At 41.0% G+C, this 265,112-nt stretch overlaps 2 protein-coding genes across 9 annotated transcripts; both read right to left on the bottom strand.

Moving 5' to 3' along the window:
• Window positions 1–60,166: 60,166 nt before the first annotated feature.
• hspb1 (heat shock protein family B (small) member 1) lies at window positions 60,167–67,184 on the bottom strand. Its single transcript, XM_033045965.1, has 3 exons — window positions 66,735–67,184; window positions 63,979–64,042; window positions 60,167–60,919 (listed from the first exon to the last, which is right to left on the bottom strand). Exons 1-3 carry the CDS (start codon window positions 67,111–67,113, stop codon window positions 60,730–60,732), a joined length of 633 nt encoding a protein of 210 aa, XP_032901856.1. The 5' UTR covers window positions 67,114–67,184; the 3' UTR covers window positions 60,167–60,729.
• A 23,577-nt stretch (window positions 67,185–90,761) lies between these two features.
• Window positions 90,762–247,034, bottom strand: srrm3 (serine/arginine repetitive matrix 3). Of its 8 annotated transcripts, none has more exons than XM_033045959.1 (13): window positions 246,837–247,034; window positions 245,120–245,591; window positions 244,199–244,481; window positions 195,686–195,787; window positions 141,614–141,694; window positions 138,755–138,823; window positions 132,864–132,914; window positions 126,262–126,369; window positions 123,964–124,183; window positions 110,380–110,726; window positions 107,303–107,557; window positions 100,694–100,831; window positions 90,762–93,708 (listed from the first exon to the last, which is right to left on the bottom strand). In XM_033045959.1, exons 3-13 carry the CDS (start codon window positions 244,441–244,443, stop codon window positions 93,495–93,497), a joined length of 1,830 nt encoding a protein of 609 aa, XP_032901850.1. In that variant the 5' UTR covers window positions 244,444–244,481; window positions 245,120–245,591; window positions 246,837–247,034; the 3' UTR covers window positions 90,762–93,494. The 8 variants fall into 8 exon arrangements, 7 of the variants coding, with proteins under 7 accessions (XP_032901850.1, XP_032901852.1, XP_032901853.1 ...); XR_004416087.1 differs by lacking the exon at window positions 246,837–247,034 and adding an exon at window positions 98,728–98,848 and having other exon boundaries at window positions 93,601–93,708; window positions 245,120–245,844; XM_033045961.1 differs by lacking the exon at window positions 245,120–245,591.
• Window positions 247,035–265,112: the final 18,078 nt, after the last annotated feature.

The raw sequence follows: 265,112 nt of genomic DNA, 5'->3' as shown, positions 1-265,112 counted from the left end.
AACTTCAATACTTAGCCAAAAGTTGGCAATAGTGACCTATACACTCTACTTATTTTAAAGATCTGGGACGTGCTTGGTGTAGTTATCAGGATTATGATAATTAACATTTCCTGTTGAACACAATGGGGGAGCAGTTTTCAAACTGAACTGGAGTGAGCTATATCCTGAAATAGTGTCTTCTGCTTCCTCAGTTTCCTCTCAAGTAGGTTGGCTTTTTATAAATTTAAGCTTTGTGATGCTTTACTACTATGTCGGTGCACCATATGCTACGGTTTGCACACTATCCATACAATCCAATATTCCCCATTTCCCACAGTAGCGCAGTGACAATTATAGCTACTGCGGGCTCATCCTTCCTTAACACAGTGAGCCTGCTTGCAGCTGCTGAGACTCCCTGACCATAACAGGATGACTCCTTCTGGGCCATTCAGTCAGAGTCCAACTTTAGCTGACATTTGAGCAAAGCAACTTCCTGCCTGGTATGTGACTGCGGTTCTTTAAAAAAATAAAATAAATAGCTGATGTTAATTTCTTGAATTTGTTGCAATAAACCCCATTCTGCAATAGGGTCTAGGCATACTAACACTATCGAGATTATGTATAGATTTCAACGTGGGTATTGCTCAGCGGGTAGCTTCTGACATCTAGCCGTGAAGATGGTAACGGATTCAGCCAGAGGGATTCAGATTTATTTTTGTGTGTGTGTGTGTGTGTGTGTGTGTTGCTTGCTTTCATTTTTGTAGAATGCCAGACACTGGCAAATTAGGGAGTTCTCGCAGTCCCACAGTTTTGTAGTTCAACTTTATACAGATAATGAGTATGATCGAGCATTGCCAAATAATACTGATATGGAAAGGCATTTCCGTCTGGGAGCAACACAAGACATGACGTCATGGTGAATTCATGCTGACTGAGCTGCTAGTGATTGAACAGCTGAGGCTATTTGGTGCTGCTCTGGCCCAAAACCAAGGCTTTTACTGACAAATTAATTTTTTGGCGAACCTATAATTATGCTTTGCCTTCATTTTGACAGAAAATGTGGGGGCACCAAAGCAAAATGCTAAGGATGTTGGAAGCCTGAAAAATATTTGCGGGGGGGGGGGGGGAGGAAGGGGGCAGTTGTGGAAATAGGTGAAACAGCATCAGTGGAGAGAGAAGTCAATATTTTGAGAATGTCAGGATTTCAGAAGGATTGAGGTATTCCCACCTCCAGCCATAATCCTTCAACGGACCACCATTTAAGGAGCACAGTGAAAGTTTTGGATTGTAAAGAAATTGCAATTTTTAAGATACAATGTTTCTCCAGCATGGTCAAAATATTATTGATCCTGTATTGGAGATTTTATGGAGCATGATCTAAAAAATGGCAGAGTTGAGCCTTTCAAACTAAAATTTGATGACATATGAACCACCAATGCCACTGGCAAAGCAGAAGGAGTACTATTATTAACACTTAAGTGCGGAGACATCTTGCTTGTATTATACGACTTTTTCTGGAAGTTGGCTATGCTGTACAATCTGCTGAGAGATTATGATGGAAAAGTCTGAAATGCTGGCTGTGAGTATAACTGTGAAGCTGATTTTAGAGTGTCAGTAAAGACAGCTGTGACATTTGCAAACATCAAAAGGGCCCAAGGCCTCATTGTGCACTCTAGCTGTAACAGGAAGGCTAATGTCCTGTCTGACACTGGATCTGAAGGGTTGGGTATTGGGATGCAGAGACACCAAGTAATTGGGTGCCTGGTTAATCAGAGCCTCAGAGAGGTTGAGATCTGGCATGATTAAGGACTGGGTAGAGCAGATTGTGAGAGGCTACTTAAGGAGGATAGGGGTTGGCTGGGGGCATGTGGATTAGGGTATTGTATGTGAGGTGATTGGATTAAATGCACAGTGGATGGGAGAGGGTTCCTTCTGTATCTTTTTAATGATTCTTTCACATGTAGCTGCCTCTATTAGAAGCCATGTAATAAAATGACAGGATGATTGCAGGTGCCTCCAAACCACTCTCATCATCAGAAACAAGGTACACCAACATGGGAAGAATGTTACCAGTAAAGTATTCACATCCACCTCTTGAGGGAAAATTTGTAATAGAAATATCACCAACGTTAAGTAAAATCTGCAAGCAAAATCTATGTAGAAAACCTGCGAGACTTAAATAATTATATTCCAGTTATTTTAAATATCAGACATGAAATAGTATAGACAGCGCACAATGTGCAGCACAGTGGTGCAGCTGCTAGAGCTGCTGTCTCACAGCACCACAGACATAAGTTAGATCCTGACCTCTGTGTGGAGTTTGCATGTTCTCTCTATAACCGCATGGGTTTCCTCCCACATTCTGAAGACGTAGTTTTGTAGATTAATTGGTCTCTAAGTTTACCCCTACAGTAGGGACTGGATGTGAAGTTAAATAATATAGAATCAGTGTGAATGTGTGTCGATCATTGGTGTGGGATTTAGGGCCTGTTTATCTTTGGGCGTTTATCTTTAAATTCGAATAAAATCTGCTGGAATCATCTCATCCGGCACTATAATAAGGAAATCAAGCAAGAGGTAGCTGGTCATTTTTAGAAACTTACTAACAAAAACTGACACTGGTTTCATGGGTGAAAAAAAAAAATATTTCACTAATTTGCTGCAGTTCTTTGAAGGAGTTCAAAGCAGTCATGAAAGGAGAACCTGAAGAAGTAGTGTATTATGAATTTCAGAAGACATTTGACAACTTGTAATGTTAAAGCCAGATGCACAAGGTAAAAGATCCTGGAATCGGGGAAATCAGCCCTATCTCCAACATGGAGTGCAGAGAGGTTAATGTGAGTTATTAGTCCAATGGCAAGGATATCCAAGCTGGAATAAAAATGCAACACATGTGGAGAAGGAAGCAGCTTTTGTTTCAGATTTCCAGTATTTGGAATTCTTTAGCTATTCACACTGGAGGCTCGGATCTGCTGCACAGTCTATAGACGTACACTCTGCATAAAAACGCAAGCATATACAAGCGCTAGTCTGTGTCCTTTATAAGAGACTTGCCCTTCACAGACACAGTTTTCTCCTAAGATCGACACAAAATGCTGGCGTAACTCCGGGTTAGGCAACATCACGAGAAAACATATGGGTGGTGTTTTGGGTTGGAGACCTTTAGACCCAACAAAACATAGTTCTCTCTTTCCTTCTATTATCTCGCCTCCTTCATATCCCAAAGCTGTTACCACTAACAGCCTCACCCCAGTCCCTTCCCTCAATTCTCCATCTCAATTATCTTCCCCTAAATCACTTTCCCTTTTAGCCCCATCTTCTGCTCTAGATTCTCCTACTCCACTCCTAGACTTCACCCTAGTCTTCTCTTCTCCAGTTGCGACTGCTGTATCTTTCAAATAATGAGGTAAGTCACCATCTTCAAGGCTTCTCCCTGGTTACCAATTACCTTTCACGCCCCTCAACCTGAGATCCATGCGTTCTAGTCCAGAATCACTGAATGTCTCCTGGAACTCTTGGGGGAGCCTCCAGTTGCCCATCGGTGCCAGCAGATTGTTAACCCCCAGTGCTCTGCACAAGAGATAGCAGTTCCAATGTGCAATTTCCTGTCCACTGGATGTGAATTCATTTTGAATGGGTGGGAGCATCTCATTTGGCTGACATCCCCAATTAGTGTATACAGATTCTATGCTCAGCTGATCTCTGTCTCTGATGCTCTTAGGCTCAACAATCGTCTGTTTCCTGTGCACCCCTAAAAAACACGGGGCTTATAATATTTACAAAGACATGACGAATCTCTCTGAACAACAATGTTGCAGTACCTTATAGTTAAGTTTCTGTATAGTTAGGTATAGGCGCAATGAAACTCTTTCAGCAGCATCACTGGAACAGATGATCAGACCACATGCAAAAACATAAATGATGCATAAATTACATAAACCCTACACAACAGTAAATGTAAAACACTATTAGAATACACGTCCAGAGTAGTGCAAGATGTGTCTGGTCGTATTCTAATCCTGACTAGGAACAGGATTGTGCAGGTCTATTCAAGAACCTGATAGTTGTTGGATAGTGGCTATTCCTGAACCTGGTGGTATGTGACTTCAGGCTTCTGTACCTCTTGCCTGATGGTAGCAGCGAGAAGAGGCCACGGTCTGGATGATGAAGGCCTTTCAAAGTCATAGATCATCACCGGCTTTATAAACATAATTTGCCAAAACCACCCACATCTTGAAAAATGAATAAGTGATGAAAATAGGGTCAACATGCTGCATATGCCAGAAGTTCAAGAGTAACTACAAAAAGAGATGATGACTGCCAGGGTAGCATTTAGACCATGACCTGTGGGAGCTGATTTGTTGACACACAACCAAAAAAAGGCATTTCACAGCTGCAGACTTCTAATCCCAAGTTCCCACATTAGAGGAATGAAAGCTTTGAGTCACAACCATTATTGCAGCAGTTCAAGACAAGGAATTTCTGAGAAATGTGTGTCTGCAACCAGACTCCATGCACCTCTAGGGAATATAAAGAACATGTAAAGGGATGCAAGGAAACTGCTGTGGCCATATCACCTGGCTATTCAAAAGGGCAGTGTGTTACTGAGAAATATACCCAAACATTCAAGAGAACGCAAAGTGACAAATAAAAACCCTATCTTAATGTTAACCTGAGCAACGCCACTGACCTGAAGTTGCCAACCACACTACTGAATGGGGAAAGGAGCAGGACAACTTTGTCAAACAAATATATTCTCCACAACACCAAGGAGAAGGAAGACAATGATTGAATGATGCACATGTAATTAGAGGTTAATAGAGTCACAAAGTCATACAGTATGGAAACAGGCCTTTCAGCCCAACTCGCCCACACCAGCCAACAATGTCCCAGCTACCCTAGTCCCACCTGCCTGCGCTTGGTCCATAACCCTCCAAACTTGTCCTATCCATGTACCTGTACAACTATTTCTTAAACGATTGGATAGTCCCAGCCTCAACTACCTCCTCTGGCAGCTTGTTCCATACACCACCACCCTCTGCGTGAAATAGTTACCTCTCGGATTCCTATTAAATCTTTTCCCCTTCACCTTGAACCTATGTCCTCTGGTCCTCGATTTCCCTACTCTGGGCAAGAGACTCAGTGTATCTACCCGATCTATTCCTCTCATGATTTTGTATACCTCTAAAAGATCTCCCCTCATCCTCCTACTTTCCATGGAATCGAGACCCAGCCTACTCAACCTCTCCCTATAGCTCACACTCTCTAGTCCTGGCAACATCCTCGTAAATCTTTTCTGAACCCTTTCAAGCTAGACAATATGTTTCCTATAACACGATGCCCAGAACTGAACACAATATTCTAAATGCGGTCTCACCAACATCTTATACAACTGCAACATGACCTCCCAACTTCTATACTCAATACTCTGACTGATGAAGGCCAAAGTGCCAAAAGCCTTTTTAACCACCTTATCTACCTGCGACTCGACCTTCAAGGAAACATGCATTTGTACTCCTAGGTCTCTCTGCTCTACAACACTACCCAGAGGCCTACCATTTACTGTGTAGGTCCTGCCCTTGTTCGACATCCCAAAATGCAACACCTCACATTTCCATCAACCATTCCTCCGCCCACCTGGCCAATCGATCCAGATCCTGCTGCAACCGTTCACAACCATCTTCACTATCTGCAAAACCACTAACTTTTGTAGCATCAGCAAACTTGTTAATCTTGCTAATACTACAACAACCATGGTAAATCATTTCCTGAAAGAACAAGCAGTGCACAGACAGGGTCCAGCTAAAGTTAGCAATAAAGTTGACCCCAGATTGCATAGTACAGATGAGTCTGCTGAAACCTAAGTTTTCTTAATGCTAATGGATATAACACCGTTGTTGAATTAGGGAACACTACTTACATTATGCGGACAGAATTGGTTATAACACGATTTCAATCAAGAAAATCGTTTGAAGTCACTTTGGAATTGTATAAGCAGAAAAATATGTTTCTTGGAAGAATAGAGTTCAAGGAAAATAAACATGGTTTCCATGTAACCAGCAATGAGATACCATTGTCTCTTAAGGACACAGCTGCTAGTTTCACTGTGGGTGACCAAACGGATATATATCAAGGTAGATTAAAATATATCAACAGCTATATATCAAGGCATCGCTTTCATTTAAACTTATGCAATGACACCCTATTAAACAATGTAATGTAAAGCCTTTAGTATTTTTAGCTTGCAGTGACAAAAATAAACCTATGTTTATTGCTGTGCAAAAAAATAACTTTGTTATTGTGAGTATGAAACTCTCTAACCCCTTCCCCCATTGTTTTTATAATGCAATTTTCTTTAACGCTAGGTTTCTTCGAAAAGAAAAAGCACGTAATAGCAGAACTTTCAAAATTGAAATGCATGGGATCCAGGGTGGCTTCTTAGTTTGGTTTCAGAACTGGCCTACCCGTAGAAAATCGAGGGTTGTGGTGGCATGGTGTTATTCTAGCTGAGCTTGGTGGTGTTCTCCAGGGATTTGAGCTGGGACATCCGTTGTTGGTGATATATATCAATGGCTTGGACGAAAATGTAGATGGGTAGGTCAGCAATTTGCAAATGACACAAAAATTGGTGGAGTTGCAGACGGTGAATATGGATACATCAGGATATAGATCGTTTACAGATGTGGGCAAAGAAATGGCAGATGGAGTTTAATCGGGGCAAGTGTGATTTGCTCTGCATTGGAAGGTCAAATGTAAGGGCAAATCACCATTAACAGCACTGGTGTACAAAGGGATATTGGGATCTAAGCCCATAGCTCCTTGAAAGTACCAACACGAGCAGATGCAGTGGTGTATGGTATGTTGCTTCTATCAGTTGAGGCATTGTGTAAGAGTTAGGAACTCATGTTACAACTTTATAAAACATTGGTTAGATCCCGTTTGGAGTATTGTGTGCAGTTCTGATTGCCTTATTACAAGAAGGATGTGGAGGCTTTGGAGAAGGTGCAGAAAAAAGGTTTATAAGGATGCTGCCTCCATTAGAGAGTATTAGCTATCATGTGAGGTTGGACAAAGTGGATTGTTTCCTCTAGAGATTCAGAAGCTGAAAGAAGACCTGGTAGAAGTTTGTTAGTTAGGTTCGGGTAGAGAGTCAGAATCTTCTTCCTAAGGTGGAAATGTCAAATATCTGGGGGTAAAGCTTTAAGGTGGGAGCGGAAATGTTTAAAGGAGATGTGCAGGCAAGATTTTTACACAGACAGTGGTAGGTGATTGGAAAGCATTGTCTGAGATGGTGGGGGTTGCAGAAACAATAGCGGCAATTATGAGACTCAAAGTAGGTGGGAAATGGAAGGATATGGATCATGTGCAGGCAGAAGGGAATAGTTTAACTTGGCATCATGTTCGCCACAGACATCATGGGCCGAATTGTCTGTTCCTGTGCTGTACAGTTCTATGTTTTACGTCAGAGGTGAGATGCCGTAACGTAATGAGAAAAACTGAGAGAACCATATAGATAACGACACTGCCTCTTTACTGAGGCTATTGAACAGCATCACTGACTGGTAGATTATTCTGTGCAGTAAACAGCACCTCAGCAGAATATGGTCTGCAGTTTGTAAATAAACAAAACACAGCCACAAATGAATCTTAGTAGTGTAAACAAGAATGAGAGTTCTGGGAGCAACAAAATGTAAGAGCTAGAATGTCACATTTTGTTTTTAATAATACAGAATTATTTCCGTTACATTTCCCTTTGAATCATCAAGAACTGGAGCAACACTGTTATGTAGAGTAATTGGAGCCTGTATACATACCACTGTTCATTTCAACACTTTGTATTCTGAAATTGATTTCACCCAGTGTAATTTACATTAGTGATCATTTCCAGGTGGAACGAAGCCAGATGCGAAATTGGACCAGGCACTTCTGGTTGGAATCCATATTAAGCATCTGAAGACATCAATCATCATGCAATGCACATTTCAGCTCCTTCTGCTATAAACTGGAGCTCATAGCCCCAGGCAACAAACATGTGGGACAATCTTCGGAGAACTAAAAGCACAGTGTGCTGCATTCTTGATTAACTTGCAATTTAAAGGGTCATCATACTAAAATCGGCGCGGCCTCAGAACTGACAGCAAACTGCACAAATGACTGCTAAGGTCATAAGTGATAGGAGCAGAATTAGGCCATACGGCCCATCAAGTCTACACGCCATTCAAGCATAGCTGATCTATCTCTCCCTCCTAACACTATTCTCCTGCCTTCTCCCCATAACCCCTGACACCCCACCTCACCCACTCTTCACATATTGCTGATATTCCCAAACACACATTCAACAGCAAAGGCCTTTACCAAGAAAATAAAACCACGCACTGCAATGATATCAGTACCTGTGTAAATCACAAATTGAAATAGCTTTCTGTGCAAGACAGAAAGGAAAGTGAGATCACCTAGCCTATTTCGTGACAAGTGCTAATTCTATCAGATTTTGACTATACTTTGGGGGTGGCATGGTGGCGTAGTGGTAGAGCTAGCTTCTGCCTAATAACCCTGTCCCACGGTACGAGTTCATTCCAAGAGCTCTCCTGAGTTTAAAAAAAATTGTGGTATGCACGGAGAATGAACGTAGCTGGTACATCGGAACTCAGGGACGTCTCTTCGCGGCTCGTAACGCTAACAGCAGGTACTCGGGAAGACTCGCTAATGGCAGGTAAGCACGGGAAGACATGTGAAGATTTTTCAACGTGTTGAAAAATGTCTACGAGAGCCCCGATTACCGACGAGTGGCCATTACTGTAAATCTCCGAGTTCGAATCAGGGCAAACTCGGGAGAGCTCTTGGAATGAACTCGTACCGTGGGACAGGGCTTTTACAGCGCCAGAGAACCGGGTTCGATCCTGACTACAGTGCTTGTCTGTATGGAGTCTGTACGTTCTCCCCCGTGACCTGCGTGGGTTTTCTCCCACACTCCTAAGACCTACATGTCTATAGGTTAATTGGCTTGATATAAAATGTAAAATTGTCCCTAGTGTGTGTAGGGTAGTGTTAATGTGCTGGGATCGATGGGCCGAAATGGGTCCAGTGTGCAGGCATTAATGTTTCAAAACATGGTTGTTCACCTTATTCTGGTCCAACTGTAACAAGGGTATGACCAGATCGGTATCAACAACTCCAGAAATCAACACTGACAACTCAAGAAATCACCACTGGCTCAAAATTGTTCGAACATCCTATCTAAACATAGCACCATGATCTACCCATTACTCAGAGTATTGAAAAACCATTCCATTAATATTTCACCTGTAAAATGCAGCTAAGGCTGTTCACTGTAGCTTGGTCTGAAGAAGGGTTTCGGCCCGAAACGTCGCCTATTTCCTTCGCTCCATAGATGCTGCTGCACCCGCTGAGTTTCCCCAGCAATTTTGTGTACCTTGCATAATTGTGAGTCAGCTTTCATATGTTGAATCACTAAAGTCAATATATTAGATCACTACTCAACCAAGATGAATAATGCAGGGTCTGGTGCTTAATATTAATAAATACCATGCCTCATTTTGTAAACAAAGGGACAGAAATAAGAATGATGCTGTTCAAGAAGGATGACAGAGTGGTAGACCGAAGTTAAGTGGGGAGATTAGAGCATTTTTACTTACAACTGAGGAGGTTAAGGTAAGTTTAAATATTCAAAATTATTGGAGGCTGACGGAATACCAACAGATGTGTCACAAACCAGCTCAAAACCAGTTTAGCATCGCTGGTTAACATACTGACTCAATGGACTTCTATACAGGTCCATATTTATACATCATGCTACCTTGGCAAGGCCAGCAGCATGATCAAGGATGAGTCGCACCCAGGCCATTCCCTATTCTTCTCTCTCCCATCAGGCCAATGGTATAGAAATGTGAAAACGCACACCTCCAGATTCACGGACAGTTTCTTCCCAGTTGTTATCAGGCAACTGAATCATCGTCCCACAACCAGAGAGCAGTGCTGAACTACTATCTACCTCATTGGTGACCCTCGGACTATCCTTGATCGAACTTTGCTGCCTTAACCTTGCACTAAACGTTATTCCCTTATCATGTATCTGTACAATGTAATGGCTTGATTGGAATAATGTATGGTCTTTCTGCTGCCCGGATAGCACGCAACAATAGCTATTCTCTGTACCTTGGTACATGTGGCAATAAACTAAACTGAAACTCGCCAAGTCATACACAATTCAGCCAGATATCTGTTCTATTCTTGGAGCACAAGAAACAGAAACAATGATGGACAGTTTGACCCTTCGTAACTGCTCCACCATTCAATGACCATGGTTGATCTTTTCCCACAACTATCCTACACTAGCCCAATTTCATTCTGCCTACATTGTAATCCATTTACCACAGTTCTGCTCATTTGGCTGAATTTGTTAAGAAAACACAGATATGATAGCAAACTTTAATAAACATAACTACATTCCTATTAAATGCCATTGGTACTGTTCAGAATGGGATAGCCACTAGATGCTAGATTAGAGAAAAAAACAGATAGTGCTGGAATAATTCAGTGGTCAGTCATCTTCTCTGGAAGACATGGATAGGTGACGTTTCACTTCGGGAAGCTTCTTCATATCCTTGATCACCATCTTTCAGCACAGTAAAGTCTGTAGAAACAAGACATTTGTACTGTCTTTTTGCTGACTGGATAGCATGCAACAAAAGCTTTTCACTGTACCTCGGTACATGTGACAATAAACTAGGCTTAACTAAACTGAACTGAAATTGCCAACTTATCCCACCAGAGATATTGTACCCATGTAGCCTAATATGTAGCAGTTAAACGCAGAAATATACATGTCGTAGATTTCTTCCCACTGCACCAATAATTTATCTGACTTCAACTCCCCACCCTCACTCAAACCCACAAACTTTTTCACCATAAATTTCAAATCATAGGAACAAGAGTAGCCATTCAGTTAAATAATGGCCGATCTGTAATTATCCACCTTGGTCCCATAACCCTTGGCCAACAATAATCAATTTCAGTTTTAAAAGGTGATGATGACAGCTTCCACAGTAGCCTCATTCAGACATAGAAATAATGCATGGCTCCAGAATGGGGTCAGAGACTCGGAAGCGATAAAAAACCGGCTCGGCATACAAGCCAGAATGGTTGCATGTACACAATAACAAAGACACATTCATTCAATATTTTTTACGATCTCAGGATGTTCAAAAGCAATTTCAAACTGTTAAATTGCTTTTTTTTTAATGAACAGTAGTGACTGTTGTAATGTATGAAACAAACGCATCGAATTAGGGACACCACGATCCCACGAAAAGCAATGTATTAATTAATTAATTGGATCATCTACTTGTGGCAACACAAGAAACAGCAGACTGAAGCTCCGAAACATTGTCTGTCCACTTTCCTCCACAGATGCTGCCTGACCCACTAAATGCGTTCAGCTGTTTTGTTTGCTCATCTGTTTGTAGTCTTGTGTGAGACAAATATTGACCAAGATAATAGAAGAACTCTACTGCTCATTGGAGCATTGTTATAGGATATCAGGCTTCCTACATTACATCAGTCTTCTTCTTCTTGCGTTTGAGGCAGCAGAAGTCTGCAGCAGGGTGATGCCATCCGGTTCGACATCTGTAGTTGCCCGCCGTAAAAAGGGCGCATGCTCCGGGTTGGCGCCAAGCTGCGGCGCTGCTGCTTTCTCTGTTTGTTGTCGCTCGCCCGACTGTGGTCAGTTGACAGGGCTCACCATGGGGAGGTCGACAGCATGAGCCCCATTATATCAGTGACTACAATTCAAACAATGTTTTGAGGTATTGAGATACTATGAAAGATATCATATGAGTAACCAAGCTTTCTGCTCTTTATTGCAATGCAGGGAACCCTGCAGAAAAGTTGGCAAATGTCAACATTATCTGAGGTTTAGACTTTGTTTGTATGAGATGCTTGTATTTTTTAAGAGCCCAACCAATTGCATTGTATAGACTTTTACAAGAAAGATAGCTATTTGGTTGAGGCAGGGCAGAGAGCCTAGTGATCAGGGGACAAACATGTTTCACACACGACTGGTGAAATAATTCAATTATTGATTTGAGATGTACTGTTATATACTAAATCAAATATCAGCTGCAGCTCATAGCACTGAATTCATAGCACTTTTGTGTCTGACAGTGGTTTTAGGTTCAAGACTCACTAAAGAAACTTGCATAAAAACTTAGATTGATATCTCATTGCAGTATGAAGGAAGGGCTGCCATGTTGGAGGTAGTCTTACAAATGAAGTTAAATCAAGGCCATGTCTAATCTCTCTGGTGGACGTAAAACATGCAATAGGAATTTCTTAAAGGTGGACAGTAGTTATCCTGTAGAGCCCTAGCCAATATTTTTCCCTCAGCAGTGCTTTTGTTGTCAACCAAAGGTGCCAGTTTGCATATAATGATTCAATGGTGCGTTATTGTCACATGTGCAAATACACAGAGAAATTCTTTTCTTCCAAACAGTCCAGTATAATCTCCAGATTAGCAAAGTGTGCAGAAATAGTCCACTGAGCCTGCATGCAAAAGGCACCACGTCTTGGCAGTTGCCTCAACACTATTCGCAGCTGTACATAAAACTGCAATGAACTTTTTAGGGGAGCAGTACACCTTACCAGCGCATACAGTCACAAGAAAGAGCATTGCCCCTTGGTGACTGTCACAGATGCAGATTGCTTTATCATTATTACAGTGCTGCTTATGTGAGCTTGTAGTATGCACATTGAATGTTGCAGTTCCACATTACAATCGTGACTAGCCTTCAAAAACGGGTTTACTATTCGAAAACCAATTTGAGCGATAGTCAAATGGGCTCCAGAAATTAGAGCCTTTCCCTTTTAGTTATTATCCAAACGCCCACACCTAGATGGAAAATTACATCAAATGTTATCTTTGAACACACATGTCATCTTCATTTGGAAATATGCTGTTTTTGCCTTTGTTCTGCAGCATCAAAATCTACCTTTACCACACAAATTCCTTTACCACACAGATTATTCACGTAGTGCACCTAATCTGATGGAAATCAGCTGCAAGCTGCAGATTGGCAACCAATCCTACCTTAACATTCAGCCATTAGAAGGTAAACATACTGACTCTTGCTCAATTCATATAGTCCTGACAGCATTACCAATGTCTCAGCAGCTGCATCCCCACCACAGTGATGTTATCCTTTAACTGTTACCAAGGAGATTGCCACTGGCAACAATGATCCAATGTGCGCTCAAACGAAAACAGGTTAGGCCCCAACTCTTGATAACTGAAAGTAGCTCATAAGTAATATTCACAGATGTCTCATGAAGATAGGGGTAAATGTCTTGTTTCTACATACTATATACTGTGCAGAAAGATGGTGATCAAGGATCTGGAGAAGGGTCCCGAAGCGAAATGTCACCTATCCATGTCTTCCAGAGAAGATGACAGACCACTGAATTATTCCAGTATCTGTTTTTCTCTCTAATCTAGCATCTAGTGGCTATCCCATTCTGAACAGTACTAATGACAGTTATGTTAATTAAAGTTCGCTATCTCCATGTCTGTGGGTTTTTTAAAAAAACAAATTCAGGCAAATGATCAAAATTGTGGTAAATGGATTACAATGCAGTCTGACATAAATTGGGCTAGTGTAGGATAGTTGTGGGAAAAGATTAACCATGGTCATTGAATGGTGGAGCAGGTACAAAGGGTCAAACTGTCCATCATTGTTTGTATTTCTTGTGCTCCAAGAATGGAACAGATATCTGCCTAAATTGTTTATAACTAGAGCAGTTTCAGTTTAGTTTATTGTCACGTGTACCGAGATACAATGAATGGCTATTGTGCATGCTATCCAGTCAGCAGAAAGACAATGCATTATTACAATCGAGCCATTACATTGTATAGATACATGATAAGGGAATAACGTTTAGTGCAAGGTTAAGGCAGCAAAGTCTGATTCAGTTGTCTGATCCAGGGTGGGGAGGAATCTGCCTACAGACAGGAAGTGTCACAGCTGGCGTCCTGGTGCCGTAGCAACAACCTAGAGCTCAATGCTCTTAAGACAGTGGAATTGATTGTAGACTTTAGGAGAGCTCCCCCTCCCCTCACCCCACTCACCATCAATAACACCACAGTCACATCTGTGGAGTCTTTTAAGTTCCTGGGAAACATCATCTCCAAGGTCCTTAAGTGGGGGGCTACCATCGACTCCACAGTCAAAAAGGCACAACAGAGGATGTACTTCCTGCGGCAGCTGAGGAAGCACAATCTGCCACAGGCAATGATGGTCCAATTCTACACGGCCATCGTAGAGTCTGTTCTCACCTTCTCCATCATGGTCTGGTTTGGCTCAGCCACCAAGCACGACACCTGGAGGCTGCAGTGAATCGTCCGAACAGCAGACAAGATTATTGGCTGCAACCTTCCCTCCATTGAAGAACTGTACACTGCAAGGGCCAGGAAACGAGCGGGCAAGATCATCTCTGACCCCTCTCATCCTGGCCACAAACTCTTTGAATCACTTCCCTCTAGAAGGCGACTCCGGACTGTCAAAGCTGCCACAGCCAGACATAAAAACTGTTTTTATCCACAAGTAGTTGCTCTACTCAACAGCCAAAAATCTGTAGCCTCCCTTTCATCTGGCATTTTGTTGCTTCACATGCTTGATCAATGGTGTTTTATCATTAATGTTTTATTATTATTAATGTTTAGTGTTTTCTGAATCATTCGTAACTGTCACTGTATGTCATGTTGTTACTTGTGGGCGGAGCACCAAGGCAAATTCCTTGTATGTGAATACTTGGCCAATAAACTTACTTACTTACTTACTGATAACAGCTGGGAAGGAACTGTCCTTGAATCTGAGTATAGAAAAGCCGCAGGAAAGAACATAGAAACAAAAAGTGGTAGCCCTGAGGTTGTTGCACCATTAAGTTGGATCATGGCTGATCTGCTACCTATCTCCATGCTCTTTGTTCTTCCATACCATTTTCTCCATTGCCCTAGATACACAATGAGAAATGACAGGCACTGTATAATACTCAGTAACAAAGAATCAATGTAAGTCCAATGAAGCTTAGAGTTTTCTATCTAATATCAATTGAAATGGCTTGGATGGTACAAAAAAAATGGTTAAAAAAGACAGAATGCAAGTTTTCAAAAGAAGGAACAGAGTGGGGTTTGAGTTGGGAAATGATAACGGGCAGAAGGAGGATGGATGATGCTCAATGAGAAATTTAAAAAATCAAATTAGTCTGGCAGGAAGAGATGTTGGATTGAAAAATAGAAAGTATACTCTGGATTTGGAAAGCTGAAATGAAAATATAAAATGTGAAAGCACTCAGCAGGAAAGAGAAAGAATTCAATAACTTATCAGAACTGTGAAAGAGGGAGAACGTTACTTTTGGTTTGCAGATAGGGTGGAAGAGGGATGGAAAGGACATAGAGAATATCTCCGGTTAGGTGGTGCTCCAAGATCTCAAGATGAGCAAATCACCTTATGATCAACTTATCTGTTTTAACAATTTAATTGATATCAGCGAAGTCAAAGGGAAGAACTGCACTAACATTCTTCCAAATGGAACCAGGGGACATTTAACAGAAGGTTTAAAGTCTTGTCCAACAGACTTACTTCCTAGACAGTGCAGCATTCAGTCTCCTTCTTCCTCTCATGCATGAAGCATGAGGCTCTTCGTAGATTACTTGGCAAGGATTTTACTGATTTGATGAGCTACGATCTACTGAAATAAAATACAAAATAGCTTTCAATTTCAGTTACCAACCTTTGATCTCTCTGAAGACTATCACATTTTGCTTGTCATGTGGCAAGGCACAGGACTTCATTATGTATCTATTCCTGTATCCTTCGGCATTCTAATTATGTAAACTGTTCTAGTTATTTAATCTAAAGCTACTTCCCTCAAACAAAACGTCCTTATTTAAAATTCTTAGCCCCTGCCTAAAATGCACCATCAGCTCTTTTCTATGCTGCAGTTAATGGTTCCCTTTTCCTGCGTTTATTGCCCAATCAACGAAAGATTTAATTTTTATATCAGGGTCCTGGTGAGACCACACCTGGAGTATTGTGTGCAGTTTTGGTCTCCACATTTGAGGAAGGACATTCTTCCCATTGAAGGAGTGCAGCGTAGGTTCACAAGAGTAATTCCCGGAATGGCGGGACTGTCATATGTTGAAATAATGGAGCGACTGGGCTTTGATACAGTGGAATTTAGAAGGATAAGAAGGGATCTTATTGAAACATGTAGGATTACTTATAGAAAGACTGCTTGGGTCCTTAGATGGAGTCGAGGGGGGAGGTAAAGCGACAAGTGGAGCATTTCCTGTGGTTGCAAGGGAGAGTACCAGGGGAGGGAGTGGTTTGGGTGGGAAGGGACGAATTGACCAGTGAGTTACGGCCCCCACCACTGACCACATCTTTCCATCTTCTCCCCTTTCGGCTTTCCGCAGAGACCGCTCCCTCCGTAACTCCCTGGGCAATTCGTCCCTTCCAACCCAAACCACCCCCTACCCTGGTACTCTCCCTTGCAACCACAGGAAATGCTCCACTTGTCGCTTTACCTCCCCTCTCGACTCCATCCAAGAACCCAAGCAGTTTCCAGGTGAGACATAGGTTCACCTGCACCTCCTCCAACCTCTTCTATTGCATCTGCTGCTCTAGGTGTCAACTGCTCTACGTCGGTGAGACCAAGCGCAGGCTTGGCGATCGCTTCGCCCAACACCTCCGCACAGTTCACAACACGTTCTCCCGGTGGCTCAGCAATTCAACTCCCCCTCTCATTCCGTATCTGACCTTTCTGTCCTGGGCCTCCTCCATGGCCAGAGTGAGTCCCACCACAAATTAGTGGAGCAGGACCTCATATTTCACTTGGGTAGTTTACACCCCAGCGGTATGAACATTGACTTCTCCAATTTCAGGTAGCCCTTGCTTTCTCCCTCCTTCCCCTCCCCTTCCCAGCTCTCCCACAACCCACTGTCCCCGCCTCTTCCTTTCTTCCCCCCCCCCCCCCACCCCTCATCAGTCTGAAGAAGGGTATCGACCCGAAACGTCACCTATTCCTTTGCTCCATAGATGCTGCCTCACCCGCTGAGTTTCTCCAGCATTTTTGTCTAATCAACTAGTATTGTCACTTACATTACTTCTTTGAATAGTGTGACCAGAAATGGACACTATGCTCAAGGTTCAGCATGACGAGAGAATAGGAATGGGTGGAGGTTTGTTATTTCTCAAAACCTACCGCTCCACCAACGTTCAACTGGGGCTGGCCATAACTCCCATGCTTATCTCTCTTCCCCCTTTTCCTTGAACAGCATGTACCATTTGAACCAGTCTTTTTTTGTCCACTCCTCTCAATCTCATCCAGTTCTTAAAAATTCTGGGATGAAAACCAATCCGTCCTGAGGAAATTATTCTTAACTATTATTTTTTTCATTCCAATTTATCCCCATATATTATTTATGAAGCATCCAATCCCTGAATTAATATTTGCTCTCTTCGGACATGTGCCGTTTATCTTGTCGCACTGCTATAAAAGGTATCACAAATTAAATATTTAGCATGCCCATTATTTTCTTGTTTTCATTTGCAACTTCTTCATTTGGAAAAACAATTCAAAAGAAACATATCTAGTTTAACCAATTGTATCCAGGTTAAACTAGATACAGTTTACTCTTATTTTTGAAGACACAAATGCTAGTTGCTTAAAAATTAAGTTTATTAACAGATTAATAAGGCGGACACTAGTGCAGCAGTAGAGTTGCCACCTTACAGCACCAGAGACCCATGTGCAATCCTGACTATGGGTACTGTCTGTGCGGAGTTTGTCCGTTTTCCCTGTGACTGCGTGGGTTCTCTCCGGGGAGTCCGGTTTACAACCACAATCCAAAGGAGTACAGCTTTGTAGGTTAATAGGCTTCTGTGAATGGTAAATTGTCCCTAGTGTGTAGGATAGTCCTAGTGTATGGGGTGATTGCTAATCAGTGCGGACACGATGGGCCGAAGGGCCTGTTTCCATGAGATCTTTAAAGTCTAAAGTCTAAACGTCGGTTACATTCAAAACACTCACAGCTTAATTATTTAATATGAACTGTAATTATTAAAACAACACGATGCCTACGTCCTCCCTGCCTCTCCTCATGTCCTTTGCCACATTGCCATGGACCTTGTGAACAACATGCCCCATTCTCTTAAATCTTACATTTCTCAGGTAAGGAGGTAGGTTTCTTATTTAAACAGTCAAATCAAAAATAACAAGTTATGCACAGGGCAGTGAGGGGCCCCCATGACATGTGTTCCATGTTGAGTTTTCAGAGCATTGCTCTCCTTCTGATGGACCATTCCAACATAACATAGTCTCCAGATGAGCCAACCTCAGGATATTAACTGGACAAACAAAGATTATGTGGAGTAGTCAATGTGGGCAGGCTGGGCAAAAGCAACTCTTTCAGAGCAACGTGTGGCGATCACCAGCAGCAATTTCCTGCAGACTAGACCACTGATAGTATATTGGACTGGATGGATCCACATTACAGGTGGTATAAACACAAAGAGCTTTGGAACGCAGCAGGTCAGGCAGCATCTGTGGAGGGAATGGATAGACAACATTTTAGGTGGGGACCCTTCTTCAGTTTGAAGTGTTGTTTGCCCCATTCCCTCCACAGATGATGCCTGACCCGCTGAGTTCCTCCAACACCTGCCGTTTTATTCAAGATTCCGCATCTGCGTTTTCTTGTGTGTCCACAGTTGGTGCAAAAGTGCACATTGTCCTTTTGTAACGTCCTGCTGCCTTCCCTAAGTTCCACTCTCCCATGTTTGCCAAGTCGTGGGTTAGTCTAAGACCAGAGAGCGCATGCTCAGAATAAAATGACAAACCTTTAGAATGGAAATGAAGAGGAACTTCTTTAGCCGGACGATGGTGAATCTGTGGAACTCATGGCCACAGAAGGCAGTGGAGGCCAAGTGATTGGGTATTTTTTTAAGTGGAGATTGATAAGTCCTTGATTAGTAAGGGTGTCAAAAGTCACGGGGAGAAGGCAGGAGAATGGAATCGAGAGGGGAAAAATAGATCAGCCATGATAGAATGGCAGAGCAGACTCGATGGGCCGAATGGCCTAATTCTGCTCCTCTGACCTACGGTCTTATGATCTTATAATTCTCAATGAAATGAAATTCAAACTTCGCCCTGAATCAAAGTCAGTGAAAGTAGCTGCCCCACCCCCCCCTCCTCGAACCTTCCCAGGGGACAGCTCAATTCAAGATTCAACTACTGCTTTCCATGTGTTTTAAATGTGTCTAAATTGCATCCTCAAGCACACCCCCCCCCCACCCATGTATATCATAAAGCAGACCCTGCCATTTCTGGAATAATACAAATGCCGGATATTCTTTAAGCTTACATCATGCAGATAAATGTGGATTGATTTGTTTATGGGCTTTAGAGGCTTGTACGCCGTTGAACAAATGCTTCATTTCAGTCTCAGTTTCTCTTCTATTATCCTCCACCCATTCTTCTGCATCAGGAATGTAAGTCACGTCTCACACATAGCAACAATCAGCCAATGGGAAGCGAGTAGTGGATACCAATGTACCAATAATTTTCCTGTTTCCAGGGGAATAGCAGAGTGGCAGAATATCGACACAAGTTCTTACACACAGATTGGTATCCCTTTGAAAAAGGACAAAGAGTATTCAGCAATAATCTCGAAGAACAAGGATCTTCACATATTAATCTATATGCTGATCCATGCTCTCTCTTCATCCAGAATACCTGAGGTTTCTTGATTTAAGATAAATGCAGTTAAGCCTCCCAGCCCTCTTATTTTTCCCCATCTGCCTCTATTTGCTCTGCCCACTCGACCTTGTATTCTATTTTCTATACTTGATTCTGATTCTCTACATGCTGCACCATCATCCTGGGTCCCAACCGACAGTCCCACTAATTTAAACACTTCTGAACAACACTAACAAACCTCTCTCCCCTCCAGTTTATGTGCAACATACCATACTCCCTCCATTAATGCAAAACACGTTCCTTCCATTACTTACTGATATAAACACTTTCCTTGTTACTGAAGTTCTCGAATAATTGTTAGAAACCTCCCTCCATCAATAACTGATGTGTACTTTCCAACCATTGTATCATGACCAAACACTAACAAGTTATACCCTGGCTACTGAAGGCCAGCCTTCATGTGCCTTATTCGCCACTATTGAAAGAATCCCTCCATCAATGACTGGCACTCCTCCTCCACCATCATTTATTGACACAGTTATTTACATGATTTATTTAGACTGCTGCTGCATCATTATTGACACATTTAATCCTTAACATACACACTCTCCCTCTCTCCTCTAATCATTTCCTGGCAGATTACCTCCATTATGCTTGCTATTGTCCATCAGCCATTTCCTGGCACTCTCCTTCCATTAATTATTGAAACATACCATCCATTACATACCAACATTCTTCCTCCATCACGGTTGACCTTCTCACTACTCTACTTCCTGACACGTTGCCTCGACTACTTAATTCCATTTGTCACCATCACAAGCTTACGTGAGACCAACTATCCCTCCCTTCATTTATGACCATTTCTATCGATCAATAATGACCATCTCTATCGATCAATAATTGGCAAACACCTTCCAAACTGACACATTTCTTCCACTAAATCCTGGCACATTCCCTCCTCATTTATTGACACTCACTCTCCATCATGTACTGTCTGTTTACCTCTATCACTCACTGACACACATTACACTATTTACTGTATTTCCCCTTCATCACTTGCTGACGATCCCAATTCCTTGGCATATCCGTATATATTTCCGCCTTTTACCATTGGAACACTGAAAGAGAGGAGGCCCTACAGCTCCTGAAACCTATTCCTCCACTGAAAGATTTCTTGGCTTCCAAAAGACAAATCTAAATTCCTATGCATTCTATATAATCCTGAAGTATTGTTGTTTAAGCTAAAGCCATCAAATGAAATGCAGAAGAAGGGTTTTGGCCCGAAACGTTGCCTATTTCCTTCGCTCCATAGATGCTGCTGCACCCGCTGAGTTTCTCCAGCATTTTTGTGTACCTTCGATTTTCCAGCATCTGCAGTTCCTTCTTAAACAACCGAAATGCAGACTTCTAGAGGCTAGATGTGCACAATACTGAATATTGTGCCCATCAACCAAGTTCTGCACTATTTGCATCCATCAGCAATGATTTGATTTGTATGATTTGGGTCTGGTATTTTCTTAAAATAATTAATTCTCCCTTTAACTGGTGACATAATTAGGCATGAGTTTTATAGCAATTACCAAATATGTAATGAAGACTACATTTTTGACATCAACCAGTTATTTTTTTTAAACGATCCAGCAATTCTTATGTTGACATTTTTTTGTACCATTATTTCCTCAGAACCCATCACCGTTAGAATTATCTCGACATAGCAGATAATGAAACTGTATGTTGGCACAAGGTGCTTAGTGACGCAGAGTAGTCCAAATGTCAAGAAAGAACAGAGAATGTCAAAGAAGATATTTATTGATTTACTTTAGCTTTTGAAAGCTGTTTCTTTCTCTTCTTGAATTTTCCTTTTTATGCCTTTTTCTACTCTCTCAGAAACAGTGACTCAGTGTTGAATCACTTCAACGTGTGAAAACATCAATAGAGAAAGTGTAGTGTCCTATTTAGAAGCCCATCACTTCCCCTGTCCTTGTCCTTACATGACAGCCACAGGTGTAGTTACAAGCAGGACTAACTACACTGAGATCAGGAATTGGATTGTAAAGCAGAGTTTCACAAATTGTCTCACTTTGTCCCAAGTCAAGTGATTGCGAGTTTGAATCTATCTACCTTAACAGGATATTGATTAACACTGCAGTGCAATTCTGAGTGCTGGCGAACCCCTGTGGAGATGCTAAACTTTTGGAACATGTTTGTGCCTTACTGATTGCCTGTTTTATGCAGTGGTGCTGCCTTTTAACCTTCTGCAGCTGATACAGATGAAGATAGGATGCTCCAATCCTTAGAGAATTGATAATGTAGGATGCTGGCATACGTGAAGGTGAAGGTCACAGCTGTTGAGAGACCAAAAGGACTGCACTGTCTTTGAGCTGGCAAGTGATGCCTCTGCAAGATATATTAGTGAGGACTGTGCAGCTTTTGCTAGCCAAAGTATTCTGTTGCTTTGAGTACCAAGAATGCAAAGCATTTTCTGATATGCAAAATTAATAATTCAACATGGAACAAAATTGGGAGGGAGCCAATCTGCCTAATATTATGAAGAAGAGTCAAGTGGAATATGCTAAATATAATAGGAGAATAAACAATGCTCTCCATTGGCATGGAGAGTGTGGAGTTTAGTTTACAACATATACGTAGGAAACTATAAATTCTATTCAACATTGAATTCACACAAGGGAAAGGGAGGGACACCTCTGAACATTGGGAGAGAGATGACTACGGTGGCGGGACTGACAAAGGACGAAAGAATGGATCGACTGGGCATATTCACTGGAATTTAGAAGGATGAGAGGGTATCTTATAGAAATATATAAAATTGTTAAGGGATTGGACAAGCTAGATGCAGGAAAAATGTTTCCAATGTTGGGGAGAGTGTAGAACCAGGGGTCACATTTGAGGCGCGACGGTCCCGCGAAGTTCGCACGCGACTTCATTCGCCCGCACAGCTGTCTGGAGCGCGTGACGTCATTTGAAGATGGACACAAAATGCTGGAGCAACTCAGCAGGACCGGCAGCATCTCTGGAGAGAAGCAATGGGTGACGTTTCGTGTCGAGACACTTCTTCAGTCTGAAAGAAGGGACTCAACCCAAAACGTCATCCATTCCATCTCTCCAGAGATGCTGCCGGTCCCGCTGAGTTACTCCTGCATTTTGTGTCTATCTTAAATTTTTCTGGCCCCGCTCTGGGAGTAGAAGTGGGGGCGGATCCGGACCGCAACGGCTGTGAGCCCCAGGCTGAGCCTGGCGATCATTTGCCTGCTTCTGCTGCTGTTAAAGGTGAGACGTTGCGTCGCGCCAGGGTCTTGGGCCTGTCCCACTTTGGCCGTCAATTACGCGACAGGCCGTTGGCGCGCAAAGATTTCGTTCGCGACAAATATTTTGGAGCTCGGCGCGATGTCGCGTACAACTACATACCCCTCCGTGTTTCTCAGTGGGAACGGCCCGGCGCGGCCATACGATGCCCGTGCGCCTCAGGTCGTGTAATTTGCGTGCCAAGGACACGTATGTGGGACAGGCCCTTTAGATTTAGCTCTTAAGGCGAATGGAACCAAGGTATATGGAGATAAAGCAGGAACGGGGTACTGATTTTGGATGATCAGCCATGGTCTATATTGAATGGCCGTGCTGGCTCAAATGGCCTACTCCTGCACCTATTTTCCATGTTTCTATGCCTGAGTGTGTAAGAGGGGGACAACTTTATGCTGAGAAAGACTACATGGTTAACAGGGATAGGAAGTGTTCAACCAGAGAGAGATAAAAAGTGTGACCTCTACATTAAACGAGAAATATATGTACTTCTGACTTTTATACGAAGGGTTTAGTATTTGCTTTGATTCTGAGCACTGATATTATGATTCTGCCCAAATGAAGGACAATTCTTCACTTTGCACATGCAGATTTATTCAGTTTCCTCAACGTGCGTATGAAATGTTCGATTGGATTGAGCAGCCTTCTAGACTGATCCAATTTTCAGACGTCACCAAATTGTTGTCATGACCCTGTATTCTTAAAGTCGACCGCAACAGTGGATGGCCATTGTCTTGCTGCCCTCATGATCAGATTCATTGCTCTGCTGAAACTCAAGGTTGTTTGCCTGCTCTGTACAATACTGTGATGATGCAATAGTACTTCCTGCACCAAGGTCACTGAATAGCACGGGCCTCATATGTTGCTGAGAAAATCCTTTCCTGGTCTTAGCGGCCACTTTTAAAGAAATACAGCCGCTGAGTTTGTCTTTATGTCATTGACAGTCACAGACTCAAACCCTTCCATTCTTGGTCAGTAATTGTATGGATGGTAATAGGCGTGCAGCATTTCTTCATAAAGATCCTCTTCACTGGTATGATTATTTTCCCTAGGTACGCTGCAAAATCCTTGTGAGCATACCTGCAGGTGATGGAGCCATCCATCTCAGGTTACCTTCTTTAAACAGAAATCATCAAGACCGACTGGTTAGTTGGACAGAGGATCTATTGGAAGGCAAGAGAGGGTCCATTGTTTCCTGTTATAAATCCTTATTGTTTAGTTTATGCTGCATGGTGTAATGTCATAGCTGGCCACTGTGGACTTCAAGGGGGATCGTGGTGCAATGAAATTGTTTATGACATTTTGTCCAGAGAAGGCTCCCATAAGCTGCTATTTTTCCACATTTCTCTCTACATTTCTGTCGCTGGAGGGCATCACCAAAAGGCTTTAGACTTTGGACTTCAGAGATACAAAGTGGAAACAGGCCCTTCGGCCCACCGAGTCCGCACCCACCAGCGGCCACCCCATACACTAGCACTATCCTACACACTAGGGACAGTTTACATTTTACAGAAGCCAATTAACCTACAAACCTGTATGTCTTTGTGGTGTGGGAGGAAACCGGAACACCCAGAGAACACCTATGTGGTCACAGGGACAATGTACAACCTCTGTACAGACAAACCCCCTCAGTCAGGATCAAACCTGAAACTCCTGTGCTGTAAGGCAGCAACTCTACCGCTGCACCACAGTGCCGCCCTGAAGAGTTTTAGGGGGCAACATCTGACAAGAAGATGGGAGCATGTTTCCAGCGAATACTTGAGAGGTGAGCTCTGCAGATACAATTCCCTTCTTCCAGTTCTCCCGTCAGTCCTCAAGTATGTTTATCTTGCCCTGATGCCACCCCTTCAGCTCCAACTTGTACTGCACTCCCAGTGTGATTACCGCAGAAGCACCCGTGGCAAAGAGGTAAGAAACATGCAATCTCAGTGCACCTCATCCTGGGCACTGAGGTAAACTGCAGCAGCTTCCTGAAACAACAAACTTAAAGAATGATCTGCAGACATTGGAGTGTGTGAAATAGGATTCTGGAACCTGCAGTACTTCAGCGGCACCATGCCAGAGCTCTCCTGAGAGTTTTAATCTTTGAAACACAGCAGTATATTTTTCTGGAAGCTTTGCCGTTCTAAGCCAGTGGTGACCTTCTGTGATCTTCTGTACTGGAGTTCCACTTTAACTCCCCCTCCCATTCCCACACTGACCTTTCTGTCCTGGGCCCCCTCCATTGTCAGAGTGAGGCCAAACGCAAATTGAAGGAACAGCACCTCATATTTATCTTGGACAGCTGACAACCCAGTGGTATGAATATTGATTTCCCTATCTTCAAGTAAAACCTCGCATCCTTCTCTCTCCATCCCTCCCCTAATCGTCGTACTAGTTTCACTGTGGTCCTGTTTTGTTTCATTGTCAGTATAGCTCATTATCACCTACCCGCCAACCCTTGACCATTGTGGACTCCATGTTTCCTTCAGCATTGTTAATTTTTTTTGTTGCATATCTTTCATTCATTTGTTCTATATCTCTCTATATCACCATCTATATCTTTTTGTTTCCCTTCCCCATAACTCGGGTCAGGTCAGGGGGAGATTACCCCCCCCACCACGGGAACCATGTAATCCCCTGCTACCTGCTCCATGGTCGGATAGTCAGCGACTAAACCGTCTCCACCACCTGGTTTGCCAGGTGAGGAGGGGACTGTGGACCCCCAGCAGGACCAAGAACAAGACCTGTCAAAGGGCGGATGAGTTTCTAGCGAGCCATCCACACTTCAGTAGAAGTTGCGATCACTGTCGTACATGGCATTGTAAGGAATGATGATAAAGCACACACACCAATATCCTATACTTCCAGCAGAGGAAGTCCGCAGGTACAGGAGGCCGCAGATGTGTGCTGCGTCCGTCACTGTTCCCATTGGAAACCAGCACCACTGCTTCGCTGATGTTTTCAACGATAATGAATGAATGAATAACTCTTAGTCTGAAGAAGGGTCTCGACCCGAAACATCACCTATTCCTTTAGAATGCCAGAGATGCTGCATGACCCGCTGAGTTACTCCAGCTATTTGTGTGTTTCTTCGGTTTAAACCAGCATCTTCAGTTTCTTACTACACCAAGATCTGGACGTCGTCAGGTCTTTTGCAAAGTTATGCTGTGGCATAGATCCTACAGTTTCTGCAAGGTGCTCCACCCCCTTGCAGATTGTACACATAAAAGATAGTATATATCCAAACCTACACTTTCTAAGAATACGCATAATGCATAATGCATAATATCTGATCAGATATTTGGGGGAATTGTCATCCAAAGGTTTCACACACAGATTTCTTCTGGACAATGGTGTCAATAAGAATGGAACACTGGTGGACCTATGGAGTTGATTTGCAATCCACTCAAGATCTATTGAAAGGGAGAGCAGGCCTGATGGACTGAATGGCTTCTTCTTATCCCTAGTTAATTCACTGAGTTGCAGGTACGACCCATCTGTGACTGACAAGAACTGTAATATAATTACAGAGGATTTGTGACACAAAAATAAGTTAGTTGGTCCAGATAATCCAATGGTTCAATGGTCCTTTATTGTCATGTATACCGAGCGAGACCCAGTGAAATTTGATTTACCATACAGTCATACCAGAAAAAGCACCAAGATGGGGTGGAAGATTGCAACCTTCAAGTGGTCCGCCCTGTTTCGACGAATGCAATCAACCCGGCGTGCACAATCAAATAAGATCAAATAGAACAAGTCGTCCTACAACTTTAGGCTGTGCACGCCATACGCAAGAAGAAGAAGCAACAAGATACAAAACTAGAAACAGAATAAACATAAACAGCCAACACAGCGGAGTGTGTGAATCCCTAGGGCACACAGCAGAAGCGGAGACCCACAGCCATCAGTCCAATGTCCGGGCCACACACACGCTCCTTCATCGTGATGTGATCAGAGTTGTACCGACCGCTGTCACTCTCTCTGCAGTGCCTGTCCGCCCGAACAGTCAGTAAGCCGTCCACACTCGCACTAGACTCCGGGATGTCCTCATGGAGCGATGTCCCCACAAACACTGAGATCAACAAGATCACTGCACTCACGGCAATCCCTCCAAGTCCCCACCAGCGCAGGCAGCCCGTCCATCATGGATTTTCGGTGACCTCACATTCCCCACTGTGATGGAAGGCAAAACATCCATGCTGCCATTAATGCTCCACTTGAATTCCTTTCATCTTTCCTCATCAAAATCATATCAACCATCTATCCCATTCTCTTTCATTTTCTTTTCCATCCTTGCTTAGATCTGTCTAAACTATCAGTTATTCCCCGTGGTAGTAATTTACATACTAGCATATAAAATAGGATCAGTGGTCAGCTCCTGAAACTTGCTTTTCCATTTCCACAGTTCTATCTATCGGCAGTAATCAATTTCCTTGCTTGATAAGAATTTGTCTATACCAGCCTCCCGACACCCTGAGGAGAGAATTCCATAGATTCACAGACCTCTAAGGGGAAAAACAATCACCTCATTGTTATCTTAAAGGGGCAACCCCTTATTTATAAACAGTGATCTTTGAAAGGTCTTGACAGGAAACATTGGCCGCCCCTTTGCCTCCACATATACCACTTGACCTGCAGAGCTGCTCAGCAACTTGTGTCATATTCTTGGTTCCAGATCCACAGTCTTCTGTGTCTCCAGCAGGTACATACCCAGCCTGTCTAACATTTCCTCTTAATACAATCTACTAATTCCAAGTATGTTGAGTAAACCTTCTCCCAACTGCTTCCAACGCATTAATATCCTTCCTTAAATGTGACCTAAATTGTATTTTGTATTCAAGATGTGGCCTCATCATGATCCCATGGAACTGAAACATTACCTCCTTCCGTATTCAATTTGCCTAGTAATGGACGATAACACACATCCCTACTTACTTGCTTTACCTGCATTGTAACCTTATGCATATTGTGAACAAGCATAACTAGACCATCTACTTCTCAGAGCTCCACAATCACTCACCAATATACCCTTTTTATATTTTCTGCTAAAATTGACATTGTTCCGCATTCTACTAAATTTGCCAAATCTTTCCCACTCACTAAACCTTCTCTGTTTGTAGCCTCCTTATATACACTTCACAACTGATTCTCCTCTCTATTTTTGTATCATTATCAAATTTAGGCAACATACCTTCAGTGCCTTCATCAAATCATTCAAATGAATAGTAACAAAAATGAGACTCCAGCATCAATTCCTGTGGCACAAAGCTCATTATATCAACACTTATATGACACTTGTTATGTTAACCTGGTAGTTGTTTCCTGCTTACTGTCTTTTTTTTTAAAATAAAGGAGCTACATTTGCTATTTTCTGATTTAATGGAACGTTCTCTGAATCTAATGAATTTTGAAAGTGTAAAACAAATCCAATATCTATCTCACTAGTCACTATTTAAAAAAAACTTTTGGATGAACCGCCAGGACATACAGCTTGGAAGTGGGTCATTTGGTTAACTGCATCAGTGCTGACCAGTGGGCATTCCTGTGTATTAATACCATCTTCCAGCACTTTATGTCTAGGCAATACAAGTACAGGTACTTATCTAAACACTTCCTTAATACATCAGGAACTCAGCTTGCACCACTTTCTCAGGCTGTGTATCCTAGGTGATTGCCACTCTCTGGATGAAAAATAGAGAGTTACAGATACACTGGATACTGAACACAATGGATGGAACACAATGGACCTGGTCAATATTTTGATGGCTCCAATGCTCATCCCGAGAGAAGAAACTAGCTTTTTTGTCATCAACAAGCGTAGGCACTGAACTCCGCTTTAAAGCTTTTATGTGTGTGATTCATGACATGTTAACTTAAGCATATTGAGCACTATTAAATAAATGTAAACTCTCAATGCATAAAAATAGGACTGTGTCAATGATAATCTAGTAAATAATTTATAGCGCTTGAAACCTCCCTTTATGTTAAAGTTTGTCATCTTTTCTTGAATCAGTCAGGTAAATATTAAAAACAGGGCCAAAGCATCACAGGCATGCCAGCAAGAGGCAATCTATGTCTTTGTTTGCCAGCAAGTGTTCAAATAAAACTTTGAATGACTTTTTCCACAATGCTCAGCCTTGATCCAGACAATTTCAAAAGGTATCAGAAGAAGATGGGTCAATGCCCTAATAATTGACACACATTGACACACACTATATTTTTGGGGCTACCATCCCTACATATGAACATTAATGTTAAACTGCAATATCTGGCGTCCAGACTAATTTGAACAAAATCTACAAGGTGAAAGCCAACCATTTAAAAATTGAACGAGGATCATGCCAATATTGCCCTTTTTGCCCTTGTTGATCATGTCAACAAACATGGGCAGTGGCCTAGGAGGAGAATCATGTTGGCCAAATTTCTAAGCAAATGGAAACAGAAATAGACCATTGAATCCAGGTCACATGAAATTAAGGAGCATCGTGGCCCAGTTATCCTCTTTGTAAGACAAGTAATTTAATTGAGGTGGCGAAGCAGATTCGAACTTATACTGGCACCAAATTTGTGATTCTTTAATTTAACGTTAGAATGTGAACAAACTTCTTCGCAAAACAGAGTGAGGCATCCTGAGCCAGGCAGCATTCTGGTAAACCTCCTCTCCAAAGCCTCCGCATTTTTACCGTAATGGGCGACCAGAACTGCATGCAATACTCCAAATGTGGCCTAACCAAAGTCCTATAGAACTGCATCTAATCTTCCTGACTCTTATATTCAATGCCCCTAGTAATGAAGGCGAGCATACCATACACCTGATTTATCACTCAAATTATTTTGTTTGTGAGATGTCCCATTGTCTGTATATATGTGCTTTGACTAATTTAATTATATTGGATAAAACCAATACTGCGCAAAAAAACATTGTCTGTGTGTTCCTAGACCTGAGATACTCTATAGAAAGTGTTACATTCATATTTTCCCTCTCCAGTCACCATAGAATTTCCCCTTATTGGTGTTTCTTTCTCATTTTAAGTAGAGATGGTGAGGGTCTTGTAAAAATTTCCATTATTTGCTTGTATTTGTTGATGCCCTTCTTACACCCCCCTCCCTCCCTCCACCCCTCCCCTCACCTACCCCCTCCCCAATCCCACTCCCCCTTCCTCTACCACCCTCCCTTCCCCCTATTCCCCTTCCTCTCCCCCCATTCCCACTCCTCCATCCCTCCCTCCACACTCCCCTCCCCTCCAGCAAAGATGGGTTAACAACTATGGCACTAAGAACTCGTTGGGCCTTCAACTGATCCTTCAAATGAAATAATTAAATCTGAGCGATTGCATGTCCACTCAGCCTTAAACAAGGGTAGATAAATTTATGAAGGGATGAAGCTTCTTCCCTTCATTATCCAGGGAACAGAGAGGCCAATTAGGGTAATTTAGTGTTCAAGAAGGAACTGCAGATGCTGGAAAATCGAAGGTACACAAAAAAGCTGAAGAAGGGTTTCGGCCCGAAACGTTGCCTATTTCCTTCGCTCCATAGATGCTGCTGCACCCGCTGAGTTTCTCCAGCTTTTTTGTATACCTAGGGTAATTTAGTGGCCATTGCAATTAAAATCTGTGATCAAAGATGAAAATGATTCAATTCTCCAAATGACAATGAAGACAATTGAGCCACCAGGCCAAACTGTAGACAGGAGCTAATAAAGAAAACGTAATGTAGAATGGGCACAATTAAACTGGACACATAATGTTCATTTAGACATCTCGAGGCATAATTCATAGCTCATTAATTCTGTAGATAGCTTTAAATTGGTGATTGAATGATTGTTAATTGGTCACTCATGGGTTAAGTCTTGATCAAGCAAGAAATACGGATCTTTAATTGCAACCTAAATCACTTTCATGATGGTTATTATGTCACGCTTCAGTCATTAGCTATATTTTGACTTCAGATGTTGTGACCAATAAAACTGCAGAGAATGTAACAGAGCTGCTTGTGTATTGGTATTTAATTAAATATATTTCAATAAATGCAAGCACAGTCAAGAAACTGCCTTTGTCACAATGATTATGGGCAGCGGCAATGGCTGGGAAGGGATGACAGCAGCAGAGCACTATCATCAGCATGACCCGCCTTGTGACACTTCTCCGCCACAGGATCACCAGTGATCTCATTCCAGCATCATTAAGGTTGCATTGACAGAATGACATTTCTGGGAAGCAGGATTCCAGAATATCTGCAAAATGGTTTGCTGTCCTCACACAGCAGCTCAACCTTAAAAACGTCTGTACTGGAATAGTGCAGTGGTCTTCAGGGAGATGGCCCACTTTATACTGGCAGCTGAGACAAATGGACTCTGCCTGTTCTTTCCTACCTTACTGTTTTAGTGAATATAAGCAGCTACCTACACGATTCCATCCATGCAATAATGAACGAGTAGCGCTATGATCTCTGCACTGGTGCGCTGGCAGTCCATGTTGTTTACGTCCGACACCAGAAATCCAAAGCAGACGTTCTATTCCGAGTTCTGTCATGGGAAGAGATTATTACCAGGTGGATAGAGATAAAGATTCAAGATGCGCTTAAACCCTCCTTCACAAATGTAATATTCCATTGATACCTGGGAATTTATAACCAATGGCTGCTTGAAGGGGCTGTCCCACTCCAGGGACCTAATCTGCGAGTTTAGAAGAGTTTGCCCTCGAATCAAACTCGCAGCATGGTCGGCACGTGGTCCTAGGAGGTCCTATGACGTCACTGGAACTCTCCTTCATGCTCGAGTGAAGTTCCCGCATACACGCGGCCTCAGTTTGGTCGAGGAAACATTTTCAGCATGTTGAAATTTTTTCCGCGAGTAAACATTGGTCGACATGGTTCTTTTGAACTCATAGTGAAGTGGAGTGGGGTCGCGATGTAGTTAGATGCTCTCGAGGGCAGCCGTAGGCAATCTCCTTCGCTGAGCGCGGTTTCATCGCTGACGGTCGATCCAGCTCAAGGTTATTCTGGCGAGTGCCCTCGAGCTTGAAGGTCGAAGACAGTCGCTGAAAGGTTGCGTCAGTGGGTCGCGTCGCGTCACTCTACGCTACCCTGATCCCTTGCTTCTTTATATGTAGAAGCAAGGTTTATATTAATATTACTGTGTTGGGTGCTGAATTGCAATGTGTCAGCCAAAGCAATTGAATTGGGACAGAACTCATGGCTGGGGTCAAATGAAACATATTAACAAAGTCAATTTGCTAAACCTACTGACTTTTCTATAGAGACTACTAATACAGAGTCCATGTAGAGTCTATTTGAAAGGAGTTGTTTTGATGTAAGAAAACCGAATTCATGACCCAAACCATATTGTCACTTGATAAGAAACTACATGCTTCCTCTGAAGTTCTAAAGAATGACCATTGGTCTTATGGAATAATAGAATGGGCTTGAAGTAAATTTTGGATGAAGACTACAAGGTTGGAGCCCTGTTTAGACCGTCGTGCAGAGGGAGGTACACAGTCAGGTTAACAATTGTGATGAGCAATTTCTTCACTGTGAATGTTTACACTGTCTCAGAGGACTATTGAATATCCTGAAGACTGAGTTGCCTGAGATTTTAGATATAGTGGAACTGAAGGATGTTGTAGTAAAAAGGGGAGGTAGGCCAGTAATGTTTTGTATAATAGGCAGAGCAAGCTTGAGGCCCATACGATCGATCTCACACTGCTTCTAATACTCCCGTTCTTTTGTGATTGTAGAATAAAATGCCCTATCATCTCCATTCTGGTCAGGGAATAGTGGTGCCAGGATATGTAAAAAGATTGCCAGCCATATGATTAGTTTGTCATGCAATGCTGATCCAAGCCTGTACCAGCAATGTACTGTTTTCATTCACTACTCTGTACTTATCCAGCAGCTCAGAGTTTCCTAGCCTATAATTACAATGATCATTCATTTCCATATTGGTCTGTATGAAATATCTACTCTGCTATGTAGTTCCATTGTGCAATGCTCAGTGGTCTGTCCACTGTACCATCTTAATCCTCATAATGCTACATTAACCAGTGTTCAATTCTATATTGTACTATATTGATGGAATAATAATCCAACCATGTAACTTAATTACTTGCTGCACATCTAGCTCTGTGATACTCTGATCTTTTTCAATGTAAAAAACTGATCTGAGAATTCAGTGAAAATACATTGTGTTGTACATTGATATCAATATAACTAACTATTCCAGCATTTTATGTCTATTTATCTTCTTAATGAAGATATTTTATTCGACTTTCTGGCATTTTACATCTGTGTATCATTTGGTTCAATGATACACAGATGTAAAATGGCAGAAGGTCTAATAAAATATCTTCATTAAGACCATAAATGGACACAAAATGCTGGAGTAAATCAGCAGGACAGGCAGCATCTCTGGATAGAAGGAATGGGTGACGTTTCGGGTCGGAGCCTTTCTCGACCCGAAACGTCACTCATTCCTTCCATCCAGAGAAGCTGCCAGTCTCGTTGAGTTACTCCAGCATTTTGTGTCTATCTTCAGTTTAAACCAGCACCTGCAGTTCCTTCCTACACATTTCAGTTAAGACCATGTTCATCAAAGCAAATAAAGTGGGGTGTCCGTAACAATAATTCATTGCCATGACTGGGATTGATATAATATCCATTCCTGCGATGCTTTCATTAGCCTGCCATGATATATGCTACTTCACAAAGTCCATGACAACAATCCTGTTGAACCACATCTGGAGTATTATGTACAATTTGTGCCTTCTGACTGAAAGAAAAGATGCATTTGCAATAGAGGCGTTACAGTGAAGATTCATCAAACGGATTTGTGGAATGACAGATCTTGTTTGGGACCTGATCAATCACCCTAAATGTTCATTCCCTCCCCCATTGGTACATAATGTCTGCAATGTGTGCCATCTATGAAGTGCACTGCAGTTGCTTATCCTGGCTATGCCGACGATCGCTCAGAAACCCTCAACATCTGTCACAGAGGAAGAGCAGCACAGCAGAAGCTGGGGAATATTACCACTACCGGTTTCTTTCCAAGATGTACCCACCAACCTGACTGAGAAATATATTGCCAATCCTTCATTGTCAATGGCCCCATATCTATCTGTGTTGTATTGTGGTTTCTGGAGCACAGTGCTGTTGGCAATGATAAGAATTTCCAGTGGGAATGGAGGGGAAAATGCAATGTCCCATTTTCCCATTCAGCCCCTGCAAGATTTCCAAAAGACTATTTACACAGTGGATTGAGGGAGGCCAATATCCTTTTCATTCTCACCAAATGTGAAAGGCTAAAAGTGGTTTGAGGCAAATGATTGCTGGAAAGCACATACAGCATGAGTAGAGGTCCCTGGAAAGGACCCACTGACTCACATGGCTATCTGGACTACACGTCTTCCCACCCTGCCCCCTGTAAAGACTCCATCCCCTACTCCCAATTCCTCCGCCTACGCCGCATCTGTTCCCAGGATGAGACATTTCATACCAGGGCATCGGAAATGTCCTCGTTCTTCAGGGAACGGGGATTCCCCTCCGCCACCATAGATGAGGCTCACACCAGGGTCTCATCCATACCCCGCAACACTGCTCTCTCTCCCCATCCCCGCACACGCAACAAGGGCAGAGTCCCTCTGGTCCTCACCTTTCACCCCACCAGCCGGCAAATACAACACATAATCCTCCGCCATTTCCGCCACCTCCAACGTGACCCCACCACTCGCCACATCTTCCCATCTCCCCCCATGTCTGCCTTCCGCAAAGACCGCTCCCTCCGCAACTCCCTCGTCAATTCTTCCCTTCCCTCCCGCACCACCCCCTACCCGGGCACTTTCCGCTGCAACCGCAAGAAATGCAACACCTGTCCCTTCACCTCCCCCCTCGACTCCATTCAAGGTCCCAAGCAGTCGTTCCAGGTGCGACAAAGGTTCACCTGTATCTCCTCCAACCTCATCTACTGCATCCGCTGCTCTAGATGTCAGCTTATTTACATCGGTGAGACCAAGCGTAGGTTGGGCGACCGTTTCGCCGAACACCTCCGCTCAGTCCGCCTTAACCTACTTGACCTCCCGGTGGCTCAGCACTTCAACTCCCCCTCCCATTCCCAATCCGACCTCTCTGTCCTGGGTCTCCTCCATTGCCAGAGTGAGCAACAGCGGAAATTGGAGGAACAGCACCTCATATTCCGTCTGGGGTCCTTGCGCCCTTATGGCATCAACATTGAGTTCCCCCAATTTGGCTAGCCTGTGCTGTCCCCTCCCCTTCCTTCACCCTCTAGCTGTCTCCTCCCACCCTCCCATCCGCCCGCCCTCGGGCTCCTCCTCCTCCCTTTTTCCTTCTTTCTTTCCCCACCCCCCATCAGTCTGAAGAAGGGTTTCGGCCCGAAACGTCGCCTATTTCCTTCGCTCCATAGATGCTGCTGCACCCGCTGAGTTCCTCCAGCAAGTTTGTGTCCCTGGAATGTAAATAAGGAGAGCATTATTGGTTTATTGTTGTCTGCCTTGTGATCAGAATAGAAATTAGGTTGTAAATAAATTCTGGCATTTGTGCCTTCAAACATTTAACTGAAATTTTTATTATCTGATAAAATAATACACAGTTCTCACGAGTAGCTTCAGGAATTGTTTGCATTGTCATTCATGCTGATTCTCAAAATAGGTTGTGCATCACTGATCTCGGTTCAGTTGTAAGAATGTCTGTCTAGATTAGACTGTGTATCTAGCTTAAATCCTTAAATCACAGCTCCATGAAGAAAGAAAGTGGCAAGAATGTGTCACCCCTAATGTCATCTCAGTTCCTGCCACATGCCCGTACCAATGGCTAATTCCCTTAAAGTCTAAAAATCTACTAATCTCTGCCTTGAATTTACTCATTGACTGAGCCTCCATAGCTCTCATTGGGTAGAAAATTAAGGGATCCTCCATTCTCTGTTTAAGAGAAATTCATTCTTATTTCCGTTCTAATTAGCCAACTCTTTATATTGAGAATGTGGCCCCTGGTTCCATAGTTTCCAGCCAGAAGAAACATCATCCCCAAATTTAATATGAAGAAGGGTCCCAACCTGAAACATCAACTATCCATGTTCTCCAGAGATGCTGCCTGACACACTGAATTACTCCATCACTTTGTATCCTTCTGTGTAAACCAGCACCTGCAGTTCCTAGATTCTTAATCCCTGTATCCTTGTATTTACCGTGTCAGCCTCTAATGAATTTTATGTTTCAATGTTATAATGTTAAATTATGTTAAATACTCAATAGTATAAGCCTAGTCTGCTTAACCGCTCCTCATACAACCCTATCACCCAATTTAGGAATCAATCTGTGGACCATTGTATTTGCTACAGCTATATCTAATTTTTTGGGGTTGGGACAATCACTGTGGACTGACATCAAGATTCTTGGTGCAAAGGGAGTTGATGTGAAATATCATTGTCATATCAGAAGAGTCCACGAATGAGTTCAGATACAAGGACCGCCAAAAATGAAAAGAATTGAACCATTGAAGACCTGAACCTTCTCCTTGAGACTTTAGAGATACGATATCGAAACAGGCCCTTCGGTCAACTGAGTCCACGCCAACCAACAATCACCTCGTTCACTAGCACTATCCTACACACTAGGGGCAATTTACGATTTTTACTGAAGCCAACTAACCTACAAACTTTTACGTCTTTGAAGTGTGGGAGGAAACAGGAGCTCCTGGAGAAAACCCACGTGGTCAAAGGGAGAATGTACAAACTCCTTACAGGCAGCATCCATAATCGCAATTGAAACCGGGTCTCTGGTGCCGTAAAGGAGCAACTTTACCACGGTGCCACTGTGCCGCCCTAATGCTGCTCTATATGTGAGGAATAAATGAAGGGATGGGAGACCATTGCAGAGCCTTCTCTTTCCACTGGGGGGGAACAGGCACTGGTTATTGACCCTCCTGTGAATGTCAGTCATGTGGCAACTGAGAATATCTGAGTGAAACAAAATCTGCTTTATTATTGGTGTACCATTGACAAATGTTCCGAAGCATATCATTCAAAAGTGGACCCAAGTAAGCAAATATTTAAATAGGTTAGTTTTAAGGAAAGAATTAGCAGATTAAAGACAATCATTTTAATGGGGGGGGTTTCTGGATTTCAGAGTTTAGAGCATGGACAGTAAAAGGCAAATTATATTAACTAAATCATTTTGAGATGTATCACTTCAGCTCATTTGCAATATAATGCAATCATCTTACACAGAGAGTTGCTCTTTTAATAATCATCATCCACAGAGAAACAGCACAGCATAGCATATGCAATATAACACAGCATAGCATATGCAATAGTCAGTGTTAGAGAGATGCCTGAATATTAGCAACATAGTGAGCAATTGATATCACATGAATTATGTTCTGGATAATGTGACTGAATTAACTTCTACAGTTCAATATTAACGACATTAATTAAATGTTTAATGTGACATTCTGCAGAGATACTTTTTGTAACCTGTGGCATAATGCTTCAGTCTACAATTTAATTTAGTTTAGTTTATTGTCATTTGTCAGGTACAGTGAAAAGCTTGTTGTTGCGTACTATCCAAAATGTGACAAGGACAAGGAATGGATCAAAACTTAAGTTCCAGTTTGTTTCTCATAAAATGATTACTAAGCCTGCACATCTATTTAAAATTCTTCTGTTATTCAATCTTGTGTGTTTTTTAGAAATATGTATGCACTCCACACAGAAATATTTCTTCTCTCATTTTTCTTTCCTTCACCTGAAACTATGTAAATAACCATGTTAAATTTATCTCATTTGTTTTTGAGTGAAAAAGCAATGAACAGAATATGTTGAAAACTCTCAGAGGCTCCATCAGCAGCTTTAGGCAGAATAGATAATTTAGTTTCTCCGATGCCTTTGTTCACCAGACCAAAGGCAATTACTTTCAGCAATCATTATTCAAGCTTAAACACAAATCAATATAGCTGGGCTTTGGCTGCACCCGGCAGATATATGAGTTATGTTGGCAATAAAACAGAACTGTACAGCAAAGAAACAGGCTCTTCAGCTCCTATCATGAATCCAGTCTAAACTTGTACCTCTGGCGTTGGGTCTTACAATGACATGTAATGCTCCTCTGAATGCTGATATTTTCTGGTATTTTCACTCATTTGGTGCTGGCCACTCATGCACAGTCAGGCTTTCATTCCACTGCAAGGCCTTCTTCAGCGGGAGCTAACCAGAACTTTCCCATGAGGGTCATAGCACATTGCTGGGAGGACGTAGAGTCCCTTTAAGCTGTTTATATACACTCCCCTTCAAGTCCTCACCCACATCAGTACTAAAGCTCTCTCATACAAAGCTCAAAACTCTCTCTCTGTCCATTGATTTTCCATTGTGTGGTGGTCAGTTGAGTAGGTTAACCTATGATGAGCGTTTGTTGGCACTGGGCCTGTACTCGCTGGAGTTTAGAAGAATGAGGGGAGACCTCATTGAAACATACAGAGTGGATAGAGTGGATGTGGAGAGGATGTTTCCACTAGTGGGAGAGTCTAGGACTAGAGGTCATAGCCTCAGAATTAATGGACGTTCTTTTAGGAAGGAGATGAGGAATTTATTTAGTCAGAGGGAGGAGAATCTGTGGAATTCTTTGCCGCAGGAGGTTGTGGAGGCCAAGTCAGTGGATATATTTAACATAGAAACATGGAAAGTAGGTGCAGGACGAGGCCATTCGGCCCTTTTTGAGCCAGCACCGGCATTCATTGTGATCATGGCTGATCGTCCCCTAGCAATAACCCGTGTCTGCCTTCTCCCCATATCCCTTGACTCCACTAGCCCCTAGAGCTCTATCTAACTCTCTCTTAAATCCATTCAGTGATTTGGCCTCCACTGCCCTCTGTGGCAGGGAATTCCATAAATTCACAACTCTCTGGGTGTAAAAGGTTTTCCTCACCTCAGTCTTAAATGACCTCCCCTTTATTCTTAGACTGTGGCCCCTGGTTCTCGACTCGCCCAACATTGGGAACATTTTTGCTGCATCTAGCTTGTCCAGTCCTTTTATAATTTTATATGTTTCTATAAGATACCTCCTCATCCTTCTAAACTCCAGTGAATACAAGCCAAGTCTTTCAATCTTTCCTCATATGACAGTCCCATCATCCCAAAGATCAATCTCGTGAACCTACGCTGCACTGCCTCAATCACAAGGATGTCCTTCCTCAAATTAGGAGACCAAAACTGTACACAATGCTCCAGATGTGGTCTCACCAGAGACCTATACAACTGCAGAGGTAGATAGATTCTTTATTAGTACAGGTGTCACAGGTGATGGGGAGAAGGCAGAAGAATGGGGTTAGGAGGGAGAGAGAGGTCTGCCATGATTGAATGGCAGAGTAGATTTGATGGGCCGAATGGCTTAATTCTGCTCCTATCACATGACCTTATGACCTATGGTCAGAACTGCACGCAGTTGAAATTAATCAGTGTTTAAGAAGGAACTGCAGATGCTGGAAAATCGTAGGTAGACAAAAGTGTTGGAGAAACTCAGCGGGTGCAGCAGCATCTATGGAGCGAAGGAAATAGGCAACGTTTCAGGCCGAAACCCTTCTTCAGACTGATGGAGGGTGTGGGGGGGGGGGGGGGGGATAAGAAAGGAAAAAGGAAGAGGAGGAACCCAAGGGCTGAGGGGGAGCTGAGAAGGGGAGGAGACAGCAAGGGCTACTGGAAATTGGAGAATTCAATGTTTATGCCATTAGGGTGCAGACTGCCCAAGCGGAATATGAGGTGCTGCTCCTCCAATTTCCGGTGGTGCTCACTCTGGCCATGGAGGAGGCCCAGGCCAGAGAGGTCGGATTCGGAATGGGAGGGGGAGTTGGTGCTGATCCAGACAAGCTGCCTGTCCACTGAGTTACTCCAGCATTTTGTGTTTATCTTTGGCTAAACCAGCATCTGCTGTTCCATCATACACAATGTTGTTTGCTTGCCTCTGTGATCAAGTTGTTTCCCCTGAACTGTATCTGACGATGCTAGGCTGTAGATTTGAATTTAATGTGGGTTTTTTTGTTCACTTTAAAAGACACTGCACGGTCTGAATAGTTATGAAGCTCTGCATTAGCTAAAAGACAATTCCAACAAAAATGGTTACCTTTTCCACATATTACACTGATTTCCGTCAGCAGGATTTTATTTAGTGTGAATAGCAGGCACCGCAGCAAATGCACTGCTTTAAATTCTGCACATCTCCCTGACTATTGTTGTCTGGTGATGGCCATGAGAGAAAGAAAATCTACCCAGGTCTTTCTTCTATCCGCTGATTCTATTCAAAGCATTATCCTGCAGATTTTCTCTATCTACTTTTTATTTTCTGAAAGTGACAATGATCTTGATAATTCAAATAGCATGGGCAGTTTGATATTCTTTCCAAAGGTTTTGATATGCATCCTCTAATAATCTGTGCTTTCAGCTCTTACTCAGTATCAAAAAGTTCAGATTTTGCAGCAGTTTGTGTCAGATGAGTGCAATATTAATCTATTGCTTCCATTGCTGCTTACCTTTTGTGACAGAATACAATCACTTCACACACCATTTGTGCAGTGGTAATACCTGTTATTGATCTATGTTGCAAGTGAAGGTATTCCATGCACATTGTGTTTATATCCTCCCACAGGAGCACCTTTTTGTTTCTCATCTATAATCTAAATCTTGACATTTTCCCTTCTGATGCACAAACCACTTTCTCAGTGGGACATAATTGAGGACGGCTCAGAATATCTGTTGAAGATTGTGAGATTAGCATGGTCGACTCCATCTGAACAGGTTGTGAATGCATTGTAAGTGCACTAAACCTACTGAGCTCTAAATTGAAGAAACAAGGAACTGCAGATGCTGGTTTACAAAAAAAAGACACAAAATGCTGGAGGAACACAGCGGGTCAGGCAACATCTACAAAAGAAGACCCAAAGTGCTGGAGTAACTATAAAAGAAGACCCAAAGTGCTAGAATAACTCTAGCACTTCGTGTCTTCTTTTGTAGATGCTGCCTGACCTGCTAAGTAACTCCAGCACTATGTGTTTAAGAAGGAACTGCAGATGCTGCAAAATCGAAGGTAGACAAAAATGTTGGAGAAACTCAGAGGTTGCGGCAGCATCTATGGAGTGAAGGAAATAGGCGACGTTTCAGGTCGAGACCCTCCAGCACTATGTGTTTTCTTTTGTCGATGTTGCCTGACCTGCTGAGTTACTCCAGCACTTTGTATATTCTGTTGTATCATTTTATAGATGATGCCTTCTTTTTTGTGTCTTCTTTTGTAGATGATGCCTAGCCCACTGAGTTACTACAGTACTTTGTGTCTTCTGCTGAGCTCCAATGTTTATTCAAAACTATATTATTGATGTTAGTTAACTTACATAAGGTAATATTAAATAGATCAGATGTGGGAATGTAATTTTTCCTTGGCAGTTGCAGGGTTGAATGATGAACAGTCTCAATGACAGTCATGCACAGATGATTTGGATCGGGACCCTTCGTCAGACTAAAGAGCCCTGACCTGAACATCATCTGTCTATTCCCTCCACAGATGCTCAATGGTTTCAATGGTACCGATGGTTTATTTATTATCACATGTACCAAGTACAGTGAAATACATTTTTTGCATACAGATCATCAAAACTATCCCCGTACATAAGCACAATCGCCCCAAATCAGTACATTATGCACAGAACAGCTCACTGAGTCCATCTGCAAAACGCACCATTTTGGCACAAATAAACGAAGGGATGTGAGACCATTGCAAAGCCTTCTCTTTCCACTGGAAGCAACAGGCACTAGTTATTGACCCTCCTGTGAATGCCAGTCATCTTGTTTGTGGCAACTAAGAATGACTGAATGAAATAAAATCTGCTTTCGTATTGTTGTACCATTGGCAAATGTGCTGAGGTATATCATTCAAAGGTTTCAGAAAACAAAATACTTAACCCAAGTAAGCAAATATTTAGATAGTACCTGAAAGATTGCTTTTTTAAGGAAAAAATCGAAATATTTTAGGGGAGAGGGTCTGGGTTTCAGAGTTTAAAGCTTGGACAGCCAAAGGCAAATTGTATAAACTAAATCATTTTGAGGTGTATCACCTGCTCATTTGCAATATAATGCAAATATCTTGCACTGTGGGGAGTTGATCTTTTAATAATCATAATTTACTGTCCCAGCTGCATCTGACTTGAAGCAATGGCCGCCATTTTTGTTCTCCCATCCAGATGTTGCCTGACCCGTTGAGTTACTCCAGTGTTTTGTTCAAGATTCCAACATCTGTGGTTTCTTGTGTCTCAATTACAGCAATGTTGCGAGGAATCCTGCACATTAATTCAAACATCAATGTGGGTCTCGCACACACATACAAAATATTTGAGCTGTCGGCCATTGCTTTAGGTCCACCATCCTCATTGCCAGAGCAAACACAAAAAAAATGTTCTTTAAAAGATGTACTATTTTATAGTATAGTGTAACAACACGGCAGGCAGAGGAACATTGTGTTAATCCAGTGTCTAGGAATATAGTCAGCAGTATGATAATTTCTGGAATGAAACTCAGACCTGGCCTTCAGTGGTCCCTGACAGAAAGTTAGTGAATGATCTATAATTCAGATAATACTTCAGACACATAGTGCTTCGTTGAATCGTGGCAGGCATGATTCCTTTTAGGTAAATATTTAAAGATTTCCTGATAAAAAAATTGAGAACAGAAAATCCAACAATCTTGCTGCTGACCTCGAATGCTCTTAGTATATTCCATGTATAATTGGATATGTCTTGCTATACACAGACGTTCGTCATATGGATATGCCATAAATTCAATCACTTGACCCGATGAACCTGGTCTGTTTGTTTTATTAACTCATGTATGACAAACACCAGTTTCTCTGGTGAGATGATCAAGGAGTCCAGGCTCAGTTTGCTTAATGACTGGACTCGTTGTGCAGTAACTAACGCCATGAGCATAACCATCTTCATGGTCAGTTTCTGCAGTGATAATGCTGTTATGGGCGACCAGCTCCTCAGCATGTTCAAAACGACACCCACATCCCAGATTTTGGAGTACCTGGTTTTAGGGGGATTTGCATTGAATATGCCCCTCATAAGTTTTGTTACCAGGGGGTGCGTTCCCACCGTGTGCCGCTCCGTTCCTTGTGATAGGTAATTGGAGAGTGCACTTCTGGTACTATTGATGGCACTGTAGCCCAATCGTTTATCATAATGGAGGTTTGTTAAGAATTCCAATACGGCCGGAATGTTCTTGGCCCTTTGGTCGAGGTTGTTGTCAAAGTAGTATATGCCCCATTTCTTGATGTGTCCGAGGTACTGCTTCCGTGTTGACAGTCTTTGTGCGGATGTGATGAGATTCATCGTCCTGTCTGACAGCCCCATGCCGTGTAGTGGGTCTTTCAGACTCTACAAATCAACAAATCCATTGTCTTATGGCATGGGTGACTGCCCCCCCCCCAGTTACTGGATGAATTAATAAATTCGGGCTATGTCCAATAATGGAACATGGTTCTAACACCATCCCCTGTATGACCGAATACCACGGTTGAGTAGGCCAATCGGGTACTATGAGAATCCCAGATGCCGAATATTGTTGAATTTTCCTTTGTACCCGATTGATGAGGCAGAATGGGAGAAAAGCATAAAAACCGCCATTTCCCCCAATGCAGTGAGAAAGCATCTGTAGCTTCTGCCCCAGGGTCTGGTTCCCAGGACACATACCTTGGTAATTGGTGATTCAACCTGGACGCAAAAATATCAATATCTGGTCTACCATATTTTGCTGTAATTTCAGCAAATACATTTTTATTTAACATCCATTCCGTGTTTTCATTAAATTTGCGTGACCTGGTGTCTGCCACTGAATTTAGCTTACCTGGTAGGTATGTTGCCGATATCCAAATGTTTCTTTGGATACACCATTTTGTAATACCATAGACGAGTTGTCAATAATGATGGGGTTGGAGCAATACCTAATGCTATGTTCCCACCACTGTAGTTCAATTATAGCTTCCGTAGGCAGCTCCATAGGTCTATCAAAATGACCTTTGTTAAATTTGAGTGCTCTAATTTTTGCTCTTTGCAAATTTTGATAATGTAATGGCCCAAAATGTGTGGCTGGGAATGTAGCCACAATCTTCCCAATTATCCGGCCTACCCGTCTAATGGAGGGTCTGTTGGTGTTTAAGAAGCTCGCTGCAATCCTCCTGTAGGGCTGCGGCTTTATCTATTGGTAAAGTTACTAACATATTGACCGTGTTAATGGTGAATCCTAGATAATCCATATTAGTTTCTGGTATCAATTTACACTTAACTACCGTCTGTGTTCCCCTCTGATGGGTACTGTATAGTATGCATCTTTTAAGTCAATGCTTGCCATATAGAAAACCAGCTGATACTAATTCTTTAGCAGTGATAAAGGTATCCATCTTAAAATGAACATATTGAACGAATGTGTTTAGGGTTGAAAGGTCAATGATAATCCTGCAACCCCCATCTTTTTTATTTTTAATAAATATGTTTGATACAAATTTTAATTGTTCATGGGTAGTATGCTCAATCACACCTTTTGTATACAATCGTTGTAGCTCCATGTGGGCTTTAGATTGTTCGGTTTTTGTAAGGACGAAATGCCTTTCTGGTGTATGTTGTACTGGGGGGTTATTGGGATGAGTAAATTCTATCAGATAACCCTGAATACTGCTTAGAACATACGAGTCTGTAGTGATTTTACACCATTCATCACTGTAGTATTGCAACCTCCCTCCCACCGTCGTGGGTCCCTTTTTTACAAAAGAACCCCACCCACCAACCTCCATGGTTACTGGTGGTTGTATTATTTTCTTTGTTTTTTGTTTTTATTCGTGTTCGTGGTTGTACTGGAGGTTTAGGCTTCCGCATCTTCCAGGGTGGCCGTCCCTGGCCATACCCTAAAAGAAGGCTGCTGCGGGTTATATTGGTTTCTGGCACTGCCACTGATATAAGCCACACTTTTCGGTCTTCCATGTGGCTGGTACCGTGATCCAAAATAAGCCTTTGCGCTGGTTTTGATGAGCCCCAGTGTCTTGGCTTCCCCAAACAAAAGGGTTGGGGTTTTAACGGCTCTTTGTTTGCAAATTGTTGCATATTTAGGATCCAGTGCTGGCTGAATAGCAGCCCTCCGCATGCTATTCAGCTCATATTGTACATTACAGAACAGGGCTAGTGCGTCTTGGTGGCCTTTAGTTTGCTCTGTTTTGTCCAGGGTGCGGATGTAAGCTGTGATCCCTGCCGTAAGCCCCTTTAAGGCTTTCTGGATTTTGAGATCATGGTTCCTGATGTCCCTCCCCATATGCTTCCAAATGCATTGGTTGACACTGGGGATTTGTAATGCATCACAGTTACCAGGTGGCAGATGTCTGGCCAGTGTCTCTGTGAATATTTGTTGTTGGAGTTGATGGCCAGACATGTAATTAATACTGGCTGCCATCCTGGAATCCAAGTCTGCCCCTGTTTCACTTGGTTTGAAGTAATCAGCCACCATGTCCAGCAGTGTATGTTTTTCTGCAGATTCAGGATCATGGGAAGCTGTGTGATCAGGGTCTGGCCCATCAGGGTCCTGCCCACTCTCCTCCGAAGAGGTCGAGATTTCAGGGGGTCCCTCACGGGGTACCCATATGGGGCTTGCCTGCCCACTGTGGCTAGTCTCCACATTCATGGGACTGCCACTGTGAAGGAGCTCCTCCAGCAGCTCCTTTAGACGGTCTCTACGTTGAGCTGCACTTGCTATTTTTGGCTGCTCCCATTCCTGCAGCCTTTCAGCAGTGTGCTGCTCTTCTCTGTATCCACGCTGTTCCCGTCCCCGGTACTCACGGGTGCTGGTTTGCGGGCTTTCCTCGTCCCGCCGCTGGCCACACCGGTCCTGACTGTCGGTCCACGTCTGTTCCCGGTCAGCTGTTTCTCCTGGCTGCTCCGTATGCAGCCACTCATAGCGGGTTTGTTCCGTCTGCCGCACCCGTTCAGCCCTGGTCCGATATTGATACGGGCTGGTCGCCCGCTGCTGCTCCAAGTCGGGCTCTGCTAGATGGTGCGTTTTCGTTTGAACTTTGCCTCCCGGCCGGTGAGTAAGTTTCGTCGGTGCCAGAATGATTTCTGGCACAGCTGATTCCTCTACCGAGGCCTCTAGAGCCGACGGCTGCTGTCTCTGCCGTTCATCCACGTTTACAACGCGTTTCTCGGGCAGCTTTTTAGCAGACCGTCCTTTTTACTCTGTCCATTTTGCTGTGAATAAAAATGCAGAGTCCTTACCTGCCTTTTGCTGGTCCTTTTCATCCTTCTCCCGTTACTGGGGGACGTCCTCCACCCTTCTGTTGACTCGTGCAATGCGTGTAGCGATATGACACGCATGCGTTGGAAGCGGGTTCTTCACGTAGTCACTCACGTGACTCCGAAGTAAAATACTAGATAGCCATAATAGTGCAAAAAAAACAAAGTCAGTGGCTACAGAAAACACAATCCATAGAAGTCCGAATATCCTCAGTCTTTTGAGGAAGTAGACGTGTTGATGAGCTCTCTTTGTGATTTCATCAATGTAGCCAGCACAGTTCTCCTGAGATATGCACACCCTGGAATTTGAAGCTGTTGAGGCGTTACTCAATACTTCCATGCTGGTAAAGATGGGCTCAAAGTACTGGAAAAAGTCCCATGTGGGATTGTTGATAGTTGGCATAGCTGGATTTCTGGCCTACCAATGAACCAAACATTTCATTATGCATTTCTATCATTTTTCTTCCAAGCCCAAAATGACAGAAATGTCTCTTATAATCCTGCCAGATTGCTCGGTCATTGAGTTAACAAAACAGACAGAGGATTCAGTCTGATCTGGACTGCACAGCTCATGTTTCAGATGGGCAATAAACCTACCTGTAATATTTGAAATGCCTGATTCAAAGAGGTGAGAAAGTATTCTGCCGTAAATTTAGACACTAAATTATTTTTACTATATTTACTATTTCAAAAACAATACAATTAAAAAGTACTGAACGTTGTAGATATCTTGAACAAAGGCACCTCAAGAGGTAAAAACAACTTAAATCTAATTATAATTATACTGTAATTATGCACAATATTCTTGTACAATTATTCTCACTGTCAGTGGCACATTCTGCTTCCATTCAATCAATTATCCCTGGGCCTTCAGTCAAAGGCGACCGAGTCATCCATGCAGATTTTATTAGTACAGCACCTTTTAACATTACTGAAGTTAGCACATCAGTTAATAAAAGGTGTGGCTGAATATTTGCAATATTCTCCACAGTTCGATAAATGTAAATGCCTGTTGCTCACTGTGGTAATTTTATCTCTGTTTTTGGCTTGTTATTGTAGTGAAAGACTTCCACAGATCACTGGATCAAACTGCAGAAGTTCCTGCCTAGCATCTTCAAGGGAGCTACTTCCCAAGAGGAATTGTTGCAGTTGAAGTAGAAGGCAGAATACTGCTGTCTCACAATAAATACCCGTTTTCCAGACATCCCACATTCCAGTAATGAATCATACTTCAAAAACGAAACTCTGGCATCACCGAGGTAGAATCTCTGCAGGGTTTAAGTGGGTTATATAAAGGATAATCAATTGCAGTCAGCTATATAAAGGATGGGAAACAGCTGGTAGTGGGCTACACAAAAGGCTAGAAATTGCAAGGCATGTCAAAGCAATGCTACACAAGTGGCCCACTCTATTTTTGATCAAATCCCCTAGCCCTCATAGTGATATTCTATCCTGTAGGAGACCAGGAATGTTGTGTGAGAGAGCAAGCCTTACATATTGAAAGCAACACAAAGGCCTTTTGGAGGATTCATTAACTGATCAAAAGATTACAAGTAGGGGGAGGAAAATGGCCATGATAGAAAGAAGCAAGTCAAGAAAGGTCGATGGAAGGGTGTAGATTGATGTAGGGTGCTGGTTATAAGATAACTGGGTGATTGGTGAGTGCTATTATTGTTCAGTAAAAGATCAGGAGGGCAAGAAAGATGATGGGTGGTGGTAGAGAGTGCTGGTGTATACGGTCATTCAGGGAGATGGTCGTGTGATGGTTTGGTCTAAAGTCAGGGAGACATTGGTAGTCAGGAGTGGAGGGGCAGCAAAACACAAAGACACTCTAACACAAACCGAAAAGAGTGCTTCACCCAAGAAGTGGGTTATATACAGGCTACCCCCCAAGTTATGAACACACAACCCATACATACAATCAACCACGCAAAACGTTATTAACTTTGACAGCCCATACATAGATACATACAATTGTTCCTATGTTTGGCTGAACTAGTTTCCTTTCTCTCTCCCTCTCTCTCCACTTTTCTTTGTTTTCAGTCTCATGTACTTTTGTTGTCCTGATTAAAATACTGATGTGGGGGCTGGTTATGAGATAATTGGGTGATCGATGAGTGGACTGATTGCTCAGGTGGAGGTATGGTGATCATATTGGTGTATTTCCAACTTACGGACAAAATCTACTTATGGACATCTGTAAAAACCGAACTGGTTCATTACCTGAGGATGGCCTGTAAAGGTTTATAAATAATTGAAGAGTGGGCTATATAAAGGGCATTAAACGTTTGAATGGTGGACAATGTAAAGGTTAATAAACAATGACATGGTGCATTATACAAAGGCCAGTAGGATGCTGACAGTATTTTTATTATGAAGAATAATAATCCTGGTATTAAAGGTAATAGATAGCAGACAGTGGAATATGAAGGTATAATGGATAATTGTTAATCTGGTCCCTGAAAGGTGAAAACCAGCTGATTGTGAATTATACAAAATATAATAAATAACTGGCAGTGGATTATGTATAAATATAATGGATTTCTATCATCAAGTTATATTCTGGACTGAGCAGTCAACACAATGGATTTTGTGTGATAAGAAGCCGATCTGTGATCTGTAAGTTCGGGCGCGCATATCACACTGATGGTTTGGCTCTGTGTTGACAGTAGGTGCCCCATGTTCACTCTTCTTTGATCATTCCCACTCTGTTCCATTCCTATTCATAAACTGTAACCTAGCATCTGTTTGTCCACTTCCTATCACCAACACCACAAACCATCTAATTAGTTTGTACCAAAGACTGACACAAAAAACTGGAGTAACTCAGCGTGTCAGGCAGCATCTTTGGAGAAAAGGAATAGGTGGGGTTTCGGGTCAAAACCCTTCTTCAGACTGAGAATCAGGGGAAAGGGAAATGAAAGATATAGACGGTAATATAGAGAGTTATAGAACAAATTAATGAAAGATATGCAACAAAGTTAAAAAGTAGCGATGATTAGGGGGAGGTAGAGTCCACAATGGTCCATTGTTGACTGTGGGCTAGGAGTTAAAGAGTTATACTGACAATGAAACTCAACAGGACGACAGTGAAAGTAGTACGATGACTGGGGGTCAGTTCCTTCCTCTACATAATTAGTTTGTTCAATGTCTTTGTGCTTCTTTCTCAGAGCTCTTGGATTGTTGCCATTTTGACCATGCTGACCATTTTGTAGAATCTTTGGAATGCACGACTGCTGCACACATCCGACATGACCAGTCCAGCGAGGCTATACTGAAATGAGAGCACCTGCCTATCTGGAATGCTGCACAGCTCAAGAACAGCGGGGTATGGAATCCTGTCCTGGTACATGTATTATTTTAATAAAGGCAGTGCAGATGAAAGCCATTAAGAACAGAAATGTAAGACAAAGAAACTCCAAATATTGTGCCATAAAACAGTGGAGGCGATATTTTGTCGGTGTCAGCTTCGTCATTTTTTTCCAATGCCAAAAATGGTTCTGCTTTCAGAAAGCAAGCATCAATGTCACCATCAAAGATAGCACTGCAATGCAGGACACTTCCAAGATGGAAATAATTATTTGCTATTTGTAGTTCATAATCATCCATGTTGACAGTGGCCGAGACATGGATTTAAGGCACTTCAGATTAATCGTCAATCCACGAGCCTACTTATGTAAAAAGATCCAGAATTCTTTCTATATCCACAAGTATGTGAGGCTATTAGAGCACAGTTATAACTCAGTAACAGATCACAGGTGGTTGCAGTCAACATCTATAGAATATTCATCAGGCAAATAGTTTGTCATCTATGATGTTGCTAAATGCTTGTTGTGTATGCTTGATGGGCAAAATGATTTATTTTGAATATCGAGGTATACTAAATAGTTGATGGGTGAAATTAGCCTTATTTTGGGCAATAGGGAGCAGTAAAAATCATATTTAAAAAATAAAAAGGAACAAATGTAATTGATTTGGTGCGATAAATAGACAAAATTACTTACATGTCAGTTATGGGCCTGTCCCACTTAGGCGATATTTTGGGTGACTACAGGCAACGGCCACAAAATTTTCAACATGTTGAAACATTTTCGGCGGCAGTGGCAACAATTTTTGCTGAAGGTTGTCGCCAGGTGTCGTAGGTGAATTCCATTAAAAATAGTCCCTAGCAGTCGCCTAAAGAGTCGCCTAAGTGGGCCAGGCTCTTTAAAAGATAATTGATTATATGGAATAGTGATAGAAATGAATTTGTATAATTTAAAATATTAAAAGAGGCAGAACAAGTAAAGTTAGTTGGGGGAATTAATTTGATTTAAACGAGGAAGCACGTTGCACAGCTCATAGCTGGTGCATATTGCTAGGGTATCTTGACCCAAAACTTCCTTCTCTCCAGATCTGCTGCCTCTCCCGCTGAGTAACTCCAGCTTCTTGTGTCTGTCTTCGATTTCATCTGCAGTTCCTTCCTACACATTGGTTGGACACAGTTCTGTTCAATTTTGCTGCAACAGTAGATACAGAGATGTGCAAGATAATTGTACTGCCTAATTACTTCATTTAGTGGTGAACACTACGTCTTTTCACTTCAATAAGCCTGACCTGTAAGAACTTGTTGAAGTAATTTATATTTACAGTCTGGTATAACATGGAACAATACCATATTATATCAGATTTATGTGGTTGCTGTTACTTCTTTCCTTAATTTTATTTTAATTTGAGCTCACTCCTAATTCCAACAAGAATTCCTTTATTGTCATAATTGCATAATTGGCCTTTTTGATGTACCGCACAAAGCACTCTGCCACTGATGGCTGTGATTGCCATAATCCACTGCTGAGTGGGTAGAAATCTGTGCTATAGCCATAATCATGATTGACAACTGCACTGTGCTGGCCTCTTTTAAACAATTGGATAAAGCTGTTTGGGAAATAATATAGGGCTTAATTTTTTATGAAGGCAAGAGAAAAGAAGTGTTAACGAGCTCACAGAGCATGTTGCTGCACTGATCTTGTTGTGCTCGAATGAGGTGCCATTTTCCCATTTTTCACCCAGAGAGTTGTGAATTTGTGACAGAAGGCAGTGGAGGCCAATTCACTGGATGAATTTAACAGAGAGTTAGCTAGGGCTATTGGGGCCAGTGGAATCAAGGGATTTGGGGAGAAGGCAGGCATGGGTTACTAATTGTGGATGATCAGCCATGATCACAATGAATGGCGGTGTTGGCTCGAAGGGTTGAATGGCCTCCTTCTGCTCCTATTTTCTATGTTTCTATGTATATCACACTTCAAAAATTACTTCATTGGCCACAATTCACATTGAGATTTTGAAAGGCGCAATAAAAATGGATTTTCGTTCTTTACTTCAGTTAAACCAGAGAAAACATACCCTCATAGCTCAGCTGCAGTAAATGGCAGACCTCAACAATCAGAAGCTTTGGTCTAGAAACTACAACAAAAACTGAGCAAGGTTGTGCCCACCCCATTGATCCTATTAATAATAATAATAATAATAATAAACGTTATTATGGACTCGAGGTCCAGACAAGGGGCAACATTACATTAAAAATGCATTGCATATCAAATATCATAAATATATATAAAATCATGGTATATCACATAAAAACATCATAATTTATATTTAACAAAAATCCACAATACTTAAGTTAAAAATCCAGATTAAAAGATGACCAATGTCCTACAACGAGACAACGATACCAGTGTCTCCACAACTGCTAACCCTTATGTTTGTCAAGGCCACAATAAGCACATTTTTAGAGTCATTTATCCTGCAAATGAATTTATACATGTGGTGTCTTAGGATAGCTTCTAAAGTACTGACTCCTGCAGCCACAAACATATTACTGGCACTACACCATCTAGGTTGCCTTAGCAGTGTTCTCATGGCATCGTTATATGCCACCTTTAGTCTCTGCATACTTGTCTTTAAATAGTTCGACCACAGGTGCGCAGTGTAGAGTGGTGTGCAGTATGCTCTAAATAGCGACATCTTCACCACATCTGCACACACACCAAATTTACGCAAGAGGATATTTGCCTGTACATACAGCATGTGTCGTTGCCTATAAATATCCTCATCATCTGTCATTTGTTCTATAATAATATGCCCTAGATATTTTATCTTATTACAGACACTAAGATTGTTGTCAGACAATTTAAAAACAGGATATTTTAGGCATTTATCCTCTTTGGTTCTACAGACCATAACAGCACTCTTACTAGCATTATATTTAATGTCATGTTCCACACCATGCACGGAACATATAGTAAGGAGCTGCTATTCTACCCGTTCTGTCGATTTCCCCCAATGCCAGCCGCAAGACTTTGCACAATGAATGAAAAGCTCAGAAGATAGACGAAAAGCGCTGGAGTAACTCAGCAGGTCAGGCAGCATCTCTGGTGAAAAGGAATAGATGAAGTCTCGGGTCGAAGCACTTCTCCAGACCTTCAGAGATGGCAGGGGCTCCACGGAAGAAGATCTGTCTTCGCTCATGCTTCCCTCCCTGGCAACTACTTCAGCAACGCAGTATAAGGAGCAGAACAGCCAGGTTTTGCAACAGCTTCTTCCCCCGAGCCATCACTTGAATTCCATATAATGTGCTGCCACTAATATCTATTTTATCTTTTTATTATTTTATGTTGCACAGTGAGCCAGATGCAACAAAATTTCGTTCAGACTTGCATTTGTTGGTGTATTTTTGAATGACAATAAAGTCTTTGATTGATTGATTGATTGATTGATTGATTGATTGATTGATTGATTGATTGATTGATTTACCTGTGGTGTTCAACTAGCTGATCAGGGCTGTGATTTTGCAGCCTATTGCTGGGCCCTCCAGATCAAAAACTTCCCAGTCATCCTTTGAAGCTTTTCCATCGCTTAATTATATTAGCTGGGGAAATACCTTGCATTATTTCCTTCTATAAGTAACCCCAAGCTCAGTGACAACCCCTCCTGAATAAGCCCCAGCACAAGTGGTGACACATGTTCAACTCTGAATGCATTCATGGAATGTTACAGTCAGCAGTGAGAAGCGGCAGCTTATCTTCAGCAAATGGCTTTATCTCAAACCAGCAACTATGTTAACTCAGCACATGGTCATTGTTTCATTGTTTTGGATGCATTTAGTAATCGAGCCATTCAGTGACAATTTAATATTTTGTAATATTATGAAAATTCCTATTTAATAGTATAATGTCAGTGTAAACTGCTTTGCGTGGTGAAGGATGGGCTCTACCCTGCCCTTCCATTTAGAATTTAACACAAGCTCAGAACTTCCCAACGCACTTTAGAGCTAAATACATTTGAAGTACAATTACTGTGCTGATACAGTAAGAACCAATCTGTGAACAGCTATGACACCCCCTCCACAAACAATTGCTGTATATTAGCTTATTTGTTCCAGTTTGGTGCATAAAAGGATAGAATTTGAACAAAGCTCTGAGAGCTCTTTCTGAGTTGGACTTGAACCTCTACTCTTCTGACTCAGGGACATGAAACTCCCACTGGCCCACCATCAAAGGACAACAAATCAGCACGATAGTAAAATATCAGAACACTGAAACAATTCAATCATCAAGGGAAATATTATTCACCATTTCTAAAAAATTGTAACTTGAGAGCGAATGCAACAGAAGAACAATAGCTCCCGGAGTCTCTGCTGATGAGTATCAGTAACACCAAAAGGGAATTGAAGAACTTGAATTCTTCCCATTATTCAAATGGAAGAAAAACTGAGAAGCCCATTCGCAAGCTATCTTTTCTCAATGTGAAAATTTAGAAATACACGCTTCGAAATGTCAGAAATGCGGATTTGGAAAATTAGATTTTGAATTGGCGTGATATTTGACTCAGCACTGAAATTTGACAAACAAGTCAATGCCGTGGTAAAAGCTAGCTTCTTTCAGCTTCGGACGATAGCTAAAATAAAACAATTCCTCCAGTTTGATGACCTGGAAAAGATCATCCACACATTCATCTCCTCCCGCCTAGATTACTGCAACTCCCTTTACACTGGCATCAGACAATTTTCCCTGTCCCGCCTGCAACTGGTCCAAAACGCCGCAGCGAGACTCCTGACGGGCACCCGTAAAAGGGACCACATCACCCCGATCCTGGCCTCTCTCCACTGGCTCCCTGTGAGGTTCCGTATAAACTTCAAGATCCTCCTCCATGTCTACAAAGCCCTCAATGGGCTTGCCCCCACCTACATAAAAAGTCTTCTCACCCACCACTCCACCTCCAGGCCCCTCAGATCGGCCGATTTGGGGTTGCTGAATATCCCGCGGTCTAGGCATAAGCTATGGGGCGACCGTGCCTTTGCGGTTGCAGCCCCTAGACTCTGGAACAGCATCCCCTTTCCCATCAGAACTGCCCCCTCCATCGACTCTTTTAAGTCATGACTAAAGACATCTATACTCCCAAGCCTTTCCTGAAGTCATCTGAGTGAGGGCTACATGTATATATGTATGTAGTCTGTTTTTGTTGTGCTATTCTTATAACAAATGTTAAGCACTTTGGCCAACGAGAGTTGTTTTTTAAATGTGCTATATAAATAAATGTGACTCGACTTGAATATAAAAAATAAGAGTGGAGAAAGAATGGTTTAGATGGAATGGATATTCAGTTTGTGGTCATGGTGTAGCGATTCTTTGGGCGGTAGAATGGAAATCATCACTCCTGCAAGTGACCTAGAGTTTTGGAGAGTGCCCAAAGTTATTCCCTTGATTAAGAATAGAAAAATCGATCATCCAGGAAAGTATAGGCCATTATAGGCTTCACGTCTTTGATAAGGAAGCTATTCGAGAGATTACTTAGGGATAGGATTTATTCACGTTTGGAAAAAATGGGCTAAATTAAGGTCAGTAGGCATGGATTTGTCTGCGGCAAGTCATGACACAAACTTGATTGAGTGTTTTGAGAATATGATGAAGGTGATTGACGAGAGAAGGACAGTGGATGTAATAGATTGGTTAGTAAGTTTGCAGACAATGCAAAAAAAATTGGTGAAGTTGCAGACAGTAAAGATAGGTAGTAAAGAATGCAGCAAGATATAGATTAGTTACAAATATGGGTAGGGAAATAGCAGATGGAATTTAATCTAGGCAAGTGTGAGGAGTTGCACTTTGAGTGGCCAAATGTAAGGGGAAAGTGAACATTTAATGGCAGGCCCTTTCACAGCATTGATGTACAGAGACTTCTTGGGGTACAAGTCCACAGCTCCCCGAAAGTTGCAACGTAAGGAGATAAAGTGGAAAGATGGTATATGGTATGGTTGCCTTCATTATTTGGGGCACTGAGTGCAAGAATGAGGGAGTCATGCTGCAACTTTATGAAACTTATGAACACATTTAATGTATTGTATGCAGTTCTGGTCACCCCATTACAGGAAGAATGTGGAGGCTTTGGGTGTAGAAGAGATTTACCTGGATGATTAGAGGGTGTTAGCTATAAGGAGAGGTTGGACCAACTTGGATTGCCACAGGTTAAGGGGAGAAATTAGATGTTTATAATATTATGAGATAGGCATAGATAGGGTAGACAGTCAGAATCTTTTTTCCCCAAGATGGAAATGTCATAGACGATGGGGCATAGCTTTAAAGTGAGTGAAAAAGTTGGCCCCATAGCAGAAGCGTCCACGTCACGGGGCTGGAAACTGGAAGTATCCTCAGTCAATCAATCAATCAATCAATCAATCAGTTTTATTCGCCACTTGCACATAAAGTGCAAGTGAAATGAATTTGCCAGCAGCGGTACAATAAAAAAAGAACACACAAAAACACAATAAAAATTTAACACAAACATCCACCACAGCATTCATCACTGTGGTGGAAGGCACAAAAATTGGCCAGTCCTCCTCCATTTCCCCCGTGGTCGGGACCTCAACCCTCCGCAGTCGTCGCTGCGGGCGTCCAGATGATCAGACAAGGTAAAGTCCAGGTAAGTCCTGAATCGGTGCCTCCCCACCGGAGGCCGCGGCTTCAAGTTGGTCGGCGGTCGAAGGCCGGCGGTCGAAGATTTAAAGTCCCTGCCACGCCGCTGCCAGAAGCATCGCAGACCGCAGGGCCAGCGGTCAGAGCTCCCCTCCAGGGATCCCCGGCGAGGGACCCCGCTCAGGCTGGTAATTATCCTGAGATAATTCTGCTACCACCATCATCTATTGCGACCTGTGATGGCTCCCACTGATTGTCGCCGGAAGCTTGGGTCCTTTTCAGGTCGGACGATGACAGCGATATAAACATTTGAAACATGGAAGATGGACACAAAAGAAGAAGAAGTGAAAAAGTTTAAAAGAGATGAGTGGGGCAAGTTTTTTTATACAGAGTGGTGGGTGCTTGAAAGAAGTTGTCAGGCGGAAGCAGACATGAGGCTTTTTGATAGGCACATGAATATGCAGGGAATGCAGAAATATGGACCATGTGCAGGCAGAATGAATTAGTATCTTCTTCCTTGCAGAAAATTTGGGCGAAAGGGCTTATTCCAGTGTTGCACATTTCTTTGTATATTCTATACAAAGGCAAAAGATAGTGTGTCGGCCATATATATGTTTTATATGCATATAAATGATTATTTGCATCCATGCCTGAGTTTTGGATATACCTGCTTGTTCATTGTGTGTTTCGTCTGTTATAAATGCATAAATTTATATGTGTAAATTTGAACCTTTTCATAGTTTTTTAATTTGTCTGTAACCGTGTATGTGTATGTGTGCCTGTCTGAGTGTATTTGTGTAAAGGTACAAGTGATATTGCTAGTTGGGGGAAAAAACATTTGTAAAAGCACAACCAGTTGGAGACTATGTAATTTAACACCTGGTAGCTGTGTAGGTTTTTAGTTGAGTTGAGGCATTCGCCATTTCCTAAATTCTCACCACAATCTTGAACACGAACGGCAAGCATCATTCAATTATTTGCGACACAAGCTTAATTTCTCAGAGGGAGGAATATTGTGTGTACACAATGTACTTCTCAAATCGATTCCTCCATTAAAGCAATTAAACAGTTTTCAAGAGTGACGCCTGGTGAAAGGGGCAGTGTCTTGACAGCTGCACGTCCTGTCTCATTTGCCAGGTGAATATCACTGGCTGTGCTTTCAGGACAGAATCGTGAGTCTCACCTTAGCAGATTCCACAAGGACTTTCAGCATTGTGCTGTCGGCACAAACAATAGCAGCAGTTGGGAATGGAGCACTAGCACGTCAATGCAGCTGTCAGCACAAAGGCTTTCAACACCTGCACTAACCAGTTGTTTTCAAGGACTTGGCTTTTAGGTCGACTTTTTCTTTAATCATATGATGCTCCTGAATGGATAATGAGAAAGTTGAAGGAAACCTGATTGGCTGCCGTGCTCTGACCACATCTGTCACCATGGCAACTAGATCTTACACCGACTAGCTCGATGTTTTCCAGGAACAAACTGATTCTGGAAAAAATTTAACCCTGTGGAGTCATTTTTTACATTTTAGTCTTTGTTTACTTGGTTGATATTTTACATAGAATTACATGTAATTTGCGCAGAGAATAGATCTTTCAATGATACTCACTTCAATTCGCCACTATGTGCTGGTATGTGCTGAACATTCAAGTCTCAAACCTTACTTCATCTAATAATATCAACATTTCCTATTTTTCGTGCGCCCCTCATGTTAAAGTACCACATATGTCAATGGTATTCGACGGAAAAAGGCAAGTTTGATTTTAAATTGATGCATGGGATAAAGGTAAGGGTAACAATTGATGAGAGTCTTACTGCCATGAGAACAATAGTGTGGGGACCGGCAAAGGAGTGTAGCTGGTATCCCAAGCGATACGAACAAAGTCAAGGTCCACAGAACCTGCTGCCAGAAAATCTTACTAATATCTATTAGAGTGGTGTGAACCTTCCACTCCCCTTCAGGCACTGGAATCCATGATAACAGAGAGATCTCTTACTGCAGCATCTTGTCTGTGCTGCAATGGTAGTGTGACCTCAGCCTTCAGACATGCATCAGTGTTGGTGTGAAGCTGGCTTTCGACATCACAGGCCAGGTTGGAAATGGACTCCACAACACACTCAGAAGATTCATACAAGCTTTCTTACAGAGCGTGCAATGCTCCATGTGTCTCAGTGCTCATCAGCACTAGTACGTAGACTGCACCAGTGCAACATGGAATCACACAACATGGAAACATGCATAAATCACCCATTTTACACTGATTATATATTAATCCCATTTGCTTTTGTTCTCACTGCATTGCCATCAATTTCCCCCAGATTCTAACACTCACAGAAAATGGTGACACAGGTAGATAGGGGAGTGAAGAAGGCATTTAGTTTACTTGTGTTTATATACAAGTGTATTGAGAATAACATTTGGGGCATCATGTTGCAACTTTACAAAAGATTGGTTAGGCCACTTAGGATATTGTGTGCAGTCCTGGTTACCACAGTATTAGAAGGATATGATTAGCATTAGAAAGTGTATAGAAGATATTCACCAGGATGTGGCCTGGAATGGTGGGTTTTAGTTACAAGGAGAGATTGAATATGACTGGGGATAGACACAAAAAGCCGGAGTAACTCAGCGGATCAGACTGCATCTCTGGAGAAAAAGAATAGGAGACGTTTTGGATCGAGACCCTTCTTCCGACACATTGTTGGGATGAGGCAGGGATTGTTAGTGGAACACAGACTGAGGGGTGAATTTATGGTGGTTTACAAAATCATAGGGGGCATAGATTGGGTAGATAATCACACACTTTTTTCAAGGGTAGAGGAGTCTAAAACTGGAAGACATAGTGAGGGGAAATATTTAAGGGGAATCTGAGGGACAAACTTTTCACACAATGTGATGAGTACATGGAATGAGCTGCCAAGGGAATTGCTGGAGACAATTACATGCACTTGGAAGGTACATGAATATGAAAGGATTAGAGGGATTTGGGCCAAATTCAGGTAAATTAGATTAGGATAGATATACATCTTGTCGGCATGGACAAGTCTGGCTGAAGAGCCTATTTCTGTGCTGTATAACTCTAAGATTTTGTTATCTGCACATTAGGGACAATTTACAGTGACATTTTATAATTTACAGTTAACTTATCTGTCAGCATATCTTTGGGTTGTGAGAGCAAACTGAACCATAACCACTTGGTCACAGACAGAACATGCAATCTTCACACAGGCATTATGTATAAAACCCAACTTGCTGGAGCTGTAAGGTAGTAGGATTTCCTATTGTGCCATCCTGTGGTGTGTATCTAAACCATCAGTGGAAGCAGTACACAATCTCACTCTCTGGAGAGTAATGCATGAATTCTGCTTTCCTACTAATCTGACTGCAATCCTCTCAGTCCACATGTTGCCAGTTTTGATGCAGCTGTTAGCCAGCAGCATCTTCTCCTTCAAACTCATCTGACAATGCAGATAGCAGCAATTATAGAAATGACGGTGATGTTCAGAATGCTGATTCCGAAATGTCACCCATTCCTTCTCTCCAGAGATGCTGCCTGTGTCACTGAGTTACTCCAGCTTTTTGTGTCAATCTTCGGAATGCTGATGATGGAAATGTTTTGAATAGTAGAAATGTTGGATTCATGCAAGTTCTGATGATAACACTGGCTGTACTCTGGAACAATTTTATGTAGTGTGTTGAAAGGGATCACTTGAAAACTGGAAACAAAAATCTGAAAATTGTCCAAAGTTCATTCGGTTTCTGAATACCAGCTTAGTGTCTTCTTAATAGCTTTTCCTTCAGAACACTTGTTAGAAGGGTAGCAGATGAAAACATTAAGACACACAAAATATTGTATTAATATGATAAAATTTATTTTTTTGCTCACCATTCATTTTATTAATAAAGTTTAATATTGATCCAACAAATAATTTGGTAACAAATTTATATGGTTATGTCAAAGCAAAAGATACACAAGGGTTATGAGAAATATGCAAAGTGGACATGAACTAGAACCACTGCCTGTAATTGTGGTACAAAGTCATTCCGTGATTCTAAGGCACTTGAAAGAAGATGGACTCATTGTATGCTGTAATCATTTAATGATTTATGATTTTAACTTTTGAAAAGTTCAAATTATTTTTGCCAAAGTCTAGAATATAAACAGAAAATATTTAATAATCTGACTACAAACTATTGAGACAATAAGTATGATTAGCTCACGCCCAATTAATTGCATTGGTGTTAGCTGGTGGTAATGGTTGACTATTGTGATCCTGCAATAGCTATCTCAGTACAGTATTGTGTTAGCTACTTTGGATCAGGTCAGTCTATCAGTGCAGTTCTGGGTATTATGTGCTGTCTTGGTGCATTGCCTGCTATTTGAGATGGGTACACTCTTCTTTGCTACTGCAGTCACTTCTTTGTTGCTTCATTTGTCTTCTTTGAATCCTGCACTCCAATCTCAGCTTTAGTCTCATAGGTAATAGGGATGGTGACCTCAGAAGACTGCAGAGCTGGTTTGACCATTGATGCTTCGACCGTTAGCACACCAGTGGGTGACAGTGCTGAAGAAACTATACCAGGGTCGATGCCTTGAGGGAGGCTGAAATGGAAGGGAAGAAAAGGTTAGACTGAACAATATTATTAAATGCATCAATAATAACTGCTCGCAACCAAGACTTGAGTGACAGACAACAAGGCCTTAAAATTAGATTTCCATCGAAGAATCAATCACTTTAATAATTACACCTTTGAGACAAATGTTCTACTTCTCCTAATGGGCAATATTCTGTGCAGACACTAATTCTGATGGTCATGGATTAGACCAGGCAATTTAGCGTTAAATATAAATCATTACTCTTTTGAGCCAAGAGGGAATTTCTGGTGAAATTTATATTTAGATGAAGGGATTCAGTGTAACATTAACAAATTTGGAGATGACATAAAGCTGAGTGGCAGTGTGAACTGTGAGGAGGATGCTATGAGAATGCAGGGTGACTTGGACAGGTTGGGTGAGTGGGCAGATGCGGTTTAATGTGGATAAATGTGAGGTTATCCACTTTGGTGGCAAAAACAGGAAGGCAGATTACTATGTAAATGGTGTCAAGTTGGGAAAAGTGGAAGTACAATGGGATCTGGGGGTCCTTGTTCATCAGTCAATGAAAGTAAGCATGCAGGTACAGCAGGCAGTGAAGAAAGCGAATGGCATGTTGGCCTTTAGAACAAGAGGAGTTGAGTATAGGAGCAAAGAGGTCCTTCTGCAGTTGTATAGGGCCCTAGTGAGACCACACCTGGAGTATTGTGTGCAGTTTTGGTCCTCTAATTTGAGGAAGGACATTCTTGCTATTGAGAGAGTGCAGCGTAGGTTTACAAGGTTAATTCCCGGGATGGCGGAACTGTCATATAGTGAGAGAATGGAGCGGCTGGGCTTGTATACTCTGGAATTTAGAAGGTTGAGAGGGGATCTTAGTGAATCATATAAGATTATTAAATGTTAGAGGTAGGAAACATGTTCCCGATGTTGGGGGAATCCAGAATCAGGGGCCACAGATTAAGAATAAGGGGTAAGCCATTTAGAACGGAGACGAGGAAACACTTTTTCTCACAGAGAGTTGTGAGTCTGTGGAATTCTCTGCCTCAGAGGGCGGTGGAGGTCGGTTCTCGGGATACTTTCAAGAGAGATCTAGATAGAGCTCTTAAAGATAGCGGAGTCGGGGGATTATGGGGAGAAGGCACGAATGGGGCACTGATTGGGGATGATCAGCCATGATCACATTGAATAGCGGTGCTGGCTCGAAGGGCCGAATGGTCTACTCCTGCATCTATTGTCTATTGAAATAAAGCTATGCCACAACTAGTTGTTTAAAAAAACCCAATCAAAAACCCAGTAGACTTCATTATAAATAGTGGACATTCTGTATTAAATAACGCACTAGGAGGTTTCTCAAACAAGTTCGCGATAATGAAGAGTGTTTCTGCCAACTTGTCAACTGTCAAGTTTTAAATAGCTGTACAGAAAGTGTGGGGAAATTGTTTCCCACAACCCTATCTCATGTATACAACGGCAAAAAGTTGGTTGAAATGATCTGCAAAACCAATGTAGATGGGAGAGTATTAAGAAGAAATAGATAGAGAGCTTAAAATGGAATTGGGGTACAAGTGAATAGGTAAAGCAAAAATCAACAATTCATTCGCTGGATTCAGTGGGGCTTTTGGCCTTCCACAAAAAGCAACAGGGGGCTTTTATTTTCAATGGCGGTTTTGGGAACAGCTTGTGCCTCCAAAGACCAGTATTGAGATCATTCTCTCCCCGATTTAATAAAGACACTTACACATCGGACCACTCAAAAATTAAGTAGGGCTTAGTTAGAAATTGTTCGATGGGTGTTTATTCGATGGAAATGCAGCCACAGATTCTACTTTATGGCAGGGATTGGAAGGCAATCCACTTCGCAGGAACATCTGCACTTTAAAATCGGAAGTGAATGTAAATATTGCATGGATGTGCAAATTTATACCCACAAGATTTTTCATGATGAAGGTGCTAGACATGTTTAAGGTCATTCTGTATCTTACTATATTGCGAATGAAATGTAAAATATGGCCTGCAAAGTTCTTTTTGATAAAGCTGTAAAATACACTGGAATGTAGAGATCTGAGGTGAACCTGGTCTATTGCATAAACTGTTATTGATAGTTGGTTTCATATTTTCAGGATGAATGTAATGTAGTAATTACCAATTGTTAATATTGCCTTTGCTGCAGACCTAAGATATTAGCTTGTAATAAAAGCACGATGGCTGAAAAGTCACACTCGGAGATGAATTTATGATTTTAATATATATATACGATGACAGATGGCACAATGGGCTAAGTGTTCGGCTGGCAACCGGAAGGTAGCTGGTTCGAATCCCGCTTGGAGTGCATACTGTCGTTGTGTCCTTGGGCAAGACACTTCACCCACCTTTGCCTGTGTGTGTCCTTGGGCAAGACACTTCACCCATCTTTGCCTGTGCGTGTGAATGTAATTATGTGAAGCACTTTGGGGTCAATGCACGTTGACTAAAAATGTGCTATATAAATAAAGAAATTTAATTTAATTTAATATATCTGTACTAAAGTAACCTGATGATTAAGGAGTTGGGGATGACAGGAAGAAGACTATTTTAAAGAGTCCATTGTTTAGGAGGAGTTGGTTTGACTGTGGGTCCAATCAACAGGGTGAGACATGTCAGAGCTATGGTCAGCTTCAGTACCTGGGGAAAGGAGTTGGGGGACAACAGACAGTCAGTGGTGTGGAAGAGATGGTATCAAATCTACAGCCAGGATTAGGGGTCAGGGTGGTCATTGATTGTGGAGACGGTGAGCGTGGTTTGATGATGAGATGGTGGTCAGGTGAGCAGGCAGGCATTCGGTAGTAAGTGAGTTGACGGGTTGGTGCAAGGCAGCCTTGGCAGGTGTTGGGAATGTGAGAGTATGTGGGGGAATGGTGGTTAGTTCCAGGGAGCAGTGTGGGTGGCTGGAGCCTATGGGAGAGATGGGTGAGTATCACTTTTGAAGCACACCTACTTGTTCACCTCCCCACGCACCCTTTAAGTCAGGCAAAAGCAGCCACGTAATTTGATAAATGCTTGTAATATGATTTATAAAAGAATTCACTCACAGATATTTTCGAGTAAAACATCTTGAAATGAAGCCATGTTCATCTTGTCTCTCCTCATGTTTGCCTGTAAAGGAGAATTATTGAACTAATTTTAGCTGTTAAAAAAAAATTATAAAGACCATAGTCATAGAGCTATACAGCATGGATGGTGTATAGAAGGGTCTTGATCCGAAACGTCACCCATTCATTCGCTCCAGAGATGCTGCCTGTCCAGCTGAGTTACTCCAGCATTTTGTGTCTACCTGCAGCCTAACTCGTCCATAGCGACCAAGTTGCCTAACTATGCTAGCCCAAAATGCCTGCTCCTGGGCCATATTCCACCAAACCTTTCCTATTCTTGTAGTCATTCCAGTGCCTTTCAAATACCATGATTATACCCACCTCTACAACCTCTTCAGGCAGCTTATTCATCAAAGTTTGTGTCAACATGTTTACCCGCTGGTCCATGCAGTGTCTTTGTTCTACAAGATCAGACATGGTAAATCACCATAATTCACAGGTAGTGCTAAATATTTTTCTGTGAGCATATTCATTTATTGCAAGAGAATACTTCCCAGTATTGGCTGAAAATTGGACACTTGAAAATAAAACAGACTGTTTAAAACACGTTATTATGAAATATAATGAAGAGCACTACATATAGTTCACACCTATTGTATACCCCACATGATGGCTAGTTAAACTCATCTCCTCTGTCTGCATGTGATCCATTCCCTGCATATCCATGTGCCTGTCTAAAAGTCTCTTCAATGCCACTATTGAGTATGCTTCCACCCCCCCCCCCCCCCCCCCCCCCCCCCTGGCCGGAACATCTCCTTTAAGCTTTCCCCCTCTAACCTTACATATGCCCTCTAGATGTTACCCTGTCTTTACCACATAATTTTATACACTACTATCAGGTCATATCTTAACCTTCGATGTTCCAGAGAAAAGAATCACATTTTTGCTCAACCTCTCCTTATAGTTAGCATCCTGTAATTCAGAAAATATTCTGGTAAGCTGCTTCCGCACCCTCTCTACAGCCTCCGCATCCTTTATTTAATGGGGTGACCAGAACTGCGCAAAATACTCTAAATGCGGCCAAATAGTCTGAAGAAGGGTCTTGACCCGAAACATCACCTATTCCTTTTGGATACAAGTTAAATAAATGTCGGCACATTCACTTGCTATCATTGAACTTTATTCTCCATGTGAGAAATATATTGTTGTTCTACTGTGACACTGCAAGAAAAGATTATTACTGGACTTCACAGAATTCAGTAACAGCAAAGGCACCCAGGGTAGAGGTGTGTCAATTCAATAATACCAAGGGCTGGGATGTTTCTGGAGGACACAGGGGTGATGTTATAATCTCATGATAGGCATTATGTCAATCCTATGTTGTGTAGAGTAGACTTGGTGCTTTAGGCAGTGATGTTCAAATCCTACTGTTCCCAGGGTGAGCACTATTCCAAACCTACTGTGTCCATGTTGGGAACTGTTCCAAACCCATAGTCTACAGGACAAAGATCCCCCACTCCCACAGTCTACACTGTACAATGCGAGCCCCTGCATTGTCGTGTTTTAGACCCACTGCCAGCTTTACTGCAGAATGGGAATCTCCATATTGTCTAGCCCCAGCAAGGGTAGACTGCCATGAGCAGGGGCAGGGTGGGGGTGGAGGGGGGAGAACAAAGGAGGAGCCGGCATGGGGGAACTGCCGTGAAGAGGGGTAGGGGGGTGGGAGGTGGGGAACAAAGGAGGGCCGGGTACTGCATACTTTACCAACACCCTTTATGTGGTGACTATTTGCATACCTTAGATATTTATCCATATCTTGGTGAATTTCACTGTGACTTGTCACATGTGACAATAAAGTATTAATTCATTCATCACATTCCATAATACATTCCAAGGGTTGGTTTTTGGTCAGCACCACTCACCCCAACAGAACTAAGATAATGCATCAGGGAATTGAATATTCCTAGTGCATAGATTTTAATATCATTGTGATTTTTTTAATTGTTTTAATTTGTCCAATTGTTTTGTTCCAGATGTTTTGGATCAGATGGGGAGTCAAGTTACCCAGATCACAATGTTACTGATTTGTGAGAGATGAACACAACGCAGAGGTGAACCCCTCAACAGGCACAGGTAACCATTTTAGCTTTTTTAAATTTTGAACTATTACTCTTTAGTTATTTTTTGAATATTTCTGCCAATTGCCGTTAAAGAATAGGGTGGGGTTTTAATTTAAGTTATGTTCATAACATTTCGCGCTTAGAATACATACTAAGAATACGTACTAAACATAATCAGACGGTTGCTTCGCCCTTAACTTTAAAACATGTGTGGTAGCGGTGTGTTGCCTAATGACATACAGTAAGGGGCCGTGGTGCGGACGAGGCTACCGAGCTCGGTGGGAAGTTTGCTATGGAGCGGGAGCGATGCATCGGAGACCGTGACTCAATTTGGAAAGACCCTAGTAATAATACACCCCCATTTGGACCAATGAATGAGGCATGGACTCAATTGAGTTCCAGCAAGATCATGCATGGACATCAATGCAGGCGGAGTAAGTAACACCCAAATGGTCACCCCGGGGAAGAATTAGATAGGAGATAGACACAGAATGCTGGTGTAACTCAGCGCGACAGGCAGTATCTCTTACTCCAGCATTTTGGGTCTAACTTCGGTGTAAACCAGCATCTGCAGTTCCTTCCCACACAATAGTTAGACGGGGTTGAGGTTGCCCGCTGTTAGTGTCAATTACCTACCGTCAATCTCCACATATCCATCCTTGGTTTTGACAGTAATCTCCTCGGGAGCGAATTGGTTGACATCCAAGTTGACCCTCCACTTGTCCGAGGTGACCTTGATTTCCGAGATGCCGGTGCTCTGCTGGCGACTGAGAACAGCAACGGCGGTGGGCGCTGGGGTCTCCGCCACCGGTGTTGCCGCCGGGGCCCTGGCTCCAACTGCAGGGAAGGGACGCAGGTAACCCGGCCACATGCCCTGCCAGTCCGCGCCCCAGTCGCTGCCCAAAGCCGGCATGCCGAAGGACTGGTCGAAAAGCCGGCTGGGGTAGTGCCAGTCCCGGAAAGGGTCCCAGCTGGGGCTGCGCAAGAAGCTGAAGGGAATCCGCCGCTCGGACATGCCTGCAATTAGAGGTGGGCGCAGGGCTGGTCAGGGAGACGTGCTCGGAGCTGGTCAGACTGCGGTCAGGACTGGGCTCTTATATATCTGCTGCCTGTTCTATAAATGGAACAGGTGCCCCAGTATAGGGGAACAGTCATTGTTGTGGAATGCGACCGGCTTCCAGAGCATTCACAGTGGGAAGCTTCCAGTGCCCTTTAATAGTAAGATTAAACGAGAACTTACCAGTTTGAAGTTTGATCTGTATTTTATGAGGAGTTACGATGAGGGATTACGTGAAGAACCCCGCCAGGACGCATGCGTGCCATTCTTCAAAGCAGCGGTGTGAAATCACAGATAACTGTAATGACTAAACATAGTAAAATTAGAGAAGAGATACCAGTTAAGTATATGATCAAGGGTGGGAGCGGAGGGCACGTAATCCCTCATCGTAACTCCTCATAAAATACAGATCAAACTTCAAACTGGTAAGTTCTCATTTAATCTTACTATTTTACTTCGGAGTCACGTGAGTGACTACGTGAAGATTTTAAAGCTCTGTGATTTCATGCTGTGGAAACGAGTCCATGCATCACGTCTGCCTTGACTGTGGGAGGAATTGTGTTAACATAATTTGGACATGAATTCGACATTGAAATCATAAAATTTGTTAACACAAATTTATAACCCCTTTTTATGGGTTTAAATTAATTTACAGAACTTAAAATTGTTTCTGCAAACGTTCCAGGTTTCATTACTGGTTTATTATAAAATAATTGGAATGTTTTCCCCTCCAGACCATCCTGCTGCCTTGAGGATTTGGTCCATTGGTACATCCAACTGTATCACTGCCGATGTAGCTGCAGCCCTGGTGGAAAGAGATTTAAAAAATATTAGTATCCACCCCAGCCTGTGTTAGCACCTGTTTCAGCCATCTTGAGATGGTCTGGACCGTCACTCTTGGTGTGGTTGCTAGTGGCTGACCAAAATGTGCCTTTTCATTGCCTCTTAGGATATTCGTTTTCTCCATGTATAACGACAGATGTCTTACTATACACAGGCGGTCATCTGTTGGGTATGACCTAATTGTATATTGAGGCCTGCTGATCCCTTTCTGTTCTGCTTACTAACTCATAAATATGAAACATAATATTTTCTGTTGAGGAAGTCATGTTGTCCAGTCTAGTTTTTGCAGTGACTGTATCCTCTGTGCCGTGACCAATACCATTAGCATGACTGTTTTAATGTCAGTCTGTGTAGGGACAGAACTGTTGCTGGAGACCAATTCCTGAGCATCTTCAGGATTATTCTTACATCCCACATTTGGGAGTATCTGGTTCTTGGGGATAGTATAAAAAATTCCCCTCATAAGATTTGCACCAGTGGGTGAGTCCCAACAGTGTAAAGCTCTGTCCCCTGCCATAGGTAAGTCGATAGGGCACTTCTGGCGCAGTTGATGGCACTGTAACTGAGCCCCTCATCATAGTGGTGGCCTGCCAGATATTCCAGAACAGACGGGATGTTCATATCTCTGATACCATGTTTGATACCACTGGGAACCATGGTTGTGTAGGCCAATCGGGTACTACCACTACCAGATGCAGAGTCTTGTTGTATTTCCTTAATACCCGACTGATGAGGCAGGAAAAGGAGGGAATGCATAAAAAAACAATTCCCCCCCCCCAATGCAGCAAAAATGCATCTGTCGCCGCTGCCCCAGGGTCTGGTTCCCATGAAACATAATTTGATAACTGGTGGTTAAGTCTGGATGCGAATAAATCGATATCTGGTGTTCCATATTTGCTGTGATATCAGCAAATACTATTTTATTCAACATCCATTTGGTGTTTTCATTAAATTTGCGTGACCTGGTGTCTGCCACTGAATTTAGTCTTCCTGGTAGGTAAGTGGCTGATATCCAAATATCTCTCTGGATACACCATTGCCAAATTGTATAGCTAGATTGTCACATGATGTCGATTTGTTTCCACCCTGTTGTCAATGTATGCTCCACGGTGGTATTGGTATTGGTGGCTCCCCACCCAAGTGCACTGGCATCAGTTTGTAGTACCATGGAAGGGTTACTGACAATGATTGGATTGGATTGGAATAAAGCCAGATGTTATCTATCCACCATTTTAGTTCCATTTTAGCTTGATTGGTAGTTTCACAGATCTGTCAAAGTGACCTGCATAATTTAGACTGCTTGTATTTTGCTCTCTGTAAGTTTTGGTAATGTAGAGGTCCAAATTGTGTGGCTGGAAAGGCAGCCATCATTATGCCAATTACTTTTGCTACCAATCTGATGGATGGTTTGCTGATGTCAGTGAGGTTATTGCAAGCCTCTATTAAATCTCTAGCCTTTCCCTTAGGCAGAGTCACCGACATGTGAACTGAGTCAATGGTGAAACCCCAGATAGTCCATAGTAGTGGAAGGCGTTAGTTTAGATTTAACTGGATGAAAAATGAATCCCAGTTTTCCAAATAACTTTTTTGTGGCTGTTACAGTTTGTTTGGCCAATTCCAAAGTTTTGCCCACAATGAGTATGTCATCTAAATATGCCATGACCATGTGTGTACGTTTCCGTAGAAACGCTAGGGCTGGTTTCAAAATTATTGTGAAACAGCCTGGGGCTGATGATAACCCATTTGGCAGTGCTTTATACTGTCAGAGTTGTCCCATCCAGTTGAATTTTAAGTAACATCTGTGGTCACCTCGTATAGGCACTGAATAGTAAGCATCTTTTAAATCGATGCTGGCCATTGAAGTAACCTTTGGAAATTAATTGTTAAGCAGTAACAAAGGTATCTATTTTGTCAGATCTATGATGATGCGATAACCATCATCTTTTTTGTTTTTGATAAATATATTGGACACGAATTCTAATGGTTCGTGTTGAGTTTTCTCAATTACACCTTTTATGTAAAGCCGCTTCAGTTCAGCTTGCGCTTTTGATTTCCCTTTATCAGAAGGCACGAACATTCGGTTCAGTATATGTTGAACTGGAGGGCTGTACTTGTGTATAAACTCTATTGTATATCCCTGGATACTGCTTTAGATGTAAGTATCGGTTGTTATCATGCTCCATGCATTCAGAAAAGAGTGTAATCTCCACCCAATCTCCATGCTCCCTGTATATTGTAGGGAACGAGACCCACCTACCTCCATAGTTACCAGTGGCAGGTTTACTTTTTGTAGGTTCTTCGCTGCTGTTGTCGTGCTGGGTCTGGATTTTCGGTTTGGTTGGCGTTGGAGGTCCCCGCAACTTCCAAGAAGGCCGGCCTGGGCCATGGCCTAAAAAGACTCATGTTTTGGGTACCGGACCTTCGAGCTTTCACCAGTTCTGCTGGTGGGTGCGTGGGGGTGCTGTCTTTGGCCGTAGTGGGTTCCAGTAGGTTCTCTTGTTCCTGCACCCCCTGCACACTTGTCTTTCCTTCTGCGGACCCCTCTTCCAGGTCAGCCCAGAGCTGACCCGCAGTGCTCCCCTCTGATGAGATAGAAGCACTGTGCAGCCCTTCAAGAGGTACTGCTGTGGGTTTATCATAGGGCCCACAGTGACCCGACTCCATCTCCCGGAGTCTGTCACGTTGGAGCAAAGCTCCATACACCGCTCCATCCGGCTCCAGCGCTCTCGGTCGCTGGCCGCCCGTGGTTGTTCAAAGTCGGACTCCTCTGAGTCCACGACCTTGTTTGTTTTGTGTCTAGCCTTTCCGCCCGGCTGCGTGGATCTGGCCGGTGCGGAGGCGACATTGGGCACAGCTGATCCCACTATTGGTGATCCGAGTGCCGCTGGCTGCTGCTGGCTGCCCGCTGCTCCGCGGTCCTCCCTCTCCAGCTTTGTCCTTACTGCCCTTCCGTGGAGTGGATATGGCCGGTATGGAGGCGACATCGGGCACAGCTGATCCCATCTAGCCCACCAGCTTTGTCGCAGCCCGTTGGTTTCTCCACCTGCAATCAACATGGTAAAAACACAAAAAGACCGCAGCTCTTACCTGCAGGTCCAGGTTAAAATTGACGCTACGGGCGAACGTCGTTCCACCCCGTCTGCTGCCGTTATTGACTTGTCCAAAAGTCAACGGCCCCATTTAAATAGCCTCCCGCCCGGCCGTGGTGTTCTGGCCGGCGCGGGACCAAAAGTCGGCACAGCTGATCCCTTACGGGGCTTGTGCCTTCAGCTGCTGCTGGCTCCCGCAACTTCGCGGTCCTCCCCAGCCAGCTTCCTAGCAGCACTTGTGGACACTATTTCGTCCAGCTTTCCCCCCTGTGAAACACCCAGCGCGGGGAACATTAGTTTTGCTTCCCTCTCCCGCCCGGCCCGGTGCGGGAGTGAGTCGGGAGCGAAAGTCGGGCACAGCTGTTCCCATTACGGGAGATTAGCGTGCCTTTGGCTGCTGCTGCCGGCTGCCCGCGACTCCGCGGTTCTCCCCCGCCAGCTCTCCCGCAGCCTTCATGGATCTGGTCCATGTCTCCACCTAAAAGGTAAGTGGAAGGAACGCAGAGTCTTCTTACCTGCTGTTCCCGACATTCAAATTCTGGAACGCAGAGTCTCCTTACCTGCTGTTCCTGGCTTTCAAATTTTGCCGCTAGGGGAACGTTGTTCCCCCTTGCTGTGACTTGTTGCAATGCGTGTAGCGATATGACACGCATGCGTCCTGGCGGGGTTCTTCACGTAGTCACTCACGTGACTCCGAAGTAAAATTGTGTAGGAAAGGAGAGGGAACCGATAAACAAGGGTGGACACAAAATGCTGGAGTAACTCAGCGGGACAGGCAGCACCACTAGAGAGAAGGAATGGGTGACGTTTCGGTTTTAAACCAAATTAGAGGCATAGTCATAGAGTGATACAGTGTGGAAACAGGACCTTCGGTCAAATTGCCCACACCAGCCAACATGTCCCAGTGTTAAATCCAAGGAAAAGGCATATAAATTGGCCAGAGGAAACAGCAAACCAGAGGACCGGGAGAAATTTAGAATTCGACAGGAGAGGGCAGTTTAATGTGGATAAATGTGAGGTTATCCACTTTGGTAGCAAAAACAGGAAGGCAGATTATTATCTAAATGGTGTCAAGTTGGGAAAAGGGTAAGTACAACAGTATCTGGAGGTCCTTGTTCATCAGTCAATGAAAGTAAGCATGCAGGTGCAGCAGGCAGTGAAGAAAGCGAATGGCATGTTGGCCTTCATAACAAGAGGAGTTGAGTATAGGAGCAAAGAGGTCCTTCTGCAGTTGTACAGGGCCCTAGTGAGACCACACCTGGAGTATCATGGATGCATTGGTAATCATTTTCCAATGTTCTCTCGACTGGATCAGTTCCTGTGGACTGGAGGATAGCCAATGTAACCCCACTTTTTAAAGAAGGGAGGGAGAGAGAAAACAGGGAATTATAAACTAGTTAGCCTTACATCGGTAGTGGGGAAGTTGCTTGAGTCGATTGTCAAAGATGTTATAGCAGGGCATTTGGAAAGCAGTGACAGGACACCCCCAGGGTGCCGCTAACTAGGGAGTCTCAGAATTTAGACCAAGCAATGATGAAGGACACTCAATAAGTTTCCATGTTAGGATGCTGTGTGACTTCACATCGAAATATGGAAAACCGATGTAGGAGGAGGCCATTCTGAACTTCAAATCTACCTCTATTCAATGTGACCATGGCTGATTATTCAAATTAAAACAAAACAAACTGCTGGAGCAACAGTGGGTTGTGCGGAAACATTCTCTGCCCAGTTTCCTCCACTAGATGCTGCCTGACCTGTTGAATTCCTCCAGCAGTTTTTTTTTTTGCTCAGGATTCAAGCACGTGTTGTCTCATGTTACTGCTTCACTTCAACATCTCCTCTGAAGAAGGATTCCGACCTGAAACGTCGCCTATTCCTTTTCTCCAGGGATGCTGCCTGACCAGCTGAGTTACTCCAGCATTTTGTGTCTATCTTCAGTATAAACCAGCATCTGCAGTTCCTTCCTATATGTCTCCTGAAAGAATGCCCACTTTGAAAACGTTCTCCTCCAGAGTCTGAAGACGGGTCCGTACCCGAAACGTTGTCTGTCCAATGTGATGTCCCTTTCGCAAAATCATGCTGACTTGTCATTTTTTTGCTTAGCAGATTCTATGTTATAATGGACTCTTTGCTTTTATCACAACTAATTTCAGACTAATCAGACACTAATTTCCATTTTAAACAATGGGGTTACATGACTGGAACTAACCCGGAATCTAGGAATTGTTGGAAAATAATGACCAATGCATCCACTACTTTGAGACCTTATGTATTGTGAGATGCAGATTATCAGGCTTTGGGGATATATTACCCTTCAATCCCATCTATTTCTTTAACATTGCTTTCCAATGAACACTAATTTCCTCTCTGTTCCATAGAAAATAACTCCCACCTAATTTATCTCTCCTCATGACAATAATTCTCCAACCCATCAGCAGCATCGTAAATCTCCTTTGCACTCTTGCCAATACTGCCTCATACTTCCCACAGTGGTGCCCAGAAATGACCATTGTGCTCTAACGAGTGTTTTATACAGTTCCAACACAATAGAATTTGAGCTGGGGAGGATAGCTTCAGCATAAGCGATTGGCCACTTGAGGCTAAATTGAGAAATGGCTTTTTTGTTGAAGATTGAAAATGTATGAATTCTGTACTTCGGAGGGTTTTGGATGCTCAGTCATGAAAATATTCGAGGCTGAAATTCATAAGCTTTTGGACACTAAAGAAATCAAGAATGATGAAGGTTGAGAAATCAGTGGATAGAGGTAGAGAACTGCGAGTGAATTTGAATGGTGGAGCAGCTTTGTGGAGTCCTAACTTCTACCTCTAGAAACAAGGAACTGCAGATGCTGAGTCATTAAAAAATATATACAAAGTGCTGGAGTAAGTCAACGGGTCAGGTACATCTCTGGAGAACATGGATAGATTACTTTTTGACTCGGGACCCTTTTTCAGATTCCTGACTTATGATGTTTGCTTATCATCTTTGAGCAATATATGCTATCAATATTTTAAAATAATTATATTCTGAACATAGGGTATCATCTCATACTTATGTCAACACAGAAACAAAGCATTCAACCTTTCAGGTCCACGCCAGTTGCCAGGGGTCCAATCCTGTCCCATTTCTTTCCTGTTTACCTGTCTCACTGCAATTTATTCTCTCACCATGCCTATCAATTCTCCTTTGATTCTATTTTGGTTTTAGTTTTAATCTATACAAAGGGTAATTTACAGTTGCCAATTAACCTATCATATAAAAAGGCAGTTGTCACAACTGATGTTGGAACTTTTGTAAACTCCGTCAGAACAGAAATCTCAACAGAGACAGGAAGAGCTAAACATAACACTGTTTTTTGAATGATAGAATGTTTAATGAAGGATGCATTTCCTCGCCCCACGTTTCCATTCCTTCTCAAAGATTTGTTAGAAAGATTTCTATTTTTATTCATTTTTCAGAATGCTGTCATCGCTTGCTAGTTGAGCAGCGGTGTTGAAGAGACGGATTTTTAAAACATCGTGACATCAGGTTGATGGTGCTAACACAATTATTGGAAAGTAATTTCCAGGATGTGGACTCGGATGACAATGAAAGCAGAGCAAAATATATTCCAAAGCAGGATGCTGTGTGCCTTGTTGGAAATCTGCAGATGATAATATGTCTCGTGTCCTTCTTGATGGTAAAGGTGATGGTTTTAAAAGATATTGTTAAATTATATTATCTGGATAACTGCAGTAAAGTTTGCAAATGGACACGTGATATCCTGGTGCAGGTTAGCAGTAATGAAACTTCAGGATGATGGATGGGATAGCAATCATGTAGGCTGCTTTGTCTTGAATATTGTCAAGTATCCTGAATGTTGAATTTCACACTTTCAGGAAGACAAAGGCAAGGCAAGGCAACTTTATTTATATAGCACATTTCATACACGAGGCAGACTCAAAGTGCTTCACATAAAAACATGTCATACAATAAATGAAATAATAAAATGAAATAAAATAGAAGAACTAAAAGAAAAGAAAAGCAAAATTAAAAATGCATTATAAAAAGTGCAAAAGTTAAAAGTGCAATGTAGTTAAGATTTAGCTGAAAGCTAAAGTAAACATAAAAGTTTTCAGTCTTGTTTTAAAAGTGGTCAAAGTTGAGGCAAGTCTTAAATCTTCAGGAAGTTTATTCCAGCTATTTGATGCATAGTAACTAAATCCTGCTTTCCCATGTTTTGTATTTACTCTGGGAATCACTAACAGATTGGTTTCAGAAGATCTTAGCGGTCTAGAAGGCTTATATAGTGGAAGCATGTCAGTGATATACTTTGGCCCTAAACCATGTAGTGATTTATAGGTGAGCAGCAGGATTTTAAAATCTATTCTCTGACATACAAGGAGCCAATGTAAGGATTTAAGAATTGGTGTAATGTGTTCAAATTTTTTGGTCTTTGTTAGAACTCTAGCAACAGCGTTCTGAACAAGCTGTAGCTGCCTGACAGTTTAAACATTTTTTTTAAAAAAAAAACAGTTTTTTTTTTTTTTACACAAAACACAACTTTCACGTAAGTGATGAATATTCCATCACGCTCCTGATCTGTGCTTCATAGTTAATGCTTTGTGGAGTCAGGAGTTCAGTTATTCACTGCAGATTATCAGGATCCTGATCTGCTTCTATGTGTGGGAGGTCCAGCTGACTAGGTGGTCAATAATGACCCTAGTATATTGATAGTGGAAGACCATGTGGTGGTAATGCCATTGAACGTTCAAGAATAGACAGTTGGATTCTACCTTTTTGGTGATGGTCTGCTACTGATAGCATAAACATACATACCACTTACCCACACGTGCCCTAGTCTTGTCTAGGGCTTACTGCATGCGGCATTGAGTAAATTCTTTTCTGAGGAGTCATGAATGGAGTTCAACATGGATTAATTACCTTTATTTCTCCAACTCTAACCTTGCAATGGCCAGAAGGTCACTAATGAAGCAACTAAAGCTGGTTGAGTTTAGGTCATTGTGCCAGGAGCATTTGCAGTGATGTTCTGGGGCTGCGACAATTGACTTCCACCAAGAACAACTACTTTTTGTGCCACGTTCGACTTTCCCCCATTGGAATGTTTTATCCTTCATGGTCATTGATTTCAGTTTTACCAGGAGCCCTTGGTGCCCTATATACTGGGAGCTGACTTTTAAAACGAACAATGCCCTGAAAGGTTAGTGTCCACAAATTAGCTTTTCTTTCTGTGACGTGTGTTCTGTAATTTCAGCTGAATGTGAGGAGGCACACGAGCAGCTGTAGTCAATTGTAACTCTACTTCCCACTGACTTGGTGCATGGAGACCTGAGCAATTGCAAGCCAAGTATTGTGCTGGAATCAGTACCGTAGCCCAGCATGATATGTCACTAAAGTAATTGGGGCCACCATGCAAGCCACTATCACTGAAAAATACTTCAATAGAAATGAAAACTGTTCTATCCTAGTTTTCTGCGCAGTATTCTCCACGGAACACAATTGAAAAGACGTATGTGGCAATTAAAGGTTTGGAACTAAGCTTCTGTATACAATTCAATTGATTACTTGGATATTGCTGCTCAGAATTACCAATGAATGCTATTATACTGCAGCCACAGTCCACACACCACAGGGTATCTGGGATTTTGACTGACTGGTCCTTCTGTGAATAACATCGGTATAATTCTTGCCACTGGGCTATTTTTAGCTTTGCACGGTGAGTGCATGAGTAATGGACCACTTTAATCCTTCAGCCGTCCAATGGGGGACCAAGTTGAGAAGTGAGTTGCAGATGCTAGTTTAAAGCAAAGATGCAAGGGTGTTTCCCATGATTTTGGAGACAAGAATGGGGGGGGGCGAAGGAGGGTCACAGAATCGGGAGTGGAGGCCGTGTCACTGAATACACCCAAGGAGCAGATCGATAGATTTATTGGCACAAAGAACATAAGAGGAGAGAACAGGACTAGGGAAGGAATGAAAGACTACCAATTCCACTACTTCCATGTAAGATTGAGGAATCTAGATACAGTATGTTGACAAATACTCTTGTGAACTTCTGCAGGTGTATGGTAGAGAGCATATTGGTTGGTTACATCATGGCCTGGTTCGGCAACTCAAAAGCACAGAAACAAAGGAGATTCCAAAAAATTACGGGCATTGCCAAGTCCATCATGGGTACTGACCTTCCCACCATTGAATGTATCTATAGGAGGAGCTGCCTAGAAAAGGCAGCCAGCATCATCAAGGCAACATGGCCACATTCTCATTTCACTCCTATGACCAGAAAAAAGGTATAGGACTCTGAAAGTTGTGACCTCCAGGTTCAGGAACAGCTTCTTCCCAACAACGATCAGGCTCTTAAACAGTACAAACACCAACGAAAATACAAGCTATCTTGGTTGCACGAGACACTTTGGCTTTTGTTTTGCACTAATATCGAGTTTCTCTTTAAGTTGTTGAACTTTCTTCTGTTTATTGTATTGCCTATGAGTACATACTGTGTTTATAGACCTGTTATGCTGCTGCTAGTAAAAATGTAATTGTTCAATTTGTGGTACTTATGACAATTAAACACTTTTGACTCTCTTGAATAGGGCATTGAAATAATCAGCTACGTTTGTATTGGTTGACAGAACAGGCTCAATAGTCCTATTTTCTACCTTTCTATAAGGGCCAGACTGAGTAAGGTTTGTGGATTTACCTCCCTGAAGGATATTTATGAACCAGGTATATTTTTACAGTGTAGTGTTTCATGGGTACTGGTGCTAACTTGATCACTATTTTTTAAAAAACGTTTTATTTTTCTGCCTAATTTAAATTCTTCAGTTTCTAAGGTGGGGGTTTGAAGCTCGATGAATGGTCCAGAACTCGAGCCACTGTCTAATAACCTAACAACCAGCCAGCATTATTTACCACTGCAGAGGCTAAAGTCGGACCTGGGGAAAGTTCCTCACTAGGATGAGTTATCTAATGTATTTTGGCTGGACAGGCGAAGTGCCTCACCGCTCCTTGAACTTGCATGCCAGTCTGTCACCCAATCCCAGGTGCCTTGCCGGTACGTTGGGAATGAGGAATCACTGGGTGGCATAATCCGGATTTTGCAGAGATTTACTGCTGCAGCTGAGCATCCCCAGACATTGGACTGATTGAGAGCCCACAGAACCAGTGGCAGAGTCCATGGTGGAGTGGTGTCGTGGATGGAAGGTGTGAGACATTGGGTTGGAGGGGCACTTGTAGATGAGTCGGTGGGCTAGGAGGGTGAGGGGCTGTGGCGGTGGAAATGGGTAAGGAGAAGTGGGGAGCAGATTGCAAGAACCATTCTATGCCAGATATTACCATATATATAATGTAACAGTAAATGTCATATTTTGCAAGATAAATGGAATAGACACAAGCAGCTGCTTTCTACTGACTTTCAAATTCCATTTGTTTCCCAAAGCAGAGAAAATACTTCCACGTTGGCTTTAACTGGAGATCAATATTCCCTGGACAAAACTAATTAGCCTCGAAAGACATTTGTGTACGTGTTTGTGTAGAGCACCTCTCCTAAGAGGAGAAGGATCCGTAGAAATTCTTTGAGGTATGATTTGCTTAATGGACCAGACATCTTAAAGGCCTATTTTGGAATAGATTAGATGCACAGATTGAAAGAGGAAACATGTGCTATTAAGATAGTTTATCCACATTTCTGTCTTAAATGGAGATAGAATTGGAGGGGATCAGTTCTTTACGGGATACCTAATATGACAAGTACAGGGATAATCAAATGTGCGTATTGTGTGTACGTAACACAAATGTGAAATGTGGGGCAGAGAAATAAAAGGGGATCGTGGAAAGGATAATAGAGAGACAGGTTTGAGAAAGGGGATCGGGCTAGTTAATCGGGCAGAAGATTGGGTAGATTGTTGGGGTTGATGGTATGTGCTCAGTTCATTTATATAGACGGGTCTTGTTAAAGAGGCTGTCAACCACGCCACTCAAATGGCTCTACATTAAACACATGTTCTGTTTAAGGCAAAATTTCATAAAAACATGTGAGCATGCAAAATTCTGGCAAATATGAGAAACTGTGAAATCTTTCATGTTGGCAGGAAAATTTAACAAATAGGCTTGTTGTCTAAGTGGTGAAGCATGACAGAGCTGAGATGCACAGGGATCTGGGCATGATTCATAAAGGTTTGAAGGAACAACATAACATGATAAAAGTTATCAGAGTGTTATGGTTTATTGCTAAGGAAATTGAATATGAAGGTATAGAGGTTAATGTTTCCATTATAGAAGGTATTTGAAGAGATCATATCCGGAATACTTCAGAGAATATTGACTAGACTGATTCCTGGAACAATTGGGTTGTCCTATGAGGAAAGGTAGGATGGGCTAACGTTGTAGTTGCTGTAGTTTCAACAGGTAAGAAAGACCTTGATTGAAACATATAACATCCTGATAAATTGTTTCCTCTTGTAGGAGAATCTAGAACTCGAGGGTTACTTTTTAAAAATAAGGGGAAGACGATGAGTGGAAATGGTGGAGGACAATCAGGTAGAAGAAGTGTGGAAAGCATTGCTGACTCCTATACCTTGAGGGAGTCTTCACTCCTGTAATTTTCTGTGGTTTACTGCCAGGAGGTTTGGATCCCAAGGAGCAAAGGCAACCTTTTCCCTCTCTGGCTTTCACTCACCTGTGACATTCCAACCACAGTAGCAAAGAGTGCAAACACCAGAATAAGAGTGGTGATATTAATACCTAAGAAGCCGAAATACTGATTTAAAAGCAGTTGGTGCTGGAGATACCAATCAGGTTGCTTGGAGAGCGGGATATTTTAGTGATGCATATCTCACCATAACAAACCGTGTGAGACCATGACAATTCTTTTGACATCCTTCTATTGTGCAGTAATTTTCCTTCCTGGAATCACTCACCTGCCCAATACTTCAAACTAGATCCCTGGTTCCCTTTCCTTCCAACATCCTCACCTCTTCCCACTTCAACCTACAAAGACCACCTTTCTCCTATTTCATGCACCAGGGCTTGCATACGTTGCACCAAATCAGGGAACTCTCACACTCTTCCCCGCAGCGTCTCTGCTCAGTTGCAGCTGTGATATGTGCTGCTGCTGTCTGGCTGCCACAGATCATGCACTCTTCAGCAATCCCTGCACACTAACTGTCAGCAGCTGCATTACAGTGAGTGAAGTCCCATTGAAACCTATGCAGTACCCGAGTAAAGCTGCTTTCTGGGTGTGAATCGGTGTTCAATACAATAATGGTCAAGTTCATCAGAAAATGGTGAAATCCAATCTCTGGGAAAATAAAGTCTTCAAACGGATAAAGACAGGTTAAATGAGTGGGGGAAAGAAGATAGCAGATGAAATCCAATGGGCAAATTGGGGTAGAAAGCTTAGAGAATAGAATATTATTTAAATAATGTTGGACTAAATGAACGTTGGTGATCAGAGGGATCTGGTTGTTCTCAGACAAGAAACTGCTTGCAAGGACAGCATTCAATTAGGAAGACAAATAGGATGCAGACTTTTATCACAAGCTAGGTGAATTCAAAGAATCATTTTATGTACAACATGAGTAAGAAAAATACAAACAGGCCCAGTTCCTCAGCGGTGATCTCCACTGATGTTGTAGAGTTAAGAATGCTTAAAGAAGTTCTCCTTCAAGGAACTGTTCCGGTTATACAGCATTTAATTGAACTATTTCATTTTGAGTGACTTGACCTGTTTTATACTGCTTTTACTGGAGCTCTTTTGGATTACCTTCCCAGGAGCTAAATTACTTTAGGATATTCTTAAAGGAACTATATTGGTTTAGAAGATGCTAAAAATAGTTAATGAAGAGTGAAATTGCTATACATTGACTGCAAATGAGCTTTATTATTTAAGATTAATGTAATATTTCCTAGTTTTGACTGCTCTTGGAAGAGTGGCAGTCTTTCCAAGTAAAAGTGTTATATAGCACTTTAAATTCTACAATCTTGGTTATAAGGCAGGTTGGATGGACTGTGAGTGTTTTCCCTGGAGCAAAGGAGGCTGTGAGGTGCTTTATAGCAGGTTATAACATTATTAATGCTATGGATGGGGTAAGATAGTCATTTGCCAATTAACCTGAATCCACCTATTACTTGTCAGTTCTTGTTCCACTCTTTTCACTCACTACTTTATTCCATCTCTTCTTTATTCCATCAATCTGAAGAAGGATCCCACCCCAAAATGTCATCTGTCCATTTCCTACCACAGATGCTGTGGAAAATATGACCCTCTGAGTTTCTCCAGCAGTTTGTTTTTGGTCAAGTGTCTAATATCTCCAGTCTCTTGTGTTTTTGGATAGTCACAGTCTTTTGCCCAGGGTAGTGGAGTCTAAACGCAGATGGCATCGATTTTTGAGAAGGGAAAGATTTAAAGGAACCTGAGGATCATGTTTTTCACTCAGAGAGTGTGGTGAGCATTCCGAACGAGCAACCAGAGGAAGTGGGAGAGGTGGGTACAACTGCAATGTTTAAAAACATTTGCATAGGTTCATGGATAGGAAAGGTTTAGAGGGATAAGGGCCAAATGGGACTAACTCTGACAGGTACCTTAGTCAACATGAATGAGTTGGGCTGAGGGCCCTGTCTCCAAGTTATAAAACTCACAGACTCCATGTTAAATCACGACCCTGTCTGTTATCTCAGGCAGATACAATAAGTCCAACAGTTCATAATTAAAAAAGAGCACATTGCTTCTGTTTCTCCACCTGCAGATTAACTAGTCATTACCACTGTGGTAACTGTAGGAATTTGCTCTGCTCAAACTATTATGGAGTTGCAATGCAAGGAAATAAGCCTTCAGTTCATTGAGTTAGTACTGGCTATCAAGCACAGTGTGAAAGCTACTTCTAGATGGGCTGGGATGCATCCTCAGTGATGTGACCTGGGGTCATCGGGTGTTTCGGGTCTCACAACATCAGGCACCCTCGCCCTGGCGACCCAGCCGGGGTTGATTAAGCCCCGTCTTGTGTCCGAGCAGCAATCGCCCATGGATCAGCCCTCTTAATCCAAAGCCACCTAGTGGCTTTCTCTGCGGCTTCGCTTGCGGATTGAAAGGCCCTCTTAGAAACATAGAAACATAGAAAATAGGTGCAGGAGTAGGCCATTCGGCCCTTCGAGCCTGCACCGCCATTCAATATGATCATGGCTGATCATCCAACTCAGTATCCTGTACCTGCCTTCTCTCCATACCCCCTGATCCCTTTAGCCACAAGGGCCACATCTAACTCCGTCTTAAATATAGCCAATGAACTGGACTCAACTACCTTCTGCGGCAGAGAATTCCAGAGATTCACCACTCTCTGAGTGAAAAAAGTTTTCCTCATCTCGGTCCTAAAAGATTTCCCCCTTATCCTTAAACTGTGACCCCTTGTTCTGGACTTCCCCAACATCGGGAACAATCTTCCTGCATCTAGCCTGTCCAACCCCTTAAGAATTTTGTAAGTTTCTATAAAATCCCCCCTCAATCTTCTAAATTCTAGCGAGTACAAACCGAGTCTATCCAGTCTTTCTTCATATGAAAGTCCTGACATCCCAGTAATCAGTCTGGTGAACCTTCTCTGTACTCCCTCTATGGCAAGAATGTATTTCCTCAGATTAGGAGACCAAAACTGTACGCAATACTCCAGGTGTGGTCTCACCAAGACCCTGTACAACTGCAGTAGAACCTCCCTGCTCCTATACTCAAATCCTTTTGCTATGAATGCTAACATACCATTCGCCTTCTTCACTGCCTGCTGCACCTGCATGCCTACTTTTAATGACTGGTGTACCATGACACCCAGGTCTCGTTGCATCTCCCCCTTTCCTAATCTGCCACCATTCAGATAATAATCTACTTTCCTGTTTTTGCCACCAAAGTGGATAACCTCACATTTATCCACATTATACTGCATCTGCCATGCATTTGCCCACTCACCCAGCCTATCCAAGTCACCTTGCAGCTTCCTAGCATCCCCCTCACAGCTAACACTGCCCCCCAGCTTCGTGTCATCCGCAAACTTGGAGATGTTGCATTCAATTCCCTCGTCCAAATCATTAATATATATCGTAAATAGCTGGGGTCCTAGAACTGAGCCTTGCGGTACCCCACTAGTCACTGCCTGCCATTGTGAAAAGGACCCGTTTACTCCTACTCTTTGCTTCCTGTCTGCCAACCAGTTCTCTATCCACATCAATACTGAACCCCCAATACCGTGTGCTTTAAGTTTGTATACTAATCTCTTATGTGGGACCTTGTCGAAAGCCTTCTGAAAGTCCAGATACAACACATCCACTGGTTCTCCCCTATCCACTCTACTAGTTACAGCCTCGAAAAATTCTGTAAGATTCGTCAGACATGATTTACCTTTCATAAATCCATGCTGACTTTGTCCAATGATTTCACCACTTTCCAAATGTGCTGCTATCCCATCTTTAATAACTGATTCTAGCAGTTTCCCCACTACCGACGTTAGACTAACTGGTCTGTAATTCCCCGTTTTCTCTCTCCCTTTTTAAAAAGTGGTGTTACATTAGCTACCCTCCAATCCTCAGGAACTACTCCAGAATCTAAAGAGTTTTGAAAAATTATCACTAATGCATCCACTATTTCTGGGGCTATTTCCTTAAGTACTCTGGGATGCAGCCTATCTGGCCCTGGGGATTTATCAGCCTTTAATCCATTCAATTTACCTAACACCACTTCCCGGCTAACCTGGATTTCACTCAGTTCCTCCATCTCATTTGACCCCCGGTCCCCTGCTATTTCCGGCAGATTTTTTATGTCTTCCTTAGTGAAGACAGAACCAAGGTAGTTATTCAATTGGTCTGCCATGTCCTTGTTCCCCATGATCAATTCACCCGTTTCTGACTGCAAGGGACCTTCTTTGCCAGCCCTGTAATGCCCAACTGATTGAGGACGTTGCAGAGTGAGCGTCCTGTAAAGCAAAGACATGTACACGGATCCCAATTTATTCTCATCAACCTTCTCCAGATTCTACCACTCACCTATACTCTGCGGTCACTTTACGGAGGCCAATTAACCTCCCACTCCTTACAACTTTGGGAAGTGGGAGGAAACCAGAACAGCTGAAGAAAATCCATACCGAGCCTGCAAATAGCACCAGAGGTCAGGATTGAACCCGGGTCAGTGGAGTTGCGGGACAGTAATTCTATACTTATTGTCTGCCATATTTCCCATACAATAACTGTTGGGGACACTAAGGTTGTAGAGGGTGCTTAAGAAATGCAAGTTATTTTCATTTTTTACAGGTTAAAATGTAGAAGAAAAAGGACAATAAGGATTTAAAGCATGATAAATAAGGACACTGCATTCCTTGGTTTGTTACCCATTCTTTTTTATTCGATCATTTTTTTGCAGTAATGTTGCTCTGTTATTGACACTGCTGGCAGACGTGACGTTGAGATCCCACTGCGTGAACTGGAGCTGAAGGAGGAACCAAGGTCCTATTCTTAGCATGCAGAATGGATTGAGAAATATTTGTATCACAAATGGAACAAGTCCAGTTTCCAGTTGCTAGTCTGTGCGCCACTAAACAAAACCAAAAATAAAAATAGAAGGTTCTGGAAAACCACAGTAAGTGGATCGGCATCTGACAGCAAGATTAATGATTAATTCGAATTGGTCAATGGATGTCAGCCACCAGACTCATTCAATGGGGCTGCCTGCAGAAGTCAGTGTGAAAAGGCATATCGATCAGTGTCTTCGTTCCCTGACTAACAGCCTGAATAAAACATGACTGACTCTCAGTAGACCCCTTCCTGCCTACTTAAACTTCCCTGTACATCCATCACAACTCTGGCGATGTTATCTCACTCAGTAGAATACGGATAATTATCATGTAAAAGAAAAAAACCTTTCTGATTTGTTTCCGCGCTCAGATAATATTTCACTACACTTTCTCCAGTCTGTCCATATCAGTTTCTAGAATGTGTCATTGGGAGCAGGTCAAGATATCTTCCATTAATAGCATTTTCCATTTTGAAAATTGTTTTAGCAAGTCAAACTTATGTCATTACAGTTAAGTACTCATTTTGTTTAGGCGGAGATATAATAGAGAGCTAGAATGAGCTGGCAATAGTGCTGTAAAGGAGTTGGTGGGCATGGGTATGTTAAGGTGTGGGAAAGGGCGCATTGAGGGGTAGGTAGACGTAAAATGCTGGAGTAACTCGGTGGGACAGGCAGCATCTCTGGAGAGAAGGAATGGGTAACATTTCGGATCAGACCTGAAGAACGGTCTCGACCCGAAATGTCACCCATTCCTTCTCTCCAGAGTTGCTGCCTGTCCCGCTGAGTTACTCCAGCATTTTGTGTCTATCTTTGGTTTAAACCAGCATATGCAGTTGCTTCTTACACATTAAAGGGTAGGGTTGTGCAGTTGTGTGTAAGGGTCCACAGGTGGGATATTTTATCATTATTCCATAAGACACCAAGGCAGCACAACACACCAGGCCTTGGAGATTTGTGTGCAGGGGGCTGTTTCCACCACAGAGAGTGGAACTCGCACTGGAAATCAGTCGGCCTGTGGGGGGCGGGGTGTAAGAGAGGATTGCAGGCAGAGGATAGTTGGAAGAGATGGTGGAGGGAACAAAGGAATGTAAATAATGGTGGAGAAAATCACAGGGGAGACAGGATGGGATCGGTGGTTGTCAGGAGTGGTCGGAGGAGCCACCAAAGGTCATTAACAGCAAGAGGTGGAGTAGTTGAAAGGAGTTACCACTAAGAAAAATAATTAAGGGACCTTCCTCAAACAAGATAGATTTACAAAATGGACAGGTGTCAGGGGTTATGGGGAGAAGGCAGGAGAATGGGGGTTAGGAGATAGATCAGCCATGATTGAATGATGGAGCAGACTTGATGGGCCGAATGGCCTAATTCAGCTCCTATCACTTATGACCTAATGACCTTAATTCCTAGCAATGACCGAATCTGACCGGTGGTGAATGACAAACCGAGCTCTGTCTCTGGTCTAGCTCATTCACGGAATTTATCTGTCGAGGGCAGTTCTGCAGAGTGATGGAAGAGTGATGGAAGAGTGAGCTTTGTGCAACATTTCAGATCCCCGAATGTTTCCATGGTCTCCAATACACTCCAAGGAACTGGAGCAAACTCAAGAAATACCTGGTCAAATTGTTTTTAATAATATTCATTTCCACAGAAAACCTTTTGCCATTTGATAAACACTAAGATTCTAGCACATAGCCATTGAATATATTCTCGGGATGATCATCATAGTGGCAATTGTGTGTTCCTACTTTCCTTTGCAAAGTTGAAGGTGAAACTTCTCAAGTTGCAGCATTTATTATGCTGGAGGCAGATTTTAACCCAATGATGATAATTGGTACTCAACTGAAGATCCTTTACACTTTTAGATATTGAAGTCAGAATATTTTGGAGATTTTCAGTTGCAATGTGGAAGCATGCCATTGGGACTGATATTCACTCTACCTATTAGACTCTGCTTTGAATCTGTATATAGCACTCTTGGAAACTTCATTGTGGCTTTAGGGCATTGAGATGTTATGCTGAAGATCATCATGAACCATTTAGCAGTTGAATGTATTGCCGGTGAATCATCCCTTCAGTGGATTCAATGTGATTTATGTCTGCAATAAAATAAATATAAAGCATATAAAGAGAGAATATATTTACAAATCAGCACTCTAACTAAATATTGGGACTTCAAGAGTTGTTGTAGACTCCATGTTTGAAATGGCCTGTGAAACTGCTAGATTGAGAAGCAGACACACTAACACGACTCTGCAGTCTTAAGGATTACAATACAAAAACAGCCACAATTACAGCATGGCCCAGATATACGAGAACAGCGTACAAACAGAATAATGAGCTTGCCCCACGACTCTTTACACCATGGTATTCGATGTTTTCTGTGATTGTTAGGTGTCAGTTGGAGGCCTGGGAGAGTCTTGAATGTAGTTGGCAATGTGAGGGTGTATGTGCTGATTATGGGCTGTGGTAAGGATGGATGCGGCGATTTGGTTTGTGATTGTGGTGCTAGGCAGGAAATCATGAGCTGGGGATGAGATGATTGATCATCCGTCAGGGTGGATTAGTGTCTCGGGTGGGGTTTAGTTGGACTTTAGGATTAATTGGAGCATGGTGGAAGTGGTGAGATCAAACCCTGGTATGATTGGGAGCTGGAAAAGTGATCAAGGGGCGCAATCACCACTGGGTGGCGCCCGTAATGGCCGCCTCGCCAGCAGTTTGTCTTGTCCCTTCTCTGTTTTTATTATTTTAAGTATGTCTTGAACGTTTGTTTTAATGTTTCTTGGTATGTTTTATGTGGGGGGTGAGGGGGGATCGGGGGAAACCTTTTTCAGTCACTTACCTCGACGGAGATGTGATTTTTCTCCGTGTCGCATCTCCGCCCCCCCCCTTTGTGGCCTACAATGTGTAGTGGTGCGGCCTTTCCTGGGGACCGGCCCGGAGCTTCAAGCTGTGCGCGGACTTACCATTGCGGAGCCTGGGATCTTTTGCCGAGGATCGCCAGTGTTGGAGTTCTGACCGCGGGGCCTGTGGACTTTAACACCGTGAAGCAGCGGTCTCCGGTAAGAAGCGGCCGACTCGGGAGCTCCATGCCGCGGAGTGTTCCGATCCTTTCGATCATCAATGCCGTAGTTTCCATCATCCCGACGAGAGGACTTGAACAGCGGACCGTCGGCAACGGCCCGGTTCAAAGGCCCTGACCACGGGTGAACAAAGAAGGAAGATGACTGAACTTTATTGCCTTCCATCACAGTGAGGAATGTTGATTCCACTGTGGTGGATGTTTATATTAAACTTTATTTTATGTGCTGTGTGTATTTTTTACTTAGTATGGCTGTATGGTAACTCAAATTTCACTGTACCTTAATTGGTACATGTGGCAATTAAATTGAATCTTGAATTGAAAGTCATGGCGGTTTGATTCCATGTGAGGTCAGGCCAGAATATAACGACCAATCAAGGAACTTATCTTATAGGGAGTCCCTTTCTACATAGCCCAAAAAATATAGATGGTTGATGATCCAAGAACAATGTCATTCAATTTCATACTCGTGTAAAAACCTAATTGGGAATGATGTAACCAAAGCTTGTTGGCCTTATTTTTGATACAGGGCTGATACACAGCTGGGAGCATCCAACAACGTTAAGTGTGGAAAAAAAATGTTGTCGCTGTAATTTGTGACCTACTGCTCCATGAGTAATCACTTTTTACACCACCAGCCTTTCCATGATTAGAGCTAAGCAACCACCAAATAATGAAACATACCATGTCTTGGACGGTTGGTTACAAGCAAGGTGGTTAGAGGCCCTGTAACTCCAGTTACAAGGACAGATCAATTGACAATCACTCATAAACTGTGTTAAGCTACTCTATGTTACATAGCAAAGCACTGAAGTTGGACAGCCAGCCTCAAATCCCAGCGAAGCAACATCACTCCCCACCATGCATAGCTTTGCTCTTTTCCCTTTATGCCTCAACAGATAATGCAGAATCCAAAAAAGATGCAAATATAATAATAACAAAGAGAGAGGGAAACATTTTCGTCTAATAATTAGTGCTGGAACTTTGCTTGTATTAAAGCAAAATTTCTATTTTAGATGGTATGTATGCTGCCAATCACTCATACATTCCACTGCGACATACATTTAAAGCCAAAATAGACTAATTGCTTCAATGTTATTTACATCTCAGATATACCTTTGCAAACCATCTAAAATTGTAGGATGAATTTACTTGTGGACCCTGCCTATGGACGTCCAGACGCTTTTGAAACTCTCTACTTTTCCATTTATAAGATGATGCTTAAAATCTACTGCTTTGACACGCTTTGTGGTCTAATCTTACCTTTTGTGACTTGGTAACAAATTTTAAAGCACTCATGAGGCCTTTTGGGATATTTTGCTGTTGTAAAGGTGTCAGATAAATACAAGTATTATATTCAGTCCAACCTCTCCAATAAAGGATGAACAATCATCAATTATTCTCAAATAATATTGATTACTGTTTGCTTATCTATGCAAATAAAATATTATTGCATTCTGCTTCACCACATGGTTTATTTTGCAATTTATTAGTCCAATGCAAAGGCAATGTAGGAACATGACCTTGGGACATAGTGTAAAAGAGGCATTTGCAACTCGGAGACCTGTTACCCCTTTACCCATGTTTATTACCAATAGCAATTACCAATACCAATAAATCTATTATCAACTGTTTAACACTATCACTATAAGTGACAACTTCTCTTGGGTATTAATCAAAACCTTACATGTCTGTATTTTTTAAAACAAAAGACACTTTTCACACCAATGATTTTCATTTTTTAACAAAAAAAAAAAGGCTCTTAACAGGACGTTAATGACTATTTGCATTCAGTTAATCCAGGTACCTTCAAGCTTTATTGTCCAGCGAGGTGCATGAGAAGCTGCAAAACTGTGCTCATGCATGGCTCTTGGGTAGTGTGGTGCTGGTGAGATGATGTTTGGGCACCATAGACTTGTGTAAGGGCACTCATACACTGTTTACTGAATGTACATTTTCTACTTCCAACCTGAGTTACACATGTGCACCTGGTGAGGCAGTTGAAATTGAAACCTTGCTAACTAAGAAAATGATAACGACTTTCACAGTGCCATGCAGTCAGATGTCATGCATCTAAAGAGACTACTCACTACTTTGTGTAATTGGGTTTTTCCCCCCGAATTGACCAGGGGATCAATTCTATGTCACTCGAGTTCTAGCAATATTCATAAATCAAAGCCAAATGTGAAGAGGGCCCAATTAGTGATCTGTGAGATCATTTCATCAATTGCATTCAGAAAACTTTAAGCTCTGAATTTTTTTTTAAATTTCTTCTGATGATCATCCCTGACCAATTTTAAACAGTATGCTGTTAGCACCACTTCATGATGCATGGAGCAAATGACCGTGTGTTCATTAATAGGAATTTCTTATTCATTCATAGGTTGTGGATATAACTGGCTGCATTGTCCTTCCCTATTTACCCTTGAGGAGGTAATTCAGAGTCAACCACATTGTGGGCCAGGAGTTGTAGGAAGACCAAGCTAGATAAGATAAGGAGATCACTTTCTTTAAAGGCATGGGATTTTCTGACAGCTATGTTGGGCAAGCTTTAAAAAAAGAAATCACTCCTATTGAATTCCAATTACCTGGCTGTCATAGTGAGATTGAAATCTTAAATCTCCGGATAAACTAGTCAGGTAATTTAATCAGTATCAAACTTGTGCTGTTGACATGTTATTATAGGCCTGTATATATGTCTAGATAGGCAATAGGGGAAAATTCCAGGCTCTACCTGGTTTCAAAATTAAAGTCTGCTCTGGTTTCCTGTATTCTTCACAGCTGAACTTTTATTAGAATAAATTTAAGGCCTGTTTTGGGTGGGGGTCTTTTTAAATGAAACCACATGTCTAATGGAGAATAAAACGGAATGATTCATTAACTTGTGATACATAGTTAGAGTAATGGGAACGGCTGAATAGATAAGCACTCCAAACCAGAATGAAACTGGTTTGTTTTGACCAGATTCAGGCCTCCTGTATTTTAGAACATTAGAGGAGGGTGGATCTGTTAAATATTTCAAAAACTTAGCCCATCTCTGATACACGGTTCTTCATGATAACCAAGTTAAGAGAAACACATTTAATACTGTACAGGAAAAAAAGCAGCATATTGGAACTTCTACATTTCAACAATACAAGTCAACATAACACAGATTAAACCCAAACCGTACAAGGCTGAAGGGGGCTTATTACATGCCACCTTTATTAAAAAAAAACATTTTTTATATATTTTGTTGTCAATAAATGCATTTAACTACTGAGGTACATATTTACAAATAAGTTAATTGTTACCAAATAAATAAAAGACAAAAGGACAAATCTCAGAACTCAAACATTGAATGTTTCTTATTGGGTTAACAATAAATTCTATGAATGAGATCTGTGCAATAAATTAAGAGGTTTGCCAAGTTCCTTTTATAAATATATCTTCCAATGCTATTGTTGAAATACATTTTTGGGGGGAAGGAGCCTGGATTTGCAGGCAATCTTAATAATACGTTATAATGTAACATGCTGTGAAAAAATTCTACCACAATAAGCCCCTCCCCCAATGAAATGTTTTCCGCTACTGAATATCTAGCTAATAAATTGATTGTTGGCATAACCATTGTGTTTGGAAATGCTTGGATTACAGTTGGTCTAACTCTGTTAAATTATATTGCTGGTAGTGGTGGAATCATTCATTGTATCATTGCCACTTTTTTATTGTTTGCCAAGGTAACATCCCAAGGACTCTTTACCCCCTAAGAATGTTTGAAGGTTTTGTTCTAGTTTGCTCTTGTTTATCCTTAGAAATATCAGACAGTAGGTTGTATTCTATTGGGATAGGCCTGCTGTTTTTTTCATATCTTTTACTGCATGGTCACATACAGTAAAACTCCACTAATCTGACACACTTGAGTCTTTGGTGGTGCTGGACTAGCAGAATTTTGGGAGAATATATAGGACGAAATGTGATAAAACCAGTTACTGAGTAAAAAAAGGGGCGATCAAATAAGATTACAATATTCTGCTGAATTGCAAGATAATAAGTAAATTAGTGCCATTGAATGTAAAAATCCAATTAATATGGATCTGCATCAGATCTTATACTCTTGCTTTTCAGGTTATAAAACATTATGCTCCAGGATTGACATGCAATTTCTTGTGTTAAATACATCCCACCTTTATTAAATTAAATACAACCTATCTTTCATTCTATATTATTTGACTTCCTGGACTTTAATGTTTCAGTTTGTTGTACTGGAGATGTTACAAACAGCAAGGCTTGCAGTATGCACTGAATGTTATAACTGCAACTGGAAAAAGCTCTGCATAAAATTGCACATCCATAGGACATACCTAAGTCAATTTGATCTCCTTTCCTCTGAGAATGTAAAAATAAATGTTTGTGTTTGAGATATCATCATTCTTGTGCAACTCGTGGGCAGGAACATTAGATTTTTCTAGATTCATCCCTTATTTTAGGACACTGAAAAGTCAGTGATTATCAAAACTACAATTCCATTCTGCCAACTTCAGAATTACGGATGAGTTTTCCAAACTCTTGGTTCAAGCCTTCAGTCTGAATGGCAGTATTGGATTCCAATTTATTCAATGCTTCAAGTTGGACTGGACACTAGTGCCTCATATTTAGCATACTGCGTGCAATCAGAGTGGCACAACTCTATTCACTGGAGAATGGTCATCTAGTGGATGAAGGGTTAACCTAAAATAATGAGTTTCATGAAATAAGCATTTTGATTAACAAGATAATAAGTTAAGGTATTGCCTTTAAAATCCTAATAATGAGAACAGAAAAGTAATGAAAAGACAATTGCATTTGCTGCACAACATTTAAACATATATTTTTTGAGGCATTCTTAACAATGTTGCTTAAACAGGCCTCATTAGCAACCATTTGTAAGTAACTAGAAGAAGGGACACAATTCCACATACATCTGCATTATACAATTCCCCTTTGATATCATGGGTCGCTCACCAGTTGTCCCCTCACCTCCCCCCCCCCCCCCCCCCACCTCCCTCCCCCCCCCCTTCCCCAACCCACATTGCCTAATTATACTATATTTACAGTGCATAGTTTTCCATTTTTGCAACCAGTGACTTAATCCTAGTTTCCTTCCCATTGGTACAAGGTCAGTAGGAGGAATTTGATAGACTACTCTTGTAGCTGGCATTTACCGAATAAGACCAAGTAGAGAACTTCCATGCTCACTTGTCCACTTGTTCATCTGAAGTATTTCATCCAGAGGTTCTTCAAAAATATAAGCATGGAAACTCCTGACGATTTGTTCAATGAAAATTCCAGTCAACCAGAAAATAATTGTTTTTTTTAAATAGCTGCATGTTTAATATTTGGAGGAAGTTGCTGACTTTTGGTTCAGATAACTTCATGGAAGAATTCATTTGCAGAGGTTTATAATTAAAGTTTTTTTTCTACAAAAAACGTATTCACTTAAATCCCAGCACCAGGCAAATAGTTTGAATCTCCTGAATGATGGTGACCAGACAAACATAGGATGGAGAGAGTTTGAAGACTGCAAAACTGTTATGTACTTCATTTTATCAGTGCTGAAAGTTGTGTGAGCCTGGGCCAAGAATTCATCAAGGCTGTCTTGATATAAATATATACTTGTTATAATATAAATCTGGTTGCACTGACCTACTGGATTTACTGACGCTTGCAGTTTCTCTTCAGTTCCCATCTTTTGAAAACGAGTCCATTGATGATACTTACTTTTGTAACTCTCAGTTTTATTTGTGCACATTTTAAAATCCAATCCTAGAAGCCTGCACTTTCTGAGCTGGTACGACTGTCGTAGCTGGCGGTCCGGCTGCGAGTCCGGCTCCGGCTCCTGCTCCTGCTCCTGCTCCGACTGTACGAGCTGTAGCTATCGTAGCTACGGCTTTGACTCCTGCTGTAGGAAGAGCAACTGCTGAGGGAGCTGGGTGACGATGGGCTGGGCCTGTAGTATGGGATTGGCCGCTTACGTGCACTGAATGAAGGGGGACATCGAAAACAAACAAGGAAAAGAGACAAGAATGGAAGCTGGGTTAGTTACGACTCTACACAGCATGGGTATTAAAATGTTGCCACTTATGCCAATGGCAGATTTTCCTGCTCTGGGCATCTGGAGCTTTGGGACATGCTTACAAGGGACAAACATGCCCTTCTCCAAATTCTCTGCCCAAACAATCTAAAGACCAATGCAGGAAAAGTTGCTCAATATGGTTCTTCCCTTCAAATAATTGCTGGGATTTTCAGACACATTAACAGGAAACATTACAGTTCCACAAAGATGATATGTTTATAGACTTATGTTAGCACATACGTGATGTCTGATGTGTTCAGTTTATCCAGTCTTTTAGCAAGTCTGATTCTTTAGGAACCTGGCCTATGTCCAATTTAGCATCCGCATTTATGTCAAAAGGACCAGAGTGAATATGAAGATATTTTGCTTTTACAGTAACATCTGAAAAACATCACTTTAAATGATGGTTTGAATAGACCAAATAATGATGTTCAAATGCGAATTAGACATGCATTTATAAGAGAGAGGACCCATGTGTTAAAAATTGTCAGTATTTCATAGAGTATTTAGATTAGTTGCTGTTAACTGTTATTGGCTTGAAACATTAACCTTGTTCCTCTTTCCACAGATGCTGCCTGACCTAAGTATTTACAGCATTTTCCTTAGTTCTTGATTTTATTTCAAATTTCCAGCATCTGCTGTGTCTTTTGATTGCTGTTTATTTAATTTATTTTTGTTAGAATGCAATTAATTAAACTTGTCAGTTGTTATTTTTGGATGTTCCAAGGACAACTGGTGAGATCAGAATTGGTTTGGGCTCTAATGCCCCATGATTCAACAATAGCTTCAACAATTAAAGCCTAGGCTCACATAAACCAGAGGCCTGTTGTCAGCTATAGAACCAATATCCTGTATAAACTAGAGGAATGGGGAGAAAACTAGAGAAGTAATCTGGTGCATTATGTCAAATAAGCTTTAGTAGGCCACAGAATGTTCACAAAGTGCTAGAGTAAAGGCAGCATCTCTGCAGAACATGGATAGGTAATGTTTTGGGTCCGGACCCTTCTTCAAACCCGAAACATCACCAATCCATGTTCTTTGGAGATGCTGCCTGACCCACTGAGTTACTCCAGCGTCTTTTTTTGTAAACCAGCATCATCAACTTCTCGTTTCCACCGAGTAGGCTTTGTTTGATGCAGTTAGGAAATAGGCCTTTTTAAATAGCGAGCTCTTGTCAAACTCACCAAAAGACTGGATTGTACTTTTGAACACTGATTATGTTCTGGTGTGCAACGGTAATTAACAAGTAATGTAATTAGAAAGCCCCCATAAAGCCAGACTCAATTATTGAAAAGAGTCAATTGAATTGCTTCTGAAAATGTCAATCAGTGAAGATTATAAAATCTATATGAATACAACGTAATTAAAATCACTGTTAGATTAGAGGGTTATCTCATATGAAGAAATGCAATCTGAAAAAAAATATTTCAGGACTCCGTTAATCAGGCAGATTGGCTTTTCAAAATTTGCAAATTAGGCAAATCATCAAATTAACAGATTAGAAGAAACATAGACAAGACAAAATCAACTCTACGGCATCTCTATTATTTTGTGTCAGTGTTTTCCACAGAGCTCATTGAGGTAACAGCTCAGCCTAGTATAAAATACCAGGTTTCATCAATTCACTAGCCATCAGAACCAGAACCATCACTTCATATCTTAATAGGAAAGTAGATATTCATAAAAGTGACGGAAAGTAGATATTCATAAAAGTGACTACTTGCGGCCACTCAAAATGACCAATTTCAATTAAAATCAAGAAGTGAATTATTTTAACTTTGTATGTATGTGGAGAACACTGAAACATTGCACATTTCATTTGATTGTGAGCGCAAAGTTCATTGAAAGCTATTTTATTAATATGTAGAAGTTACAAAAATGATTAGTTGAAAGCCTGTGCTGTCCTTCGGAAAGATCAGGTACGCCAGGTCTACAAGAGGTGAATATAACATTGGTTAGTAAGCATGTTAGATTAGATCAGAGAGGGCCTGCTCAGTGGGGTGGGAGGCAATTCCAAAGATTTATCAAATTGACTAGAATGTTTGTCTGTCATGTGGGAAGGAGAAATTCCAAAGGCATTTTCTAATATTCCTTCCTGCAATAAAACCACAAGTAAAACTAGTTTCCAAACATTTTCTGCTGAAAAAAACCTGTTTAAGATGTTTTGTCATAAATTACAGATATCAGTTCAAATTAGGAGACTTGGTACTTGAAATGTTTCCGGGGTTAGCAGTATAGTAGAGCAAAGTGGAGATACCAATGATCCAAAAAGCTATTAGCATTCAGCTCATTTGCCTTTTCCTTTGGGTCTATGTGTTCTGAAATGAAACTGCTACCATGTGAGCAGGTTTAGAGTATTTAATGACGTCTGAATTTTCCTGCCTTCAGTATGCCGAATTGCTAGCAGTTCAAAATGGAAATTAAATGGAAATTAAAAAAAAGGTGAAAGTGTTATTGGGGAAAAATGAGCAAAATGAACCTGAATTGCTTTCAAATGAGGATTCTAAAGAATTTTATGAAATATTCACCAGTGAGCAGTCCTTCATAAACTCGCAGCCCCAAAGAGCAAGACCATAATCTGTTAGTTGGCTGTGCAATTTGCTGCTGTTAGCAAGGAAGCAGATTCAATTTTGTACAAGACCAGATCTGTACCAGACTCAGATGATGTCCATGTGGGATGCCCTTTGTTCTACATAGTACCTTTTAATGTTTATTCTATATAAAGAATATCACTCCAATAATAAAATTCTGATCTGAAAATGCATCGTATTGAGATGTTATTACTCTATTCTGCCCCCATCAGAAGCTGAAGTGTAGCAATCAGCCAAATGGCTGAAATGGTCAATTACTAGCAAATTGCTTGACTATATGTTTTCATTGGTTGAGAAGAACATCTGAGCGCATTAAAATGGACAACAACATCTAACAGGGCGAGGTTGGATTGCATACCTGTTCTATGCCTGGCCTGATTTTATTCTCTACTGACTGGGAAATTCAACTTTCTATTTTATAAGGTGAGACTCGGTGACTGGGTGAGGAAACTGATGCTGTAGTTGGACAATCTCATGGTTGCCTGGGAGAATAAGAGCTTCGTAAATAGGAGTTACAATGAGGTGGGCACATCTAAACTGTAGGCAGAAAGTAGATAGGTGACCACAAAGAAATGTAGTATGCAAACTGCAGGAATCCCCTACGGCCATTCCCCTCCAAAACAAGTGTGTCCTGTTCGGGGGGAGAGGGAGTGATGGAGGGGGAGGTGGGAGGGTAACCAGTCAGGGGGGAATAGCAGCAGCAGTCAGTTCTGTGGCACCAGGCCTGGCTCTGAGGTACAGTGGAGAAGGGTGAAGTCAGACAGAATGATAGTGACTGGAAGCTCGTTAGTCAGGGGAGCAGACAGGGGATTCTGTGGCCGCAAGTGAGACTCCAGGATGATGTGTTGCCTCTCTGGCGCCAGGGTACAGGATGTCTCGGGGGAGTTGCAGAACATTCTCGAGGGCCAGGCTGAGTGGCTGGATGTCGTTGTGCATGTTGACAGAAATTATATAGGTTGTAAAAGGGATGAGGTCTTGCAGAGTGAATATAGGGAGCTAGACAAAATACTAAGGTTCTTAGGAGTCTTGAGGTTTAGTAATATCCACTTTCAGTGCCATGTGGTAGTGATGGTAGGAATAGAAAGATAGGACAGATGAATGTGTGGCTCAAGAGTTGGTGCATAGGGCAGGGATTCAGATTTTTGCACCATTGGGGCAGGGGAAACCTGTTCAAGAGGGATCTGAACTGGTGGATGGTGCTAGTGCTACTTGGGAGGGTTTAAATGAGAGTGGGGACCAGAGTGGAAGGTCATCAAATGGAAGGACTGATGGGAAGGTGGAAGTTAGACCAATAAGACTCAAAGAAAGGACAGACAAGGGAGAGGTTAAGGAATATGGTGAAAGTGAGGGGCTGAAGTGTGTGCATTTAAACGCAGATGAACTGGCAGCTCAACATTCCAGGATTTCAATGTTTCAGACATGATAGAGTGGTAGGTAAAAGAGGTGAAGGAGTTAATCTCTGCTAATCAGGGAGAATGTCACGGTGGCACTCAGAGAGGGCATACTGGAAGATTCATCCATGGAGGCAATATGGGTAAAACTCAAAATAAGGAATGTGAAATCATTCTAAATGTATTATAATATAGACCCCTCAATAGCAAGTTGGAGATAGAGCAACAGATATGTAGACAGATCACAGAATGAGAAAACTCAGTAGGGTTGTGGTGGTAGTGGGTGACTTTAACTTCCTCAATATTGAATGGGACTTAGTGCAAAAGGCTTAGATGGGGTAGAACTTATTAGTTGTAACCAAAAGGGTTTCCTGAAACAGTAGGTCACCACTTTGTAGTCATGCACAGAGTTATTCCTCAAAGTTCCCTTAAATATTTGCCTTTTTGTTTTGCATGTGATCTTTCACGGCAACTTTGATGATTTAGGTGGACACAACCCAGTTTCATTCATCACACAATACTTACAGCCAGCAATTACTGCACTACGTTTATTGCTTGGAAATGAAAGGCAACTCTGCCAACCTGTTGACTTCCCCTCCCAAGTGATTTTTTTTAGACGGGTAACCTTAAGACTTAGTGTGACTAATGTTGGGTCAGAATCTTGCTACAGGTACCTGCATCTACTGTTTGTGGATTGTTCATTGTTATCTTGTGGGAAATGGGGATTACAATAAAATATGGGTCCTGTGGACAGAGGCAGCGATGAAAAGTAGTTAAAGGCAACAAGTTCCAACACCTCGACATCAGCTGAATTGTAAGTACACTCTGAAAGTTTGCACAATAGATTAGGTAAAAGTGACTCGTCAGCAGAGAAGCTTCCACTGTGATTAGATATTACTTAAATGTTTCAGTATGGACAGAGCGACAAATGTTGGCCGTACAGTGATGGGATGCTCTTCTTTAACTGCCTCACAATGGGGGTTCAAGGTGGGAAAGCGTCACTCCAACGCAGAGCAGCGGTTACCCAGGTAACCAGAATCGATGGAGCAATCTTCACCAAACCTTCAAATGGGAGGAAAAAAATGAGACAAAAGACAAACTGAAACAAAATTAAGCAATTTGGAGCATCTTAAAACAAAAGCCTTTTCAGGGCCTTGAGTTTAATCATCCACATGGAGAATTATAATGTAAAATATGGAACACCTTTATACGTGGCCCAAATCATCCAAAGGAACGTAAGCCCCAAAATGTTGACAATGTAATGATGCACATTGAGCATTACCAGAATCAGATGTAGGTGGAACAAATAATTACTGCCTCAAGTTCATCAACCGACTTATCAATTATCACCAGTGTTCAACATTTACCAACAACAGCAAGTGCCTTACTTTGTCTTTCACACATCTCAAAAAACAATTCACTTCCAGTGAGTGTCTTCAGTTGTTTAGTAACCAGTGTACTTTAGTTTAGTACGATTGTTATGTTGTGCAGAATTTACTAACCAGTGGTAATCTAGAACAGTCAACAGGCTGTTTTTTTTTTTTTTACCTGAGTTCTTGAGATCCTGTGAAGGATCAAGGTGACACTAGGTTAGATTCGGACTAAATTAAGGGATTTTCTTTAATTATAATGTGAAAATCTGAATGAAATAAAACTTCTGTTTTGTTGCTGTGTTATCGTGCAGGAAGAAGGATAACAATTTAAATCTTCTCCAAGATCAGATTACATTTTAGATCCAGCAAATAAAACAGCACGTCCTTGAAGTTAGATTTCCTTTTTACTTGGTGGTTCAGTGGGTACAGCCACTATCAAATCTGGGTTTAACCAAAAGAAAAATACAAATCTGCGGTATTTTACGTTAAGAAATTGTTATAATAGTGATTTCCTCCCTCTGAAATGCATTGAAACCTAATCTGTGGGATTAAGTGGGTACCGACTCATGGGAGAGGTGGTGACACTATGACAGAGCTCTCTCTGTAGCAACAATACGTTGTCTTGCAGTGGAGAGGATCATGATGGCACAGGGCAGGTTGAATCGGTGGGGTAGTGGTGCACATATCTCTAGGTGGAAAACTTCTACTCCCCTGATGCCCTTCCTTGTGGTTTTAGCTTTATATACCTGTGGCTCCATCTGCCTGTGCGGACCAAGATGATCGGCATCACTGCATCTGGCTACCAGTTGACACACAGAAGCTGCTGGACTGCAGCTTACTATCAGCTTACCGCTCTATGTAATGTAGCAGATATATATTTAGCTAAGTGAGGTCAACAGCACTTTCAGCGGGCACTGTGAGCTCAAAAACCAGGCTTGCTATAATTTGATAGTCAGCTATTTTGAAGGCTTTCCTGCCAAGATCACTGAAGCAAGGAGTATAATTCCACCACTGAAGGGCTTTCCATTCCAGTAAAAGTTGTCAATAAGTATACTTAAATGTACCAAACTTTAAATGTACAAAGAACGTCGCTGGTGAGGAGATAGAAGAACATACATACTTTGGACGATATGCTGCACCTCATCTTCTTAGACTAGCTGTCTAATGGCCAAATAGAACAAGCCAAAGTTAGCATTCAGAAGCTTTACAAGTACATAAATTAACGATAAAGAATGCAGTCTTCACATCCCACCTGCAACTTAATACATTCCCTATGAAAGAAGGTTTAGTAAGAAGGTTATAAATGAGAATAAGTAGTACAGGAGGAAGTCCAAAAGTCGCCCTTTGGCCATGTAGGGAATCTGTTATATCAAGCCTTATATCCTTGCTAACATATCACTATACTCACGATAAGATGAAATCTGAATAGCTGAAAAGATGCAGTCAGTAATGTTTTCTTCCTTTATTGAATCCATGCCTACATCCTAAACAAACCCTACTGAAGAATGGCAGCTGGGGCCTCCAGGTGGTGTACCTTGTAATCCGACGGGGCTCCATGAAGCTGGGCGAATCCCTCCTTCGTTTTCTGATCGGTGAATAACTTCTTGATCGGCGGCGATGTCTCTCTGCTTCAGAGTCATGGTGCCGTGGTCCTATGTCACTATCTCTTTCTCTGTTAGGAGGAGAAAATGAATGAATGACTGCACAGGTGCGAAAGAAAGAGAATCCCTCCTACTTTAACTCCTATTCCAATTGATTTCTTCTTGTGCTGTCTTAACAATAATTGTGTTGTAAATATTAATGCACCAACTTTACTCATTGAAAGACAAGCCCCAGAAGCAGTCTCATTTTTGTCTACAATGCTTTCAGTTTCAGTTCAGTATCAGTTTAGTTTATTGTCACGTGTACCAATAGACAATAATCACATTGAATAGCGGTGCAGGTGTAGGCCATTCGGCCCTTCGAGCCAGCACCGCCATTCAATGTGATCATGGCTGATCATCCACAATCAGTGCCCCGTTCCTGTCTTCTCCCCATATCCCCTGACTCCACTATCGTTAAGAGCCCTATCAAGCTCTCTCTTGAAAGTATCCAGAGAACCGTCCTCCACCGTCCTGTGAGGCAGAGAATTCCACAGGATTTGAGGGGAGGGGAGAGAGAGGGAGAGGGTGGGGGGAGAGAGGAGGGAAATGAAAGGGGAGGGGAGAGGAGAGGAGTTGTGGGGAGAAGGAGAGCAGTGGAGACGGGAGCGGAGGGGAGTAAAGGAGAGGAGAGGAGATGAGAGGGGAGAGGAGTGGAGTGGAGTGGAGAAGAGCCCTATCAAGCTCTCTCTTGAAAGTATCCAGAGAACCGGTCTCCACCGTCCTATGAGGCCGAGAATTCCACAGACTCACAACTCTCTGTGTGAAAAGGTGTATCCTCATCTCCTTTCTAAATACCTTGCCCCTTATTCTTAAACTGTGGCCCCTGGTTCTGGACTCCCCCACCATGTCCAAGCCCTTAATAATCTTATATATTTCAATAAGTTCCCCTCACATCTTTCTAAATTCCAGAGGATACAAGCCCAGCCGTTCCATTCTCTCAGCATATGACAGTCCCGCCATCCCAGGAATTAACCTTGTGAACCTACGCTGCACTCCCTCAATAGCAAGAATGTCCTACCTCAAATTAGGGGACCAAAACTGCGCACAGTACTCCAGGTGTGGTCTCACTAGGGCCTTGTACAACTGCCGAAGGACCTTTTTGCTTCTATACTCAACTCCTCCTGTTATGAATGCCAACATGCCATTCGCTTTCTTCACTGCCAGCTGTATCTGCATGCTTACTTACACACATGCTCAATTGTAGGAATTTATCCCCAACATTATTTAGATTGTTAATACAAATGTAATTGAAGTGCAATAAAACAAACTGCTGAAAGGACTTGGTGGCCCAGGTATCATCTGTGGAGACAGGGATGATGGATGCTTCAGGCTGAGACATTGCAACAGAAACTGATACAGGTCTGGACCTACAATATCGGCCACTCCTCTGCCTCCATAAACGCTGCCTCTGCTGCTGAGTTCCTCCGGCAGCTTGTTTTTGGTCCAGATCACAGTACCTTCAGACTCTTTAATTGAAGTGCATTTTGTTCTATGTTCTACATATATCCTCACAGGGCATTTGCCGGTGCTTTTAGGAGAAGTATAAACTCACTTAAGACGGGGCCTGCGACCTGAGAAGGTTTATGGTGGAAAGAAACAGAATCTGGAATTGAAACGTGTGTATGTAGTGAACAAATAGGCAACGGAAATGAAAGCGTAAGTTCAACGAACTGTAAACTGTTAAAAAAAGGCCACATTTAAAGGTGACATATCTAAATGTATGCTGTATCCACAACGATGGATGAATTAATAGGAAAAATAGCTGAAAATGAGTATGTTATCAATGTCTATATATGATCTGCAGGGTGGCCCAAACTGGGAGCTAAATATTTCAGAGTCTTTGACATTTAGGGAGGACAGGTGCAAATTAAAAGATGGTTGGGTTGTGGTCAGTGAGGGATGGCTTGAATACAGAGAACAGGAAGAATTTTGGCTAAACAGGTTGTGGTATGGAATTAGACTCAGTTTGTGTTGATGTTTCCCTGGCAGAGGAGTTGTGAATTAGGGATCGCAAACTTAGACAAGTTATTTAACACTGAAATAATGAGAATTTTTTTCAATCAAAAGGCTGGTGAACCTTTGGAATCACACACTAATGTCATTAAAAGTCAAGATCAACTTATTCCTAAATAAAAAATGAATTGATGGATATGGGAATAGGGCAGAAAAGTGGTACTGACTTAGAAGTTCAGACGTGATCTTGTTAAATGACAGAGCAGACCCATGAGGCTGAATGGTGTATTGCCAGTGCTATTTCTATTGTTCTTATGCTCTTCTCTACATTTCTATAATCTGCCAGTGGCAGTATTTGCACTCATTATTTGATGTAGGCAGTCTAACGCTTTCTATCTGTGGAATATATTTATCCTGAATTCTCTGAATGTAATTATTTAATTCTTCTTATTTACCTTTATGAAACTAATTTACCTTCAAGTAGCTGCTTAGAGTTCTACTTTTCATAAATAAAGTCTAATAAAATAAGCCATACCCAACTTGGAATCTTTTTACCTAATTTGTCTTTGTCTTTTTGCATAATCAGACTGAATCTAACCACATAGAGGTATGGATGCAGCATATAGTTTTCTGTTGACACAAAATACTGGAGTAACTCAGGACAGGCAGCATCTCTGGAGAGAAGGTCTCGACCCGAAACGTCATCCATTCCTTCTCTCCAGAGATGCTGGCTGTCCCACTGAGTTACGCCAGCATTATGTGTCTATCTACGATTTAAACCAGCATCTGCACTTCCTTCCTGCACATATAGTTCTTGGTTTTGGGTCTACTATGTGAATGTGGAAATATCAAATGTACTAGCCTGGCTCTGCACACAATTTCCATGCTGCACTAAATCCATCCCTTGGATGCAAGATGCAAGAGTCCACAATTGGAGCTAGAGCTTCCTGAAACTCTCAAGCATTTATGCAGGATTGCAAGTCTATTCATTTGAATTGTGGTTGTATTGCTTTAAGGAAGAATCGCATGAATGCACTGTTACATTTTGTAATTTTTATATTTTACGACCAGTTTTAATTATTTCATAATAAATCATGTTATCATTTTATGACAATTGGTGGAATAATGCATCCCTCTTGGGATCAAATCGTCCCTTACTAACAATTGGCCTATCAGGGAACCACACTGCCTGTCCTGATCTGTTGCTGGCCCTGATTTGTCCCAGTCTGTTCTTGCTTCCTGTTCCCCTCACCCCTAAATCAAATTGAAGAAGGGTCTCCACCTAAACAAGAATTCCAAAACAACACCTATCCATTTCCTTCAAAGATGCTTCCTGACCCGCTGAGTTACTCCAGCATTTCGCATCTATCTTTGTTACGTTTTATTAAATTGTTTTAATGTTTTAATCATTTAATATTCAATGTTTAGCCACTCTTAAATTTTCACAATTTAAAATCTATAAAATTATTTATTTCATTAAAAAAATCTTCTTAAACAGTCCATCAATAAGCTTGATGGGCAGCTCTAAGTTCCAGGGCAGCCTTGGCCAGCAAGATCAGTGATCTGATCTGATCTGGACCTGGTCAGATGAGCACCAAACTCAAGCTATGTGTGTGAGCAGGAGGCTCAATGCACTAAAATCTGAGCCTTTGTGATCCATGGGTAAAATGGATGAACAATGGATGAAAATGGATTAACCACCACATGCTGCAGTATGTTGGTAATCCAGCAGAGGGAGCCAGGATAGATGTTGCAGGGAATTAATGCAGCAAGATATTTTAGCAGAGCAGCATAGACTTCCACCTCTGCATTGTGTAAGCAAATCACTTGATAGAATAACTACAGTTGGGCGCTGACAATATGAAAATACTGTGCGCAACAGCATATTGTTATTTTACATTTCATCAGGGGTGCATGATGAGTCTTCTCGTTGTCATCCCTGTTTAAACTGGGTTTCTCAATATGAAAATAGTTTTATCAAAATGATAACCAATCACTTAACATCATCACCCTCAGGTCAAAAAATGAAACTTGAAACCTGGTGCAGAGCACCACATGAATAAATAAATAAAATGCAATATTAAAAACACCTTGGCTATAAGGAATTAAATCAAAAACAATGGAAATAAATAAGAGATTTGGAGGAGAGAAAGTGCAAAATAGCATTTCTTGCAATATTCAAAAATCTATCGACCTTAATTTTTGGATTAATGTAATGACTGAGCTTCCAAAGACCTCCAAAGTGGAGAATTGCAGAGATTCATCATTGCCTGCATCGAGAAATCTCTCTTTATTTCAGTCTTAAATTGTCTACCCATCATTTAAGGTCATGGCTTCTCAATTCCTTAACCAGAGGAGATGTCCTCCCTGCTGTATGTTGCTACATGTAATAATAATAAAACAAAATCCAAAACCTCTCCTAGAATTTTCTATGCTTCAGTGAATTAGGTTGTCGCATTGCATGCAGAATGTGAAGGCTTTGGAGAGGCCCCATAAGTTGTTCACCAGGAGGTTGCCTGGATGAGAGAGTATTAGCTACATGGATATCTTGGACAAACTTGGATTATGTCATCAGGTCATAAGGTATAGGAGTAGAATTAGGCCATTCGGTCCATCAAGTCTACTCCACCATTCAATCATGGCTGATCTATCTCTCCCTCCTAACCCCATTCTCCTGCCTTTTCCCCATAACCTCTGACATATTTACGAATCAAGAATCTATCTATCTCTGCCTTAAAAATATCCACGGACGGCCTCTACAGCCTTCTGTAGCAAAGAATTCCACAGATTTACCTCCCTCTGACTAAATAAATGTCTCCTCATCTCCTTCTCAAGAGAGCGTCCTTTAATTCTGAGGCTATGATCTCTAGTCCTAGACTCTCCCACTAGTGGAAACATCCTTTCCACATCCACTCTATCCAAGCCTTTCACTATTCTGTATGTTTCAATGAGGTCACCCCTCATTCTTCTAAACTCCAGCGAGTACAGGCCCAGTGCTGACAAATGATCATCATAGGTTAACTACTCATTCCTGGGATCATTCTTGTAAGAATTATGTTCTCTCGAGTGTCGAAGGCTGAGGGGCAACCTGACAAGAAATTGGTGGAGGGCTCTACCCGAGCCGGCTGCCTGCCCCTTTTCCGGGGATACGTCCCTGCCCGGGTGCGGATAGAAAGGGAATACGCCCTATCTACGGGCACCCTGAGGGAGTTCCGCGACTGCTGGGCACCGAGGGGGGTTGAATGTATCCTGGACAAGGATTGCAATATAGTTGTTTAGCAGTTGCTTAGCATATTTGTTCAACTTGTATTATGGTGGTGTTTTGTTTTATTGTATTGTAAATACTATTTTAATATTTGAATAAATATTTTTGATTAAAAAAAAAGAAATTATGAAATTATGAGAGGCATGGATAGAGTAGATAATCTTTTTTCCACAGTGGAAATTTCAAATATTGGAGGGCACAGATTTAAGGTGGGAGGAGGAAAGTTTAAACACGATTCATGTGACACATTTTTTTACACAGAGATTGGTAGGTGTCTGGAATATGCTGCCAGGAAAAGTAGAGGAAGTAGACATGACAGCAATGATTAGAAGACATTTATGTAAGACATGAATAGGCAGGGAATGGAGGAATATAGATCATGTGCAGACAAATGTACAGTTTAACCTGGCATCATGTGCAGCATAGCCATCATCGGCCAAAGGGCTTGATTCTGGGCTGTACAGTTCTACGTTTTATCATCCCTTACTCTTATAAATTAAAGAGAGTACAGATCTAGTCTAGTTAATTTCTCCTCATCTAACACAGTATCTTTGCTGCAAGAATATCCAAAACTGCATGCAAGAATATCCAGATCTGCACATTTGATTAGGTTTTTTGAGATGATGATCTTCCATTTATATTACTGCAAATAGCATTTATTTTCTTAAATAATAAATTTTGTAAACAGACATCGTAGCAGAGCAATTATCTCAGACAGGATAAAAAGATTATTTGACGGCTTTTACAACTCTAAAACAGAAATGCAAATAAATTAAATGAAGGCTGAGCAATTTTAGAAGACATGAACATCTTGACCAATTAAGGAAAAAAGTTTGATCTCTTTAACTGATTGAAACTCGTTAATTTGGCTTCCTTCCTCAGATTGCCAGAAGCAGGCCCAAATTTTGCAAAGGGCAAGGTGATCAAAGTTCTCACATTTTTTAAACAAACATAGTAAAGTTCTGCAAATCAAACTCAGAAGTACTAGCGCGTTCCATTTCTCTGGTATTACATACAGTAGGCAAATGGAATTTGCACAATTATACCTACAATAACCATGTGTGTAGGAAGGAACTACAGATGCTGGTTTGTAACGATGATAGACACAAAATGCTGGAGTATCTCAGCGGGACTGGAAACATCTTTGGAGAGAAGGAACCCGAGATCCGAAATGTCACCCATTCCTTCTCTCCAGAGATGCTGCCTGGCCCGCTGAGCTACTCCAGCATTTTGTGTCTATCGATATTAACCCTGCTCAGCATGGTCGAGGGAAGAGACTGACCTGGACTGCTCCTTCCGAAGTAGTGACCGTGATTTGCTCCGTCCATCTCTCTTATCGTGCGATCGGGAGCATGAGCGGGACACGGACCTACTGGAGCTCCTGGAGCTGCTCTTGCGCCGGGGGCTGTAGGAAGCGCTTTTCTTTTTGTCCGAGTTGTGGCTGCTGGGTTGTTCGTGCTTCCTTGGAGACCGGGTGCGGCTCTTGTTCCTGCTCGTGTAATGCCTTCGATGGTGACGACTTGAAGCATGCCTTAACCTTCAGAAAACCAAACAGATGTTCTTAATTTTTGTATTGTGATCTGACGAGCCTAGGACAATGGGGATATGAACAGATCTTCTGCCTCATCCAACTTTGCCCCTACATCTGTGCATTGTGCATCGCGGACACTCCAAGCAGAGTTTTAATGGACTTGCATGTCCTGGATTCTCTAGGAAATATTATTCATTTCCTGGACATTGTTGCAAGCAAAAGGAAAGGTAGTGATATTAATAATGTGTTTATTTTGCACTTTTTGAACAGCAAAATACAGACAGTTCTGCGATAGTGTGATAGCTGCATTCCTGAGAATCTTTGCATTATAAAAACTCGAGCCATCAAAGCAATTATGTCAACAGGGATCAAGGGGTATAGTGTTTCAGATACCAAAGATTTTCAAATATAAAGTTATTTTTAATAGGTGTAAGTTTATTTATGTTACTGCAATTTGAAAATACTAAAGGCGGTATGTTACCCTTTTTATTAGAATATCCATAAGTGTCAATAAAAGCAAATATTTGTCCATTTCAATGAATACTGGTGGTGAATCGACAGACTGCATTCTTAAGAGACAATGGTATCTGATTATTGTGGGCAGGTGAAATGGAAGCAGTTTTCTCCTCCCTAGACTCTTTTTTTCCAAGCTTTACCAGCATGTCAATTTAAAATGCCTTTTAAGTAGTTCTCTAGTTCCTGATCAAAATAGCATTGTAACCAATTCCACCCAGGTAATAGAAATAGCGTTCCCTAATTCATCAATCTTGTCATACCTGATTCGCTTTGCAGAAGTATGTATTGTAGGATAATTTAAAATGCTGTAAGGCTGAATGCAGTGAGGCTTGGCAGAAATAACATCATCTAATTTCCAAGAGCACCTCTGCCTGAAGCAGGAAGCAATACTCAATAGCCAGGTGACAACTTGGGAGAGGTGAACACCTTGATCAAATAAGAAAACAAAAATCTTACTGTTTTATGAGTCTGAAATTAGTTCACTTGGCCATCTTCCTTTTAGAGATGAATGCAAGGTTAAACATATGCATCTATTAAGAGTGGCAATCCACATTTACTATTGGACAACTGGGGTGAACAGCAAAGGTACACAAAAAAGCTGGAGAAACTCAGCGGGTGCAGCAGCATCTATGGAGCGAAGGAAATAGGCAACGTTTCGGGCCGAAACCCTTCTTCAGACTGATCGGGGGTGGGGTGAACAGCAAACACATTTGCCAATTGAACTGCATTCACAATCTGGATACTTTGCTTTAAAAGTAAAATCTCAACTTTCTTGAGATTGAGTTAGCTAAATTCTGGCCTGCTTTTTGAGATGCTGAACGGGTCATTCTTTTTACTGTGACTGCAATTTAAAAAAAAGACAGATACAGCGTGGAAACAGGTCCTTCACTGCTCTTATGAATGGACAATTATTGGTAAAATCAGTCAATGGTGGCTTTGTTGAGGATTCTACAAAATTCCTGCAGCAATTTCCTCAACACTTATCTTTTGTATAATGCATGACTCTAACCAGTTCATTTTTGATTCATATTGGCCAGTTTGACCAGAGCACTTCATGAAAGTATTTTAACTTTTCACACTGGCCGCAATGCCTTCACAACACCTTAAATAATAAAAATCAGGCATGAATGGAACACAAAGGATTTTCAACAAAATGAAACCCAAACTCACAGGAGTGCTTATAAATAGTGTATCCTGCCTTTGGTTGAATAACTATGTGTTGTGGTTACATTTCTGCTAAGCTTGCGTTAATGAAGAAGAATATGATAACATAGACAGAACGTGGGTCACTGCAAGGTGGTATGAATAATTACATGATTGTATGCTGACTGTGTGGATATAAAAGTCTAGAAAATGGATTTGAACCATTTTTGGTGATCTCAGTTATGCTCTAAGATTACATGGACGTTATCCAATAAGTAAAATCTGCTTACAAGGAAGCGTATCAGCATTGTTAAAGAGCTCACGCTACACCAATCACACAGGCTGCCATGTGTAAGAGGGAAAAAAGAAGACAGAAAATCTGCATAGGGGAGGGGGGCAGCGCAGAGAATGGGATGGGGGAAAACAGAGAAACAAGACTGAAATCAAGGGAGGAAAGTGGAAATCGTGGGGCCAGGATGGGAAAATAATTTCAAATGAAAGCGTTATGGAGCTGCTGATTGGGCTTCATGTTATATTCAAGCCTCAAGCTGCACATAATTATTGGGACTAGCATTTGTCACTGTAGACCGCCTGCTAAAGGGCAGCATGCATTAATCAATGTGGCTCCCCCTCTCTGTGTGTTGTACTTTTTGTTTTGCTGTGATACACAAAGATCATAGGCCACAGCCTTGTTATTCAATGTCTGTCAGTGAGTCATAAGATGAATGTTAATGATTTCATAGCATGTGAAATATGATGGAAAATGACACTTGGAGGGTGAATCGTGACAGGAAGTGAATAACTGACGCACACCGTACAGACTGCAGATAGCCACAGATGTTTATTTTCTAAACCAATTTCCAAGATAAGTTTGTCAATGGACTGCAGTTTCCCCAATACTAAGAGGTTGCATTTTGGGTGCCGTGTCAATTTATTGGTATTAAGGGAATCGAAATGTGGTTATAGCTACATTTCCATTCCGTCATGTCCAATGACCCAGAAAACCAGATTTGTAACCTGAAGTACAGGTTCCATGGAGGGGAGGAGTACTTTGGGGCATGTCAACACTGAATTACCTAAAAATGGGTGGACAAGAATTTAAGACAGCTGGGGATGCAGAATGTGAAGACCGTGTCTTTTGAAAAGCAGAAAAATAAGAGAGGACTAACTTCTTTGCTCGTGTGCTTTTACTCCGGCCTGACGTATGGCGCGATCGCGACCGACTGCCGACACTTCCCGCAGAGTCACTGCTGAAGTCCGATTGACTTGGAGAGCGAGAAGATACTTTGTGAGCCGGCAGGATCGACTTCCGTCTGCTTGAGCCTCTGTGAGTGGATGCTGATCTTGACCTGGGCTTTGCGTGTCTTCCCTCAGCGGAGGACCTCCTGCTGTGGCCGGGAGATTTGGACCTGAAACTCCTGGAGTTATGCTTCGAGTGTTTGCCTTCCTTTGCCTTTGGCGACTTTGATGCAGACCTGGGCTCTGCTCCTGGGGACAATGACCTGGAGTCCGTGCTCTGCAGCAGGAGAAAAAGGCTAACCTTAAAAGAGACCCTGACATATTAGCAACACCATTTTCCAATTCTTGCCATATCCCTATGACACAGCCTACGTCAATATTTTATCTAACACAGTCCTCTACAGTGCAGCTCATGCAAGATTTTGCATGCAAACCAAAAACTAATTGAAAATAAAAACCTGGAATTGGAAAAAATAAATAAAGAGTCAACAAAAGTTTAAGAAGGAATAGAATGGAAGAATAAATAAACTTTAAAAAGTGAGCTTAACAGGTTGCTGTAATTTTTGAGGAAAGGACAAGTTTTCTTACAATTCCTGGTTTAAAAAAAACAAGGTGAAGATAGACAACTTGACTGAACAGCACAGAAATGGAAGGCAAAAATTGAAAAAAATCCACAAATGTATTAATTATCACTCAAACAAAACTCGCTGAATAAAACTGTTTTCTTTTTGTGCTTTTTCCTGCAGAGAACTGCTCATCTGTCATCAGCGACCCAGATTATTAATTTTTTTTGTACCCCCGTTTGGTTAACATACACTTACCAATCAGGTAGCATTTCCTCCATTAGTAGGTAAGGTGTGAGGAAAAAGGGAAAAGCGGGGCAACATAAGTGCATCATTAGAGTCACAAAATGCAAGAGAAAAAAAGACACAAAAAAGCCCTTTCCAAGTAGTGAAATATGAACAATGTATGAAATTAAGAATGTGCAAAGGAATTTTTTAATACTACAATAATGCAACTGCTTCAATGCCTAAGTATTGATGCACTAAAATAAGGCCAGTCCGGAGTCTCTGGGCTACCGTCCACATTAGGGAAATATATGCACATGGATCATCAGATTATACCTGTAAAGCTTAGAGCAGGAGGTTGTAAGAAGCAAGGTGAAATGCAGAATGTCTAACTATGCCTTAAATGCAGAAATGGGCCCCTCAGCCTCTGCGACCACTAAGACTTCTTCAGGGTTGAACAGCCAAAGGGAAACATTGTGTCGACAAGTTTCAGAGTTGAAGTTAACAATTGGAGTCCACAATTGTATATTTTTATGTTCAATGCTTTTTAATCGCAAAGCTATGTAGATTGGTTCAGGGCAATTTAATCGATCAAATCTTCTGGTTTTCCCCTTGATTCTGGAGAGGATAGAATTTTGTTCTAGAAACCAGTCACTGCTATTTTCTAGCCAGAATTTATGTTACTAAGATTAAACCATTCTCTACTAATTCTCCTAGTTAATTTGCCCTGTTATAATTGTTGCCCTGACCCATATCCTCAAAGTTGGATTCCAGACGACATTGCAAGTTAATTGTTGAAACAATAAGGTTTTTTTCATTTTTGAAATGCTTCTATTTGTACAACGTATTTGTAAAATAAACCATCCCAAGATGCTTCATAAAGAATGTGGTTGAGTTGAGGTCTGACTGGTTTAACTGGGCCCAGCTTGATGATTTTGCACTGCCGATCTTAAGTCTGTGACAGTTTCCAGATGTGTTTCTAGAATGTCAGCTTGGGGCCTTTCGTCTTCTATGTTAAAACTGTGGTCCATTATAAGTGATCCGATTTCCTTTCTCAAAAGGAAACATGCTGTAAACATTCAAACACCACACGTCCCAAAAGCCCTATTTCATCATAATAACTATACAACAACGACCATCAATTAGCTTAATTGTTAATTATGTTGATGGAAGATCCCAAATTACCTTCTGGTACAGTGATGTTCTGTGGTGGGCATGTTTTGCAGTGCCATCTTATGAAAAGCACAATATAAAGTGGTCAATACTTTATTTTTTTTTGGAATAATTTAACATTATGAATTATCTGAGCAATAATTTATTTTTAAATTTTATTTCTCCATCAATTTCTTTTCAAGCCTTTAGAATAGCATAGGCGCAAGGAATATGTATTTAGGCTTCGATCAGTTGCAACTACTTAACTGGCACCAGCAAATGGGAGAGAACTAACACAGCTCCAAGTAACCCTCCCATCCACTATTCTACTGAATGTTCCTTGAATTACAGAATAAGAAGTGATGGTCTGGTGGCCTAATGCTGCCATTTTATATCGCATCAAATACTTTGGAATAGAAAAACAAGATGTTTATTTGTAAATTGTAAATTATGATTCTTTTAAAAGAGATTACACATTGGAAATATTTACCTATTCACTTGGCTTTCATTGGGTTTCAAAAGTGAACGGTTGCAAAATGACCCTATCAAATTGAACTGGGATTGTACACACAAGAACATCAGAGCTTTCAGTGGGCAGGGATTGTTGTTGTTGAAACACATCTAACTTGATTAACAAATTTCAACCTCACTTATTGTTAACATAAAAGAAAGTGATTAAGAAATAACATTACAAAAACTATCTTAAAAATTGGAAAGCAGAATTGGTTTCAGGACTACTTGTAATGAGGATTGTTTTGCTTTTCTATTCATTGTTCCCTGCCTTATCAGGATTCTATAATATTACAAGAGGCCAGGAGCTCCAGGCAGTAGCACAGATGACTCTCCTGCCCTCGACCAAGTTCATGGGCAACGTTACAGAAATTCTTTTTGACCATTTTCATTTTCTCTCTCCCTAGAGACAGCATTTTGAACACTTGGTAATGTAGCAAAGCAACACCACTCCATGAGACACATATCCTATTTGCTTCATCCTGGAGCTTTGATATCCGTTTAGTTAAACTGCATTATGAACACCTTTGGTCTCCCATAATTTTCTTTCATAGAAGTCAAAGTGTTCATTTAATATCACTTAATTAAAAATAACTCCAACAGCTTCAAGACTTGATTGTAACCCAATTATGCACGGATTTCTTGACTTTATTGTGAAGCCACAAAGCAAAATACGAATCAAGGAAAAGGTATAAGAGGCAACCAGCCATGCATTTTAAGAATGCTGTCATCAGCAGCCTGAAAGCTTGCCCAAACATTCAAAGAAGATGTAAAAGGTGCTAAATAAATATTTGCTTTCCTAATAATCACCTTTTCAAGGTAGAGTTATATTTTCTCACTTGACACCAGAATAAGTACAAGAAGGTGAGGACAATGGGATGAATAAACCTCTGCCTGGCTCTATCTGTAATGATAGCTGATGATCAAAGGTTATGAGGGATGTTTATTATTGTCTTAACCTCACGTTTTGTTTTCTTTTTAAATGTATTACTCCTCTAGGATAGGACAAATCCAGTGTCGAAAACAGGGAATAGCTGGAATAATAATTCTGCCTAATGTACTGGCAAAATGCCCACACACTTTATACATACATTTGGTCTTTACTTTTTGAGATCTTTCCCTTTTTTAAATTTTCTATAGTTAGAGAAGAACAAACAACCACTATATTCAGGGTGCTACTACATATGTTAGTATAGCGACTGAAAATAAGAGAAATAAAAGAAAATGGCTTAAAAGGCATCATTCATGGATCAATGCTACAAACGACACACAGATATGCATCTTAACAACTCTAAAGAACATGAAGGTTAATAAAACACAAATTCAGAGCAGGGGGCTTATGGGAGGATTAATAAATGAAGCAGAAGAACCAGAAAATTAAAAAAAAATCAACCTATAAAATAGAAATCAAATAGATTTAACTTCAAGCCAGGGTGCTTTAACAGACTCGTCTGCAGATGTGTTGCGTGCCAAGGCAAATAAATACCTACCTTTTAACCACTGATAGGAGTGCAATAATAAAAGAAAACAATATTCTCCACAATGGAGTGCAGTATGGGAAAGAGACAGTGACTCTTTAGTAACGTGCCTTTTCACTTGATGCTAACTGTTAGTTTTTCCTCTTTTTTTTTAATGCTCAAACATTGCAGCCATGATATTTCATTCGCAAAATGCTCAATAAAAGAAAACGTTTGTTAAACATAAAAGCCCATCTGCATGCATTGCAATTACATTACAAGACAACTGGCTGAGGACAACAGAAGGTGCACATGGATCATATGCACATTGGGAAGCTCACAGGTGACAAAAAGCACACAGAGAGGGAAAGGAAGCTGTCGATGAGAGAATGGGTGACACAACCAGAACACCTTATGGATACTTTCTAATAGGGAAAGTTAACTCTTTGAGAACTATTTAGCAAATGCTGTTGCCAACCTGATCAGCATTTAGAAAACTATATGAGTTCCCAGGCTTGGAAATTGTCAACAGAGGTTTGTGCCATATTTAAGGTAGGTTCTTGGATACTCAGGACCAAAATTGTGCTATAATTGTAAACAAAATATGCAGACAGACAGTGAAAGGCAAGACTGAATGTAAAGATGCAGACTCCATGTGCTTTCCCTTCTCCTACACCTGGGTGGTGATCTGACAGTCAGCTGTTCGCTATTATGGAAACTGCTTGTGATTTGGTCAATAAACATATTGCCAGGGAAGATTTACGAAAGCATGTGATCACTCCTTCAAATGCCCACCTCGGCAATGGGAGTGAAAACACAGTTCATTGTGTTTCACCTGCTCCTCTTAAATGAACGTTTCCAACTAAAATTATCCCAGTTGATGATTAAAGCAAATTTGATGTTAAAAATTGTGAAGACACAGTACATTGAAATCTGCCTATTTTTGTTTTCTGTAGAAATATGCATTGTGCCTAAGTGATTATTCTCCATCATATCGAATGAAAGTGACAAATTAAATGATACAAGAGTTGAGTAAGTGGAGGCCAGGACTCGTCACTGATGACAACTGAACAGACACTAATATCTAAGAATGGTACAAATTTCACCTTCTGATAAATTGGATAAATATTCTTAGTATATAGATGTTGCTGGCAAGGCTGGCTGTTATTGGTTTCTTTGCAATAATGCTGGCGGACCACCTTGTTGATCAACTGTTCCCCATTCTTTGTAGTGATCTGGTACAAGTGGATTTTTACTAGGCCACATCAGAATGCATCTCACAGTCAATTAGACAGGGGATAGCAGTCTGACATTGCTCTGAACAGTTTAGTGTGTTATATTTCTTTCCGTTAAGGAACATTAGTGAACTTATGCATAGTCTCTATTTTTACTGATACATAACTATATTAAGATGCATATTAATCGTAAATGATCTAGCCGTGATGACACCTTACCTGGTTAGTGCAAGTAGAACAAACACAAAGAAAGTAATTCTCTTCAAACTTGAAATTGGTGAGGTCTTTGTCAACCTGCTTTTAGTTTAATGCATGATAGCCCTCAACATTTTTATTTTAGCATCTTTGCTCGGTTTAATCAAGTTATATGTTAAATGATCGTTATTACTTAATGTAGATAACCCCAATAATTTAATGAACAATGTCTAAGGTGTAAGTGATTTAGGTATTTGGTATAATCTGAAAACTGATTTGCTGGACAATTATAATGTCGTTTATGCAACAGTTACTTCAGTCAGTGGAAGTGAAAAGATAAAGGACATGTTCAGGCATTCATGTCTATAATTAGTAAAAGCCGAACTGGTCAATTAAAACTCATTGATCAAGGTAAGTAATGCATCCAGTGTCATGTCAACTTCATTTTTCTGGTACAGATTTGAAATTAATGCTAAACTGAATGTAAAAGCTGAAGGTGATATCATAAATCTTATATGTGGCATTATTTATTATCAATTTCTCAAAATACATCCCCAGTTAATGCTAATATTCCAACTTCCTCTCAGAATCCCTTTAATTTGTCTTCTCCAAATCAATGAACATTATTAACCTTTATCCAAATTTGCAGATCAGTAAATTTGTTTTACATTAAATCAATTTCAGATAATTATTATTTGATTTCCTCTTAAAACAAGTGATTTGAAACAGTATTTCATGTGCTGACCAGTACAGAGAACGTGTTAAAAAAAATCATTGTTTTAACATGCACTTTAAAAAACAAAACCTCTCTATTCTGCCCAGGTGCCATGCAATAAAACAAAAGCAATGATTTACATTCATTTATAAAGAGAAGCAATAACAGTTTCACTTTTTATTTTAAATGGACATCGTAGCAACTTTTTGTATAGAGTTTAGTTATGTATGAATAATGGTGTTAAATTGAAATTGGAAGAAACTAAAACTGTGATGGCCCGAAAGGTAGTGATACAACGGAGACACGGGAGACTACAGATGCTAGAAACTGGAGCAAAAACTTCTGGGGGAACTCAGTGGGTCAAGCAGCATCTGTGGAAGCAAGCTGACGGTTGACTTTATGGAAACCCTACATTAGGACTGAAATTATAGAGGGCACATAGCCAATGTGAAACAGTGAAAGGGAGGAATGAAACAGGGGCTGGTATGTGATAAATGGAGCCGGTGAAGTAGTGATTGATGGGCAGATGGAGGTGGAAGATGTAGTTTAGAGATGGTGGGTGGGTGATGGGTGGAAACAGTTAAAGAAAAAAAATTATGTGCAGGGGTGGGCGGGGTGGGGGGTGGGGGGGAGGGTAGCACAAAGGCTGGAAAGTGATCAATGGAATATGGGAGAGATGGTGGGCAGATTGTACCAAGTGGGAAAGGGAATAGGAAAGGAAGGCTAAGGAGGAAGAAACCAAAGTGGATAGAAGTGTGGGTGATGGTCAGATGGAACCAGGTAGCGGACTGTAACTAATCCAGGTAATGGGGCAGTGGGGTGTTAGAAGAGGTGAACAAACGAGATAGAACCTAAGAGGACTGGAAGGAGTGGGAAAGGAACACTGCAATTAAGAATAGCCTAAAACTGGAAAATCCAATGTTGATACCACTGGGTTGTTGGCTACTCAAGTGGAATAGGAAGAGTTGTTCTCAAATTTGTGTTTCGCCTCACCATGGTAGTGGAGAAGGCCAAGGGCAGACACGCAGGGCAGGAATGGGAAGGTGAGTTAAATGACATGCAACTCAAAGATCAAGATAGCGGTTGCTCCACAAAACAGTTGCCTAGTCACGCTTGGTCTCACCGATGTCGAAGAGGCTGCATTGAGAGCACTATATGCAATGTTAAATACCTTAGTGAGCTATGTAAAGTGGAATGCATACTTTAAGATTGACAGGTCTTAAGTTTCTTACAAGGGGGGAGTCAGTTGTGTCCAGAGAATTAAACCAATGGGATGATATTACTGTATATGTTTCAGTTTGCTTTCTTATATACCAGTGTTGCATGGGGGCAATTGCCACAACTACCATAGTGACATTAGATGCAGATTTCTCCTGGGGATTATAATGGCTACAAAGAATGTTTGTATTTCATGCATCGCAAAATCTACAAAACCTTTAACACCCATTGAATGTTTTCATTGTACCACCCAGGTGATAGCCAGCTTTGTATCAGCAAAGCGAAACCAGTCCTAAAAGGGCTGAGCCACTTGGATTTAAAACACATCACTCACAATAATCAATAACCGTTGGCTTACCTGTGATGCTTAAAAGGAATAAAATGAATAGATACATTTCAGACAAAATTCTATTTCATGGAAAAGAAGCAGTAATGATTCTTAATTGTTTGCTTCAATGTCATCCCGTGCAGATTCCCAATTTTATCCTTTCTCTTTTGTAGATTTTTACCTCCAACTATTCCTGTTGATCAAGTGGATTTGCTTCCATCTTTTTCAGGCCCTGATTTATGATCAGTCTGCTTTGGAACCAGGTAGATTTCAGAATAGGACATGCCAAAAATTCCAGCGAGATAACAAAAAACAGGTAATTTTGGAACAAAAGTCAGATACCATACCTGGTATGTAGATCCATTAATAATGAAATGTTGTGGCACTTTTTGTTATCTCTGCAGCAAAGCTCAAATGGGAACACAAAATCCACATAAAGTGTTCAAATTCCATGCTGACACACCCTTAAACCACAAGAACTGGAATGATTATGAGTGGAAACTGATTTCTTGTACCCATGGACGAATATGCCATAGTTGTTACCAATTTCATAAGTAAATGTGTGGAGGAGCGTGTTCCCACCAAGACTGAGTGTTTTCTTGAATTCTCTTGAATGCCAGATGCCTTGAATGAATTAGGAAATCCATCATATACTGAGGACCTGATAGGCGTTCAAATCTGGCTTCGCAGGTTCATATCAGAAAGGTTAAGGGACATTTTTGCTTTTAACTGGAGGATTAGACAGACATTTGGCAGCTGTGGCAGGGCCCACATGTCATCACTTCCTGCAAGGGTAAACCGAGTGGTAGCCCAAACGGTAGCAAGGCATCACTGGTCATTGAACGAGCTCAATGCTTACTAGACTCACTTTGATAGATTGAGAACATCGATGCACATTCTTATGCCACCAGAGTCCTTGATAGCAGTGTAATCACAGTCATCAAGGCCGACAATAGAGGATTCTTCATGAATATGAACCCTGGAAAAGCAACCGGCCCTGATGGCATTCCTGGTTGCGTTCATAAAGGATCCGTGGGCCAACTAGCTGGAGTGTTTGTGGATGTCTTCAACCCCTCATTCCTAAGTTTTGAGAGTCACATATATGCATTAAAAGGACATCAATAAAACCGGTGCGCAAGAAGAGTAAGGTGGCATGCCTCAATGATTGCTGTCCAGTGGCACAAATGTACGTAGTGATGAAGTGCTTTGAGAGATTGGTTATGACATATATTAATTCCTACCTTATTAATGACATGGAACCATTATAATTCATCTACCACCACAATAGATCAATGGGGTATGCTATCTCACTGGCTTGCCAGTCTATCACTGGACCACTTTGACAATAAGAGCACTTACTTTGTCAACGTGGATGTTGTTCGTCAACTACAGCTTGGCATTCAACACCACCATCTCATCCAAACATTATCAAACTCAGAAAACTGTGTCTCTGCTTATCCCTATATAATTGGATCCTTGACATCCTCACTGGCAGACCAGCATCACTATAAATTGGCAACAGCGCCTCTTTCTCCACAACAATCAGCACAGAAACCCTTCAAGCCTGTGTGCTCAGTCCCCTGCTCTACTCTCTCTATATCCATGACTGGGTAACCAGACACAGCTCCAATGCCATCTTCAAATTCTCCGACAAAACCACCATTGGTGGACAATTGGCCTGAAGTGGTCTGAAGAAGTGTCTCGTCCCGAAAAGTCGCCTAAAGATGCTGCCTCACCCGCTGAGTTTCTCCAACATTTTTGTCTGCCTTCGATTTTCCTGCATCTGCAGTTTCTTCTTAAACATTGGTGGACAATTAATGGGTAATGATGAATCAGAGTATGGAAGTAGGATTGAAAACTTGATTGAATGGTACCAGAACAATAATTTTGCTCACAACATCAAGAAGACTAAAGAGCTGATTGTTGTCTTCAGCGGGGGAAAGCCAAGGATCCGTGAACTGGTCTTCATTGATGGGATGGCAGTGGAGAGAGTCAAGTCAAGTTCCTGTGCATGCATATGTCTGAATATCTTTCCTGTGCCCAACACATTGATGCAATCACAAAGAAAGCTCATCAATGCCTCTACTTCCTCAGTTGATTAGTGAATGTATTCTCCACTGAGCTTCTACAGGTGTACCGTAGAGAGCATAGAGACTGATTGCATCACGTACTGGTTCAGTATATTGAACACCCAGGAATGAAGGAGGTTAAAAGAGTGGTGCCAAGTCCATCAGAGATACTGACCTCCCAAGTATAGAAACTTGCTGCCTCAAAAAGATAGCCCATATCATCAAAGATCTAAACCACCCTGGCCACGTGCTCATTTCACTCCTACCATTTGGAAGAAGGTACAGCAGCCTGAAAATCATGACCACCAGATTCAAGAATACCTTCTTCCCAACAACCATCAGGCTACTCGACACTAACCTTAGCAACTATGAACCTTCATGGACTCTCTTTGTTTGCACTAAGGACTGCAGTTTCTATTTCGCCTAGTATTATGGCTATTAATTCATTAAAAATTATATTATATATTAACTGTGTGTTTTATGTTTATGGGCCTGTTAAGCTGCTACACACAAGAATTTTACTGTTACGTTGTTCGTACAAATGACAATTGCGTTCTCTTGACTCTTGTCTTGACTAACTCTTTTATATGTCTAAGTCACACAAAAGTTTGTAACTGGTAGAGTATGGTATGTTGTGATCATTTTTCACATTCCCACTTTCAGCTATTACACTGACCTCATTGGAAATGGCTTTGCTGACCACTTCGATAAGTGCAGAGACAGATGATAGGCACAGACAACTTTGCCTGTGCACACAGCAGCATGAAATCAGTGTAGATAATTTAAGTTCTGTGGTAATGAACTGAAGAAAAAAAAGATCAAAAGGACAGACAAAAAGTGCTGGAGTAACTCAGCAGGTCAGGCAGCATCTCTGGAAACATAGATGGGTGAAGTTTCGAATCGAGAACTTCAGTCTGATGAAGGGTCTCGACCCGAAACGTCACCCATTCCTTCTCTCCAGAGATGCTGCCTATCCCATTGAGGTACTCCAACATTTTGTGTCTACCTTCGATTTAAACCAGCATCTGCAGTTCTTTCCTCCACATCTAACCAAAGAATGTTAGTTAAAAGAATTTATAAAATAAATGAACAAAAATAGCATTTTATTGCACTTTTCACCTTTGTTTTCTGGACTTGCTAAAATATAGTAGATCAACCTGCATACTAATTATATCTCTACCATCGCGGATCAAGGGGCATGGTTGCTTTGCTGCTACCCATCATGAAAGAGGGAAATATAAAATTACAAACAAAATATACCAAACTGAATTTCAAGGCTTCTAATTAGACCAAACTGAAGTAGGTAGGGACATGCACATATACACTGTGCATATACACTGTAAATGGATAGATTGTAATCATGTATTGTTTTTCTATTGACTGGTTAGCACGCAACAAAAGCTTTTCACTGTACATCGGTACATGTAACAATAAACTAAACTGAGCAGAACAATCAGTAAAGGGGAAGATGTTGAAACACAAGAGGAAGTTGGCATCCATGGTCTGGAAATTTCTCAAGGAGAAATCAAGTAACAAAGGAGGAGAAATTAATCTTTAGTGATCCAGTCTAAACATATACAATACTAACTGCTGCCTGCTGGACTCACATTCACAAAACCAATTATGCAACTAGCAATCAATGTTCTGCTTTATATCTAGCGCTAGCGACCAAAATCAATTGTTTTTTCATCATCCATGAGTCAAATGATAAAGGACTCCTGCACAATTCTTGTTCAGCTGATGTTTCACAGAGAGCAGGCAGAATATTTGTTATCAACAGTAAATGACGGCTTCAAGTCGACGGTATCAATAATTTTAAGAGGGATGCAGGCATTTAACTGGAGAACTAACTAAGGAACATGGCTATTGCATGATGTGTTTTGTTTATGAATTCAGCCTCTGAGATAGATGAAGATGTCGTTTAATGTTCCCAGGGTGTGAAGCACCAGTGTCAGTTACAGTTGTTTGTATATTACAGTTTTTTCGATTATCGATAATTCGCTGTATTTTTTGCTAATAGTTTCTGGCTAGTGGAGAAAAATTGTAAATGCCCTATGACATCCATGAATTAGATGTTGCACATAGAAGTGAATTTACCACTAGCCTTGTCCCAGTCCTATGATTATGCCAGTTCTGTGGACATGGTTCGCTTGAACTTTTTGCTATGGATGTGGAGAAATGGATCGCAAATCGAAGATTCTAATATTATGAGGCACAGGAATGTAGGAAGGAATGTCCAGGAATGTTCTAGTATGCTGGAAGATCAGCTTCTACAAATATCACCACTCCGGTTGTTTGTGTGCGTTATGGCATAACTTTATCTTCACTAATTAAATAATTGCTAGACAGCAGAGTTATCTCTCAGATTGAAGATTAAATACAGGAAAGCAATCGAGCTACAAGAATAAAATGGATAGAGCTTCTGGGTGAAGAGAGCTAGGGCTGGTGAACATGGTGCAGCAAGTCTGAAATGCATGTGCAGTAGTGGCACCTGGAGAGACACACGGATGGCACCTTGAATAAGTAAATATCATCATGTTTTGCCAAATAAGGTGGTATCTGTTGTATACCCAGGAAGAAAATGCAGACAGCTGCGTTTGAGAATGCTGCAACTGGAAATTGGTGCAGTGTATCTCTTCATCATTTGTTTCCACCAGCTGTATCGGTATATTCAAAGTGGTGGCAGCATGAGGGAACACAATAAAAATAATCATATCTCCCTAAAAGTTTTACCCAAGGAGGCTTCCTTTAATCGCTAACATGTGGCTTCAGATTGTTTCTCTTGTATTTCGTTTCAAGATACAGGGAAAATGGAACACATCAATGGAATACATATTAGTTTGGCTAACCCCTGCTCGCTTTGAGCCAAAATGAAGCTGACAGTAATCACAAAATCTGCAGGGGTCTGATCATATTTCCAGACTGTTGAGCCTCTCAAACAGCACACTTGAATCTATGGCTTGCTCATTACAATTCATTACAATGGGGATGGGTTGCAAAAACTAATTAAGATTTCATGAAACTTAAATTTTAATTGTCATAACATCCTGCTTTGGACCAAAGGTCTATCAGTCCCATCCCAATGTTTAACCTATATAGGTTTTTTTCCTTTGAAGTATTTGACTTTCTTAAATTTACTTTTGCATCTGTTTCCATCCATTTTTCAAACAGGTATTCTGATCAAGAAATCTTAATGCAGATACTTTTTTGTCTCATGTTCTCTTGCCATTGTTAATCATTTTATACATTTGTCATGCGAGCCTCCTGTCAGTAGAAATAATTTCTCCTTTACCAAGCCATTCATAATCTTGACTACTTATTGCACTTCTAGCCAACCTTTCCCGCTCAAAAGGAAATATCAGTTTAACTCTTATTTCCTTGAACAACTGAGGTCTCTCATCACTACTTGAAAATATTAATACTATCATGCAATCAAATGTTGTGAAAGGCTAGTCGGTTCTGACTCTATTCTCCATTACCAATTGGATATAAATTTTCACTAAAGCCTTTAACGGAATGATCGTTAGTTCAATAGACAAATTTCTGGATATAATTAATATATGGAGGAAGGACATTCCAAGATTAATAAGATACTCTCCACTAAATTGTTCATAGGATTTGGAATTTTCTATCACAAATGAAGCTTATTGCTAATGAACTGCACATGCTGTTCAGATGGTAATGAGAAATAGAAAACAATGATGGGAATGGAGAGCACACACAAGATTCTGATTGGAAACTGGCTTCAAAACTCCCAGAAGAGAGAGAGGAAAAGAGAGGGGTCTGGATAGGAGAAAAAGAGAGAGAAAAGAGGAAAACCAGAGAAAAGTAGGAAAAGACTACATACATCCTGTGATCTGTTTGGTGGATGTCTGTGTCTTGGACTGTGTCTGTCACTCCACGAAGGACCCTTGTGTCCATTCTCTCTGGGAGTCACTGATCTGTTGCGTCGGCCTTGCAGAGGAGATTGACTGGGTTCGTTTGTGTCATTCTTGGGCTGCCTGGAAATAGCACTGCGTTTGCTTTTGGAATGTGATGTTCTACGCTCTGAAGATGGGCTGTGGGAACTGGAAAACAAATAAAAGCAAGTGGCTGATTAAGTGTAACCAATAAGCTCTTTGCTGAGTTCCAACATTGGTCAGTGGGTGAACTTTGATTAGTTTTTTGTCAATGAAGAATAGAAAGATTGTAATATACTGTTGCACACAGTGCATTTGCGAATACAATTCAAGTACATTGATGACCATGCTCCAGCCTCAATCACTCCACACAGCTTGCTTCATTGTCGTACCACCTCATCAGAAGGCTATTAAACTTCACCCTTAACCTGTCATGCCACTATTAAATTTAAAAAAGCTAATGTGGCATAATCTGGCACTTGCACATTAGGTATTTGTTGATAGTTTATTTTCTCCTATGTTTGATGAACTTAAGCCCAAATAATATTGTGATCAAATAATTAACTAAATGCAGATAAATCATCCATGGCATTGCTGTTTTATCAACAATACTTGGGGAAGTATTACAGCAAGAAAGCATTAACTTATAGAAAATGGGTATTATAAGCAAGGCATCTTAATGTTGTGAATTTTGCCAGTAACTTCACATAAATATCCATGTTTTGGAATTTGATATTTAAATTGTGATATTAAATATTTTTGTGTCTTTGCCAATTAAAATTTTTTTTTTGTTTAATTACAATGTCAGGAAGAATCAAAAACAATCGATGGCCTTGGTGGCTTTTAAGCTTTGAGTGAGTGGTATTGATGGCAATGGTGAAGCCAAGCAGCATTGTGCCCCAGATGTGCCTTCTATTAAGGGCATTGCCAAAAGTTCAGAGGGATTTTTTAAATGTAGGTGGTTCCAGATATCACTGGAATGAGTTGCTGCTGCTTAGGACCTAACTGTTTGGCTCCAGGACCTTGGTGCTGGTGTGATTGCCTTTCAAATTGCCTTCAGATCAATAGGCTTACAGGCAGCAGGTTGTCAAGTGGAATCCAGGCCCGTGTATCAGTAAATAGACACAAAAAGCTGGAGTAACTCAGCGGGACAGGCAGTATCTCTGGAGAGAAGGAATGGGTGACGTTTTGGGTCGAGACCCCTCTACAGAAGATCATCTTCTCCAGTATTGTTGACAGGTTTTAAAACCTGCATGTTAATAGAAAGGATGCATGGACGCAATGCAAACCTGACGTGAAAGCTTGGGGAAAACATTTAATTTAGATCGCTATTGAAAGTATAGGCTGGCAGCTGTACTTTATCTTTATGTTCTATGCCAATTTAGAACCGTTGGTCTAGAGATGAGTACACCTGTTAAAACTGCCCTTGCTACACATGATGAAATAAATGGTCAGATAGGATCAAATGGAAAGCAAAATGACCTGGGTGCCGACATAACCTATACACATTTTAGATAGATACATTTTGTCCTTTTTCACACTCTGTTGTTATTTGTTTACGAAATCATGGTAATATATTAATAGGCCTATTAAAAAAAAAAAAAAATGTGTGTTAATCAGTTTTAACTATTATGTTAAGGAACAGAGCAATAATAATTTCTCTCTCCTCCTTCTTTTCTTGATTCCTCACACTTTCTATCTTTTGTCTGTATCTCTCTTACTCTTCATCCCCATTTTTTAAAATCATTCTCAGAACGCATTTACCCATTGCAGCAATCTGCTCTCTAGGTGGGCTGTAATATAAAGTGCCAAATCACTAAACTTCCAGTATTTCATAAAACAGAATTGGGTGTTACATATTATTTATTCTGTTGCAAGTTTTAGACGTTTAACAGATGGGAGTTACAAATTAAGAATACTGTAGTAATTTAATCTCATTTTGACTAGGATCATGAAATCGGCAGTATGGAACCTTTGAAAGCACTGCTGAATATCTAATTCTATTAACTGCTGGGTGCTGCATTGAACAGATGGCCTTTGTGATAAAACTTGTAACGTACCGCAGAACAAGAGTAATATCTAACCAAAATTAGAAAAGTTCCCATTCTAATTATGAATGGGGATAGGTAATGATGGTAAAGTTAACATCGGGGAATTAGGTTTACAGACTGGAAGTCAGAATTTGTATAATAACATAACACCTAGTCTGTTAATATTCAGCCGAATCTGTGGCATGTAATACTGACCTGCTTAGAGATTTGGAGGAGCTGCGTATAGATGATGCAGACACACTGCGGGAGCTGCAACAGCTTCGTGCTTTGTGCGCTTTCCGTGGTGGTGACTCACTGGGTGACCTGTTGAGGAAAAGAGGCTTGCATGAGAAATGGACCACACTGAGCAATGTCATTCCTGAGGATGTTATCAGCAGCGGATATTTCAGTATAATATAGAATAAGTAAAGAGTATCATTAGCATACAATCAGAAAACAGCCCTTCAAGCAGAATCTACCTTTCAATCAGACCACGACTGATTACTTAATGTATCACAGCATTTCATTATTATTTATAATGTGTAAAAAATAATTCTATTAATTACACAAAAAAAACCATTATTTATGTTATGAGTACAGAATGCAAGAATTTAGGCCACATTTCCTTAAGTTAGGAAGATTAAAGCATAAATATTTCCTCTGGTTGAAGAATTTAGAACAAATACACGACTTTATGAATCAGGCGAGATGTCAGGAGGTATTTCACAATAAGAATATTACAAATGGAAATTTCTCCTCAAAAAGCTGCTGCTAATTCATAAATCTTACAATTTTTCTATTCAAAGGTACTCAAAACCTATCTGATCACTTGTTCATAACCCTCTTTTGTGATTTAGTATTACATTTGTTTTATAAGACATCTGCAAAATGCTTTGAGATGTTTCACAACATTGAAGGGCCTGTCCCACTTATGTGTCCTTGGCAAGCAAATTACGTGACCTCGTGGTTGCGTTGAGGCGTACGGGCATCGTATGGCCGTGCGGGGCCGGTCCCACTGAGAACCATGAAGGGGTATGTAGTTGTGCGCGACATCGCGAGGGGCTCCGAAATTTTTGTAGCGAACGAAATCTTCGCGCGCCAACGGCCTGTGGCGTAACTGACGGCCAATGTGGGACAGGCCCAAGACCCTGGCGCGACGCAACGTCTCACCTTCAACAGCAGCAGAAGCAGGCAAACGATCGCCGAGCTCGGCCTGGGGCTCACAGCCGTTGCGGATCCGGATCTGCCCCCATTTCTACTCCCAGAGCGAGGCCAAGAAAATTGAAGATAGACACAAAATTGTGGCGTAACTCAGCGGGACCGGCAGCATCTCTTGAGAGAAGGAATGGATGACGTTTCAGGTCAAGACTCTTCTTCAGTCTGAAAGAAGGGTCTTGACCTGAAACGTCATCCATTCCTTCTCTCCAGAGATGCTGCCGGTCCCGCTGAGTTACTCTGGCAATTTGTGTCCGTCTTCAAATGACGTCACGCTCTCCAGACGGCTGTGCGGGCGAATGAAGTTGCGCGCGACCTTCGCGGGACCGTCGCGCCTCAATGCGACCATGAGGTCGCGTAATTAGCGTGCCAAGAACACGTAAGTGGGACAGGGGCTTAACGGTATTAAAGCAAATAGTAGTTGTCTAATCATTACGCTTATGAACACTGAACTCCATCTGCCAGTTGCCTCAACCATACATTTAGGATTATTGTGCATTGACTATTTGTATTATTGTGCATTGGGTTGGTCTTATCTACAAATCTGAACACTTAGAAGTGTGTCTTTCTTTATGATGATTAAAAAACAGCTGATAATCCGTATGAAACTGCATGAGGAACCTGAATTCACAATAACATCTCCGCTGTAGCCATCTCTCATTCATTGTTCCAAAGAAAGGACTTTCCACAGATCCTGCCTGAGCTGCTGGGTGCTTCCAGCTTTTTATTCCCACTCACACAATTTCTGTTAAATGGTACAATGTGGGAAAAGTATTTGATGAATACACATAACTGTTCTATTAATGCAAGACATAATTTAATTCAATTCAAATTATTACATAGACTATATTATTCAAAAACGAGGTTGAATAAATTTTATCCAAACGTCTCTCCCAGATGCGATAAATGTTTGTTTCAAAACGCTAATATAACACATTCATTTGTAGGATGTACAAAGTTGAATAAATTTTGGAGTGATATATTTGATATATTTACAAAGCTCTTCAAGTCAAGAATAGAACCCAAAATGGAATGGATTATATTTGGAATAATAGGAGAAGATACCAATTTAAATAAAGACCAAAATGTTTTTTTTAATTATGGGTTAATAATTGGAAAGAAATTGATACTTAAATTTTTGAAAAATACAACCATACCAACTGTTAAAATGTGGATTAGTAATATGATGGACATAGCACGCCTTGAAGAAATGAGATTCCGACTAATAGATAAATATGACCAATTCTTAAGGAGTTGGTCTCCTTTCATCGACTTTTTGGAATCATGTGATGCAGCGGTACCATAAGGATTGCTGATTTCAGTTCATGACGTGGATAGATTTACATCTCCGAATATAGATTTGAAAAATTCTCTTTAAAGGGGCCTTCTCTTCTATTTCTACTTTCCACTTTTTCTTTTTTCTTTTATTTTTTTATTTTTTATATACACACTTCACGTTTTTCTACTCTCTACCATCTATTTTTCCACTTTTTCCCCTTTCTATTGTTTTCTTTTTCTTGTCTTGCTTACTTCCTTCTCATAACATAAAACTAGAGGTTGTACATAGAATGGATTACGGTAAGACATAGTATGACACTGTATTGTTTTGTACTGTATTAACTTCTAATAAAATAAACAAAAACAAAAAAAAAATGGGACAATGTAAAACCCAGATGGATTCCCATAGATCCTTCAAGATAAAAGAAATATAGGTGACCTAACATTTCTGAATTTCTGCATGTTTGCCCTAATTCTCACCATTGGCAAATTACTATCTCTTGCTTCTGGTATGCTTTACAGCTGCTACATTTTTTGCCTAATCTTCCTTTTAATTGTCTAAAATGGAACAGATATATCGGAAAACAGCTTACTGGTTGTTACCCCACTGCATCAAATATCAACGGAGACCAAGATCCAAAGCAGTTACAACCAACAAGGTATTGCACGTTCCACATGGGGGGTCTGCTATCAGGGTCACTGACCTTTCATCTTATGAAGGTACAAAGGAACTGAAGCTACTTTGGGTATACTCTAATGCTCAATAAGTTTGGCTTGTGTCCTTTCTTAATTCTATCCTTTGCATTTTCCTATTTTTCAAAATTAACCAAAATGTAATAATCTCTTTCTTGAACATACATGACCGAGCTCATGGTCATGAGCCTTTGGGATAGAGAATTCCAAAAAATATCAAATCATTTGAGGTGAACAATTCCTCCTAATCGAAGTCCTAAATATCAGATTTTAATGAATGATTATTGGCCTGAAACACTTGCACTATTTTCTCTTAACGTATAAACTCTCAATGAATATGATTATGGTACATCAAGGTGTTCTTGAGTTGCTGATTCAAGGATAAGTGTTGGCTATACTACAGAGAATGTGATTGTGGAACTAAAGGTAGCCCTTGTAAATTGGTCATGGATCTGGAACATTATCAACTCCAACCTGATTTCATACATTATTAATTCAACTGGAGGGGTCAAGCTACATTTTGCAGTTGGTGGGAGCAATAAACCAAAATTCCAATTAGAACATAAATGCCTAATCTCTTGGGATTCATTTTAATTAATCACTGATTTGGAGAAATATTATTATACTGCAATGGATTAATAAAAAGTATGTAGTGAGTCAGGAAGGCAGTCGAATGTTTGTGCACAAAACTGTGACTAACCTGAAAAAGGTTGGTCATACAAATATACAGATCAGAATTTATTGTTGTAGCTTTTAAATTATACGTTAATATGTTCATTATTTAGTGGATTGGACAAGACTTCTATTTACCAGTACAGAATAAATGCGTTCATTCCGTTCACTCCACTGTTATGCTGCAATATTTTTAGGTTTACTACATTATTGTGGCTGTTGTGAAATCTGTCTCACACATTAACTAGTAAAATGGGATTATTAAAGTTATAAATACTGCAGTAATTATTCAAATTTTATTCATTAGTGTGCTTAACGCCCTACAAGTTTTTAAGTGATGTCAAACGGGTGAAAAACCTTTTAAACATAGGAAAAGAGTAGGCCATTCAACACCTTGAACATGTTTCATTATTCAATTAGATTGCAGTTGATTGGCACCTTCATTTATTTCCCATGGTTTCATATTACTTAATGCCTTGCTAACATAAATCTCCAGTCTTATCAAATTTTAATTGATCTATCCTCAACAACGTCATGAAGGACAGTGTTCCAGATTTTCATTACCATTTAGACAAAGAAGTGCTGTCTAAAATTACCCATTCTATACGAGAAAGGCATAGTTCTAATTTCACCCACGGATGTAACCTCTCCTACCAGAGGAAATACTTTCTCGACGTCTAATGAAAATATTTGATCATCTTTTAAACAACTCGATTATATACGCTCTTAATTAATTTCATATGAGAAATACAAGCCGAGCCTAGGAAATCTGTTACCATAATTTTCAAGGATTAGGACTGATGCTATTTGAGTGTATAAACACTACATGTCCTTCAAGGCTAATATATCCTTACTGAAAATCAGTGTTCAGAACTAAATGTAGTAGTACTCTAGATAGTATTTGTAGATAGAATTCATATGCCTCTTCTTTCTGACACACCCACTCTATAACAGACCTACTCATTTGTCCTTTCCTCCTGTCCTTTATTTCTCTAAAAAGCTACTGATCTCCAACGTGTCACAGTTTTGACAAAATACTTGATTTTAATCGGCATTGAACAAGTTTACCAAATTGCTGATTGGATTAGAGGGGATTAGTTATAGCGGAGGCTGGACACCCTTGGAATGTTTTCTCTGGAACATCAGAGGTTGAGGGATATCTGATAGAGGAATAAAAATTCCGAGAGGCATTGATAGGGTAGACTGTCAGAACAAAAGACTAGAAGACTTAGCTTTAAGGTAAGTCAGAGGGGGGAATGTAAAGGTGTGGCAGTTAAAAGATGTTTAGACAGGCACACAGAAAGGCATAAAATGGAGAGATGTGGATCATGTATAGGGAGAGATTAGTTTAAATTGAGATCATAGTTGGCACAGACATTGTGGGCCAAAGGGCCTGCTCCAGGGCAGTACTGATCTGCGGCCAGTGTGTGCAGGCCTTCAACCTGAAATATTATCTCTGATCTCTTGGTCACCGATGCAATTTGACCTGCTGAGTATTTACCATTTTTTTCTGTTATTTTATGGTGGATACGTACCCAACCCTAAAGTAAAGCAACACTGCAAATAATTTTACAAACTAAATGGGAACGCCATGTACTTTTCCTGTGCAACTTAAACTATAAACATGCGGTACATTTTAAATCGACATAAATTGAACTATAGCAAAAAATCACCGCAAAATGGAAAGTTAACAAACAAAGTGTAATATAAAAGAAAACAGAATGATGGAAGATCTCAGAATGCACTAATGAGTCAAGCAGCTCCTGCAGAGGCAAAACATGGAATTTGACATTTAGGGTCGGGACTGCGTCAAGATTGAGAGGGAATAAAAAAAGTTTCCAGGAAATAACAGCACAAAGTGAGGTGGGACAGAGCCTGGTGGGTGAGAGGTGCAACCATTGGTTCATGGGAGGGGATGAGGTGGGGCGAGGGGCGAACAAGGTGAGAAGAAACCTAGAAGGACAGGTGAGTGTGTGTGGAAGGAGAACACTGGGGTGCTGGTGTGTGGTGTAGGTTTGGAAATTAGAACAATTATTTTTCATTCCATTGCATTGTAAACTACCAGGCAGAATATGAGTGGTGTTCCCCAAAGTTACAGCTTTTGGTGGCATGGCAAGCCAACATTTCCACTCCCACACTGAACTGTCTGCCCTTGGACTTCTCCATTGCTAAGGTCAGGCCAACATCCTCATTGGCCTCTATCCCATCTGCCCTCGCACTCCTATTTATTGGAAATCTTTCCGATCCCCTCTCAATCCTGATGCAGGATCTCAACCCAAAACATTGACCCACTGAGACCATCTGCCATTCTAATTTATGTTCTAGATTCCAGCATCTGCAGTGTCTTTTGTCTTTAAACAAGAAAGCATTGAGCACTATGCTTTATGCTGGTGTCCAATGAGGCTATTTGTTATTTTGGTTTTGGTTACGTAAATCATTTTGGTTACGCAAATAATTTGAATCCAACATGAAAGACAAAAAGTAGCATTTACAACAGGCAAATAAGCAGGTGGAACCTATTCTAGGTAACAAATACATTGTGATGGTGGGCAATAACATTCACAATTCCTTTGTGTACTTGCGTCCAATTTGTCAGGAAAGAACTTTATTCAGTTGGTCAATTTTAGGTAACCATTTGATATATTTGATTAGAATAGGTTCTTGAATTTTTATTATTATACATTTATTCAACATTTTAAATTAGGCATTAGAACTATAGAAATGAAAAGAAAAAGAGAAAAGCTAAAAAGACAAATGTGGGAAACTGAGCTCCACAGAGCTGTGTAATTAGATTATTTGGCATTATCATGAACTCTGCGCCAAACCCTTATAAGAATATAGGAATAAGAATCACCATGGACCAACATCTAGCATTCAGGCCATCTCTGTGAGCAAGAAGCAGCTTATATCAAAGGCTGAATCCTGAGACGCTAGGATAATCATTAATAATTTAAACATACCGCCTTCTTTGTTTGCTTCTGTCTTTGCGTTTGGTTTTAGGGCTTGTAGACCTACGGAGAAAATTAATGAATAAAAATCAGGGGAGTAAAATTATATAACCCAATATGTGTGTAAACTTCCTTAGGAGTACTTTAGATTTCAGACTTCCTTCAGAGCAGATTTCAACAGTATGTGTGGTTAAAATACCTCCCCCCCCCCCCAAGAGAATAATACTGCTACTCATTATAATAAAATGTGGCAAATTTTGATGAACAATATACTTTACCACAATTTCCTTGCAACACCTGCATGAAGTACTTCCAGGTCAAAGGGGAGTTGCTTCCATTCATGAGATGCAGCATTAAATTTCATGAATGGAACAATTCTATTAGACAACAATTTTAATTGGATTCATGACCACCCATTATGATGGACATTTACCATTTAAATTGCGACATAATTCACGCAATTAAGATATTCAAGAAGGTATAATCTTTATTTATTCTTGCTTGATATCTACGGTAAGTAGTTATTGGACTAAAGCCTGGGTGCAGAAAATGTTGGGGCAGGAACAATCGGGGTTTGCTGAAGACAGTGCCAACATGTTTTTGTATACAATAGTATAAAACTATTTCTGAACTTGTGAAACACATGACTTTAATTTACTGGGTATGTCACCTAATGTCGGAGTCCCCTAATACTTTGGAAATCAAATCAATTCCTACAGAAGAGGTCATAGAGGAAACGGACAATCGTTTAGGATAGCTGAATATAATTAAACCTAGTCACAACATGATTTTACAAAAGGTAAATTATGTTTGGCAAATCTACTTGAATTCTTTGAGGACATAACAGGGAGAGTTGATGGAGGGGAACATGTAGCTTTAGTGTAAATTCACAAAGGGCATTTGACAAGATGCCACATAAAGGCTTGTGCATAAATTAAAGACCCATAGAACCAGAGAATGTGTGTTAGAAAGGACTGTAAACTGGCTGTCTCATAGAAAACAGAGATAGGCACAAAATGCTGGAGTAACTCAGCGAGACTAGGCAGCATCTCTGGAGAGAAGGAATGAGTGACGTTTCAAGTCTTCTTCAGTCTGGCAGGTAGTGACTAGTGGGGTGCGGCAAGGCTCGGTGCTGGGACACCAGTTATTTTGCAAGATATAATAACGATTTAGTCGAGGGAATTAAATGTAACAGCTCCAAGTTTACGAATGACACAAAGCTGGGTGGCAGTGTGAGCTGCAAGGAGAATGCTATGAGGCTGCAGGGTGACTTGGATAGGATGAGTGAGTGGGCAGATGCATGGCAGATGAAAATAATGTGGATAAATGTGAGGTAAATGGGTATGCTTGTACATCAGTCACTGAATGCAAGCATGCAGGTACAGCAGGCAGTGAAGAAAGCTAATGGCATGTTGGCCTTTATTGCGAGAGGATTTGAGTTTAGGAGCAAGGAGGTCCTACTGCAGTTGGACAGGGCCCTGGTGAGACTGCACATGAAGCATTGTGTGCAATTTGGGTCTCCTAATTTGAGGAAGGACATTATTGCTATTGAGGGAGTGCAGCATATTTTCACCAAGTTAATTCCTGCAATGGCAGGACTGACATAGGATGAAATAATAGGTCGACTGGGCTTGTATTCACTAGAATTTAGAAGGATGAGAGGATATCTTATAGAAACATATAAAATTCTTAAAGGATTGGATAGGCTGGATGCAGGAAAAAAATTCCCAATGTAGGGGGAGTGCAGAACCAGGGGTCACAGTTTAAGAAGAAGGGGTAGGCCATTTAGGACTAAGATGAGGAAAAACTTTTAACCCAGAGAGTTGTGAATCTGTGGAATTTACTGCCACAGAAGACAGTGGAGGCCAATTCACTGGATGCTTTCAAGAGATATTTAGATTTAGCTCTCAGGGCTAATTGAATCAAGGGATATGGGGAAAAAGCAGCAACTGATTTTAGATGATCAGTCATGATCATATTGAATGGCAGTGCTACCTCAAAGGGCCGAATGGCCTACTCCTGCACCTATTTTTCTCTGTTTCTATGTTTCTATTTTGTGGCTATCTTTCATTTAAACTAGCATCTTCAGTTCTTTCCTACTCATAGAAAACAGAGTTCAAATAAATATGTACTTTTTCACCGGAAGGAGGTAACTAGTGGAAAACCTCAGGGAACAGTTCTTGGCCACAATTGTTCATGATTTATATTAATGATCTGAAGGGAGATGTTGTGAGCAAAATTTCCAAATGGTCCAAAAAATAGATGGAAGGCCATATTATGATACTGCAACAGGATACAAGTATATCGAGTGAATGGGCAACATACTGGCAGATGTAGTTTAATGTGTGGAAGCTGTATACATTGGTAAGAGGCAGGTTATTATCTAAATGGATAGAGACTGGAAATGATTGAAGTTCAGAGAGACATAGGTGTAATAGTAAGAGCTCAAAAACGAGTTAGGATCTCAATGGAGGGACTACAAATGAGAAGGCAAACAACATTTTGTCTCTCAAGGGATTGGAGTTTAAAAAAGGTAAGTTTTGTTGCCACTTTATAGGATGATGATGAGGCCTCCTCGACTACTGCATACAGTTTTAGTCCACTGAACTAAAACTGAAGACATATTAACTCTAGAGACATTACAAAGGATATTCACTGGCTGATTCCAGGAATGAGAGGTTGTCCTATCAATTTAGACTAAATATTTTTGGACATATTCCTTGGAGTTTAAATTCCTCTTTGGGAATAACACAACAGCCATAAATAACATTGTTCAAATTATTTGATAATCATGCATTGCATAGCATAGAGGTAATTATTTTTATTTGCCACTGTCCACAGCCAATAAAGGTTTTTCTCAAGCATACCATCCTGAAATGTTTCACCTTAGCAAGCTTGCAAAGGAGGTACCACAGGATATGGAACTCCATGTACTTGTCACACCCAATCAGTACCCCATTCCTGGCTTCTCCCCATATCCCCTGACTCCGCTATTTTTAAGAGCCCTATCTAGCTCTCTCTTGAAAGCATCCATTTATTTATTCCCTGATGGAAATTTCCCTTGTCTCAGGCTGAAAGGAATTCTCTCTATGTTTGTATTTTACATGTCTACAACAGCTTTTACACATTTTTAAGCTTCTTGTTAGATCTCAAGTTCAACTTTCTTATTCCTTATTAATACCTCAGCCCTCCATTGCCAAATTTAGATATTTCCTCAATGTTCAAGATTTTTCTTTTTTGGCAGCATTGTATGACTTTATCTTTGATCCAATATTACCTTTAAATGTTCCTGTCAGCCATGGTTGGACCAGTTTACCTATTTATTTTTAGTGGCTTACAAGAGATATATAATTTGTTGTAATCTATGAAATAATGAAATCATTAATTATTTAAATTGTCTGTTTACTGTTGTACATTTAATGTAGACTCCCAATTTACCACAATTTGCTTGTGCCTCATACCTTTGTAGTTTGCTTTGTTTAGATTTAATACTAATTTTGGACTAAATTAAATAAATTCCCATCTTTGTGCATAATTCTACCATATTTCCATCAGTCTTCCCTAAAATCCCCTTAACCACAAAGTTATTTAGTTAACTTCTCACTGCAAAATACTGGATCTAAATAACCTGTTCTCTAATTGGTTTATTGACATATTATCCATAAAACAATCTTGTACAAAGTCCTGGGACAAAGAAGATTTCTGCAGCATACGCGACTAGCCGATGCCCCTAATCCCAATAGCACTAGTTGTGTGATCATTGACAGTAGGCAGCTAATGAACCTTTACAATGGTATCCAATGATTTTCTATGCTTACCTATGCCTCCTCTTTTTTCTGGAACCTGAATCAGACCCGTATAAGATGAGAAGTGACTAAGTGTAGGGGTTTACTCGATGTAGCCTCGAACACAATGCTCTTTGATTGCTCCATAAAGAAAATACTTGCAAAATAAATTTACGATTCCATGTATCAAGGATACTTAAACAAGTGGTTTATTTCAAAGAGATTAAGACATTCTCTTAGTTTTTTTTTATCACCGGATCACAACATTAGGCAATTATTGTGGGTCACTTTTTCCATTTTAGAAGACAAAAATACAAAGACCATTTTCTTTAGTAAGAAAAATTAACACGAGCATTTGGAAAAACCAATGATGCACAATGTTCATTTGGAAATCAAAGAGCTACTGCACAATTTCTAAGTCCTACCTTTAATGTTCTGAGAAGAAAGGTTACTGACCTGAAATGATTACCATCTCATACCACAATTGCTGCCTGACCTGCTGAGTATTTCCAACATTTTAGATTTAATATATAATTTTGCATGTGACTTAAGAGTCAGAGAGCCATACAATGTGGAAACAAGCCCTTCAGCCCAATTGTCCACACCGGCCAACATGTCCCATCTACGTTACTCCTACCTGCCTGCGTTTGATCCATATCCCTTTAAACATGTCTTATCCACGTACCTATCTAAATGTTTCTTAAACATTGCGACTGTACCTATGTCAACTATCTCCCCCGCAGCTCCTTCCATACAACCACCACCCTTTGTATGAAAATGTTAGCCCTCAGGTTCCTATTACATCTTTCCCCCCTCACCTTAAACCTATGTGCTCTGGTTCTCAACTCCCCTACTCTGGGCATGAGACTCTGTGCGTCTACCTGATCTATTCCTTTAGATGGATGATTTTGTACAACTCTATAAGATCACCCCTCACACTTCTGCACTCCAAGGAATAGAATCCTAGCCGGCTCAACCTCTTCCTACAGCTTAGGCACTCGAGTCATGGCAACATCCTCGTAAATCTTCTCTGCACCCTTTCAAGCTTGATAAAATCTTTCCTATAACAGTGTCCAAAACTGAACACAATAATCTAAATGCGGCCTCATCGACGTCTATACAACTGCGACATGACCTCCCAACTTCTATACTCAATACTCTGAGTGATGAAGGCCAATGTGTCAAAAGCCATCTACCTGTGATGCCACTTTCAACACACTATGTACCTGTACTCCTAGATCCCTCTGCTCAACAACACCCCCCAGAGCCCCACCATTCATTGTGCAGGTGCTGCCCATGTTAGTGCTCCCAAATTACACCATTTCACATTTCTCTGGATTAAATTCCATTAACCATTCTTCAGCCCATCTGCTCAGCATGAGTTAACTTCCACATCACATATGAACAAGTTATTCCCTATACAACACTCCTACTTTGTTGTGTGCCTGAGGACTAAATTTTAATAAATCTGTGGTGAACTGAGAAGCCACAAAGGTCAAATCCCGTTACTTACCTGGTATATTTTGGACATCCCACTATCGTAGTACTGTATTCAACCAAATAAACTCTTCCAGCAGCTAATCTCCTTGATCACCAACTTTCTGATCTCCAAACTGACACTGGCACTAACCACAGATCTCCTATTAGACCCTTATTGATCTTCAATCCCTACTGGACTCGAGATGTGACCAGACATCTTACTGCGGCCTTCTTCCCCTGGGAAGCTGAAATGCAACCTTGGGAACCATTTAAATTTGTAGTTGCAGACCACAACTTAAAATTAATATTGGCATGCCTTGCAACAGGGAGCCAAAATAAACAAAAACAACTGTCCATGGAACTCGATGGTACAAGAATTATCCGGATCCCTCACTTTTCCTCGTGTGCAAGGCTTTAAAAAAGATTGCCTGGAAACAGATTCAAAATTGCAGTGTCATCTATTATTGATGTTATATAGGTTGCTTTAACTATATCATTCAGATAATGTGCTGTGGCCAAGGAAGTGAGAAAGACATTACGATTTTCTCCAGGGATTGGGCAGCCGATTGATTCTGCATTAGATGTGCTATATATCCGGAGGGGTCTGGTATGACTACAGAAGAACAGAAGCAACTCCACCTGTCTCTCTTGTGTTTCTTCCCACTCTTCTTTTTTCTTTCTTTCCGTGATGATGAAGAACTTTCGCAGCTATGAAGAAAAACAAAACATTTTAAATATAACAATTGTCTCTTTCTGAAAATACTTGCATCTAGTACAAGAAGAACCAACCAGGAAACAATACAAATCAGAAAATAGCTTGCTGGCCTTGCAATTTTATTTACAGCAGAGGAAGACAAATCAGCAATTCTCAAGCTAGACTTCTCTACCCCTGGTGTATTTTTTTGTGGCTTTTTATGTAAGCAAGTTTAATGTGCTGTGTTTCACAAAATTGTCCGAGCCACATTACATTATAGTCATAGCTTCCCAATAAATGAATGAGTGGGAAGATGGAAATAGAATTTGCAGAAGAGCAAAACAAAATTAAAGTTGTTCAGGGCGTCAGGAAGTTCCTCTTCATGCAAATGCTAATGGTATCTGGAATGCTGTCTTCAAAAAGCACTGATGAAACAGGGAGTACAAAAGTGTGCTTGATAGCTTGTATATAGAAGTGTATTAATGGATTTGGAACTAGAGAAGTAGACAGAGTTACGATGTACATCAGTTTGGAGATACTAAATGGAAGAACAGACTCGCAGAATATAAACAGACAATCATGGAACAGGTTAGGGAGAAAACATTAAGGTTTACAGGTTGACTACATGCATGATAATTGGAAATGCTGAGAAAGCAGTGAAACAGATGAGCAAGAGTGATTGGTAAAGAGAGAAAGCCAAGTTTCAGTCTGTAAACCACTCAAAGCACAAGAAACCATCATGCTATTAAAACAGAAAATGTGCTGTGTCATATTGTAAATTGTGGGACAAATATCCCCATAGATAAGCAGCAAGCAGCATCAATAAAGCTCATGGGAATATCAATTGCTTGGTATTTATAGAGGAGAGCGTTTCAGGACTGCACTGCAAACAATTTTTAAGAAGGTTTTGTCTGTAATAAATCTAGTGAGGACATTGGTTGTACTGAAACTTTGCAGTGAAAGCAGAACAGGATTGAATCTAAACAAAAAGCTGCACTGTTTGCCATGTTTTTACATTTGAACTGCGAAAAGAACCCCATATTAACATTATTAGTGGGGTAAGCCATTTATGATTACTTCCTACATTGATATAATGGAAATAAATGAAAGGGCATCACGTAACAGATCTTAAAAAGGTAAGAATTATCTGTCATAATTTCAGACTACAATGATCTTCCAAAACCATACTGAGTCAATGGTACAAAGGCATTCTACAACCTTTAGTTTTAGTTTGGTTTTGAGATACAGCGTGGAAACAGGCCGTTTGGCCCACTGAGTCCACACCAACCAATGATCACCTGTTTACTGGTTCTATCATAGAAACTAGGGACAATTTACAGAAGCCAATTAACTTACAAACCTGCATGTCTTTGAAATGTGGGAGGAAACCGTAGCAGCTGAAAAAAGCCCATGCATACTCCGTATAAACAGCAAGATTGAACCCAGGTCTCTGCCGCTGTAAGGCATCAAGATTTTTTTTTCACCCTTGTTGTAGAAATCTAGAATCACTTTTAATAAAATGCTGTGAATACTTGGTCAATTGGAGCTATCAAGTCAGATATATAGATTCTTGTTCAGTAAGCAATCAAGAAATAGGGACTCAAGGTGTAGGTCATGTACAATCCATTTTTCTGTTTTAAAGTCTTTTATTTTCATAAATTGAATATCTATAAATACTTTTTACAGATATCTATGTAGTTTTATACAATATATTAATGTCCAGTCACAGTAACCAAACACAAAAATCTGCAATATACGGGGTTGAAAAAGGAACAGGTTTTTATGTGGTCAAAACTAGTGTTGAAAGGATTAAACCTGCACTACAAGGGAGGTTCCACACTTAGCCGTACTCTCTGATGAAAGGTGGCTTTCATAAATAAAACGTTTGAATGAAATGTTCTCCCCTTGTAAATCTTTTTTCAAGATTTAATTTATGGGATTTTTTTATACATTTAAAAAACTATCAAATATAAGAAACTAAAAACACCAGGAACTGCAGATGCTGTTTTATTTATTAAAAAAGGGGCACAAAGTGCTGGAGTAACTCAGCAGGTTAAGCAGCATCTCTGGAGAACTTGGATAGGTGAAGTTTTGGGTCCGGATGCTTCTCCAGTCTCTGAATCTGCAGAAGGGACCCGGCCTGAAACTTCCATGCTCTCCAAAGATGCTGCCCGACCCACTGAGTTGCTCCAGCACTTTGTGTCCTTTCTTTATATAAGAACCGAGAATATTTTTTTGCCTGCTATTATTGCCTGCCACTAACCACCTGCTGTTTACTTTTCACTTCTTCAAAGTCTGAAATGCAAAATCCACTGTTAGGTGTCACATAAGAAAGGATTTTGAAATAAAACAGTTAATAATTTTGAACCCTGTGCAGTTTCATCTGGAAAACTAGGTGAGACGATGTTACCTTTTGGAACCTTACTGAAGCTTAATACAAACCTCCACCTGTCAAACATTGCATTCCATTTCAGCAAGATTTTTTGGAAATATGCACCAAAAAATCAACAAGCATCAAGAAAAAAGACAGATGGTTTCCTCTTGATGAATGCTTTGTACATGGATTTAATCATTCCAAGAAGGAATAGCACTTAAAAGATGCTATGATGCCTCAGTAGGTCTACTCTGGGCTCAGAACCTGAAATGACACCTCATTTTTGAAATACACAAAAAAAAAACAACTTTGTTTAATTTAAGAACACAATCTACTTGTATGGTAGGTATCGACAGTTCATTATGACTAATCATGAAGCTTCCTATCCTTTTCATGGCATCCTTATTGTGCAACACAAAAAGACATTTACCGGATTTTGTAGTGCCCCGATTTCTTCTTCTTCTTCTTCTTGGGTGGTGGTGAGGGAGAACTGCTTGATTTCCTTTTCTTACTTCAGTGGCATTATTCGCATGAGAAAAATTATTCAGATATAAACACAAATAAGTTACTTAATGTGGGATAAGAAATCTTTACATAGGATATACAATATATAATCAGACCATATTCTCCCTGCAGATAAGATACACCTTCTCTTTAACTACTCCATCATCACATTAATTCTCGAGCATGGAAGACATGGCACAGATGTAAACTCTCAATTAATTCATCAAGACAATATAGCTTTGTCAAAGTGATGCACACAGATGTCTAGACAGTGTTAGGTATTGTGTCAGAGCAAAAACACACATATATTGACATACACAAGATTGGTTCCCTTCTTTTTTCATGATTGGGATCTAAACCCCAGACAACAAAAGGTTTGTTACTGAGTAGAGACCAACTGATTCCCCACAGCAGAGGAAGGCGAATCTGCTTCAGACACATCCTATCCCTATGTCCCCTTTAAAATTATTCTCGTGTGTGCAAATTAACAGAGACAAGTGCCACGGCATGTAACGGATTCAAGCCTCATTATTGTGCTGCATATTATACTGACCTGCGCCTTCCCAAATATTGTGCTGTGAACACTAGCATCACAGAAACCAAGAGGGAAAGAGATGGTTTCACTTAACCTTTTGAATTCATTGTTGCCCAGCAAGAGATTTATGCTCCTGTTATTTGTTCATGAAGGAAATAAAAATCTGCCCTATGTTCGGAGCTTTTAATGTTTACCAGTGACCTCACCTCGAGACCCAATCTTCATGAGGGACTGTGCTTGATGAAGTGAGCAGAAATTTAAAAGCTGATATCAGTAAAAGTATTACACATCAGTAAAACTATCAGTGACTATAAACATTACACTGGGTGGGACATTGCAACCTTCACGTGGTCCGCCCTGCTTCGACGAATGCAATCAACCTGGCGTGCACAATCAAGTAAGATCAAATAGAACAAGTTGTCCTACAACTTTAGGCTGTGCACGCCATACGCAAGAAGAAGAACATTACACAAACTTCTTTGTTTCTGCATTGTGTAATTTTTCCATATTAGTCCTCCTTCTTTAGGAAATGCAGGTTCCCATCTCTCATCATAGATGTCTCCTCGGTACCACGCAGCCCCGCCCTTGCTCCCCCTCTCCCGAGTCACAACAGAGACAAACTCTCCCTAGTCCTTGCCTTTCACCCCATCAGCCGTTGCATACAACACATAATCCATCAACATTTTCGCCACCTCCAACAGGATCCCAACACTAGTCAAATCTTCCCATCTCCACCCCTTTCCGCCTTCCGCAGAGACCGTTCACTCCACAATTCCCGGGTTAACTCATCCTTTCCCAAACCACCCCCTCCCCAGGTACCTTCCCCTGCAACCGCAGAAGATGCAACACCTGTCCCTATGCCTCCTCCCTCCACTCTGTCCAGGGACCCCAGCAGTCCTTTCACGTTAGGCAGCGGTTCACTTGAACCTCCTCCAACCTCATCTACTGTATCCGTTGTTCAAGATGTGGACTCTTATACATTGGCGAGACCAAAGGTAGACTGGGCAATCGTTTCGCTGAAAACCTTCGCTCAGTCCGCCTGAACCTACCTGATCTCCCGGTTGCTAAACACTTTAATTCTCCTTCCCATTCCCACATAGACCTTTCTGTCCTTGGTCTCCTCCATTGTCTAATTGAGGCTAAACGCAAATTCGAGGAACAGCATTTCATATTTTGCTTGGTAAACTTCCAACCCAGTGGTATGTATATTGATTTCTCTAACGTCAGGTAGCCCCGGCATTCCCTCTCTCTATCCCTCCCCACCCAAGTCGCACTAGCTTCTCGTTTTCATCCAACAAGCAGCTAACAATGGCCTGTTTCCTTTATCATCATTACCTTTTTGCTTATCTTTCATTCATTGTTCTTTATCTCTCTACATCCCTTATCTCACTTGTCCCTTACCAGTCTGAAGAAGGGTCTTGACCCAAAACGTCACCCATTCCTTCTCTCCAGTGTTACTGCCTGTCCTGCTGAGTTACTCCAGTTGTTTGTGTCTAACTGCAGATGCTGGTATACACATATTAAATAAGAAAATGCAACAAAGAAAGGAGAGTATTGTGGGAAAAGGATTAAGACTCATGGAAGCTGGTTAATTTAGTAAGAAACAGACAAGTCTGCAATAATTATAAATCAATGCTGAGCAGTGACTATTGAGCATTGCTGCCTTGTTTTTTACTCCCTGGAAGCCCACTGTTAATGTTTCAATAGCTATTGCATGTGATTAAATAAATTAGATAGCTTTGGTACTATAAAATCTGCACACATTCCATTCGAAGAAGGTTCCAAAGTACAACTGTACCATTTCTTACACCTCACAACACTTAAAAAGTTTCTCACACAATCGAAGCATAAAATTAAAATCCCATGATAATTGCAAGGCGGTGATGATTCACACTAAGTGAATGACTCACAATGCCCTTCATCACCATGGAATTTATATTTATAGGCACTGAAGCTCAGTGAGACAGCAAGAATGTCTGTTATGCTGTTGTAAAAAATTGACTCTAACTGCATGTTATAATTTTACCAGTGAGTGTCCTTTAAATTTCCAGTTCGTTTTCTATCTTGAGTTATAGCCAGGGCTTGAAAAATTAAGGTTTGATTTCCATTAACTAACTGAGAATACACACATACATAGCACAAGATCACTTTTCATATCTATCCACTGCATTTGTCATTAAAGCCATGTACTGTAAAATAGACAAATTCTCTGATTTTTCCATCCCTCTCCCACAGATGTAAATTCATCCATTATCAATGCCTAATCTGCTACTCTGTCCCTAACTATAAAACGCACAGTACTTCTGCACTACAGTTATCATTAAGAAAACATACATTTCACATTGATGGATTAGATTGGATAAAAGACAGTTATATTTTTTTACGAAGGCTTTTGAGGGATATTGACCAAATGCAGGCAAATGGGACAAGCCCAGGGGACAAGTAAAGGCCAAATGGCTTGTTTCCATATCATATAGCTCGAGGACCCTATGTCAGTATTTATTCATATTTTAAAGGAACTTGGAACAGATCACCCATTATTGAACTAAGTGGCAGAATGGACTCAATGTACTGTAGTTGGTGGACACCTGAAATATTGCATATTAAATGGCTACATTTATGCAGACATCAGGACCTCTAGAGATATCAATTTCAAATTGCCAACGAGTTGTCTTTGGAGATAACAAGCAAGGTCACGGGAAGCAAGCGGATGGGATTCTCATAGCTATCTGATGGGAAAACTCATGACCTTGGCTTATAATCAGCACTCATCGCTGGTCATTTTTAATTCTTTAATCCATCACGTAGAGTACAAGACAGCAATAACTATTTCTCTGAGCATTCGCTGATTTTGTGGGTGCGTCATCATACCGTGAAGCAGCTCGGATAGCAATCTTTGGTCAGTCCAGTAAGAAAAATGTTTGGGTTTTCACCTGCAACTTACATATTATTATGTGTATTAGTGCAGAAGTTGGAAGGAGGCGGCTGTGGGATGTCCATATTGGAAGTCATTGGACATTCTGTGCTCATCAGGATGTTACTACTGCAGTAAGGGCAACGTGCCATAGGTATACCAGCAAAGAATGCGTGATGATCTATAAAGCATTCTAGCCACACAGCATTGTGCTTCATTAGACAGTGGAAGAGCATGAGGAGTATGAGGAAGATCCTTGCATTGTCATTTTGGTGCATTGAAAGAATAGCCACCAACAAAGAACATCAAATGTCTTCATCTTACAAGTGCTCATAGGTCTTCATTTAGGGCTTGCACATTATGCATGCAGCTTTGTATTGAAAGTATCATCACCTCCTCAATCACAGTCTGGTACGGAAACACTGACAGTCACTCACTACACAGATTACAGCGCATTGTCTCCAAGGCCTCCAGGATCATCAACTCCCCCCTCCCCTCAATCCATTCCATTTACCTCCAACGTACCTCAAAACGGGCAATAAAGATCATCTCGGACCCCTCCCATCCAGCAAAGCACCTTTTCCAGTCTCTCCCTTCAGGGAGGCGCCTCAGGTCACTTGCTACAAAATCCACCCGCTTTAAAAACAGTTTCTTCCCCTCAGCAATAAGAACACTCAATTCCCTCCAATAACAGACAATACTAAGGACTTTTGATGTATACAGTGTCATGTCTATGGTCTTTGTTTGTTCTTTTGCACTATGTATTGTTGGTGAGATTTGTGATTTGTGATGTGGTATGGATGCACTTTATTACTGTGATCTGTGTTGTTATTAGTGTTAATGTGACTAAAGCAGTGTACCATCATGTACCAAACCCAAATACCACCAACCCTGGTCGTGTGGCAAATAAAGATTCTATCTATCTATCTATCTATGTCATTCAAATGTCATATGCAAGGAGAGAAGACATCTTCTACTATGCCTGTTGGTAGCACAGCCAGAGGATTGTATGTGCATTGCAGTCTTTCTCAAAGTTAATGCATGTACAGACTACACGCATGCAGTATTACACCTAGCAGAGACCATTTTGCAACCTCTTAGCAAGAACATGTGGCAGAGGAGACAAAGATTGCAAAGAATGTTGCAGAAATTACAGCATTCCAGACAGAAATAAGCACCACTCTTTTTGCATTGCCTGCATCATGCACCTTTCTTTTCTTACCGTGCCTGTGTCTCTGGCTTCTTTATCCTGGACAACAACTTTGATGTTGGGCAATGTGGTTGCTGACAACATTTCTTGTTGATTGTCAACAGGTAACCCTTCTAGTTAATGAACAGTCCTTAATGATCTGCAGTAAGCCAGAATCATGTTGTCAATTATACGCAGTCTTTGTGGAAAACTGGCAAAAGTCACATACTCTATCTCATCCTGACGAGCTGCATTGCAGCAAAATTGACAAAACTGGTCACTCTGGAAAACAAAGTACTGGTCACCTTACTTCTGCATTAATACCTGATAGGGGGTTTAGGCAGCAGCCTGGAAGGACCCGAGGCAAAGAGGTCTTCAATGTGACCATGTGCTTACCTTGATCTCACTCATAAATTTTAAGATGTCTGGGAAACCCTTGCACACACACTATATTAAAGTAGAAATCCCCTCTTAATAGTACTCATAATGCCATTAACAAAGCAACTTCATGCTCGGATGCAAACCGATGTGCCAGGATTAAATGGGAAGTCAGTTATTAACGGGCGATTTTGCATCACTCTGGTAATTCAGTCTCTTTCTGGGCACTTGTTTTTGCACCCATGATGAAATTTCCATGTTAGTTGCATGAGGGTTGAATCATTTCCCCTTGAAATGAGACACATTTGTCCCAAGATTAGTCTTCATTGGGTACTCCTGGGACAATTAGTCAATAATAAACTTGAATTTGAACTCCTTCATGCCAAGTTTTATACTCTGATATTTCAGACACACCACTCTAAAGATGCATTGCTTTCAACCCTTACCACAACCGCTTCCAGCCACCCCTTCAGGTTTTATGCCCAAGCACCTCCCATAACCTTATTTCTTGATGCTAAGATGCATGATGGAAGTCTCATTCTCTACATACCCCCCAACTTGATCCATCTGATAGACCCTCCTTCAATCCCAATCCCTCTCTTGATGAAGATAGATACAAAATGCTGGAGTAACTCAGCGGGACAGGCAGCATCTCTGGAGAGAAGGAATGGGTGACATTTCGGGTCAAGCACCCTTCTTCAGACCCGAAACTTCACCCATTTCTTCTTCCAACTCAAATATTTAGGTTGACCAGGTCCTGATTTTTCTGGCTACATTTCCTCGTAAACCATCACTACCACCTACTTTATTTACTCCCTTAGCTGATTCTGGGCTGAAGTCCTCCACCAACAGCATCAGCCCCATCTCAGGCACCAACCAAGTACGAATTTCATTGTTCTGGTTTGGGATATATGACAATCAAACACTCTTGATCCTGTATTTTGGTTTTGGCCAGAAGTGGCACATTTTCCACAATAAAGTGTCCACTGCACTTTCAATATCATATTTTTTATGCCCTAGGATGTCTAGGCAAAATTACTTTTATATTTTTACCCTCTAACGTTAGATATCTTCTTCAGTGTAATTAAGTAGTACATAAATCTCCCTCTCTCGCTCTCTCTCTCCATCTTTTCCCCACTCCCCTCTGCCACTGATGAACAGATAGATTTCACTTCGCACCAGTGGTCCCCACTCCCTCGACCTATTAATTAGATTATGGACAAAAATATCCTGGCATCCAACGGAACGCCATCTGGGAGCTTGTCATAAATTCAGAGCCAAATATCTCATGGCGGATTCAAGTCTTTTCATCTGTCAATGTGTGTTCCAAGGTTCTGTTCCTCTAGTTCCTGCCAGGATTTAACACGTAGCTCTCATTCAGTTCTGCCAAATTCAAATTAAAAATGCCTTTCCCAAATTTCCATGAATAGATAATGGGATGCCAATTTTAAAATATCACTGTATGCTCACTCCATATTTAAAAAAAAAACCCCACAGCTATAATCAATGGTAGATAAAAATGTTGGAGAAACTCAGCGGGTGAGTTTCTCCAGCATTTTTGTCAACCTTCGATTTTTCCAGCATCTGCAGTTCTTTCTTAAACAACAGCTATAATTAATAATCAATTTTTAAAGAAATGCACCCAATTAATCTATTTTTTAAATGATAGTAATAGCATAAGTAATTCCTACAAATTGTTTATGTTTTACAGTATACATTTATTAGTATATAGGATGCATCAAATAATAGGTATTTTATATTAGAATGTTCTATCCTGTGTCTTTAAAATGTAATCACAATTAAAACAGCCAAATTCAGCACGCAGAAGTTTTTATACCCTGATTGAGTTAAACAACAAACACAATTAAAGTTCATTTACTGGTGCTGTTGCATTAAATTCACATGCATTTGTGAGAAGATAACTATATTGACATCTTCAGCAAACATTACTACATTGAATCTTACACTGATAAAAAAAAATGTCATCCTTGTGGTGTGGCAGGTATCTGGCCATTTCCACACTGTTTTCAAACATCTATTGGTATTTTCATAAGTTAAGTTATAGGAGCAGAATTGGGCCATTCGGCCCAACAAGTCTACTCTGCCATTAATCATGGCTGATCTAGCCCTCCCGCAACCCCATTTTCCTGCCTTCTCCCCATTATCACTGACACCCATACTAATCAAGTGTCTATCAATTTCCACCTTAAAAATGTCCTTTGACTTTGCCTCCTCAACCTTCTGTAGCAATGAATTCTGCATGTTCACTATCCCCTGATTAAAAGAAATCCTCCTCATCTCCTTTCTAAAGGTACATCCTTTTATTCTAAGGCCTCTGGTTTCCACTAGCGGAAACATCCTCTCCACATACACTCTATCCAGGCCTTTCACTATTCAGTAAAGTATCAATGAAGTCTCCCCTCATCCTTCTAAACCCTAGCGAGTACAGGCCCAGTGCCGTCAAACGCTAATTGTATGTTAACCCAACCACCCCAATATCATTCTTGTAATCCTCCTTTGGACCCTCTCCAACGCCAGCACATCCTTACTCTGATATGGAGCCCAAAGCTGCTCACAATACTCTAAATGTGATCTGACCGCCTTATAATGTTCTTTTAAAAAAGGACCTTTTTTAAAGAGGTTATCCTTAAAGGATGCACTGTGGCATTGAGCATTAGGTTGAATTTGACCTATTATGTAATTCTGAGTTTAGTTGTTAGTTTAGTTTATTGTCACATGTACCAGGGTACAGCGAAAAGCTTTTTGTTGAATGCTATCCAGTGAGTGAAACGACTATACATAATCACATTTGAACCATCCACAGTGTGCTGATACAGTGTAGAATAACGTTTATTGCAATATAAAGTCCCAACAGGTCCGATTAATGATAGTCCAAGGGTCTCCAATGAGATAGATAATGGCTTGGGCCCTCTCTAGTTGGTGATAGGTGGTTCACTTGCCTGATAACAGCTTGGAAGAAATTGTCCGTGAATCTGGATGTATGCATTTTCACACTTCTGTACCTCTTCCTTTACTGGCAGAGGGGAAAAGAGGGAGTGTTTGGGATGAGATCATTAATTATGTTGTTGACCTTTCCGAGGCAGAGTGGTGTAGATGGATTCAATGGAAGGGAGGTTCGATTGTGTGATGGTCTGGGTTGCATCCACAATTCTCTGCAATTTCTTGCGGTCTTGATTGGAGCTGTTCCCAAACTATGCTGTGATGCATTCCGATAAAATGCTTTCTACAGTGTATCTGTTGTTTAGGGACATGCCAAACTTTCTAAGCCTTCTAGAGAAGTAGAGGCGTTGGTATACTTTATTGCAATGGTTAGTCCAGGATAAATTGCTGGTGATATTTACTATGAACTTGAAGCTTTCAACCATCTCCACTTTGGTGGCGTCAATGTATACCAGGGTATGTGTATTGCTTCGCTTCTTGAAGAAGATCACTATCTCCTTTGTCTTGCAGACATTGAGAGAAAGGTTGTTGTCTTGACACAAGGTTATGAGGCTCTTGATCTCCTTCCAGTTACCCGTCTCGTCATTATTTGATATCTGGCCCTTTGCAGTGGTGTCGTCCGCAAATTTGTAAATTGATTTGTATTTGGCTGCACAGTTGTGGGTGTATAAGGAGTAAAGAAAGGGCTGAGAACACATTCATGCAGAGCACCGGTGTTCAGGATTATCATAGAGGATGATTTGTCTCCTATCCTCATTGATTGTGATCTGTTGGTCAGGAAGGGCCTTGAACCAATGTGAACTATCCTAGACCAGAATCATTCCATGCTGCCTGTTGTAACAAGCTCTGAAATATAATTTAATGTTGTATTGTGACCTCCAAGGATGTTATGTTGGGACAGATGGGAAGGTAAAAGCATTTGAAAATCTCAAACCGACACTCTTCAGTTTAATAGGTGCAGGTCAGGCAGCATTCCTCTCCTAAGGGGTAGGTTTTCATTTGAATGTGACAACATTTTATCATGGGTTAATTATTTAAACTTTTGTAGGTTGTAATTCCGAATAAATATTACTGTTAGCTTAACGCCTGGGATGAAAGGTTTAACACAACCTCTGGCATTTCAGGTGACTTTGGTCAGGATGAGAGCTGTTTGCATGTGGCTGTAAAATGTTCAACTGTTCAAAGAATAAACTCTCAGAATGCCTTGATCCACCATTCATACACATTTGACAATTGTCAAGCAACATCTACATCACAGATATCAGGTAATGACCATATGCAACAAGAGGGAGCCTAATCAGCTCCTTAGCGCATTCAAAGGCAATGGCATTACCTAGTTCCCCAGCCATCCACATCCTGGGGTCACCTTTGACCAGATTCTCAGCTGGATTTACCAAATAAATACCATGGCTACCAATGTAGGTCAGCCTAGTAATCTTCTTTGACGGAGACATCGCAGGATATTCCCAAGCATTTAAAAGACAGCAGGTGTTGGAATAATCCTCCACTTGGCTAGATATTGCCACTTGCACAACACACTCAATGCCATTTGAAAAATTGCTCAATTGGCACCCAATCCACCAACCTAAACCTTTATCCATTCACCGCTACATAATGCACTGCAGTTATTGCCTCGGCTCCTCTGACAGTAAGTCCTAAACACCTGACTACCTCCAAAAAGTACAAGAGTAGCAGGTGCATGGGAGCGCTGCCACCTACTGGCTCTCTTCCAAGTAACACATGATCCCGATTTGGAAATATTATCAACAGGACTTCTTTGTTATGGAATCTGATACTTTGGATTCCCACAAACACTGCAAACAATATGGACTTTGCTATCAATTGCAACATTTACCGGCCACTATTAATTAAATTGTGGAAGCAGTTAAGAGTAAACCTCATTGGTGAGAGTCTGGATTAAGAGATGAACAGGTCTGGAGTTACTCCAGGTAAGGATGCCTGATTTCCTTCCCTTAAGACTGGTGAATGAGATGTGTTCATGTAAATAAGAATTGGCAATAAATTCTGCGCTTTGAGCAATCTTGAAATGCCATAATATTAATTTTTAAATCAATAATATCACAACTGATCGTTATGTTAAGTGATCTTTTATGTTAAATTATTAACTCTTGCCATTAAGAATGTTTGGAATTTTTCATTTGATCCTCTCTCAAAACCTTTTGGTGGTGAGAGCTATTCCAAATTTCCGTTATGCCGTCTATAAAGGAGTACTAGAGTAACTCAGTGGGACAGGCAGCATCTCTGGAGAGAAGGAAAGGGTGACTTTTCGGGTCGAGACTCTTCTTCAGTCTGAAGTCTGAAGTCTGAAGAAGAGTATGAAGAAGGATTTCGACCTTAAACATCACCATTCCTCCTCTTCAGACATGCTGCCTGTCCTGCTGAGTTACTCCAGCATTTTGTGTCTATCTTCGGTGTATAACCAGCATCTGCAGTTTGTTACTACACATGAAGGAGCATTTCCTTATATTCCCATGCTCACAATTCTGAATTGCTAGTTCTGGGTTCCCCACTCATGGAAACAATTCCACAATATCTACTATCAAATATTTCAGTCATTTCAATCAGCCTTTCATGACTGTATGGCTCCAAGATTTAATCTCCTTGCATATCAGTTGTCGAGAAGAACATGGAAACCCCACTCTTTATATAACAAAGAAGAAAAATCATAGTTCCAGAGAAGCAAGCCACTTGCAAGATTGGGGTTGAGATATGCTTCATGACTTGGCATTTACCTATCTGCACCCTCTCCACTCTGACAAATGGCACCTTCTTAGCTACTGCAGTCAGGGTGGAAAGTACATCAATCTGTGCAGCACCTCCTCTGTGCCAAGCTTCATCTTCTTTCCAATTAACAACTAACATCTGCTGGGACTCATGAAAAATTGCAAAGTTTTGCAAGGTGAAGTATTTCAGAATGAGGATGAATGCATTTTGTACAAATGCAATTGTCAGAAGGTTATAAACTTTAAAATGGGTCTGAAACTTGATCATGACTCCAGCATCTTATTCACCTATCATGTACAATCGGGTGGCCCTGCAATGGCAGTCCTTTCGTCTTTTAAAATTATTTTTAGTGTGTTTAAAAGTTTGTGTTAATGTTCTCCAGTTTGTTTTATGTGGGGGGTGGGCGGGAAGGTCGGGAAAACTTTTTTCCAATCTTTTACCTTGCCGGAGATGCGATTGTTTTCCGGGTCGTATCTCTGGTCGCTCTACGGCCTAACATCATGCAGCTGGAGGGCTTGCTCGGGACTAACTGTAAGTCTGCGGGGCGTGGACTTACATCGGAGCCGATTCCTTGCCTGGGATCGACGCTCCAACTGCGGCCTGCGGACTTTAACATCAAGGGCTCGCAGTCTCGGGTGCTCCAAAACCACACAACGTTCGACTAACCCTGACCCGGGGTCTGATCACCTGCGCGGGGGAGCTGACAACCCCCCGTTGGAGGAGCTTGATCGCCCCGTCGAGGAGGCCCACCACCGGCTACGGGAGTCAAGATCGTCCTGCCAACGGAAGGCTCAAAGCCCTTGATCGCGGATGAACAAAGAAGTGAAGAGATTTAACTTTTTTTCGCCTTCCATCACAGTGAGGAATGTAGAGAAGTCACTGTGGTGGATGCTTATGTTAAAATATATTTTGTATGTTCTGTTGCTTTTTATTAGTAATACTGTATGGCAAATCAAATTCCTCGTATGTTGAAAAACATACTTGGCTAATAAAGTATGATTATGATTAATTACACACAGCAGCAATATACCCTCTGCAGTCAGTGCAGAATTTTCACCAACTTATTATTAAATAGTACTTTCACCTCAAGACAAGCCTAGGTTTTCACTAAGGCAAATTGGTGGTAATAACTTTCTTCAAAACTCCAGTGAGTACAGGCCCAGTGCTGACAAAAGCTCATCATAGGTTAACCTACTCATTCTTGGGATCATTCTTGTAAACCTCCTCTGGACCCTCTCCAGAGCTAGAACATTCTTCCTCAGATATGGTGCCCAAGGCCACACAGCAGAAGGGGCTGTCGGACCGTGGCCATACCCGGCAGCAGGTCTAGCTCACCTGCCGTGGAACTGGGGAACCCACCTGGAGAGGGAAACCAATGAGCCTGGCCCCTGCTCTTCTCTGAGGGCCAAAGAACCAGGGAGAAAGGTGGAGGAAGTCATGCAGGTTTTGTTCTTTCGACAGCAAACGCAAGAACAGAAGGCCGGTAGGAAGAACGAGGGGTCTAATCGGAGTCTGAAGAAGGGTCAAGAACCGAAACGTCACCTTTTCCATTTTTCCAGAGATGCTGCCTGGCCTGCTGTGTTACTCCAGCATTTTGTGTCTATTTTCAGTATAAACCAGCATCAGCAATTCCTTCCTACACAGGGCTCTTATCTTCCAGTTGTCTACGGGAGGCACTCCCAGAGCACAAAGACTGAACGGTGGCTGGGTGAGGAGATGGACGATAGTTTGCTGGACACTCCTGATGCAGGCGGCAGATGCAACAAGCCTTTATGGCCATCTGCAGCTTGGACTGTGACTCGTTCATTTGGTCTCAGTGGGTTATTTCTATACACCTTGGAATTAAACTGGAATAGTATTTATTTATGACAATAATTTACTGAACTGTGTGCAAAAAAGGATTTTCTCTGTACCTTGGTATGTATGATAATTAAGAACCTTTGAATGTATTTTACGACAGTGCTCATAAGAGTTGGTAGTTATAGTACTCAGAATGAAAATGGTTGGCAAAAGAGAAGACAACTGATGCTATACCCATCAAGGAGATACGCATAGGAGAAATGGATCCATACACTAAACACTGCAACTGAAAGGGGTTGCATTTTTATGAGACATTTCGCCTTCTTAGGACATTTGAAGCCAGTTCTCAGATGCTACCTCCGATTAATTCTGCAAGCATATGGCCATCTCAGTAAGGCCTGCACTGTCTTTGAAAATGATAAACACAGATTGGAAACTCGAAGGGACAGAAAGAAGATAGAGGAAGGAGAAGGAGAGATGGAAAGCAGAGGAGTAGAACAAAGAAGATGAGGAGAGAAAATGGGAGAAAAGTGGCAGGGGTTGTGGCAGGGTCTCGACCCGAAACGCCACCCATTCCTTCTCTCCAGAGATGCGGCCTGTCCCGCTGAGTTACTCCAGCATTTTGTGTCTATCATCAATAGTTAATTCAGTCCCTCAAGTTCATGATAGAACTGGCAGACCGATTGTTTCTCTTTGCTCATGCCCCACTAAACTCATCTTCAAATAACTTGATTCTATCTTGTCCTCCCTTGTCGAGTCCATTTCGATCTACATCTGACATGCTTTGCATGCTCTTCAACAACGTTCAATTCCTAGGCCCCCATCGCCTCATCTTTAACATGGATGTTCAGTCCCTTCACACCTTCACTCCCAACCAGAAAGGTATCAGGAGCTCTCCCATTCCTCCTTGAACAGAGATCCTCTCAGTTCCCCTCTAACAACACTCCTCCTCCTGGTGGAACATCCTCACCCTCAACAACTGTTTTTTTAACTCCTCTTACTTTCTTCAAATCATAGATATAGCCAAGGGGACACATGTGGGGCCCAGCTACGCCTGCCTTTTTATTAGTTACATTGAATAGACCTTGTTTCAAATGTACGCTGGCACCATCCCCCAATTCTTTCTCCGCTACAACTGCATCAGGGCTGCCTCCTGGACCCATGCAGAACTCGTTGATTTCATCAACTTTACCACTAACTTTCACCCGGCCCTCAAATTCACTTGGACTATCTCTGACAACCTGTCACCCCTTGCTCGATCTCCGTCTCCATCACAGGGGACTCACTTTCAACTGACATCTATTATAAACCCACTCATTCCCACAGGTATCTGACTGCACCTCCTCTCATCCTGACTCTTGCAAGGATGCCATCCTCTACTTTCAATTTCCCCATCTACCACTAGCTGGCACCAACCGAGATAAGAAGGATTAGAGGCCCAAGTTAGCTTTTTTTTAAGCTTCCTTTAGAACCATGGACAATAGTAATGCATCTATGCTCCTATTTTGGAATGAATAACATTTGGTTTCATCAGGCCACCTTTCCCAACATCAGAACTACATGAAGAGCTTCTCAGCCAATTCTGTTCCCAAAAACTGTTCGTAACCCAAATTGTTTGCAAGTTGGAAATGCATTCTTAAAAGGGGATACGAGAAACTGCAGGTGCTGATTCACACAGAGAACCCATGTAGTTACAGGGAGAATGTGCAAACTCCATACAGACAGCACCTGTAGTCAGGGTTGAACCTGAGTCTCTGGAGCTGTAGGGCAGCAACTCTACCGCCATGCCACTGTTCCTCCAGTTTGGATGTGGCCTCACTCTAGGAATGGAAATTGGGAGAGGAGTTAAAATGGTTAGCAAATTGGAGATCCCCAAGGTCTTGGCGGACTGAATGCAAGTGTTCGGCAAAACGGTTGCCGACTCTACACTTGGTCTTGCCAATGTACAGGAGACCATATCGGGAACACCGTATGCAATAGATGAGGTTAGACGAGGTGCTCATGAACCACTGTCTCACCTGGAAAGTGCGCTAGTCCCTGAGGTGAGGGAGGAACTAAAGGGACAAGTGTTACATCTCTTATGGTGCAGGGGAAAGTACCTGGTGACAGGATGGTTTGGGTGGGAAAGGATGAATGAGCCAAGGAGATGTGAAGGGAGCATTTTCTGCAGAAGGTGGAAAGGGGTGGGAATGGGAAGATGAAACTGGTGGTGGGATAACATTGGAGATGGCGGAAATGTCGGAGGATGAGATGTTGGATGCGACGGCTGGTGGGGTGAGAGACGGAGTCCAAGGGAGCTCTATCCTTGTTCCATCTGGATTGGGGAAGTGAGAACAGAACTGCAGGGCACAGAGGAGATGCGGGTAAGGAATTAATCTATGACAGCAGCGGGGGGGAATGTTCTAGAATGGAAAGCCTCATTTAGGGAGCGTTTGCAGCAGATAAATTGAGAACAGGGGATAGTGTCTTTGCAGGGGATAGTGTTTACTTGACTTGCTTAAGCCAATATAGTCCAATAGTCCAATTAAGGGTTTTAAATCACTTTCACCTCATTTTGTAACAGGGAATGTTATGGGAGAGAAATAGATGATGTTGCTTTACAAGTGATTAAAGGGTGCATTTAATGAGATAAATATATACATGCGTGGGCTGTTTAATTATTATTTTCACAAATGTAGTTACTGAATGCCTCACAGACTTTCCACTTATTGTAATAGTCACGTCCGATTCCACAATAACATGACAGCGATGACCGAGGTTCATCAATGCGGTAATTAATACATCGATTATAAAAAATATTGCAAACCTATGATCAATTACAGTGAAACATTCAGAGGCCCAATGTGCATGTGAAAATATGAAATTCATACCGACTACCCTGCATGGACCAAGAAATGACACCAGTTTTACAACATCCTACTGTGATTGATAGATACCACTTGACATTCATTGAAATACATTTCTCTGTTTACTGTAGAAACAAAGAACTGCAGATGCTGGAGATGCTGGTTTACCCCAAAAGGCACAGAGTGCTGGAGTAACTCGTCGGGTCAGACAGCGTCTCTGGAGAATATATGATGAGGTGAATTCAGAAGAAGGATCCCGACCCGTAACGTCACCTATCCATGTTCTCCAGAGATGCTGCCGGACCCGCTGAGTTACTACAGCACTTTGTGTCGGTTTTCGCAGTTTATTTTTCAGACTGTGGGCAACACAGGGTCCCAGGACACACTTGTTGCTCTAAGTCCGTTTCTCTCGCTGCTATTACTTTGGACAATGTGTGCCACAGTGGGAAATGGGCCTATTCTCAAGCTTCCTAATACCTGTCTCTGACACACGGAGGTCAAGATAGGCTTTTCCATATCGTTCAATGGTAAAACATCCCACCTGCGGTAATGTTTTCACAACGCTCAGCAAAGGTAATTCAGCGATGCAAATATCAATTTAATTTTGTTCATAATATTGAACAAAATTACAGTGGTGTTTCCCGATATGGCAAAACTGACTCGGGATAAGGATGCTCTAGGTAGCGCTGTAGCGAAATGGACAGCGGAGCATTGGGGGGGGGGGGGGGAAAGCATCCATTTTACATACAAGAAAAATGAGCATCAACCACAAAATTTTAATTATTCACAGTGTAAAGTCACCTTTGCACTTAGACATCAATTTAGAAAATAGGGTAGCATTCTCAGGTATGGCGAGGTGTCTGTCGTTAAACAATGAAACATGCCATACGCCACTAACCTGCTTTCATATGAGCTGACAGGCTTTCTGGAATCAATGTTTTCCAATGGCATACTCTGAGGCCTTGGGGTGGCCACTGTTTGCAACGCTCCTCTCCAAAACTGCTCAAAGAGCTGCTTCTCATTGCATTTTGCCCTTGTCATGTCCGAACACATTTTGCATCATTTATGTGCTGCTGGCACATGAACCGTGAGCAGACACACAGATTAAAAAAATGGATGCTCGAGGAGTGCCTGCCAGTTGAATGAAGAGGGTGAAGCAGATCCTCCTCAGCTCTGTCTATGCTCTCACGGTGTGGTTGTAACGGTGCCTGACATGTTCTTGCTTGTGCAGCACGTAGTACAGGCAGCGTTCGCAGCGCTGTCGACTTTACACTGCACACCTTTTCACAACACTGGCTGCAAGACCACAATAAGAACCCTCAGCCATGATCCCCAGGGCTTGCCACTGAGGGATTTATTCTATTGCCTTGTCAGAGAAATGTCCAGAATTTCCCTTTTCCTCCCTTCCCCGATTAAAACATCCAAGCAAATGCTGCATCCTCAACTTCAAGGCAGCATTTATTTACAGAACTTCAAAAATCCATCATAAAGTATAAAGGCAATTAAATAGTTCGGAATTTTGTGCAGTGTAGCCTTTCAATATTCTTGAAGACAGCAGCGTTTCAATGTGAACTGCAAGGTAAAAATCCTCAATAACTGGCTCCTCAGAAAACCAGGATCCCGGATTTCCCGAGACGCAGGATTCAGTCAATAATGTTCAAGGATTCCGTCTACAATGCCTACGATGTTATGTGTAACGGTACAATGTGCCGGTGGGAATTATTTGATCGGGCATCATACGCTTTGAAGCAAGTGTAAATATGTGTTTCTGCAAAGTGAATTGATTTTAAATGATGTTATCCTGAGCTACTACTTTTCCCTAAACTATTTGCTTCTCTGAGAAGTGAATCACATAGTGCTTTTATTACACTAAGCAAACCACTATAAATATAACACAGTACTGTAATAATTTTCAGATGAAATTCCACCATTTAGTAAGGATCCACATTACTGTTCTCATGTTTTCCCAGAGTCGGATATGCATCACGAAACTCATGTTTGAAACCTTCACAACATAAATTGGAGCTCCCAGGTCAAACAACTGCTTACAGCAGTCACAAATAAACATGGCGCACAACCCACGTCAAATCCATGGGTAGAATTGTGTTTAAAAATAGTCAAGCACTTTGTTCATTCCCACCTTCTTCCCATGATGTCAATTATGGATGGCCTTGTATTCTGAAACTATACCCACCATCTCTAGATTCCCCCATGAGAGAGACATCCTCTTGGCTTCTATTCTGTTAAACTCTCTCAGAATATTATATATTTTAGATGATACTCTCCAGTTCACAAATTTAAATGAGCCCTTTCAACCTTTCCTCATAAGTTAACCTCTTCTTCCCACAAATCAACCTGTAGAATCTTCTCTGACTTGTGTCTGCTACAAATAAATCCCTCCAATATTGCATCTATACTCCAGGTATAACCTCACTAACATCTTGTATGGTTGCACTAAGATTCCCTGTATTCACACTCCATCCTCTTTGCAATAAAGGATAATGTTTAATTTGCCTGCCTGGTCACTCACTGTATGTACCTGCATTCTAACATGTGTGCTTCAGGCACATTCAGATCCCTTTATTCTGTAACATCCACTATTGGCAACATTGACAAGGAACAATTGGACTAGCAACTTAAAAAAACTGTGGTCCTAAAGGCAAATCTGAAGTTGGGGATTTTGTGGTGAGCAACAAGATCTCCAATATCTGGTGTCTTTCTAACATCTACAAGGCACAAATCACAAAGGTGCTAAAACACTATACACTGCCTGAATAAGTGCAACTCCAACAATGCTTAAGAAACTTTACACCATTCAGTGTGAAGAGCATCCAACTGAGACCCTATGTTCGACCATGAGCAGTCATTATTTACAGCATTTGTACATCATAGCTTTGTATCATCAACAAATTACACTGCAGTCCCTTGCCAAGGATACTTTGACAGCATTTTCCCAGTCTGCAATCCCTAGCAACAATAAGGGAAAAAATAGGTACTATGGAACACCACTACAGGTACCTGCGAGTTTCTCTCTAAATTACACAGCAACCGGCTCAGTCCTTCATTATCTGTGGATCTAAGTCTGACAATAACCTACCCAAATGCATTGTGTTAACACCTTTACAACCAGAACTGCTGGAGTTCAAGAAAGTTGCTCACCACCATGTTCTCAACTGCAGGTAGGGATGGACAGTAGACATTGGCTTTGCCAGTGATATCCACCTATCCCCCCAAAAATGATTAAAACAAAACAGGGGACCTGGCAACAATTTGTCTAGTTTTGCAATTCACAAGTAAGTACCAATCACATTCAGCAATTGGGATTTTTATAAGATTCATTTGGTAATGCACATAAACATGGAGCCATGAGAAATAATTTCCAGGCCTTTAGCTATCATATCAATGGTTATGTGTGAATTCCAGTGAAACTGTGGGATAGGAGCCCAGAGGAGTGTTTACAAATGAATTTCACGACTTATCTTCAGCTGAACTGTTGATAATAAACTGCATGGAACACAAGACCTGTATGTAGTGATGTAATGTAGCTTTAAAATGCAATGATTCATTGATAAACTGCCACCAAGACACAGAAATGATGCAATATATTTGTGGCACTCTTCTCTCCACAAACAAGAAACAATCTTAAAGGTTATAACCACCAATTTAAAAATGGCACACACGCTAATGGATCCATTACATTGCATCAGACCATCTTTCCCTCTAATTTAAATCAGACTTCAAACAGGTAGACATCGCTCTATGAGCCACTTCCTACATAAAAAGATAAATTAAGAAATTGTGACAATAGATGTGAGGAGAACGGATTTCTGTACCTATTGCTGCAAGATCAATCCGTACTCAATTACATGGACCATGTAAACTTGCTATTTTGAAGCATCTTTTATTCAGTTCCTCTCAGTGAAGGGAATGTTTCTTCCTTTGATTTCGCAGCAAAATTGCTGCTGTATAAACTTTATTTTTAGCTCATGTCTGGCATGACTTCATTAAAAAATCCAGAAACCTGCAATGTTTATAAAGAATTTATTACTGGTCATAAAAGAATTATTGAGACTTTCTGAAAGTCTCAATATTATAATTCTTTAACTTAGCCAATATTAGAAATAAGGCTATTTTTTTGATCTTAAGCTGAGATGGATGTGATAAAAGACATATTTGAACCTACCAGATCCATGCGTCAATGTACCTGCACTTTGTTTTGAAATTAAATTAGCCTTACATGATCTGAGTTAGCATTTGAAATCTGGCATAAATATACCATTAAATATGGCATTAATACATTGCTAAACTCAAGAAAATATGGCACCAGCAGTCTACTATATACGACCACACCTGCCACCAATCTTCCTCAACACAACCCAACACATCAACACATTGCTCTACATTATCAAACATGGCATGAACGCACTGCTGCACTTTACTGAATCTGCCATTGAGGCACTGCAACACATCAATACTCTGTCACATATTAATTAGCCTTGCATAAGTATACTTATGCACCTCACTAGAAAAGGCAGCAGATCATTATTACACAACACCAGCCAGGCATTCAATGCATTGTCCTGCATTATTAAACAATACATAGTGCTCTGCTAATCCTTATCAAACATGGCATCACAATTCTGCTACACACTATGAAAACTGGTGTAAATGCACTGCTATATAGCACCAATCTGGCACCAATACACTGTCTCGGATCCCCAACCTGACAGGATTCTGTTGCTTATTATCACCAAACGTGCTATCAACATATTGATAAGCACCACCAAAACTGGGTTCAGCACATAGCCGCACAAAACCAGATCTGGCATCAATGCACAATTGCACTTCATTAAACCTGGTGCCAGCAGTCTGGTACCTATTACCAAACCCGGCAACAATACACTGCTACACAACAGCAACGCTGGCATCAGCACTTACCTATACATTTTCAAACCTGGCATCCATACACTACCAGGTGTATACTGAATCTAGAATGAGTACAAAGCTATACCTAACAAAGCTGGTATAGCTTCATTACTACACATCACCAAAACTGAGCAATAATTAACATACATATCATAAAACAGTGGTAGGAATATATAGCTACTTATCATAAAAGCAGGCACTAGCAGACAGCTACACATCATCAAACCCGGCACTGACATACTGGTGCACATTATCAATACAAGAATCAATGCACTGCCATGCATTATCAAAGTTGGCATCAGCACACTGCTACACATCACCAAACTTGATGTCAGCATGTTGCTCCCCATCACTAAAGCTGCAATGAGGCCATCCTCAAAGCTACCATAACTACATTGTGACATGTCAACAAAATAGGTATCAGGATAGTGGTACATATCCCCAAACTTAACATTAATGCACTATTACACATTATCAAACATGACATGAATACACTGCTGCACTTCACACAAAACTGGCACTAATGAACTGTTCCATCTTATCAATTATGGCACCAGTGATCACAATCATCATAACATTTAGAGGGAATGGAAAATGTGATCTAACTATCTCCCCCCACTCACTCTACAACTTTAACTTCTTTCTCCCACTGACAAAGGGTCTCCGGCATATACATTAACTCACCACAAATTCTGCCTGATCTGCTGAGTGTTTCCAGCATTTTCCAATTTTTATCTTGCTGCAAATATCTGTGTCCTCCTCACCCCTTGCCTTCTCCCTCCTCTTTTATTTCATCTGCAAATTTGGCTACAGCGCATTCATTTTCTTCCTCTAAATCACTAACGTATTTTGCAACCAGCTGCAGTCATATCACTGATGCCTGTGGGATCCCACTGGTTACAAGTTGTCAACCTATAAATGACAATTCTCTAACAACGCCAATAAATTACTTTTAGCACCATGAGATAATATCTTCGGTAGATAACCTTTTTTGTGGCACTGCTCCTAATGCCCATTGAATATCCATATAAATTACATTCACTGGTTCCCTTCTATCCATTCTGGTCTATATTTTCACAAAGGACTCTAATGATTTGTTAAACACAAATTCCCTTTCATAAGGCTATCGCTAAACAGTGGATTCTTGTGCATTAAAACACATTGCTGCTCATCACCAAATTTGGCATCAGCAGTCTGCCATAAATTACCAAATGTGGCGCCATTCTTGCTAGCATCACCAAAACTGCAATAACACACTAATTCTGTCCAAAACATTTTTACCAAATGTGGCACCATTCTTGCTAACATCACCAATACTGTATTAACACACTGTCTATCAAAACACATGACCCCTTCACACAGTTTATTCTGTCTGACCTTTGAACAGAGGAAACATTAAAGAAATTCATTGGATTTAGTAGCTCAGAAGGTCATCTACTGTGTCTTTTTCCACTTTGACGGTCACATACACCAAAAGAAGTCGGTGCTGTTGAGTGATTCTAAAAATCAATTGTTATCAATTATTTCAAAGCACACATATATGAGGCCAGATGGTGGGAACCAAATATCTACAGTCTCTGGTTCTGTCCCCCTAAGTATAAGAGACTTACTACATGTGTCTCAAATTAATCAGATACTACAGAGCAGGATAATAATTTTGAAAATAAATCTATCAAATTTGCATTTTAATGTATTAGTGCCACCTGATTGTTTTGTCTCCTCCAAGGGATAGAATGTGTAAATTAAAGCTTCTGGACCTTAATTGTACAAGGGACTTGGCTGTGCAGATTGCTAAAAAAAACCTCATGCAATAATGATGGCAGGTTTTCAGAGAAACGTGTCTGCTCATAAATTTGTTTCAGAAAAATTGTTTTGCTTGTCTTGTACCTACAGAATTGCATGAAGTATTTAAATTACCATTTTTGTGGGATTCATACCAAGACTAAATGAAATCTGTTATGTTATTGGTAACCATTCCCCTGTTTCATCCCAATTGAAAAAGATAAATTCAACCATAGGCTCAACATTCTGGAATAACACAGTGAGTCAGGCAACATCGCTGCAGAAAATGGATCGGTGACGTTTAAGGTCATGAAGGGTCGCCTATCCACTTTCTCCAGATGCTGCCTGACCCACTGAGTTACTCCAACATTTTCTGTCAATCTTTGGTATAAAACAACATCTGCAGTTTCTTTTTATTACAAGAGAAATTCAACCTACATTTCAAGGGCTAAGACACTGATGCGGTCTGATGCGGCCAGTTCGGGAGCTGGTTATTTTGAACCTTGTCACACAATCAATCACAGTTAGCAGTAGATTCACAGTGGGCTTGTTTACCCAATTGGAAAATATGTATACCTCTTAATCTATCTGAAGAGGGAGCAGTCTTGAGGAGATGCAAGAGAGGGTGGCAAGAAGCAGTAACTGGGAGAATTAAAAAAAATGGTTCAAATGAGCCAATTGACAGAAGTTACCAGTAAATGGAAAACTGGGGGGAAGAGAATGCAAAATACAAGAAATGGAGATAACTTTAATAAAGGGAAACGTTTGGTGGGCATTATGAAGATATAAATCTTAAAAACAGTAAATGGGGAAAACATAAATGGGAGAAGTTGAGGAGGATGACAGTACTGTAAATAGGTGATTTAAGAAGAGCAGAGAATGAGAGAAGCAGACGAACATATCATAAGGAAAAAAGAATGAAGAGCATGGAAAAGCTACCTGCCACTTTGAGCTTGCTCTGCCTTTATCAAGAACATAGACACAAAATGCTGGAGTAACTCAGCAGGACAGGCAGCATCTCTGGAGAGAAGGAATAGATGGTGTTTCAGGTCGAGACTCTTCTTCAGAGCATGGTTGATTTTCTATCCAGCTCCATGTTCCTGGATTATTCATATATCCCTTGATTTCTTTAATAACCAGAAAACCTTTTGATATTTGTTTTGAATGAAATCAGTCGCTCTCACCAGAGCCTCAAGGATAGAGAAATCCAAAAATACATCACCCTCCACTTGAAATAGGTTTTCATGACTAAATCCTCGAGAACCTATTTTTTATTTTGACATTGTAATCCCCAGTTCTAGACTCAGAAGAGTGTAATCCCCAGTTCCAGACTTCTCAGGCAGGGGAAACATTCTCCTATCATCAACCCTGTGGGGCCTGTACTGTACACTGACAATGACAATTAAAGTTGAATCTGAATCTGAATCTGTAAGAATTTTGAAAGATTCAACACTTCTTATTCTTTTAAACTCTAGAAAATACAGATCTTCACAATACATTTACTTATGACTTACCCCCTACCATAGAGACCATTCACATAGAGAATTTCACTGTGCCTTGTCGCATGTGACAATAAAGTATTTCATTCCATTCCATTCTTGTGAAACTTTGTTGAAATACCCCTAGAGCAAGTGTTTCATTTATAAATTAATGAGACCAAAACTTTACACAAACACTCTCATACACGGACATCTCACCCCCGTTGAACATCAACATTTCCCAATTTGTCAACATTTAAAAATATTCTGTTTTTTTTCCTACAATGACTTCACATTTTTCTTCATTATATTCTCTCTGCCAGGTTCATAACTTCATAAGTTCTAGGAGCTGAAATAGGCCATTCGGCCCATCAAGAGATCATTCTCGATTGACCATTCTCAACTAATCCTTGATTAGCACAGGCATCAGAGGTTATGGGGAGAAGGCAGGAGAATGGGATTAGGAGGGAGAGATAGATCAGCCATGATTGAATGGCGGAGTAGTCTTGATGGGCTGAATGGCCCAATACTGCACCTATCTCTTATGACCATGTGACCTACTCTGCCATTTAATCATGGCTGATCTATCTTTACCTCTCAACCACATCCTCCTGCCTTCTCCCATAACCCCTGAAACCCTTACGTAGGTATGTTGCAAAGCCTACCTGAAGCGTCGCTGAATATCTGCCGCTGAGGTTGTGCGCGATTTTGGCGCCGTTTAGAGGGGGCGGGTTTAAAACGCGATTTTCTCTAAGCTGTTCCAATCGAAAATGTTCAGCCTAGTTAATTATTAACGAAAAATCGCTGATAGACCCCGTCGCAAAAGCTATTATTAGGTTTAAAGGCCTTGAATAATAGTTATAGTAGTTTAAAAATCAATCTTTAAACCCGCGACCGTCAGCAACCGCAGGGTCTCATAAAGAAAATAGCAGAAGGTAGGTTGTATATTTTTACATTCAAAAGGGCTTCTAAAGATCCTTTTATACAAAATTTAATATTGCGAGTAGCTCAATTTGGGCCCATTATATCGCGCAGTATTTTTCTCGGCATTTGAGGCACAAATCTACCGCAATGTGAACGTTCTAAACCAGCGCGTTCCACAGGGACCCACTGGAAAGCTGATTTAAATGGGCATTTATTTACAGCAATTGAACACTAAATTCCTTCCATTTGGCCTATAAATTAATGTAAATGAGATTTAAAAATCATGTTTTATTGTGAATTATTTGTGAATATTATTTGGACATTTAGGCTATTTAAAAATGTTAATCATTTATTAAGAAATGGATAGGTGTTTAGATCTAGTCATTGAAGTCTGAAATTAGCTACAATTAGGTAACTAACTAATTATATGCTTTAATTTCAGGTCATCCAAGTAAGATTATTTTATATTTGTTTCAGAATGCTTCAATCTATGATAACTGAAAATTTCATTCAGTTCTCTTAATTTTTAAGAAAGTTATGGGCTTTTGACTGTTCACGATCACAGCTTTTTTGTTATGTCCATAGAAAGTCAATAGGGAACAAGATGCTCATTTCCCAGTATGAAAATGGCCATAACTTTTTAAATACTTGAGATATGAAAGTGAATTAGGTGTCAAATTAAACTTATTTTTATGCTTTATCTGATGGGATAAGTTACAGACTTGATTTTTAAAATCTCAAAATTTTGTAACATTGCTACCTTACGAATCAAGAATCTGTCAATCTCTGCCTTAAAAACATCCAGCTCTTGATAAAGAGCTGTGACCTTCCCCGTTCTTTATCAAAAAAACCCTCATGATCATCACCTGAGGGGGCAAGTGAAACCTCGACTTAACATCTCAATTGAAATATGGATCCTCCATCAGTTATAGAGGTATGGTGCCATATAGTACAGAGACAGGGCCTTCAGCCCATCATGCCCATGCCAATTATCAAGTACCCATCTTTACTAGTCCCACTTACCAGCACTTGGTCCATATCCTTCTAAGCCTTGGTGTTTCAAATACTCATCCTGATAGTTATTACTGGTAAGTGTTTAGTTTAGAGATACAGCGCAGAAACAGTTCCCCTCGGCCCACTGTCCACTCTGATCAGCAATCCCCGCACATTTACACTATCCTACACACACTAAGGACAATTTTACATTTATGCCAAGCCAATTAACCTACAAACCTCTACGTCTTTGGAGTGCAGGAGGAAACCAAAGATCTCGAAGAAGACCCAAGCAGGTCACGTGGAGAACGTACAAACTCCATACAGCCAAGCACGATCAGTCAGGATCGAACCCAGGTCCCTGGCGCTGTAAGGCAGTAGCTCTACCACTATGCCACCATGCCACCCCTATGTTATGAGAGTGCCAGATTCCACCAGTTAGATTGGGACAGTTGGGACACAGGCTACTTTTTTAGAACTGCCTAAGAAATTGGCCAGAAGAAAGAAAACAATTGCTGCATTACAGGGTTATGTTGAGGGAGAGAGAAGTGTAGGATGTATTTTGGAGCTAGCATGACTTATGTTTCCATATCTTGGATTTATAAATGTGGTCTACTTGACCAGATGCAACAAGAAGATGAATCAAAAATGATGTTACACAGTGACTTAGTTAAACAAACATATAATGAAATATTAGATTTCACAAGGCTGAATATGAATTCAAGTGGATGCAAGTTCCAAGAGATAAAACAGAGAGTTCAGGCAGAAAAAAAAAATCCATCATTTTTCATTGTCTCTGTTAGATCTTCCTGCCATATTAATTGAGGTCAGTTTCTACTCTAGCGGAACTCAGCAGGAAAGGCACATCAATTGGTAGATTTGGGATTATTTCAACTTCAAGCATCGATTTTCCAATCTAAATTATACTGGAGTAACAAACCGTTTCCTTTCCTTCTCTGCTGACAAAGTGAAATGAGATGCACTTATGCACCATTTGCGGCTGCACTTTACCAATTTTGCAAATCATAGAGCTTGATTACGAGCTACTAAAACAGATTTACTAGTCAACTGGCCTTCCATGAAAAAAAAAATCACATTAAAGAGCATGCTTTTAAAATATCTTTTGCTTCTTTTCCTGTTCCTTCACAGCACAGGCTGAATGTGAAAATGATTAATCCCACCATCCATTGCATTTATGGATATTGACACTGACATTATTTGCATTGATGCAGAGCTTGGCTACCCAATCTGAGCCTGGCAGAGACAGGCCATGCATCAGATTTGGGTAGGGTTGGGTGTGAACGCTGACAAAATGTTCAGCTTCAGGTCAGTTGCAACCCACCAACCAGGTCTTTTGCCTGATAGAATGAGAAACTGAAGCAACCATGTGTATCTCTTTACTTGCCTGCTCTGTCACAGTAAAATCATGGCTAGTCTTTTAAAACTGTGCCACATCCCTGCACTAACTTCAATAAATGTTGGTCTCTGTTTTCACTGAAAAAAATATTCATATTTTAGTTCTGAATTGCCAACACCTTACTTTGAAACTGCAAAATATATTCATAGAAACATAGAAAATAGGTGCAGGAATAGGCCATTCGGCCCTTCGAGCCTGCACCGCCATTCAATATGATCATGGCTGATCATCCAACTCAGTATCCTGTACCTGCCTTCTCTCCATATCCCTGATCCCTTTAGCCACAAGGGCCACATCTAACTCCCTCTTAAATATAGCCAATGAACTGGCCTCGACTACCCTCAACATGAACCTGTCTTCATTGATGGGTTGGCTGTGGAGAGAGTGAACAATTTCAACTTTCTGGATGTACATGCCTTTGAAGGTCTGTCCTATGCCCAACACATTGATGCAATCATAAAGAAAGCCCATTGGCTTTCCTTAGAAAACTGAGGTGATTCGGTGTGACAACGAACATTCTCTTCAATATCTATAGGTGCACAGTAGAGTGTATATTAATTGGTTATATCATGGCATGGTTCAGTAACTTGAACATCTAGGAAGGAAGGAGATTACAAAAGGTGGTGGACACTGCCCAGTTCATCATTGGTATTGAATACCCCACATAGAAGGGATCTATAGGAGGCGATGCCTCAAAAAGTCAGCAGCCTCATTAAAGACCCACAGCACATGGCCACACTTTCATTGCATTCCTTTCTGTCCAGAAGAAGGGACAGGAGCATGAAAACCATGATCATCAAGTTCAGGAATAGCTTCTTCCCAACAACCATCAAGCTCTTGAACACTACACAACACTAACCAATGAACTATTGTTGCACTAAGGACTTTGGGATTATTTTGGTACAAGAACTGGTGTTATTAATTAAGATTGTTTTTGTTATTATGTATTATCTATGTGTATTGTGTCATTGGTCTGTTAAGCTGCTGAATATCATTGTTCCATATGGCAATTAAAAACTCCTGATTCTCGACTCGTGACTTATTGTAGCAAATGATACGGCAACTGACGGAGATCAAAAGTATTAGCCTGGAAGGCTCCTGAGGCTAAGACGCTGAGAGTGACTATGACAGTAACCCATATGGGTAAAGTTATATTTTAAATCATGGGATCCGACATCTCAGTGAGATATAAAGAATGTAGTTTGAGTCGAAGATAGACACAAAATGCTGGAGTAACTCAGCGGGACAGGCAGCATCTCTGAAGAGAAGGAATGGGTGACATTCTTCTCTCCAGAGATGCTGCGTGTCCCCCTGAGTTAATCCAGCATTTAGTGTCTATCTTTGATTTAAACCAGTATCTGCAGTTCTTTCCAACACAATGTGGTTTGAGTAGTGGTCCTTTCAAAAATAAAATCTAATGGGGAAACGGCATCTTAAACACTTGCCAGTACTGTGAGTTAATATAACTTCAGATGCTTTCCAGTGTGGTAAGGTTGAAAATCTATTTTTTGTAGATTTAGTGTTAGTGCATTTGGGTTGTTTAATTCTGCTAAAATTCCGATCTGGATCTGTATGCAAATTTACTCACCTCTGGTTTGAACTGAATATTTTTTTACTAAATCTCAACGGCACAACTTTTCTATCCTGGAACTGAATAAATGAACATCTAAGTCTCAAACTTTCAGGCTTTGAATGTAAAGTTGACTTAGGGAAAGCTTCTTAATAGTCAAACCTCTCAGGATTGGTACTGAATCGCATTGTCATTTATCTGTTTGATTTTGATGAAATGCGTGCTGTCTGAGCAATGACTGCAGGGGCCGCAGTTGAGTTTGGAAGTTGGAGAACAGAGGAGGGAATGCAATTAATCTACATAAAGTGCTATGACTCCCATTGCCATTTAGGTTAATGATCTACTGATGTTAATGTAATTTTCTTGCACAGATCTAACTACCTGAAACTGGTTCCATGAATGACTAATGACCTTGATCTGATTATATTTAAAAATAAATATTGCACCTGTAATTTGATCTGCTAATGTGGAAGGTACTACATTAATCAAAAGAGTGAAGAATGTTTAATTGTCACATTCACTGCGACCAATACAACATTTATTAATGGATCCCTCATCTGCGTCTCTTCTCTGTCCTTAGTTCTGCTCTCACTCCCTCTCCCCCTAGACGCAATAAGGATAGAGTTCCTTCCACCCCACCAGACTCTGCATCCAACACATCATCCTGTGACATTTCCGTCACCTCCAACGTGATCCCACCACTAGTCACATCTTCCCATCTCCACCCTTTTCAACTTTCTGCAAAGACCGCTCCCTCAACATTTCTTTGGTTCACTCATTCCTTCGCTCCCAAACCACACACTCCTCGGGTACTTTCCTCTACAACTGCAAGAGATGTAACACCTATCCTTAAACCTCCTCCTTCACCTCCATTTAGGGACCCCTGCAGTCCTTCCAGTTGAGACAGAGCTTCACATGCACCTCCTCTAACCACATTTACTGCACTTGATGTTCCAAATGTGGGCTCCTGTACATTGGCGAGATCAAGCGTAGACTTGGTGACCGCTTTGCCGAACACTTGCGCTTGGTCCACCAATGCCTACAGAATCTCCAGGATGTTAACTATTTTAACTCTCCTCCCTATCCCCATACTGACCTTTCTGTTTAGGGCTTCCTCCATTGCCAAAGTGAGGCCACACACACACTGGAGGAAGAGCACCTCATATTTTACTTTGGAGTCACGTGTGTGACTACGTGAAGAAGCCCGCCAGGACGCATGCGTGTCATATCGCTTTCACGCTTGCGAAACGACAGGCGGGGTGGAGCGTTCCCCCACAGCGGTAAGTTTGAAACCGCGACCTGCAGGTAAGTGATTTACTCTGCGGTAGTTTTTGTCCCCGCGCTGTTTTTACACAGGGGGGGAAGCTGGACAAAATAGTGTCCACAAGTGCTGCGAGTGAAGCTGGCTGGGGAGGACCGCGAAGTTGCGGGAGCCAGCAGCAGCTGAAGGCACAAGCCCCGTAAGGGATCAGCTGTGCCGACTTTTGGTCCCGCGCCGGCCAGAACACCACGGCCGGGCGGGAGACTATTCAGAATGGGGCCGTCGACTTTTGACAAGTCGAAAACGGCAGGAGGCGGGGTGGAACGACGTTCCCCCGTAGCGACAATTTAAACCCAGGACCTGCAGGTAAGAGCTGCGGTCTTTTTGTGTTTTCCCATGCTGATTACAGGTGGAGAAACCAACGGGCTGCGACAAAGCTGGTGGGCTAGCAGCGGCCAGCGGCACTTGAATTACCTATAATGGGATCAGCTGTGCCCGATGTCGCCTCCGCACCTGAGGGCTGTGACAAAGCTGGTGAGGGAGGACCGCGGAGCAGCGGGCAGCCAGCAGCAGCCAGTGGCACTCGGATCACCGATAGTGGGAAGAAATGGACCAACAACCAGATTGGCTAATGATGGAAAAGGAAGACTGTATACCTTTTGAAATTGGACCGATCATATTTGCCCCCACAAAACAGCACAAAAAAACCTATAAAGAAAACCCCATAATACATAGTGGAATACGAATTTGGAAACAAATAAAAAAAAGATTTAAAATTGAATAATATACCACTCTGCCTTCCCATTGTAAATAATCCTTTGTTCAAATCATCCTTTATGGACAAAGGTTTCACACAATGGAAAAATCATGGAATCAAAAATATAGGACATCTTTATGGGAAAGGTACTTTTCTTTCATTTCAAGAGTTACAACTGAATTATGGATTGCACTCAAATAATTTTTTCAGATATCTACAAATTAGAGATTATGTTAAATCTAATACACAAGTTTACAGGAATAGGGAATCAGAAATTCTTGATGAATGTCTGAACAAGCATCCTAATACTGAAAAACTAATAGCTTATATTTATAACACCCTACTAAATAACGAGGTACCACCGACCGAACTACATAGATACAAATGGGAAATTGAAATAGGTCATCCTATCACGAAAGATATGTGGGACGAAAGTTTACAACAAATACATCAATGTTCATTAAATGCCAGACATATTTTAATACAATTCAAGGTCTTACATAGACTACACTTCTCTAAAATAAAACTAAATAGAATCTTCCCACAAATCTCTCCTATTTGTGATAAATGTCTACATTTAGAGGCTAATTTAACACATACTTTTGCAAACTGTATAAAACTTAAACATTTCTGGACAGATATTTTTGAAATAACTTCAAAAGTTATTAATACAAAATTGGACCCAGACACAAAATTAATAATACTTGGAATATCAGAACAAAGCTTAACACTCACAGCAAACCAAAGAAACTTCCTCAATTACAGTATAATAACCGGAAAAAAATTAATATTAAAATTTTGGAAAGGCCCTACAACCCCCACAATCAAAATGTGGATTACGGAAATGTCGGAGACCCTATACTTAGAAAGAATTAGACTTGTCTTAATGGACAAACAAGATCTTTTCCATAAAATTTGGGCTCCATTCATTAACTATCTGAAGGGATAGACTGGCACAGCACGAGGACCCAGCTGAAACTTGAACTCAGGAACAGATGAAAAACTATACTCTATACTTTATAACCTACGAACCTATCTCCATTGATGTATCACAGGTAACCCATTCCACCTCCCTTGTTTTTCTGTTGTGTTTTTTTTTTTGCTTTCTTTTTTATTTGTAACTTTCTACCCTCTCTTTTTCTCGCTTTCTATAAAAAATAAAAATACTAGAAGCAGAAGTAATTGATAATGGAAAATTTTAATAATGTATGACTGATGTATATGAAAAGTTTTTTTTTCTACTATAATATGTAACTACATTGTATAATATGTCTACTTCTAATAAATAAATAAAAATAAAAAAAAAAGAATGGGGCCGTCGACTTTTGACAAGTCGAAAACGGCAGGAGGCGGGGTGGAACGACGTTCCCCCGTAGCGACAATTTAAACCCAGGACCTGCAGGTAAGAGCTGCGGTCTTTTTGTGTTTTCCCATGCTGATTACAGGTGGAGAAACCAACGGGCTGCGACAAAGCTGGTGGGCTAGCAGCGGCCAGCGGCACTTGAATTACCTATAATGGGATCAGCTGTGCCCGATGTCGCCTCCGCACCTGAGGGCGGTGACAAAGCTGGTGAGGGAGGACCGCGGAGCAGCGGGCAGCCAGCAGCAGCCAGCGGCACTCGGATCACCGATAGTGGGATCAGCTGTGCCCGATGTCGCCTCCGCACCGGCCAGATCCACGCGGCCGGGCGGTAAGGCTAGACACAAAACAAACAAGGTCGTGGTCTCAGAGGAGTCCGACTTTGAACAACCGCGGGCGGCCAGCGACCGAGAGCGCTGGAGCCGGATGGAGCGGTGTGTGGAGCTCGATGAGGAAGCAAAAACCCTGGGACTAATAACAGGGACTCCAACAAAAACCCACTACAGCCAAAGACAGCACCCCTACGCACCCACCAGCAGAACTGGTGAAAGCTCGAAGGCCCGGTACTCAAAACATGAGTCTTTTTAGGCCATGGCCCAGGCCGGCCTTCTTGGAAGATGCGGGGACCTCCAACGCCAACCAAACCGGTAATCCAGACACCAGCGCAACAACAGCAGCGAAGAACCTACAAAAAAGAAGTAAACCTGCCACTGGTAACTATGGAGGTAGGTGGGTCTGGTTCCCTACAAAATACAGGGAGCATGGAGGTTGGGGGGAGATTACACTCTTTTCTGAATGCATGGAGCATGTTAACAACCGATACTTACATCTTAAGCAATATCCAGGGATATACAATAGAGTTTATACACAAGTACAGCCCTCCAGTTCAACATATACCGAACTGAATGTTCGTGCTTTCTGATAAAGAAAAATCAAAAGCGCAAGCTGAACTGGAGCGGCTTTACGTAAAAGGTGTAATTGAGAAAACTCAACACGAACCATTAGAATTCGTGTCCAATATATTTACCAAAAATAAAAAAGATGGTGGTTGTCGCATCATCATAGATCTGACAAAATTGAATACTGCTAAACAATTAATTTCCAAAGGTTACTTCATGGCCAGCATCGATTTAAAAGATGCTTACTATTCAGTGCCTATACGAGGTGACCACATATGTTACTTAAAATTCAACTGGATGGGACAACCCTGCCAGTATAAAGCACTGCCAAATGGATTATCATCAGCCCCCAGGCTGTTCACAAAAATTTTGAAACCAGCCCTAGCGTTTCTACAGAAATGTAAACACATGGTCATGGCATATTTAGATGACATACTCATTGTGGGCAAAACTTTGGAATTGGCCATACAAACTGTAACAGCCACAAAACAGTTATTTGAAAAACTGGGATTTATTATCCATCCAGTTAAATCTAAACTAACGCCTTCCACTACTATGGACTATTTGGGGTTCACCATTGACTCAGTTCACATGTCGGTGACTCTGCCTAAGGGAAAGACTAGAGATTTAATAGAGGCTTGCAATAACCTCATTGACATCAGCAAACCATCCATCAGATTGGTAGCAAAAGTAATTGGCAAAATGGTGGCTGCCTTTCCAGCCACACAATTTGGACCACTACATTACCAAAACTTACAGAGAGCAAAAATACAAGCACTCAAAATTAATGCAGGTCACTTTGACAGATCTATGAAACTACCAATCAAAGCTAAAATGGAACTAAAATGGTGGATAGATCTGGCTTTGTTCCAATCCAATCATTGTCAGTAACCCTTCCATGGTACTACAAACTGATGCCAGTGCACTTGGGTGGGGAGCCACCAATACCATCACCAGCTGTGGAGGTAGATGGACTGCTCAGGAGGCATCATTATTACTCACACTGGGCATAAACTACCTGGAAATGTTGGGTGCATTCCATGGCCTAAAGTCATATTGTACTGGGTCATATCACCAGCATGTTAGACTACAGATAGACAATACCACCGTGGTAGCATACATTAACCACATGGGTGGAAACAAATCGACATCATGTGACAATCTGGCTAATACAATTTGGCAATGGTGTATCCAGAGATATATTTGGATATCAGCCACTTACCTACACTTATTTAGCCATGCTCTGCCCTCCCTCTCCTCTTTTCCATCTTCCTTACCTGCCCCCACTACAATCTGTCTGAAGAAAGGTTCTGAAACAAAATGCTACCTACCCATATTCTCCAGGGATGCTGCTTGTCATGCTGAGTTCCTCCAGCATTTTGTATCTATCTTTGGTATAAACCAACATCTGCATGTCCTTGTTATCGCAAAGAGACCTTTACTTGCTGCATCATTACAGGCAGACAAATGCAACTAAATTACAACACACGTTAAATAACAATACACTAAATTATCATTTATACGAGGTAACCAGACCAAAATTGTGCAAGCTGAAGTGCGTGGTGCAATCTTATACAAAGTCCATAGTCGTTCGCTGAGACAGGGTTAAGTTTAGGGTTTTGCAGTGGACCTCATGATTAATTAGAAGCTGGTCTTGAACCTGGAGGTAACGATTCTCAGGCATCTGTACACACTTCGTGATAGTAGCAATAAGATGAGTGTGGACAGGGTGGTTTGGATCTATGATGGTATTAGCTGCCTTCCTGAGGCAGCACTTCCTGTAGTGTCCTTCAATGATGGAAGTCAATACCCATAATTGACCAGGCAATGTCCATCAAATTGCGCAACTTCTTTCATTCTTAGGCATTCAAGTTAACTGAACCACCTTAACGGCAACTTTCCTGGTAACTAAAACTGAACACAATACTTCCGATATGACCCCACCAATGTCTTGTACAACTGCAACATAAAACCCAACTTTTCTACTCAATACCCTGACTGATGCTAATGTACCGAAAGCCTTCCTGACCACCCTATCTTCCTGTGATGTCACTTTCAGGGAACTATGCACCTGTGCTGCTAGATCCCTCAGCACTACAACACTCTCCAGGGCCCTGCCATTCACTGTGAAGATCCTTCCCAGGTTTGACAAAATGCAACACATCACACTTGTCTGAGTTAAATTACATTAACAATTCCTCAGCCCACTCGCCCAGTTGATCAAGATCCTGCTGTGATTATTTGACATCCTTGCACATATACTGAAATCCACTAGATATGAAAGCCAACATACCATTTGCCTGATTAATTGCTTTTTGTAACTGTATGTTTGCCTCAGTGACCTATGTACGTAAGCTCCCAAGCCTCTTCGTACATCAATGCTTCCTATTGTAACACCATTTCAATAAAACAGCACTTTCTATGTTTTCCGCCTAAAATGATAATTTAACATTTATTAAATAATATTAAACAATATTAAATATAATTGTTAAATTCTCATGATAAAACTGGAGCTGCTTAAACTCGTGCAACAAGAGCTAAAAAACTCAGCTAGTGATCTTCACCTCAAAAAGATTAATATTTCAGATGAAGCCATTGCTCAGAATGCTCTGTTAATGCTGATGATTAGTCTTGCATTAAGAGGTCATCTGAACTGCTGCAGTACTTTCAAGAGTCAAATTACATTTTGGCTTTGAGCTAAATTGGGTAGACTAATGCAGAACTATTCCCTGCAATATGAGGTATTTGCACTTTCCTGCACAGCATAAAAGGATGTGAGAAAGGATGCAGAATGTAGTGTACAAATTGCAGCTGACACCAACAGCAGCGGGATTTGGCAGAAGAGCAGGGTTCTATCCTATAACATCTTATAATGGAGTTATGCCTTTTGTCTGCCCTAGTATATGTACACCTGCTTTAGTGTTCATTCTGTTCATTATACAGGAGCCCTACTTCGTCATTCTCTCTGACTACTCCATGCGGAAGGCAAAAAAAAAAAACATCTAGGAGATCCAGTTCAGCATACAAATGAATATTATGCAGCAGGAGGCCAGAGATAGCAATGCACTGCATAGAATAAGACTCCTTCAAACCTGATGTGTTCCATATTTCAACAGAACCCAGGCGAGTCGAGTTACTGTCATATGCACAAATACTGTGAGGTATATGTAGAATGTAAATCTTGTTTGCAGCAGCATCACAGGTAGTCTCACCCAATCCACAAAACCATAAAATGTAATATGTTTGCACATAAAGTCTGCAAGACAATAAAATGAACAAACAGCTGTGGGCGGCGGCGCCGAACTTTACACCGGGAGCCTAAGATCTCGCGACGAGATCGCCAGTTGTGGAGCTCCATCCGGCGCGGCCTTGTCGGCTTTGGAAGCCGCGGCTTCCAGTACGGAGGCGGCCGTTCCAGGGTTCCCATGCCGCTGTGAGGACTCTCCCGACGCCGGAGCACCACCACCCGGCGAGAACGGCCAGGAACATCGGGCCTCCGTAGAGGCAACTGTGGAGGCCTCAATAGGCCCGACTATGGGTAAACTGGGGTTGGGGACTGGACTTTGTGCCTTCCCTCATGGTGGGAGCCATTGTGGGGGGATGTTCTTTGTGTTTAAGACTCTCATTGGTGTTATGTCTGTATTCTTTTGTGTACTGCAAAATGGCAAAAAGCATTTCACTTCATTACACCTCGGTGTATGTGAATGTGACTAATAAAAACCTTTGAATACTTTGAAAAAAATGACATTTGTGAAAACGCAATTAGAAAAAATAACAAGTCCATGCAGAAGTTCAAGAGGCTCCCGTAGCTTCTGTCCGATGGAAGCAGTGAGAGGGGTGGGAATTCCTCTACCCGACCCGTGGAGCTGGAGAACGCTACCCGACCCATGGAGCTGGAGAACGCTACCCGACCCGTGGAGCTGGAGAACGCTACCCGACCCGTGGAGCTGGAGAACGCTACCCGACCCGTGGAGCTGGAGAACGCTACCCGACCCGTGGAGCTGGAGAACGCTACCCGACCCGTGGAGCTGGAGAACGCTACCCGACCCGTGGAGCTGGAGAACGCTACCCGACCCGTGGAGCTCACCTGACCCTCGCAGCTGGAGAACACCACCCGACCCGTGGAGCTGGAGAACACCGCGGAGCTGGAGACCGCCACCCGACCCGCTGGGCTGGAGAACGCCAGGTAAGCCCCGGGGCTGGAGACCATCAGCAGAGCCGCGGGGCTGAAGAACGCCTGCGGAGTCACGGAGACGCGGAGCAACGGAGCGGCAGAAAACCAGCGCGCACCAAGCCAGCTCGGCCGACCGGAAGCACCAACAGACGGCGACGCGTACGAAAGCACCGCCGGGGACGCAGAGGTGGGTTAAAGGCCAGGTTAGAGCTAGCCCCACACAGGGTAGCGATTCCTAGCCTTTTCCTCGCCAACGTGCGCTCACTGGCAAACAAAATGGACGAACTCCGGCTAAGGATCACCTCCCACAGCTGGATCAAGGACTGCAACATCCTGATCTTCACGGAAACTTGGCTCAACACTGACGTTCCTGACAGCGCCATCCAGCTATCGGGGCGTCATTTACTCCGAGCGGACAGGACATCAGACTCCGGTAAGACCAGAGGTGGGGGTCTGTGCATTTATGTAAACAAAGCATGGTGCACGGACTCCACCATCATCGAGAGTCACTGCTCAGCTAACCTTGAGTTCCTCTTGGTTAGATGCAGACCGTTCTATCTGCCCAGAGAGTTCACCTCCACTGTTGTGACTGCAGACTATATCCCTCCTGATGTTAATGCCAAGCTTGCAATGAAAGAGCTGCATACTGCCATTAGCAATCAACAGACGCACAACCCCGAGGCAGCCTTCATTGTTGCGGGTGACTTCAATCACTCTAACCTAAAGACTATACTCCCCAAATTCCACCAACATGTCTCCTTCCCCACTAGAGTAGACAAGACACTGGACAAAGTCTACACCAACATGGCTGAAGCTTACAAAGCCATCCCCCTCCCCCACCTTGGTCAGTCTGATCACGTCTCATTGTTCCTGCTCCCTAAGTACTCCCCACTCATCAGACGGGTTAAACCAACTGTGAGGACAGTTAAAGTCTGGTCAGAGGAAGCGGACTTCACACTTCAGCAGTGTTTTGGAATCACTGACTGGAAGGCGTTTGCAGCCCAGGCCACCCTTGACTCCCACACGGACATTGATTCCTACACTTCCTCTGTTCTGGACTTTATAAACTCCACCATCAATAGTGTCACCTCCCTCAAACAGGTGACCATATTCCCGAATCAGAAGCCATGGATGAACAGCGAGGTCAGGCTACTGCTGAAAGCACGGGACACTGCTTTCAGGTCAGGCGATGCTCGAGCCTACAGTTCAGCCAGGGCTAACCTGAAGAGGGGCATCAAGAAGGCCAAGCACTGCCATAAGCTCAGGATTGAGGAGCACTTCAACAACAACTCCGACCCCCGACGCATGTGGCAAGGCATCCAGGCCATCACGGACTACAGACCCTCCAACACCACCCCCACATCCAGCGACGCCTCCTTCCTTGAGGAGCTTAACCACTTCTATGGCCGCTTCGACAGGGACAATCTAGAGACAGCCATCAAGGCTGTGCTACCTGCCGATCACCAACCCCTCACACTCACCCCCTACGACGTATTCGTGGCACTGAGTAGGACTAATGCACGTAAAGCTGCTGGCCCTGACGGCATCCCCGGGCGCGTGCTCAGGGCCTGTGCTGCGCAGCTGACAGACGTCTGGACTGACATCTTCAACCTGTCACTTGCCCAAGCAGTTGTCCCCACGTGCCTTAAAACCACCTCCATCGTGCCAGTGCCAAAACACTCCACTGCGGCAATCCTCAACGACTTCCGCCCAGTTGCACTTACCCCCATCATCACCAAGTGCTTCGAGAGGCTGGTCCTGGCACACCTCAAAAGCTTCCTACCCCCCACACTGGATCCCTATCAGTTTGCCTACCGCAAGAATAGGAGTACGGAGGATGCCATCTCAACGGCACTTCACTCCGCCCTCTCCCACCTCGACAACAGAGACACTTACGTAAGAATGCTGTTCATCGATTACAGCTCAGCATTCAACACCATTATACCATCAAAACTGATCACCAAACTCGATACCCTGGGCATCGACCCCTCCCTCTGCAACTGGATACTGGACTTTCTAACCAACAGACCCCAGTCTGTTAGGTTAGACAAGCACACCTCTTCAACCCTCACCCTGAACACCGGCGTTCCACAGGGCTGTGTGCTGAGCCCCCTCCTCTACTCCCTCTTCACCTATGACTGCACACCTGTACATGGTACTAACACCATCATCAAGTATGCAGATGATACAACGGTGATTGGCCTCATCAGCAACAACGATGAGTCGGCCTACAGGGAGGAGGTCCAGCACTTAGCAGCATGGTGCGCTGACAACAACCTGGCCCTTAACTCCAAGAAGACCAAGGAGCTCATTGTAGACCTCAGGAAGTCCAGGAGCGGCACGCACACCCCCATCCACATTAATGGGACGGAGGTGGAATGTGTTTCTAGCTTCAGGTTCCTGGGAGTCAACATCTCCGATGACCTCTCTTGGACCCACAATACCTCAACTCTGATCAAGAAGGCTCACCAGCGTCTCTTCTTCCTGAGGAGACTGAAGAAGGTCCATCTGTCTCCTCAGATCCTGGTGAACTTCTACCGCTGCACCATCGAGAGCATCCTTACCAACTGCATCACAGTATGGTATGGCAACTGCTCTGTCTCCGACCGGAAGGCATTGCAGAGGGTGGTGAAAATTGCCCAACGCATCACCGGTTCCTCGCTCCCCTCCATTGAGTCTGTCCAAAGCAAGCGTTGTCTGCGGAGGGCGCTCAGCATCGCCAAGGACTGCTCTCACCCCAACCATGGACTGTTTACCCTCCTACCATCCGGGAGGCGCTACAGGTCTCTCCGTTGCCGAACCAGCAGGTCCAGGAACAGCTTCTTCCCGGCGGCTGTCACTCTACTCAACAACGTACCTCGGTGACTGCCAATCACCCCCCCACCCCCCGGACACTTATTATCACTTATTATTATTTATTTAAATCATTTGCTATGTCGCTCTTCCAGGGAGATGCTAAATGCATTTCGTTGTCTCTGTACTGTACACTGACAATGACAATTAAAATTGAATCTGAATCTGAATCTGAATCTGAATTCTTGATGATCGATGTCACCTTCATGAGGCAGCACTTCTTGTAGGTACTTTCAATGGTGGGGAAGTCTTCATCCGTGATGAACCAGGCTAAGTACCACTCTCTGCAGCCTGTTGTATTGTTGTGCATTGGAATTTCTATACCAAGCCATGATGCAACCAGTCAGGATACTTTCCACAGTACATCTGTAGTGGTTTGCTAAAGTCTTCGTTGATGTGCCAAATCTCTTTAAAAATCCAAGAAAATAGTGACGTTGATGCTCTCTTGGTGATTTCATCTATTTGCTGGGCATCAGGACAGGTCATCTGATATGTTAATACTTGAATGTTAAGCTGCTAACTCTCTCCACCATCAAACCAACAATGAAAACTGGTGCACGGTGTCATGATATCCCCTTTCTGAAATCAATGATTAGTTCCTTAGTTTTGTTGACACTGAGCGAGAAGTTGTCATTATGGCAACACTCAACGAGATGTTCTATCGCTCGCCTGTACTCATGCTGACTCATTGTAACCTGTGATTCCGCCACAACAGCAGTGTCATTGGTACATTTATAGATGGCAATGGAGTAGTGCTTACCACAATCACGCGTATAAAGAGAGCAGAGCAGGGAGCTAAGCATCCAGTCTTGAGTGCACCTGTGCTGATGGCCAATGATGGAGGAGATGTTGTTACTGATCCACACTGACTGAGGTCTGTAAATGAGGAAGTCAAGGATCCAATTGCAAAGAGAGCTATAGAGGCCCAGGTCTTGAACCTTCGTCATAAATTTGGAGGGGATAATAATGTTGAAAACCGAGCAGTTCTCAATAAACATCAGCCAACTGAATGTGTTCCTGTTACCAACCTAAAATATGAAACTGTTTAACTTTTCATTGAAGAAGCCTAATGATATTTGCAAGATGCATCTGCAGTTTGCTAGCGCTTTTATATACAATCAAGCTATGTTAATCTGACATGTTCAGGACATGTCGGAGTGGCAGATTTTCCAGTGGCATCATATTTGTTTTAACAAACTAAAGGGCCTGTCCCACTTACACAACTTTTCAGCAACTGTCTTCGACCTTCAAGCTCGAGTGCACTCGCCTGAAAAACCTCGAGCCGGATCGACCGTCAGCGATGAAACCGCGAGCTGGATCGACCATCAGCACCCACACAAAAAAACACGTCGCAAAGGCGGGGGCCAGGGAAAGCGGGGGAGCGCTGTCTGAAATTCACACCCGCGATGAACAGGAAGGTAAAAGACGGCTGGCACAGTGTACGGTAAGTCCTTTAGAGAGTAGGGAGAGGGGAGAAGGGGAGAGAAGGGGAGAGAAGGGGGGGAGAAGGAGTAGAGACACTTTTAAGAAGCCAGTCAACTTTTAATAAAGTTTAGCGGGCATTTAACATTACCGGTCGGTTTTCCTTGGTTCTGAAAACTCCAATGAGCCAATTAAAAGGCCCGGTCAGCAAAGGAGATTGCCTACGGTTTCCACGACTGCCTATAACTACATAGCGACCCCACCACTACTGCACTACGAGTTCAAAAGAACCATGCTGACCAATTTTTACTTGCGGAAAGATTTTCAGCATACTGAAAATTTTTCCTCGACCAAACTGAGGCCGCGAGTATGCGGGAACTTCTCTAGAGCACGGAGGAGAGTTACAGGACCTCCTAGGTCCACGTGTCAACCATGCAGCGAGTTTGTGGCGAGTGCAAACTCTTCTAAACTCGCAAATTAGGTCGCCACAGTGGGACAGGCCCTTAACGGAGCTTCAAGTAAGCACAGGAACTAGAGCCCCAATGTGTTGAAGAAAGTGTGGACACTTAAGTCCCAACCTGTTTAGAAGGATCATGGGAACCAGGGTTCCAGCGTGTTGAAAAGAGTACAGGATCCTGGACCCCGACGCATTAAAAGGAGCTTGTGAACCAAGGACCTGGAGTGTTAAAGGGAGCTGGTGAACCACTGCCAAACTATCAGAATTTGTTAACAATCAGATAATATGATTATCAGTATTTTACTGTACGTGCAACTGATGTGGAAAAGGTTCATCTTATTTATCAAAAGGCATTTGCTTCTCTCAATCTATTTCTAACATAATAGTTCTGCAATGCTCACAAAGTAGGTAGTATTACAGAAGAGCTGTTTTATGCAGATGCTTTATAGCATTTTCTCAGCAGTATTTGCACCCTGTATTGAAGGACTCCACCTATAAAACACTTGCAGGACAATACAATTCACCACACGGTGGAGTTCTTAGCACAGGCAATGAAGCAAAGAGAGCCATGGAACTGAAATTCCAGGTTAGCAAAACACTGCTGATAAGCAGAAGATGAAAAATGACAATTGGTAAGAATGATTTTTTAGACACAAAGAAATAACTGCATATGGATCCAAAACATGTTCATTTGTCACTGTGGCCTGGGAGTACAGCACTTACATTTTGATCAGAATTATATGAATACGCTTGTGTTTTTTCACAGCACCATGTATCATCTTTTTGAATTTTGTTAACGTGGCCTAGAATCCTATCTGCTTTGCAATGATCTTCTTTCTTTTCAAAGAATGTTTCAAAGGTGGTCAAAGTCATTTGGTTCCTTAGTTCAAACCACAGTTCTGATTTAAAGGCCTTCTCTTAAATATTAAAATAAAACAATGGAGTTAAATCCCTCTCTTAAATATTTAAAAAAATAGAACATCTCCTCAGATTGAAGCACCTGGACCTCAGAATCATTTTTGACTGTTGAACTAAGTCAACTTCACAGGGCACTTCACAGAAACCCCTTAGAAGACACCTGGTATTTTACGCCAGTTGATGGAAATATGCATTTGTGGTTAACTAAGCTCATTGTAAGTAACTACTGCAGTCTAAATAACTACTGCACAAAGTGTTTCACTGCCAATAAAGTACTGCACATTTTTGGATACTGCTCTTCCATGCTTCCATGCCTCCATGCCTGAGAGGGCAGATGGTGTTCATTTTAAGATGTGTCTGGTAAGCAGCACATCTGACAATATCAATTTGTTCAACAATTCACTGAATTGTTCATCTTGATTCAGAGTTCATGTTCAAAGTTCATTAATTCGAGGAGCAGAATTAGTCCATTCGGCCCATCAAGTCTACTCTGCCATTCAATCATGCTGATCCATCTATCTTTCCCTCGCAACCCCCACCGTGTTATAGCTATCCAGGACTTTCATTTTCATGCCACTGACAGCAATCTCCGTATACTTTTCTTGTGTTGATACATTTTTTTTTTTCTCCTTATTAAAGTCACTTAATGGGGTTTGTATTTACTCTGAACTACAAAATTATGGATAAGTTCATGAATAGCCTAGATTAAGTCAAACAATAAGCAGGCTTACTCCTTGCCAGTGCTAATGCTTTACAATTTTATTTGAACTTTATTTTAAAGGAAATAGTTATGATGTAATGCATTACTTCAAAGGATAGTGATTCTTTTAAAAGAATATTGGGGAAACAGAATGGGGATACAGCAAGGGATTGGGCTTAAATGGAGAGTGGCATCGATATGAAAGATTAAATAATTCTTTCTGCTCTTTAATTCGCTGTGTAAATGCTCAGATCATTGCCAAACATAGGCAACTTATCCAATAACTTCCTTTGAGGCTTAGCTTTTTTATATATAAACTTCAATGCTACAGTTGGTAAGAGGTAAATTTTCACAAAAAAATCCCAGGTTATGCAATAATGATTACTGAAATGTGATTTTATAATACATGGTTTGGAGGAGGATTCTGAAGCACAATTTCCACAGGCCATTTTTATTTCCAATTATTATTCCCCATAAAAAGGTCGATAACTTGATCCAAATAAAAAAAATTATTAAGCGCAGCAATAGGTTTATTTACACCAGCCCAAATATTCAACAAAACAACGCATGTCAACATTTTGCTGAATGTAATGATAAAATTGTTCAAACTCAGTATGTTTCATCAATTTCTTCTCACAGAGGGTAGTGAATCTCTGGAATTCTCTACCCTAAAAGTTCATAGAGACTAGATCATTGGAGATATTTAAAGAGACAGTGGATATATTTTTGAGAGGACAGGAATTGAGGGCTTTGAGGAACTGGCACAGAAGAGGACAAGACACCTGGAGTGGATCAGCCATCGTCACTGACAAACAGACAGACTTGAGGGATTGAGTGGGCTTTTCCTGCTTTTATACTCTTGTGTCCATAATATTATGTACAAAAGTACACAATAGGCTAGTCTCAAAAACCTTTGTCAGTGGACCACAGCCTCCAACTAGCCAATTTCTAGAATATTAAAGATTAATGGCTCTAGCTGTCATATATTATAGCAATTAATTGCAATTTGAACAATTAGGAAATATCAATTTTTTACATGTACTGTGTACTAAAAACAGGAAATAATCTCTCCAATACCCAAATATTCACATTCAAGTATTAAATCCAATAAAGTTAATTGGCCAGGCTTTTATGATAACCAAAAGTGAGAAAGCAACTACAAAAAAAACCCTTAGATAAGGTCACAAGAAAGCATTAATAAAATGCACCCAAAGGATCAAGCAATTTAATTTATGATATTGATTAATTATTCAACCAGTTAATCACAATGTCTTCTCTCCTACCATCTTCAATGTTGCCATTGTTCTCGTCTCAAAGGCCTAGTATTTTCAACTAATTAAGTTCTGGTTCAGTGCAGATCGTTGTTGAAAACTTAATTACAAAAAAATCTGTAAATTTCTCCCCTTATTATTCTTCATTAGCTATGCTTCGAATAATTCTCACATCATAACCTGGCATCTGGAATTCTATTACATTGATAAAAAGGTTTTCATTTTCAGGATCTTAATAATAATGAGTTTTCAGGCTGGGTATTTAATATTCTGGATCATGCGAGTTCATACATAGTTGAAATTCTGCTGACACATTTACATTGTTTATTATTGCAGATCATCGAATATCTAAGTCGTCTCTACTTCTGGAAGAAAATAAAGTGAATTAACTTACAAACTGCACCTTTCAGAACCTGGACTCTGCATCCAATGAAGACTTTCAATGTAGAAAATGCAATTTGGATAAAGCAATGTCCCACACATTGAAAATTGAGATAACCTGTTTCAGTAATTTTGACTAAAGATTAAATACAACATGAACATTGGGAGGAATATCGACTGGAGAAAAGAAATGGGTGATGTTTCGGGTCGAGACCCTTCTTCAGACTTCTTCAATCTTGACCCAAAATGTCACCCATTTCTTTTCTCCAGAGATGCTGCCTGATTCGCTGCGTTGCTCTAGCTTTTTGTGTCTATCTTCAATTTAAACCTGAATCTGCAGTTCCTTCCTACACATTGAAAAGAATGTCCCTGGTTTTGTTCAAACATTGACGTAGATTTTTTTATAATTACTATATGGACAGGCAGAACTTTTACTGAATGCATAATCTCAAAGATGACCCTTCCAAAGTTCAGCATTTCCTCAATAATGTGTTGCAGTCAGCCCATATTATGTATTTAAATAGCTAAGGTATGGCTTGAACCATGACTCAGAGCTGCAATGAAGCATATCTTCAGTTTGTATTTTTTTATAATTAATTCTCAGGGTGTTTGCACTTCTATTTAGGCCAACATTTATTGCTCTTCTTTCCTTACTCTTCAGAAGCTTTTACTGAGCCATTACCTTGAACAGCTACTGTCCATATGGAATAGGAACTCCCACAATGACACCAGACAGGCAATGCCAGGAGGTTGATGAAATAACAATGGTTTTGTATTCAAAGTATGTATTGATGTGTGACTTGGAAAGAACTTGCAGATAGTGATATTTCTATGTTTCTGCTGCTCTTGGCAATATGTGGTATTAGACGTGATGGGATATGTGGCTACCACTGAAATAGTCATAGTGCATTGCTGTTTGTCAGATTGCACACACAGCACTTTTGATGCATGGAAGAGGTGACTACCTTTGCATTGGGTGCTTTGTCCTGGATAGAATTGAATTTCTTAAATGCTACTGGAGTTGCAGTCATCAAAGTAAAACTGCATTCCATCACAGTGCTGACTTTTACTCTATTGATGGTGGAACAGCTTATTTCACTGGAGAAACTCAGCGGGTAAAGCAGCATCTATGGAGCGAAGGAAATAGGCGACGTTTCGGGCCGAAACCCTTCTTCAGACTTCTTCAATCTTGACCCAAAATGTCACCCATTTCTTTTCTCCAGAGATGCTGCCTGATTCGCTGCGTTGCTCTAGCTTTTTGTGTCTATCTTCAATTTAAACCTGAATCTGCAGTTCCTTCCTACACATTGGAAAGAATGTCCCTGGTTTTGTTCAAATATTGACGTAGATTTTTTTATAGTTACTATATGGACAGGCAGAACTTTTACTGAATGCATAATCTCAAAGATGACCAAAGGGTCTGAAGAAGGGTTTCGGCCCGAAACGTCGCCTATTTCCTTCGCTCCATAGATGCTGCTGCACCCGCTGAGTTTCTCCAGCAATTTTGTGTACCTTCGATCTTCCAGCATCTGCAGTTCCTTCTTGAACAGCTTATTTCACTGTATGGGTTGGCCACTGCCAAGCACCTGCACTCTATCCACTGTGGCCACCTCGATCACCTGGTTGCAACCCATTAGAATTCCCTTTCCCATACCCATACCGACATGTCTGTCATTGGCCGCCCCCAATGCTAAGGTGATGCCAAATGCAAACTAGAGGAACTGCACCTCATACTCTGCATACTCTACAACCCAACAGCATAAATACAGAATTCTCCAATTTCAGGTAACCCGTATTCCCTCCGTCCCTTTCTCTCTCTTCCTATCTACTGTAGTCCTCTCACACACACCTTTCTTGTCACCTTCCCCCAAGGCTCCCCATTCACCCTGCTTCCTTCTCTCCACACACTCCTCCCACCAGATCCCTCCTGCCCCACTCCCACCCCTCCCCTCAATTGTTCCCATCCGCGACTAACCCTCTCTATTCAGTTCCATGTTTCACTTTTCCTTCTTTTCAGATTCTAGAAACTGCATCCTTTGGCTCTCCACTTATCACCTCCCAGCCTTGGTTGCTATCTCTATCCTTCCCTCCCCCACCTGACTGTCAATCAACCCCTCGTCACTTGTATCTACCTATCAGTTGCTAGCTTTTGCCACCCAGATAGTAGCTCCTTCTCTTCTATTCTAGATGAAGGGTCTCAACGCAAAATGCCAACTACCCATTTCCCTCCACAGATCCTGCTTAACCCACTGAGTTCTTTCCTGTTTTAATGTTACCGTATACCATCATCCAGCCTTCTCTTGAAGGCATAATAATTATATGTGTTTGTCCAGTGTCTGATCAATGATAATGCGCAACATGTCACCAATGAGGGAAGTTGACAATAATACAGTAATACAACTGATTATCTAGTGGAGGTGCGTAGATGGTCTCTTATTAGAGATGATCATAGCCTGTGCCTTGTGCAACAGGAATGTTATTTGCTATTTATTGGCCCAAGCCTGAATTTTGCTGCATGTGAGAGTAAACTATTAGATTTCCAATGGAATTGTGAATAGAACTGAACGCTATTGAATCAGCAATAAACATCCCCATGTTTGACCAAATGATGGACAGAAGGTAAAGCGGCTAAGATGATAACCAGATAACCAAAACTAGAGTTTCTCCACTGGCTTAATTTTACTTGGCGTACTTGATGCCACATTCTGTCAAAAGGGCTTCAGTGCTTTGTCTAAGTTTGGAGCAAGACTATACGAGATCTGCAGTGGAGTGGCATAAATGAAATCAAATTGTATATTGGTGGACATATTACTGGTGAGTGAGTGCTATTTGTCAACATTGTCAACATTAAACACGTTAAACCATATCTGGAATATATTGTGAACAGCAGGTTATAAAAAAGATATGAATGCAATGGAGGAGACGCAGAGGTTTGAGGACATTGCCAGAACTGGAAAATTGTAGCCATAAGAAATAGTTTAATAACTTAGAATGTTTGGAACAGAGGATGCATAGGGAAGATTGAGGTATGTAAAATGATTAGGGTCCCAGTAGATAAAAGTAACCTGCTTCCCTGTGCAAGAAAATGCTTTAAAATTGCTCCTTTTTGATCAGCATTTCTGAGCTAGAATGGGCCATATGGTTTCCTGTGTTGCATTTTTACAATGCTGCTTCATCGCTCTGCAGATGATTGCTATTATGTTGCTGGGTCAACAAATGGCCCAATTGAATTGGTTGAGGTTCTTATCATGAGGACATACAGTACCTGTTATTACACATATTCCACATTGTTAGGTAGATGCCAGTGTTATTGTTGTACAGTTTGGAATAGTTTGGTCTGAAACATGGTTAATTCTGGAGTAGATATCTTCAGTTTTACTTCTCTGATATTGTCTGGTCATACAGATTTTGCTATCTTCTCTGCTCTCATATGTGTCTTAATATTATGAGTGAGATCTGGCTCCTGTAACGGTGGGGATCTCAGCCAGAGGTCTAGGCGCATTGTTCATTCAGAACTCCTGGGTGGTATAGACACAAATGCTCCAGCCATGATTTTTTGCTCTGATGTGCTTTTCTCTGCTATCACCGATGTTCATGGAGCCTCGTCTTCCCAAAAGTTGTTCAGTTCTGATCACTATTTGTGATTAAACATGACAGGATTGCAGAGATTGAATATGATCTTCTGTTCCTGAGGCCTATTGTATAGCACATCAGGAGATAGTAATTTGTACTCGCTAGAATTTAGAATTTAGAAGATTGAGGGGGGGATCTTATAGAAACTTACAAAATTCTTAAGGGATTGGACAGGCTAGATGCAGGAAGATTGTTCCCGGTGTTGGGGAAGTCCAGAACAAGGGCTCACAGTTTAAGGATAAGGGGGAAATCTTTTAGGACCGAGATGAGAAAAATATTTTTCACACAGAAAGTGGTGAATCTCTGGAATTCTCTGCCACAGAAGGTAGTTGAGGCCAGTTCATTGGCTATATTTAAGAGTTAGATGTGGCCCTTTTGGCTAAAGGTATCAGGGGGTATGGAGAGAAGGCAGGTACAGGATACTGAGTTGGATGATTAGCCATGATCATATTGAATGGCGGTGCAGGCTCGAAGGGCCGAATGGCCTACTCCTGCACCTATTTTCTATGTTTCTATGTTTTTTTGCTGAATAAACGCCCCATGCCTATCATACTGACCAGTCATGCGAGGTATACTGTAATTAGTAGAAAGTTGCTACAACCTATAATACATGTACCATATATTACACCAACTTATTACAGATTTCTCAACGTCATTTCCGTGACATCTGCCACCTAGATCAAGGTCTGTGAATACATAAGAATTCACAACAAGCAAGGTCCGCTCCAAGTTACATAACATCTTGTCTTGGAAATGTGTCACCATCCTTATTGAAATACCTTGGGAAGTTTCAAGCCTGATACTAAAAGCCTATAGATTGTAGAAAGAAATGGAACCATTGCAAATATTGACACCTATCTACTTCTTGGGCCAGACTGCACCTCAAGAAAACACTACATTTTGGTTTGGTTCCTGCCTGAAAATTCACATTGTTTTAATTTGCTTTCAATTTAATTACTTCCATTTAGGATACCTATTACTTCCATTTAGGATACCTATTACTTACAGCCTATATAATATAAATAATAATTATTATAACATGTAACTAGTAGTCAGTGATTCATTAAGTGATAACTCAATAATAATTAAGTTATGATAAATCAGTTAGCAATGCATTGTTAGTTTCCAAAGATTTGAATACAAATAAATAATAGATAATTTTATTTTGTTTAATGGAAAATACTCCATCTTTCTTTAAGTATTTTTCAAAATAATTATTCAAGTCGGGCTTATGTCAAATGGGAAAGCAGCGTGAAAAAAACAGCCCCTGGAAAAGCACAAAAAATTGATTTGCAATCTCAGAGAAAGTGTTTCCACATAATTTCAATTTATAAAAGTTGATCGTATAAAAGTGTTCAGGAGCTTGTTTAATGTCCAGCAGAATTTTAAATGGAATCAGACATGGTAAATACAGCATGAAAGCAAGTATTTCATAGAATTTGTTCAAACGTAAATCAGTTAATCCCTATTTCATATTTTTCCAGATGTACATTGTTATTGTTATAGGTTTCCAAACATGTATTAATGAAAAAAGGAAAAGGAAAGGTTTTTCTGCATTGGTTCCCTAAGTAGTTCTTGCACTGAATTGTATTCTAGGATGCTGTGGAAAGAGAACTTAGCTAATCTTTTTGTTTTGGTACTGTGAGATAAAGGTTGTGGAACTAGGAGAATGACAATTTTGTGCTTCTTGTATCAGTATCAGTTATTTACAGCTCAGGTGTACACAATATTCCAAGTGTGTGTAACATACCATCCCAACTTATTATTCAATGCTCTGACCAATGAAAGCAAGTGTGCCAAATGTCTTCACTACCCTATCCACCTGTTGCTTTCAGAAACTATATACTTATACCCCTAGGTCTTCCTGTTCTACAATACTCTCCAGGACCCTCCCATTTACTATGTACGGCCTGTTGTGGTTTAACTTTAGGGCTGCATGGTGGTGTAGTGGTAGAGCTACTGAAACATCACCCATTCCTTCTCTCCAGAGATACTGCCTGTCCCGCTGAGTTACTCAGCTTTTTGTGTCTATCTTTGGTTTAAACCAGCATCTGCAGTTCCTTCTCACATGTAATGTGACATGGAGTGGCTTGCTTGGACACTTCAGAGGACATTTAGGAGATGACTTCATTGGTGTAGGTCTGGAAACACATATAGGGCAGACTGAGTAAGGAATAGGGCAGACGGCTTTCAGGAAGGACATTAGTGAATAATTTGTAATTGCAGCATTTGTTAGCTTTGTGGTTATCATTCGTTTTCTTAAGTTCAAGAGTAGCTAAATTAAAAGTGTACTGTTGCCATGTCGGGATTTTGAACACGTCTCAGGTTTGTTAATCAATTATCAGGATTACCTCACCACCATTCCATCACCATATCTGAACAAGAATAGAGTAACTGGAGTAAAGTTAGGGGGGCAGATTGTTACAAAGAACAGTGATTGCCGAGAAGAGAATTCAGGGATGTAATGCTGAGATCAACACAATATGCTGGAGTGACTCAGCGGGACAGGCAGCATCTCTGGATGGAAGGAATGGGTGACCTTTTGGGTTGAGACCCTTCTTCAGACTGAGAGCCGGGGAGAGGGAGACACAGAAAGGTGTCTCCCAGGAATGAGTGGGTTACATATGGTGAGCGTTTAACGGCACTGGGCCTCTACTCGTTGGAGTTTAGAAGGATGAAAGGGCACCTCATAGAAATTTACCGAATAGGGAAAGGCCTGGATAGAGTGGATGTGGAGAGGATGTTTCCACGAGTGGGAGAGACTCGGACCAGAGGTCATAGCCTCAGAATTAAAAGACATTCCTTTAGGAAAGAGATGAAGAGGAATTTCTTGTCAGAAGGTGATGAATTTGTGAAATTCATTGTCACGGAAGTCTGTGGAGGTCAAATTGATGGATATTTTTAAGGCAGAGATAGATAGATTCTTAATTAGTACAGGTGTCAGAGGTTATGGAGAGAAGGTAGGAAGAATGGGATTAGGAGGGAGTGATAGATCAGCCATGATTGAGTCACGGAGTGGACGTGATGGGCTGAATGGCCTAATTCTGCTCCTATCACATGATCTCATGAAGAGAAGATAATCTGAGTAAATGTATTTCTCCTTAATGTAGTTTTCAAAATATGGTCAATCTGTTCTTGCTTAATGTTAAAAAAAAAGAAACATGAATCTAGCCTGAGGAGATTGTATTATGATACCCAACAAGAATATGAATGAGGATTTAATTACTACATGTGGAAAATTTATGTAAAACTTTTACATAATTATATAAGCTGAAGAGCAGTTTGCATTTATGGGCATAAATTACAAACTTCATTGATATGATATATTTATATTCGAAATTTCAAATGTAAATAATCCCATTAATAAATGTGTGCCTTGCAGATAAATCCATACTTCATAACAATTAAAACATTAAAAATCCTTATCTGATCTATCACCACAGCTGAACAATTAAAAAAAGAGGAAATACATTTTCAACACATCTTTAGCACTTGATAAGTCAGAAAGGGAGATTGTAGTTGAAAATGCTCAGTGGTTTTTCTAAAGGGGCTGTCCCACTTGGGCGACTTAATTGGCGAGTATAGAAGAGTTTAAAAAAATGATATGTTGAAGACCTCCTTCGACTATGTAGAACACTTCCTCCGACCTCCATTGACTATGTTGAAGACTAGCTACGACTAGCTACGACTATCTTCGGGAAAATTGGTCACCGAATAGTGGAGAGTGAAGACGACCTCCTTCGATCTCCTTCGACCTCCCTTCGACCACCGGGGAGATAGCAGCCCTGCCGGCAATGTTCGTATTTTCATCTTTTTGGTATTTTTAGCGTTTATTAAGAGTTTGTTTTAATGTACTTTGGTTTGTTTTATGTGGGGGGAGGGGGAGAGGGGATCAGGGGAAACTTTTTTTCAAGTTCTTACCTTCCCGGAGATGCGATCAATTTTCGGATCACATTCTCCGGGCTCTGCGGCCTACCATCGATGGAGCTGGAGGCCTCCTTAGCCTGTTGTGAGCCCCACCGCGGGGCGCAGACTTAACATCGTAGCGGATCCCTTGCCTGGGATCACTCCCACCGCAACCTGCGGATTTACCATCAAGGGCTCGCAGTCTCGGGAGAGGCTTGCCAGGAGCTCCAACGCCGCAGAAGGTTCGACCAGCCCCGACGTGAGGTTGCGATCGCCCGGCGCAGGGGAGCCGACATCACCCGATGCGGGAGCTGATCGCGTCGATGCGGAGGGCCCGAACGCCGGCGGCTACGGGAGTCAAGACTGTCCCGTCAATGGAGGGCTCAAGGCCCCCGACCGAGGAAGAACAAAAGGAAGGACTTTAACTTTATTTCGCCTTCCATCACAGTGAGGAATGTGCATGAAGGAGTGTTAAGGGCCTGTCCCACTTGTGCTACCTAATCCGTGAGTTCTGGCGAGTTTTCCCTTGACTCATACTCGCAGCATGATAGTAACGAGGTTGTAGGAAGTCTTTGTAACTCTCCATCATGCTCGAGAGTGGTCTCCGCGTACTCGAGGCCTCAGCTAAGTTGCGACATTTTTTTCAATATGATAAAAAATGCCCGCGAGTAAAAAAGGTTTGCCATGGAAAAAATCAACTTTTTTTACTTGTAGGTATAGTCGTAATAGGTCGTAGTAGGTCGGCATGTTAATCGTAGGTAATCGAGGGTAGTCGAATGTAGTCGAAGGTAGTCGAAGGTAGTCGAAGGTAGTCGTAGATAGTCTTCATCATAGTCGAAGGAGGTCGAAGGGAGGTCGAAGGAGATCGAAGGAGGTCGTCTTCACTTTCCACTATTTAGTGTCCAATTTTTCTGAAGTTAGTCGTAGCTAGTCGTAACATAGTCGAAGGAGGTCGAAGGAGCTTCTACATAGTCGAAGGAAGTCTTCAACACGTCATTTTTTAAAACTCTTCTGTACTCGCCAATTAGGTCGCCCAAGTGAGACAGGCCCTTAACAGTTGTCCATGAGAAAAATGCATCTGCGTAGAAAAGCAATTTAAAAAAGGCAAAACCTGTCTTCATTCTCAGGAATAGGAGAGGGTCCTTCAGCCCTTCAAGCCTGCCTTGTCATACAAATGGATCATGGCTGATCTGTTTCTTCATTTACTCAATTTAATACTAAAACTATGACCCCGCATAAAGAAAATCCACTTATTTTAATTTTTCAATGGACCTAAACTCAATTGCATATTTGGGGAAAAGAGGCCCAGATGTCTGCTGCCCTATGTTAGAAGATGGTCTTCACTGTTAATGACACAGCTATAATATTAAGATTATACCCACTAATTCTGGTCTCTGCCCAGCCACTGCATTCACCACAGAGGAAACTGTTTCTCCCACAATATTTCATCAATTAATCTATACACAGGGAATATACAATGAAGATACAATTCAGTTTCTTATAGTTTAAATAAATACTCGATAATTTAACAAAACAGTGCACACTTACACATGACGTTCCTGTGGGTTCTCCTTAGTTAATACCCCTTCCTTCTCCATCAACATTTGTCGGAAGGTCCCAACCTTCTGCCGAATTTCTTCCTGGGTGTACCTGAAGCAGCAATAGGAGATTGACTTTGTGAGTAAGCAAGACAGTCAACAAATTGGAAGAACAGACAAAATGATGTTTGCATTCAAGAGCATAGAGACTGAACATGGGTGCAAAGGCAAAAAAATCTAGTATTAGTTGCTATGAAATTATTGTTCATGCAAGGAATGGTCAACACATGGAATGGACTATGAGATGGAGAATAGAGAGAAAATATCATGGAGTCCTCAAGGGACCAAATGATGTTCACTTGATCATTTTGGAAGATGAATGAAATTATTGTGATTGAGTGTAACTTGCTTCCTCTCCTGTTTTATGCATTCTGAGGTGGAAGAGTCAGGGATGGACGGTGTGAGATAAGGACACGGTGAAAATTGGCAGCCAAAATGATGAGATTTTCATGCTCGATTTGAGTTGAGGAAAAAGTGCCAATGTAGTTGTAGGTAGACTGGAAAAATCAATGCGAGAGTCGGCCTTAGTAAAACTGAAACAAAGATTGTTCCATGTACAGAAAAAATCTGATAATCCTGGAATACCTTAATATTCTTTTTATCTCACTTATTTTCCAGACACAACACAGTATGATAATAAATTTTCTAATGAACCAGGTCTCCTACTGCAACTGCATGGGAGTCAGGTTCCTGGTGCATTGAATGGGTAATGGATACTAAGGAAACATAGGAACTGGGGGCCCCAGTTAGTAGAAACGAGGTGTGTGAACGAGGGCCCAGGTTAGTGGTAGGGGACTATGGAAACTGAGGCCAGGGTGAGTGGAAAAGGAGCACTAGAAAGGGATGCTGATTAGTGGAGAAATAGAGTGGGAATAGGGTCCCAGATGAGTGAAGAGAATCTGTGTGAACGTGGTCTTCAGTCAATGAAGAGGGAGTAAAGAAATCAGGGGCCCGGTATATTAGAAAGAGCATAGGAACCAGGAAAGCCCCAATGAAAATATTTGATGACCAATTAAATATTTTTCAAATTAACTGCTTTATGACACATCAAGAAAAAGGTTTGCAAAGGTAAGAATTTCATTTTTTTCTACTTATTTTAAATGTCACATAATATTCTATGCCCTTAATGAAAAGCATTTGTTGGATTGGATATGACATGCTGATCTGTTATGTACCCGTTTTGCTCCACATTCTCTGCATTTAAACTGTCCTCCAGGGCATTGAAAATTAAAACCAACTCAACTAATATTTACTTTATGTAAATGACAATAATTATGACTGATAACAACATACGTGCACCAAGACAAGATTAAGAACCACAACTAATTCCAGCTCCATAATTGTTATTTTCAAATCATGTTTCTGCATCACCAATTTCCAACTCTAGTTCTTAAATTATATGTGTGAGATTTATCATAGACTTGCAACTTTATCTTTAGGGAAATAAATCACCCAGAAAATCCTGGCTGTTGTCACCATGCCAACAGCCAGGAAGAAATAAACAACTGTGATGCATAAGGTGTAGAGGAGGAAAATAGATATTTAAGATACATTTTTTTGTAAGCCCTTTATATGGTGAGAACAATCTATTCAATTGGTGAGGCCACATTTGGAGTATTGTCTTCAGTTTTGGTCACGCTGCTGCAGGAAAGATCTTGTTAAGCTGGAAAGAGTGCAGAGAAGATTTACGAGGATGCTGCCGGGACTTGAGGGCCTGAGCTGGAAGGAAAGATTAGGCAAGCTTGGATTTTATTCCTCGGAGCACAGGAAGATGAGAGGTGTACAAGATCATGAAAGGAATAGGTAGGGTAGATGCACAGAGTATTTTACTCAGAGTAGGGAAATCAAGAACCAGGGGACAAAGTTTTAAGGTGAAAGAGGGAGTGGTAAGATTTAATAGAAACTTGAGGAGCAACTTTTCTACACAAAGGTCGCTGGGTATGTGGAACAAACTGTCGGAGGAGGTAGTTGAGGCGGGTACTATCACAACATTTTAAAGACATTTGGATAGGAAAACTTTAGTGGGATGTGGGCCTAGTGTAGATGGGGCATCTTGGTTGACATGGGCAAATTGGGCCGAAAGAGCTGTTTTCATGCTGTGATTCTATGACTAAATATATCATTTGTGATGGTTTAATTATTTTGGTATGTTGGTACTTGGAGCAAGTACTTTAGCAAGTACTTTAATGCTAACCCTAGCTCTAATCCTGTCAATAATAATGACAGCCAAGCCCAGAACACAGCTATAACAGAATAGTGGACAGTCGTTTATTGGAATTTGAATATTTAAAAAAGATGAAAAAATGTATAAACTGCTGTCAGTAAATTGGCCATGACACTATCAACTTGACTCTAACTGCACTTCAAAATGGACAAGCAAGAAAACCAGTGGTAACAAACCTCAAAATAAGAAAGCATAGTTTAAGAATAAGGGGTAGGCCATTTAGGACTGAGATGAGGAAAAACCTTTTCACCCAGAGAGTTGTGAATCTGTGGAATTCCCTGCCACAGAAGGCAATGGAGGCTAATTCACTGGATGTATTCAAGAGCGAGTTAGATATAGCTTTGAGGGCTAACGGAATCAAGGGATATGGCGAGAAAGCAGGAATGGGGTACTGATTTAGGATGAGCAGTCCTGATCATATTGAATGGTGGTGCTGGCTCGAAGGGTCGAATGGCCTCCTCCTGCACCCATTTTCTCTGTTTCTATGTTTCTATAGCTGAGCCAGTGACACTCAGACAGTGAATAATAAAATCAAGTATGATGAATGGCCGGCCTTTCTAGGTATTGGCCACTTGACAATTAATGGAGCTTCCCTTCCTTGCAGCATCAATCAGAATATCAGCAAAAACTACAAACCAAGTGGGACATAAACCTTGTTTCACAATGACGTCAACAGTCGCCAATTTAACTAAATACAGAAATCCATTATAAAAAGGCAAGAGCTTAAGAAAATAAGATTACCCAGTGAGATAGATAATTCTGTAAATAGATTTTGGTGAAGCAAAGAAACAAGTGTATATGAAAGGACATAAGGTTTTAAATCAGGTCGGCAAGGCCATTTCTTTAATGCGTTTTAATTCATGCAATGAATGTGGGCTTCACAGGCTGTGCCAGCATGTGATTACCATCTCTAATTTCCCTTGAGAAGGTGGTGGTGAGTTGCCTTCAGGAAGTGGTGCAGTCAATGAGGTGTGGATGGATATACTGAGAATACTGTTAGGGAAAGAGTTCCAGGATTTCGACTTGTGGATTGTAAAGGAACAGCAACACATTTCCAAGTCAGGATATTGTGTGGCTTGGAGAGAACTTACATGTCCCCATGACATGCTATTTATGTTTGACATGTAAGTAATCTTGTTCTTTCACTAGGCTGAGGAATGCCCGGTGCTGCTCCTGTTATACCCTCCTGAACATTTCCGTGAACCCAGAGTCACTGAGAAATTAGTCCTTGCGGAAATAGGAAAATGGCGGGGAGGGGAAGATGGTGCAGCTGATGGGAAATGACAAAGGACGATGTTCTGGATGTGAAGGCTAGTAGGATCTCCATTTCCCTTGTTGCTTGTCTGCTATTGCCTCACCCTTCCCTCTCATCTATTTATGCTAGATCTCCTCCCTCTACACTTTCAGTCCCAATGCCAGATCTCTTTTGAAACATCGATCATCCTCTGCCTCCACAGGTGCTGCATGACTTGTTTGTTTATTATCTATGATTACTGTTGCACAGAACAAAAATAAATGTATTTAATACTAGACCAAGTGCTGCTCCCCCACGGGAGGCGTTGTCCTCCAACTCAACCCGTTGTCGAAGTTAAGATTCAAGCACTCCTCAGCAAAGATCATAGCTCGTGAGCCTCCCCTAGCACTGGAGTTAAAAAATAAAATCCCCATCCCCAATTGCAATACCAATTGACACTCCCCCTCCTGTCCCGCCAGGAGCTATGATGGCAACATTGTTGCAAATGTCGGGTGCACTTGCTGTGAGATGACGTTCAGAGTGTTGCTGCCAGTGTTCCTGCCTTGCAACTTTGTATCGAAGTGTGTTGGGAGCCGTGAGGAATGATTTTTAACAGTAAAAACCATTTTAAATTAAAAATATCTTAAAACATTTTTCAGTAATAAGTCGAGAAATAAAGCCTGAAATTTGCAGATAAGTAGCTTTCGGACTCCAGGGGGGAAATCTCTACCAGAATATGTAAAGATGTTACCATTACCACGTCATTTTCTTCGAGTAGATGTGATTACACACGAACAAACACACACACACACACACTAATAAATACACATCCAAGATCAGACTTTTAATAGGTATATGATAATACTCAGACACAAATGTTTGTAATTTTTAATGCCATGAATAGTGAAAGTGGAGTGGATATGGAGAGGATGTTTCATTAGTGGGAGAGTCTAGGACTAGAGGTCAGCCTCTGAATTAAAGGATGTTGCTTTAGGAAGGGGATGAGGAGGAGTTTCTTTGTGATGGTGATGAATCTGTGGAATTCTTTGCCACAGAGGCTGTTAATTGATACTATTAAGGCAGAGATAGATAAATTCTTGATTAGTACTTGTATCAGGAGTTATAGGGAGAAGGCAGGAGAATGGGGTTAGGAGGGATATATTGATCAGCCATGATGGAATGGCAGATATTGATGGGCAGAATGGCCTAATTCTGCTCCTATCACTTATGACCTAATGAAAACCTTTTAATCTGTTGAAAAATATAATTTTATCTGTTTGATCTCATCAAATTTGTCAACGAGGCAGCATTACTCAAAAGCTATCCCTTTGTTTGATATTTACTGGTACAGGGGTAAACATCAAAAATATTGAAACCATAAATCTAATACTCATACCAAAGAAAGATTGTGCTGACTTGCTGTCACATTTATTTAGTACATTAGGTTTTAGTTACATAGAAATAGAGTGAAAATTTAAAAAAAAACTACCAATTCTAAAATGAAAACAGAAAATGCTAGAAATACTTATCAGATCAGGCAGCAATTGCCAGGAGTGAAACAGATTTTATGTTTTAGGTGCAATACTCTTTGTCAGAACTGGAAAAGAGATGAACGACTCTCTTTCTCAGTTCTGATAAAGGGTTTTCTTTCTGAAATGTCAACTCTATTTCTCTTCCTGCAGATGTGGCCTGACCTGCTGACTAGATCCATTATTTGCTATTTTCATTGCTGATATGTAAGATTGGTGACCTTTCTCCTAACAAAAAGTAATAATTTCACTGAACTCTCGGTAGAGTTTGACACGAAACGCTGGAGTAACCCAGTGGGACAGGCAGCATCTCTGGAGAGAAGGAATGGGTGACGTTTGGGTCGAGACCCCTCTTCAGACTGATGTTGGGGGTTTGTTACTTGAGCTGTGAGGGAAATCTGGGCCACACTGGCTTCATTAGTTTGCACAGTAAATCATGTACATGCATTGATCATGTATTTCTTTTTAAACATAACCTTCCCTGGCCTCCAACAACTGTATTGAGACTTGTGCTTGGCCTTGTCATTAATCTTGTTATTTCTGTATGTTGTTTATAATCAATAGTTAAGTGAAATGAGTTGCTCTTAAATTGCAGAATTTGCACAAAATAATTAATATTACAGTTTGAGCATAACAATTTTCTGATTAGTTTGATGGCTTTAATTCCAGGAGAAATCTGGAATTTAGGAGCACATGTTCTATGAAATTTAGACACAATAAATATGCTTCTGAGACACTCAAAGTTTATCACAGCAAGTGGCTGTGAGTAAGTGGTGTAGCAATGTTATACACATTTTCCTGGTTCCCAAGGTCTTTAGTAACTTGTCAGTTTCTTTGTTGAACTAAATTAAGGCGCATGTTGCAATCAAAAGTTGGTCACCAAAGTATGTTTGTCTATATGTGGAACAGGAATGGTGTTTAAGAAAGATGAGCAGTAATGTTGCAAAGACCAATGGATGCCATCATAGGACCAGTTTTAACTGAAGTTAAATTGATTCGGGGTTCAGTATATTTAGACTTTAGACTTTAGCACTATTGTACACACTAGGAACAATTCTTTTACTGAAATCATTTAACGTACAAAACTGCAAAACTGTTTTTCTCTAATGCAAAAATCTTTATATACTTGATAGAAACATAGAAACATAGAAAATAGGTGCAGGAGTAGGCCATTCGGCCCTTCGCGCCTGCACCGCCATTCAATATGATCATGGCTGATCATCCAACTCAGTATCCTGTACCTGCCTTCTCTCCATACCTCCTGATCCCTTTAGCCACAAGGGCCACATCTAACTCCCTCTTAAATATAGCCAATGAACTGGCCTCAAATACATTCTGTGGCAGAGAATTCCAGAGATTCACCATTCTCTGTGTGAAAAATGTTTTCCTCATCTCAGTCCCCCTTATCCTTAAACTGTGACCCCTTGTTCTGTACTTCCCCAACATCGGGAACAATCTTCCTGCTTCTAGCCTGTCCAACCCCTTAAGAATTTTGTAAGTTTCTATAAGATCCCCCCTCAATCTTCTTGATTTCTTGATATGTGGTCACCAGAATATTTGTATAATTGTAAAATGTTCTCGGAAGACTATGCTGTGGTAATGATCCTCCATATTACATATTATATATGACCAGATTCATATCAATGTAATGTCAAATGATACAGACAATGAAATACAATATGTGATTAACAATTGTGATTAGTTTGATGGCTTTAATTCCAGGAGAAATCTGGAATTTAGGAGCACATGTTCTAAGAAATTTAGACACAATAAATGTGCTTCTGAAGAAGGGTTTCGGCCCGAAACGTCACCTATTTCCTTCGCTCCATAGATGCTGCTGCACCCGCTGAGTTTCTCCAGCATTTTTGTGTACCTGTGATTAACAATTGTTTACATTTAAGACATAATAAAAGAGACTGCACTCCTTTCATGTCATGGAATATTTTAATATTTGTTTATTCCTCTGAAATAAAAAATTATTTGATAGCTACATTTATTCATTCTGGCTGACTGAGCTTAAAATCTGAAGGCAGAACAAAAACTTTTCATTGCTGTATGTAGTCACCTTGCTGAGGCTATGATTTATGGTGCTGTAACACCATTATCATTGTTTCTCCACTCGATTGCCTGTCACTATGCTAAATGCACACTGAGAGGTGGGAGTGGCAACCTTTCTGGGTCCAGTGGCATGCCTAGATCGGGGTTTCCAGGTCCTTTAAATGCGGCAGATGTGAGCCATAAAGTCAATTTATACATGTTTAAGATAGCATCATCACCTCTGCCCATCTTATGCGCTTTCTCGACACCCATAGGAGAGCTACATCAGTTAATTCATCTGCTTCCTTCTAACTTTCAAGGGACCCAAACAGTCCATCCAGCTGAAGCTGTGGTTCACTTGCACTTTTTTCTATCTAATTAATTGTTTTCAGGCTCACATTGTGTACTCTTCTACGGAGAAAAAAAAAACTGGTGCAAAAGTGACTGGGTGCTGGTTTAAATAGAACAAAGGACAACACACACAGGATTACACCCTTAAACTCCACGATTTCTTCTGATTATGATGTCATATTAATCTAACCTCACCAACCTACCCTCCATACCCTGCATGTCTATGTGCCTAACTAAAAGCCTGTTAAATACCATTAGTGTATCACTTTCCACCGCCATCTCCAGCAGCGTGTTCTAGCACATCTCTTTCTTTGTAAAAAAAACGCCTTACAAATTTCCTTTGAACCCCCCCCCCCCCCCCCCCCTGCCTCTTCTGATCTTAAATCTAAGCATCCTTGTACTTGAAATTTCCAAGCTGAGCTAAAGACTCTGACTATCTACCCTATCTATGCCCTTCATAATATTATAAACTTCTTTCAGGTCTCCACTCAGTTTGTCCAATTTCTCTTTACTGTTAATACTCTCTAGTCCAGGCAACACCGTGAACCTCTTCTGCATCCTCTCCAAAGCTTCCACATCCTTCCTGTAATGCAGTGACCAGAAATTCACACAATACTACATATGTGGCCCAACCAAAATTTTACACAGTTGGATTAATTTAGATAACCCACTCTTCAGCACCGGTAATTTCTAAATTTTCTCAAAAGCCTATCTCCCTATCATCACAGCTGTCAATAGCTCAATTTTCTCCTGTCTCTCAGATCTTTCAAAAATAACTTGTTGAATTATTTTTTTAATAGCTTCATGGGATAACATTTCTGTTTAGACATTCAATAAGACCAAGCATGATCTTCTACCTCAGTGCTACTTTCTTGAACTAACCCAATGATTTCCTGAACTTCTAAAGATTGATCAATATATGTTTTATCACATTACCGTTTTTGGATTCTTACAGCATGTATTTCAATCATGAACACGCTGTAGAAACATCTCATTAGCTGTTCAGTATCTTAGCATTTATCTAAGTATTGACATTTATAATATATGTTTTGTAAAAGCAAGTTTATGTGCTTGCATTGCATAGTGATTGGCAGGTAGCCGAACTGACTGTTCTGGCACTGGTGTCTGACACCAGATGGGTATCTTGGTTGGCATGGACTCATTGGGCTGATAGGGCCTAATAAATGTACTGTATGACTCTATGGTGTCAAATGAAAATATTTTCCCTTTTATGTTGACTGATATCAAATTATATTTTAATTATTTAATTTTAAATGCCTTGGGATTTTTGTTTGATATTTTAAAGATGCTATAAAAATATAAGATGCAATAATTGTTGTGAAGACAATTTTAGCTGCTTTTGGAACCTGCACCTCATCACAATTTAAAATATGTCTCAAAATCTGTCACAATACAAGTTATTTTTAGGCTACATGGATTGCCACTTGGAGAGAAACATACAAAATTGTTGCCTTCCAATTTAATAACCATAAAATAATTACAAGTATTTAGAAAAATAAATCTTCGAGAAAAGATACTCGACATTGTACTATTGCAGGATGTCAATCTTTTCGTAATTAAACTTCGGTAATTTATTGATAGATGTTGTTATGGTTCATAATTACATTATATAACATAATAATCCAAGAAACATTGTTATAGATAGCTTAGTGCCTAGTTTGATTGTGGTAGCTGACCATTCTCATCAGGATGGTTACAAAAGGTAGGATAAGCAGGGGAATAAAAAATGTTTCTCTATGAACATAAGCAGTGTTTCTTTTCACAGAATCAATTTTGTGCAATATTTCATTTCTCTTCGAAGCAAGTATGTAATTTGAATCAGCAAACATGGGAACTATTTCCCATTAAACCTGCCACACATATTTTTCATATTATCAACACAAGCTCGCAAAGCATGTTCCTTCTATTGTAGTAGACCATATTCACCACAAGAGGTAGTTCTTTTACTGGTTTTTCTGAGTCTCATTTATTTTTGAACAGTGATGTTTCTGAGTCATGGTTATTTTTGAACTCGTGGACTCTGCCAGCAATTTCCCAGCTATCGTCCACCTGTGGATTCCACATGGACTCCATTAGAAGAGCACAGACATGTTGGAGTCCCCTGTGCAAATGGCTCACTGAACCTGTGCCAGTTTTGAAAAGATCCACTCATTTGAAACAGATTTTAAGGCCGCAAGGCGAAACGGTAATAGATTTGTTGTTATTTTTAATTATTTGTGTTTGTTTTAATTTTCTAATTGTTGAAAAGTGTTAACCTATATTTGTGGATTTAATTTTTTTTACAATTTTATAATCTTATTTGTTAATTTGATTTTTGATTATTTTTTTTTTAATAATCTTTTTATTAGAGGCAGGTATATATCATAATAAAAACATTTCATGTATATCATTCCTACATTACTAATATTATCGATTGATATTAACTCTGCTTCTAGTATTTTTTTTTATATAGATAGAAAATAAGAAAGAGAAATAAAAAAAAGGAAAAAGCATGATAAAGAAGAATGGGATAATTTACTAAAAGTACAACATTGGAGATAAGTTCTTAAATTAAATTACATTTTTGACGTCTTTTTAAAAGGTCTCTGAATGTAAGGGGCACTCAGAGCAATTGAAAGGAATGACAGATGGCATAGTTTGGAATGTGGGTTTGCCATCTGTCAGTTGTTTCATGGGCAGGGCTTGTTCTGGCTCATCCACGTGATTAGATTATGTCATGCAAGGCAGAGCCTTGCTGAACAGACCCTGGAAGGTCAAGCTTCCGAAAACACATCAGCAGAAGCAGTATGAATATTGATTTATCTAATATCAAGTAAACCTGGCATTCCCACTCTCTCCGTCCCTCCCCCCCTCTAGTTATCCAACTAGCTTCACTGCCCACCTGATTGATTTTACTGTTTGTATGGCTCATTGTCACCTTCCCCTCAGCCAACACTGAACCATTCTACATTTTGTTGAATATTATCTGCTTTGATCTGCCATTTTCACACCTTACTCTTCCTTATCTCTAGTTTCCCTCTGCCCTGACTCTCAGTCTGAAGAAGGGTCTCAACCCAAAATGTCACCCATTCATTCTCCCAAGAGATGCTGCCTGTTACTCCAATTGAGTTACTCCAATTTGTGTCTATCGTCGGTGTAAACCAGCATCTGCTGAACCTTCCTACACAGAAAGTGTTCGCAGTGAAATGCTTTTAACAGATTTTTGGCCGTATGTCTCAACAGAAATCATTTATATAGATTTGCGTAGAGAATGCACATGGCTGAAAAACATTACTAATACAGTACATCAGAGTATGTTAAACGTGTACCAATAATGGAGATACTCTTTCCATTGGTAAATTCAATTGCTAGCATTTAAACATCAGTATGTAAGGGCTCATGCTACCATATATGGCAAAAAAAATGCAATGAAAATGGGAGCATGACTCTTCCAATATCCCACTAGTTGTTTGTTGCACAACAAAAAAGGCATGGGTTATGCCCTGCGTAGGGACACTTTGATATCACGGTAGCAGACACCATTTGCTTGACAATGAAGGCAGAGAAGTTACTGAGACAATGGAGTGTGCCCCAAAGTTCTGAGAGCGTGAAAGATGTAGAGATCCTCATGCAAACAAATGAAGAAAGACTTTCTGCAAGGGGATGCTGCAGCTGCCAGGGGTATCTTCTGAAGGGCTCGAGACATAGTTACATGAGGACCATGGTAACATGAAGCCTAAATCCCAGGGATATGTATGGCTCAGCATCAGAAGGAATTCCATATGACAAAGTAACACCTTGTACCAACTCATCTCTTCAAAAAATATTATTTTTAACTTTACTCACTCCATCTCCAAATAAAATGACAATTACATAGCACAAATTGTATTGCACTCCTCCTATCTGGTATTCACGTAAACATATGCAACACTAAGATGTACATGACGCATTTCACTTATTCAAACAGCAACTGTAGCAAGAAACACATGTCAATGTGGTAACTTTTCTTTTGTGGCAAAATCACTGGAAAATGTAGACTATCCTTGCAAATTGGTGTGTGACCATCTATGATGTAAATCTTGACTTTGGAAGACATATTTACTCCTATGTAGGGCATGCCACAATCTTTGGAGTTATTGAGCATGCCCATAAACAATTATGTATGTTTTAATATGCTGTTCAGCCATCCCTTATTCTCAATACAATCCTTTCCTCAGCTATCCATCTATTTGCTCTCCATTTTTAGGTATCAATCTTCACTAACCTGTTTTTCCGTCTCAAACTGTTATTGCTGCAAAAACTGATTTGGATAACATAGGAGGCAAACAGCTTCCTCGCAGGAGGAAGAGAGGGAGGTATCAGTTAGAGTATCCACGTATCTGATAGCAAGGTTTCTGTAGACCGAAGAAACCTCAATCCTCTTTAGTTCATGGAAACTTCAACTGCAACTAAGATACTCTGCCATTTCAACTGACTCCACAGAGCACCAGCTCAGATACTACAGGCACTTTGGGAGATGAACAGTCTAACGTAGTGGATCATGCTTCATGAAATGAGGCACCTACAACTCATGAGCTACAGTCAAAACCAAAGATCCTATAGCGGACGAAAAAAATGCCCACGATCCGCTCCGTTGCATACTACACGTCAGCCCATTGCATTTAGCAGGAGTGGCCTATCTTGCTCCGCTATAGGATCTTTGGTCAAAACAAACAGAAAGAGTGGGAAGTTATTATGGAGGATGCAAGTACTTCTAGCCAAAAAGATGCAGATGAGCACCCTGAGAGAGATGCACATGGGAGAAAGCAGGAGATGTTGATTAACAATACACTGAAGAGTAGAGTCTGACTGATAATTTACTGTGGTTTCTGTGGAGTGCATGTCCATACTCTTGCAATCCTACCAAGGTTATACCTAATTCTCAGCTTGACACTCTGAGCATTTCATTGTGGCCACATAGCTTTTGTTGCTTCCTCTGCACAACCAAAGTTGGTTCAATGAATATATAGATAGCTTATGATATTGAAGCTGCATTGAATGGTGTTCTGTTGGACCTGCCTCATGGCAGATGCCCACCATGTTGATTGTCTGATACTCTGAGGGTCTCAGTCAATTAGTGGATTGACAATGTTATGACCTCCCTTAAGGTGTTTGCATTTCTCCTGGCAGTACTGGCTCATATTATTTTCTTGCAGTCTGAAGATGCCGTTTGCAGGGAAGTTTATTAATTGCCAATTCAATAACCTGATATTCAGAATATAGAAATAGGTGAGCCTTCCACTAGCTCCTCTAGGCACGGGATAAATCGGGTAGATGCACAGAATCTCTTGCCCAGAGTGGGGGAATCGAGGACCAGAGGACATAGGTTCAAGGTGAAGGGGAAAAGATTTAATAGGAATCTGAGTGGTAACCTTTTCACACAAAGAGTGGTGGGGGTATGGAACAAACTGCTAGAGAAGGTGGTTGAGGCTGGGACTATCCCAACATTTAAGAAACAGTTAAACAGGTACATGGATAGGATAAGTTTGGAGGGATATGGACCAAACGTAGGCAGGTGGGACTAGTGTAGCTGGGACATGTTGGCCGGTGTGGGCAAGTTGAGCCGAAGGGCCTGCTTCCACAGTGTATCCCTCTATGACTCTATGACTCTAATACATTTTGGCTCTGAGTAAGAAATTAAGTTTTTTTTTGTGTGCCTACTTTTACAAGTCTTCAATGCAACTAGCAAATTTGGTTTAATGCAACATTTGATGTCTCATTGTACTTTCTTGTATAGAGTGCAAGAATACTTTGTTATCATCTTATAAACGGAAACATACTTTGAAGAGAGCTATGAAGAACAGAGTTTGCATTGGTGAAACTTAAAAATACTGAGTGCATAATTTCAAAAGAAACACACGAGACAGTATACATTACATTGCCTGAATATTCTTACAAAAAATCATGGGAATTGGGCACTAGGAGTCCTCTCACCTCGAGGACTCCTTACATGTCCATAATGCTTCTATGCCCTCTATATTGTGTAAGAGGAGTGCCATCCAAGTCCAATAGAAGATTGGATTCTTACAAACTAGAGTGCTGCATTCAGTGTTTGCAATAACATCATCCACTTAGATACCCGCAGACGCCACATGCCATGCCAGTCTCAGGTGTAGAAAAGGTGATTAAGCTCAGCCTTCCTGAGGGTGAATCCATAGAGAGCAACAGGCCTGGGTGGAGTTCTCTGGCTGTGTCCTCAGGACCTGTACATATCAACTGGCAGAGCTATTCACCGACGTCTTCAATCTCTCACTACTCCATTCTGAGGTTCCCATCTGCTTCAAGATACCAACCAACATCCCGGTACCAAAGAAGGATAAGGTAGCATGCTTTGATCACCTCCGTCCAGTGGCTCTGACATCCACCATCATTAAATGCTTTGAGTGACTGGTGATGGCACATTTTAACTCCATCCTCCCAGGCTACCTTCTTCCACTGCAGTTTGCTTACTGTCACAACAGATCCAGAGCAGACGCCATCTCGCTGACACTAAACTAATCCCTGGAACACCAAGGCAACAAGAATTCCTTTATTAGACTCCTATTTATTGACTATAACCCCTTCTTCAACACCATAATCCCATCCCAATTCATCTCCAAACTCTGGGATGTAGGAAATTGGCATCCCCTTCTGCCACTGGAACCTCGACCACAGATCAAAATCAGTGAGGATGGTAGATAACACTTCTTCCACAATAACTTTCAACAGTGGTGCCTCTCAAGGACACATTCTCATTCCCATACTATATTCCCTATACACTCATGACTGTGTGGCCAAATTCAGCTATCATTTCATTCAAAACCAAGGCGGTAGTTATTGACTTCAGGAGGCCTGGTGGTGTACATGCACCAACCAGCAACAATGGTGCTAAAGTGGAAATGGTTGAGAGCTTCAAACTCTGTGGGGTTAATATTACCAACGATCGGCTATAGATCAACCACATTAATATGATAGCTAAAAAGGTACACCAATGTCTCTGCTTACATAGGAGACTGAAGAAATTTGCATGACTTCAAAATAAAGCTTTTCACTGTACCTTATACACGTGGCAGTAATAAACCTAAACCAATATCTTCTCCACTCTGACGAAACCACCTGCAGATTGGGCAATCATTTTGATGAGCACCTGAGTTCAGTACGCTGGTGTGACAATAAACGTTTTGTTTCCTCTTCATCCCATTTTTACTCTGAGTGCTGCCCTGCAATGAAGCCCAATGCAAGCATCAGGTTCAATACCTCATTCTCCACATGGACTCATTGCAGCTTTCCAAACTCAATGTTGAATTCTCTCAATCTCGATTCTCACCCTTTGGCTCGAGAGGAAGCACTGGCACTCAGGTTTAGCCTGGCAGCTGAGCTTTGGTCTTGAAGGGACATTGCTGGTGTCTCTGGGTCATGCAGGCGGCTTAGTCTTTGCCTCTGTGAGTGCAGTCCTTCATAGTCCATGGGTAGGAAGAGGCACTAGCATCTCATGCTTGCCCCCCAGCCACTTAGTCAGCCTCAGTGGAGGGGCTGGCTGTCTAGGACTAGAGGATTGGCCTCTCCCAGCCTGTATGCCAGAGCGGCATCCGAGGGAGGGGGCGCGGTCACATATGTAATTAACTAACGAAAGCAAAAGAGAAAAGTTGCTGAAACTCTGAAATATTTCACAAATCTTGGATATGCAGAAAATTAGGAAGCTTCTGTGGAGAAGGTAACAAAATTAAATGTTTCAAGGTGACATAATTGAAAGGTTATTGAATTGAAATGTCATTCCTGTCTTTGTCTTCACAAATGATGTCAGACAGCAGACATTTTCTGACATTGTCACCATTCACTGAGTAGAGTATATTGCACATATAATTTGAAACTTATTTGATTTCAAGTTGCAGAAGGGTAAATTTACTTGACAAACTGCTGTGAGACAAACTACACGAATCTCTAGGTTTAGTTTTTGACTCAACGGGAACACTGAAACAGAGGATAATTCTCTCATGACTTGAAAATATAATCTGAGTTTGAAGTTCAACGCAATTCTAAAGGACTATTTTATTGTCGGAGGTCCTGATTTCAATTGAAATATTAAACTCAGGCGTAGACACAAAGGGCTGAAGTTATTCCGCGGGTCAGACAGCATGTCTGGGTGACGTTTCGGGTCGAGACCCTTCTTCAGACTTCAAACGGAGGCATTGTCTGTCTTCCAGTAGACCTAAAAGCATCCCATCGCACAATTTAAATAAGAGGATGTTCAATCCAGTACATTTGTTAATACTTAACCCACAGGCAACATCATTAAAACTGTAAATGATACCATCATCTCACTGCCATGTATGGGATTTACTTGCACACAAAATAACTGCATTATTTCCCTCCAGTACAATGACATATGCTGCATGGAAATGGAGGTTGAGTGAGATGCCGTCATACATGCAGGATTAATCAGCCTGCATTTACTCAGAAATCACGCAATGGTATCCAGCGCAAGACCATGTCTGCTGTTGTGAGCCACAATAGTTGGTAAGCAGTAACAGAGAGAAAGTAGTTAGCAGAATCGCAGTGGGTGCCATGAGGGGAAATTAGAAAGAATGGGCTCACTAGGAAAGATTTGTGCCCAGAAGGAGGTTGTGGCAAGGAGAGGTACAGGTGATAGGTCAGGAGACCAAGAGGAGATCAAAATATGTGAGTAGTTGTAGAGGGGAGCTGAGGAAGTTGTACAAGTTGAGTGGGTGGTCAAAGTATGTCAGTGTGCACATAAAGTGTTTGTGTATGCTAAATCTGTGAAGCAGAGCCTTGTTTTCAATTGTCTTGTAGCTCCTTGCCTTTGGGCCAAGACCTGACTCTATCAAGCCAACAACTTGATATGGCCATCAACTATCCCTTGTCATGCACAGGCTCCTTAGGCTCCTCTCCGGAGAAAGTCATCCCTAATCCCTAGGGATTTTTTGAGACTCAGTAGTGTTGGGAAGTAAGATTTTTGTCCTTTGTTCATTTCTCAGAATTTGTGCATATCTAGCAAGATGAGCATTTATTGCCCCTTGAGAAGATGATGGTAACAGTTGACTAGCTTGTTAGGTCATTTCAGAGCATTTTGAAGGGTTAATCACATGGAATTGATCTGGAGTCACATACAGGCCAGACCTGGTAATGATGACAGATTTACTCTCTTGAAGGACATTGGTGATCCAGATAGTTTATATACCGGATGTGGCGGCGCTGGGAACGGCTGCGGCTCACCTGCAGTCCGTTTGTCTTTACTTTTTTGTGTTGTTTTTTTTTTTTTTCGTTTTGTGTAGCTGCGTTTTTGGTTTTTAGGTTGTGTTTATGTGGGTGGGGGGTTGAAACGGGGTTTGCTGTCTCTCCCTTGGGGGGAATACGACTTTTTCGTCATATCCCCCCTCTCTGCCTCCGTCTGCGCTGAGGCCTAATGGCGGAGCTGGCGACCTCGGGACTCCGGAGGCAGCCTGTCAGGACTTGCCCTGGGCTCGCTCCCGTGAAGGCGGCCCAGCTCGGGGCTGGAACTGCGCTCCCGTGAGGACGGCCTGGCGAGGGGCCGAGACTCTCCCGTGAGGGGCTGTGGCACACCCGTCGGAGTGGCCCAGCCCGAGGGAGAACGGCACTCCCATCGGAGTGGCCCAGCTCGAGGTGGAACGGCACTCCCGTCGGAGTGGCCCAGCCCGAGGGAGGAACGGCACTCCCGTCGGAGTGGCCCAGCCCGAGGGAGAACGGCACTCCCGTCGGAGTGGCCCAGCTCGAGGTGGAATGGCACTCCCGTCGGAGTGGCCCAGCTCGAGGGAGGAACGGCACTCACGTGAGGGCGATCCGGCTCGGGGCTGGAACGGTGCTCCGGTGGCTGGGACGGCGTTCTGGCGGCGGCGACCTGAGTCCTGGGTTCAGCCGCGGGCCAGCGGCTGCGTCCGCTGGACTGTTGCGGGGTTCGGTGAGCCGCGGGACTGTTGTGCTATCGCCCGGTGGGGAATCGCCTCAGCGCAGAGGGAGAAGAGGAGGGAAGAGACTGCAGCCCTAAGATTTTTGCCTCCACCACAGTGAGGAGGTGCTTGGAGGATACACTGTGGTGGACGTTAATTTGTGTTTACTGTTGTTTATTATTGTATGATGTATGTATGACTGCAGGCACGAAATTTCGTTCAGACCGTAAGGTCTGAATGACAATAAAGGAATTCAATTCAATTCAATTCAATATGACAATCCAACAGTTCAGTTGTTTTTTTATTTATGAATTTTCCAAATTAGAAACTAAATTCAAATTCCACAGCTGCTGCAGTGGGATATGAATTTAGGTCTATGGAATGTTGGTCCGGGTTTCTGGATTACTTGGCCAGCCATTTAAAAATGCCCTGAACTCAAAATAATCCTTGACATGTGAGCAAAATTAGCATGTGAGAACTTTAATACTTTTCAAGGGATTGACAAACCACTTAATTGACATATACACAATAAACAAAAGCTGTGATGAGCAAATAGCCAAAAAAGATTTAAAGGAACTGAAATGTTATCCCCCAAGCATTAGGTACATTGATAGAAGTACGATTCTGACTCACAGTGCAATAGAACAGCCTTCAATTACACAGAGGAAACAACAAGCAGGGAGCAATTTGCCACCAGTTGTTTGAACATGAAGATGTCACAATATATTTTTCTGAAGGTCTAATTAACTCAAGGACACAATGTTAAAGCAGCATGTCAGGTTATTTGCAGCAGCTATTAAAGTGATATACACAAACACCACATTAAGGCAGTATAGATATTGTAACAATAATGTCTGAGGTAAAATAGAAATAAGGATATCATGGCAAAATAAATTAGGCCAAAATGTTAACAAGAAGGTACAACTATAAAGAGGTTCTATGTAATAGCACTGGTGTAATCATAATGAGTATCCCTGCAATTCCAGATTATATTCATAAATTCAAGTTCATGTGATAGTAGCAGAATTAGACCATTCGGTCCATCAAGTTTACTCAGCCATTCAATAATGGTTGATCTATGTTTCCTTCCAAACCCCATTCTTCTGCCATCTCCCTATATCTCCTGACACCTGTCCTAATCAAGAATTTATCAATATCTGCCGTAAAAACATCCATTAACTTGGTCTCCACAGCCTTCTGTGGCAATTAATTCCACAGATTCACCACCCCCTGACAAAATACATCACTCCTCATCTCCTTCCTACGGTACGTCCCTTCATTCTGAGGCTGTGTCCTCTGGTCCTAGACTCTCCCACTAGTGGTAACATCCTCTCCACATCCACTCTATCCAGGCCTTTTATGATTGGATAAGTTTCAATGAGATTCCCTCCTCTAAACTCTGGCAGGCATAGGCCCAGTGTGGTGAAACGGCCTTCATATGTTAACCCAATCATTCCTGGGATAGTTCTCGGAAACCTCCTCTGGACCCACTCCAGCGTCAGCACATCCTTCCTCAGATTTGGGGCTCAAAATTGCTTACAATATTCCAAATGCAGTCTAATCAGCACCTCATAAAGCTATATCTTGTGCATGTATCTTGTGGTGAGTGATTCAGCTACTGACTACCTAAATGCAAAATAAAATAAATGTTCTCCATATCCTTAAATTAAGAACATTGAATCTACATTATTTACAATAGCTTGTATTCATTGCATTCAAGAGATTAAAATTTACATCAGGTATGGAATTACACAATGTATTGGCTTTCATTTAATGAAATAGACATGTAAAATCAGAAATCTGAATTAAAAGTTACTAATGGAAATGCACAACGGGTCAGTTTCCTGGAAATCTTTTGTCAGAATTAACTACAGTGGTGGGTCTTAATCCATAATCATTGACCAAATTTACCGATGTCCCTCACAGGGGATTTGCCCACCGATGACAAAGAGTGTTTCAAAGATAATGGCTTCATGAAGGCATTCTCCTTGAATCCATTTGGAAATACACATAGAGCAAAGCATTATCTTCACCTCAAGAGGTCAGCATTTGTTTAGAGTGTTTCGCTGTGAGTTTTTTTTTAATGCAGTGTCAATTTCTAAAATTTAACAGACAATTTATGAAGAGATGGATCCCACAAACAACAATGAAACAAGTGATCAATCATCTTTTTTTTAAGTGTGTAACTCGGCAGGTTAATGTTAATCACCTTATTTCAGTTACATTGAACCTCTGTCCTGAAATGCTTTGTCATTTTTGACATTAGCCACCAAAAGGAATGATTTTAAAGTTGATAAAACTACCTTTGATAATTTTGAAATCTAGTTAAAAATCAAGTGTCAATGAAGAAAAGGGAAATGTAAACAAATTTATATTATAAAAGTAATTAAAAATGTCAGCACTTTTTAGCTGAAAGAATTAGAACTGGAATTTCTAATAATCAAGTGTAAAATAAAACTTGAAAAATAATTTCCATTTTATTTATTACTGTGCTGCATACAGTGTATGGAGGTCATACTCCAAGTAATTAATCTGCTTTCACTTTTCCATTGGCTGAGGAACATAAAACTTACTTTGGTAATTAAGTGAAGATTTATGTGTACCCAAGGTTATACAAGGTGATAACACCCTTGTTGATAAAGTACTGTTCTCAAACTTCTAAGTGATTAATAAATAGTGAGGCAACAGAGGATTGTAACTCTCTTCCTCACCCCCTTCCCCTCACTTTCCGATCAATATTTCTTATCAATCCTGCAATAAACTAGACTGGAAATTGTATGACAACAACCATTTTGACAGTGGTGCTAACATTTCCTGCTTCAGTTTTCCCTGAGGACTAAGCAGCTGAATTTCTAGGTCATAGTATTAGAATCAGCGAATTATGTAGCGTGGAAACATGCCTTTTGGCCCAACTTGCTCATTCCGACCAACATGCCCCTTCTACAGTTGTCCCACCTGCCTGCGTTTAGCCCACATCCTTCTAAATATCATAAGGTCTTAAGGAATTGGTGCAGAATTAGGCTATTCGGCCCACCAAGTCTACTCTGCCATTCAATCATGGCTGATCCATCTCTCCCTCCTAACCCCATTCTGCTTCCTTCTCCTAATAACCTCTGTCACCTGCACTTATCGTATCCAGTACCTGTCCAAATGTCTTTTAAATGTTGTGATGGTACCTGCCTTAACAACCTCCTCTGGCACATCGTTCCATGTACCCACCACCCTTTGTGTAAAGAAGTTGTCACTCAGGTTCCTATTAAATCATTCCCTTGCCTCAACTTAAACCTGTGATTCTTGATTCCCCTACTCTGAGTAAAAGACTTTGTGCATTTACCCTATCTAATTCCCTCATGATCTTACACATCTCTATAAGATCACCCTCGTCCTCCTAAGCGCCAAGGAAAAATGTCCTAGCCTCCTCAACCTCACCCTATAGCTCTGGGCCTTGAGTCCTGGCAGCACCATCATAAATCTTTGCTGCATCCTTTCCAGCTTAAAAATATCTTTCATGTACCAGGATGACGAAAACTGAACACAATACTCCAAATGTGGCCTCATCAATGTTATTGGTGAAAAGTGACAAAGTAGGGCAGGAATTTTATACACAAATATTCAATTGCTGAACGAGAAAGAAGTTGGCTTCAGGCAGAATTTTCAGTGATTAGCAACATGATTATTTTACTTACATATTACTGTTCAATATGGAAGATCTGAATTTATGCATAAGTTGGCTGCATGTCCCAAAGGACCTATAAGTGTGGGGGTGGTAGCAGGTGGAACAACGCCTTGGAAAAATGTACAGCTGGTATTATTTCTCTGGGGCAAGGAAGTCTCCTCCCTTAATTCCAAAGGGAGATGATGAGAATTTCAGACCAAAAATGTTTAGACAAGGCAATTCTGACAAATCTCACCATTTATATATTTGCAACTCCACTCACTGGATAAAAGGTTGCTGGTAAATTGCAGGCCTAAACCTAAAACGCGCCTGATTAAAGGCTTCTGAATGATTTCCCGTTACTCATCAAAGTGTGCTGACCCAATAAAAAGGCTCTGGTTAGGAAGCATTTAGAAAAAGACCAATGATGGTTCAAGGCCAAGTTCATGACAAATGAACAGGGTTATGTGCGACAGAAAATCTATAATGAACTATTTTGGTTTAGGTACTCTCATATTTAATGGAAGGAATTAACTGATTTATAGCAGTCCAAGGAAACAGTAAAATGGATCGTCTTTAAAAAGTGGCATATTCTGTTTATGGTACAAACTGCAGCCAAGATTGAACTTAATTTGAGACATGTTTTAATCTCACATTCTGTTTAAATTCAATTTGCATCTGAATACAAAATCTGCAATCAGACAAATCTAAAATGAAACCTAGAAAACTAAATTTGTTTTACATGTCTTTCTTAGTTATAATTAAATATGATAATTGTGCACTTAGATGAACATCATAAATAAGCAATTTTATCAGTGTCTGAGTAAGCAATTTTGTTATTGAAAATGATGTGAAATCACATACAACCATTCACCAGTTATAATAACGCAGCATCTTTATCTATATATTTTAAATATGTATTCACTGTATGCCTGTTATTGCACCTAAAAGATCAGCTTAAATTTAAGTGGTTCTCAAAGGATTGTAAAGAAAAGCAGTCTGTGCAAATTCACAATGTTTATTAACATTCCCATTTTGTGGGTGGGAATTGCATTCAGTATATTTGTAAAAAGTGCAAATAAATCATTAAAATCATTCATTTTCCTTAAAACATTCCACACTTTGCACATGTTGAAATATTTGAGAGAATTAACCCAAAAAAGCAGTACAACTGAGTGGAAACTCCGTCTCATTTTCTCCAATAACTGGGGACCCAGAACACGGTCTAGTCTCCAGTAATTCCTTAGAGCTTTCTCTTGTAATTAGATGTTATGGGAAAGAGCAATTTCAGTGAGCTGGATGATTGTTATTAAGTATCCTGTTTCTAGTTGTTGGATTCAAAATGCTTTTAATGCATACAAGGATCGCAGTTCCTCTGATCAGTTGTAGCATGGCAGTCCATATGTATGTTGCACTTAGATGCTAGATATAGAGCAGTGATACCATTTGGCTACCAATCCACTATTGATGCCACTGCTTCAATACAGTGTAACACAAATATACATTTAGAAAATGGCTTCTTGAAATCATGAACTCCGAAGCATTGTTGGGGCTCAACACAATCACACAAGTGGTGTACTTTGAATCATACTTGTGTCTTGTGAATGTCAGGCTTTGAGTTAGTCAGTGGCTGAATCATTCACCACAAGATACTCAGCCTCATGCAGTCATTGCATTTATGCGGCTCGTCTATTTAAAATTCGGGTCAGCGGTAACCTCCAGGGATGTTGATTGTGGGGTACTTAATAATGATAATGCCTTTGGTATTCAAGGTTATGGGGTTGAAAATAATTACTACTAATCACTTCTGAGTTAAATGGCACCATCTGACCTTTCCTGAGTGCTAGACAACCTTGAAATGATGTAAGAGAAGTTGTTGAGGGTGAGAACGTTCTGCCAGGTGGAGGAGAGTGGTAGTAGAGGTAACGTCTTCAATTTCCTCAACCTGAAACTACATCTATACATGTTCTCCAGGGATGTTGCCTGACCTGCTGAGGTACTCCAGCACTTTGTGTCCTGTTGCCTAGGTCTTGCTGTACCTCTAGGCCATGGCTGAGGAATTGTGAATAGAGTTGAACATTGCGCAATTGAACATCCTTTTGACAGATGGAAGGTCATTGATGAAGCAAAAGGAAATTGCATTAAGGAGCTTCTGCTATACTCTCTTAGATGGTGCAAAGGGAGGAGGTAAATAACAGATGTTGAAGCTGTGATTGTATTGCTGATGAAGGCAATGAACCAGAGAGTCCCATAGGAAATGTTGAAAGGGTTGGAGAATTATTACATGGCAGCATAATGTTAGAGATTCCCAGCAATTAAATATTTTACTTTGCATTAAAAACAAAAATTCCATGGAAGAGGGAAAATGCAGATTGACTATAACGAAACCTGGATTCAAAGGGTTATACTGAGGAAAGACTGAACACACTTAATTTGTATTCCCTTAAATATAGAGGATTACCAGTAGTGTAATCCAACAATGAAATAGTAAAGAATTCAAAAGGATGATTGGACATAAAAACTTCTCTGAAGCATGACCGCAGAACAAGGGAGCGTGATCTTAGAGAATTACACATTGGGGTTTTAGGATTGAAATCACAAAGCAATATTTCATTCAAATAGTTAACTTCCAAACTACACTCTCCCAAACATGGGAATGCTGAGAGAAAGAAGGGAAAGATCGAGTATAATAGATGATTTTGAGAGTAGATTCTAGAAGGCTGTGGAGGCTAAGGCATTGGATATTTTTAAGGCAGAGATAAATAGATTCTTGATTAGTACGGGTGTCAGGGATTATGGGAGAAGGCAGCAGCATTGCAGGGTTAAATACTAACCTACTTCTGTGGCAGTTAGCAATTATTACATTATCTCAAACTATAAAGGTATTCCTAATTAATGTTCCAACCTCTTCCTTCCTTTCCTGTCCTACTTTCAAGGTTATGGTCTTAACCGTGAGCCTCTAATTAACATTGTTGTCACTGAGACACATTGCGTCCCATATATCTGCACTGAATTCCATTTATCAATTGTCAGCCTAGGCGTGTGGATTCGACAAAATCTTTTGGTTAACCTTTCAGACAACTTGCCACCCAAATGATGCTGCAGCAACAGCAATCTCTGAAATGGCTGCTCATACCAACCTCATTCTGCTGGCTTACGGAGAAGGCAGATGATCAAAAGATCCGGGAGGATTCCTAAGGGACTTCATTAGCCACTGCAACTCTTCCTTGGAATATATCAGTTTTTGCCTCATCCCATTTTTGTCACCTTGCCAATTTCTCTGAAATGTGTCTCCAGAGCCCAAACAAGTGGTTTGGGGGAAATAACATAGATGTAATATCAATTATTTACATGCTTTCATCTTGAAATCCATGTTGTTTCATGGTAACAAACTAAAATTGTATATTATCATGTCCATTCCAGAATTTGGTCTAAAAGGGCTTCAGTTTGAAAGTAATAAAGGATGTACAGTTAGTTCTGCTTCCATAATAAGAATTGGATTGAACCAGGGTGGTGTATTAGGGAACACTATTTGTATTATGTGGGCCGAGTTAGTTATAATTCTGATTTTTTTTCCCCGCAGATGCTGGTTGATCTGTGGAGTGTTTCCGGCATTTTCCATTTGTCTTTCACATTTCTAACATCAGCAGTTTTTTTTAAAATTACAAGTATCCTTGATTATTGCATGACCTTTGTGATCTTTAAAATTAATTGTGCTGGAAACCTGAAAGTGGAAATACAAGGCACCTGACCACAACTCACATCAATGCATGTTGCAATAGACTGTCTGGAATAACTAATTCAAGCTGAAAACATATTAGAACATTTTGTAAATTGAGAAAATGTAATGCAATTTCTGGAGATATACACAGCAAGTTCCTGTGTGCTTTGTATTAGCATCATGTTAATAAACTGCAATAATTTTAAAATCAGAACATTACAGAACACGGTTCTACGCAATTAACACCCATCTTGTATGGGACACTATAACTATACAAGGAAAACAGTTTTAGCATCTACACACACACAGAAACCACGGTTTTACTTTGGTGCCTGCACCACTCAGTTCAAGATATATAATTTGCAGGTCAGCAGCTAATCCTGATTACGTGTTTACGTGTGCTCAAAATAGGATTGCATTTAAACGGCACATGAGCTGTGCAATATTGCCTTTCAGTCCAATTGTTCTTTTCAATTGTGAAACTAAAAGGGCTGGGAGCACCACTACTTGACAGAATGCAATTAAGGGATAAATTGGAATGAGATTCTGTCAGGGGTTGGAAGGAAAGGGAAAATTAAAGAGACAGCAAATCTAATCATGACAGAATGTGCAGTCTAATAGGTATCTGTTCTTTCAAAGAATTGCCAGACTGGTGTGAAGACCTTGTTGAAATCAAAGCTTGAGTTCATTTGGGTGGTTTTGGCTGAAATATCACCAGCATTGATTTATTTTGGTTGAAAAGTTATGGGTAATTGTAATTGTAATTACAGCCAAAACCACCCAAATGAAAATCTTTGATTTCAACAAGGCTTCACACCAGAGGTCTGGCAATTGTTTGAAAAAGCAGTCTACCTATTAGGCTGAACATTCTGTCTTGATTAGTACCAGGTGGTGCTTCGATGGCAGCTTCGCCTACAGTCTGTCCTTTTTTAGTGTGTTTTAAAAGTTTGTGTTAATGTTCTCTCGTTTGTTTTATGTGGGGGATGGGGGATGGGGGAGGGGGGTCAGGGGAAACTTTTTTTCAATCTCTTACCTTGCCGGAGATGCGATTGTTTTCCAGGTCGTATCTCCGGTTGGTCTGCGGCCTAATGTCGTGGAGCTGTAGGCCCTGCTCGGGTCCGACTTTGAGTCCCACCGAGGGGCATGGACTTACCATCGGAGCCGATTCCTTGTGCGGCCTGCAGACTTTAACATCAAGGAGCTCGCAGTCTCGGGTTGAGACCTACGTCTGGAGCTCCAAAAGCCGCACGACGTTCGACTAGCCCCGACCCGGGGTAGATCACCTGGCGCGGGGGAGCTGTGATCCCCCCCCCCCACCCCCCCCCCGATGAAGGAACTGATCGCCCTGACGAGGAGGCTCGCCGCCGGCCACGGGAGTAAGATCGTCCCGTTAACGGAAGGTTAGAGGCCCCCGACCATTGAAGGACAAAGAAGGGAGAGATTGACATTTTTTTTGCCTTCCATCACAGTCACTGTGGTGGATGTTCTTGTTAAAATGTATTTTGTGTGTTCTGTTGCTTTTTATTAGTATGACTGTATGGCAAATAAAATTCCTCCTATGTTGCAAAATATACTTGGCTAATAAAATATGATTATGATTATGATTATGAATTAATTTATTAGCCAAGTATGTAAACATACAAGGAATTTGATTTGCCAACAATCATACAAAAAAGCAACAAGATACTTCACCACATAACCACATACTGGGATCACCAGTTGTGATTCTGCTGATGATCACTATGCAATACGTATTAGCGTTCTAACAGAGCAAATATTTATAAAATCTTGACAAATACTCTCACAATCTTCCAGAAGTCACATAATGTTGCAGTTTTAGTCTTGATGAGCCCATCTCCCAATTTATAACTATCTCTGTCCAGGGCTAGTTTCAATACAGGTTCTTTTTCAGGCAGAATACAGACAACTGGTGACATACAAAATATATTATTTGAATTTGGTTTAAGTAGTAGCCATAAATTAAACTTGCGATTTTAGTGAAAGCAAATATTCCTTTCAATATTTGCAAAGAGAACATCATAGACAATCAGACATAAGGCTACATGGTGCATAACACCATAAATCTGAAGGTAGACACAAAAAGCTGGAGTAACTCAGACGTCTGAAGAAGGGTCTCGACCCTAAATGATTCGTTCTCTCCAGAGATGCTGCCTGTCCCTCTGAGTTACTCCAGTTTTTTGTCTCCATCTTCGGTTTAAACCAGCATCTGCAGTTCCTTCCTACACAAACCATAAATCTGTCTGGATTATGGTAAATGACGGAGTTAGGCAAAGATAGCCTATGTGGAAAGGAAGTGCCATGTGATACATCAGATTATAAAGAGATCATTTTAGAGAAGGCTTAGCTCTGATCTGAAGTATCCAGCCTGTCTTTATAATCAGATTTGTTTTAGATAGACAGATGTATATGAATAACCATGGAAACATCAAGCTTAAACTTCCTGCATGCCAACTCCCAACTGCCTTTCAAATGCTTGTTATTATTTCATAGAATGTTTTCTCAAGGCCCATTCACAATTCAGCTTTGGGTTGAAACAGGCATTTGAGATTTTGACATCTGTGATTCCAGCTGACAATCACTGTGGGAATTCTACAACTCTATCCAGGAAAAACCTATGTAAATGCCGAAGAATCTTAAAAGTCAAAATTGTGAAGGGACATATTCCTGTTTACCAAATACTTCAATAAAAGTAGGTGAGCCAGCAAGGTGTACTGCAAGTCACTGAGCACTTTGTAAACCAGTTATGTTAAGACACTAGATTCACAATCCACGCAGGGTCATGTGAAAGGTGTGAGACACCATCCTCTAACTAGGGTAGCTCACTCTGACTTATAACAGAGTATGACAAGTTTTAGCTCACAGTGGGGTTAACAATAGTACATAGCAAAAATAATTTCTAGCTACTGGGACTAAGCTGGCAGCATTAATTATTTTTCCCTTTTAAGATTCCATAAAACCTGTTGCCTGGACAAATCTTTGGTCGCTTGTTCCAAAGCCACCTTCTCTCATTTAGTGTGAATTTAATTCTGTAGTGGCTTGGGACTTGTCACTGTGGTACAATCACTTAAACATCCCTGTATGTAAGAAAAAGATTTGTCTGATGATGCCTTTCTTATCATACCTCACCTGTGCATGTTTACCGGAAACAATAGAGCTGTTCAAATTCTAGCATTGCTCCTAAAATGTACATATTCCAAACTGTTCCTCCTTTCCTTGAGTATATCAACCAGTCCCAATCTTTAATTATGTGATTCTGTTCGGCTTGAGCTTGACGTTTCATTGTAAAGACGGTTGCTGCAGCTTTATGCAAATGAGATATATTCCAAATTACGTAATATGATTTAAAAAACAAATGACGAGCAAGAGTATAAACACATTTCCAAGATTCCAGCGGACATCAACAAATTGGTAGTTGAGGCAGGTACTATTGCAATGTTTAAGAAACATTTAGACAGGTACATGGATAGCATAGGTTTGTAGGGATATGGCCCAAAAGCAGGCAGGTGGGACGTGTAGATGGGGCATGTTGGTTGGCTTGGGAAAGTTGGGCTGAAGTGCCTGTTTCTACGCTGTGGGCTGTAGAATATTGGACGCAGCAACGGCTATGGGACCAATAACATCTCACCTGGATTGCTGAAGACTTGCCCTTTGGAACTAGCTGTGCTTCCAAGCTTAAGGTCAAGCTTTTCTAGTAAAATTACAACATGTGCATCTATGCAACAATGTGGAAAATTCACAAAAGTGCAGGACTAATTTAATTAATCTGATTACTGTCCCATCAATCATCAGCAAGTGGTGGGAGATGCATCATTACCGCAGCTGTAGCACGTCATTCACTTAATGACTCTAAAAGTTTATCACACCTCCAAATTACTCCAGTAAAATGTAAAGGGCACACACTTCATTTTAATATAATGGGAGGAAAATCAAAAACAATCAGGCTGGAAATTCACACGATATCCTATGATATTCACTCTGAACAACTAAAGGCCCATTGCAGGTTGGCGGCACGGTAGCTCTGCGGTATAGTTGGTGCTTGCAGGGCCAGAGATCCAGGTTCGATTCTGACCATGGGTGCTGTCTATAGGGAGTTTGAACGTTCTCCCCATGAACGCGTGGGTTTTCACTAAGATCTTCGGTTTCCTCCCACACTCCAAAGACATACAGGTTTGTAAGTTAATTGACTTGGTATAAGTGTAAATTGTCCCTAGTGCATGTGGGATAGTGTTAATGTGCAGGGATCGCAGATTGGCGCAGACTCGGTGGGCCAAAGTGCCTGTATCTCTAAACTAAACTAAACTAAAATATGAATAATTTCCTCTTAAATAAATGTAGAAGATGTTTTCAAATTTATTCAGAACTCATTTGTATGTAGGGTAAGAACCTTGGATTTGACTGTCTCTCACATGGCCTAATTAGTCCACACTCTCAGCAGCATCATTGCCATTAGCCAGGGGAACACACTGATTATGCTGCTCTAACACACACATCTCCATTGGCATGCAGGAAGCTTTGCAAATCTTTCATGGAAAATATATTCCATAATAATGGACATCACACAATCAACTGCACATCTTGATGATATAGCAACTGATAGGTTTTTTTAGAATTCTACTTTAAGAAATGCTTTGGTCATCACACCCCAACTGAGTCACACAGCACAGAAACAGGCCCTTCGGCCCAATTTATCCATGCTTACAAGATCTCACCTAAGCTAATCTGATTTAATTATTAGCCGTTTACAATTATAAATTGACAGCAGTCAAATCCCTTCTTTATCAATTATAGTCATAAGGAACCCATCATAACCGGGAGGCCAAAAAATACCAGAACCAGGGTGTGGCACAAGCTTTGAGGGATCAACTAAAGAGAAACCTATCAAAAATAATTCTAGAGCTTCCTCCTGCACTCTGGGTGAATTAATGGCATGCTGTTTGATCTGAAAGGCAAGGCTGTTAGGATGTCCCTGATTTAGTAGTGTGAGGTCCACTTCAAATGAATTTCTTTACCAATTCACAGAGTGCCTTTTCTGTTTTGCAGACTGAACAAATGTTTATGGAGAAGCTCAAGATTAAATTGAAGTGTTTTTCACTCTTACTGAAGCACTGCAGTTGATAATGAGTTCATAAACTGTGATGCATTTGAGAGTCATGTGATAACTCCAATTACAGCATTTGTTTTTAAATATCATGATCAGGATACAGCTCCCACGCTAGTTATCTTACGGTTTCTAGCATGACTAGCAATTTAATGTCAATTGGTGTAGAAATACGGTTTGTTTTGCACAATGGATATGTGTATCCACTAGAGATTGAATTGAGCTTGATCAAATTTATTTCATTTTATATGATAAGTGAACTCCAAAAAATTAAATGTCTTCCCCCCCAAGATTTCTTTAAGTTCATGATTATGAGAAAGAAGTGTGGAAAATAAAAGTAGGTTACGTCAGGATAATTAGAGTAATTATAATGCTGCTCCGGAAGTGACAATCAGGCAAGGTATTGCAATAATTGTACTCGTATTGATTGCTGCTTCGGAAAACTGTCCGCTCTGTGGCTTATTACATAATGCCATTAATGAATGTCTCCCAAGAAAGTGTTGGCTGAAGAAAGCACACCAGTGCTAGCTGAGGCTACAATGCACTTCCTCTTGAAGAGGTGATGGCCTGCCTTAAGCAGTGCAATGTGAAGGAAGGAACGGCAGATGCTGGTTTACACTGAAGATAGACACAAAATGCTGCAGTAACCGCGGGCTAGAGAGCATCTCTGGAGAGAAGGAGTGGGTGACGTTTCGGGTCCAGACCCTTCTTCAGACTGAGAGTCAGGAGTGAAGCCAGCTGTAGGAATATTGATTAATCTAACTTCAAGTTACTCTTGCTTTTCCCCTCTCTATGTTCCTCCACATCCTAGTTCTCTGACTAGTTTCACTGTCCTGATTAATTTTACAGTTTGTATGCCTCGTTGTCAACTTCCCCTCAGCCAACAATGAACCATTCTGCATTTCCTTGATCATCATCTGCTTTGATGATCTGTTTTAGTACCTTGCTCTTTCATATCTCTAGTTTCCCTCTAACCTGGCTCTCAGTCTGAAGAAGGATCGCGGCCTAAAACATCACCCATTCCTTCTTTCAAGAGGTGCTGCCTGGCATGCTGACTTACTACAGCGTTTTGTGTCTATCTTTAAGCATGCAGATTGTCTGATGACAGATCCTCATGCTTGCTCGACTCTGAGACTATTGTGTTGAGCACATAGCACAAACGTAGTGTGCTGCATGATTCAGAATTAAGGAACATGGTTTAATTGTATATTACAATAGTCTGGTCCTTTTTAAACAGTACATTTTAGCCCCTAATTGAACAGAACAGTGCTGCTTGTCAGTTCTCCATTCATGTTAATTTCTGACTGTCTAGCACAATTTCACCTGCCCCCATCCATCCCAGGTAAATTTCTACCACTGTAAAAGGCCATGACAAATTGCCAATTGAAGCTGAGCCACATGACCTTAAAATAAAGGAAGGGAAAGATCTCTAATTTATTCAATTTTCTCTTGAATTTGTATTTTTATTCATTCATGATGAAGGCATTGTCAACAAGGTCGGTATTTATTGCCTTGACAAGGTGATACTAATAATGAATCACCTACTTAACAACTGTGTCAACCATCACCTTGGTGATTGAACTTCAAGCACTGCATCCATGTCCTCATCCAGATCATTTCAGAGAGCAACCACAATTAAAACCACATTGCTGTAACACTGACAGTCGAGGCAAGCAGCGGTAGCAAATGAGATACCTGAGAGAACCTGATGGGTTTTCACAACTATTAAGTTGCAGCATGGTAATAAACATATACTCCCTTTTTAATTTGTGATTTTAATAATCAGTCTGAAAAAGGGTCTTGACCCAAAACGTCACCCATTCCTACTCTCTCCATAGATGCTGCCTGTCCCGCTGAGATAATCCAACGTTTGTGTCTATCTCTCTTCTTAATTCGTTTTTATTTAATTAACTGAGTTTGAATGCCCTAACTGCCGTGGTGGGACTTGAGCTCATGCCTTTGGATCATTAGTCCAGGTTTCTGGGTAACTAGTTGTTGAAGGTAGTAATAATCATTATGCAATGTTCACGAGGATGCATCTTCCTTGCACTATATTCAGCTCTGGATCTCCTTGACAATAAAAACATCTATGTCAGGATTGTTGACAATGTCCAGTTCCTTGGCATCCATATCACCGGCATGATCTGGTACCTTCAAAGGTGAGACGGTGATCAACTCATCACATCAGCATGTTTACTTTCTTTGCCGTTTGAGAAGCTTTGGCATGTCCACAAGGATTTACTTGACTTTCTGCAGATGCAATATAGAAAGACGGAATGCATCTCAGTCTGGTACGGCATTCGCTCTGCTCTTGACCATCTGAACATACAGACAACAAGTCTTTGCATCAGCAGAGCTAGAAGTATCGCCAAATATGCCTGCTACCCTGGCCATTTCCTTTTCTCTGTTCTATACTCTGGGAGAAGATGCATTAGGTTGAAAATCTAGACATCCTGACTTAAAAAATACTTCTTCCGGACTCCTGATCCAATAACTTCTTTCATGCCCCCCTTCGCCGAGGTGCTGCAAAATACTCCCTTAACTCAATCTCAATCAATTATTCCATTTTCTTTTCTTTTATTTGCAATACTTCTGATTTGTTTATCATTAATTGTATCATCAGTTGTATTCATTGTACCCAATGTACTGTTTACTCTCTGAGCTTCATGCAAGCAAGGAATTTCATTGCACCCTGGTGTATATGGCAATATACTAACATGGATCAAAATCTCTTGGTAGATCTGGTCATAGTTGAGACAGCAGATGGCACAAGCATCTCTGAAGGTAGCGAGCAGTTCAGCCAGGGTTTCTGGTCCTGTTGGTCATCTACTGATCCCAGGCAGAATGTTGTAAGTGTTTGTCTAAACCTGATCCACTACATAGATAGATAGATCCTTTATTGTCATAGCAGAATATCACAACAATTGGTGCTGTTTGGCAGAGGAAGGCAAGCTATAACTGTGTGGGAGAATGGAAAAAAAACTAGAAAGGAAAAAGTACAGCCAACATCATCATTCAACAAGATTATTTTCTTGCAATTATTCTCAACAACTTCCCCATGAAGTTATAAATAGGTTTAGTACTGAAAGCTCTATTCAGCCCATCAATAGTTTTTATATTCCACATTAGCCTCTTTTCAGCTAACCTATTTCAATACATCAGCATATCTCTAAAAGAATGACAGTTATCTATCATGTCACAAACTTTGGATGTCCCAATATGCTTTTAAAGTACAGTCACTGTTGCAAAACACTGTGCCCTCCTTACTTACTGACTTACCTTTGGCATACTCAACAAGATTGAGGCCGGAGTCTGGGACACTGGAGATTAAGTGAATGCAAGTCAAGTGGAATTTATTGTCACATGTACAAGCACAGTGCGGTACAGGTACAATGACAACCTTGCTTGCCCCAGCATCACAGGTAGATTGACTCAAGCAATAGGGAAAAACATAAAATACACATACATTTAAAACAATAACACAAATTCTACAAGACAGTAAAAAGAAAAAGACTATTCAAAACAAAAACAAGACATTAATGCTAAAATACATTTAGAAAATACACATTTAGTGTTCTGTTGCTGAGGTAGGATTGGAGTTGCTGGTCGGATCAAAAACCTGATGTTCCTGAACCTGGTAGTGTGGAACTTCAGGCTTCAGTACCTCCTATCTGACGGTAGCAGCCAGTAGAGAGCATGGCCCGGATGGTGGGGTTCCTTGATGATGGATGCTGCGTTCTTGATGCAGTGCCTCATATAGATTTTGTAGGTTATTAGGCTGGGAATGTGGGAGGAGCCAGGACTCTGAGTGTGGGCTGGAATGTGTTTGGATCCATGGTTGGGATCACGGATATCAGGGGTTAGGAATGAGGATAGGTTTACATACAAGATGAAGCAGAAACCTAAAAGCTGAAACTGACATAGAACCTATTATATTTATTGAAGAGTTGTCAGCAGCATGTCATTGCAGCCTCAGTGACATTGCCTGCAATCTGAGTGGTATCTGCAGCTTTTTTGTTATCCGCATGTATGCTCTTATCCTTCACATGTATGAGGACTTAATGTATATCAAAAGCAACAAGAAGTTTGTGTTTAGAAAGTTTCCACAAATTCCAAAGAAATAATTGACTGAATAATCAGTTTAATGGTACAGGTTGTTGCAGACAGTATAAGAAGATGTCTACAAGGCTTGGAGAGTGGATGATTTTGCCTTTGATTTATTACAGCCTTGTGTTATAGCAGCAATCATATTTTGAACGCCTGTCATTCACTGCCATTGTCTGAAGAAGTGAGTTAGCAAATGATGCTAAAATAGTGCACATTTTAGATGTAACTATTTTTTTCCCACCTGTCATTTTTTGAAACGCTGCCCTGTGGGATGTACTTTAAAAAGATTCCTTTTTATCTGATTGAAAATCACCATACTTCCAATATGACTGGGCAAAACGGGTTATTTATTAATAGAAACATATAATTAAGGCAATCATTTCTGAGCATCCACAATTTAATCTGGAAGCAACAGCCTGCAATTTGGTTGATAAACGGCAGCTGACAGGCAGCTATTTCATGCTGCATTATGCTATTCAATTCTGGATGGAACATGAAGCAAAGTCTTGAATCAAAGTGGAAAAAGGAGTTTTTATTATCAGCAGGCAGAACCTAATTTTATTAGGTCTTAATATTGCAGATTCATAGCATTAAAGATTTATTCTCACTTTATCAGGTGCTTCAAATCATATATTCAATTCAGGTACAGGTTCAGGTCACGTTTAGAGGGATATAGGCTCCAGGCAGGCGTGGGACTAGTGTAGATGGGACGTGTTGGTCAGTGTGGGCAAGTTGAGCCGAAGAGCCTATTTCCACACTGTATGACTGTATGACTCTATTTGGGAAATTACTAAATACTCAAAGTATTGCTAGCTGATGAAATTGACTTCTGAAATTGCAGACCACAAGATGGTGAAGATCAGAATAGTGTGAAACATTTCTGGATTAGGTGGTATTATCTACAAGGAGAGGTTGGACAATTCTGGATTGTTTTCTCTGGAATTCTGGAAGTTGAGGGGAGACCTGGCAGAAGTGTATAAAATGATGAGAGGCATGGATAAGGTAGAAGTCAGTACCTTTATCCCAGGGTGGAAATGTCAAAAATTTGAGGGTGTAGTTTAAAGGCGAGAGGGGCAGAGTTTAAGGAAATTAGTTGGCAAGTTTTTTTATTACACAAAGGGTGATGGGTACCTGGAACATGCTGCCAGGGGTGGTGGGAGAGGCAGATAGGATGGTGGCATTTAAGAGGCTTTTGGATAGGCACATGGACATGTTGGGCATGGAAGGATATGAATCTTGTGCAGGCAAATGAGATTAGTTTATCTTGGCATCATATTTGGCAACGACTTTGGGGCCTGTTTCTGTGCCCTGTACATTTCATTTGTGTAGGAAAGAACTGCAGATGCTGGTTTAAATCGAAGATAGACACAAAATGCCGGAGTAACTCAGCGGGACAGGCAGCATCTCTGGAGAGAAGGAATCGGTGAAGATGGGTCTCGACCCGAATTGTCACCCATTCCTTCTCTCCAGAACTTCTCTTCTCTCAAAGGTACTGTCCCGCTGAGTTGCTTCAGCATCTGTACATTTACTTGTTCCGTGTTCCTCGCTTTCTTTGGCATTTGTATATACTCTTTCCCAATTAATCACCTGGTGACCTGGATTTTGCCTTCAATTGCTGCAGGAAAGACACTTGCCATTCACCTCACTAACACATCTCAAGCATTCTTGTTGACTATGTCAGCAGATTGCCACTAATTTGATGCCTGCTTCACTTCAATGCCCTCTGTGTGAAGCTCTTCAAAAAGAATCATAGTGAAAAAAAACTGATTAGGCATTTAAGAAAAGGAAATAAATGTGATTTTTAATTATCTATAAGAAGCAAAATAAAGATCGTGAAACACAGATGGAATTATAGGAGAAAAATAAAAGTGACAGAAAAATAGTTTTGACTTTTACTTTACTAAAATGTTAAATATTACATTTCTATTGAGTGAAAAATGAGACACTCCAATTATAACATTATTTTCCTAGGTAGCAGGATTACCACATAATATTGCTAAATATTCACTCTAGGATGTGGCGACCCTAACTGTCTAAGCTGGCTTTAGTGTATAGCTAATGATTTAGTGTTCTAAGTTGGCGTCAGTAAACTGCTGACTATTGGCAAGGTCTGAGTAGCACATTTTGTGAAGGACCACTCACCTCTGACAGCATATTTAATCATGGATATTGGGACAACAGAAATTCCTGTCAAATTTACCTGCACTCTTATTATTAAAATAAGATCTGGACCAATATCTGTATCTTTGGCTACTAGTCCGAGAGCTTGGGTGGAAAAGCTGAAGGTGGATCTGCTTTGATGATTTTTTCTCCATCTCTTCCAATGTTAGGACCTCCTGCTACTAGAAAATTCAAATTAGTCTCAATTGTAAAGGTGATCTAGATGGCTTAGGGTCATACAGGATACTGTAGCTATAAGGCAGCACTTGTGAAAGAGACAGCTTTAATAATATCACATAAGTGATCCTTTTATGGTATTGCTACCAAGGTCTACTCCTCAGAATATTTAGTTTGGTTTAGTTTAGAGATACAATGTGGAAACAGGCCTTTCAGCCCACTGAGTCATCACTGACCATAGATCACCCGTTCACACTAATTCAATGTTATTCCCCTTTCTCGCCCACTCTCTATACCCAATATGGGCAATTTTACAGAAGCCAATTAACCTACAAATCCGCATGTCTTTGTGATGTGGGAGGAAACCGGAGCACCCGGAGGAAAGCCACGCGGTCAGTGGGAGAGCGTGCAACTCCACACAGATGGAGCCCAGAGCTTTGGATGCCAATCCAGTCACAACCACTCTGCCATTGGACCCTAGCAATTAGAGATGTAAGTTTGGGTTTAAGCAGCAGATGTAAAATTAGAAAGATGAAAGATTAATCAAGAGCAAATCATATATAGGTTCCTCATTGAACAGTAGCTTAAAGCAAACCCATATTTACATCTCTATTTGTTTCCAAATTTCTAATTTCCTATGCTACCAATGTCCCTACATTCACTCACTGTCTGCTTGCATACTGTATATTAATATATTTGTCCTATTTCTCTATCTCGATAGGAAAATAGACAAGTATTCTTCTTTACATGCTTTGTGGTTTGTTTGACCATTTTACCACAGGAAGTATTTGGCAAAAGTGTTATTATTCTAAGTTGAAAAAGTAAGAGATATTCATTCCATTAAAAAAAAACATTTATTCATGAGCATAAGTGAAACCAATTCTAATGTGTATGCATCAGTCTGGGAATATAAGACAGATGATTCTCGATTGTGAGTTATTTGAGTACTTTAGTAACAGGCGTGTGATTTATTTGCAGCATCATTACAATAATAAATAGAAAACATTGAGTTAAAAAGGAAGGACATTCCTTTTATCACAGAAGCTCTATGAGTCGCCAGCATTAGAGACTGGTATTAGATTTCCTTTGCAGATTGGGAGTCACTTGAAGTGATCTGAATTTGTCTGTGGACATCAATGTTGCTGACCTAGTCTTAGTTTTTTCTTTGGAGCATAGGCTAAAGGAATTACCCTAAAATGCCAACTCAATTGCCATGGATCCATTGGACTGAGGGGCTATATGAATCTATGACACTGGTTAGGCCTCATCTATAGCAATATGTTAGTGTTGAATCAAAGTCTCAGAGAGGATGTAGAAAAGATGTTATGCCAAATGATAGTTATGCAACAAACAAAAAGTGCTGAAGTAACCCAGAGGATCAGGCAGCATATTTGGAGAACACACATGGGTGACGTTTTGGGCTGGGACCCTTCTTCAGACTCACGACCTGGTTATACTCTTAAAGCAGTAAAACGTTTTAGAGGTGAGATGAGACACTTTTTTATAGAATTCGTTTTTATGACCCGAAAAGGTAATGAAACAAAAATTCAACATTAGCATTCAAAATGGAATTGCGAACATCTGAAAGAAGACAAACATGTTGAGCTACGTGAAAAAGATGGGAAGGTATTTGAATAGTTCTTCCGACACAATCACATTGTTCTGCACTCTTATGTTTTGAAGAAATGGTAGATGGAGTTTTCTCAGAGCAAGTGTGAAGTGTGGCACTTTGAGAAGTCAAATGTAAGGGGAAAGTATACAGTTACTGGCGAAACCCTTAGCAGCATTGATATACAGAGGGAACTTGGATTCCAAGTTTATAGCTCCCTGAAAGTGGCAACACAAATAGACAGAGTGATAAAGAAGGTCTATAGTATGCTAATGGAATGTTGACCTTCATTGCGAGAGGATTTGAGTTTAGGAGCAAGGAGGTCCTACTGCAGTTGTACAGGGCCCTGGTGAGACCACATCTGGAGTATTGTGTGCAGTTTTGGTCTCATAATTTGAGGAAGGACGTTATTGTTATTGAGGGGAGTGCAGCGTAGGTTCACCAGGTTAATTCCCAGGATGACAGAACTGACATATGACGAAAGAATGGGTCAACTGGACTTGTATTCACTGGTATTTAGAAGGATGAGAGAGGATCTTACAGAAACATATAAAATTCCTAAAGGATTGGAAGGCTAGATGCAGGAATGTTTTCCCCGATGTTGGGGAAGTCCAGAACCAAGGGTCACAGTCACATAAAGGGTAGGCCATTTAGGACTGAGATGAGGAAAACCTTTTTCACCCAAAGTGTTGTGAATCTGTGGAATTCTCTGCCTGAGAAGGAAGTGGTGGTTAATTCACTGGATATTTTCAAGAGAGAGTTAGATTTAAGTCTTGGGGCTAAAGGAATCAAGGGATATGGGAGAAAAAGCAGGAACGAGGTACTGATTTTGTATGATCAGCCATGATCATATTGAAAGGCGTTGCTGGTTCGAAGGGTCGAATGGCCTATTCCTGCACCTATTTTCCATGTTTCTATTAAGCCCCTAGATTTTCCTGGGCGTTGATAGAATCAGATATTTATCAAGTTAGCCTTGATCTTGTTGAGTGACACAGCAGGATCAAGGGGCTGTGTGGTTGGCTCTGCTCCTAGTTCTTATGTCTTTAAACCTTCCTGCTTAAAATAAAACCAAGAAGTGTAGCTTTTCATAAGATTGGCACAATTGAGGTCATTTTAAATCCAATAGCTGTACATTGAGATTTTTTGCTGTTACCAACCTAAACCTGATCCAACAACCTTCACCCAGCAATGTCGTAAGATTTCTTATGCAAGCAGATTTATTTCAGAGATTTTTTATTTTAGGCAGGATGATCTAATTTGTAGTGGTACATCAATACAATATAACAAAGCTAATAGTAATCCAGTAAAATATGGATTGCTGCCCATGCTGAGTCAGGGGCACAGCCAAAAAGCCAATGGGATGTTGCTATAAATATGTATAAGATATGCAGAGAACTTTCCTGCAAAATAGTATTCTCTTTGTAAACCATCTTCCTGGGTCAATTCAAAAAATGAAAGGTGGCTTTTAGAAAAAATGATTTATGTGCTTCTTATATAAACTACTTTCATGCGGTGTCGAATATTACGTAGATGATTTTATATCTTCTAAGCCATTAAATCAAAGCTAATCCTACTTCTATTGAAGTTGACACAAAAAGCTGGAGTAACTCAGCGGACAGGCAGTATCTCTGGAGAGAAGGAATGGATGACATTTCGGGTCGAGACCCTTCTTCAGTCCTATTTCTATCCATTATTAGACTTTAATCCTGAAGTAGCTCTTCAATTATTATCAGAAAATTGTAGATAACAGTTGAATGGTGAACAGATAAACAAAATTAGAAACATTAGAAAATGTCCCTCATAATCCAACCAAGGGTCCACAAGGCAGTTCGTCACTGCACAGTTTACACAGTTCACTGCTGTGCATAAGGCACTCCCCAACTTACGTAAGGGTTATGTTCAGTGAACCTTTATGCAAGTCAGATTTTCATAAGTTGGAATCACCAACGCTGTGTCTGTTTCCATCCCCTGCCCAGAATTACTCACTGAGAGTATTAATTAGAATCTAGCAGAAATTCTCTCTGCCTGCTCGACAAATCCTTTTCTCCCTCCTCACTTAAACCACAAGTTGATACGGCTGGGCTAAAGCTCGCTGTCTCAGAGGCATCCAGCTGTGACTCAGCAACTGGTAATAACTCAAAACCTCGCCACAGCATCAGTGGAGGAAATATACATTCATGTCCTCCAGAGATGCTGCCTGACCCAATGAGTTACTCCAGTAATTTGTGTTTTGCTTGTTACTTGTAAACTTCAGTTCTGTCTCAGCATTGGGGCACATTCTGTTGGGCATGGCCTTCTGGATCAGCAATGCTGTTATTGCTGGCTTGAGTTCCGACTCGCAGTTGGGGCACTTTCTGGGGCCCGCAGGCTTCTGGGTAAGCACCACCACCATTGCTGGCTTGTATCCGCCCCGCTGTCTTGCAATAGTTTAATCGCAAGGAATTACAGATGTAAACTTGTGTGGTTTGTACAGTGATGTGGAAATTACAAACTGCCTTGATTGCACCAGGGACTGAGTACAGAATTGTTAACAAAAGTGCAAATGTATGTAAGTTGCCTATTGCGTAAGTTGAGGAGGATCGATAATTAACCGACTAATAGTGCATTGTTGAGCAAATATTTCGGAGATTAAACTTTTCACCGAATCCAGGTCAGGACGCAAATTTACATTCAGATGATGATCCTTTCAGCAGTGCCATTAGTCATCTAAAACACAATTTTGGAGTGTAAAGCAATTCTTTATCTTTGTGGCTAGACACAAAATGCTGGAGTAATTCAGCGGGTCAGGCAGCATCTCTGGAGCGAAGAAATGGGTGATGTTTTGGGTCTCGACCCTTCTTCAGACTGATGTCAGAAGTCTGAAGAAGGGTCTCGACCCGAAACGTCGCCCATTCCTTCGCTCCAGAGATGCTGCCTGACCCGCTGAGTTGGTCCAGCATTTTGTGTCTACCTTCGATTTAATCCAGCATCTGCAGTTCTTTCCTGCACACTTTATCTTTGTGGATAGGTTTGTGACAAAAGATACCTTTCCAGCTGTTGTATTGGATATATTGTGCTGACAGAAACATTGGTCTTCCTAACAGCCTTAAAAAATGCTAAGCCAAATAATTGCTTATGTTAGCTAAGCCTCTCAGTGTGATAAATCTTTGCCCTTCATTTTAAACCATATGAATCAGTATAGTGCTTTAAAAAACTATTTACAGATTATTTATAAACTAATCTACTTTGCATACAAGATGCAACACTATAGTTTGTAGAGTTTGTAAAAGTTCAAAGTTATCATTACGAATAATTAAAATGGACCATAACTTATTCAGCATAAGCTGAATTTGCAGCTAACATTTGCAGCTAACAAATTATGTTCAATAAATTGAGATTGCAACTTTTAAACAGAAATTACATAAACCAAATAATCAATGAGATTTGGGGGACCTACCTGCTCTCCAAATAGTACATAGAATTATTTATAACTGGGCAGCTGAGACTTGTTACTGAAGCACTTGGTGGGGTTGAGCTCACAAACTTCTACCTCAAGGAGAAGTACTCTCAACTTTTCTATCATTTGGTGCTGGTCCTAAAACATTATTGCAGTCTACTCAAGTAGGAACTAAGCTTGGTTTTAAGCATGTATTAATAGAGGGTTTACTGTTAACATTTTGGTGAAAATTGAATTAAAAGATATAAACAAAATGATGAACCCTAAAGTTCTCCTTAAGGGTGAAGCAGTGAATGAGAAGTCCAGGAACATTACAAAACAGGTGCACAAATCACAGGGTCTCAAAATGTATATTACATAAAAAGCTAGGTTCATTTTATTAATTTCCTTGAAATTAGCAGAACAAATAAATGTTAATGATTCAACTCAAATAGTTTTGAAACTTCAAGTCCAATGATAGAAACAGCATATGCCAGAATACATCAATGTGAGCAATTATATGAGTTATTGAACCATCCCAAATAAGAATTGTGTTCTAAGTGACAAGGTTATAGCTTTTTCAAAAGTAGCAGATTATTTTTTTTTACATTCTCTACAAGGTCAATCAACTTCAACAAATCTATTTGAAATGACATGCTTTTATAATAATGGATGCAAAAAATAGCACAAGAGCCTTGTTCCAATAAGCTTTGCAGAGAAACTCAGGATTGTGCACTAGTTAAAGGAAAATCAATTAAGAACACTTATGCTTAAATGAAAAATGGAATAGATTCAAAATAGGTAAATAACAAGACCTTAGGTTTAAAAACATAAATATTATCAATGCTAGAACTGATCCATTGCTGGATTCATAGACAGAAGCATCCGAGGCAAGACAACTAACCAAAGCTAAAGTTGTGATTTCTTCCTTTAATTTCCCTCCTCAAGTCACTAACTCCACAGACATCAATCATCCCCTGGTATCCTGAGCAGATACACTCTCTCACAATGTATTCGGACTACCACAGTAAAACCTTAGACTGATTCCTACTATCCTGACTATTTTGGTATGGATAACATACAAACTTCATTCAAATCTTTCAAATAAACAGTACAAGAAGGTGATTATGAATATTTTACTATTTTGATCAGTTCATATTCCTTTCTGGTGACAACTGATTTTCCCATTAATTATTATCTAAAACAAATCTTCAAAATTTCACATTATTTCCAAAGCAAACCTTGATGATCTCTATGGGAGAGGTGTAAATTCTTCTATTGTCTTCTCCAAGCTTTTTATTTTAAATAGGTTAATGGCTCATTACAGAATACCGAGTAGGCATAATTCATCATCATCATCGCCGGTTTTGCAAGACAGTCATACTCGAAACGAGTATGACTGTCCTCTCATGGAGGGCGCATGTGCGTAACGTGGGGAGACTGGTGCACAGACAGCAACCACGCGGTTCTTGACAGGTCTGGGCCAGAATCCAGTGGCATGGAATCCAAGACGACCGGCGACCCTTTTCTGCTGCAGCCTTCATCCTCCTTCCCAGCCGTTGTGACCCTCCACTAAAGTCAGCCATCATCCTCAGCCTGTTCCACCGTTAAGGTCTTGGTTGAATTGCTCTTTGTCAGAGACCTCCCCTTCGACCTTACCTACCAGGAGCATAGCTCCAGACGGCATCACTCTCAGGATCTCAGGACCACACAAGCTTCTCCACCACGACAAGGTGACAATCCATGGAGAAGACTTGGGCCCATAATGTCTGTACCAAACATATGCTAATACAAACTGCACATCTGTCTGCACATGGTCTACAGTGTAAAGAAGATCTTAGTAAATTACCTTAATTTTTTCTCTTCTTATCTTAAATCTATGCCCTTTAACATATAACATACCCATTCTGGGAAATAGATTTTTAAGATCCACCCTCTCTAATGTTGTAAATTTCTGATTGCCCATCAACATTTGTTTCTCCAGGAAAACAATCCAAGTTTTCCAACCTCTCCTTATATCCTCTAATTCCGGCTGCAACCTGGTGAACCTCTTCTGCATTCCCTTCAAAGCCTCCACGTCCTTCCTGGAATGGTGACCAGAACTGCACATAATACTTGCATAATTATCAACAATCAATACTGTATATGATCTCACTTGTTTATCGGTAATAGCGCACATAGCAGAAGAGTTCTCATTCAAAGATTTATACTGCCAGAGCAAAGAATATAATTTAAATATTTAAATAATGTAATAACTTTAGTTGGTGACAGTTAAAAATTGAACAATTGTTGACAGACTCTGCACCTATGAGACAATCATACACAACAGGAGCAGGCCATTCAGCTCACAGTGCTCATGCCTTCTCTGGAAGGACCATCCAATTGATCCCACTCCCCTTGCTTATCCACCGTATCTCCAAATATTTCTTCATTTCAAATGTACATCCAAAAATAAGTTTCATTTTATCTGATTCCACCACCCTTTCAAGCAGTGAATTCCAGCTTGTAACAACTTATTGTGTGAACCAATTTTACATCCCAGCTCAAGAATCTTTCATGATCTTAAATCTGGAAGTTCTGACTACCAACTCTTCTGAATTTATTTATTTTACTTTTATTTACAGGGGAATGTGAAATTTAGTGTAAGAGCAATTGTGCATATGGTATGCTGGACAAACAGAAGCTGTGTTTGCATGTGTGTACATACCTTTGTGTGTACTGTACGTGTGTGTATGGTTATTTTTCTGTATTTGCTTTGAAAAGCTTGACATAACGTTGCATGATTGGAGTCCGTGTAGCTAAATAGGGAAATATCCTGATACAGCATTGGTAATTCCCCTTTCCATCCAACCTAAAATCCCAATCAACTGCAGTGGTGTTCACCTGTTGCATTGGCACTTCTGCTGGTTTAAAAATTCAAGTGAATTTTAACATAAAAATCAGAAACAGGCACAGTTGTTTTCTCCAACTGAAGCATTTAATGGCATAAAAATATGGCACAAATCCTCTGGCTGCTTTTCAAAAATTCAGTGGGATAGTCAATTTATTAATTTACAAGCAAACAACTGCTGCCTGAAAAATTAAGACAGGGTGTCTTAATGGGAATTAAATTATCCTTTTTTTTATCAATCCATTTGCATGAAACACAATCCATTAATGGCTATTTTAATGCAATGTAAATTCATTAGTGCATGAAAGATCCTTTTTAATAAATACCCTCATTAACTTGTGACAACTAAAAAGATGAGTATTTCACTGCAGGTGAAAGACTACTGTATATTTCAATATGTTGAAGTGCTGTACATTGGACTAGAGGAGGCGTATAATATATTTGAAATAAAAATGGCTTTGCATGCAGTTACGCCCATTAAGAATGAATTGTAGCTCATGAATGATGTATTGATATACGATCAGAATTTGCAATAAGGCATCACACCCTTTCCCTTCATCCGGTTACACCCATTAAGAACGAGATGTAGCTCATGGATGATGTATTGATATAGGATCAGGATTTGCAATGATGCATCACACCCTTTCCCTCCATCCCAGGCTGGTTGCAAAGGCTGTCAGTTTAATGAAATATTGGGGATACAGATGTGAAACCAATATTCTCAAGCAAAATTCGCAACCCTTCTTGAATCACAGATTACATCGTTGACAAGAAAATGCACAGAATGAGTGCCAGGGCTACGTTTCACAACTATCTAGCTCTGAATTACTATCTACATATTTAATCTCTGTAATATAGCAGATTATATAAAATTGTTGATCATCTCGCAGTAACTAATGGACTACCTGAACTAGATTAGCTGTGTGCATTACACAACATTGGCAAGTTTTATAGCTCTCTCACTTTTTAGACAGATATAAAAAGTTTAAATTGTTGGTTTTAAGCACACACTGTGAATCCTGCTACACAGAATTATTTGGGGAGTAGTATTTCCATGAAAACGACTCTTTGTTTGGAGTAGAGAATCTTTGTATTCTTAGACATTTATTTGCTTGCTGTTGTATATCCCCTTCAGATGTATGAGATTGTGATGAGTTGCAATGCCCAATACTGATAGCTGAAAAGCCATTGTCATACAATATGGAAACAGGCCCTTCATCCCACCATGTCTGTGCCAAGTAAGATGTCCTATTTGTCTGTGTTTGGCCCATATTCCTCTAAACCTTTCCTATCCATGTACCTGTGCACGTGTCTTTTAAATTTTGTTATTGTACCTGCCTCAACTACCGCCTCTAGCTGCTCATTCCATATACCCATCACCCGCTGGGTGAAAGAGTTATCCATCAGGTTCCTATCAATTAATTTCCCCTCTCACCTTAAATTATGTCCTCTGGTCCTTGATTTCCCTACCCGGGTTAAAAGACATGCATTCACAGGAGATAATGTCTTTGGATGATGTTAAACAGCAATCCATTAGCCATACAAAATAATTAGAAGTGAATAAGAGGTGGCAGAGTCGGGACCTTATGGAGATATTTACAATTTGAAAGGCAATGAGGGGAGATAGTTGGAAACTTTCCCCTGTAGCAGAGATATTTAAAACTTGAGGGTATAGACTTGTGTTACTACTTTCAATGAGCTCTTGACAATGGACCCAAGATCCCCCCTATACGTCAATGTTGTTAAGAGTCCTACCATTAAATGTTTAAGTTTAGGATAAGGGGTAAGAGGGGTAATGAGGAAGTAGCTTGTCACCCACAAGCAACTGGAGTCTAGAACACACCATCAGAGGGATGATGGCGCCAAGAACGCCCTCAACATTTTGGAAATATCTAAATGAACACTTGAATCACAGAGGCAGGGAAGACTACTCACCAAGTGCTGATAAATGGGAATTGTATAGATAGGTACCTAATTGTAATGGCTGTCATGGGCATCATGGGCCAAAGGGCCTGTTTCTCTGTTGCATGTTTATTTGGTATTAACATTAAACAAAGTTGTTATTTAAGTGTAATATGTTTGAATTGCAATATTGTCAAACTTAGACTTAACAAATAAATAATCATTCATATTACTTGCTAAATTAAACCAAAAGTTAGAATGAAGCGATATGTAAATTGAATGACACCAATAATAAAGCAAAGAATGTAGATATAATCTATACCTACTTTGTGCCATGGTAGGCACAAAAAGCTGGAGTAACTCGGCGTGTCAGACTGCATCTCAGCATCTCTGGAGATCCCCTGATTCTCAGTCTGAAGAAGGATCCGGATCCGAAACGTCAGCTATTCCTTTTCTCCAGAGATGCTGCCTGACCTGCTGAGTTAATCCAGCTTTTTGTGTCTATCTTCAGTTTAAACCAGCATCTGCAGTTCCTTCCTACACATTATGCCACGATAATTTGTTGCCATTTACTGATAAGCAATATTATTTATTCAGGATTGCAATAAATATGTTGAAAATAGTCAATTCAAGTCAAGTTTATTTGTCACATACACATACAAGATGTGCAACACTGCACAACTCGTATGTGTATGTGACGAATAAACTTGACTTGACTCGGTATTAATCGCATTAATAACATTAGTTACAGCAACACATCTGCAGAGTTATGCATTAGTCTGAAAAATCCATTTACTTTGCAATATGAAACCAAATTCACATTCACGAACATTGCTGTATACAGGAAATTACATATCACAGTGAACCTGATAATTGTCATTTTACTATCTTAGTTTAAAAATATTACATTGAGAAAATATATTTTAGAAATTATGAATTACTGTGTTCGACCTGTGCTGTGGGTTTGTGGACAAACTACTTCATCCCCCCACTTTTCATCCTGGAATCAATTTATAAGCATCTCATTCTAAAGAATTCAGAACTCCAAAAGGGATAGAATGGGAATGGAATTGGAGAGGACATAAACGCATTGTTCAGAAGGCCTGATAGAAGAGAAATTAACGTATTGGAGTCTCATTTCTAATTATATAATAAATCACAAAGTTGCCAGGGCATCAAGAGTTAATTAGCTTGATTCTTTAATTGCCGCGGTTTTAATTGGCAATCTGTGGCACTCACTGTGGAACCATCCCATTCTGTGAGAAAGCAGCAGGGGATTACAGGCGGTGCAGTGTGGGCTCATTACCTAACACTTTCCTTCACGTTGTCCGAGATCACGTAATGTATTTTTTTTAAACACAATAAGCGCAATTAATTAAACTGGGTTTTTTTTTGTTGTTGTTGCAATCTTCCCAGAGAGTGTATGCTGAAAAATGCCTGCCAGTTCAACTCATGGCTGGATGGTGCAATCGTCAACTAATGCAAAGCTGCTGCTATAGATTGTACGCGGGATATTACAGCCTCAGCCTACTGCTGAGAGCATAAAGGGAGAAAAATTATCACATTAAACCTAAGGTAAAAGATCCTAATAAAAACCAAGAAGACAGTAAACTTAGAATCACCATCGGCAGGAGTTCACTGAACAACTAACTCATTAGTTACCTCCAATTCATGTGATCAAAGAAACCGCTTAATTGAGCATAGTTTAAGAACACAACCACAATATCCTTTCTTCTTATCACAAGCATCCTTCCTCAATGCGAGAGGATATCACAGTCTGGACTGTAATCGGATAAACTGTGTTATAGGTAAATTGCAGTCCGCTAAATACCATGAGATGCCAGAAGTCGTCTAATGCCTCAAATAAAAACATTTTCCCATTTATAAATCCCACCTCGGAGGGGGTAGCTGTGGTGCTGTTGCGTTGCAAGTAACAACCCCGACATATTTTAAGAAGTTCAAGCTAACGATGCTAAATAATTACAAAAAAAACGATAGTAGTTTAGTGCTTGAGCGTTGCCACCTGGAGCCATCTGGCAGATTTCTTATGGGTTATGGAGAGCATTGATAAGATTGGGTTTATTTCACCAACTATTTCACATTGTGGAAAATGCTGGAACTACTTAGCAGGACAGGCCGCATCTATCATGAAGAGAAACATATTCAACGTTTCATCCGGAGTATTTCCGGCATTTTCTATTTTTGCTTTCGATTTCCAGTATCTGTAGTCTTGTTTTTCATTTCACGCACGGAAATGATGTCGCAAATTAGGAAAACGGCCAAGGAAATACCTTCTCTCAAATTATTTGAATACATTCCCAGTACTATGTTTAAGGGGATTCATTTCTTGGAAACTTTTACGCGGCGCCAATACATGTAGTGCACTCACCCCTGTTCCTCCATCATCTCCTGAAGCTCCATGCATTTGAGTTCGACCCTTCTTTTCCGTTCGTGGTCTAGTATTTCCCGGTTGCCCTTTTTTACCACGAGTGGTTCCATTTGCTTGGGGTCCCCTTCGGTGGTGTATTCCGCGCCACTTTCCTTCCTCTGCGGGGCTGCAGAGAGCATTTGCTGAGCGCAGCCATTTGTACAGCTCTCCCGAGCGGAGGGCAAACCGTCGCCGTTGTTGTGCATGTTGGTGATCGAATTACCAATTCAGTTCTGCAAGGGAACTGCAAGAGAAAACACAGAACTTCGGTTCAGCCCACATGCACATAAGTGGCAGATTAATGGAAGTAGAACTAGAGTACACAGAGGCCCGGTGGATACACCATTTCAAGAGCGTGGAGCCGATTTTATCTTTACTTAAAACATTCCCCCATTTAAGTGCTATTTCGAACGTCTTGAATTCAGTTGCATCTTCGCCATGTTACAAATTGCGATGCCACCCATAGTTAAAATTTAGTCAGCAACATCCGGTGGAAACGTTTTTTTACGGCAGGTCCCAGGTTTAAAGATCTGTTACTCCACGGGACGCATAGTGTCTGCAGTTCAGCGATTACACTATTAACACACATTACCCATTTCAGTGCTGAATTCAGTTACACATTATTCGAAAAAGTATTACCGTCTAAATCCCGAACTCTACGAGCCAAATACCCGGGTGTGCCAAATACAAGTGCATTCTTTACAGCCACATTAACAAATAATAACAAACATGTGTTAATTTGCGTGTATTAGTATACATCGCCCCAACTTTAAGCAGTCCGGTGCTATAAAATGATCCGGGCAAATGCCCACTAATCGCATTACCATCCGAGCAAATCCAGCTCGGTTGCCGCTATCCACGATGGTGAGAGCAGGACCCTACCTATTGTGTTGTCTACAAAGCCGGAAGCAGGATCGCTCGCCGCGGTGTTATTGTCCAAGGTGCTGAACAGTGAAACCGTCGCCTCGTTGCTGACAGCAGGAGCGAAGCGTGTTGTGTCGCTAACCGCGGTGCTGAAAGCAGGGGCGCTGCCGCGCTGCTGCTACCCACAGTGCCAAAGCAGCAGCTCGACGCTTATGCTGCTAGCCGCGGTGCTGAAAATAGGAGTTCCTGTTGGTGTGTTGCTATCCGCGGTGCTGATAAGACTTTAACTACATGCTGCAAGTTTCCCCATAAACTGTAATATCCTGGCCTCACCATCCGTGGTGTCGTGGTGCGAGGCGCTGTGCAGGGTGCTGAGACTGTACTTATATGTGCGATGCGTTAGCAGCAGTCGACTCGTTGCTCGATATGATCAACGTCGAACGCCCCGGCGCTTTCATTGTTCCCATCAGAAATCGGTCGCGTCGATTGCCTGTGATAGTCAGACGATACAGGCATAACCAAATGCACTCCTGAAACGCTTCCCGTGTGTCTGTCCGCGGGACGATCAACTGTATATGGCTGCCTCACTGAGAAAAGCTTGCAATGTGGCAGTACAAAAGGGGGAGTTGCTTAGCCAGCTGTCCCGTGTAACACAATGCGCCGACACTGCCAGCGCCTTGCATATATAAATACACCTCTCTACTCGTCAGCTCACCGAGAGGAAATAAGACCCAAATGCTCCCCACAGTATAACGCTAGTTTCAGCCCTGCACTATAATTAGAAACGTGACATTAGCTCCATTCCCCAATCGCTCATCTTGAATGATAAAAAAGACAATGACATTTGCAGTTCCCATATGGATCTAAGATTAATTCCGTGCAAAAGTTGGCGGAACGACAATTGATAGCCTATATTTAGATTTAAGATTAAATACACCAGAGCTTGTATTAAATCTCCAATGTACACGGGAATGAAATCGCTTGAGATTAATTTGCCGCCTCAAAAATATGGTCGTGGTTTATGAAAATAAAAAAAGTATTTTTGACGACTTAAGTCACAAGTGAAAGTCTGTAAATTGATTAGATATTGTTGTCACTACTTTAACTATTCACAAGAACAGAGACAACACATTAAAATATAATTATTTCTGATTCTCAATTCTCCAGCATTTCAGGCGGGAATTAATAAACTGGCTTGCTGCCTTTATAATCACCATAACTATGATTCTTATTATCTACAGAAAGTCTTCTTCTAACTTTCTTCCATCCTTCCGGACTGATCTGATATTTTCCATTTCACCGAGGGAGTGAAAACTCTACGAGGATGACCGAGTAAACAGGTTTGATTAAATTAACGAGCACCGACAGTCTGCATTTAAGACCAATCGCTTTCGAATGCAATTTATCTGATTGGTTTGGGTGGAATAAGCATTTGAACCCAACCAGTTTCATAATGCTGCTCCAAGGCGAGTCACACACGAGTGCATTAATAACCCGCTCGCTGAAAGCAAGACGCCAAAACAATTGAGCTCTGCTAACGTCATGGGGAGTGTTGGAGTGGGGGGGAGAGAGAGATCTGATATTTTAATCTGAAGGGTTGCAACGACAGCATGACTTCAGGCGTCCATTTCTTTTTAACCCTTCGTGCTACAGGTTCCTTAAAATCGGATCCTGCTGAAGTGCGGACCTTCAACTTGGAACTTAATGCCGCCCAGAGTGAAAACATAACGCTTACTTGTACGGGAACAGGCCAATCGAAAATCTTCATTCGCGAACCAGTTTGTTGTGCAGACACTGGACTGCGCTCGTCGCCACAGTTCTTAAACCGCCGACACGAGGCATTGAAGGCGCAGTGTTACTTGCAACAGCTCCTTTTACACTTGGCTGCACTCGGTTTTCAACGATGCATTTGCACACCATTTCAGTTTTTTAAAAATCACTTAACTGTGAATTATTGATAGGAAAGATGGAGGGTGTGACACCTTGCTTCAGAGGAAGGAGATCAAGTATGCACACCAATGGCTCTCATGCATATTAGATGTATCACATCATTAAAAGTTGAAATCGATAGACCTATAACTGAGAATTACATTGCGCTTATCTTCCCTCATAGAACAGGCTGAACTTGAAAAAAACATTGATGCAATCCTTTTTCAATCCTCATTCTTTTTCTGTCAAGTTCAGTTGAGAGGTATTATCACCTTACCTCCATTTCTGGCGATGTTCTATTTCAGGATAACAGTGTAAAGTCCCACTCTTCCCTTTCTGTAACTAAAATGGTAAGCAGCCCACACCCATTATTATTGTCGGTAATAATGCTTTAAAATAAAAAGCTCCATTGGGGTACTTAACTGCTCACAAATAGTCGAACCATGCAAGTCAATCCATTTTAAGCATGGTCGTGATTTATTTTAGGTATGTGTTGGGGAAGCCAGTATCAATTGCCAGAATACTGGGATGGAAGTTCAGTACAAGGCTTGTGCACCTTTTGATGGATGCTTTCTTTGCCTATTGTCTTTGGAGCCATCCCCAATTATTCACGCAGGGGTAGACATCAGATATCAACCGAAAACACAGTAAAACATGATGCAATTCTGATAGCAAGTCTCCCAGAACTGTACTTCATGGTAAACGATATCCTTGTAATTACATCCATTCATGGTCTCACCTCTCCCCTATAAATCTACTCCAATAGAGTTTCAACTGGTCTAAAAATTATATTCCATTGTGCTATAGCTTTTGCAAAATGACTGGCAACCATGAGGTCCATTCTTCTGCAATTCAGTCACCATTCCCTCCATCTGCTTTACACTCTATCTCTGCCTATTTTTGAGGGGGAAGGGCGTGTTATTTCATCGATTGTCCCTACACCTACTTTCATCGGATTATATCTGTTCTAAAGCTCTGTAAGAATTATTTTACACAGTAGATAATGTATATTTGTCATAAACAAATAATACAAACTGCAGAAAGGGGTAATTTTCTATTTCTCACCAATCCCAAAACAGATATGACAAGGGCTACATCAGGGTCTATGTTCACTTTAGGCTATCCGATAAGGATGGCAAACAATTGACAATCTCACTTAAAGGTCCAACATTTTCCTTTAAATGGTGATGAATCTCTGTTACCAATCATGGCTCAAGACGAGTCTGACAATTTAAACCTGAATTATTATCTGTATTGTACACTCATATCCACTGTTCATTAGGAAAGGCAACATATTTAGCCATAAGGTGGGGGAACTAATTGTCCAAAAGATGCAAACCCATTTAAAGTAAAAGAACAAGAAATTGAATCTTGGTAGAACATGTTTAGTTCTTTGTGCTAAAATCGTAAAGTGTCAATTTCAAGACACATTAATATCAACACAATAATTTATAACACCAAGAGGGCAAACATTTCACAGCTCAACTGTTTGAAAGCAAGGGATCAATCTATTTTTAGAACAATACACATGTTATCTTGGCCCTGGATGACTGGTTCTCAAGATTTTAAAACTCATGGTGTGTTTCAATATTATTCAAATTATGTTGAAACATAGCCATGGCGTATAGTCCCAGTTTTGACATTGAAGAATAGCTTTACTATAGCTGGTTGGTTGCAAAATGGTTGGAATCTAGTGGAGTTTGTGCTCTAACCAGCGGACATGGATGTGCTTTTGTCATCTGTCTTAAGATATGATTAATATTAGGAAAGTGACAAATCTTTGGGAATGAACACTCATTGATAACTTTGCTATGTACATATTGTACTGTTTGTACATACAATATGTACATATTGCACTGAAAGTTTCAATGACTTGCAGACAATTTTATTTGTAATTGTTTTGACAAGCATAATACAACGAGGAACCTGATGTTCTAACACTGTAGAATAATGTTGTTCTGGTGCTAAACTCCATGTCCATAATAGCTCTGAGAGCTTTAACAAACTATCTATTCCTTTGAGCATGAGTTCACATCACAAATCTGACAGTTTTGTTTACACTATCTCTACAGTGCAATTTTGTAGGTGTCAAATTACATTTTTATCATGCTGATTCCAAAATCTGCATAAGTATTTCAGTGCAGGCTGTGACAAGTAAAATAGGACGAGGTAGACTTTAGACTGTTTATGCTTCACACAACCGGACATCTTACTTTTTAATTCAATAAAATATTTGGAAATTCAGAATTGGTAACTTTTGATTGGTATCAATAAAAACTAGATTAAAGCATTTGTAAGGTAGGCTATTTATGCAGAGAGAAATGGTTAACATTTCTTCATCAGACCCCCATCATCAGAACTGATCGATGTAACATATTAAATGGAAGGGATTTCTACTTTAAATGCTTTAGCCATCTATAGATTATAATAGTAAACGCATCTATGGTGACCTTCCATCATTTGTATTTTGCATACTGGAGTGCACAGCTTTATGGCGAGATGGGCTAAGTTTAAAGGAGATGTGCAGGGCAACTTTATCTACACAGATCGCCTGGAACACTCTGCCAATGGTTGTGGTAGAAGCAGATATGATAGTGACATTTAAGGGACTTTTGGATAGATATTAGGACATGTAGGGACTGGAGGGATATGGAATATGTGCAGGTAGATAAGGGATGGTCTTGGCACAGACATTGTGAGTCGAGAGGCCTGTTCTTGTGCAGTAATGTTGTATATTGTATGTTCAATGTTCTATCATCACTAGTACGATAACAATATTAATTGTAATATGACCATAGAGATGGGATATTATCATTATCCAGGGTTGTGGTACTTCATTCCCCAAACCCATACACCATCCCCCTAAGTAGTCATCTATATGAATGAATGAATAAGTTTATTGGCCAAGTATGTACACATACAAGGAATGTGCCTTGGTGCTCCACTTGCAAGTAGCAACACGACATACAGCAACAATTAAGAATGACATATAAAACATTAAACATTAATAATAAAACATTACAGTTTAAACATGTGAATGAAATAAAATACCAGAGCAAAATGAGGCTACAGACTTTTGGTTATTGAGTAGAGCTACTACTCGTGGAAAAAAGCTGTTTTTTTGTCTGGCTGTGGCGGCTTTGAAGAGTCACCTTCCAGAGGGAAATGCTTCAAAGAGTTGATGGAGAAGGTGAGGACAGACTACGATGGCACTATAGAATTGGACCATCATTGGCTGTGGCAGATTGTGTTTCCTCATCTGCTGCAGAAAGTACATCCTCTGTTGGGCCTATTTGACCATGGAGTCGATGGTGGCCCCCCACTTAAGGTCCTTGGAGATGATGCTTCCAAGGAACTTAAAAGACTGCAAAGATGTGACTGTGGTGTTGTTGATGGTGAGTGGGGGGAGGGAAGGGGGAGCTCTCCTAAAGTCTACATTCAATTCCACTGTCTTTGAGCATGGAGCTCCAGGTTGTTACGAAGGCACCAGGATACCAGCTGTGTCACTTCCTGTCTGGAGGCAGATTCCTCTCCATCCACGGGATCAGTCCAATCAGGGTTATGTCATCCGCAAACTTGAGAAGCGTGACAGAGATGTCTGTGGAGGTGCAATCGTTGGTGTAGAAAGAGTAAAGGAGAGGAGAGAGTATGCAGCCTTGTGGTGCTCCTATGCTGAGGGTCTGTGGGTCTGAGGTGTTTTCCCAGCCTCACATGCTGCTTCCTGTCTGTCAGGAAGTTGGTTATCCACTGACAGAGGTGTTCAGGCACATTCAACTTGGAGAATTTGTAGTAGCTCTGGCACAATGGTGTTGAATGAAGAGCGAAAATCAACAAACAAAATCCTTGCATAGGTCCCCTGGCAGTCTAGGTGCTGGAGGATGAAGTGCAGGCCTAGGTTGACTGTGTCATCCACTGATCTATTGGCCCAGTATGCAAACTGCAGAGTACATCACTGTACTTTTCCACTTTTCTGCTACAAAAGAAAACAATGTCTCTGTAGCCAGTCATAACCCATATTAAACGTTCTGATGTTTGCAGCAGAGTAGGAAATCAATTTACATATACCCCAAGTTTTCCTTCAAATTTCTCCAGCAATAAAACTAATCTCCTTTCATCGTATTTTTGAGGGAAGTGATGGAGTAAAACATACAATATTATTGCTTAGGAAACACTATGTTCCTCCATGCCAGAATACATTTCTGGAAGTGGTTACATAATATTTACATAGTATGCTGACCATGTTAATCTCATATCTCAGTACAGCTTCCTTAGCACAGTGAGTTGATATGTTAAACCACACAATGCCACTTGTGTGACATCGACAAGGTGAGGACATGCTATAGCTGTTTCTTCCCAAATTACAACCTGTCAGTGATGTTCGCACCACTGTACCCTTAAACTGTCAAACATGACAGTCACCCAAATGTTCACCAACTGGTAGACATCTTTTAATGTATGGTTTAGAGTAATGATAGGTTTGAGTATTATTATCTCCAATGGTATTCCTCGTCTCACAAAGCATTACCGTTCATTTAATTTGTGTGCGCTAATCTACTCAAATGATATCTTCATATCCGATTAGGTTGGTTAAATAATTTTGCACACGGAATATATTTTATCAACATGCATCTGCAGTCACTGTAATCTTTAAAGTTTAGAACATCTTGCACTCAGAGATACGCGTGGTGTGTGGTCCATTCAGGCATACCCTTCATGATCAAAGTAGGGGGAGGTGGGAAACCATAAAAGTCAAAGGACTAAAAACAAAACTCAAAGCCAGAAGATTGGGCAGCGTTTTCAGTCTAAACCAACATTTGGAGGTTGCAATAGACAAGGATGTTGATGATCTGTGAAGTTCTCAGGGAATGTCTGGACAAATATAAGAAAGAAATATTTAAGAAAGAAAATTGATGATGAAAGAGTGTATCTCCAGTACCGGTTAATCACAGGATGAATTAGTCTGGCATGAGATAAGGGACAAAAGCACAACGTTATATTCTCCCAGCTTCATCAGAGGCAGTGATTTATTGGTAAATTAGCTTACTTTAATACGATTCAAAGTTCCAGAGGTCTAATCACTTGCAAGCAACATGACTGGCCATCTAGTTTTAGTGAAATCAGAAACAATGGATCCTCTCAAAGACAAGGAAAGAGCTGGCTGTTACTTCAGTACTGAGAGATAACTAGAAAGACTGTGTGTCTAGACTTGGTCATGAAATCCCACGTGAAGTGTAAGGTCATTGTATGAATTGTCAGAACAACCAATTCCATATTTCTTTGTGCCTGCTTGGCTCAGTACCAACAACAAGTGGTGAAGTGGAAGGTAGAGGTGATAGTTTAGCAGCTGCAGTGGGACACAGATAAACAAAATGGGTCAGAACCAAACTGGGACATCAATGTGGCACTGTCTCATTTGAGGGAACAAGGAGCAGGAGGGAAATGGATACTGGGTGCCACTCCCAATAGAACTCTGGACCAATGTGAAACCAATACTCAGAAATGAGAACCCCTCAGTTTCTTGTTTCATAGATAACTGGGTACTACCAATCACCTTCTGTCTTGACACATAAGTGCTTATACTTTGTCTAGAAGATTAACAGTTTGAGTAATGCTAAGTATACATTTCGTCATTTGTCACTGATGAAAGTGTGAATTTGGCACAACACCAGTATTGTTCATCAGAGCGATATTTCTAATTAAAGCCAAAGTCAATCTTTAAATCATACAGTTATCATTCCATTGTCAGTGAAAGCGATATTCTTGTAGAAAAATGAAGATCAAAGTAAAATTAAGTCTGAATGTTCCATGTAAAATGGAATATGTTAGCTTCCAAACTTGCTGAACTGATTATATATCAAAGGGTAAGAGAGTGATGGGACTCCATTAACACTGCAGGTGTATATTGTTCTGAAAGATTAAAATCTCAGCTTTAAGTCAATTTGAACATCTATAGAACATTCCACGGTACCAGAAACATATAATCTCAGCAAAACCCACCTCACTGGTGCTTGATAGATGAGGACAAAATAAATAATTTAATCATCCATAAAAGAGAACTCAACTATGAACTGTGTCCATATATAAAGACTTCCTCAATTTAGTGTGAAAGCAGTGTATACTGCTGGTCGAGCCAAGAAGATGGCATGGCAATGCATTTCCTTCTGTGACTTCAAAGCATTCTATTACTAGGATGATCCAAGTGTCAAAAACCAACAGCAGCTAACACTACCAGCTTAACAAATAATCATGGGAAAGTGATAATGTTGATAACAGTGACCAAACGGTGAAGCAAAGGTTATGTGAACAGTATTGTGGTCAAATAATTCACAAGGAGCTTCGTATCAATACTCAAACCAGCAAGTAAAGATTTATATCTGAAACAAAAATCATTAGACTCCTGCAGAATCAATTTCTAAGATGTCAGATTCAAAATATATTGTCTCAATTGCTTCATGCCTTGCAGTATAAACGATGACCCTGGATTCAGTGGCTATCTGGTTAATTCTGCATTATGTTTCAGCACGGCAATGCATTATTTTGCAAAGTAAGAATGCCTGTTACATTTAAAACTTAGAGCTTCGTAAAACGTTAATAATGTTTCACTATTTTAATGCTGCAATTAAATTAAACCAGATTAACTGATGGTAATTTTTTCCTCATTAAAAAATCATCTTTAGCTGGTTTCATGTTTTGATGGCAACAAACATTTGGCTCGCTGTGAGAGAAGTTTGCACAATGGCAAAGTGTATTGCAAAATAAACAGTATTACAGTTAATCCCCCTTTAATGCAATATTGTGAAAAGATTTGACAGCTGATGGAAGCTATTGCACTGATGCAAATAGTCATTCCAGGTCACTATCTTTATAATCATATATTGATTTAATTTACAATTTAGATTACCATGAGGTGCTTGTTACTAGAATGCACCTTGATAATTGTGAACAAACTGACGGGGAATGGCTCAGTAAATCGTTTAGTTATTTATTGGTGTTTGCGGCAATTTTAACCCTGCAAGTGGATGGATTTGAGAGCAAACAGAGGATTAATCTCTCAAAATCCTCAGTTCATCAGAAAATTGCTGCCAAATTACAAACATTTTCATTTAACCCAGACTGTGATCAGGAGATTGTGGCCAGCAATTCCAGTGTGTTAATTCTTCATCAATGATCTATTGATATTGATCAACATTTAGGTGCATGAGTTTCATGTTTCTTGATTCCCGCCAGTGAAAGCAAGACAAGAACAAGGTGTCTTTGGAATGACGATGGTAATGTGGTATAACGTCGTCAGTAGCATATGTGGAGACTATTTGTATACCTTGGCTATGCAAGAAAAAAAATTCCATTGTGCCTTGTCACATGTGACAATAAACTATTCCATTCCATTTAGTGCAACTTTGGCAATTCAACTTGGACATTCAGCAGTCCTATCCTCATCATGTGAGTGATGGTTAGTACCATCTCCCTCACTGAACCCATCAAAGAGGTTATATTTGGCTGAAGTATATCGCTCATTACTGATGAGCAGTATACTTCTGGACAATTAACAAGGAATATGTGAATGATTGGCAGGGGCTAATCCTTGCCAAAAGATGTGGAAGACTGCTTTGGGCATGGTTCCTATGACTGCACCATTTGAAATGATCTCTTACAAGGAGGAGTCTCACTCCTTGTCCAAGTTTGAAGTGACCACCAGTAAGAGGTTAGTCAATAGTTGGAATATTTTTAGCTCGGTTCTCATTACTGGTTTTGAGACTGCAAAAGTGAGTATGGTGTACAGTGTTGCTGCATGAGGTAGAGGTCTGTCAACAAGTAGCTGTGAGCCACATGAGCCCATGCTTTGTCTGAGCAACTATCTCCAGGTATCAGAGACAAGCTGAGATGCCATTCTTTTTCTGTTGAAGGTCTTTCTTCATGGCAAACTTGTTGGCAGTTGTGAGATGCTGTAAAAAGCAATCATCTTCAAAAGCAATCAAAAATTGATTGCAAGTTGACAAATTATTCTGCATGTTTTCTGTTGAATTAGCCTATTTTGATTCTTTATACTGAATTTAATAACAAAAGCGTTCAGTAAGCAGAATGGTTTATGCAAGAAAATGTGTATGATATAGCACGGCTTAGTAGAGATATTAAAGATTAAAGAAACAAGGAAATGCAGGTGATGCCACCCTCCCCCTTCTTTCCCCAACTCCCCTTTCCTACCCACTCCCGTGTGCCCCACCTACACTCACACCTATTTCTCTGCTAGTGATATCAGCAACCAGAACAGTATTGGTGTTGTAATATCTACAACAGAACATTATTGTAAATAAGGACTAAATTGAAGTTTGAAGCTTTTGTAAGAAATATCCAATTCTATTATGTACTGTAGAAACTCACTATTGCAATTTACCCTTTCAAACATTTAATAATCCTGCATTTGATTTATCTTACTCTTCTCTGTTCCAGTTAAAAATAAACCACGTAGGGGACTTCTTGTCATGACCATTGCTTCTTATTCATGATCTCCTCCTGGTAAATCTTTATTGTACATCCGATGATTGTAACATACTATCCACAAACACTCTTCCATAACACTACCAGAAACTAAATGGTCTGTTCAAATTGCAACATCAATTCCTTGGTTTTGAATTCAATACCAAAACTCCAGGGCTAAATTTGTCCTTGTATTTATTTTTCTTACATTCCCACCTTTGTACTTCAATGCAAGCCAATGTAAGAGTGTTACATTAAGCCAATGTAAGAATATTACTATTTAGGAGTTGCTGTTTCATACTTTTATTAATCCAATATGTGCTACTGCACATTTCTCCGTAGGCCACCTACTAGATCATTCTTCAAACCTGACACAGCATTCCTGCTCTCTCTCACTTTTTTTGTCACACAGTTTGACACATTTCACATCAGCTCACTTCAGCTTAGGAGGCATAGACCATTCAACCCCTGGAGCCTTTCTGCCATTCAGATCATACTGATTCTGTATTCTAACTCCAATTACTCGGCCCATTTCTTAATTCCTTTGTACACGCAGTTAGCAAAATGTATCTCAGTTTAAAACATATATTGAATCGGAGATTTATAATTTTTAATATATAAAATACTAAGAAATCCAACTCTCTTTAACTATCATCACAGAATCATTAGCTATTTACAGAAAGAAGTTCTTTATATTCCCCTAACGTTCGTTTGTTTAAAAAGATGCTTCTCAACATTTGCCATTTCTAAAACATCCCGGTTCCAATGTTGACCTCGTGGCCCTGTGTTTTGAAGTCTCCAAGCAGAGAAAATAAAGGTTTTGCTACACATATCCAATGTTATCAAACCATATAGTTATCAAACACCACAATTAGATAACACAACTCAAGAAAATGCACCCCAAGGCTCAACAGCCGATTAAGAATGGGTGATAGAATTTGCCAAATCTCTTTTTAATAGAAGGGCAATGAGGAACTCTGATGTCAGAATATATATTTACCATTAGATCGACCATCGCCTGCAGTGGTTATGGATAAATAACAAGGTTTGTAATTTGATCTTCTGCAAAGTTCAGTGAAAAGCACAAGGTAATGGCAGGTGTTCTACCATTTGCATGCTGAAAACTTAATTCTATAAACTCCCTGAGTAATTAACATTTAAACATTTCTGCAGCTCATGCAACCTCAAACTACGAAATTATTGGAAAAAAACTCCAGCAAGTCTACAAAAAAACTGAATGAATTGCACATTGAAATCTAGAAATCTAGAAAACAAGCCTTCAAAGTTCCGTGGGAAGGTCTGCCTGTCCATGCCACTGCCACTGTAGTTTCCATGTACTAACATTCAGTGGACAACGCATTGTTTCAGCTGTTACTGCACAGTATGTACTTATTAGTAATTGAACACTGCACATCTGCAGACTGAGTCCTTCACAAAATGATGTCAGGGTTCCAGTTCTCAAAGAGCATGTGATCATGAAAACATTCCACTGCTGATTAAGTGACTACAGGGGACATTCAACTGGGCAGGGTGATCCCAAAGTTTTATGTAGGAAGGAACTGCAGATACTGCTTTAAACAGAAGGTACACACAAATAGCTAGAGTTACTCAACGGGTCAGACAGCATCTCTGGAGAAAAGGAATAGGTGATGTTTCAGGTTGAGACCATTCTTCAGACCTGTTGTTGGAGAAGATAAAGGAAAGGATTCTGCACTGGAGCCGGGTTCAGATACCGTTACAGCAGCAGGACGCAGAGGTTAGTGCTAGGAGTAAATCTCCAAGGGCCTGGATGCTGTGTTGCAAAATGTTTCCTTGACCATAGTCAAGGTTGTTGTCCTGAGGGCTTAAACATGAGCAGACAAGTGTCATACGTCACAGGGCATTAGCCTCCTTCAGACCTCCTCAGGCCTTCATTGGCCTCCTCCATCTGTGATTCTGTCACTTCCATGTTGACACCGAAGCTGCCTTTGCTATTGCCAGACTTTCATCTGGTCCAGACTCCTGCTGCTCCTGCCGAGGTGGTGCAGTTGGAAGCTGCACCTTTCAAGTCCAAATCTGCTACACCTTTAGGGCCATCAGCAACCTCTGCCATTGCAAATGGGCAGCCTTCTCCTGGCGGGGTTGCAGTTACTGGAAGAGGTGCAGAGCCGATTTGGTGGCACGGACAAGCAACCAGTTACAAGGTATTCACACTGATAATGTTTGTACAGCTTTTGTTTTAACTGAAGACATAGATATTTGGTTTGTTATATTCATGACATGTGGTCAAAAAGACCAAATCAGCAACCGAGAAAAACTAGGAGGTGCAAGGGGGAGGTTTTGTTATCCTTTATTGTTGTTTAACCATAGGATGTAGACAAAGTTGACACGTCAGATATTTAGCAACTGTTCTTCAATGCGTATGAGAAGGTAATGATTCTTGGGGTATAGATTCTTGGGGTATAGATACTTCCATAGGTCCTGTTGTGAGTGAATGTACAGGATCGCGACTCAGTAACAACAATTATGTATTGCACTTCGAAGTCAGGAAGGTGTTGGGTTCAGGCATTGCTTTCTGTGTAGAACATTATACAGTCATAGAGTGATACAGTGTGGAAACAGGCCCTTCGGCCCAACTTGTCCCCACCGGCCAACATGCCCCAGCTACACTCGTCCCACCTGCCTGGGTTTGGTCCATATCCATCCAAACTTGTCCTGTCTATGTACCTGTCAAATTGTTTCTTTAGCATTGGGATAGTCCCAGCCTCAACCACCTCCTCTGGCAGCTTGTTCCATACACCCACCACTCTTTGTGTGAAAAAGTTACCCCTCAGATTCCTATTAAATCTTTCCCCCTTCACCTTGAACCTATGTCCAATCACCCATTGCACCAGGAGAGAGCCCATTACATTATCACAACTGTTGGCCCACATACCCACACCAGCAGTGGGCTTTTGTGGTCTCATCAACTTTAAGAGCTGCTCTAAAACCAAAGTGAAGGAGATGCACTCCTCTGCGCTTTCATAGTGCAGACCCAGCTGAGTACACCACTCTTCAATGTATAGACACTGAGATTGAATAAAGAGTGTTTGCACAGTTTTTGTTTTATATGCATTTTTTATTCTGAATAAAATTTAGTTTTGGAAAAAAAAAACTATTTTTGCAGGAATGGACTGGAAACTGGTGAGAGGGCTGATGTTGGCCGCAATTGCCTGGAATGAATCAGAGGCAGGTTAAAGCCCACAGTGACCTCAATTTATAGGGCCACATCTGAGCACTGCCCACAAACAGATTTCAATGTCAAAAGTGGATGGTGCAAAGCATTTTTCTAAAGTGTTTGGATGCTAATTCGTTTAGAATTTCAATTAAAAAAAATCATGGTATATATTGTCACCACTTCACACTGTTGGCAAATTGAATATTATATGTGTCGCGTGGGCAGAGCAGAAGAGACTGAGGGGCCATTGGTGATATCATCTCTTACATTATGCTGATATGATTCTATGCAGACATTAGCCTCTTGAAAGACTACTGGTCAGTTAGGAACTCTGTAGGAACTCTGCAGGAACTCACATGAGAACTAAACTCACATCTCTAACTGCAGGGGCCCCAAATTGACTTATGGAAATCCGACTTTACACAAATGATCCCATACATTAAAAAACATTTTTCAAGCTAGTAATAATAATAATAAAAAATGGTATCCAGATATTCAGTATTGATTAGATTCAGTATATATTCTTTAGTTTAATTATCAGTAGTGTTAGAGTAAATACTCAATGACATTAAAAAAAAATAGCAAATGTTTGTGGGAGTGATACGATATGGATTACTAGAGAAAAATGATTTTGGAAAGTTCTCGGGAACCCTTACAAAACCCCGGAACTGCGAGAATTCTTGGACAATAGACTCTCCTGGCCAGTCTTTCTACCCATCATACTAAAGACCCAGCAGGGATTTCTTCCACAGGAAACTTTCTCTTCCACCCAAGGTTTGGACTGATGTGTCTTGTCTGCTCTGAGAAAACACTATAGCATTGGTCATCAAACTTACTCTCTCATATGCATTCCCCAGCAAACCAGCAAGTCACTGAAGATCCCCTTAAATACTGCAGATTGATGAGTTCTTGAGGATTGATGATTTGGCAGTGCAAGAATCAAATCAACATAACTGGAAAAATAACAAACAGAAGACACTGTGTACACTCGCCAGGTCAGGTAGCACTTGTGGAAAGAGAAGCAGAATTGTTGGTTCGGGTTAAAGACCCTTCCTCAGGGGAAAAGCGAGAAGAAATGTGTGATTTCAGTTGCAGAGAAGATGGAGGAGAGACGGATGGGACAAAGGGAATTGTCTATGTGACTCCAGGGCCACTGTTTTCCAAACTACCTTGTAAGTGTCCCCAACAAGCTGCACAGTTCAAATCATACGTGGAGCTGGTGATGACAACTTCCCATGAATAACAATGTATAAATAATGAACATAAATCACTGCAATTTCTGATATTCTCAGTCAGTGCAATGAGGTCGTCCGTAGAAAGCTTCCATTCTGTATGGTTTGGAAAAGGGAAATATTTGGAATAAAATAAATATCTACACTATGTCTAAAATAGAAAGATTAAACGAAAACCTACCGTTTGAAGTTTGATCTTTATTTTATGAGGTTGAAGTGAGGGATTACGTAAAGCGCCCACCAGCCCGGATGCGCGTCAATCTTCAGAGCAACTGTATGAAACCACAGACCAGTTGCAGGACTTAAACTATAGAAAGATTAACGACCCTAGACTAAGCGATGATCTTTATGAGAATCAGTGTTGGGAGTGGAGGGCACGTTTCATCTTTCTATTTTATATCAAAGTCACGTGAGTGACTAAGTGAAGCCTTCAAAGCTCTGTGGTTTCATGCAGTGAGCCAGTCTATATGTGGACACACTGCGCCGATTAACCTTACATGGTTGAAAGAAAAAACATACTTCATTGAAACATGATGTTAATTTGCATACATGTACATGCTTTAATAGAAGCAATCCCTTTACCTCAGGGATAAACAATTGTCTTAATCAACATAACTTAATACTCTATTAGCAAATAAACCAGGCCTGTTAATTGGTTTATTGTAAAACTTCTGAAAAGTGCGCTCATCTGCCCATCCTGCTGTCGCAAGAATGTGATCCAGCGGAACCTCCATTTTATTTCCCGCCGATGTAGCTGCATCCCTGGTAAAGTGAGATTTGAAAATATCAGTATCCACTCCCACATCTGATAACATACATTTTATCCATCTAGAAATGGCTTGCACCATTACTCTTTTGTGTGGCTTTTTATAACTTATGAAGAAAGCTTATTCGTTACCTCGAAGGTTTTTTGGAACCTCGATGTATTTCTTTACACGAGTAACCACACACAATCTTCGATCTGGTGGATACGCCAACAGCTCTAATTTGTATCCCAACGCACCTGACCAGCTCTGCTTTATCAATTCATCTATGGAAAAGACCACTTTTTTGTCGGATATAACAGCGTTATCCAGTCAAAGTTTCTGCAAAGACTGAACTCTTTGTGCTGAGACAAGAGCGATAAGCATTACCAATTTGTGAGTGAGCTGAACCAAAGATAAAGATGCGGCTGGTGCCAAATTGCGAAGCAGCCTTAACACTACCTTAACATTCCATACATCATGATATCTGGGTCTTGGAGGGTTCCTGTTAAAAACACCTTTCATGAATTTAGATACCAATGGGTGAGTGCCAACAATTTGATGTCCAAACCCGAGCACTAAATATGATGATAAGGCACTACGAGCAGTGTTAATAGCACTGTAACTTAACTCTTTTTCAAAATATAAAGCTGTAAGAAACTCCAAAACATCGGCTTTATCCGCCGTAAAGTAATTTAGATGTGCCTCCCCACAAAACTTCTCCCATTGGAAACCATGGTTGAGTAGGCCAATTAGGAGCTACTAAAATGCCTGATGCCTTGAATAATTTTCTGCAAGCATCTCCCAATAAGGCAGAATGGAGTGAAGGCATAGAATAATATCCCTCCCCAGTCTATAGAAAATGCATCTATTGCTTCTGCCCCTGGGTCTGGTTGCCAGGCTATTTATCGTGGTAATTGATTATTAAGTCTGGAAGCAAACAAATCAACCTCTGGTGTTCCATAACAAGCTATTATCTTGTTGAATACTGCCTCATTCAGCATCCATTCAGTTTGTTCATTGAACTTCCACAACTTAGCATCTGCTACCACATTGTATCTGCCCGGCAAATGAGCAGCTGATACAAAAATACTTCCATCGAGACACCAAGACCAAATAGTTTTTGCCAGAGCATCACATGATAGTGATCTACAACCACCCATATGATTTACATATGCCACTGCTGTCGAGTTATCCAATTGTAGCCTAATATGCACACCATATGTTCCTTCCCACAATATGCTTTCAAGGCATGAAATGCTGCTAACATTTCCAAATAATTTATACCATATTTTTGCCCAAGACATAACTCTTCCTTGTTCCACCTACCACCACAACTAGAGATGGTGTTAGTTGCACCCCATCCTAGTCCACTAGCATCACTTTGCAGTGTTGCTGTGGATTTACTATGTAGAAAGCCGCCCGAACAACCATGTATATTTGCAATCCCCCCATTGTAGTTCAGCTTTTGACTGTCAACAACTTCATAGGTCTGTCAAAATGACCTTTTTCTTTTCCCTTGAGAAAATGTTAGAGATATATTCCTCTTTCTCATGGACCGACTGCTCAATCACTCATTTTTTATGCAATGCCTCCATCTCTGCTTGAATATCCAAAGTTTCCTTTTTGGATCGAATATACACAGGCCTCGGCATGTCTTGTCGAGGAGGAAACTTGTCAGCCAAGAACTCAATTTTGTAACCCGTTATGCTATGTAGTATAAACGGATCAGAGGTTATCTGTTGCCATTCGTTTAAAAATAACCTTAATCTGCACACCCTATGTGACTGATGGTTGCACATCCACCTACCTCAATGGTCATAGGTGGTTTATCACTAGAGCCAGCAGACCCTAGATTTTGTTCGGTCTTCTTCCTTTAGCTCTGATATCTTGACCTGCTGGGGACTGAGACTGAAGGTACGGTGTGCGCATCTTCCAAGGTGGACGAGATGGACCTAGGCCTAAAAAAGACCTCTGGCTGGGTCTAAATTGAGTAGGCCTGGTACTCCAACCAGCCTCAGAGAAACAATTCCTGCTGCTTGTCATATAGGGGTGATATTGCCGGAGTACTGGAGCCTTACCCTTATAGGGTGTTTTAAACATATTCACAACAGCCTGGAAGTCTTTGACTTGCTTGCAGAAATCTTCTCCGAAGAGATATGTTGCAGGCTGCACATTACTGGGCCTGCACAAGTGTGCAAATTTAGGATTTATTTCGGGCCAAATGGCATCTTTACGAAAGCAGTTTATCTCAAAATAAGCATTACATGACAGTGCCAACGTATCCTGCTGTACTTCCGAAAGTTGAGCCCCATCTACTGACCTAGCAAAGGCCGTAATACCTGCAGATAGTAGTCTCAGGATTCGTTGTAACTTTAGATCGTTTGACTTTATTCTGCCCTTGAGAATTTTCCAAATGATAGTATTGACTTTCGGGACATCCAAAGACTTGCAGTTTTCTGGGGTGGGATATTTTCCAACCGCATCCAGCATAATCTCCTTATTCAACTGATGAGATAGTAAGAAGTCGATGCCCCTGGCCAGCTCTTCCTCTAGTGGCTCACTTGTCCCCGAGGGGATGGCTTCCTTATGATGCGCCTGCCGCATATCATCGATTAAATCATGGGATCCCCATTTCTTAGTGATATCCCCATAATCGGAGTCACCTCTGTAAGACTCTCCGATACTCCCCTCATCAGAGTGGGAGACGTACTGCAACCCTGAGCTAGGTGCTGCTACAGGCATTTGACTGGAGCCGCCTGTTAATGCCTCCTGAGCACGGAGCACATGTCGTTCCATCAATTTTTCAACTTGCCACTCTAGTTTGGACAGCCGGTCTTTCATAGATGTTGGGACAGTGTCTTCCTGTCCAGACTCGTTCCATTGGACATTTCTTTCTGATTTAGCTTTGGCCTTGCCCCGACTCGGGGTTGCCAAACTGCTCCCTCTTGGAGCTGAATGGGAGGTTGCTGTGTAGACCGCACCCGCCAGCATCTCCGAAGTCGAAACGGGCGGCCGTCGGCTTTTTCCACTTCCGCGGTCCGCTGCCGCTGCTTTCTCAGCAGCCCGTTTCCCTTTTGCCCTAGGTTTATCCATCGCACCAAACCTCGGCCAACGTCCGAATTGGTTTTACAATTGTACTCACCTGTTCGACTTTTAAACCTTAACACTTGGGGAGACTCACGTGACTTCGATATAAAACAGGAAATCAGTTGTTAAATTTTCCTTCAAATATAACCGTGGTCTTAGTTTCAAGTACTTATTTGCCACACTGATAATCTTTTTTTTTTTTTAATTTTACAATTCAGTACTGGGTTTCCAATGCCATAATGGAAGGTGTAAATAGCGTATAAAATCACGAGAGGAATAGATTGGGTAGATGCACAGTCTCTTGCCCGGAGTGGGTGAAGCGAGGGCCAGAGGACGTGAGTTTCAAGTGAAGGGGAAAAGATTTAATAGGAATCTGAAGGGTAACTTTTTCACTCAAAGTGTGGTGGATGTATGAAAGCAGCTGCCAGAGGAGGTAGTTGAGGCAGGGATTATCCTAACATTTAAGAATCAGTTAGACAGGTACATAGGTAGGACAGATTTGGAGGGATATAGACCAGGTGGGACTAGCGTAGCTGGGACATGTTGGCCGATGTGGGCAAGTTGGGCCGAAGGGCCTGTCTCCACACTGTATTACTCTATGATTCTAATAACTCCAATTTATTTTAATGCTACGCCTTTAACAGAAAAATGTCACAAGTTAACTCATCGCAGTCAAACATGGTTGAACATTATCATAAATACGATGTTTGGAGGTATGACAGAAGGCTTAGTTAAAGCCATTGTGGGTTTTTTATACACCCTTGAAAACGATAATATGCTTTACACATTCTTGTATTTGTGGTATTGTACGCATTATAACGGAGAGTGCTATTTTTGAAGATTTTCTTTACTCAGTGAAGAGTGTCAGTTCAGGCTCCTGCATTTACCCATATAACAAATGAGCAAATAAAAATAAAATAAAAGATGAAAGATTGGACGCTTTCCAACTTCTATTCTGTGCAGATGTCCTTGACTCAAAAAAAAAAAAATTTGACAGCCTCAAAGCTAAAATGATTTCAAACACACGACTAGTTAAAATAAAATTCTGGAAGCAAAGGGGATTGTTGAAAGACTTTTCATTGTACAGATTCACATATCTGTAGGGATTTTTTTTTTGACTGAGTAGGCAATGATAACACTACATGGTAGCAGATGGTGTGTTATGCTGGTGCATCAGAAAAGACTGAACACCTAACAGCATATGATGCCTTTTATGATAAACCTCCTTAATCTGTTTCTGTTGACTAACAAGAGACTGCAGTGAGAATGCATCTCGTTCCTGTAAAAGCAACATTCATTTACATATTGAGAAATGTCACTTTCCACTGGGGAGAAAAAGGCGTCAA

This window comes from Amblyraja radiata, chromosome 28 (genome assembly GCF_010909765.2).
Source record: "Amblyraja radiata isolate CabotCenter1 chromosome 28, sAmbRad1.1.pri, whole genome shotgun sequence".
In the NCBI taxonomy this organism is placed as follows: Eukaryota; Metazoa; Chordata; class Chondrichthyes; order Rajiformes; family Rajidae; genus Amblyraja; species Amblyraja radiata.
This window is presented reverse-complemented; position numbering and strand designations above follow the sequence as displayed.

Excerpts from the sequence above, each read along its gene's own strand:
- srrm3 (XM_033045959.1), bottom strand. The coding sequence starts at position 244,443 with ATGCACAACAACGGCGACGGTTTGCCCTCCGCTCGGGAGAGCTGTACA. Across the intron at positions 132,915-138,754 it reads AAGAAACACAAGAGAGACAG|GTCTACAAGCCCTAAAACCA; the intron begins GTGGAGTTGCTT and ends TTTTCTCCGTAG. Across the intron at positions 126,370-132,863 it reads AGAAGCAAACAAAGAAGGCG|GTCACCCAGTGAGTCACCAC; the intron begins GTATGTTTAAAT and ends TTTCCTCAACAG.
- hspb1 (XM_033045965.1), bottom strand. The coding sequence starts at position 67,113 with ATGTCCGAGCGGCGGATTCCCTTCAGCTTCTTGCGCAGCCCCAGCTGG. Across the intron at positions 64,043-66,734 it reads TGGATATGTGGAGATTGACG|GCAAACATGAGGAGAGACAA; the intron begins GTAGGTAATTGA and ends TCTCCTTTACAG. Across the intron at positions 60,920-63,978 it reads TGTTTTACTCGAAAATATCT|CCTCCCTCAAGGCATCGACC; the intron begins GTGAGTGAATTC and ends CTTCCATTTCAG.